Source organism: Alosa alosa, chromosome 17 (genome assembly GCF_017589495.1).
Source record: "Alosa alosa isolate M-15738 ecotype Scorff River chromosome 17, AALO_Geno_1.1, whole genome shotgun sequence".
NCBI classification, from domain to species: Eukaryota; Metazoa; Chordata; class Actinopteri; order Clupeiformes; family Clupeidae; genus Alosa; species Alosa alosa.
Window position 1 is genome coordinate 18,514,428 of NC_063205.1, and position 282,853 is coordinate 18,797,280.

General features: G+C 43.7%; 6 protein-coding genes and 2 long non-coding RNA genes across 27 annotated transcripts; 6 read left to right on the top strand and 2 right to left on the bottom strand.

Moving 5' to 3' along the window:
* Window positions 1–16,651: 16,651 nt before the first annotated feature.
* On the top strand, window positions 16,652–29,530 carry e2f7 (E2F transcription factor 7). The gene is made up of 13 exons (XM_048267338.1): window positions 16,652–16,823; window positions 17,574–17,666; window positions 17,846–18,151; window positions 18,520–18,682; window positions 18,909–19,148; window positions 20,817–20,975; window positions 21,206–21,343; window positions 21,674–21,856; window positions 22,272–22,356; window positions 23,939–24,278; window positions 25,917–26,076; window positions 26,518–26,900; window positions 27,858–29,530. The coding sequence occupies exons 2-13, from the start codon at window positions 17,574–17,576 to the stop codon at window positions 28,008–28,010; spliced, it is 2,403 nt and encodes an 800-aa protein (XP_048123295.1). The 5' UTR covers window positions 16,652–16,823; the 3' UTR covers window positions 28,011–29,530.
* Window positions 29,531–33,084: 3,554 nt separating this feature from the next.
* Window positions 33,085–34,124, top strand: LOC125310916. The gene is made up of 4 exons (XR_007196385.1): window positions 33,085–33,530; window positions 33,633–33,734; window positions 33,821–33,883; window positions 33,997–34,124. It is a non-coding gene; the product is annotated as an uncharacterized LOC125310916 (long non-coding RNA).
* Window positions 34,125–38,020: 3,896 nt separating this feature from the next.
* On the top strand, window positions 38,021–47,418 carry csrp2 (cysteine and glycine-rich protein 2). Of its 3 annotated transcripts, none has more exons than XM_048268708.1 (6): window positions 38,021–38,142; window positions 41,618–41,736; window positions 43,720–43,888; window positions 45,180–45,309; window positions 46,293–46,386; window positions 47,207–47,418. In XM_048268708.1, exons 2-6 carry the CDS (start codon window positions 41,625–41,627, stop codon window positions 47,281–47,283), a joined length of 582 nt encoding a protein of 193 aa, XP_048124665.1. In that variant the 5' UTR covers window positions 38,021–38,142; window positions 41,618–41,624; the 3' UTR covers window positions 47,284–47,418. The 3 variants fall into 3 exon arrangements, with proteins under 3 accessions (XP_048124665.1, XP_048124663.1, XP_048124664.1); XM_048268706.1 differs by lacking the exon at window positions 38,021–38,142 and adding an exon at window positions 38,989–39,103; XM_048268707.1 differs by lacking the exon at window positions 38,021–38,142 and adding an exon at window positions 39,127–39,265.
* A 3,788-nt stretch (window positions 47,419–51,206) lies between these two features.
* zdhhc17 (zinc finger DHHC-type palmitoyltransferase 17) lies at window positions 51,207–86,481 on the bottom strand. Of its 2 annotated transcripts, none has more exons than XM_048268683.1 (17): window positions 86,357–86,481; window positions 76,968–77,071; window positions 73,626–73,748; window positions 71,055–71,132; window positions 69,637–69,781; window positions 68,446–68,510; window positions 68,117–68,279; window positions 67,317–67,442; window positions 64,280–64,410; window positions 63,016–63,116; window positions 57,725–57,849; window positions 56,206–56,268; window positions 55,836–55,929; window positions 54,226–54,309; window positions 53,103–53,260; window positions 52,650–52,744; window positions 51,207–52,454 (listed from the first exon to the last, which is right to left on the bottom strand). In XM_048268683.1, exons 1-17 carry the CDS (start codon window positions 86,417–86,419, stop codon window positions 52,316–52,318), a joined length of 1,857 nt encoding a protein of 618 aa, XP_048124640.1. In that variant the 5' UTR covers window positions 86,420–86,481; the 3' UTR covers window positions 51,207–52,315. The 2 variants fall into 2 exon arrangements, with proteins under 2 accessions (XP_048124640.1, XP_048124639.1); XM_048268682.1 differs by having other exon boundaries at window positions 64,280–64,422; window positions 86,357–86,480.
* A 2,147-nt stretch (window positions 86,482–88,628) lies between these two features.
* Window positions 88,629–171,481, top strand: osbpl8 (oxysterol binding protein-like 8). 13 transcript variants are annotated; one of them, XM_048267497.1, is made up of 25 exons: window positions 88,629–89,022; window positions 99,014–99,071; window positions 109,016–109,110; window positions 129,670–129,706; window positions 134,651–134,794; window positions 154,144–154,208; window positions 156,205–156,285; window positions 157,916–158,017; window positions 158,855–159,058; window positions 159,308–159,392; window positions 159,699–159,858; window positions 160,423–160,648; window positions 162,141–162,325; window positions 162,599–162,680; window positions 163,048–163,146; window positions 163,313–163,409; window positions 163,584–163,682; window positions 163,858–163,955; window positions 164,536–164,625; window positions 166,179–166,315; window positions 166,756–166,941; window positions 168,590–168,746; window positions 170,312–170,411; window positions 170,604–170,709; window positions 171,055–171,481. In XM_048267497.1, the coding sequence occupies exons 3-25, from the start codon at window positions 109,066–109,068 to the stop codon at window positions 171,185–171,187; spliced, it is 2,718 nt and encodes a 905-aa protein (XP_048123454.1). In that variant the 5' UTR covers window positions 88,629–89,022; window positions 99,014–99,071; window positions 109,016–109,065; the 3' UTR covers window positions 171,188–171,481. The 13 variants fall into 13 exon arrangements, with proteins under 13 accessions (XP_048123454.1, XP_048123456.1, XP_048123450.1 ...); XM_048267499.1 differs by having other exon boundaries at window positions 168,590–168,677; XM_048267493.1 differs by having other exon boundaries at window positions 88,630–89,022; window positions 170,312–170,417.
* Window positions 171,482–196,914: 25,433 nt separating this feature from the next.
* Window positions 196,915–226,317, top strand: nap1l1 (nucleosome assembly protein 1-like 1). Of its 5 annotated transcripts, XM_048268286.1 has the most exons (16): window positions 196,915–197,016; window positions 201,079–201,118; window positions 202,653–202,735; window positions 204,932–205,034; window positions 216,785–216,926; window positions 217,414–217,506; window positions 218,198–218,332; window positions 218,847–218,918; window positions 219,062–219,201; window positions 220,642–220,787; window positions 220,888–220,907; window positions 221,179–221,301; window positions 221,406–221,438; window positions 221,706–221,756; window positions 222,447–222,485; window positions 224,287–226,317. In XM_048268286.1, the coding sequence occupies exons 2-15, from the start codon at window positions 201,102–201,104 to the stop codon at window positions 222,450–222,452; spliced, it is 1,164 nt and encodes a 387-aa protein (XP_048124243.1). In that variant the 5' UTR covers window positions 196,915–197,016; window positions 201,079–201,101; the 3' UTR covers window positions 222,453–222,485; window positions 224,287–226,317. The 5 variants fall into 5 exon arrangements, with proteins under 5 accessions (XP_048124243.1, XP_048124239.1, XP_048124240.1 ...); XM_048268282.1 differs by lacking the exon at window positions 222,447–222,485; XM_048268283.1 differs by lacking the exon at window positions 222,447–222,485 and having other exon boundaries at window positions 218,198–218,326.
* Window positions 226,318–227,180: 863 nt separating this feature from the next.
* On the top strand, window positions 227,181–229,493 carry phlda1 (pleckstrin homology-like domain, family A, member 1). The gene is made up of 2 exons (XM_048268262.1): window positions 227,181–227,861; window positions 228,511–229,493. Exon 1 carries the CDS (start codon window positions 227,364–227,366, stop codon window positions 227,832–227,834), a length of 471 nt encoding a protein of 156 aa, XP_048124219.1. The 5' UTR covers window positions 227,181–227,363; the 3' UTR covers window positions 227,835–227,861; window positions 228,511–229,493.
* Window positions 229,494–253,563: 24,070 nt separating this feature from the next.
* LOC125310729 lies at window positions 253,564–255,227 on the bottom strand. The gene is made up of 3 exons (XR_007196344.1): window positions 255,083–255,227; window positions 253,936–254,082; window positions 253,564–253,703 (listed from the first exon to the last, which is right to left on the bottom strand). It is a non-coding gene; the product is annotated as an uncharacterized LOC125310729 (long non-coding RNA).
* Window positions 255,228–282,853: the final 27,626 nt, after the last annotated feature.

Genomic DNA, 282,853 nt, shown 5'->3' on the forward strand with positions numbered 1-282,853 from the left:
CTTATACACAAATACCGAAATCATCCTTTTTATTTTAGAAGAAGTGAATTAGATTAACTGGATTAGATTTGCAGATGGCACCTTTTATCAAACATGATTTAAATATTTCATTCTTATTTTTCTTTAATTTACCTCAATCCCACAATCTGTTTATACAATTTATAGCCTACATAAATTCTACTGGCTTTTATTTAGGCTTGTTTCCTAAATGTCTCACTTATTTTCCTTAGAGAACCTGAACACACTATAACTTTGTCTTTGTCCCAAACTTTAGGTATATTGTGAACAGACGTTCACAATATGAAAAATTAACACTGCATACCCTTTTAGATGCGATATTTGTATATGCTCAGCTCTATATATTATCAGTATTATTTTGCAATTGTTTTTCCTATATTCTCTGTACAATGTTATAGATTGAAGAAAATGTGACCCCAGCCTTTTAGGACTCCATTCCTATCCCATGCATTCAAATGAAAATTGTGTTTATACTGTATAAATGAGCCGTTGGTTTTGAAAAATAGGATGCAAAATACTTTGTTACTTTGTATGCAAAACAGACATCCAAGTCCGTGCTGTCAGTGCAGCTAATGAACAACTCACAAAGCACTAGCAGTAAATATACTTTTTGCCCACAATGATGCTTGTTATCAACTGATCTACTGAAGTTGTGGATTAGACAGTCACACGGATAATTTCATTACGACGCATGCATGGATTTTCATCTTTTATTTCTTCTGACGAAATGAATGGTCATTCTTAGTCTTAAATAGCCTGTATTTGTGCTGATTCAGCATTTGGTCACACGGTCACACGGATAATTTCATTACGACGCATGCATGGATTTTCATCTTTTATTTCTTCTGACAGGTAGAGTGGGGTGTCAGTGCTTTAATTTTTCAACTTTTCTGAGGCAGACACTTTTAAAAATGATCTTCTGAATTACAAACTCGCTCTGTGGGAACATAACTTCTTATAGCTGTAAATCCACACTGAGGGAAGGATGATGTATTGCTATAATGATGAAATGTAACATCAAATATTATTTATTTAATATATATATATATTATTCATAAAATGCCCCTTGTGCTATTTATAGCCTAACAAATTATCTTACGGGTACATCTGAGAAAAATCATGAGAATGTGTCCAAATCAGCAAAATATTAAATGTCATGCTACTGTTGCCGGTTTCTGGGCATTTGATTGCGGGGTCATTCATGAGTATCACTATGTCAATCCTGGCCTGGGTTAATGCCAAGTCTTACTGCCAGTCAAACTACTCAGACTTGGCCTTAGTGAATGATGATGAAGAATTTCAATTCCTCCACCAAGCTGCAGGAAGCCCCATTAGAGAAGGCTGGATTGGGCTACATCATATTAAATTTAACTGGTCGTGGACCTTGGAAGCCAATGGAATAGAGTGGATTGATCCACCACCAGGAGGTAGACATCAGTGTGTTGAATCTTAAATGTCATGCTACTGTTGCCGGTTTCTGGGCATTTGATTGCGGGGTCATTCATGAGTATCACTATGTCAATCCTGGCCTGGGTTAATGCCAAGTCTTACTGCCAGTCAAACTACTCAGACTTGGCCTTAGTGAATGATGATGAAGAATTTCAATTCCTCCACCAAGCTGCAGGAAGCCCCATTAGAGAAGGCTGGATTGGGCTACATCATATTAAATTTAACTGGTCGTGGACCTTGGAAGCCAATGGAATAGAGTGGATTGATCCACCACCAGGAGGTAGACATCAGTGTGTTGAATCTTAAATGTCATGCTACTGTTGCGGTTTCTGGGCATTTGATTCTTGGGGTCATTCATGAGTATCACTATGTCAATCCTGGCCTGGGTTAATGCCAAGTCTTACTGCCAGTCAAACTACTCAGACTTGGCCTTAGTGAATGATGATGAAGAATTGAAATTCCTCCACCAAGCTGCAGGAAGCCCCATTAGAGAAAGCTGGATTGGGCTACATCATATTAAATTTAACTGGTCGTGGACCTTGGAAGCCAATGGAATAGAATGGATTGATCCACCACCAGGAGGTAGACATCAGTGTGTTGAATTTGAGAGTGGTATTAATGGTTGGATCCAGAGAAACTGCGGTCTGAATCGGTCCTTTGTGTGCCAAAATAATGGTATGTTCACAAAATGACATCAAGCCCATGATTACTACTGTAATTTAAGGAAACTCACGTTAATTAAAATAATGCCATTTAACTGATTGTATAATGGATTTACAGGAAATTAGTGCAAAGTTACCCATGCCCTAAATCTTTCTATTTGAGCAGGAAATTATGTTACGCTAGAAAATGAATGGTCATTCTTAGTCTTAAATAGCCTGTATTTGTGCTGATTCAGCATTTGGTTACTGTTTTCTTTTGTCAGAATTCAAATACTTCTTAATTGAGATAATGATGGATTGGACCAAAGCCCTGCAATACTGCAGAGAAAACTACCTAGACCTGGCAAATATCAGGAGTGAAAGCGACAAGACTAAATTGGCTGAGCTGGTTGATAACAAAACTGTGTGGATTGGATTTCACAACAGATGGCGAGGGTCAGACAGCAGTATTTCTACCTAACAGATTGATACATGGGGTCAAGGGGTCAGTAATGGGCAGGATACATGCTTATTTCTGGATGTTGCTGAAAGTCTCCTGTATGACGAATGTGGTGTTCAACGGCCTTTTTACTGTCACAAAGGGGAGTGGATAGCCTACTATAACTCACAACATCTCAACCCATATCTTTCAGCAATGAAAGAACAAAAACATTCAAATATGTCATGTCTTCTCTAGTGCTGAAGCAAACAAGAAAACTGAGGGTCAAAATCAAGATTGGGATGAGTAATCCTTACCATTTGGAAGACAACGCTAATCTTAATCAGGTCATCCTGAACCAAGTAGGTGTAGAATCAGGCATGAAATCATGGTTGGTTTAAGAACTATGCTCTCTTCTGATTGCTGTGCTCTCGAAAGCCCGGGCAGAATTTCACCCTTACATGGAAAAAGCAACTAACAGAAAAGTAAGATGGTAGTAAAATATTGGACAATGTGACAAAATCCTTTTATGGATGGGTTAGTAAATATTGTTCACCGTTAGCATGGTCTTACCTTATTCAACTAAATGCCTGCAGCTGGTTTGTCTTGCATAACTTTAGTAAAATTGTCTTATTTGAATAAGAATTGTGTGTGTCTCTTTTGATCAGTCATTTCAGACTGTAGGACTATATTTACATTTACCTAGTTGCATTGTGTTCATTGTCTTCATCTGACCATATACATGGCCTGTGAAATGTATCTGCATTGAACCAGTCTGGTTAATACCTTTGTCTAATAACTAACATTGTTATGCCTGGAAAATGGCATCTGAGAATTTGACCGAAGCTCAACAGAAAATGAAAATAATTTATGATCGCAAGGCAGAGGCTAGAGTGTTTGACCCAGGTGATCAAGTGGTAGCATTACTGCCCGTACCAGGTTCGCCTTTTGGGGCCAAGTACTCTGGTCCTTATTCTGTTGTGCGGTGAGTTTCGGAACTCAATTATTTGGTGTCTACTCCTGAGCATAGGAGATCGACTCAACTGTCACATCAATCTGCTCAAGCCTTATTATTCCCCAACATCTCCAGTAGGGGGTGATAAGGCTGAGATGAAACCTGTGGGGCTAGCGGTTATCGGGGAGGCAGCGGACACATCTCAGGTGGCAGCTGAGGATGGGGTTCAGGGTCCTGACGACGCAGTCCTACAGGCGCGTTTAAATAATACAGAGACGCTGGCCGAGTTGGACAGCATTTTGGGTCATTTGGAGGGGGGACAGCGTGAACAGTTGAAGTGTTTAATTTTTGAGTTTTCTTCTTTATTTTCAGACACACCAACCTGTACTAGTCTAATAGAGCACGACATAGACGTCGGAGATGCACAGTGTTCAGTACCTTCTAGATAATGGGTTGGCTAGACCATCTTACTCAAGATGGGCCTCACCATGCTTGCTGGTCAAAAAACCTGATAACAGGTTAGAGATTAGGTTTTGTATTGATTACAGGAAAGTGAACATGGTGACAAAATCAGACTCCTTCCCATTACCCCGAATAGAAGACTGTGTGGACCAGGTTGGTGCTGCACGTTTTTTTAGTTAATTTGATTTGTTGAAAGGTTACTATCAAGTACCACTTACACCTCGAGCGCAAGGGATCTCCTCTTTTATTACTCCGTCTGGACTTTATTCATATAGCAGGATGAGCTTTGGACTTCGGAACGCTCCCTCCACTTTTCAGCGACTCATGAATAGAGTCGTTGCTGGGTTGGAGAGGTGTGCAGTTTATCTTGATAATGTGGTGTCATATGCCGACACCTGGCAGCAACATCTGGCTCGCATTCGTGCACTGTTTGAGAGGTTGGTGGCAGCGAATCTCACAGTGAACCTTGCAAAATGCGAGTTTGCCCAAGCCACTGTGGTTTACTTGGGCAAGGTGGTCGGGCAAGGTCAGGTGCGACTGGTGAGAGCCAAAGTTTTGGCTATAGATAAGTTTCCTCCTCCGACTACAAAGAAGGAGTTGATGCGCTTCTTGGGGATGATTGGTTACAATAGAAATTTCTGTTGTAATTTTTCTACTATTGTCTCCCCACTTACAAATTTGCTTAAGAGTTCTGTTAAGTTTGACTGGTCTTTTGAATGTCAGCAGGCATTTGAAAATGCAAAGCTGCTGCTGAGTTCTGCGCCTGTTCTGGCTGCGCCAAAGTTAGATCAGCCCTTTCAGCTACAGGTCAACGCAAGCCAGATAGGGGCGGGTGCAGTTCTCTTGCAGAGAGACGAAAATGGGGAGGATAGACCCATTTTTTATTTTTCGCGCAAGTTTAATCAACACCAAATTAATTACTCAACAATTGAGAAGGAGGCCTTGGCTTTGATCTGGGCTCTCAAAAATGTTGATGTGTATGTGGGGGGTGGCCTGCATCCTGTGGTGGTCTATTCTGACCACAACCCCCTCACTTTCCTGCACTAATTGCAAAATGCCAACCAACGCCTTATGCGGTGGGCACATTTCTTACAGCCATACAGATTGTCTATTCGTCACATCCGGGGTGTTGAGAACGTGATGGCTGATGCACTTTCTCGGGCCCCGGATGAGTCATTGTGATTGTGTCTATGTCTTAACACTTGTCGTCTGGGTCTCTACTGTCCTTAATTTGCTTTCCAGGTGCCGGGATTGCTGGATAATGAGACATTAAGGAGGCTGGGGGTGAGAGTGGTCAATCTGGTGGTTTAAGGTTGTGTTTCACGTGTGAGTGCCCACGAATGAATGAGTGTATGATTGAGTCTTCCAGAGTGAATGTTTTTATTTGTTTTGCATTTGTTCTTTATTATTGATGTAGGGGAATGGTGATCCAGAGTCCTATATACATGGGCCTCTGTCTTTGTAGGGGGGAGGTGTGACGCCCCAGCTCTACCGTGCTGGGTCTTCCTCTGTCTCCCTGATATTGTGTGTGGCTTGATCTTGTCTGTTCCTGTCTTGGCCTGTAGGAGGAGCTGTGAAGGTTCTATCGAGGTGGCTAATTGATGGCCTAATTGGAGGGTGTATAAAATCAGTGTTCTCCAGTTGGTTCCCTCTCTGACACTGCACTCACGAGCACACTCCTGGCAGGGCTGGCGGCAGAGCTGATCCTTTACTTTTGGACTACACATTCACATGCTGACCTACACGACAGTTTTGCTTTTTCCTTACACATACTGACTTATCAGTTTATATAAATATATCAGTTAATAAATATACTTTCGTTTAAAATATACTTTGGTGTGGTCTCCCCTTCATGTCGTGCTCACTCCGAGCCAAGTGGTCGCGACAATACCATGTCGATATTAATAGTTCTTGTGCGTACAAAAATCATACAATATTCTTAGCATACAATTAATTGTCTGGAAATAGGCTATGCTTTCATCATGGGGAGGTATGACTACCTTTGAATAAGTCCATGTAATCATCACAAATAAATAGAAATGACCAAATTTAGTTTTCTGTGTTATTTCCAAATTACCCAATGTGATAAACACACAGACACAAACAAATCACACACACACACACACACACACACACACTTGCTGCATTTTGTCTGGCAGTGCTTATGTTTATTTATTAAGACCACTCCACAACAAATTAATTTCTTCACTAATTTTGTGTCATGATTCCCGGGACACTGAAAGACTGCACAAAACTTGGTGGGAATGTAGCCCCACAAGGATGACACGGAACAATTGTTTTTTGTTTTGATCCGTTAAAGGACAGAAAAGGAAAGGAAATAATGGAAAATAAACTGTAACCATTCCAAAAATGATCACCATGTTGTCAGAGAGTAAGGAAACACGATGAATTGAAGTAATGGCTTATTTGACAACATTACTATAACCCGTAAAACCCCGTAAAACCCATGAAAAAAAATGAGTTACGGGGCGGAATCCCTTGGAATTTTCGTCTATGTTTTGAACGATTAATTCTAGAATAGCGTATTAATAATGGGCTAGCGCGTCCTCCTGTTTGGGTTGCCAAATTAGCAAAGGCCAACTGTCAACAGCTGCAATTGTAGTCATGAACGAATTTCCAAAATTAAAACAAGAAACAAATTAAGTGGACATCGGAGGAGCTTCCTGAGATGGTGACGTCTTTGTCAAACGAAGAATATGAAGTCTGATGCAGAGCTGGCCATATTTCTCCACAACAGGTAGCCTAGGCTAAACTTCATCTGCATCGCTAACTTCAGCTAAATATGTTACGCTGGTTAGAGAGGTATGTTTTGTTTTCACTGTTTCCGTAATACATACATAGCTGGGTCATGGTTCGAGAAACGTTAAAGCAGCTGCAGGTCAACTAACGTTAGCTAAGTCTTCATTAGGCCTACATCTGGCAACCCAGAAGAGGCTTGCGTCTGGTAGTCTCGAGAACGTTCACCAGTGTTTTGATTTTGGCCTACAGAACGTTCGGTAACAATCCTACAAATCGCACCTTTGACACCCTCTGAATGCATTCCAAGTTTTGTGGAATTCCATTCATGGGGGGCCATACAATAAATTAATTTATGTGTACATTTAGTGACTGTACACCAACTGGCCTGTATGGCTGGACACAGTTTTCTGTGAATATCTGAAGAACCGTAGGGCCTAGGATGACCAATACTTTTTTGTATGTTGGTCTCCAGGTGCTATGGCAACCCATCCCATATCCACTCATTTGATAGCGCACATAGTTAAAAATGAAAAAGCAAAAATGAGGCATTGTAATTGTAGATATCTTTGGCTGACAGGTTCAAAACTGCAAGGAATTTGAAGTGTAGGATCATTATGACATCCTCTGAATGCATGGCAAGTTTTGTGGAATTCCATTCATGGGGGACCACACAATCACTGGCGCCTTAATGCAGGGGCTTACCTGGGCTGAAGCCCAGGGGCCTCGACCAATGAGGGGCCTCCTAATAATAATAATGAATCAATAATAATAAACGGCCGTGTCCGTATTCGCGGCGTCAGTCATTAGCCTACTCTGGAGCTAGCCTACATAAAAGCACATTGCACTGCTCTACAATGACATCGATGCAGAGGCCCCCTTTGTCTTCTCTTCTGTAACAAAACTTAATAAATCCCAAAGTAGAGGAGCTACAGGAGAGGCTGAAACTGACTGACAAATTTACAAACTCTGGAGATAACGTGGGTTGGATTGAAGCAACGATAAACGAATGACGTGGATTCCTGTAACTGTCCATGAAAACAGAAGGCATAGCAGGTAAATATCGTAGCAAATAGCCTGGCAATGAAACGGCTTTAAAAACATGTAGGCCTATTTCACTTGTCTCACTGGAGTGAATGCAGAACATGGGCTGTTGCGCAAAGAAATGAATTAGTGATCTGCATCTCCGTTCACCAAAAGCTTGTTTGTGCTAACCCATATTCGCACAAATAATATCCTATGTTATGTTTTCTGATTGTTAACGTGAGATATGTCTCCATGTTGGGAAGTGTAGTGATAATGCATAAGGTAGCCAATGTTCACATCACATGAGCCAGCTGCTTGTTCTGTAGGCTAAAAGTATTTCTGTCCCTCCCAATCTGTGTTAGAATGGTGTGTTAAGTAGACAGAATTTCAAAAAACCTCCTGGGGAACTAACCTGACAATAGCCAGATGAATTTCGCTCCGCCTAGCTCCACTCATCCATCTGGAACCGATCCATTGAAGTGTTGCTTCAGAAGGCTGGGCCTAATCAAAAAATGCTTGCATATGATTGAATAAGCCACTTGTCCGTCATCTATTGACGTGCTACTTCAACCACTCACATCGAAGCCAACCCGTGATGCTGATAACAGTCTCACAGTCGCTTCTACGCTATGTCACATCTATGAAACTCCCCGCCCTCGTCCCTGATTGGCTGAACCATAAAGTCGGTTGCAGAAATCACTCTCAATGGAAGAGGTCCCAGATGGATGTGAGTGAAGCTAGGCGGAGCTAAGCGGAACGACATTCATCTTGCTATTGTCAGGTTACTGGGGAACCCCCCGACACGACAAACACATGCACTTTTGAAAAGCTTGAAACGTCCATATGTGTAAGCCATCTTTTAACTTAGCCTATAGTGTTATAAAAGTTCAACGCTGTTGTTTTCGTGCAGTAGGCTAACCTTTTTGATAAGCGATGTCATGGGTAGGCTGACGTGATTAAGGGCTTTCTGTTCCTGTTTATGTAAATGTTTTACATAGGCTCAATAATGATAGGCTACACTGCATGTTAGGCTATATCAACCAAAAGCGCACGTTATGTAAATAGGCGGGTCAGATCGTGGGCCGGGTATCATAATTAGTATTTGCGGTTGGGGGGGGGGGCTTAAAAACATATAGCCCAGGGGCCTCAGGTGGTATTAAGGCGCCCCTGCACACAATAAATGAATATTTGTGTACACACACACTCACAAGCGAAAACACACACACACACACAGAAGCACACATATACACAAAAACAAACGCACACATACACACTAATTTACCTGCACAAAAGTTGCAAGAGACAAACTGACAAATTGACAAATGTGATTTATTTTTGCGGAGAGAATGTGGACTGGGTGGCGGTCACATTTTGTACCGGTCTGCAGTACATCTAGTTTGTTTTCATCTATCTACATCCAGAGAGACAATGCAAAATATCATTGTGCACAATGAAGATATCATTTGTTTATTCATTTGATAAGTGAAATGTCACAGGCATAGATATACACTGAGCTAGCATATAATGATACTTGCTGTGTTTTTTGTCAAGTTCAGCCAAATACGATATGCAATATGCCTTTACACACCATACACTATTACAGCTAAAGATCCAATCTTTCTCAATTGCATGTAGACTGATTTCCAGAAAGAAAAAAGGTGAATATGCTCCTTCCATCTAAAGTTCAATTTTTCCATTTACAAATCGTGTTTGCAGAAAAGATACGCAAATGGTGTCATCTACACAACAGATTTTCACAACACACAAAGTAATTTGATTTGCAGAGAAGGGCATTTTGCATCCTCTCTATCAACAATGCCTTCAGTTTATTTAGCAGTATCTGCTGGATTTGACTTCATTGATGGTGTTGACCTTTTCCAAATGAATGAAATTTGGGCCTTGAAATATTTAGGCCTAGTCCACACGTACCAAACCGATCTTTTTTTCTTCCCTGGAACCGTATCAAGAATATTTGTGTCCAAACGGATCAATCTCAACACGACTCAACACGTTACTTCATACCCCAGGCCTATAGGTGGCACTGTTTCTTTACATAAATTGACCAACACTTGCGCTTTACAAACAGACAGAATAGGCTACGACGAAATGGCTAGTGCAAGGAAACCAGAATTGTTTGTGTAGACTGATGGTGAACTGTCAACTGTAGTCAACTGTAAAACGAATAAACTTTATTTTACGGTTTGTGAAGGGTGCCGTCCCGTCCTTTATTTGGCTAACGCAGGCAGGCCTACTAATCACCTTTACTTTCTTTGGCTGTAGGATAGTCCGTGATTCACATTAGTTTTGGCTATCACCGCAATTAAACTACTAAACACAAGGCTTACCCAAGTTCTAGGCTATTCTGTCGCCACATTTATAATATTGCTATAAAACCTTCGTTAGTAACAGTCAATACGTTTGCCTGCATCAAATCGCGCATTTGCATTCAGTGTGCTACCATCGGCTTAACCTGAGTTCTAAGCGTCTTTGTATGCTTATATCTGATTTCACTCGACTGTGAATGCATGTAAATATGTTGTAAGACATGTAAAATAAATGAATGACACTGGCTCTTGCGTCACTGACGTCACTGACAGTAGCTAGAATGCATAAAAAAACACCGGGAAAAACAGTGTTCAGTCCACCAAGTCATAAGCTATCGGCGCTGCGCAGCACCAGTTGTGATATTTAGCTTACGGAGTGTAATCGTAGGTAATGTCATGTATGAAAACTAGTATTGTTAGGCAATACTATAAGTGCAAGTCCAGGGCAGCTGAGGTGTGGTGATGACATCATCGACACGCCAAAGCAGGATGTCGCGGTTTCGCTGTCTAAACAATTCAAACGGGCTACGGCTTCAGATTTTTCCACTCTGGGACCAGGTTTCAGAAAAGTCGCGGTTTCGGCAGTGCGTTTACAGGATTCGTTTGGACGCCCGGCCAAGATGAAGCAAAACCTTTGCGTTTAACTTAAAAAGCGTCTCCGTGTGGACAGGCCCTTAAAGTGGTGTGTGTGTGTGTGTGTGTGTGTGTGTGTGTGTGTGTCTGTGTGTGTGTGTGTGTGTGTGTGTTGCTTAATTGCTTCCTGCATTAAACTGCTTTGATAAGAACATGAAAATGTTTTCTCAACAATGCAAAATAGCCAAGCAGTCTCTTCGTTCTGATAACAACCACCAGGCATCGACATTTCGCTTCAGTCTGAGGACCTATGTGTTGTTCTTCCTTTTTTATGATGGGCTGATTTCAGTCTACAAGTGAGCAGACAACAGTGTAGGCCAATAGCTGATGTAGCCTATACATTTCTTTGATGTTGGATATCAGAGATTTATTTCTGGCACCTAATTGTACTGACAGGTAATGTCTGTGAAAAAACTCTAAGGAAATTAATATATCTTGTGGAATCATACTTTCGAGATGAGGAAGTACACATTATGTAATTTGGGAGTCTTATCTGCAAATACATGCAACCCCAAATCAGAAAAAAAGTTGAGATGTTTTGTAAAATGTGAATAAAAACAGAATGCGATAATATACAAGTCTTGTAAACCCATATTTAGTTGCAAAAAGACATATCAAATGTTGAAAATTAACATTTTGACTATTTCATGGAAAATATGTTATTTTTTAACTTGATGCCTGCTACATGTTTCAAAAAAAGTTGACACAGGGGAATGTTCACTGCTGTTCTGCTTCACCTCTTCATTTAACAAAATTCTGTACTTAGGAACTGAGGTCGGAGATCAGTCACTATAGAGTTTTGAGAATGAAATGTTGCTCATAGACAATGCTCATCAGAAGTTTTTGTGAGCCCATAATGACTTTCTTTACAGAAACAGGTCTGGTTTTAATACAGTGCCATCTAAGGTTGAAAAGACCATGGCGATCAAATATTGTTTTTCAGCTCTATCCCTTGTTTGCAAAGATTTCTCTGAACATTTTAATATTATTTGCTGTTGATGAACTTTCCAAATCCCCTCTCTGGGATGCTCTTTTTCATAATCATGTTGCCAGTTACCCTAATTAGTTGTGAAACATTCCTCCTTTTGTTTTCTTTATCATTACACAACTTTTCCAGCATTATGTTTTCCAACATTTTTTTAAACGTGTTGCTGGTATCAAATTCAAAATGAACATTATATTTTCCATGAAATAGTCAAATTTGTAATTTTAAACTTGTTGTTTGTGTCCTTTTTGCAGCTAAATATGAGTTTTGTGATGAATACGAGGGAGACTCAGATGCGGAGAATACTTTTTTTGGCAAAGGGCTAATCCAGTGGCAAAATCCAGTAACACAATCCAGGTCATACACAGTCTCACAGGTAAAGGGCGAACAATCCAAATAACACAAGTCCAAGAGTCGGGGTCAGAAGGTACAGTCCGGGTCATACACGGTTTCACAGGTAAGACAAATAATCCAAAATCGCAGGTCCAAGAATCGTTGTCGGGGTACGGAACAAGGTCACGAAACAATAAAGTCATAAATCTCGCAATACTGCTATTAACACACGGCTTAGTAAGTTACAAGAGAAACAATACCTCACGCTGAGGCAAGGGAGACAGAGTCCTTTTAAAGCCAGTGGCTAATTAGTTGATTGACTGCAGGTGGTTAGAATTCCGGCGAAGCGGAGCAGGACTGGAGTGGGCGTGGTCGACGCAGCCGACGGGACCGAGAGGGCTGCGCAGGCTGAACCGGCGTTACAAGTTTACAAGATTTGCAGATTATTACATTCTATTTTTATTCACATTTTACACAACGTCCCAACTTTTTTGGGGGGTTGTAAATAACTTCAATGTCAATATCTTAATTGCAAATATCTTACAGATAATTCTTCGATTTCGCAAAAAATAATGTTAACAGGTTTGTGCACACTCGACTGCAGTGTCATTTGTGAGTACCACTATGTGAATCTTCCGCTGACATGGGATGAAGCCCTATCTACAAAATGTGTGTACAAAATGTGGCTATGGGCTATTCTACAATGATGAATACTTTTTTATGTTTTTTGTCAAGTTCAGCCAAATACAATATGCCTGTACACACTATACACTATTAAAACAAAAGGTCCAATCTTACTCAATTGCTTGTGATTTTCCTTTTAAGAAAAAAAGTGCTCCTTCCATCCCATGTCCATTTTTTAGATGTACAAATCCAAGTGTGGAAAATATATGCAAATGGTGTCGTCTATACAAAGGATTTCACAACACAGAAAGTAATCTGATTTGCAATGAAGGGCATTTTGCATCCTCTCTATCAACAATGTCTTCAGTTTATTTAGCAGTATCTGCTGGATTTGACTTCTTTGATGGTGCCGACCTTTTCCAAATGAATAAAATTTGGGCAGTGTGTGTGTGTGTGTGTGTGTGTGTGTGTGTGTGACTCTATGCTAGTTGCTTCCTGCATTAAACTGGACCTCTGAGATTCAAACAAGTTTTTGCTTTGATAAGAACATGAAAATGTTTCCTCAAAAATGCAAAATACCCAAGCAGTCTCTTCTACCCAGGCCCGATGATGACTTGAAATAAATGAAGCGACAGGGCATCTATATTTCACTTCAGTCTGAGGACTTATGTGATGTTCGTGTTTTTTTATGAGGGGCCTATTTCAGTCAAACAAGCAGACAGCCGGTCGTACATATATCTATATGTTGCATACCAGAAATGGATTTATGGCACATAATTCTTCTGACAGGTAAGATCTTTAAACAACTCTAAGGAAATAAATATATATTGTGGAATCATGCTTTTGTGATGAGGAAGTACTTGATGTAATTTGGGAGTCTTATGTGCAACTCCATAACTCACTTCAATATCAATATCTTAATTACAAATATCTCACAGATAATTCTTCAATTTCACAAAAAACAAATGTTTACAGGTTTCTGCGCACTTGACTGCATTCGTGAGTACCACTATGTGAATCTTCCGCTGACCTGGGATGGAGCCAAAGCTTATTGCCGATCCAACTACTCAGATTTGGCTTCTGTGCACAATAATGAACAAGAGAAACTCTTCCATGAAGTCACAGGAACCCCTGTTAGAAAAGGCTGGATTGGGCTGCACCATGTAAAATTCAATTGGTCCTGGACCATGGAAGACAGCTATGAAAATGGCACATTTGAGAAATGGACAAGTAGACCAGGAGGCACGAAAAATCAGTGTGCTATATTTGGAAGTGGCAAGTGGATACAAACAATATGCAGCTATGAATTTTACTTTGTTTGCCAAAATGCAGGTAAGTTAAAAACTTGGCTAACATGGGAAAGACATAGACCTATACTGATACTGTATTGAAAAGAACGATTGCACGTCCATATACAGTGCATCACTGATTATTCTGTACCAACAATCAAACAGATTCTCTAGAGCATTCAAATGGCATTGTCTTTTCTCAGAATTTAGGTACTTCTTAATTCAGAGGGTGATGGTTTGGACCAAAGCCCTGAAATACTGCAGAGAAAACTACCTAGACCTGGCAAATATCAGGAGTGAAACTGACATAACTAAGTTGGCTGATCTGGCCGGTAACCAAACAGTGTGGATTGGACTTCACAACAGATGGCGGTGGTCAGACAGCAGTATATTCACCTTAACAAATGACACAATCACAGGGGACTTCACAAATTATCATAAATGCGTATTTCTAAATGAGAGTTTGGAAAATCTGGTGTATGGCGATTGCAATGGTCATAAACCTTTCTACTGTCACAAAGGTGAGTGAAGTTCAATAACTCTACAGACAACATTCCACTTCTTCATCCATTCTACTATTTTGTCCATTTCAAGTTTAAAAACACACTTTATCCCTCTCCCCACAGACATTGTGAAGAAAAAACTTGCAGTCAAGATCACAGTGAAAAGTCTTTACAACCTTGAAGATAATCCCTATCTTCAACAAGCCATCCTGCAGCAGGTATAGTCTTCCAACATTTCAGAATTTCCATGGTGGAAAAAAATCTGCATTTATGAATAATATGATTATTTTGATTTGTGTTTTAGATTCATCATGAGCTATCCAAGCAGACCCCCGAGCAGAATGTTACCGTGACATGGAACCATCAGAATAACCTGGTGTTCCAAATGAAGAGAGAAGAGAGGGTGGTGGGGGAAAGGCAGCCATGAGTTTACAACTTTTGTGACCTTAATAGTTGATTGGGTGTGTCCAGCAATGAAGCTCCAACAACCTTATTTTTTCAATTTTCTTATCTTGACAAGCCATTTTGCGGATATATTTTAACTGCAGGTCTGAATGTAATAAAAGTCTAGTCCTTAACATGTCTAAGAATACCTAACTTGCATTTGTTCATAAACAAAGTTTGTCCTGTAAAATGTTGATAACATGCAATAGAATCTTTGACTTAAAGAGCTTTTAACTTTTCATTCATGTGCACTTTTACATCAGGTAAATAGTGAACACATTTCTATACCTGAACTAAACAGAACAGTTAAAGGTTATGTAACTAGTCATTTAGAAAATTATATCATCACTCTTGCCTGGATTGAGTGACTCGAATCTGCCTGAACACGTATAAAGAGAAGTTTAATAATGGTAATGTAATTTCATACTACCTGTCCTCACATACAGTTTAAAGAGGAGGGATTGAAATTTAGTTACAGATTTAGGGCTACAGGACAGCATTTTTGGCTGGGGCTGCAACATTGTTAGGATATGCAGTTCACTGGCTGAACTGATATCACGCTGTCCACTGAATCACTTTAAATCCCTCAGTAATTCGACCTGCTTTGTGATCAGGTGGGACGTGTCTGTGGACATCCTTCTCCATCTATTATATCAACAAGAGATGTAAAACAGGCACCTATGACAATGTTTTCCTGTTGTGTTGGTTTTTCCATGTAGTGGAAACACTTTGAATCCTTTATAAACAACTGAATCTTTTCCATAGGCCTAGTCATTATTTTGAACCTTGCACCATCACATGGACATCAAGCATTTCAAAGAGATAGGCAAACAGACAATGACCAGGTTTTCCTTTTTGTTTGTTTCGTTTTTTAGAAAATGCAGACAAAATTCCACATCCATTATTTCATACAGTGACAGGCTGTTGAAGGATCAATGCCCATTAGGCCTAGGCTAGGCCTATATGTGTGTGTTGTGTTTCTGTAGAGTGGCGTTGAGGTGCAGGACAACTACAGTAAAACCACACAGGCTTAGACTTCTTTTACTGTCTATGCTTAGAGCAGGCTATGCCACTGTGGGAGAGGGAGTTAAATAGCATAGCATAGGCCTGGTTTTATCAACTGCTGGTTTCGTGAGCCATTGCTCTCTCTGTCCTACTTCAACCTTTCTTGCGAATGCATTTGAGAATTTATAAACGGTGGTAGTTTAAAAACAAACATCTTTTTTCTTCGACACATCTGACACACACTAGGCTAATTTCACTGAATGCGCGGCAATTTCTTCAAATAGCAGAGGCTACAGACTCTACAGGCGATTATGTAACAAGGTTTCGGGGATAGCCTTCGGGGCGGGTCCTAGACTCCCCGGTTACACCTCAAATTACAGTTTTTCCCGCGGTGTAAGCGCCAAAAAGAGCCCCTCTGTCATTTATCCTCGCACCTCCATCTGTGTTCCTTCTGCTCGGGTTAATTAGACAGAGTTGTAGTGGGTATGTGGTCTACCCCTGACAACAAAAGCTGTAGTGATTGGCTTTATTAATTAGGTTTCTAGGTGCGCGCCGCAGCTAGTCTACACCAGAGAACTCATCAGGGTGTGCAGTAGACCGCGCCGACTGCCGCGCCAACAAATCCCAGGAGGCGTGGTTAGAACGACATGCTGATTGGTCGAGAGGTAAGAAAGGGGAGCCTCAACACCAAAGCTTGATGGCGATTGGTCAGATTGAGGAACGAGATTCAGAGCGCCAGAAAACAAGCTTGAGCGGGTGTTCTGATCAGCAATGCAACTTCAAGAGTGGTCAGTCATACAGGAGTATCTGAGAGGAGTTTATTATAGAGGGAAAGTATGTCTTGTTGAGGAAGCACAGGGGTAACAGTAGTTATCGCGAATTTGCTGATCGTTGTCTATCGCGTAATTTATAATAAGGAAAATAAAAACGGCGAAGGTAAGTAACCTGAGTATTCTTGATGGCTAATGTATCCCGATATAACGTTAACGTTATAGCTGCTAGATTTCTGCCTGTGGCTACTCGGGCGATAGGTCAGGTTAACCAGCTAGTGTTAACTTAAGTCAGTGCTTATTAGTTGAACACTGGCCACATAAGTACAGAGAAATTCTGATCTTTAAAGTTACATTGTTTTTCTGTTGTTTTGCCTATGTATGCGTGAAACATACCATTGCCTAATAATACTGGCTGACAATTGAAGTAATCTTTTTGGACATTAGCTGGGTACCTTGTTAGCTTCCTAGCCTGATTGCTAAAAAGTTACACGGCTAGTTACATTGTCATTTCTGAGCCATGTAATGATTCTTCGAGTGTTAACATTGAACCATTATACAAAACGATTCTTGTTTGATTATCCGTCTACGTTTATGGTGAAAAAGGAATTAACGTGGTTGCTCAGACAAGCACAGTTCCACAGCTAGCCAGCTAGGTAATGCAACCTCACCTTACATTATTTGCGCCAAAATGTACTTACCCCTTATGTTCGACAAGGGCGTAATCTTTGAGAAATAACATTATTTGAATCTAGACACGTTTCCTTGTTACAATGGCTGCACCACAAGTTTATTAAAACTGCATTTGTACAATTTTTCTAAAATCGTCAGTTTTGGCTCAACATTAATCTGAACCTCTCCATTGACTGCCGTTTAGTTCATTGAAGAACTAACAAGATTTTTCTTGTTTATACAGATGGAAAGTGATTGTCTGACTTTAAGGGACCTGATAAGTCCGCGTAAAGTCAGAACAGCTATTGAGGACAACGTTGGCAAAAATGATCAGAAGGCAAGTACCTTCCTATTTACCCATAGGTGTGGACCATTAATGTTCTTTGACTGACAATGACCTGTTGATTTATCTGACGTACTCTTGTAACAATAGCTGTGAGGAATTTGCTCCTTATGAGAAAAAATACAACATTTGCCAATGTGTACTTCCCCCCTCACATCAATGTATCTTTTTAGGAGAATGTGAGGCTAGAAAGAAGGAAAGTGACTCCTCACAAAAGTGACGCCACATCCACATCTACTAACGGCAAGAAGGCACAAGCCTCTGAGTTCATTCACATCACCCCCATAAAGCATCCTGACAGAGTCCACCCAGACCCCTGGACCCCCACAGCCAACCTGAAGATGTTGATCAGTGCGGCTAGCCCAGACATCAGGGACCGAGAGATCAAGAAAATCCTCTTCCGACCCATTGAGAATGAAGAAAAACTGGTGGTAGTGGAGGAAGAGGAAGAAGATGCAGAATTGGATGACTCCTGCCAGGTACAGTAGTGACACCTTTGCATTCATAGACTCTCAAGCTTGTTGGACCTCAATCACAACTGAACCCCTCTGTAATCCTTAGTACCAGTTTTTAAGTCATCACTGTGAAGATGTTTTATTCAGACAAGGAATAATACATATTTGTTTCCCTGATGTATGAGACACATCAGTTAGTTTGATCAGAAAATAAGAGAATGTACAAAATGGTGGCAGTGTGTAGTTTAGAATTGTGTTGAAATGTTTTTGTATGTATGAAAAGCTCTCTCTCTCTCTCTCTCTCTCTCTCTCTCTCTCTCTCTCTCTCTCTCTCTCTCTCTCTCTCTCTCTCTCTCTCTCTCTCTCTCTCTCTCTCACACAAACACACATAGTTTGATGTGGTGGAAGACTGTGGGGATGAATTTGAGAAGCGGCCCAGCCGGAAGCAGAAGAGCTTGGGTCTGCTGTGCCAGAAGTTCCTGGCCCTCTACCCTGATTACCCAGCATCCTCTGAAACCATCAGTATCTCTCTGGACGAGGTGGCCACGAGCCTGGGTAAGACCATGCCACTGATTAATTAATCTGCGCAGCAACCCACCCCCACCCCAAACACACACCCCACTCCAGAAACATGGCCTGTGCCAGCTCATAATTGTATCCTACAAATCCGCAGTCAACCCTGAACACGGTAATAGAGCTGATGCTTGCTTCAGGGGACTTTTTCAATTTAATAGCATTAAAATAACATATACATGTAAATAACTGATCCTTTGTGGGACAGGTGTTGAGCGCCGGCGCATCTACGACATCGTGAACGTGCTGGAGTCGCTGATGCTGGTGAGCCGCATGGCCAAGAACCAGTACGTGTGGCACGGACGGCCACGCCTCAGCCAGACCCTGCAGGAACTGCAGCAGCAAGGCCGACGCCAGCGCTACCACCTCCAGATGGAGCAGACGACTGCAGCCACGGCGACGCGTGGAGGGGCCACGCAGCGGAGCGAGGAGGGAGATGGCGCTTACGGTAAGAGGAGGAAGAGGAGGAGGGGGGAAAGGAGGAATGGTGGGGGTTTCTGCAAATGAAGGCAGAAAAGAGAGGGAGATAAGTGGAGATGGAGGGAGTCTGGGAAAGTTGAATGAGGCAAAATCAGTGTTTTTGACGGATAACTGTTTTGTCTATCAATTATTTCACCATGGGAACGGAAAGTGAGTCGTCAGTTATCGTTTGGTTAGTGTTCAGTGGTGTGTATTGTTACTGCTGCGTTACTGGGCTATTAATAGCGTCCCCACCAAAACCACTAATACATCACAGTTTAGTGTCCAGGGCTTCAACAAGACACTCCACACAGGTAACCATGTGTCCCTGGTGGTGGCCAGAATCAATACTTCCGGCTTAAGGTAAATAATCCCCACTGCACACAAGCAGTAGACCTAAACACAGAGCTAGTGCCTGCATTGTCACCATGGTAGCAAGGTATGTGTATGTGTAGCCCAGCTGAGTGGCTAATTAGAAACGGCTAATACTGTGTGCTGTGCTTGGGTGGGTGGGGGGGTCCCGCAGCGTCCTAAAAGTCTTGACAGGATTTGACTGATTAACAGAGGATAATGAGGAAGCAGATTATGCAGTATTATCTGTTATTATAAGGTAATGGTTTAACAATAGTGGATATCATTTCTACTGTTTCAGTTGATGCTCTGTGTGCTGTGGGGTGAGGGTTGAGGGGTTAGAAGCATCCCAAAAGACTTGATAGGATTTTAGTGATTAAATCAAACTACTTTAGCCGTTATCTTATTTTCTGTGTACCTACCTCTGCAGAGCAGAACGAGAGCATTCCGAATACACAGTTTTTACTGTTAATGGCTATGGAGGAGCTACACAGCACTCATGATCAAAAAGGAGCCAGACAAACAAAAACTGAAAATCTCAAAATAAACTGTCTGCACACTTAAATCCTTTGCAAGTTTATTTGCCAAGCTTTCGGTCAGACAACCATCCTCAGGGCATACAAACAGCATACAAATGTGCTCAGACACATCAGGACAATCAACAGTTTTTACTGTTAATGGCTAGACAGCAATGGATATCATTTCCACTGTTTCAGTTGATGTTCTTTGGTGGAGTCTTGCCAACGTCTTGCTTAGATCCTGCTAGTCTGAAAAGACAGCTTTAGTTCACGTTTGGAAGTCTTATCGATGTGCTGTGAGGATGCCACTCCACAAGGTTTGTTGATGGTAGTCATGGTTTCTACATTTGCAAGCCCTGGCGCCCTGTTAGCATTAGGAGTGGAAAATTGGAGAATCTGTCAAGAGACGACATCTTGTGATTTGGGTGTGGATGATTTGTTGGACAAAACTGTCAAACTATGCATTGATCTCATTCTCTGACAAAAGTATCTAATGTCCTCCCTCCACCTGAGCATACTAAATATACCTAGTTAAAGGGATATTCCACCATTTGTTTAACTCAAGGGGAGGTGGAAAATCCCCTCCAATTCCCCAAATGGTGGAATATCCCTTTAATTGATTTATTAGATGATTAGTTACTCAATCAATTTTGTTTTAATATTACATTCTTTGCTCCTTTTGTTGTAACATCCATGGAGGAAGTACCCATTTTCTCTCTGTTAAAATGTTGTCGTAATTGAAAGTCTTCTTGACGCGCAGTGTTTTCTTCTCTCGTCCCATCCCTCAGCCACTGCTTGCAGGAGGAAAGACAAGTCCCTGCGCATCATGAGCCAGAAGTTTGTCATGCTCTTCCTGGTGTCCAAAACCCTCACGGTGACCTTGGACATGGCTGCCAAGATCCTCATCGAGGAGAGCCAGGACACTGCCAATCACAGCAAATACAAAAGTGAGCTCCTAGTTCGCACAATCACACACTGACAGGGACACAGACACACACAGAAACTGACCCACTAAGTTACTGTTTTTGTTATTACACTACTCTCTTAAACTGCAGCCATATTGATCCGCATTCTAGCAGAATACTACCATATACAGACAGACACACACAATGGGATGACCATCGCGTGGCACTATTGATGTTTAAGTTGACTCTCTCTGTCTGTCTGGTCTCGGCAGCTAAGGTACGACGTCTGTATGACATAGCCAACGTCCTGACGAGCCTGTCCCTCATCAAGAAGGTCCACGTGAGGGAGGAGAAGGGCAGGAAGCCCGCCTTCAAGTGGATCGGCCCCGCCGACTTCCACACCATCACCGGTAACACACGCACATCAGTTGACCTGAGATTTCTTTTGTGTTGATGCCATACTTCTCTTGTTGTTGAGTGCATGCATGATTAGTACCTAATTAATCGTGCAGCGCTGGTAGTCATGTCATGTAGTTTGGACTGACGTAATAATGGAGAAAGTAATAGTTTTAATGTGTCAACATAACTAGATACATTTATGTTGGATAATTGTAGTATATGTAAACATTTCCACTACTCCATTGCTTTGGGCCTTACTATTTCTCGCCAGGTTGATTGGTTCTTTCATTTTTGAGGAAGTGTGATTGGCTAACTGAGGTGTATCTCTGGTTGGTCTGCAGAGGATTCCGTGGCGGTCAGTGGCATCCCCTTGCCTCAGGTCAATGCTGAAGCCCATCTCACGGTGCCAGCGGGCAGAAGGGAGAAATTTACACGCCACGCCTCCTTCCAGGTGGTGCCCACCTCCGCTGCCAACCTCAGACTCACAAGCTCAGCGCCCAGCACACCAAACAGTGATAACTCCGGTATGACAGACACACACACACACACACACACAGCACTGAACACACGTATAGTATATAACTATGTAACACATACTACAAAAAACACACACGCTATACAAAAACATGAGTACAGGCCAGAAGCAGATATTGCTCATTCTCAACAGAATGGAAAATGTGGTTACTTTCTGACTCACACACATGCACACACACACTTGGCAACAGCTTTGCAGGACATCAAAAACAACATCGAGATGTTTAATAACTTTGACTTATGAGTTTAATTTGTCAGTGTGGTAGTATTCTATGTTTGGCCTCCACAGTTCCCACAGTCTGACTCCTCTGTGACACCACACATTCCTGGCTCTTATCTCGTCCAGGGCTCCACATGGTTTAGATCACTTGAAATGATCGACTCTTGCGGTTCCCCTGTGTGCAGGTCATCGGGTCGAACCCCTGGATTTTTCCAGAAAGCTGGGGAGCAGCAGCGCCGCGTGCCGTCTTCAGTTCGGCGAGGCCCCTGGGTGAGTGTGTGTGTGTGAGTCCCACAGACGGTTAGTTTGTGAAAACATACAGTGTGCTGTCCTCTTCAGAAGGACAAGACCACACTGCATGACATACGGAAACATTGTTCCTAGATGCTTGTGCCTGCAGGAACTGGAAGTGCAAATGCCAGTGTGTGTGTGTGTGTGTGTGTGTGTGTGTGTGTCCGTCCAGCATATTACGCAAAAAGCCATGTAGCATTTTACCGCAACTGCAGCATGCTTCTGTTAGCCAATGGCCCATTTTCCACCAGTTACAAAGAGGAAGTATAATGGCAGCAGCTTCGAGCATACGAGCCTCCGTGGCCGTGTTCTTGATTCACCTTTGAAGAAAAGTCAAGATAACAATGACATTTTATCAGACGTTTGCCTGGAACGTTTGTCTCAATGCTCCACCATTAAAGTATTAACCAGTTGCCCAATTGAACAATGACACTGTGCCTCAGTTTGCAGGGTAAATAATCGATAGCAGTCCCGTTAGATTTGCGATGAGAAAGTAATCACCCTCACATTGTCTCATCCTCCATGGGGAAATTGAGATGGAAGCAGGGCCGTGCTGACGAGAGGAAACGGCTGTGGGAGAGAGGCTCTGGTCTCGCAAGGCTCGCTCCGGGACTTCACCGCTAAGAAGAAGGTCGCACACTAAGCGCTGCCCACATCCCACAAGGCCAAGTGTACTTTTAACGGGCCCCGGTTACGAAGAAGTGTGTAACCCAAACTGCCTCGGTTTTGGGCGATTTGCCCCTGGCGTATGCGAGTCATTTCAACGTTCAGCCAGAACGTAGTCATTTAGCTCTTAAGCGTTTATGTACCTTGGCGAGAGGGGTCTTGGGCAAAGTATTTACGCACGTTGGCAGGAAAGAGACCATGAATGGGTCGGGCAGTGGGTTGGTTATGTTTTACTCTCTACAAGAGCGTTTGTGTGTGTGTGTGTGTGTGTGTGTGCGCGCGCGCGCGTGTGTGTGTGTGTTGCAGTGGAGGCCAAACCACAGCATCTCCCCTCACTGCTGAGGTTGCTCTTGTGCACAGCGCTCACACAGCTCACGTTACTACGACTAGGAAAATCCGCTCTCCGGCCAAAAGCGCTTTCTAGTAAACATGAGAGAATGGTTTTCAGACTCCAAACAAAATGTCAGCTTGTCAGCATGTGTGCATCTACAGATACACTTTTAACGCACATATCATTTGATGCAGATGGGTTAAATGGTGGGTGTCTGTTATAAATCCAAAATCGAAATGGTTGGGTTATAATGCTGAACTATTGACTGTACACAAAGCTACATTTATGTCAGAAGGCAGAGGGATCATTTATCACTGGGTTTCATGTATCACTGCACAGATAAAAAAGTGAAATGCTGAGTTAAGTCTGTTTTCATGTATTGGAAAATAATGTGTTCAGATATTTTTCTATTTTTCAAATTTGTGCTTTTTGATACAGGTCCCTTTTTAAACATGGGTATTTCTGTTGTTCGTTTATGTACGCTTTCCATTCATGTCGGCGTTTGAATAATGTCTGTTTGAACAATAAGTTTGTTCATCTCCTGCATGTCTCTGTGTCTCCCAGTCTGCAGACTCCAGTGGGTCAGCGCTCCCCAGTGGGTCCCCAGGTGGGGTCCCCAGGCCTCGCCCCGCTGGCCCTCCCCATCTCCATTCCCGAGGGGGCCTACAGTGTCCCCACGGCACCTCCCGGCGCCGCCTCCTTCCCCCAGCCCCACCTTGCCTACCTGCCCAGCCTCTCCCAGCCCTCCATCCTCATGCTGTACGGGGGCCCGGCCCCCGACGGTCAGGGTCAGGGGTCGTCGCCCAGGGCGGCAGAGGTCCGAGAGAAGAGGAAGAGCGTGAATGAGGAGGATGCGGAGCCGAGGACGGTGGGCAAACGAGAGCGACGCGAGGAAGAACAGAAGGTGAGAGACGAGATTGGACCTGACGCGTCAGGCTCATCCCATAGACAGAGACAAGCAGACAGACACAGATAAGCAGACAGACAGACAGACAGACAGACAGACAGACAGACAGACAGACAGACAGACAGACAGACAGACAGACAGACAGACAGACAGACAGAGATAAGCAGACAGACAGACAGACACAGATAAGCAGACAGACAGACAGACACAGATAAGCAGACAGACAGACAGACACAGATAAGCAGACAGACAGACAGACACAGATAAGCAGACAGACAGACAGACACAGATAAGCAGACAGACAGACAGACACAGATAAACAGACAGACTTGCATTTGCATTTCACTGTGCAGGGCGGGAAAGATTTCCCTGCCAGTGTCTTATAATCACAACAGAGCACATGTTTGTTGGTCTCCAAGGTGACCGTTCAGGTCATCGTGAGCCGTGTTATTAGCATGCCAGTGCCCTCTGCTCATTTATGCTCGCTCAGAAGCAACAGCAGTTGCCGGAAAGCTCCTCAGGTCCCCGTGGTAACGGCCATTACGATTCCCAAATTAGCACAAACTCCAGACGTTGTCAGTTAGGCCACACACAGGGTTGCTGCCCTTTATGATGACCGCATGATTTCAACACACGTCTGAAGGACTCCTGTGACCAGCGCTAGAATTTGGACCATTTCCCACTATGGGCGTCTTTTCCTGTAATGGCTGCCATCTCTGCTTGGCAAAGCCTATAAAACTTGGGAAGGTGAAAATAGCCATTCAAATGAGTGATGAGATTTCACGGTCTCAGTCATGCTAGACGAGGAAAATGAAAACGTTGGTCCTCCATAAAGTTGACATGTCATAACAGTCATACATGAGTTCCCTCTCACGGTCACAGAGAAATCATGGTTTTAATGTTCTGTCCTCTCTGGTTCAAAATTAACCTACTTCATAACAAGAACCTTTCTTAAATAAATAAATGACACCTCCTACTTCTCTCAAATGAGACTATTAATAAAATATTAAGCACTGAATACTTGAATGAATAGAGGCTGTAGTTTAAACTCAATGGCAATATTCTCGAGAAATGGATACAGTTTAATCATTTCTAAAAAGGAGAAATCTACTCAATTAGAGATTATTGAAACATTCCCTCATAGCAATCTGTTTCAATTATGTTTAATGGACAAGTGATGGAAGTGTGACTGCTGCTTCTCCACATCTTAATGAAGAGTAGGAAATATTGACTGTGAAATTTTTCCCTTTATGTTTTTTAATGAATACACAGTGATCTACATTAATTAAAAAATTATGAGGAGGAGAAAACGGTGGTGACCCTAACGAAAAAGAACTATAGGAATCTTATAGTACTTTGGGACATACTATAGTAGTTCTGTTAAACTGTCATAGGATATTATAGCGTTATTACTAAATATCCTAGTTTATTAATGACATATCATCATGTGTTATGCACAGTGTTGTAATAGCTCTTTTTTTGTAGGAGAAAAACATGAAGTTAATGTTTTGGCAGAAGAGGTCTCCATTTGACCATACCAGGGCACTTTGAATCAACAAATAGTCCAGTTGTCTTCACTACTTTTCTCCTTCATCATCTAAAGGATATTTATTTCCTTCTCGTTGTGTTCCACAGGCTGAAGCAGAGGGTGCTCAGCAGGGCCCCAGAGTTTCTACCCACTGCCTGCAGCTCGGCGTGCCCGTCAGCGAGGCCCATTCCCGGGACGAGGGAGAGAGACATAGCCCTGCGGTGGCCCAACCTGCATCACACTACCTCTACGTTCCCAACTCTGCAGGTAGGAGCATCCCCCCGCAAAATGATCACCTGTGGCTCTTTCAAACCAGCTGATATGGTCCCCATCGAAATGTCCCAGAGACCATGTAGACAAAATGTTCTGGTGTTTGTAACTGTTGCAACAGTGTTGTCATGCAATGTTAAGCACCATACCTTAGGATTTGTGGTATTTTATGTGTCAGTGGTGTATGTTTAACGAATAGAACGCAAATACGGCTCTTCAAACCTAACCATGTGTAGTGTAATGGATCACAGTGAGTTTACTACCACAACTATTGTTACTACTGCTATTAGTAAGTAATGAACTATGATGAATAATAGTAATAAAAATACAATACAATTCTATTCGGAACATTTGTGTCTTTACTTATTTGTTCACTTGATTTTGTGAAATGAAAACAAATGAGTCACAATCCCCTTCCTCCCTCTCTCATGTGTCCAGGCCTGAACTTCCTCCTCTCCGCGGGTCACTCTGCAGGCGGCGTGGCCATGTCCCCCGGCGGTGTGGCGCTGTCCCCGGGCGCGATGTCCTCTCTGGCCGTGCCCTACGTGCTAGTGCCCTCCTCCGCCCTCTCCTCCTACCCGGCGGCACTGCTCACCAACGGCTCCGTGGACTCGCACGCCCACCCGCCGGGCATCGGTTTCAACGTGCCGACCATGATGTCGCCCGCGCACTTTGTGGTCAGCCCAGGTGCCTTCGCCTTGGCGTCCCCCTCCACTACGCTGTCCGCCCCGGAGCACTCCTTCCTGGGGGTCTCGGCTATCCCGGCGTCCCCTGCCACGGTACAGAGGCAGCATGACCGCTTGCCTCTCTCTGACCCTCACGTGAGTCAGCCGCCATCTCTCCATATGTTACTGAACTGAATTACTAACTCTAAAATAGACATTCCTATTCATAGCAACACTATGTTCCATGTCAAACCAGGAGATATATGTATTATTTTGTTATAAATCGGGGGGTATTGATGATGTGTGTTGTTCAATATGGATAGTTTCATAATATGCATTGTGCACTCATTAGAATCTATAATAACAATAAGCACCATCAAGGTCCCCAGCCCAGTACAATGTGGCTTACATCCACTTTACTTACAATGCTGTGCACCATGCAGAAGGCAAACACAAAAAGTTACATTCATGTTCCCAGAAGAGTCATTCAGTCCAGGAAAGGCCATTAGCGAAACTTGCTGACATCTCTCCGCTGCTAAATCATCCATCACTTTTTTGCGTCGCTGGCAAATGTCATCTTGTTGACTTCAATGGAGGATGATAGAATTGAAGCAATACACAGTCCTGCTTTGAATTCTTAAAGGCTTTTTCGTCTGGACAGCCTTTAGTAAATTGTAGTTGTGCTCATCCGTAGAGAGGGGTATTGCTGACTTGAGCCGATCATTAGCGCACATGAATCACCACAGCCTTCCTCTTCCTCTCCCGAAGGCGTCCTGCATCCCGCCTTCCATCGATCAGACCCGTCCACAGATTTCTGCTCTTTCTTTTTATGCTTTTGCAAAATGGAGTCATGAAGATTTAAGCATGACAATATGGATGTTAATCAGCTGCTGCTGCTTAGGGGTTTTGGGGCAGAGGGCTTGTAGAGGTTGTAGTGTCTGAGTGGAAATTAAAATGCGGTTAGATTGATATTAGACCTTTGTGTGTGTGTGTGTGTGTGTGTGTGTGTGTGTGTGTGTGTGTGTGTGTGTGAGAGAGAGAGTGAGTTGTGTGTGACAGAGCTGGCTAGAAAGTATGCGTTAGGATCTAACATCTCTCTCTCCCTCTCTACAGACCCCTCTGACCCCTAAGGAGGCCATGGTCCCCGGCTCTAAGTCCTTCTTCCAGACGCCAGGCACCCTGGGAAGCACGCCCGTCACCTTGGAGACACGCAAGCGAGGCTCTGCCCAGAGGAGACTGGACATCGGCAACCCAGTGGCCAACTGAAGGTCACGTGGAGGTCGTCCACCCCCACCCCCCCACTCTGGCGGCCTCAGCTGCGGCGTGAAGTGGTGCTCTGTGGGACTCCTGGCACTCCACCGCAGCTTCGGTGGTTACGCAGCAGGGTGGACGTGCTGAAAGGGCTTGAACAGCTGCAACTGATGCAGGGATTTCACTTGTTAAAGTCTTTTATAGATATCAGATGATCACACTGCCCTCTTGTGGTCACTGTAAAGCATATGAGTGGGGGGTAGGGGGTACATTTAAAATTCAATCCCTGCTTCTAAGCATGACCAAAAAAAAAAAAAAAAAAGGCTACCTGACCCATTTCCTCTGTTTAAATTGTTACATTATTAATAATTATTCCCCAACATTATTTATATGTGATATTTTCTTAATGGGAAAAATTGAGCACTACTATTTTGAGTTCCAGTAAGGTCTAAAACAGTTCATTTAACCAAGCAAAGCATTATAGGCCAGAAGGTAAACCGTACCTTAGCGAAGCTAAAAGCTATGTCTATCAGTGTTAGAATCTTATATTGAACAGGGTAATGTTTTAAAAATGTATAGATATACAAAATGGCAGAAAGATTGGTTTTAGGGTTTCTAAAGAGTTTTCCAGGACTGTACTGGTTAGTTATAACGTGTTATATTAGACCTCGAGGTTTTGATGAAACCTTCCATTTCAGGAATGCAGTCCTATTTTTCTAAATATGCAAACACTAGAGTAAACAAAGTAATACAAAGCCTTGTTATTGTCCTGCGAAAGTCAATATTCAAAAGGTTTTTCAGAATGTGCCTTGATTTTATCCTGTGTTGTGTTGTGCATCTTTGTACATGCACCCATTGCTGTGTGATTGTAGGGTTATATCCCATGGGACATGGGTTCCATTGGCTAAGCTTGTGCCATATGTTATCACTTCTGACATTAAACACGTTCCAAGAAGCCTCAGAGGTTAGGAACGTTTAGAGAACCCAGGCATAACGTTTAGAAAACACTGCGTGGCGGTCTCTTCAAGCAGACCCCAGCCAGAGCCACACTAGTGAATGTCGGAACATACTTGAAATGAAGTGACAATGTTTTTCACCTGGCAAGCACCCAGGGTGGCTTATCACTTATCCTAGGTACTGTAAGAAAATGTGCCAAATATCTCTGTCCTGGTGCTTGTGCTTTTGAGTTGCAGGAGGTTTGGTGCATATAGGATGATTGTGTTGTGCGTTTCACAAAAAATGTGAAATGATCATTAACTTGAACTGTGGATACTTTTTTTTTTACCTAGCCTTATGTTTTGTAGTATTTGTAATTATTAATGTTTGTGTACTCTTGTCAATATGTTGATGCTTCAACATGGCTGTATGTTAATTTAATGCTGCTTTTTAAAACTTCCATTACACTGTTAGTTTATACCCCTCCATCTGCTCCTGCCTAGGTCATATGTACATCCATTCACCACAGTGTTCCTTTTAGAAGAGCCCTTATAACGGTCATGGACCAAACTGGTGTCATATTACAAAACAAACTTTTGAATAAAACTGTTAAATTACATGGCTGGTCATTATGTGTCTTTTTTGATAGGTTTCAATTTTAATAAACAATGGTTAAACATGTATACACTGCCGTTCAAAAGTTTGGGGTCACTTAGACATTTTTGACTGTAGAAAGAAATGGCTGATCTTTAATGCAATATCTACATTGCCCATTATCAGCAACCATTCATTCAATGTTCCAAAGGAACATTCTGTTTACTAATCTCTGATACCTTTTTAAAAGGCTAACTGAGAAAACACTGGAGAACCCTTTTGCAATTATGTAAGCACATAATGTAATCTGAAAACTGCTGCCCTGATTAAAAAACAATGCAACTGATCTCCGCTGGTATTCTGTCTATAATTGAGTGGAATGGAAATATCTAAGTTAGATAGATATACTTTATTGATCCCTAGGGGAAATTCAAGGTCACTAGCATACAGACAACACACACACATTCAATAACAGCAGAAAAAGTAATTAAAAGTGTATATAATATAAAAAACACAACTAAGCAATAAGGACGGTAGAAGATAAAGAATATACTAAATATACAAAATACAAATTATGCTAAATAAAACTTAATCAAAATCAATTCTAAAAAACAGTATCCACATAGTGGGTGAATAATCAATCAGGTGCGCTTGCAATGACTGAAGCAGGGGCTGAGCCTGTGGTTCTCAGTGCATAAGGTAAGGTGCTCTGTGTGAATGAGTGTCATGGTGATGGTGTAAATGAGTAAGTCAAACAGTGCAACAGTGCAAGAATAAAGTCTAAATATCTATATATAAATAACTATATTAAGAAAGGTATGTGGCATGGAGGGAGGGGTTGTGCATATGTGCTAATACAGCACGCAAACAGTGAGGCAGAAGACAAATGTAAAGTGACTAGTGGACAGACAGTTCAAGACATTGGAGGTGGTGAAGAGGCAGACAGACTATGTGGAGAAGTCTATTTCTCCTCTTCCCTTAAGTGATGTATTAAACAGTTCAATGGCCCTGGGGATGAATGACTTCCTCAGTCTGTCTGTTGTGCAAGGCAGTGAGCGAAGTCTCCAGCTGATCAGGCTCTTCTGCTTAACAATAGTGCTGTGGAGTGGATGACACTCATTGTCCAAGATGTTGATCAGTTTGTTCAGGGTCCTTTTGTCAGATATTGAAGTGATGCACCAGATATTGTCAGATATTGAAGTGATCCAGTTCAGCTCCCACTACAGAGTCAGCTTTCCTTACCAGCCTGTCAAGTCGCCCCGCATCCTTCTTTGTGCTTCCTCCCCAACATACCACTGCATAGAAGAGGACGCTGGCAACAACAGACTGGTAGAACATCCTGAGGAGCTTGCGGCACACATTGAAGGAGCGCAGCCTCCTCAGGAAGTACAGCCTGCTCTGCCCTTTCTTGTAGAGTGTGTCAGTGTTGGCTGACCAGTCCAGTTTATTGTCCAGGTGGAGACCCAGGTACTTGTAGGTGCTTACCACCTCGACATTGACCCCATCAATCTAGACTGGTAGCAGAGTGGGCTTAGATCTGAGGAAATCCACCACCATCTCCTTGGTCTTTGAAGTGTTGAGTTGGAGATGATTGAGTTTGCACCATTGCACAAAGTCTTCCACCAGACTCCTATACTCCTCCTCCTGCCCATTCCTGATACACCCCACAATTGCAGTGTCGTCAGAAAACTTCTGCATGTGGCATGACTCAGTGTTGTAGCGGAAGTCAGATGTGTACAGGTGAACAGGACTGGAGAAAGCACAGTTCCCTGTGACGCAACCCAACCGGCGCTCCGGTGCTGGTGATCACAGTGTCAGAGACAGTTCTTCAGTCTGACGAACTGTGGTCGCTCCGTCAGGTAATCTGTGATCCAGGTTACCAGGTGAGCGTCCACACCCATCTGCAAGAGCTTGTCTCCCAGTCTGAGGGGTTGGATGGTGTTAAAAGCACTTGAGAAATCAAAGAACATAATTCTAACAGCACTTTTCCCCTTGTCCAGGTGAGAATGTGTCCTGTGTAGAAGATAAGTGATGGCATCGTCCACGCCCACTTTCTCCTGGTATGCAAACTGTAACGGGTCTAGTGCATGGCGTACCTGGGGTCTGAGCATACCTAAGACGAGTCGCTCCATTGTCTTCATCACATGTGATGTTGACTGAGGTAGTTGTCGCCTCATTGTTCGTGATCACTGTGTGGGGGAGGGGTGCAATATCCAGTGATGGTGGGGGTGAGTGTTGCACTGGTATTGAGGGGGTGTGGGGGGCTGGGGGATGACCACCTTCTTGATGTCCCTGTCAAGGCTGCCAGAGTCGTGGACACCTTCACAGGCACAGGCAATGAAGCGTCAGGCATTGGGTGTCACCGGGATGCAGAGCTGGAGAGACTGGGAGGCTGGAAGTTGGGGGTAGGGCAGGCACGCAAACAAGAGCAGGGCCTGAGTCTGCAGGGGGTGGTGGACAGACCACTCCCATTGGAGATGGAGCGGGGCAGTCAAACCTGTTATAGAAGTGGTTCAACTGGTTCGCCCTGTCCAGGTCCCCCTCCACAGAGCTGCTGCTCTTCTTCAGGCCAGTTATAATTTTCATGCCGTTCCATGCCTCCTTCATGTTGTTTTCCTGCAACTTCTGTTCCACCTTCCTTCTGTAGTCCTCCTTAGCCTCCTTCAGCTTGACTTTGAGTTCCACTTGCACGTGCCTCAGCTCTGCCATGTCCCCCTCTCTGTACACCATCTTTTTCCTATTAAGAAGGGTCTTTACATTGCTGGTTATCCAAGGCTTGTTATTGGGAAAGCAGCGTACAATTCTGGTGGGAACAACAATGTCCATACAGAAATTCAGGTAGTCAGTTGTGCACTGTGTGACCTCCTCTAAGTCCTCTCCATTCTGTAACACACTCCAGTCAGTGCACTCAAAGCAGTCAAAGCAGTGACAGCAAACTTTTGAATGGTAGTGTATAAGTATGCAAATATGATGGTATAATTAAGCTAACTAATCAATTCATATATTTTGCATACAGTATCGACCTATATGTACAATGTGAGTGAATTAGCCAATTTCAATTCTAAAGTTTCAAATTGGGCTTCTGCATTGCTAAACAATGTCCAGTAGGTGTCAGTACTTAAGAGCAAAGCAAAGGAAATGGACCCAGATAGCTATGGGCAGTCACACCAATATACTGTCACTGCTCTTGATGACTAACCTACAATTTATTAATAATAAAACTTAGGTAATAAAACTTATGAGCTGTTTTTCTGTACTACTACTGAAATTAACAATGTCCATACAATTTTACTTTGGTTTGGGATCATTTGTACTGAAAAAGATAAAGCATTTCTTTCAAAAAAAAAAATTATCTTTGATTCCAAACCTTTGGGAACAGTAGTGTAGTTAAAGTCTACCAATGCGTTGATAAACACTAGTAAATAATGGATAATCAAGAGAGACTGTACAATTAGACATTCCATTGAATTATTTAACAATTTTGTGTATGTCATAAAGGCACCTTGGAAACATTATGTCATATAGAAACACAACATGGTCTAAACATGGTGTGAACAAGAACATGGTGTTCTTGTTCACTCTTACTTTAGTTTGTGCAGGAGATAGTTGATTTTGAATTGTTTGGTATTTTTGTGCTTGTGTATGTGGTTGCTTTGTTTTTTGACCTGCTGCCTAGCAGCGCGGCAGGATGAGGATGGCGACATGTGCAAAATGATTAAGAAGAGAAAATATAGTCTAGAACAACTGACCATAGAATTGGAGGCTTTGGGTGTTCCGCTCAACGACAGGGCTAATGAAAATAAAAGCAGGAGGAAGGTCAAAAAGGAGCTACAAAAGCTCCTCATTACAGAGGAATTGAGGAGAGCTACGTACGCTGGACCAGAGATACTTGAGGAAAGAAGACAAAGGCTGACCCTGCCTTTTCCAATTCCAGATGACATAATGAATGTGTTGAAAGAGCTGATGCGTTACACTCAAAAAATAATGTCCCGGACAGCACTCTGAGTGAGTAAGTGTAGACAGGCCATGCAGTGAGAACAATAGAAACAAAAACATCTCAAAATGTTCAGTTGGCTGCTGATTTTAACATTATGAACCTCCCGACAGATTCTGACACTGTGAAGAGCTATGTGAGAGTGGAGAGAGAACATGAACTTACTGAAAATGTGGTTTTGGTGAACATCCTGAAGGCCCTGGAACCTCCTCAGGGTAAGATTTGATGTTTAAGCATCAATACATTACTGTAACAGCATACATAACAAGAACGCATTCTTCATGAATGTAATTTCTTCTAGGTCTAACACTGGTATGTCCTGAGGACCTAAAAAAAGATAAGATGGACAAAATGGCAAAGGATGGTACGTAACAGCAAAAATGATTTACAGTAGCTAGTTGATTAGAAAAAGTAGAAAAACAAAAATCTTGTTTCTGACTGAATTTCCACCATAACATATTTCCACCATATGCATAGATGTGAATATAGCAAGTGTGAATATAGCAAGACAAGAACTAAGTGCAGGAGAAGGAAGGAACTTAACACTTAAAATGGCCCCTGGTTTGCAAATGGATGGAGGAAAGAAAAAAATGTGTTGAGGCATTCGACCAGAGACAAGCAGAAGGAAAAAAGACATGAAGTCTGTTTCTGGTGTCACTATAAACTAACTCTTCATACTTCTGTTTTTGTGATTGCTGGTTTATTTTTGTTGGTCCTGTTCACAAAACACATCAATAGAAACGTAAATTCTAATCAGTATGTTCACAATTATTTCAATTAAACCTGCAAGTTCTCTTTGATTTACCATCACAGTTCTGAAACATTTATTAGCATCAAGCACTATCAGGCTTTGCAGGCCAATTTTGTCCAGAAACCCATGAAACTGAAGGCCGCACACAATAACAGATGTGTTACTACTTTATTTTGCAGGGCTATAACTTAATTTTGACAAAAAGTGTAGACTAACGCATGTATAAAGATAGCTCCTTCTTTCTGACTGTTTTAGACCTCAAGTAGCTAAAATTACCTTTTTATTTCTCTTCTCCCTCAAATGGTACAACAGTTTGCAGTCATACAAGCATAATTGTAAAAACATTCTGTGATGGTGACTTAATCGTGACTTTCATTCAGGGTGGGTAAGCTAATAATGTGCCACTGAAACAGTGGTGGCGGCAGCAGAAAGGGCCTTAAATTGAAACTAAACCCTGAGAATATTAGCTCTCATGTCATATGCATTAATCATCAGTGTGGGAGTGCACGGAGTCATTGATGCTAAAGGGTAATAACATTTATGGGTTTTATGGTGAGTAGTGATCTGGATAATTACAGATGTGGCTTTGGAAAGCTGTAGAATAATTAGGTGACAGTAATCATGTTAACTGGAGCTTGTGATGACTTTATTCATTGTTTCTATGGTAGGTTTGGCTGCAAAGATAGGACATCAAAAAATGTTCCTTTCTCACATGAAAAAAAATCTTGTTTATTTCTCTTATACATGTGGATGGAATAAGCTCTATTTTAGGTTTTGTCCATTCACACCTGCATACCCCTTACCATGCATTCCGAAGTCAAGTCAAATAAATTCCTAATTGAAGCTGCTTCAGAACCTCTGCATCTGTATTTGGACTCTGGCACGCTGAGTTCATTAGTGAGAAGATAGCACTATCTACCACCCAAAACTGCAGTCGTAACAGTCTGTAGTGGAAACCTGTAACATTTGATGTAGTGAGAAATGACAATGGAAGAAATAAGTCACACATTTCTGGAACAGCTTGACTCAGACGGAATAATGACCCTATTTTGCCCATTTGGATGCAATCACATGAGGAAACTTAAAAACACACCAGAGCCTGAAACAGCCTTTGTTCAATGGGGGTACCTAAGGTCGTATGGTGGTCAAATATAACTTTAACTCACACAGGTGATTCTGGATTAGTGGTCTTTCTAGGGGTCTTTTTAACATCCAAGAACAGCACCGGAGTCATATAAGTATGTGTGTGTGTATGTGTTGCTCACTATACCTCGACAAAGTGTTCTAGGTCCAGTTTAATGTAAATGCCATATAGTCACCTCGGAAAAAACATTGCATGCAAGCGTATAAGCTTTTTTGCGAAAAATGTTTTAAGTCAGTTTTCGTCAAATTGGACACCACTTAAGGTAATAATATGTATCATTATTATACAATAATAATATATTGTAATAATACCATGTTGCTTTAACCTGTGTTGATTTACCCACACACTGAACAGGCCTCCATAGGCCTCTGTCCTATGCCAGCAGTTAATGAGATTTAATTTAGCATGGTAGTCTCAAAAAGACTATGTTTCACACACTCATCCAATACTGGGGGTAAAAATATCTCTTAAAGTCCCAACAGTTAGGTATGGGTGGTGAATGGCACGGGTAGGGTGGGTTGTGTTTGTGCTGGTGTGGGTGGATTGTGCCATTTCCAGAACATTCTCTTCAGAAACCCATGTTGGTAGTGATTTAGCACAAAGTAATTATTGCTACCTGCCTAAATGTGTACAAGATTACAGCAATTATTAGGAGTAGCAGTAGTCATGTTTAACCTTACCTGACTTTACCTCACTAAAGTCATGGCAGTTACTGTTACAATGGTGGTTCCTCAATGAGTTGGTAGTTGTGGTGAAAGGGGTACGCTGGTCTGTAGGTGGCAAAATTCTAGTGGTGATAATTTAATACCTGAGCATGGTGAACTGCCATCAGCCATTCACAGTAAGCTATGGAAAAAGAAGGGGGGAGGGCCTTCTCACTAAATCTTCAACAGCACTCACTGTTAACCTAAGAGACATCATGAATCTTTTACGAGTCTATAGACACCGCAAAATGAAAGCGCCTGTTACGTATTTTGACATGACTTCCTCGGAGATGTGCTCAGCCTCGGCTTGAGGAAATCCTAAAACTCATGACCACTGTGTGTGTGTGTGTGTGTGTGTGTGTCTGCGTTATTTTTACCCTAAAAGGATCCCATACCACTAGCTACCTGCACCATCTGTTTTGCATTATTCCCCCTTCTCTCTCTCTCTCTCTCTCTCTCTCTCTCAATCTCTCCAGTCCACTGGCCTATAAATTCTTGCTGAATGACATTTCTTATTCTGTGCATTCCAACCCAAAGACCTTGCTGCGGAGTGAGTGAGGAGAGCCGGTGATCAGCCCTTCTGGAGTCGTTCCTCTGAGCGTGGCAAAGACTGTTTGCAGTGAAAACACCAAACAAAATAATCTCATTGTCCTCCCTTTGGCTTGGAATGAGGAACTTCTTTCCAGCTTGTCTTCCCATAAGTCAAAGTGTGTGAGATTCCTTATCCCCCAAACACACTCATTCATACACACACACACACACACACACACACACACACACACATGCTGGCACGAGTACAGGTGAGAAGAGAGAGAAGACATAACAGGTGTGAGAGTCCTATTCCTTTCTGTCCTTTTAGCATTTTCAGTCCTAATGTAGTGGAGATACACCAAGATGACAGAAATGCTTTACCATAAACAACATTGCATGAGAAGGGGTCTGGAAACTCTAGCTGTGATCTCAATGCAGTGAGAGGGTTGGAGTTGTGTTGAGAGAAGGGCAATTACAATGTCTTTTTCCATGAATTACAAAAAAACAACGATTAATCTCTCATATGTGAAATCATAGCACTCACACACGCACATAAACACATACACACACACAGTCACAGACAAACAGACACACACACACACACACACACACACACACACACACACACACACACACACACACACACACACAACACACAACACACACACACACACACAGTCACAGACAAGCAGACACACACACACACACACACACACACACACACAACACACAACACACACACACACACACACACACACACACACACACAGATACAGACAGACAGACACATATACACATCTGGGCTCCATTTTTTTCTACAGATGTAAGCAAAGCAAACATGCCAGCAGACACTCTCTTTCTACAAGACCAGACAAACAACACACAACGCCAGCGTGGAGGACACGATTCCTGTCATGGACACGGACATCCATCTTTGTTTTGTTTCACCAGGCCAGCTCAGTGCATTCCTATATTCTTCGGTCTCACTGGAAGATGCTTATTAAGCTATGGTGTGCTTGGGAAAGCTTTTGTTTTCTTTTCTACATCTGGATAAAGACAGCACTGGGTAATTAAAACATCAGCCACACAGTGGCCCTATTGTACTGAGTGTCTAAAACAGCCAAGTAGCATAAAGTAATTAAAGCAAACCACCCTTTTAGGATATCCCAATCCTCCATGGTGAAATGGTTCACTCTCAGAAGATCCAAAGCCATACACCCTCCACAGTCCATGCTGTGCTGCACCACATTTCAAAGCGTCGTGCCATCACTCAAGTCACACTGATGTCACTGGCCGGTCACGGATGAGTCAACACAGAGACACTGTTCCAGACAAAAACATTCAGTCTGCGTGATGGACGACGTGAGAGAGACAGAGAGAGAGAGAGAGAGAGAGAGATATGGAAGTTGATGACAGCGAGATGGAAACTCTACATTGCCTTCCCTGAGTGACTAACGTGGCCTTGGAATATAATTTCATAATTTGAAAAAAAGGTAGGTTCCGACACTTTTTCAGGGGTTGAAGCTGAGAGGGCTGGAGTCCCTCTGACATTTGGCGTAATCCCAGCCCAACTGCAGGTTGTCCACAGTAGGCTCCAGTTTGCAGACCGATGATCAAAAATCCAAAGATAATGTTGCACTCTGTGTATATGTGTGTGTGTGTGTGTGTGTGTGTGTGAGAGAGAGATAAAAAAGAACTGAGAGAGAGAGAGAGAGAGAGAGAGAGAGAGAGAGAGAGAGAGAGAGAAAAGTACATTTCATAAGCTGAGAGACATCACATTACTCTAATCAATCTGACATCATGATGATTATAGGCCTAATTCTTCTTATGTGGTAGGCCTAACTGAAATTTCTCTTTGTACTGACGCACAAAATAATATTTATCGTTCATGCTAGTCATACTCAACCTTACAGTTTAAAAAGCTCATACCTTTCCATCCAACAACTCTATGCCTATATTCTTCATATGTATCTTCAACCACAAGGCCAGATAAGACTGACTATGCAGCAGGAATGTGCTTGAGAGAGAAGATAGAGAGAGAGAAGAGAGAGAGAGAGAGAGAGAGAGAGAGAGCCTATTTCACATTGTGGAGAGTCATGGAATTCCATAATCACCTATTTCAACTCGTATAGGTCCCTATGTAGCTAAAATAGATCAAAATTGAAAAGGCATACCCACAAATAGTTACCGCAACTGTAGAGCAGTAGCAAAAACGTATGGGCTACAAAAGCACGTACGTATTTGCATACATTGATCGAATTATGAAGATCTCTCTCTCTCTCTCTCTCTCTCTCTCTTGTAAAGGTAGTCCCAGCGAAGTCGAATTCCCCACCCCTCACAATGGCCACTCCTACTCACTTTCTATGACCACCTCAAATATGACATGACCAAAGTAGATAAGTTAAGTAGCGCCTGGAATCATCGTGGGACGCAACGTCGACATCTGGAAACGATGTAAGGATTTGTACATAATGTTTTTTGGGCGTGACTAAACGTGGACTGGTGTTTTTGTCAATATTAATGAGTTTGAAGTTTAAATGTTGTAGCCTAAGTTCGACGACATGAAATGGACTTGGGATGGCAGCAGATTCAGGGAATTTGCGTCAATTTGACTAGGTAGGCTGTGCCATATTGTACCCTCTGATGGTTAGGCTACTCGGCTGTAAGGTAACAAAATATCTCCGAAACGTTTGGGTATCGTCCTTAATATCAATGTTGTAATCGAGCTGTTGGTACAATCTTCAGACTTTGACGAGGTTGAGGTAGGCTATATATGCTCTGATCACAAAAAAACATATTAGGCTACAATCAACTTTGTCGGTATGATATTTGTGGATGGCTTTTTCTAAACTGTTTTCAATGAAATCGCGTTTTTAGTGCAGTGCATGCAAGATGTACATGAGGTAGGCTACACATGAGCTACATATGAGGTACGAGTTTGTTTTCTCACGCGTCATCTATGAAGTCAACCTGTACTAAGCCAGCTGTTCAAATCTTAATGATTATCCTTTGTGATAAACGCATGCCTCTGCCTGCTCATCGGTGACACGCCTATTTTAATAGCCTACGGTGCCACACCTGAGGGCGAGCGAGTGGGATCTTATGACGTAAGTAGTCTGCATCCCTTCCTGTAACGACATGCCACATCTCATCTAAGGATGTCCTCGGTGTAGATTGGTTTTCTCTAAATCAGTGTTGACCCCCATAGCAACCTTTATCCAGACCAGTCACTTCAAAGACTGTAGAAACCACCAGACGTGTGAAGTCATTTTGGATAAAAAAATAAATAGATATAGGCTATATATTGTGGTTGTGTAGTCAACATTCTATAGGCCTACATAATAAGTGTGTGAGAGATCAATGAAGGGATTGTACACAGCTGGGGTATATATACAGTGCCCTCCACATTTACTGGCTCCCCTGGTGATGACTGAAAAGGTTGATGAGTGAAAATCAATCTAAATGCCCATATTTTCAGTTAAAACAACACTTAGGAAGTTCCAATCAAATGGAACTGAAACTTGCCTGGAAAAAGGATCCATGTTATGGATCTCATCCCTATATGCTCAATGAGAAGGATGATACAAGGTAAAATCCAATGCACGAGACTGGAGCTATGAATCTGGAAGATCAGGAGATATTCCGTTAAGAGGAATTCTTTCAATACTTTGTATTGTCCAACTTGAGATGTTAGAACACTTAGAACCCTTTTATTGGGAAAGGGAGGCATTACAATTAAATAGAGGGGTGCAGAATTCATTTAAATAATAAATACAGGGGTGCCAATAATTGTGGCACGTGTGCATAAATTCTTTATAAGGATTTATTCCCCCTCTCAGAATAGAATAGCTAATTTTCATGGCAAAAGATGTTTCTACCTCTTTCTACTCCTCTCTTCCAGGGGTTTCAACTGGGGGAGGGCATTGGTATTGTGAACGGACCCTTAAAGAATAATGTAACGTTAAGTTAAAGGGGGTTTCGGCTAATATATGTGTGTGTGTGTGTGTGTGTGTGTGTGTGTGTGTGTGTGTGTGTGTGTGTGTGTGTCTCTCTCCTTTTGATCCTCTTTTTCATGTTGGGGCAGGCCTCAGTCTGTAATAACGTGGACAGGATTGAAAGCTTTACGCAGGAGCTGCCTTCATGCTTGATTAATGAGCAGCGTTGGTCTGTGGTCGACGTTGTTAAAAAACGGAGCGCTTACTCAGTCTTCTCTTTTTTGTTGTTTGCATGACATCATCACTGTCGTTTGGATACGCTCACTTTTCTGCCTCTCTGGCGACAGATGTGAGAACGGGGTATTAATTTGTGTTTTATGTGTCTGCCCGAAGTAAAAGGGGAGAAAGCTTCACTACACACAGATCAAAAACACATGATGTGTGCGTCTTTTGCACAAACAGCAGTGGTCGATTTTATTTTTGAGCCGGGCACAAAAATACAGTGACCATCTGTTTGAAAATTGCTTTCATGTGAAGTCATGATGGCAGTTGTGATGTTTTTTGGACAATGCTGGACGCTTTAGAGATTCTCTTAATTTCCATTTAGTTTTGACCTTCTAGTCACATTATGTGGTCGTGAGTGTCTTGTTAAGGGAAACGAGGGTTCTCTTGCACCATTGTTCACCCTCTGCCAAGGATTATTTTGACGCTTTGACCCCCCATGACCTCTGTGGGGTTTTGTTGCTTTTTGTCTGTGCGTACACACACAGGAAGATGTCTTTGGCGACCTGGTGTGTTGACCGTGGCACACTGGTGAAAAAGAGAGGTCAAGTCAGTGCACACAAGTGAAGCCACAACACACAACGCTACACACTTCCTTTCTTTGCTGTAACATCAGCTGCTGTCATCACAGAACTAGCCAGACAGTTTTATGTTTCTGTTTTGCCAAACCTCTCGAAGGACAATAAAAAAAAAGGAGCGAGAAATCTCTGTCTAGATTTTCAGTGTTTGTTTTTCCCTTCTTCCTTTGCAGCTTAATCATGCCGAACTGGGGTGGTGGAAATAAGTGTGGGGCCTGTGGTGGAACCGTATACCACGCCGAGGAGGTCCAATGCGATGGGAAGAGTTTTCACAAGTGCTGTTTCAACTGCAGTAAGTGGGGCCTACTCTTCTGTATCAAGTCCATCCATCCATCTTTCTGTTTCTCTACCTTTTTTCTACCCGTCTACCTCTAGTCTATCTCTCCACCACCCTTTTTCACCTTCTCTTGGCACACATATCACGCTTAACCATGCTATGGATACTGTAAGTGATAGTGACCAAGACAGCTCTGAATGGGAGGCGTTGCCTTCGGGATTCCCCTAATGAAAGGCCCTGTTGGGGTCAGACCCAGGGGCCCCAGGTTTTGTGGCCCATTGGTCTCATTCCCAGCATGTAATTATCGGCATTGTCGTTGACTAAATATCTGTATTGCATCCAGATTTAGAATTTTAATCGAAAGTCCTAACAGCTGAAACAGCAAACTGTTGTAGTGGTTTACATTTCCACTGGCAGGCTTTACATTGCAAAAAAATGTGTAGCGATAAGTACATATTTACGGTAAGCGCATACAGTATAATAAGCATATATTTGGTGTCTTATAGTGTTTAATTGATCAGTTCCTCAATTGTTGAACTTGAGGCCACACATAATGTGACACACAAACAAACTAGCACACAAAAGGTGTGTGTCCTATAAATAAAATGCCCCCTTTCTCTATCTCGCCCCGTAATTATTTCTGTAGGCGAGTTGAAATGTTTAGTAAACACTCTACACTAACACCAGCAGAAGTTATTGCATACACAAGACACAAGAGACTGGTTAATCAGTCAGTGTCCCACCACTCGTGTGTTCAGTGATGTGTGTATGGAGCTCCAGTGCACCTTAGGTGAACTTCTGGGGACGTCTCTGGGTAGTGTGTGTGTTGTTCGGGGCGTGGGACTTCACGGGACACTGCTGAGCGGCTGAATGCACATGTTTGGGATTAGCGACTGCGCTATCGCCAAGCGAAATGCCATCAACAATCTGGCCCACATAAGAAGTGTTTATTTTTACGGCTTTACCGACAGAGGCCGCTTTGTTGGGAGCAGCCATTGATGAGATAATGAGAAGAGGTGGATTGGGCTCTGTGTGTGTGTGTGTGTGCGTGTGTGTGTGTGTGCTTACGTGTAGTTGTTTTTCGTAACTTTTTCATGTTTTCCCTCAATTTTGCTTGAGATGTCCTTGCTATCCCTCAAATCTATTTTTGAATTCCGAGGGATGACGTCAATAAGAAGTTATAGAAAAAACATCAACCAGCAACCTTCAACCTCCCTTCCCTCTCACTCTTCAACTGTCACAAAACATTAAAGACCTTTATAGCCATGTATCTGTTTTTAATCCCCTCGAGTCACTTGCATGTGAGTCACAGTTCTCGGACAAAAAAAAATCCACCTAATGATTCTAATGGAATTATATACTGGAACACATGACCGGAAAGAGAGAGATAGAGAGAGGGGGGTCCTTATCAATTAGTATGTATGAATTGAAGACACACAAACAGCCTCCCTCCTTTCTCTGGTATGATGTTGTTGCCAGAGGAAGACAATAGCAGCCCTCTGCTTCCTAATCCACGAGTCATCCACCCACCCTAACAGAACCAGCAGTCTGGCCTTTTTCCACCCGGCAGCCTCCCCAGCCACATGGGTGTGTCACATTGCAGACCAGGAATGCAGATGTAGGAGCCCATCATTCATAAAAAATATGTCTTTTTTCCCCCCAAGTGCTACTGTTGTGTAACTTGTGTTTTCTGGTCATGTAGATGTGAGAAAGACCATGTGTGTGTGTGTGTGTGTGTGTGTGTGTGAGGTGGACTGTACTGTATTACTGATTGTCAGATAGGGAGTGTTTTGTGTGTCTGTGTGGCCAGCTGGACACCTTTCACCGTCATGTACTTGATATCCCAAATGGTCTACAGGAACGTTTTAGACAGAAAAGGATTGACGGAATATCTGTGAGTTACTTAAAATGTGTGTGTGTGTTTGTGTACAAGTGTGTTTACATGTATCTATTCTGCACGTTACATCCTCTCACTGCCATGTGCTTTCTGTTCCCCAGTGGTTTGCAGGAAAGGGCTGGACAGCACTACTCTGGCCATCCACGACAAAGAGATCTACTGCAAGTCCTGCTACGGCAAGAAGTACGGCCCAAAAGGCTACGGCTACGGCCAGGGCGCCGGCACGCTCAACATGGACCGTGGAGAGAGGCTGGGCATCAAACCAGAGGAGTGAGTGTTTGCACGCCGTTGCCCTGATACCAACATGTGTTTTGTGTCCCTTGTTGCGGCTCCGCCACTGTGTTTATTTTGCTCTGGTAGGCCTGTGGCGAAGAGAGGGGTGGTGGTGGTGGTGGAGTCGATCTTTGTTCTCTATTGGTAGTCTAATCCCTAATTTGAATGTGTTCTCCAAAACACAGTCTCATTCTCTAGCTGGCCTATGCCCTCCTGGGGATTGGAACACTGAGTATTGCATTGCTGTGTGGATAAACAGCCATGTCGTGCCAAGCCAACACTGCTATGCAAATGTAGTTGTTGACCCACAGTAGTGGTTTTGAGGAACAGGGTGTGTTGCTGAATTCGTCCTGTCACTGTTATTACACAGTAACCTAGATAGTGCTTCTAGAAGATTCTTCCCAAGGCAACCATTGTAATTCGCACAGAGGCAGATACCCATTCTGATAAGATTGGCCAGTATCAGTCCACCCCATTGTGGTGCAGGCCTTCATGAGGCCTTGTGGGCAGGTTTTGGGTGCAAATGTGTGCTTGTGTGGTTTACCCGTCGGTCCACTCGCTCGCTGGCCAGTCCAAGCGAGAGCTCCCCGGGGCTGCTGACGGAGGAAACCCTCGCTTCCTGCTGCGCTCGCCTGTTTAAGGCCAGTCTGTCCCAGCCCGCAACGGCCCCCGGGGCATCAGGTGATTGTTGTTATGAAAGAGGCCATTATGTAAGAGCGGCTCCTGGACAGGCCCCACTGACCCGCTCTCCCTGCCCCAGCACAAAGCGCTCCATTCAGGGGCTGCGGAGGATGGGGTGGGGTGGTTCCCCCCCCCCCCTCTCTCTGCCCGGGTCTTTGTTAGGCTGGGATCCAGGGCCTATCACCAGGCACTGATAAGAGGGGCGACTGATGAGCCTCAGAGCTGGGTTCCCATCTCCCAGGGTTTGAGGGGAGCTCAGCTCAGGCCACAAGGACATTCAGTTCAGGAGGGTCAGTGTTTTTCCAATGGAAGGTTAGGGGGAAGATGAATGAGTATTCATCATGAGATAGAGAGGAGGGGAAGCTTGAAATGTGAGATTCTGCAGGAAAGATACTGAAAACGTATCTGATTTTAATAAAAGAAAAAGATTCATGCAGTAACCTTATAGGTGTTGTGAGTTTAGGTTTTTTATTAATAATGTCACTCTTTTTATTTCCTCAGTCAGAAACAAGTCCAACGGGTTATTTGCCAGCATTGAGATTGAAATGGCAGCTGTAGGAATGCTAGCTAATTTTTTACTTCCTCCTTGTTTCCCTACCCACATAAGGCCTCAAAGTCATCGACCCACTACCAACCCCAACCCTTCCAAGTTTGCCCAGAAGTTCGGCGGTTCGGAGAAGTGTGCCCGCTGTGGGGAGTCAGTGTATGCAGCCGAGAAAATAGTGGGAGCTGGCAAGGTGAGTACACAGCTGTGTGTGTGTGTGTGTGTGTGTGTGTGTGTGTGTGTGTGTGTGTGTGTGTGTGTGTATGTGCTTGTATTTCAGTTTCAATAATGAAAACCTGTGTGAGAGTTGCCAAACGAGATCCCCTCTTCCAATTTTAGTACACACACACACACACACACACAGAGACAAGACATCAGCAGTTTTCTGCCAAGGAATGATCTGACTTCATCCTCAGCTGTCTGGTCATGTTTTTAATAACACAAGCGAAAAGAGAAAGGAAAAACATCCATTCTCCACGGCCTCTCCCATTTCATAAACTCCAGATTCAAGGCGTTTTTGCGATGGCCGGTTGAACCGTGGCCGCAAGCCGAGCGGCAGTCAATCGCATCCTGCGCGCTGATGTCATTCTGGCTCTGACCTCATCAGCCGCCCGGTTGCTGTGGTTCACGGTGAGGGGATGGCAACGTGTCCCTGAGATTAGACAGATTCCTGTGTGTGTGTGTGTGTGTGTGTGTGTGTGTGTGTGTGTGTGTGTGAGTGTAAGCGCTCGCAGATGGACTGGTGGAACATGGCCAAAACAGCCGACGGCCTGCTCCAATATTGCTGACCGGTGTGTGCTCCAGCAATGGCTTTTTTGATGAAGGCCTAAAGTTAAATGAAAAAAGAAAATCGCCTGGATCTCTGTCCTTGATATCCAGATGCTATATTATTTTTCTTCTGATCAAATGCTAGTTCACCCAAAAGGGACATTCTATCATTACTTATGTCTGCTTATTCTTGTAAGGAAAAGGTCACACTTCATTCTGTGAAAGGATTTTCTACTTAAAAGGCCAGTTTTTTTGTGAGGAAACCCATTTTGTGCTACACAAAAAGCCAACGCTAGCAGCTGTCACAGCTAACCTGTAGTTCAGTGGATAATAGTATACATGTTCTTTTTTTGAGGGAACTATCCCTTTAAATTGCTCTCTCTCTCCCCCTCTCTCTTGCCTCTGTAGCCATGGCACAAGAACTGCTTCAGGTGTGCCAAGTGCGGGAAGAGCCTGGAGTCCACTACTCAGACGGAGAAGGATGGCGAGATCTACTGCAAAGGTGAGGAGGAAAACACCACCACCACCACCAATCTACCAACCTCATCCGCATAGCATGGCCATGGGGCCAGGGTTCACACACACACACACACACACACACAAAGAAATGTGATCTCAGCCATGAACCAGAATACTGGACGGACTTGTCCTGATGAGAGCAGGTACGCAAATGATCACGTGATGACGCTGGCGTTAAGCTTCCCAGCACTGCTTGTTTGCCACTGGCGTGAGGTGGTTGAGGACACATGCAATACACAATGCAGGCCTCTACATGATCGGAGAATCTATCATTAGGCAAAATGCTTTACAACCACAAATAATATTGTGGTTTGGAGACAGCCGGAGTCATTATTCGTATATATTACCAAACCATCTATGGAATGTTTAGATCTAAACAGTGTCAAATTGTCATGCAGTCTCATGTTTACAGAAAGACTCAATTAGTATTATCGGAGAAACATTTCTCTGGAAAAACCTTGGAACTGACAGCAGGGAGAGCCTCACTCCTCATCAGCGTCATCTAAACACACCATAAACTTTTGCACATGTGCCTGTAGCGAGGGAGATCTTTTGATCATTTGCATGCAGTCTAAGCACTCCGATAGCCAATTCCATACATGCGTCCATACAACACTTCCTGTCTGCCAAAAATAAATAAACAAATAAATGACGGAAGGAAAACAACTCTTTTTTTTTTTTTTAGACAGGAGTTTAATCAGTGAGGATGTGAACTCTGTCCATCCCTAGACACATTAGCTCACAGTTGAGACAGTTTTGTGCTGACAATTTGCTGTGTGTGTCTTCTGAATCTGTTTCTTTAGCATGTTACGCCAAGAACTTTGGACCCAAAGGATTTGGATATGGCCAAGGAGCAGGTGCTCTGGTTCACGCCCAGTGATGACCGCCAGGAATAACTGACCACCGACTTGACTGCTCCCACAGTTGTGCCTTTGTACATTTTGCATTTCTCGGCTGCTTGTGAGAAGCAGTTTTTAAACTAACCCCTTGTAGGAAAGTGGGGTGGGTGGGTGGGTAGGTTGGGTTTATCAGTGGAGTAAAGCTAGGATTAATGGCTGAGATTCTGTTATACAAATAATAAAAAATAACATAAAAACTTCATTATGGTTTATGTGATTCTTTAACAGTTAACCCATTTAAGCCCAAATTTTTCCCAGACATGCAAATATGCAAATCATGTGTTATGAGCAACCCTTTGAAGTAATCAATAATTATTTTTTTTTCAAAATGTAGAAAAGTAGATGAAAAAGTGAGTTTTATTACTGGTCACAATTGTGACCGGTGGGATAATATGCGTATACTCAATTAAAGCTTGCTCAAATTGCTTTTTTCTTAAAATAAAGGTATTCTGACAGGACTTTTCAAACTGATATGAACACTGAGACCAATGGCAATAATATGTAAACATTGTTTATTTACCAGGAGCTTCGGCTCGTTAAAATAGAACCCTGAATGTGTATGTCTGTGCGTGTGTGTCTGCATGTAGTTGTGAGAGTTAGTGTATATGGTCTGTGTGTGTGTATCTGCATGGGGTGTGACATATTGTGTGTGTGTATATATATATGTACACACACACACACGTGCACACTAACTCTCACAACTACATGCAGACACATATGCACGCACAGACATACACATTCAGGGTTCTATTTTAACGAGCCGAAGCTCCTGGTAAATAAACAACACACAGACATAAACACACACACAGACATACACACACAGATATACACGCTCAGACATACACACTCACACATATATATATATGTATGTGTGTGTGTGTGTATCTGCAGGTGGGTGTGTGAGATCAGCAGGCAAAGTGCATGTCGTGTGCAATGTGAAGTCCCCTTGAGTGTGTATATCTGCGTGTGTGTCTGTGTGAGAGTATATATCTGTGTGTGTGAGTGTGTATATCTGTGTGTGTGTGTGTGTGTGTATCTGTGTGTTTGTGTCTGTGAGTGTGTATGTCTGAGTGTGTATATCTGTGTGTGTGTATGTCTGTGTGTGTATGAGTATGTATGTGTGTGTGTATCTGTGTGTGAGTGTGTGTATGTCTCTGTATGTGTTTATGTATGAGTATGTGTATGTGTTTGTAGGTGTAGAAGTATATGTGCATCTAGATACAACATTCTATCCCACCGGTCACTATTGTGACTGTTAACCTGTTTACTCATTCTGCAAACACACCAAAGACATTTGAATAATTATAAATGTATATATCATAACTAGACACCTTAAATATCATGTGTACAAAAATATTTGTCCTATGTTTATTTTAACATACTTTAAAAACCTTTTATTTGGGAGCTGTGAGGCAGTCATCCTCTTCTCAAGGTGCAACCAGGAAGTAAACAGCTCTGGTCATGTGACAATTTACTCAAAACATTTGACACTGCACACATTTTATTGAAACACTCTATTGTTTCAATATTTACTGAAAGAGTATTGGGATATTCCCCAGTTACAGTTTTAAAGGCTTATAAGTACATTTTTTTTTTCTGGATACAATTGTGACCGATGGGGTGAAATGGTTAAACAGACAAAGCATAAAAACAACTCTGACGTGTAGTGGGCCCTTTCTGGCATGTTTTCCATGTTTTATAGGATGTACCATTTTTAATGTTTCCTAAAGAGACAAAATGAATGGAGATCTCACATTTGAATGTTTTGTCTTTTTTTTATTAAAGCCATTAAAATTTAACCATGCCCAATATGTTTACATCTGAAGCAAAGTTTACAGTGATGTCCTAAAGAAAGGTGCAGAGGCACTGACAGGGATCATGTGCTTTTTCCACATGGTGGGGGAGGGGGGAGAAGACAGGAGGCCAAACCAAGTAGTCTCTTGGAAGAACCGCAGGAGGACACTGGTCCAGGTTTAGGACAAGACCAGAGGTCTCTTGATATGGTGGGACAGAAACAAAAAAAAAAAGCCATACACGGTGGTGTTCATTTCTAGAATAGACGGCAAGACGACGTGGCCCTCTGATTTAGGGTACAATGCCTCTATTACCGTTGATGCAGACGTTAAAAGAGTGAGCAAAAAGCTGGGATAACTTTGTTTTTGAGTGTTACTTTGGATAAGACTTAATGTTAGGACTCTGCGAAAATGGAGGGAAAAAAAAAAATATTTGCTTGTGTTCACTATTTCTCTTGCATCTTGCTTTACAATTTGTACATCCAGTGGTATAACAAACCCAGCAATATGACGTAAAAAAAGAAAACCCTTTGTTTTGACTTTTTATCGACAAGTATGGAACATTCAAATATATTACAACGCTGCGCTGACACAGGGTTCTGACTGAGGGGGGTAACTGCCACCTGTGGATTGATGACAACTTGCACTGAAAGATACAAACACTGGATTCCCAAACATGGAAGAGAAAATAAATGAAAACCAAAGAAAAAAAAAAAAAAAAAAGACACATACTGGCAAAATACTGAACATTTAATATTTACAGACACAGAGCTTGCTGGGCTGTTGTGACGGGAAAGATAGCCTGGACCTCTGGGCATAAGGACAGCCTTGGGGTCCAAGCAGCTCACATGCAGTGGAGTTTCAAATCTTTTTTGTCGATTTTTCGTTCCTTTTTTTTCTTTTTGCAGGATAAAATGCCTATAGACAGCAGTGTCGGACATCACTAAAAGCTACAGTCATACACTTATCAGATTATAAGTAGATTTTTTGTTAGTTTTTTTTTTCCTTTCTTTTTTTTGGTAGAGTGAAATCATATAAAAAAAATAAGGAGCAGCTTGAACTAACACTGATAAAATAAAAGAACAAAAAAAAGAAAGAAAAAAAATCATTCACTCACAGACAGAAAAAAAAGAGTAGTAACTATATCATTGTCTATATACAGATGCACATTCGTTGTATTTAATAGTTCTTTCGGGTGGCTGCGGCCAAGTCCTCTGGCGGGAGGGAGTGACGAGTGACCCTCAAGGTTCCTGGGAGGTGGGTAAAACGGGTGGTCCCGTATTTCTTTTAAGAATTAAGGACCCCCCACACACACACACACAACCCCCCTCCCACCAATTCCTCACTCTCTGTAAACATGGTAATATTTCTCGGGCGCCGGTAGGAAGAGGAAAAAACAAAATCTCCTCGTCAGTAACCGTGGAGACAAACCAAAGCTGATCAGTGCATTGTCTTCGGCCGACCAACGAAATGAAGAAAAAAAGAGAACCGATGAAAAATGACAAACAAAACATACCACCATAAGAACAAGGAACAGAGCAAAACCTTTGAAGCTCTGGCTGGAAACGCGGGGAGGGCGGGAAGTGATCATGAAGCACAGAATGGACCCTGTAAACAACCATCTGCGAGGAATTCTGTTTTGGAGACAACCATTGAAATCCAAAAGAGACCGGCTCAACCCCCTCTGTATATGGGGCCAGAGAATTGCTTGTGTCTATGTTCCTAAATCTATGCATATATTAATAAATATTAACTGTACAATATGTGTAGTTGATTTCTTAAGTTATACACTGTGAGGGCATGAGAATACATAATTCTCAAGAACACTCAAACCAGAGAACTAGACAGCTCCAACTCATTTAAAAAAAAAAAGAGGATAAAACAAAATCTTAAAAATGACATCCTGGTAAAAGAACCAAACAGTACCATGACAAATCCTTTCCACATAATTCTCTATAAATAGCTTTTAAAAAATAAATACGCTTGCATCACATTTTTCAGAGCAGGAGATGGCTGCAATTTGACGCCACGGAGACGACCTTGCCTTACGCCTCAGTAATCGATACAAAAACAACCCCCCCGCCACCCCCCACCACCCACCCTAAGGACAAAAACGTTGGTTTCACTACACTGTGGGGGACAGGACTGGACAGTGTGATGGAGAAATGAGGGACCACTAGAACAAGGTACTGATCGCAATCCCAGCGGCAATAAGGAGCGAAAAGACCAATAAGGAGCTTTCATTGACACCCCAGCACCACTTCAGTTCATATCAACTTGGGGCCCCATACTGCGAAGCCTCTTGCAGAACAATCGCGTTCCAAGACTGCATTCAGAAAGACAAATCGAAACAATAAACGAAACTCTGCCAGGGCCAACCGAACGAAAAAGACATTTAGAACAACAAACATACAAACACATACATGTTAAGTCATGCTCCCTACTCCGGTGGATGGTGGAAAAAAACAAAAACAAAAACAAATAAAAACACAAAAATCCCTTTTATTTGACCCCTCCTCTTCCTCTTCTGCCTCCTCTTCCTCCATCCCTCCCCTGGCTTTGGCCCTCTGGTTGAGGTGCAGTCATTGGGGGTTTGCGGAGGAGAGGGAGGGCCAAGATGGCGCCGACAACACATGGCATTTGGGATGAGGGGGGAGCCGGAGGAAGCCTGGGGAGAGGGGATCTGCTGCGACCACTCGGGGTGGTCAGGTGGTGGCGCTGCTGCTGCTGCTGTTGAGGGTGGTGACCAATGGTGGAGCTGTGGGTTGGGGACTCCGGCCAAGCAATAATACCAAAACAAACAAAATAATACAACAACAACTAGAACAAAAACAAACAATGAAAGACGACAAACGATGCGTGGTAGTTGCTTGTAGGCTGAGAACTTGCTTCTGTTCTGATGAAGAGAGATGGTCCAGTCTTAACTCCCCAGTTCCCCCATCATACACACGCACGCACGCACGCACACACACACACACACACAGTCTCTCCATCCCCTTGCTCTCTAGATGCAGCCTTGCTCTGATATGCTTGTAGGAGGATGACGACGATATATATATATATATATATATAAAAAAGGAAAACAAAAGTCGGGGGAGAAAAACAAAACACACCCGAATCCTCCCTCCTTCCCGCAGTCCTGCTCTCGCTCATCATCCGTGCGTCCTGCTGCGCTGTCTCGCTCTCTCTCGCACTCTCTCTCTCTCTCTTCACACCAGCATCACACCAGCTGGTAGCCTGAGCCGGACGACTGGTCGTACTCTATTGTGTACTGCGTGGTCCAGTCCACCACCAAAGGCCGCAGAAGGCCGCAGCAGCGCAGCTCAAAGAAGTCTATGAGGTTCCTCATGCATCCGTGACTGCAGACATGTGGACACACACACACACACACACACACACAGACAAACAAAAACACACACAAAGAGGAAAAAAAGCATCAAGTTAGTGGTGTTAATCTTGGCCTTTACTGAAGATGAATACAGAATGATGCTGTCTCTTGTTGCTGGAAACAAGCTGAATGTGTGTGTGCGTGTGTATGTGTGGTGTGCACTCACTTGAAGGGGCTCTCGATGGACGTGGCCGTGACTTTAAAGTGCTTGTATCTTCTGGCGTTCATCCTCTCATTTGTGGTGATCCCAAGAATGGCAATCTGGCCAGCGACACACAAGGCAGGGGTCAATGCAAAGCTGGTACACAAGGATGACCAGTAATACAATCTACAAGACTCTGTGATACAAATAATGATACAGGGGCTATGATACAATATATTGCAATACCGTAAGCAAGGTGATATATTATATTGAACAACTAAAATAAAAACTAAAAATCCCTTTGAGTTTTTTTTACGAGAAATATCATATCACAAAACATCAGTATCAACATCAAGCATTAGTATCAATATTGTGATATTTAAGAGCATCAGTATTATCTTGCATGACTGTGTGCTGTGTGGAGATGCTTGTAAGGGTGTACTGCACGTTGTTGTTGTGCATGTAGTGCCCACTGACCTGGTACAGCTGGCACATGATGAGCACGGCCACCCACATGAAGTGGAAAATGCTGTTGAGGAACATCCAGAACATCCAGGGCGAGCAGGAGGCGATCTGCGTCAGGTACACCCAGAAGCCGTCCTTGTGGTAGTTGGTGGCACAGTGGATTCGCCAGTCTGGAGAACGCAAGAGGAGGAGGAAGAAGAGGAATATGATGAGGAGGAGGAGAAAGAAGAGGAAGAGGATGAGGAGGAGGAAGAGGAAGAAGATGATTATTATGAGGAGGACGACAGACAGGGTGTAGCACACTTGTGAGAAGGATGGAGGATGTTCTCTTCATTTGCACGGATTATTGCACATGCATCACTTCACGTGTGTGGATAAGTGGATTGGCGAGTTTGAAAGGATGAAATAAGAGCACACCTCTTCTCCACAATGCTAACCTGGCTTTTGTGTGGGAGCATTTCACAAGAGTTGTTTTCTAAGCCAAGTCAGTTTCATCAGCCGGAGTAGAATAAGCCTTTATGTGTCATAATGATGGTGAAATATTGTTCAGGTCTCTTTACAATGCTGACAGTCAGTGACTCAATTACATTTTAGGTAATCGTATCATGGCGTATAAATGCAAACATTCATGGGGTGTAAACAAGAACATAAAAATGGCTGACGAGGCAGCTGACTCTAAACATTTATAGGAGAGAAGTTTCTTCCTTTCCATTTCGTTAGTGCCTCACTTTAATGCTTGTTTACATGACTGACAGCTCTTGAAGACGCTCACCACTGGAGTGTGGTTTAATGCTGCATGCGCAGGACTGAACACATTGTCTGAGTATGCACTGTCTAAAGACCTGCATGGCTTTTTGAGCCCAGGCATAAAGCTGTCAAACAGTCAGCGGAAGTGTGACCGACAGCTGTGACTTGTCAAGGACTTGGATGGGGTGGGCGGCCTAGTGGTGTGTGAAAAGTGGGCCTTAAATGTGGAACGAGTCTGTGTGTATATGTGAGTATGTATGTGTGAGAGAGAGTATGAGTGTGTGTGTGCGTGTGTGTGTGTAAGTATGTATGAGAGTGTGTGTGTGTGTGTGTGTGTGTGTTTGATTGTGTGTGAGAGAGCATGTGTGAGAGAGTGTTTTCCACTCACAGCAGATACAGCCGTATATCATCCAGCAGATCATACACAGCAGGAAGAACAAGTAACCCATGAAGTAGCGGTGGTTCCCACTCCCTGTGAAGATAGGACAGAGAGAGAGAGAGAGAGACAGAGAGAGAGAGCAGAGAAAAGAAAGAAAGGAAACAAGACAGGAAGAGAGGAAACAAGACAGGAAGACTGTGAGTCACGTCTGGAGTCCCCATCCTTACTCTTCAGTCAATGTTGTGCTTCATTACAAGAACACACAATCTCTCCTTCACTCTCTCTCACACACAAATAGAGGTCACATAACTTGTGATTATTAACACAGCAAGTAAATGGTTGAAGACAATGTGATCCCCCTCAGACTTGTTTGTTGTCTGAATCCATAAAAGAACAATGGGTCCAGAATAGCGCTCTCTCTCTCACACACACACACACAGATTCGGCCAGGCACTGCTCTGTGAGAGAGAGAGATAAAATATGAAATATTCAGAAGAGCCAAGAAAGAGCCAAGCGAAGCGACTGTCTGCCCTCCTTATGGCCCCTCTCAATCATGGCTTCTGGATGGCCAAGGAAGAGGTGGAGTAACTTGCATCACACAACACACACACGCTCTTAAGGTTTGCTGCCTCTTCTCTTGTTCGCTTGTTCCCACAGCTTAATCCAGCTTGGCTAGCTTGCAAAACAAAGGAAGCAAGGTTCCCTTCCACAAACAAATTGGTAGATCGGTAGAATGGCTGAGCTTTGACTGCCAGTAAACAGTCACCAGCCCACAGTCACAAGTGCTTCTGGCATCACAAGTGCTTCTTGCTTCTGGCGTCAACTTATGAATGATACACCCTAATGGCCCATCAAACAGGCCTAAAGTTAAGCTTGCCATAAACTTTGGATAAGCCCACAGGACCTGTAACAGCAGTCACAGACAGTCCCAAAGGGCTCTCTCTCTCAGTGAGGGAAGCGAGAGGTTGTTGTGGCTTCCGGAAGATTTGCCGTTCTTGTTTTACCCTGGTCACTTCCCTTAACCACCTGCTCAAACACAGCTGGCCAGACACTTCCTGTAGTTTCTGTACTCCTTTTTTGATACTTCCTAATCCGAATTTAGCTACAAAGTATCTTGAAAAAGAATAAGTTCACACTACCACAATGCCATACATGGCATGATGCCACCATGGCAACTGCACAGGGCCCAAGCTCGTTAAAGCCCTGTGTTCTGTCTGACTGCATGGATGTTTGAGGGCGCGTCTAGACATGTCGCGCCTCCTTAGTCTGTCTGGTAGTGTGAACTGCGCACACCGCCTGATTTCACACAGCTCTCACGGGGTGCAGGGGAACAGTGCGATTCAAGTGACCAACGACTAAGAAAATAACAAGGGAGATTTGTGTGTGTGTGTGTGTGTGTGTGTGTGTGTGTGTGGGGAGCTGAACTGAAGTTGAACTCGAATGATCATCAGCCAGAAAGCCATGTGCTAGCACTTATCAGTGAGAGCTGGTAAAGAGTAAGTATAAATGGGGGAAAAAGGAAAACTTATTCCAAATTGGCTGCTACAGGACCTTGACCTTCAACTAGTTCACACTCAACTTTACCATTTCCATTGGTGGCATTGCGGTTCCTTACTCACCTACGCAGTTGCCAACCCAAGGACAGTGATGGTCAAATTTAGCGATGCAGCGGTTGCACACAGCACAGTGTTTGGACCTGATGGGCTTCCGTATCTGAAAGTAATTATACACAGCAAGTTTTGTGGAGCAGCTTCAAACCGACCCACTGAGTCGAACAATGGAGTTGCCTTAGGTGGCAAACACATAAAACACTTAGATAAGTCAGTACAGATATGGAAATGCCATGTTTTGACTATCAGGTGGGTAAAGTGTAATAGGGATTACACAATGTCAAACAATTCACTAGTTGAAACATACAGCTCAATGCAATGCAATACTTCATACAACTACAGGGATGTGTGCAGTGGTGTTTTTCTTATTATTATTTACCAAGCAGGTGCTGCAGAATATGCTTAGATCTAGGCTTCCTGATTCTGCCAGCTCCACAATGGTCTAGAGAGAGAGAGAGAGAGAAAGAGAGGGGATGGGATGGGTAAATACCAGCAATTTGTATTGATTCTGTTAAGTAAGCTGTTTTGTTTGATCTCTTGAAACACCCTTATACACAACAACAGTAACACCCTTATACACAACAAACAACAACAACAACAGAAAAACACATCCTGTGGATATCTGACCTGTTCTTACCCCCCCTCCCACACACACACAGTTTGTTGACATTAGCTTGGCATTGACCTTATCAATACAAGCAACCAGCATCTCAATCCTCAAATAAGCCTTCGATCCAACATGGCTAGACGTAGGTTACCATGTGGTTTCTGCCTTGGTCACAAAACCTTGATAAAGGCTGTGTGCTGAAACATTGGTCATAAATAAATGCACGGTGTTAAGAGATTAGAGCGTGTGGCTACTCTGTTTTTAATTTGATAACCACCTGGCCAGCACCTCTACTTAGGTGTACACTCCTCCTCCTCCACACTTTTCCTGAACGTAACAGCAACCATAATAATTGAGGAAACACCTTCATTCCATTAGATGTTAACTTGCAGAGTAAGGCAAGACATCCAAATGAGATCACTGGGTTCCATAACCCACTACTGGGAACATCATTCACATCTCTAAGGTTTGATAACAACTATATATGGTGCTCATCAGTGTTTGATAATTATCGCCTGAACATAACTGCAACCTTTATAATTGGGGGAAACGCTCATTCTAAGAGATGTTACTTGCAGTGGAGGGCAAGGCAGGGGCATTCCGCCATCAGATCGCCGACATTCCCATTAGTGAACGATGGAGCCCATTTACATCTCTGAACTTTGACAAGCGGGGTTATATATAGAACGCTCATCAATCGTGTGTACTGGGGCAGGGAGGCGATCGAGCCAAAGGGGCATTATCTTCCAACCAGCGACCACTAATGAGGGGAGGCATCCTGGAAGTTTGTTTGCTTGATGCTGCCCGCTGGAAGTGAGCCAATGGGCCTGCATTGAATTAGACCTGAGCTCGGAGTGTTGTTCGTGTACCTCCTTTCTCCTGGGAAACTACCCTAGCCTAAGCCTTAAGCTAAAGCTCAACAACAACACAGCTAAGCATACCCTTTAAGAGAATTTAGCTACAACAGACAAATGCTGTATGTTACAAAAGGGTAGAAATAACATAAGCAGATTAAGCACACATGGGTAATTTTATGCATATTGCACTTCTATAAATTCCCTGTGTAACGTAGGGGCTCAACTTGTCATGCATCATCAACCATTCAGTGATTTAAGTAAAACCCAAGCACAATCCAAAGCCATACAGAACACTCATTGACTTTAGCTGTGTTATGTAATGATCATGGAAATTCAGTTCCTCGACTTGTCCGGTCTATGCGTGACCCAGGGGGCTGTGCGACTGAGTCCGATCGGCATGGGGTGGACGCTGGGTTGGGTTGGAGGCCGTTTACCTTTTTCTTCTGCTCTTCAGAGGCTTTGATGATGCCCGGGTCAGATTTCCACGACTTGCCGAAGTTGTAGAAGAGCGCCACGCTGTTGAGCAGGAACGGGAGGTGGACAGTGACCAGAGGCAGATGTGTGAGGAGTTAAGGAGACAGCTGAGGAGGTGGTGAGGAGGACTGGGGGTGACAAGATTTTTTTGGTGGGCTGCAGAAGATCCTTCGGAAAAGGAACTCTGCTTGGGAAGGGGGAAGGGACACTTTAAAAAAGATACATAATAGAAACCATACATAATAATGGTGAAGAAACACAGAGAAGAAAAGGGAAAAGATGGAGCTGACCTTCACATCTCAACTACCACCCTTCCCCTCACTCACTCACTGACTACACAAAACTAGCCGCACACAAACACACACAGACACAAAACTAGCCCCCCACACACACACACACACGAGACAGAGAATCCCGTATTCAAGAGCCACATATTTCAGGCGAACCACAGACAGATGATACTCAACACTAACTGCTGCTCCCTAAACTAACTATAAAACCATCACATAAGGAAGGCCCTATACCCCCCACCCATGCTTCTAACTGTGTGCAGTCACGCACAGCACGGCTGGGATGTCCATTTCCTATGGCCAGTGGCGAGTAGTGTATGGGCAGATCACAGTGTGGAGGCAGATAAGCCACTGATGATGTCTGCATTCACGTCACACTTGCCCCTATGGGGGGCACCGGACACTGCTACTAAGAACAGGAGGCAATAAAAAGTGTGTGTGTGTGTTGGAAAGCATATGCCTATGAATATGACCTAAGGAACGTGATCTCTCCAACAGGTCTCTTCACATAAAGATACATTTCCCCATCAACACAGAGGCCGCATCACATCACCCATTTGGACAGAAACCCATGGTTTACATAAACCCTTTCCTGTATAGACACGCACCCAGTCTTGCAGAAAGAGAGACACAGATTCAAAGAAATAATACAAATAAATCACATCAGAAAGAACGCAAGGCTGTGAATATCCCCCCCTAAGCTATAGGGAAGGATTAGGGGGTTGACTGCCCTCGGCATAAACTACATGTCCTGGAGAGTAAACATCTGTCTGTGCACATACGAGACAGGAATGTGGGGAGAGTGGGTCATCAGCCTCGTCAAACAACCAGCTCCTACAAACCCGAGCGAGTCGACAGAAGACCTTGACCTCCGCTGACCTGGGCTGTCAACTCCTACGTGTAAGTGGGGCTGTATTGGTCATACACACGGTCAGAATGACTAAGTCCTTGTGTTGGTTTGAGTCTGGACAACTTGAGATGATAAAGCCTAGCACTTAAAACCCACTCTTTACATGTACTCATTTAGCAAAGGCTTTTATCCACAGCGTTTTATAGCCATGTCACTATGGGATCATGTTGACACAGAGCAGGTCACAGTTAGATATACTGCATCAACATCACTGATGATCCTTCACAAGGAAGGGGCTGTGGAAAGACCTATTTTTCATGTTTTATTGTTGAGCACTCCATTAAGTGATACACCTTCATAATGTAATGACCTTCTTAGGTACACTTTCTTTGCCAGATAAAAACAGTGAATGAACTATATGCAAACTGTTTCTGGAGCTGTAAATGAGATAAGACGGCCAAGATCAGCTTATGGCCAATGAACGTTCTCATACAGCACACCAGGTGGAGTCTGTCCATAAGGACTGTGTCTAAGCACCAATAAAACTAAGTGCTCAGTATTACATACCAATTACAAAGAGATAATTGTGAAACCAAAGATTTCCCAGGTCAGAGGGGTCGTAACAAAGCAGTTTACAGATGGGGGATGATGTATGGAGTTGGATATGGCATTCTGCCAACGCTGTGGCAGTGAGCCGAAGATGGTGCTCAATGTCTACTTTGACTGAAGAGCTACATCTCAACAGAATGTAACAGTTTGAAATCACTGAACACAATGGTGCCACGAGTACTGTATTGCTTTGTAATTTGCAGAAGACAATTCAGGAAACTTTCACAACCAAAAACCCTCACACAGAAAAGTTACAGGGACCTTCCTCCAAGTCATCAAGCTGAAGAATACTATAGGTAACTTCTGCAATCACTCAAACACCTGATCTACCACAGACTTTTTAAGGCCAGACAGTCTATTGTCTTGTAGTTGAAAGCTCAAGAAAGCACACCTGGGAATACGTTGCTTATCTTAATGCACACACAGACAAACACACAAACTCCAGACAACAATAGCCACAAGCTGTTGTGTTGGAACTGTTAACTGCGCACACACACACACACACCTTATGGTTGAAAATCCAGACGCCTTGACTCCGACCCAAACTGACTTTACTGCCCACCTTAGACACCAGGACACTTTCCTCCTACACTACTCCTGGATTACTCATCTTATCTGTGCCACCGGCTGGAAAAGCACAACTCTTCCCCCATTGGAGTTTCACCAATGACTAATGCGGGCTTGTCAAGCCCCTGATCTGCTATTTCAAAAGAGACACTTTCATGTGTGTGCAAGGTTTGTTTTTGTAGTGTGTTTTCTCTAGGTCTGCAAGGCACCAGGCCAAAAGACTAATGGACTACTACTGCCTAGCACAAGCATTGGCAATAGCTTTTGTGAGGTGTGAATTTGAAATGAAAAACATGGATGCTGCCAGCCCTATGAGCCATTAATGGGAGACTAGATCCATTCAGAAGAAAGGGAGGGGAGGCTCAACACAATGGAAATATGATCTCATTTCCTGTAGTATCTGGGCCACTGTCCCGAACTCTAACAGGTGTGTGTGTGGGGACACGTGGACACACACACACAAAATGAATGGAAAGACTTTCTTTATAGCAGTAACAAGGACCAGACCCTACAGTCTGACCCATCAATATCTCATGAAGGATCTTTTGCAGCACAATGTAGCAAAGCTGGCGCCGTACAAAAGAAAGCAAGGCCACAGCAGGGATTGGTTTCCATGGGAGCGTCGTCAGGGTGACATAAACCATGAGAGAGAGAGAGAGAGAGAGAGAGAGAGAGAGAGAGAGAGAGAGAGAGAGAGAGAGAGAGAGAGAGAGAGAGAGAGAGAGAGAGAGAGAGAGAGAGAGAGAGAGAGAGAGAGAGCATGAGAGAGAGAGAGACACCGGGCAGTTTCAACAGCAGCCCAGAAACGCACTGGTGCACCGCTGCCCACCACAGGCACCTCATCAGGCCAGGCTCCAAGTGGCCGTCACTTAAGCACAGGGTAGCGTGTCTCGCCTGTTACTTCCATTGTGTGCGCTGTGCGTCTAAACTTGAGCGTCAGGGTGTGCCAGAGTGGGTATGTTGATGTTTTTAAAAACATTAAAAAAGTAAGTGACAGATGAGAATGATCAACACTTCAGATTTATAATGGGCATGCTTGCCCTTTTTTTCAGCGAGGTATTTCAGGATATCCTCACGAGTGCTATTTTACACAATACGTCAAACAAGACAAGCTTGTTCAAGTTAGCTGAGGAGCCTGTGCTTCTGAGGCAATTAACAGACCTAGAGCTGTAACGCGCTAACAAACAGGTCATTCATTTCCCATAGAAATACACTCCTCACACCCTATCGTGCCTTGTCAATAAAACCTTTTCAAATCCCCCGAGTAATTAGAGAGGTGTTAGTTAAAACAATAATTTGGTATTTTTCAAAACGCATTACCCAGCATACCAACTGAAAACATTACTTCACTGGCAGATTAAAACCTCTCAACAACTTGGACAAATTTTGGTTCGTATACGGATAACCCTTGCAGACCTTGTGTGTCCTCTTACTGACAAACCCAGACCTCCATCTAGACCAGTGTTTCTCAAACTTTTTCAGATCAAGGACCACTTAACCAATAAAAAAAAACCTCACAGACCACCTAGCTAAAAAAAACAAAAACAGTAGACCTACTTCAACAGTATAACAGTACACCTACTCACTGAACTCACTGGGCGCTGGTAGTGTAGTGATTGAGGAGCTGGGCTAGCGTGCAGTAGCCTGAAAGTTGTCGGTTCAATTCCCGGCTTTCACCGCTGTGCCCTTGAGCAAGGCACTTAACCCCAAGTTGCTCCGGGGACAATGTGATCCCTTGTAATATAGCTGACATATGTAAGTCACTTTGGTCAAGAAGTGTCTGCTAAATGTAATGTAATGTAATGTAATGAACCACCTTGCTTATTGTATTTGCACCTTGCTTATTGTGTGATTCATTTAAACTGGCGTAGCTTACATAAGCAGTGTTGCAGAACTGTCTGGATTTACATACAATTTGGTTCAATATTGCAAAAAAAAAGCTCTATATTATATTTTACCACATCTGCTCGCGGAACACTTGGGTTAGCTTGCGGACCACACTTTGAGAAACACTGATCTAGACCAGAGACTGAACTTCCTTTAGATCTGTGGCTTTACAAGAACCACCCAGCCTGTGGCCAGCTCCCGGGCTGCCTCCAAGCCGGTCTTGTCACACCCAGCTGTTTGTTTAGGTCTCCAGTCTCACGGGGGGAGCAGGCCCAACGTGGCGTGGCCTTGGTTCCCCTGTAATTTGGGCCTCAGCCTCCTCCAGCGGTTTTCAACGCTAGAGATGGGGAAGTATGATCGAGGAAACGGAAGACTTCAGGACTTCAAACTTCAAAAGATGTTCAACTTCAAAGCCGAGCTGAGCTGAAAATGGTGGTGGTGCGTGTATGTATGGGATGTGTGTGTGTGTGTGTGTGTGTGTGTGTGTGTGGTGGGGCTTCTCGAAGTGAAATTATAGTACTACGGGAGGAAAAAAACAAACATTTTCTTCAGTGTGCATTACTGGCCTTCAGCCCAAGTAAAGGTTATCTAGGCCAGAGTGCTCACCTCTCAGTAGCCGCTTGCTTCCCATCTCATGGGAGTCGGTGCTTTCTGCCCCAGTGCACCCTGGGTAAACGAGGGTGGCACAGACGGAGAGCAGTGGGCTGTCCATCTGCTTGCTCTGTGGGACACTGTTACTTTGCAGTCTGCTTTACAGACACATTCATTGACCAATGGGAGTTCAGAAAACAGTGCAGGAATTTGTCCACTTTACAAGGAACATAAACCATGAAACCACCTAAATGACGCACGATCACGATAAGAGCCTACCAATTCAGACAATTGTCCATTGACATTTAGAGGGCAAAAACTGTCACGTCCTTAATGGCAACTAAATACCATGGTATTGTGTTGGCGTTATGGATGTGACCGTTTTGTGCAGAATTGCCCTAGCCTAGAGCAAATGGTGTGATGTGTGTATGATGCTGTGTCCGTTAGAAAAGGATATCATTCCAGAACCAGTAGAACCAGGTGATGTACATCCAGAACTTCGTGGCCAGATAGATACCCAGGGGCAGGGCACTGTGCATGGAGTGGTCAAAGAAGGACCTGCAGGGGACAAGAGAGAAGGAAGAGATAGATAGTCAGTGTAGCACTTTTACATAGAATAACTGACCATGCAGACAAAGTATTTTAGCAGTTTATGTGATTTGAAGAAATCACATAAAGGAATCAAACATTTTTTATATATTTATATTTATATATAAATATATATATATTTTTTTTTTTATATATATTTTTGGGCTTTTTTGGGCTTTTTTATGCCTTTAATCAGATAGGACAGTGGAGAACGACAGGAAGTAAGTGGGAGAGAGAGTCGGGGTGGGATCCGGAAAGGACCACGGGGTGGGAATCGAACCCGGGTCGCCGGAGTACGCTGCAGGTGCCCCAGCTAGTTGCGCCACAGCTGGGGCCGAGGAATCAAACATTTAACCTTTTTACTGACTGTAAAAGCCAAGTTCTACCAGTTCAGCTAAAGGCAAAGGTAAAATCCTAAGGATGGGTCGTTGGCCATATTAGTTTCCAAACAATTACTGAGGGAAGGTCCGGCCAGACCAACTTAAAACCAACACACGATTGTCCTGCCTGGAGAATGTCCCTGATTGTCCCTGGTAACCAACAAACTTCAGCTGGAACAGTAGCTGTACTTCATAGCCATAGCAGAGGCATCTGACCAATGCCCTGGAGGCCGAGCCATGGTAATCTAAGTGGAAGTAACAACAAGTACTGTCTCTTTAAGTTTGTTCAAGAATGTCATGCCCACCACCAGTCGGTGCTGATGGAGCAAGGTCACACTACCTTCGAACATAGACAAACGTGAACATTTGGGGTGATCCAGTCCTTTAACAACAAGGATAACAAAAGTCTCTGACTTTATCGTTTTATTCCTGATTAAAATTCTTGTATTATTCCTGGCTTTTAATTCTTTAATTCACAAGCGTGCTTCTGTATGTCAAACCAAATCTAATCAACAAACAAAAAGCAGCGAGCCCTCCACTCCACAGGGGTGTGTTCTGGAAATTTCCACACTGGTGCCGGAGTCCCGCAGGTGTCCAACGCGAGCCTAGCGAGAGCTAGAGCAGGGAGGACCAGAAAAAGCTGGCCTGCACCGCGGGTCCAGATGAACAAACCAGAGGAGGGAGTGGTGTGGAGAGGGTGAGGGAGGGAGAGAGGAGAGGAGAGGAGAGTGTGTGAGTGCATGTGTGTCGTACTTCGAGAGGAACTGCACGGAGATCCACATCCCGGCATACATAAGGCCCTTGATGAGCCAGGAGTCGATGTCCAGGTCGGCGATGAAGCCCACCAGCCAGATGACCACGAACGGGGTCCCCAGCATCACCTTCTGTCTGAACTCCTGCACGACAGCCAGGGGAGAGGGGAGGGTGGGAGAAGGGGGCAGAGAGATGGGTAGAAAGATAGGGGAACAGAGAGAGAGAGAGTGCAAGTGAGTGAGTTTGGGCTTAATGCCATATTTGATAGCAAAAAAGGTATTGTAAAAATCATACAACTCAAGAATTATAATGAACAAACTAAATTACATAGAGAAACAAATAACAAATCAACATTCTTCAGATTGAGAAAGAGAGAGTAGGTGGAATGAGAGAGAGATGGGGTTCAGACCAAGTTATGAGAAAAGACCTGAAAAAAAAAACATAAAGGGAGAAAAAAAAAAAACAAAACACACACACACACTCTGTGGATGCAGACAAGGCAAATAAGAGGTTCCTGGATTGTTCCCAGATGGTGCACAAAGCCAGACTGCTCTTTAGCCGGCAGCTGGTGGTTAGGAGAGCGGTGACCATGTCAGAAGCTCCGTTTTCACGCAGCTCTCCTGAGGCGACAGCTCCAAACAGCCCCGGAGCTAATCACAACTGCTGTCCCCAATACCCCGTTCCCGTAACGCCACACCAGAGACTAAATTGAACCTTAGCCGCCCGCTGCACTGTCAACTGCCAAGGTAGCAATTTCCCTCAAGACAGGCTTGTTCTTTCAAGTTAAGTTGAGGAGTTCTTGTGCTTTTTTGTGTGTAAAAAAACAAAAAAAAAAGACAGGTGGCGAAGGAGTCTAAAAGATTTCAGTGAGAAACGGGACAGCATTGACATGAAAAGCCGTTTAATCCTCCAGTGCCAAGCCTTCTGAGAGTCGGAGGGCACTCGGAGTGTCTAGGGAGTGTTACATTCCAGATGTCTGCGCGGTTTGTTTATTGGGACATGCTGGTGTCTTCAGAAAATCCACAAGCAAACAAGACTCTCCTCACTTTTACAAAACAAAATCACTCCCTCAAGCACATTCAGCTGCATCATCAGCTTCCTTCATACACGCACTGGACTCGGGACGTGATCCAGGAATCAAGCGGGCGGGGGCTGTATATATGTGAACACAATGTCCAAATTATTTTACCTGGAAATCACCCAGATCTGACACCACCAGCCACCTAGCACTAAGTCTGGAGATTACTTGTGTGAGCGTATATCTGAACACAGACAGTTAGAGCATGAATAGAATTCTACTTAGTGGGGGGCGTGGGGATGATGTGTGCGAAACTGGTGTCCCCTTGGCTTAACTGCAGTTTATAAGGTTATGACCCTGTGTGTTATGCACATCCACTACACGAACACAGTTAAGAAGCAAGCCAAACTCAAGAGTGTTCATGAGCCAAGATAAACATTGCAATGCGATTCAACTGTAGGCTACGGTCAAATTGTCGCAATAGCCTTTATGCACACAGGGTTTCGGCTACCACTTGGATGAGAACGATAACGTCTGTGCTACACAAACTATAGCCTATGTTAGGAAGAAAAGACCTACTTATTGAGTACAACTTGGGGCAATGTGTTGCCCTTAAATCAGTGGTCCCCAAACTTTTTCTTCCGAGGGCCAGCTCACTATGCCTGGCTCTAAGAGAGGGCCAGAGACTCGGAGTATATCAACCATAAATAGCTTAGTGCTGTGAACAACAGCAGTCTACCTTAGTTGAATATTCCATTACATTTAATCATAGGCTACTGCAATTTAATACCATTGCTAGCTGTGTTTATGTTGCCACCATGCCATATCAGTGTAAAATGTAGCTCAAATGAAATAATACTAATAAAAAGACTCTTTTTCTTTGCATATATACCTCAAGTTGTGAACAAGCAATATCCTACAAATAATTTAAAGTTATCAAACTATGACAGTTTTATGAAGTGCTGGCAAACACATCTGAAATGACCACCATTCTAACTTTCACTTACCTGATGAGAACTTTGAACTCTGTACATTTGAACGTGTGAATAAAAAAATAGAAATAATTATCCCAGAAAGTCCCAGAAATATGACTTGAATAGAAGTTAGTTAGTTATTAACAAATAATTGATAAACGTTTAGAATACTTTGAGCACTGATGCAGTCAGCATAGGCCTCTTACATTGTTTGCAGGTAGGCCTACATATTTCATTCCGTTTTCGATGGCAAACGCAAAACAACCAGTGGCTAAGGAGTATTACATGTGTACTGTTAAGACTCGCCATAGAGAATGAATGGGGAAATTACGGAGGTTATAGTTTGACGATGTCGCACTTCTATGCGGGCCAGATGCTATATACCACGGACATGTTTTGGGGGGCCACCCAAAATGAGTTGGCGGGCCGTAGTTTGGGGACCACTGCCTTAAATGGTAAAATAAAATACATGTTTTCAGACCTTCTTTTCATTTCAACGATCTGGGCTTGCCATTAGCACCATTAATCATCATTACTGTAGGCTATATTGTGTGCAGTACCCTGGCAATATATTGTGCATCAACCCTGGCTCCTCCCCTCACTTAAACCACCCGGAGTATTTACATCAGGTATGAACCATGTGACGTCCATGCGTGAGGATCATGTCTGAACACTCGACTCTGTTTGAGTTCGGCACCTAATTACTCGGGCATTGTCTGGGCACTGTCTGGAGGTCATGTCTGAAACAAGCTATAGTGTAAAAGAGAGGGATGGAGGAAGAGAGAGAGAGCAGGGGTGAGGGAAGAGAGAGAGAGCAGGGGTGAGGGAAGAGAGAGAGAGAGAGAGAGAGAGAGAGAGAGAGAGAGAGAGAGAGAGAGAGAGAGAGAGAGAGAGAGATAGAGAGAGAGATGGTTTAGCGAGAGAGAGAGAGAGAGAGCCAGAGAGAGAGAGAGAGAGAGAGAGAGAGAGAGAGAGAGAGAGAGAGAGAGAGAGAGAGAGAGAGAGAGAGCCAGAGCCAGAGCCAGAGCCAGAGCCAGAAAAAGACCTTATCCATCTTGAGTCTCTTCAGGTAGGACGGGCTGTCGTAGCCCCTGGCTTGTCGGGCCTCCTGTAAGTGGTTGATCATCCAGACGTTTTTCCTCTGCTTTGCAAGGTCAAGAGGTGTCTCCCCCTGTAGTACACACACACACACACACACACACACACACACACCAGAGGATTAATTAAATCATAATACACAATATGCAGAGCTTGATTAAAAGGTGCACAATCTGGGGCTAGGGTGCTATCTGAACGGTTGAAACACTTTAGCCCATTCAGTTAATTACTCCCAACATCAGTTTAAAAATCCATTTAACAACTCCCTACTCACTTGCCAGTGATTAATTAAACATAGCAAGCATGCTCTGCTTCAGAATCATTGCGCACGTAGTTGACAGTTTTTGCTACACCTCACAGCTCATTTCATGACTAAAACACCTTCCACATCTCCCATCCAAGGCTAATTGACACATCATTCACAGATACAGGGCTATTGCTTCACACTTGTATGCTAAATTACTCCATGCACACACAGCCAGATAAGGTTTACAATCATGTGGCTAGAAATATGTGTTCAAGCAAGGGGTAACTGTACAATTAAACTACAACAATGAACTGCTAAGAACTACAATGAACTACTAAGCGCATTCTATCTCAAAATGGGATCCAATCGAACTACCAACTCTCCATGAATTGCACTAAAAAAACAAGCGATGCAAGGTGTGTGGCTCTTCCTGAGAGAACTAACAGAACCCTAACTGTCGGTCAGTGATGTTGTGTCGGCGTCAGTGGCAACCCCCTGACCTTGATGTTCTGGGCATCCACGTTGGTGTTGGCCTCCAGCAGCAGGCTGATGACGGTGGTGTTGCCGGCCAGTACGGCCCAGTGCAGCGCAGTGTTCTTGTGGTACTTGTCCCCCAGGTTCACCGACACGTTAAAGGTCAGCAGCAGCCGGGTGGGGTCCACGCTGAGGGGAGCACGGGACATCACAATGAGGAGGAGGGAACACACACACACAGGTACACGGACCAAAGGTTCTCTTCATTCATGTACATGCAGTGTAACACACACACACACACACAAGTGCAAACTCACATAAAGCCCTGAGCGCACTACCTCCTCCTCACACATACCTGTGTGTCCTGTAAGCTGCCCACATCAGGGGGGTCATGCCATTCTGATCCATCATGTCCACATCCTAAGGAGGCAGAGAGAGAAAGAGAGAAGGAGAGAGAGAGAGAGAGAGAGAGAGAGAGAGAGAGAGGAGAGTAAATAAGATAACTTACTAGCTCACAGAGTAACTGCAGAGCTCCAAACCTCCTATGCACACAGGTGGTGTACCACCCCCTGGTGGATACACACATAAACAACATGTCCAGCACTCCTGTTTTAGGGCAGTGGTTCGCAATCCTAACCCTTCCCCTCCCCTCGCCACCATTTCCCACTGTTACATTGACAGATAGTGTCGCAGCACAACTGAACACAAATGTTTTAGCTAGCAAGGATCATTTAGTCATATCAACTGTGCTTTGAGATGTGCCTCCGAAAGTAGGACTGTAGGCGTTTTTTCCACCGACCAGTCCACATTTCCACCAGTTTTGAACCAAACTAAGTGTGCACCATCATCAACAATGGGTGTTGCATGCAAAGCAAAAGTTAATGAGATGCATGAACGGGAGAATGATGACAGAAATTAGCTGTATAAAATGCTAGTTAACGTCTGCAGACTAGTGCTAGTGAATTAGTTTTGTTTACTCATTTCAACGGATGCCTTCTCCCCTCTGAACGCTAAAGTGACATGCCCACTCTGGTTCGCAGGAAAAACCAAAAATGTTCTGGTTCAAGATCCGAACCAAAGTGCCACGCTCGGAACCGTTTTTTGTTTGGTCGAAATGCTCCGACCGGTTCAAATGTTGGTTCGCAAACGGGAACGGCGCCATTTCTCTGTCAGTGGAAAAAGGCTATGAGAGAATGTAACCTGTCCTACAGGACTGTGTTCACAATGAGGTTAGTAATGACATGATGTATGCCACAAAAGAGGGACGTCCACACTAGACTACACCATCACTCTTCCTGCTATTGATACTAATAAGGGAGGTAAACACATCTTACAGTATGCCTGCCATTCATTTAAAAGCAATATAACAATCAACAGCAAACAGAAATGCTTCTGCATCGATTAATGTCATTCCTATCGCAGGTTTGACACAGGACACAGCAGTGTTGGGAATAAGTAGACTTGAATTTCCCCTGGGGATCAATAAAATAAGTATCTATCTATCTATCTATCTATCTATCTAGTGTGGTGCACAGATGTCGCCTACCTGTCCCTTGGCAATGAGGTAGGCCACAATCGAGGTGTGTCCAAACTGGGCGGCCAGGTGGACACAGCTGCAGCCCTCCCCATCGATGAGGGAGGGGTCAGCACCATACTTTAGCAACTGCACCACCATGGAGAGGTGGCCCTGTCTGTATAGGGGAGAGAGGGAGAGGAGTTAACATTCATATGAAGCGAGAGACACAAATAGGACATATATCTTAAGAGTGAAACAAACAGGGAGACTGATGGAGACACAGGGAGGGGAAAAAAAAGAGAGAGAAGAGACGAGAGAAGAGAAATGAGGAGAGAGAGATGATAGAGAAAGGTAGGGAGAGAGAGAGAGAGGAGAGAGAAAGGAGAAGACTAGAGAGAAGGGAAATAAGGAGCAAAACAAAAGAGAGAGATGACAAGGGGAAAAGTGAGAGTTCAGGAGAGGGGAAACGCAACGGTGAGACAGCACAGGATGAAAGAAGCTGTTCAACAAGGGAATGGGTAGACAACGACACCACACATTACACCATCCTGCCCACAAAAAAAAAAAAAAAAAACTAAACAAAAAAAGTAGGGCATAGTCTGCACTCTGCAGCATAACTTTCTCAAAATAAATGAAGGAAAACAACCTATCAGCACTCAGCAGACTGCAAATCTCAAGCCCCATTTCCTACACTGGTATTTGGTGTGTCCATCTCTGCTTCAGGTACCGCAACCGCGGCTAGCACCAGCCTCTGCACTTTCACTGGCCACACTCCACACCAGACAGCTTCCCAGCCATCAGTGGAGCAGGAAACAGCAAATCAATATTGCAGTGACCATTCACGATTAGTGCCATTAGATAAGGGCCTTGTGCAGCTCACTGTGCAAACTGGAACGCTCTTTGTAAAGGTCACTAGAGGTTTAGAGGGAAAGGATTTGGGTCCTCCACCCACACGGGTTATCAATAATGGATATCAGTCACCTCAGGGAGGCTGGATGCATGGTGGTGAGTGATGTCACTGTGCTCGCCCTACCACACCGGAGCATGTGCTGCCCGGATTAAGTGTTTACACATGGATCTGATTACTGTGTGTGTGTGTGTGTGTGTGTGTGTGTGTATATGTGTGTGTGTGTGTGTGTGTATATGTGTGTGAGTAATCAAGGGTGAGCTAGCGTGCTGAAGGATACAGCAATTGCACGCTTCATTTCAACATAAGAAAGCATGTGAACCCACATCGGGTTCAGCAATCATCTCCATCGACATTTTACCGGTAAATATGCCCAAATTGTGTGACACAGCCTTCTTTCAACAATGCATATGTGCCTCTATTACAATATACTACAGGTGTCAGAACAAGCTTCAGAACCATTCTTGAGTGAAGTGAATTTTCACATAATAAAGTTAACACAGAGGAGCATTGAAACAATGAAATACTCTCATAGCCTTACCTGGTAGCCCAGTGCAGTGGGGTGGAGTTGAGGTCACCCCCAAGTTGGTCCACTATAGCACCTTTAGATATGTAGTACCTGTGAGATATCACACAGACACAGACACACACACACACAATGACTATACCATCTGCTGAACAGAGGAGGACTGAGCATGAATACTGAGCAGTCATTCCTACCATCTCCTGAACCTGTCTGATGAGAAGAACAGATTTAAGCACATGCCATTTAATCAGTACAATTCCATTCCTTAAGCAATGAGGAGACCTCAATTCAATAGTATATTATAACCTATTGTGTGTGCGTGTGTGTGTATATTATATTATTTTTATATATATATATATATATATATATATATATATATATATATATATATATATATATATATATATATATATAGCATAAAAAAGATAGGACACCTGAACAAGCAGACAATCTTTAGGCTAACGGACTAACTGCATAATGGTTATATTTAGCTAGTAAACTCTAAACCAGAGAACAACTCGTGGTTTCCTGTGCTCTGGAAAAAAAAAAAGTGTAGAGGTTTTGGGGCAAACACTACATCCCCTCCAACACAGACACACACACACACACACACACACGTCTCTGGTGATCCTCCCCACAGAATGCAGTGGTAGAGGAAATGACAAATACACTTGTCTCTGTCTTTCTCTTTTCCATAACCAGCATGCAAGCAAACAAAGACACACACGCGCACACAAGCTCAACAGTCTCGCTCACACACAGACACACAAAGACACACACGCGCACACAAGCTCAACCTCACACACACACACACACACACACACACACACACAGCAGGGGGCTGCATTTCCGTCCCTGCAATTTGGTTCATCTCTCAACTGCATCAGACAATAGCACCAGAGCACTGCAGCAGATAACACAATAATTGTGTGAATTTGTGCGTCTGCATCCGTTCTACTGTGTGTGTGTGTGTGTGACGAGTTCACTGTGTACATCCTTGGATGTGTGACTATGCATGCACACGCTATGCAGTCAGAGTTGAGAGATGGTAGTTGAAACTACAGACTTTATCATCCCCTTTCATTACTAACAGAAGAGCCAAAGCGTGTGAAAATTATGCAATCACCGTTCATTCAGAGATGTAACTAATCCTGACTGAGACGGATCTTGAGGCCCTCATAACATCAAAGCTTTGGTCATACAATAACAGTCAAAAGTTTGGAGACACTTAGACATTTCCATTACACTCCATTATAAACAGAATACCAGCTGAGATCATTTGCATTGCTTTTTTTTTTTAAATCAAGGCAGTCGTTTTCAGATTACATTATGTGCTTAGATAATTGCAAAAGGGTTCTTCACTGTTGTAGAAAGAAATGGCTGATCTTTAATGCAATATCTACATTGCCCATTATCATCAACCATTCATCCAATGTTGCAAAGGCACATTCTGTTTATCATTTAAAAGGCTAAATGAGAAAACATTGAAGAACCCTTTTGCAATTATGTAAGCACAGAATATAATCTGAAAACTGCTGCCCTGAGTAAAAAAGACAATGCAAATGATCTCAGCTGGTATTCTGTATAATGGAGTGGAATGGAAAATTCTCCAAATTTTTGGTCCAAATTGTGACCTGGGGACTACATTTCTGATCAGATTCCAAAAATAATTCAGTGGAAATGCATGGATTCCAGTTTCTTCCAGTAGCAGCAACTGGAATCCATGCATTTCCACAGAATTATTTTTGGAATCTGATCCCTTATCATACCTGTTCATTCTTACTTTCGTCGCCGAATTTATCATGACTAAATTCAAGATGGCTGCAAATGCAAAACTTCGTGAAGATACTGTCTGTATAAATCGTCTTGTAAGTAAATGACCAGTGCTTTTTCAAAGTTCTCAATGTCTCGTTTTAAATGTCAGGGCCCTCGGAAGTCTACCAGTGAAGTGTGGAGATACATTGAGCGTTGTAAATGGTGTAAAACAGTGATTTATTTGCATGGCTAGCCCGATGCCGAAGCACCACCATTGAAAAAGCTGTTGGTAGCATCGGCTAACTAGCGCAAGATTTTGGAGTGCAGGGGACAAGCCGAGATGGGCTATGAGACATACGTTCACACTCGGTATCATGTTTCAACACACTTTAGGTCAATATCACACCGGAATTCTCCTTTAATAAATCCTCCATAGTTTTTTCATCCTGCATAGTTTCATCTAAGCCTTAAGGATGTAAACTGATGGTATAAAACCTCTGAAATGTAGAAGAAATGGTAAACTCTGGTCTTTTCATCAAGCCCTCAGAATTACATCACCATTGTTGATTTGGAAACATTTTTTTTCTTGTTTCCTTGGCACCATAATCTACTAATTGCACTTTCTGAACCCCTGCTAATGCCACACATTAAATGCCAGCACATCAGTCTGGCTCCAAGCCTCCGTGTGCTCGCGCCACAGGGGCCCATTCATCACCACAAACACAAACTGGGTGCCACAGCACTGTATGCTTCTGGCCAGGCGAGACCGGACTGAGCCGAGCGGTTTGACTCGTGTGTGTATGTGTGTGTGAGGTCTGCGGCGTGACTCACTTGACCAAGTCTATCCTGTTGTTGATGGCCGCCCAGTGCAGGAGTGTGACGTTCTCTTTGTCCGGCTGACGCACGTCGTAGCCCGCCTCCACCAACTCTCGGCATCGCTCGAAGATCCCGTACCTGGGAAGGCAAGGGAGCGGTCCAGGGTCAAATCCAATATGCCATCCATCATTTGCACACATACCAGGGTTCATACTCAAATGTAGAATTCAATTACTTTTCCCTGACGAAAATGTTAGATATTGATAATGAATGTTACATTGAAATGACTTCACCGACCAAAGATTTCAGAGCAGCCACATAGTATTCTACAATCTTTGAGGATTTTTGGTAGATTAATAAATGGGCATTAAAAAACAAAGTAGGGCTAACTATCCATCATTTGCATACATACATATAAATGCATGCACACACGGACGCACACAAAATTGGAACAATAATTATAACAATAATGGCAAAAACAAGTTTTAAGTATTGCTCTTGTTGACGTGAATGACAACATCCACACCACATACTATAACGATGACCACATGAAGAAAAATATAGTTAGGGATCAATTTCAGAGCAATTTTGAGAACAATAAAAAGCTGACAGCCAATCAGAATCCATTGAATTTTAGACAACACATTTATCAAAACGAGAGACTTCCTTTATCGTTGGTCAGGGTGGACTCTCATATCATTATAGCTATGGTCGTCTTTATAGTTATCGTTTCTGGTGTGAACAACCCAACACAAAACTTCTAGTGTTAGCATCTGTGTCTACAGTCTCCACATCCACCACCAACCCTCTGCCAAGGACATAAAACACGGCCATTTGGTCTTTTTAATCTGAGCTCAGGTTAAAGAGATTAACAGCAATTGCTCTGGCTGCCCAGCCCAGACCACACACACCAACACAAGAAGGCCATATAAAGTGACACAGGCAGGGGATTTATTGGCTATCCCTGGGGACCACAGCACGCACGGAGAAGGATGGATGTTTCTCTGTGTGTGTGTGTGTGTGTGTGTGTGTGTGTGTGTGTGTGTGTGTAAGCGTGTGCATGCATGTGGATATGGATGTGGATGAGTGCAAGTAAGTGAATGTGTGTGTGTGTGTATATTGGAGAGGCTGTTTTTCCTGACAGCAAAACATTTCATAATGTAATACAGGGACTTGATGATGAGAAAGGGCAGAATTACTTGGTGTAGAGGAAATGAGTCTGGCAGGTGTGTGTGTGGTGTGTGTGTGTGTGTGTGGGGGGGGAGAGAGATAGGGAGATTGTACTTCATTTCGTTCCCAAATTAAGACAGAAAGGCAGAAAGGTTATTTGTACACATTAATTTGGACACTCATCTGTAACGTCACACATTCATTTTTGATATTCCCCCTGCTTTGCCTGCTCCCTATCCTTACTCAAACATGGAAGGTTATAAAACCACTGCCTGTCATTTTGCTTTTTTGCTTTGAATGGGTGGACACTTCGTAAACACTAAGTAAGTATAAGTATATACTCTTTTGATCCCGTGAGGGAAATTTGGTCTCTGCATTTATCCCAATCTGTGAATTAGTGAAACACACACAGCAAACACACAGTGAGGTGAAGCACACACTAACCCGGAGCAGTGAGCTGCCTACTACAGCGGCGCTCGGGGAGCAGTGAGGGGTTAGGTGCCTTGCTTGAATACTTGAATACTAGTGCGGAAGTGTCTAAGTGAGGCCATTCAAGAATATCCTCACTCAAGGAGCACCTCATGTCTAATCAGAAGTCAAATCGCTCCACCGGATACAAGTGTTGCATAACATATTAGTACTGCATATCTATACAAAACAACTGGCCTATTGTTTTGCTATCATGATTTCCGTCTCGTCCACTCCCAAAGGTTCCTGTCCTGCCCCAGTCATGTGACGATGAGTGTAACCGAGTCCCATCCTCACCAGAATCCCAAAAGGATGCCAGAGAGAAATGTCAGTCACTGAGAGAAACACGGATCAAACATTAGCCTGCCCTGTAATGCCACAGCAGCTGGGCAGGTATGCCGTGCAGCAGGTTACCTCGCTTTGCTTCTTGTCTGGCAACATATTGGGTCGTTAAAACCCTGATGCACTAATAAGTTTCGACAAGTTCAGGGACCATCATTATGCAAATCTGTAGCTGTAGGCAAAGTCCTTTTAGGCAAGTCCCTCCACTCGGTGGCCATATAGCAACGCTTTTTGGGCACTCATCAGGCAGCCTACTCAGCAGAAATGCGCGTGCGCAAGGCTTCACAACACCAATCTTGCTCCAGCGGCGAGTTCACGAGACATGATTGGCAAGATATCTTCACAACACACCATATGATTGGCTCAATGTATTCACATCACACCACATGATTGGCTCAATGTATTCACATGTCGACGTTTTGCTGAGGAAGGGGTGGGATATGTGTAGACAACGGCCATATTGGCGTTACAAACTAGCCCCATGCATTTCTATGGAGGATTTTTTGAGTGCTGTGTCTCCTCATTAGAAAGTCTCTGCTGTAGGCTACTGCAAGAGAACCATGAGTTTGGTTAGCCTAACAAACATTTGAATTCATGCACACACAAACACATCCTTTTTATTTCTTCATTTTTGAGAACTGTGCCTATAAAAGGGAGATTTATGCAATAGCTGAAACCCTACCGTTTATGAAATTTGCATTCTGTCTTGTGAAGAAACATTGCCTGGACTGTTGTTCCATATTTACACATTCATAACAGCAATACAGAGAGGTGTATCAGAAAACAAAACTCCCAGCATATATTTTTTTGTTCCAACCGTTCACTAAACCAGCTGATTCTAAGTGCCACAACTCATCAGACAGGTCTATCAGCTAATTAGTGAAATCACCTGTATTAATGCCCAGGTAGAACCAATACACGGTTGGACTTTTACTTTCTGAGGTTGGACTTTTACAACTCTGCAGCAGTGGGCAGGAAATGAACTGCTTTCCAGACTTTTTTGTGAAATTTCACAAGGGGGATTTTGTTCATTGCAGCATCATTCAAGTGCAACCGTGAAACAATCTGTGACTTGTGACAACAAAATGATCCAAATAAGTGCCCCAGTGTGACTAGACACTGGTGAACGGCATGTCTGGTGACTGTAAGGAGGTCTACATGGATTCAGTCTAGTCACTCTACTTATATTTCCCCTCATCTTGTATGTAATAAATAGATGGCATCTACAGAAACAGGTTCACACGATACCTGCTTATGCAAGTTCTCTGTTACATCAATTACAGACACACAGATCAGGAGCCAAGGCAAAAATCATGCTATGGTGGGCGTTGGTCTCCGTTTTTCTTCTGCGGTCACTGCCTGCCATTCTCTACTCACTGTGTGGCTTTGACGATGTCCCAGGTGCTGTAGTCATCCACGTGGCTCTTGCGTCCCACGTTCTCGCTGTAGCCATGGTTATAGTGGCTCTGGGGCTTCAGTTCCTATAGGGGTGTGTGTGTGTGTGGGTGTGTGGGGCAGAGAGAGGAAGAGGCAAAAGAATAAATGCTCAACCAATCAGTGACAAGTTTTGTGGTGCCCCCCCTGGGAAGGCACCCTGAGGGAGCTAGAAAGACAGACACACAAACACAGAAAAGAGAGGTGTAAACCCAGAAAGAAAGAGAGAGATTAAAAGAAAGAGTGAGAGAGACAGAGAGTTAAAGAGAATTAGAGGGTGAATGAGTGAGTGAATGTGTTTGTGTGTATGTGTGTGTCTGCATGAGAGAGAGAGAGAGAGAGACAGACTGTTGCTCTGCAGTGATGCTAGGCGACATAACCTTTCACTTCCAATCAGTCTCAGTGGGCACTGCCAGGTCACGGATGATTAGCCTGTCTCCCACTGCAGGCTAAAGTCCCTACCTAACCACCACCCAACCAACATCCGCTCTTACAGGCAACAGTTCATTTCACAAGTCAGACCCAACCAAAACAACGACAACAATGAGAACAAATAAGGTTTCAAGACAACAGATCAGGATTGGTTCTGCCAAAACAGGTCTAAATGTTTGGGTAAGAGCACAGGTCAAGTATGGGCTGTGGAACATCACGTCACATATGTGGCTGAAACAGACTGGACAATAACTGAGGAGTCACACAGCATCACATCCTCAACCAGGAAAGATGCACGTTTACTGTTACGGTCTTAGGGACCACAGCCAACGCAGATGTAGACCTGGGCTGCGTTCGGATTCCCCGTCCTATTGCCTTTTTCTATCCACTATCCCTTAAACCTCAATGTAAAATGTCATGAGGTTAAAGATTGCATCAGCGATAGCGGGTAACGTCACTTCTGTTGACGTTCAAACAAAAGAGAGCTAGCTCGCTACTCCCTCCCTCCCGTGCAATTGAAACTCTCCTGAAAGCGCAACTCGTCGGTTATTGGTTGTAACACTTTATTTTGCCTTTGAGTGGTTGGCAACACTTGTTGGCAGCAATTGTTTTTGTGTGCAGATCTCAGAGCCTAGACTGCCTACAGAGACGCGTTTGCTTGCTTGGTTGCTGACGGCCTGCTTATGGGGCGGGCAGCTAGCGGATCGTTAGGAAAGATTAGATGAATGTGATCATTTATATTTGGCCCTTTTTTGGGCCAGCAATCATTACAACAGATATGAAGATGAATTCATAAGGACATAGGAAAAGACAACTGCAGTGTTAATAGAAAAAACACTCTAATTACACTTAAGGGAAGGCGGGTGTCTCGTGTCAAGTTGACTGGTTATTGTTATCTGGCGCAAGGTATTGTGGAGCATCACTATCACCTTTCCTTTCAAAGGATGCTAAAAAGGAGACTTAAAAGAAAGCATAGAAGCACCTTCCCTAAGCATGTTGAGAGTCCAAACAGCTCTCATCACTAAAATATGTCTTTCATTCTGATAGGAGCCTCCCTAAGCTAAAAAGAACAGTCTGAACACAGTCCTGCTTTTGAAATTCTGAGATGGCGACAGAAGGATCCGCACCTGTGGGTCTATTTACCGTCAAGTGGTCTGTGCACTAGGAAGTCAAAGTAGTGGGGGAGAAAGTATATATGTGTGTGTGTGTGTGTGTGTGTGTGTGTGTGTGTGTGTGTGTGTATCCTGAGGGATAGGAGGAGGGGATGGCTGGCAGATGTCTGCTGTTCCCCGGTGACTGACCGGGGGGCAGGGAGGAAGCAGCACCCCTCCCCTCACTCCCCATCCTAGAGTAATAGCCAAACCAGTAACTGCCAACTGGTGACTTTCTCCATGGATGTGATTGGAACTGATCCAAGATGTAGGCAGGGTTTTTGTGCTAGAAATAAAGTGACTAAGTTGCCTAATTAAATCCCACAATGGCAAAACATGCTCATACTTTATATAGTTTTAGAGAGATTGTCCTCCTTGCTTTCCATTTAAACACATAAATCAAAACCATAGAAAAGGGAAATGGCTGCTTTTCACAGTCAGGACAAAATAGTTAGGGGGCCCTTTTTCATGGCAGTGATCGCTTCTTAAACTTTAGACTTAAAACCAGTTTGTGACACTAGCAGAATGCAGTTAATCTGCACAAAACTTTTGCCATGTATCATGCTCTGAAAGAGTGATGATGGCCATATTTTGTTTATAAATCCCACCATTATATCGAACACAATGTTCCAAAAAGACAGGGTCTAGAAGGACCAGTACTGTACAGTACAGGTTCAGACATCGGCGATAACCTAGCCAAAGGGCAGAGATAACAAGGTACGGTGTGCTGCAACACATCAGCAATTCTTATGTTTCTTTTTTCTCCTTTTTCTGAAAACATAATAAGGCAAGCCATTAGACTAAATCAGATACTGGAAAAGCAATCCCAAAATCAATGCTATGCAGACCTGGCACCAGTGACTTGCCATTCACATTCATTGAGATTTAAGAATTAGAATTTTAAGCATTAGTCCAAGTTTTTGTAAAAAAATTGTTGTAAAAAATCATACCTTTGGGAATAATAGTTGATCATCAATCATCAGTCAAAAGTCAAAGGAGCACACAGAATTCAGGAGATATAGGGGCTGCCATTTGATACGAACTGCAGTGGCCAACCAAATACGGCATTGTCAAATCAGCTCCTTGACTTTTTATTGTTGATAAAACCAGGAGATCTAACCATTTCTCCCTGGAGAGGTTAGTTAGGGTGCTGGGAGGGTTTTCAGCTCATTACTGCATTGCTCCCGATCCTTTCCCCCTCATCAATATTTATGCTCATAGCAGAACTGATCAAATTATGGCTACACAGGAGGACCCTACCCTACCAACAGACACAAAGGGAGAAAGTGTGCCTTGAGATGGCACTTTGCCCTTTGTGCCCTCTGATCAACTTTGACCTTCAGGGTTGAAAGAGAGCAAACACAGTTCCACCTTCTGCTTTGTGTGGTAAGCCTGCCAACAAAAACTGTGACTGGAAGCAGTGACATGGGCCTGTGCACAATTTGGACATGCTAATTGGATGTCATCTTGTTCAGAGTCCGAACGTGGTCCTTTGTAGCTCAGTCTTTGGAACACATGATCTAGGGTTGCCTTGTGTCTGCTAGTACTACTTTTACCTTTTTTAATAGGCCTAGCTCAAGCTGTTCCTCGTACACATTGACAGCGGACTTCTCGTGTGCTACATCGCCTGGAGATGCAGTCTTCCCTTCGATGGGATATTAACAACGGGGAATGAGAGTCATCAGTCATGCAAACTAATGCTGGAAAGGCTCAGCTGACACCATGATAACCTGGAAGCCACGGGAAGCCATCTCTCTTCATCTGCCACCGGGCAGGCTTGTGGGGAACCAGGCACAGGGCCTGGACCCAACCGGTACAGGAACTGTGCAATCAACACCAAGCACTCATTTTTACTCATTCATAAGCTAATTCAATAGGCCTAGCGATTCAATGTTCTCATATCTCTCATTAACATGGCTCATGAAGGAAGGCTAACGATTGGTTATGGATTTTGGATGGAAGGGTTTGTGGGGAAAAAGAGGTCTGCTGCAAATAATAATAATTAAAACAAACATACCCAGGAAAGTAAGATTAAACCTGTATCTTGTACGTTGTGCCTCATTGTGTCTAGAATGTTTGAAGGCTAGTTCTGCTATGCTACACAGTTGCTTCAGTGTTTATATTATGCAAATGAATAAATATTCAATCATTTGCATTTCCAATCCAGGTCAATGTCTGCACTTTTCATCATAACAAGCTGAAGGGGGGAAAAAAACAGCACGACTGCAATGAGAGATCAGCTCAAAACAATCAGCGGGATTTGGGAGAGGAAACTCACTGAAATCACCTGAATATCAAACAACAATATAGCTGCAAGCAGCAATGAGGGGGCCAAGCAGTTAAGCAGGAGTTGGGATTGGATTGGATGGGACTGGACTGGACTTGACTGTGTTGTGTTAGATTGGATTGGATTGGACTTGTTTGAATTGGACTGGACTGGATTCGGCACGCCGAATTTATTGTGTGTCCTCAAGATGTACTCCTAAGTCCACATACCAAGTTTGGTTTAAAGTGGTGAAAGTGTTGATAATTATAGCACCCCTAGTGTTGAAAGCACACCAAATTAATTGTGCATCCTCAGGATGTAGTCCCAAGTTCTTATACCAAGTTTGGTTGCGATAGGTGAAAGTGTTGCTAGTCATACAGCCCCTAGTGGTCAAATGTCACCAAATTTATTGTGGGTCCTTAGGATGTGTTTACGAATCAACGTACCAAGTTTGGTGTCGATGCGAAAAAGTCTTCCTAATAGTAGCGCCCCTAGTGGTCAAAGTAAACCAAATGTATTGTGTGTTCTCAGGATCGGGTCCCGAGTCCATATACCAAGTTTGATTTCGATACGTAAAGGCGTTGCTGAGATATGAGTTAATTTCCTGTATGTCTAGCGCCCCCCTAGTGGTCAAAGGTCACCAAATGTATTGTGTGTCCTCAGAATGGGATCCCAAGTCCATATACCAAGTTTGGTTTCTATATGTGAAAGCATTGCTGAGATATGACCCACTTCCTGTGATTATAGCGCCCCCCTAGTGGTCAAAAGACTCCAAATTTATTGCGCGTCTTCAGGATAGGGTCTCAAGTCCATGTACCAAGTTTGGTTTCAATATGTGTAAGCATTGCTGAGATATAATCACTTCCTGTGATTATAGCGCCACACAGTGGTCAAAATGTACCAAATTTCTTAAGCCTCCTCCTTATTGGGTCCTGAGCACATGTGGTAAGTTTAGTCTTACGAGAAACGAGAAAACCTTGCTGGGATATCACTTCACTTCCTGTTTGGCGGCTTTGCCGACAATCTTAATTGGCTGTTACGGCTAGGGCTGGGACAACCCGTCGACGTAATCGATGACGTCGACGCAAAAAATACGTCGGCGAAAAATATGAGCGTCGAATCGTCAAGCATAACGTGTGCTACTAAATATTTTTAATTTTACACCTTCAGTGTTTTCCATACGTTCCAGACTAATCTGTGGCTGGGCACCACGAAATCAAAACCGGCCACCACACATTGATGTTCTATGTTGTAGGCCTACTATTTAAATTAAAGATAAGATATAACAATTTCATTGAGCTGCACTTTTTACTCACACAGCCTTTCCTCGCCCGCTCTCTCTCGTAACAAGCCCGTTGCTCCTCCTCTGCATGTGCATTTAACAAAATATTCACGATTGTTGAAGGATTGTTGTTGCCACATAAAAGCACTGCATAGAACACAATGGGCTAAATTGATTTGATTAAATCCGCTTAGCATCGTGACCATGCTGCGCAAATTTGTTAAAAACTGCTGCATTAAGTTAAAGTAAACTCTGCTAAGGTCTTATCACAACATAGTACATTGAGGAGACTAAACTAAGTTAAGTTGCAGTATGCAATCAAGCAGTATCTCAAAGCTAACGTTAGAATACTGTTTGGATGTCAAGTTTAGCATGCTTACTTGCAGCTGCTTGTATTCGTTACTCATGCAGGGCTCATTTTATTGACTCTGAATGTTTGCAAAATCCCGATGTAAATGGAAAAGTGTTTTCCAAGACTCAAAAGTGCTTGTCCAAAGGAGGAGTACGAACCGTTATTTGAACTGAATCCACACATCTGCAGCCTATTAACTGTGTTAATGTTAATTGCAAGGATTCCCACACAAACGTCTTAAAATGACAGGCACTCAATTAGACATACACTAGCCTACTGAACTGTATTGAATGCTACCTCTGACTAAGAATGCATTACTTTGCACTTGTATAGTCTTTTATTTTGGAATCTTAAGAGCAATAAACATATATTGCAATGTTAAAGAATTCATGTTTTTTCATTCAGATATGTAAATAAACATGTATAAGTTGCTATTAGTGAATTAATGGGGAGACAATCGATAATCGAATTGAATCGGACTGAAAAATGAATCGTTAGATTAATCGATGCATCGAAAAAATAATCGCTAGATTAATCGTTTAAAAAATAATCGTTTATCCCAGCCCTAGTTACGGCCAATTATTTTTCGCCTTTTTGAAGACGAAAAGGGATAACTTTTATGAGGCTTGGTCTAAAGATCATCTGCACCAAGTTTCGTGAAAATCGGACAAACTTTGTGACCTGTGAAAACGTTTAGGTGTTTTTGATTAAATCCAATATGGCGGCCTAATCAATTACGATGACATCACAATTTGGCTTGGGTCAGCCTATGGACCTCCAACAGCATTAACAGACCCCACTAGTAGATTTTAATTCCAAACACAACAGCAGCTACAAGCCAAAACACATTTTTCCTAATTGCAGTGCCCCCTAGAGGTCAAAGGTCACCATCGTTTTTGAACATTCTCCTGATGGGGTCCTGAGTCCACGTACTAAGTTTGGTTAAGATACATGAAATGGTTGCGGATATATGAGCTCACTTCCTGTTTGGCGGCTTCGCCACAAATTTGGATTGGCTGTTACGAGAGAACGGTTTTAGTTCCTAAGACGAAAAGGGATAACTTTTGTGCGGCTTGGTCTGAAGATCATATGTACTAAGTTTCATGAAAATCGGAAACTTTTTAAAGGTTTTTGACAAAATCCAAAATGGCGGAAAATCCATCATGTCATAGAGTGCGCTGAACTCGGCTTGATGATACCTAATTTTTGACAATCGGGTCAACGGGTCAAAAGTTACGTGCGTGAACACACATTCAACTTTGGCCTGTTGGTGGCGCTAGAGCGCTCGAGGTGCCGACATGAAACTTGGTGAAATTAATCATGGGACTGTCCTCAATCAGTTTGCCAAATTTCACAACTTTTTACCAGACGGTTCTATGGGCTGCCATAGACTCCCATTCGGAAGAAAGAAGAATAATAAGAAAACGTAGAAACACAATGGGTGCCTTCGCAGCTTCACTGCTTGGCCCCCAATTCTTAACATACACCAAGAATCTGGCAGACTCTCTTGTGGGTATTAGTTAAAATAGTTGGGATATTTAGGACACATTATTATAAAGTACATACATTTGTCATAATTGGCATAATGTGAATATCTGGATTGTGTGTGATTGTTTGAAAGGTGACAATCCTCACCCATCCTTGGAATAAAACATTTGCTGTAGAGGGGCCTACACCCCATTCAACATTCCATGCCAAGATGCTTGTGAAGGCTCTGTGCACCCTGAGATATGTCAACTGCACAGGAGAGTGCCAAACACTGAATCTGTCTTTTAAAGTAAAGATTAACTGCAGGAAAGGAGCGAGGCTACACTGAGCTGTTTATGCCCTACGATCCCAATTCTGCTAAAGCAGGTGACTTATCAGCCACAACTACTACGTGACAGGAGGCTCTGCCTTCCACCCGAGCATCTGCGGAACACTCAGAGCTCTCTTTCCGTCAGTTTGTTGGAATACCCACTGGGTGTGCACTGCACTGTGCAGACCTATCGGCTAAGGAAAGAGTGAAAGTGCTAGCACGAGAATGTGTGCTTCTGACATGCCGAGGCAACGGACCCATCCTGCCTTCCCTCTCGCTCTCTCTGGGTGAGTGGAGGTGCCTGCTGTTCTGCACGTTCCAACAGAACCCACAGCGGTGCTATTTAGCACAGCAAAACAAAACACAAGGCCACCCACTTCAGTCTGAAACTGCAGGATTTCAGTAGATGAGTAGAAGAAGTTTTGGTGTCTCACCGGGGGAATTTACAACAGATGGATTCCCTTGACATAAGTAGGGATGCAATGTTGTCTTTTCATAGGTTTCAATGGGGTTGCACGGCTTGTAGGCCTACAACCTCTTGATTGGGAACTTTTGAGTCCCTATTCCGTCCGTTTTTCATGCCAGCTTTGTGCCCGCAAAACTAATTCCACAAGGGTGGCCTCACACATAGAGACAAAGGATATGGTTTAGGATTTCAACACTCTCCAAGAGGCAAGCTGTTCAGTCTGAGTGACAAAAGAATGTCGGTTACGGCAGCTGAAGCTTCAGCAATATATAAGATAAGACTCAATGCAAACTAAGAATAATTCATTACAGTGCATCTTCTAGCTCATCTTAAACAGAGAGCTCTTGAAGTCATATCTTGTTTTTCTGGGCAAACCTAATTTGACTGATGTACTATGACTGAAGTAACTATTTCCTTGTGAATCTTACCTGAACTGTCAAAGCACACCTTTTTTCTTTTTTTTTTTTTTTTTTAAATCTGGGCCTCCTGCCTAGCCATATAGGCCAAGTCATACTTAAATAAATATTAATATCTCATTAACTTTCTGAGTCCTAACGTCTAACTAATAACTGAGTATGAGGAATTAGGAAATGTAGGTAATCATGGTGCCTGCCTGAAAAACGAATACATCTTCAAGCCCTTCCATGAAGGTTCATGACTAGTAGGCTACATAAGAGAAAAGGTTTGTCTTCTTTAGCACACATCCACAACAAAATATTATGATACCAATGCAGATAACGGACACCACCATGACAGTTGCCATTCACTCAAGCTGCTAACCTTCAAGAGTATTACCGTTATTGAATTCATTTTTCCCCCTGAAAGGATGTTAGGAAAGACAGTAGTCACCACTGGTGCTATATATCAATGCTTGCAAAACAAAACAAACGAGAACGGGACACTAATATTAGCAACTATGAAAACACGCTTGGTGGCATACAGTATAATGTAACGTTAGCTAACAAACTAATGATGTTAGTTTTCAGCCAAGAGATTTGTTTGTGTACAGCTACCGTTACTTCTGACAACACCAATTCTCACGCGAAATATAACGTTACCCTTCCCTAAACAAATCATCTCTTGCACTAAATGCTATCAAAACATTTTCAGATTAATTTATACGTGATTGTAATGGAACATCATATTCACCGTGTCAAGTTAATATCAGCTAACATTTGCTAGCTCTTTCATGGAGACAAGGCAAACGTAGCTAGCTAACATTAGCTAACGTTGTAAATAGAAGACTGACGAAACAAACCAAGTGTAGATATCAGCTAGACTTTACAAAATGAACATTTAGCTATTTTATTATAGGTCTGTTGTACATGTAGCTAGCAATATAATCAACCAACAAACGCTGACGTCTTAAGTGCTATATATCCAGTGCTAAACAGCTAGCTGGCTAACATGCTATTACGCAGTTGGGGGAACCTGACAGATACAATTGGAGCTGCCCTCTCTTTCGTGTGCAATCGTGCTTGCATGTGATGGACAATGCTATTTACTCTGAAACCTTGACATAAATGCGCATTCGAATACTCTCCAGTAGCATGATCAACATATTATTGTCGGTCGATTATATTACCTCTGGATGGAGAATGGGGACACATCCAGCTTCTTTCTCATAATCATCCATAGCGTCAGCCATCTTGGTGGTCAACCTCGCCAAGCATTCTGGGAAGCAAGGTTCTTGCAGAAACAAACAGGACAGGAGGAGGAGGGGGATGCTGGTTTTTCTGCAAGCCGATGCAAAACAGAGCTAACCAATCTGCCAACGCTGAACGCTTGAACGCAGTGAACATGTCAATGGGATGTGTCCATGGCCCAAGCATTACGTCATTTTCATAATTTCACATCATATGTCTCCACAGAATCATCCTAGCCCATTGGAAAAATCCTCGTATTTGCTATATAACGCGCGTTTCTGCATCTATCTGTGAATCTGATAAACATGATGAGCGCAAACCAATACGTTTTCAAATTATCTAGCATGTGGCCTCTCAAGCCAAAATTCCTATAATAGACTTACATTTTGAGTACTTTCACAGGCCTGGACCTGGTAGGCTAGGCTACAGTTTTGATACTCATGTTTTCTGAAATGGTCTCATTTCACAGCTCGATGGTGTTTTAAGCCCCCACCGTCGACTTCAAGGCACATAACCCTATAACCCTAACCAACCTAGTGCCTTACATGCAGCGCTGCCTGAAAGACCACATTGGGCGCTTAAAACACCAAGAGACCATTTCACAACACCTCACACGCAGGGAACTCTTTATAGCCTAAAAAAAGCAATAGGTCTAAATCTAACTGAAATGATAAACACAAATTTAGACTGTAGTCCTTTTTAATGTGAGATAAGTCTAAACACTTTTGTCACTTTTTGCCTAGGGTTAAGCCCTTGCTCTTACGCTGTTATGGACTAATACAATATACAATATTTTGTTAGCTAAAACAGATCTCTCTTTCGCTCTTAAATTCAATACTGTGACTGTAGGCTATGCACATGTGGGTTGTCACAGCAACTCATCACCAGTGTCCAATGTCTTGCATTTTGGAAGGCAATGCTGTTGCTGGTGTTCAAGGTTGAAAGTGACTTGTGTGTAATGTTTTGTAAAAAAACATATTGACTAATCATCTTCCACAATAAAAAGGAAAAGGTGTACATTGAATTGTCCTTTACACACAATTTCAAAACGAATACAAATTCTGAGTGCATTCATATCAAGGCGGTTAGATTGGCTTGAATCAAGAGGTTTTCGTGGCATCATTTTTTTGTTTGAAGTGAAATGGTGACTGGTGAGGGTTTGGTTCTCAACATATTTGGATCAAGAGGTCATGCACAATCACAGTCAGGAACTCAACATGATTAGAGACACTTCAAACAGTTTTAATGTAGCCCATGAAACAATGCATGGGCAATTACACAAATGTCAAGATTTTATATTGTATGTTGAACTCTTGACAAAGAACAAGAGAATAGATTTATTTATAGGCAACAGTATGAGTTGTAATTGTTTTATACAAGATTATCCAGGTTACAATGATTATGTAAAAACTTGAGTTAAATGCAGAACACAAGCAGATAACATTTTTAAATTTAGGGCCCTGACTAGATCTATAAAAATGGGATGAACCATAAACAAATTAGAAAATTAGAATCATGTATTGCTTGTATGTATTAGAATCATGTATTGACATTAGAATCATGTATTGCTCTCTGTAGCACTGTCATCTTATAAGCTACTGCATATCCACGAAATGTCCTATATCAGTGACACAAATGCTTTGAAGCACATTTGTCCCCTGCCATCCTGTTTTCTGATTCTGAAACTCTGAAATTTTGTCTGCAAAATGCTTTACACACACAACATTTTAAAAACATGCAACAAAACTCAAACATCACAAGTTGTGGCCAAATTAATATATTCTCTCAATTAAAGTGGAGAAGAATAGGCTGGTGCTGATCCAAAAAGCCATAGTTTGACCCATGCTTGGAACATGGTATCTTCAGATTTACACTGATCAGGTTAGTTTATTAGAGACATAATTATGCTTGTAGGCCTAGTTCAGGCGGGAATAGCCTACATGTTGTTTTTATTTTGTTTTCATTCTGTAGTTAAACAGTGTAAAATGTGTGAAACTTGAGTGTGAGACGTCAACTTGTTGTCAGTAGGCTATTACGCAACAGAACCACAGGATGGCTCACTTCACTTGCGTTTACCAGAGTCGGCTCTGGCGTTTGCCAGCGTCTCTGGCGTAGTAGCCTAGCTCGAGAACTGAGCTGGGTTCCAGTCCGTTGAAGCTCAGGCATACTAGCAGATCTCAGAATCCTGATCCCAGATCCGCAGTTAGGAGGAAGACACCACGGACAGACGAGGGCTTATCATCACTCGTCCCAGGGCTAGGAGTGATGACAATGTATGGATATCATTTCAATCAGTGACGTTAGTCTGGCTAGTTACAAGCTAAGATACAATTTCCTCTTTTGAATTTCTCCCAAAGTAACTGTTAGTCATCATCTAGATAGAGTAAGCTCACGTTAACCTCAACATAAACGTTAACGTTACAACCTATGGGCAACGTCTATTTCAGCTAGCTATCCCTAGCTATCTAGACTTTCTAGTTCAGACTGCCTGCCTGGGATGAAGTAATCCACAACTGTAAGACTGTCTGGCTAGCACCAAGGGGTTGCAGATCACACCTCGATGAAATAAGGACATTCTCGGGATAATACGGGCGACCAAAACAAGGTAAGTTAGGTTTAAAACGACCAAATCGTCACTTAGCCAGTTCGCATAGCTAGTTAGCATATATTGCTAACCTTCATCCAGTCGTTAGTTAGCGTTACCGTTAGCTAACGTTAAGTGGGTAACTTCATGTCAGCACCATGATCAAGCCCTCGACATCAAACCAACATTAACAGCATTCTTTATTGACACGAAGATCTGAATTTTGGAAGGTCATAGTGGGTGTCCTCTCTACTATGGTCCTAGATAACTTTACTTACAAGAGACATTGCAGGTCATCCATCCGGCTGGTGATCTGACGATTTGGGAAGGGACAGTCAGTTTGTTATTGTTAGAGAGAATTCATATTAGCCTCTGTCATAGACATTTAAACCTCGGCCAGTTCCCTTGGGTGAAAATCAAAACGATACGCATTCGTGGTAGAGTTGATATGTTTGAAGTGATCAACCATTTTGGTTACAAATCATATTTCATTTTAATACCGATAACATTATCTATATGCTACCAAAGTTAGCTGCATTTCGCGACTCGATGTGCTTCTCGAATCGACTTGGATAACATTGCATCAAACGTTAACTTTGCTATCAAAAGGATGATGCACATGATTTAATAGATTATCATATAGATTATGTTACAGCCTGACCATACAACGGGTTGATCTCTGGATTCGAACCATACAGTTTCTGTCAGTCCAACTTTTAAAAAGGTGTTTAATGAATATAATCATGTATTCAATGAATAAGTAACCTATGGCTTACAGGTTCAGCATTTCAGGTCTTGGCTGGCTGTTACTGGTCTGTGATTGTGAATGTTAGCGTTAACAGCTCCCTCTTGTTCCATGCCATGCCATTTGGCATCCTGTACAGTCCACTCCTTAGTCCCTACTCTAACTGGGGCCTGTATAAATGGATATACAGGGATCCATTTGGCATATCATCATCCTCAGCTTTCTGTTTCAGATATCATGTTTCCACTTTCTCCCTGCGAACTTGGTGGTGTGCGCCGCAACTTGACTCCATCAAAACACTACTTCCGATTCATCTCTTCCTACCTGTTTTTTTCCTCTGTCTCAGGCATTCTGTTCTAAGCCAGAGCATGTTAAGGATTAATCACCAGGCAAGGATAATCGCAAATATAGCAATTGTGTTTTTAATCCTTGATTATTATCTTTATTATTACAGCTGAAATTCTATAGGCCTCAGCTGTTATAATTGCACTGAATTGCTGATCGCTTTTGACCGCCATTGCCTTAACCCATACACAACAAGATGGGAACAGTGTGGTCCTAAATAATTCACACGTGGTTAGGCGCAGGACCGTGGTGCATTTGGATAGCACATTTCCATGTTTCCCTTCATTGTGCATATGCATCATAACAAAGGCTACTGCCAGCCTCTTTAGACAGAGTAGGTTAAATTGTGGACCTCGGCCTCTGGAGTCCTGCATTGACATTTGCCTGTCAAATGAAGTTTCCATTGAGTCTTAAGCGGCACCTCGACTTGTTATCTGTTTGCGCCTCTGACACGATATGGCCTATCTATTGCAAGATTTGCATACAAGAATGTCTTGTGCTGAGGGATGGGATTGGAATTCATTGCAGGTGTATGGTCTTTGTGAACTCATGCTCTCTACTCCCCTGCTGTCCCACCCCGTTTGATTTTCCACTGCTTTGTAATGGCATGGCATGGCATGGGGTTTGCCATAGCTGTCATCTGACCAATGGTTGCTGCTGTTTGCTGATTACCTTAATGTGTTTTCTGTGACATCCTTGTCAAGGTGAACAGCATATTTCATTAGAGAGAGCTATTACTCACGCAATAGATACAGCAGTGTTTTACCTAATGATGTTGTGGACTTCAGCTTTATGTTGTGAAGTGGTCATGTCTGAACAAGAGTGGAAGGACAAAGATATATGCTATAAGTATCCTATATTAGAAATGTTATAAAAAATTGTGCTTGCTGTGTTTTTGATCAGTTGCCAGATGGACTTTACAAATACTTTTTTGATTGGTGGTTTCACAATGATTTGTATGAATATTTTAGGGGCTGCCATGTTTCAGTACATCTATATCCAAGCTATGTATTGCTAGGGTTTGGTTTGGGAACCTAACAAACTGTTAAGTCAACAAATAATAGGGAGAAGCCAAAAAACTAGAAGCCAGCCAGAACACAGTTCTTCATTCTATGTTTCTGTCAGTCTCTGGAATGTGGCTGCTGTGGGAGTCTTCTGGGCATCTGTCGACAAGGTCAGCTGGGGTGGCTGGGTATCAAATGATGGCCTGCCAGACTGGAGGGGAAGGCACAAGGACAGGTATTGGATGCAGTAGGTTGCTTTAGGGGCAGCTTAAAGGAAGCTGAAACTTCCTGAAGGGTTACCTAGACGGATCTGGGTACATCATGTCCACTTCATTAAAAAATCTGCTCACTCAAGTGATCAGCAGTTAGTCTGTGAATGAGCCTTTAGCCCAACACAGTAGGTGGTAATGAGTCAGAGTCATGGTAAATAGTGTGACTATTGAAAGCGCGGAGAGTGGACACTTGGTCTTGAATAGATCCACAAGAAGGAACTTAGAACATTGTGTCGATTTAACCAAATATGGTGAGTTGTGGGTAGTTTGCCTTTACTCTTGTTCCTTGTGGTTACAGTAAAACCAAGAAAACAGAAAGCTAAAGGGCCACACTTAAGACATGATTGTTCTGTAGGGTCATCTGTGGGCTTCTTCACTGAACGTCAGCTTTTGACTTGAAATCTGTGAGGGACTGGTTAAGCGAACGCATTATCGGCCCCTAGCCTACCTCTTCCTGCAAACAGACAAACCGCACTGTGACAGGGTAATCAACCGAGGCTGTGTATAATGAACTAGCCTAGTGCCTTTGTATGAAAAATTGGTTTTGTAGCCTGATTAGGCTGGAGGTTCATATCAAGTGCAGCTTTGCCCCATCTAAACCAATTGAGGCTTTCTGAACATAACATGAAGGTTTTGTTGTTTTCCATCTAGCCAGGCTCCCTTAGCATGGTTCTGTTTTGCCTTTAAAGCCATCTGAAAGCTATATTGTCTTCCCTCCCAAATAGCCAACACTTACTTTCAGTCCATTAACTCTAAAGTTGGCATTCAGGTTCTCGAAAGCAGTCATGATTTGAAGCCTGCCCTGTGGTACCCTCTTGTTTAATTCTGCACTCTCCTGATAAGCACGGTGTTAATTAACACCTGTCTCTCACCCAGATGCCACTGCAGAAGCTATTTTCAGGTGAAATTAACTCCACAGGTAGGCTACAGAGTCAAGAGTCTCATCCCAAACAGTAGGGAAAAAATGTGTGTGTGTGTGACAGAACACCACTCTGTTTGAAAGGAGCTCATTAGCTTAGAGCTCCATGTCAGGTCTCTCTTGAGTCTAGTGTTGCAGATGGCTCTACTAATTATTGTTGGACATGGTGCAATGTCCCTTCATCGTATAGGGTCTCTGGACGTTTGACTGTAGAGGAACTGGACACTCACTCTTGTGCCAAGAAGTTTGGCGGAATTTTCTCAGCTTGACTGGAAGTACAGGTAGTACCAGTAGTACTGTAGTGTCTTTTTGGACAGGAGTGCTTCGAAGTTTTGCAGTTCTGCCATATATGGAGTGGTGAGCTGTCTGTTAAACAGTTTGCAGCTCAGCATAGCTGAGAAATTGAAAACTAAACTGTTTTCTGTACATCAAATAATAATAAAAAAGATTATCATAGTGCACTGTCATGTTTATTTATTAGTTTTTTGACTCTGCTGGGTGACTGTCCAGATTTGACATTGGCTGTGCTCTACTTCTACTGAATTTGCGCATCCTTCATCTTCTAGCCTACTGAGCCGCGTGCTTTAGCCTAATGCTCCAAGCAATATGCCGTCCTTAGCTCATTACTCCCCAATTAAAAGTAGGAACCTGCATGGTCAGTGCCATCTTTGATCCCCCTGTTTTTAGTGTCTTGCCTTCTTGGAACTGGCATAGAACAAATTCGATGAATTCCAGCACTCCACTTTATAGCCTAAGTAACAAGAGAATCCTGTCAAGCACGGCCAAATCTGTCCTTTATTTCGGATTAATCAGCTCTGGAGCGATTTTTGAGCGCAGTGACTTATCTCACCAACGGCTGTTTATTATGTAACAGTATGCCGTGAGTTCCCGTACATGATGTTTAATGTATTCAGACTTTAAAAAGATGGGATTTATTGTCTTCTAACAATAGGCCTATGTCTTTTTCCCATCTGGATTTCACTCAAAGATAGATTTGTGTGGCAGTGGTGGTGAGCATCTGCCGTGCGGATCTGTGAATGAGGAGGAGGATGATGATGCTGCTGGCCTAATTTGACAGGATTCGGCGACTCCGCAGCGGCCGAGGCTGCCATCGGCGACTCCGCAGTGGCCGAGGCTGCCACGTCTGCAGCTAATGCATTTTACATGTCTCTGCAATGAGCTGATTAGCAGCATGAATTCCTCCAGATTAGCCCCTAGAGTTTGCTCTCCTCTAAGAAGTCAGAAATTGTAATGATTTGAACTCTTTGTATTTTATTTTTTTGTCACAAACGAAAGGGGGAGGGGAAGAGATTAACCCCTGCGTCAGCTGTGGCTGTACATTCTGTGCGTTGCCAGGCCGGATAGAGGTGATTTATTGAGATATTCACACTTCGGCTTGGCTGCTTAATAGTCCCTGGCCCTTGGCCTGTGGACGGCCTTCACACAAATACTCAACCGGGAGTGAATAGGATGGTGGACAGTAAATCCTACCTCCATTTCGAGGCTTGGTGTTTTATGGTCTCTGCAGGAAGGTCCTGCAGGACGTTCTAAGATGGAACTGGCGAGCCGAGCGTGCCTGACACAGGGGCCAGGCAGATAATGGACCGGCCCCGTTGGAATCCTGCTGCCTTGCTTGACGTCTGGCCCACGCCCAGCCGACCAAGGCCACGACACACCCTCACCTCTCCGGAAACACCTGTCTCTGTCTTTCTTTCTGTCGCTCACTCCCTCCCTCTCCTTTTCAGACTCTGGGCTTTTGTTGTTTTGTGTTGTGATGGACTTAAAAGGCTTGACTGGAATGCTAATATTGGGCTAAATTTAGACTAAGCCTGCTCATGGCATAAAAGGTGAGCCATGGGGAAACCCAACAGGGTGTGTGTGTGTCATGCGTGTCGTGTCTGTGTGCCTGTATGTGTGTGTGTTTGTGTGATGCTGAAGGGGTTTACTGAGATACAGAAGGGAATAGGTATGAATAAGAGGCTGCTATGACTATGCTTGTCTCATTGGAGGTTTTAAAAGCATCCCACAATATTTAGCATGGAGGTTGTTTGAGTGTGAAGGGATGAGGGTGCTGCCCGTACGGTTGAGTGACCTCTGTTGAGAGATGGATTGCTTTTTTTCCAGCAGCCTGTCTGTAGTGAGTCCAATTCAGCTTTCAGAATGTCGTGTGCTGTATGGAAATTGAATGCAGTATTTTCTCTCTTTCTCTCTTTCTCTCTCTCTCTCTCTCTCTGTCTCTCTGTTTTTCTTGTTTTTTGTGCAACTGTAAGATTAGAACATTAATTTGCCTTGGATGGATTTATAGGGCCCAATTAAAACCTGTGGTCAAGCCCCATTTGGGTTGTACTTGCAGAGCTATGTGTGAGGGCTGAGGTTCTCTCATACCAAGTGCTGGTGAGCAGAAGGAAAAAGGCTTTCTTTTGTTTGTACTGGGTTGATGTTGGGATGGGTCACCCATGAAACGGTTGCCTATGGCAGCAGATGCGAATCTCTAGGCCTTGGAGGCACGACTGGTATGAGGCCGGCATTTTGTGCTCATGACCATGGTCACAAGTCTCATAATTCAATTGGTCTGCTCTTTCATTAAATGAGTTTGTCTTTGTTTGGTATCTGTGAACATGGAGAACCAAAGTTTATCAAATTTCCATGGATGATGTCAAGCAGGGATGCTTGATGTTGTGTTTGTGTACACATTGCATTTTTATCTGCCTGTATGTTGTATGTGGTTTGTTGCCTTTGTGGCTGATGTTTTCTATGTCTGTTGATGACCTGCTGCAAAGCAAATTGCCTTTTGGTGACAATAAAAGTGAAAAGTAAATGCAAGTGGTGGTTTTAGTCTTAGCAATCTGTTTGGATTCCTCAATGATTTTTTACATATTTTGAAATATAATTATTTTTTCATTGCTCCATTTGTCACACTTAAAGGCTTATGAAAATGGCCAACCTCTGGCCTGAAGCTGGGCAGGTGTATATGGCGACAACAATCAGTGAAATTTACACAATATTTAACATTATTAACAAGGCTCAGCGTTGCGTCATGGAAACAAGTCAGGGAGGCGACGTCGAGGGGAGGGGAAGGGGAAGGGGGTTGTAGCTGTAGCTGGGGCAGCTTTCTGGATCTGAGTCAACCCTGCTAATCTGTCTAAGACTGACCATGGAAAGGAGAGAGGTAGAGAAGAGATAAAGAGAGAGAGAGAGGAGTGAGCGTGAGAGAGGGAAAGAAAGAGAAAGTGATGTGACGTATGCTGGCGCCTATTATGTCACCGCCTGTGTTTTTATTCAGACAAACAGATTGCGGGCAGCCGCTCGCACGTTCTTGGTTCCCCTGTTGCCTGCGAGCACAGCTTGAGCCTCGGCTTCTACAGTCCTCATCTTGCCTACGGCTTTTCCCCAGCAGGAATGGCTGTGACCGGGGCAGAGCCTCATGGACGCGACCACACCGGTAAGACGTCAGGGGAGGACACGGTAGTTAAGACCAGAGAACTGTGCCAGTCAGTTAGTTCTGTGTTGGTGAGTTGGTTCTACCTGAACCAATCAGTGGCTGGTAATTTGGCAGGTTTTCACAAACTCGTGAATGGATTGAAGTAAGTTTACCTCATTTTAGTGTATAATGCCTTACTCAAGGCAGAAGGGTACCTTGCAGTAATATATATATATATATATATATATATATATTATATATTGTAGTGATGCTTTCCCCAAAATTTCTAATTATTTATTTATCTTGTAGTGATGCTTTTCACATTGGAAGGCATGTCATGGTGTATGACACTCTAAAGGAAAATGACTTGCCAGACAGCCTCTCTAGTGAAATCTATTGGCTAATGTTTTATCTTTGAGTGATAAAGCCACTAAGCTGTCTTAGGCTCTGGTGGTTGCCAAACAACAACAACGATGGACTATATTGATTGTTTTTTGAAGATTCATTGCACCCAGAAGTGTCCCATATCTGTCAACATCAACTCCGATTTATCCGCCCGTATGTCTGACTTCCTCAGCTGTTAGCCTTACTGATAGCCATGATCTGCTAACCACAGCCTGACAGGTACTTGAGGAGTGAGGACTTTCCCCAGACTAATGGGGGAAGCTGCTCTCTCTTGCTCCAGGGCTTTTCACATGCAGCAGTGTGAAAAGAATACCTGATTCAGCCGAAGGGATGGATGCTTTAGACTATTTTCTGGAGTAAATCTTTGGTATCAGTCCAGCTCTTTTGGAGTTGTGCCATAGAGAACATAATCTAAATAAAGCTGCTTCGTGGCACTGTCTCAAGCAGACAGCAGTTCACAAACACTGAAAATGTGACAATATTAATATCCCCTTCCTCCTCCTTTGTTCGACACCAGCCACTTTGGACACCTATACTTAAGAGCTGATCGAGTACACACAGTAGCTTGGCGTACACTTAGTTGTTTTCACTTTCTGGAAATGCTAACTGTGATCCAAATCTGGCAGGGCGCCTCACCTAGCTTATAGAAGTAACAAGAGGCGAAACTCAATAGAACGTCCCATTGCAACAGATGCACCCATAACCGAGCTGCAGCTCCGCCATCTTGGACTGAACGCAACACAACTATCATAGAACTTAATGATATCGGTCAAGATTAAAACGTTTCTTACAGTGTAAAACAAATATATATCTAACCTTTTCTCTACTCTATATATATCTAACTTCTATACTCTTTGACCTAGCGCAGGAATGTATTTAATAATGCAATTATGGGGTGTGTGAGGAGATGCGCTTTGCCAGCAGCGGTGCTGGCAGAGGTGTCTGCTTCCGCCACCTGGCTCACGGCGAGCTCTTAGCCCTCAGCCCAGAGAAACGGCCGTAATACAATTAGGACGGTCAGTGGAGGACGCTGGAGCAGAGAGGCAGAAGGAAACGGGTCTGGAGCAGGGCCAAGATACGTATTAGCCTGGGCTGGAGAATTGGGTTTGTGTACGGGAATGCATTGGCTTACCCATCGTGCACTTAAAGAGCTAGGGGTGAGGTGTGTTTTGGTAGACCGTATCGGAATAGGCCATTACCTTACCTGGTGATAGTTTTTTTTTTTGGTGCATAGTCTCCTTATCTCTTTGCTTGGTTTTCTCTGTATTGTCTTTTTTGCTACTGTGTACCGTACCTAGCCTGGATCTATCGATTGATGAAATCTTGTCCTCTTGAGAAATTCATTGATGAAGCGGGCTGATAAACTAGTGTAGGAAATTCTGGTTGGAAACTTATTGTCACATACAGTAGTGCATAATCGACCTCCTAAAAATAAATTCGATTTTTCTTTCAAATTGTGTATGCACTGGTTGTCACTGACATCGATGATGTTAAGCTAACCTCTAAAAGCCGACCTCTGTTCCTATCCCTGTGGCTGGCCAGCTGACTGCCACGGCCTAACAGCTCTGCTCTCCCCAGAGAGAGGCCAACAGCTGGGGCTGGACATGTCCCCGTCTCCCCTCAGTGCATCTGGAGGAACAGGACACACGTGGGCCAGGCCCTCAGCATGGACACAGATTCAGTTAAACAGATCAGACAGGCAGCTAGCCAAGCTCAAAGGAATGGGAACAAGACATTGGGTGACTAAATCTCAACCCCAGTCCACATCTCTCTCTCTCTCTCTCTCTCTCTCTCTCTTTCTCTCTCTCTCTCTTTGTATTTCTCCTCCCTCCTACTACCATACACGCTGACTCCATCTCTTGCCATGAATGCTCTTCTTTTCTGAAGTCTCCTTTATGGCGTCTTGGCCCATGGATCCTCCTTTATCCTCAAGTCTTTCTTTTCCGCCATGGTGAGCCGAGATGCCAGCCGCGTGGAGCCGAAGCTCGAAACATCTGTGTCTCTGTGCTAGTCACTCAGTGGCCCTGGAGGCATGGCCGGCCAGCAGGATGACGCACTAATTGGCCTCTTGGCCCGAGTGACCATTCACCAGGGATAAGACAGGGTACACTGAAGGCTGGCCAACGATCCTTCCTCAGGCTAGAAACACACACGTACACACACACTTAGGCTACGTTTATACGGTGACGATGAAAAGAGAAGACGCAGAAGTGGCGTCTCGTCTTCATTTTTTATTCGCGTTTAGACGAGCATTCTCAGGGGGAAATCTTTGTTTATATGAAGACGCAAGAGTATGTGATATTCAATTGGATATGCATTCCAGACCGCTGGGTGGTGGTGTGATAGAACCCCGGTACGTCACGTGCAGACATTCTAATTTGACAGTTTAGCCAGAGAGGTAATCAAGGATCTTTGGTTTAGCCGTTTAGACGGAGACGCAACCCGGGTCGTCTTCAAAACTCTACACTCTGGAAGGAGTCTTCAGATTTTTGCGTCTTCAAGCCCCGATGGCGGGGTCGCCGTGTAAACGAAAGGCACTTATGATAAAATATTTTGTCGTCTTCCTTCGCAATCGTTCTCGTATAAACGGCCCCTTAGATACAGACACACTTAGAGACAGGGTTGACACACATCCACATTCAGCTGCACCCAAAATCTGCATGCAGGTAGCCCCTACATGCATGCAAAGCAGAAATGTTTATGTACAAAAATACAAATCCGCATGACATTTGATGAATAGAGATGAGCAATTCTAAGCATTCTCAAGCCCACACTGTCTGACAGCAGGAGACAAATACAAAAGAAGACTGATGTCATTTTTTTTCTTTCTCTTGTTCTCTCTCTCTCTCTCTCTCTCTCTCTTCTCTCTGTTCTCTCTGTCTGCCCTTTCCTGTCTCCTAGACTGGTGCTGGTGTTGCTCTCACTGAAAAACTGCTTTTCACTGCGTGAGCCGCATGAGGTAGGTTCTATATTGGTCCTGTGACATGTGCTCGTGACGGCAAATGATTTGTGTGCATGTGTGTCTGTCTTTGTATGCGCTTGTGTGTGGGAGGTTGAGCACAGCAGGCCACATAAGACCCATAGTCTTTGAGTATGCATGTGTGTGTGTGTAGGTTTGTGTGCTAAGCACCAGACTAACTGCCAAATGTACTGGTGTCAGAAGCGTGCGTGCGTGCGTGTGTGCGCACATGTGTGTTTGTGGGTAGGTTTGTGTGCTAAGCACCAGACTAACTGACAAACTTACTGGTGCCAAAAGCATCTGTGTGTGTGTGTGTGTGTGGGTAGGTGCCAAGCACCAGACTAACTGCCAAACTTACTGGTGTCAGAAGTGTGCGCGTGTGCGTATGTGTTGTAGTGTTTTCATCAACTAGTCAACTGGTCGACTATTACAATCAGTAGTCGGTGCTGTAGGCAGTCGTCATCTAGTCTTGGGCAAAATGGCTGAATGGATAAACAGCCTAGACATTCTTTGTATGGAAGTTATTCACCTAAAATGAGACCTGTTCCACAGTGACATGTAAGCTGTGTCCAGCTCTAGTAAAGTACAATAAGAACACGTCTGTTATGGGGAACCATCTGAAGACGAAACCCCCGCTGCCAGCAGCTAGCACTAGCAGTAATGTTAGCACCGGCGCTTTACTGATACATAACAACCAGCCGACATTTACTATACTGTAAAAAGAACTTGCCAGCTAGTAAAAATCTGTAGTCGTGAAACCTCTAATGCTTGGCTGTTTGACCTATGGAAATGTTCCTAGCTCATTCCCAGTCCTGCCATGGCTGAGGTCGATAGGGAGCCGCCTGCCACCTTCAGAACAGAGTATTTTCGGTGCTGGATGCAAAACCTGGCCGGCACGATGACCTTGACTCCTGGAGCAATGTGTGCACGCGCCACATTAGTATTCTCCACCTTCTCTCAGCTCAGCAGTAGCACAGAGGCACTTAACGCGCGCGTGGTGCTCGAAAGAGCTTTGGAGATCTCTGTTATGAAACCCTGCTGTCATCTAAAAGATAAGAATTTGAGTGTATTTTTAATGCTCTCCTGCACACTTAGGCTGTTTGCAATTCATTATAATTATACCGCAGACTTTCATTAGCCACTCATACACTAACCGATGGTCAACAATGAAATTACTTTGTAAAATGGAAGCAGGTGGTTTGTTGCAAGCGGTATAAACGTGTAGAGAATGTGTATAGATTTTTGTTCAAATGTAGCCGAAGGTTCGCTGATTTGCAGCATGCAGTTGCATTCAGTCTGTTTGTTATTGGCCATTTGATTTAATGTCTGAGCCACAGGTCCATATCCCTCCTGCTGTTCTCTTCAGTCCAGTGGGGAAACCTGTCCAGGATGGCTGGCATATTGAAGGCCATAAATCAAGCATGCTACAGTTCAGACACACACACACGCACACACACACACACACACACACACACACACACACACACACACACACACACACACACACACACACACACACACACACACGTCATCTGTCCTGATGCAGTGCCACCATGCACTGCTGTCCTGCACCCATGATTAATTCTCCCTCGTCCCCTGCCCTATAAAAGTGTTTAAAGTTGCTCCCTTCAGTGCCACAGTAAGTGGGTCACAATGCTGTAGTTGTGGATGTAATAGAGTTCTTGACCTGATTGTATTTATATCTTCTCAGTTTTTGTGAAATTTGCTTCACACTTAGTTGACATTTCCACTCCTGAAGATTTTTTTTTTTTAAATAGCATTGTATAAGCTTTTCAGGTAGTCAAGATCTACATAATATGACCACCTTTTTTGTTTCAGTGCATATGAGGGGGCCGGACACTTTCCTTTAAAAGTACCGAGAACCATTTTGTCTAGATGATTTGGCATGCATACCATGCTGTTTTAAGTGTTTCAAGTTGCCAAGAGGTGTGGTCAGCTGTCAGTCAAGGCACAGGCGGCCGTGGCACCACAAAGGCAAAGTACAGCAACGTCGTGCGCGAGAGCTGCAGACAAAACCTGTTCAAAAATTCATGTTGGCTTCTCAAAGACAATGGGTAGATCAGAAGCAATGCCAGTGTTTTGCTCAACAGGTTGGAAGTCTTGCAAATTAGTATGCTAGCTGTAGACTAACCTTTTATCTCCCTGATAGAAATGTTTGTAACATTCCATTGATCTTTCTTGTCCCTCTATATTGAGTATCCCAATTCCACTGTGCTTCGTCTTGGTCAATATAGATGGTTGCTTTTGCACTTTTCAGATGTACTCCGCACTCCTTCGGGGCACCTTCTGTCTACAAGACGGTTGTGAAAGCACTATGGGCTCAATGGGGAGCACTAACAGACCTTGTACCTCTCGCAGCAACACTGGCCTCTGGCCTGTGAACAGTGTCCCACACAGGCTGTCCACCCGTCTCAGTGCATTTATTATTTGGCAGACTTGTGTGTGTTTGTTTGACGAGGGCTCTGCGGGAGCCAGGGACACTGAGGTGTCTGGTCACCGTGTCCATGCCAGTTGAAGGGGCCAGCAACAGCATGGTGTGCGTGTTCTCCCATGTGGACACTGTCTCGCAACCCTGCTTCACATTTGATTTATTTATCTATTTATTGAGAGGGTGGGGGTTGTGAACCTGTCTCATGTTGTGTGTACGGGCCTTGTTTTGTTTGTTTATCTGGCCTACCCCTGGGCTCAGTGTAGTGATCATTTTGGCAGGCATTTTTGATGTAGTCTTAGTCTCAGTTTTCAGGCGAAAAATAATTCTCATTGGTATTAGCCACATTTTAGTCATTTTTTTTTATCCTTTATGGTTTTAGTCTAGTTTAAAAAAAATTGCACAGAACCAGTGCCAACACCCCTGTCTCATGCCGAAAAAAATAGGTGCCACTTCTATTCTCTAGCTGACTTATGCTTGCAGCACGGCTCAAGCTTCACCTGAGATGTGAGTATCACAGAGGCAGTGTGGCGGCTCTTACCTGTTAACATGAGAGCCAAAATGACAACTTATCAACTTATGTGAAACAGGAACTGCTGCGTCTGCCATGCATTGAACAGAATGAGAAGTCGATTGACTGTAGCTTAATATAGGGGAATATAAGCCTACCATCTGTCCCCTGCCTCTTTGTGACCAAAATATAATTTGATACAGGACAGGTACAGGTTTTATTTTCAACCTATATTAGTCTGGTCTTATCTGGTCAACAATATTGCATGTTGATATCATCACAGTTGGTTTATAATGTTGCTGTCATTTTATCTTAGTGATGGAGAAAAGGTCGTTGACAAACATATTTCGTCTTCGTCCTGTCAGACAAAATTAACACTAAATCAGTGGTGCTGCACCTCGATCTGGGATTGTTTTTGTGCATCGAGCCTTCATCCTGTTGAAGTGCCGAGTCATATTTCATGCTTGGAGGAATGGCCTCCATCTTGGACAACAACAGGAGGGAGTGGAAATGACTAGCATCTCAAATAGCCAATGGAATCCCCTTAACGTAGTCCAAACTGGCACTTCACCCAATCAGGCTAACTGCCATCCCACCTTTTTTTTCTGTGCCAGTCTGTGTGTCTGGCATTCAATCAATGGTGAAATCAAGAACAAAAGTCCATGGGAAATGGTTCTTATCGACCAGTGCCAAAAATTGGAATGGAAGGAGCAAATTTCAAGTGCAGTCTCATATGAATCTTCCTCCTCTGTGTGTTATCAGACCAGATGGAAAATATTTCTTTTCTGGAGGCCCTGTTGTGATGACACAGTTTAGAAGTCATTTGCTAGCCTGGAGATTCCAGACCCTGGTAATCTAGAAAGATTAAGGGTCTGGCCATGACTAATGTAATAGCCCAACTCGAGGAGCGACACCAAGCATTTGAAAATCTCACTGCACGCAATTGGATAACACTACGACCAATGTACCAGTGCGCCTAAATATTTTTTTGCACTCGCACGCCATCATTTTTACTCGCATGTTCGAGTAAAATTGCTGCACGGTAGAGCCCTGTTATGATGTGCAACTGTACATGTTTGATTGAGTGTTTTGTGTTTGTACATTTGATGTTCATGTTAAAGTTCCCCCTGTTGGTTTTGTGTCTGGCTGTTGGAAGCTCGACTTCTTCAGTGTCTCCATCTCTACTCCTGATTCCCATCCCACTGCACCTCATGAATGCCACACTGCTGTTTTGGGAGATTCCCAGTGTCATTGGAAATGATTAATGGGCATTTCCAACTCTAAGACAACCTTCTGGAAAGCTCCCCAAGTTGTGTACTCAAGGTCTACCAAGCGATAACAGGTCCCTTGTCCTTTTGAGTGTTTGTGCAGCAAGCTGAATGAAGGAGAAGGAATGACAAACAAAAACAGAAGCGTTAACTGTGGTGCACCAAGACAAAACCATTACCTGAAGGGTGGTCAGAACTATGACCTCTACTGAAGCCAAAAGTCAAGTGCAGAAAGTCTCAACAATATTCTCTTGATTTGACTATCCTGAGAAATCATTGCTGGAAGTGGAAGTGTACATCAGTATTATATTTCTGACCAGTAACTATCTTTGTTGCACATGTGATAAGGGGAGATATTGTTTGCCTTAATTATCATCTATGCCTTTGTAACAGTCCATCACAAGGGCAGCCGTGGCCCACTGGTTAGCACTCTGAACTTGTAACCGGAGGGTTGCCGGTTCGAGCCCCGACCAGTAGGCCATGGCTGAAGTGCCCTTGAGCAAGGCACCTAACCCCTCACTGCTCCCCGAGCGCCGCTGTTGTAGATGGCAGCTCACTGCGCCGGGATTAGTGTGTGCTTCACCTCACTGTGAGTTCACTGTGTGCTGTTTGTGTTTCACTAATTCACCGATTGGGTTAAATGCAGAGACCAAATTTCCCTCACGGGATCAAAAAAGTATATATACTTATACTTATATACAATATGCCCTGATGCCATTATCTCGTCAGATCTGCTGTGTTGATGACAATAAAAGCCAATTTTACCCTTCAAATGTCTCTCACTAAAAAAAAACTTGTGTTAGCCAAAATTGTCTGATTAAATGCAAGCCTTTCACTTACCGCTGGCCTTTGTCTTAGTAATGCTCTGTCTGCTGTGTTAATTAGCTGCACAAAGGTAGCGGGAGAGCACTGCTAAGCCTTGCGGACTAGAGCACTTTTCGAGGAAATCCTAATTCCCCCCCTCTCTGTCCTCCCCTCACGGATGTACACTCACTCACGCACAAGCAAATCTTGTATAGCAACACAGTTGCTGTAAGCCTCACCAAGAATTTGTTAGGCTCACTTGAAAATGGGCAGTCTTATTCAGTTGAGAAATCAGTCATGCTGCAAACAGCTTTTTATATTTAGGCATGTTAGCTTTTTCGCTTCTTGGAGCCATTGGAGCTCCAGTGCCTCCATCATGCTAATAGTTCCTCTTAGCCAAGAGTCTTAGGCCCAACAGGAAAACTACACTGGGCGTGTATCTGAAGTGTTCCGTTCGCGATACATAAAAAACATTTTGGAAGACTATTGACTATTTTCTATTTCTTGAATGTATGCGCCGCTATCACGTCTGGTGTAGCTACTATTATTAGGGGTTTGCACGGCATGTCATCAGATCTGGACGTCGCCATATTGGAGATACTCGCCTCATAAGAAAGCATTAGGCACTGAATGGAAATCCCTAACATCATCAAGGAAAATGGTTAATTATTGTCGTGTTTTATGTTGTACCAATAGGTCAGACCGAGAAAAACATCTGGAGTAGGTATCGACTTCCAAAAGTTATTAAAAAAACACGGAGAAAAGAGAATAATGCCAGGAGTTATCAGAGGAAAGGGGCGCTTGTGGTTGGACTTGGTACTGCGTCTCCATCACCCAACTCGTATGGATCTGCGCTGCCAATAAACCTTAATTTCTCGAAATATCATGCCTTTTCTTGTGGTCCAAGTCCTGCCCTATATGCCTTTGCATGTTGGACGCGTTTTGATGAGCTTTTCTGTTGTTTAGACACGGTTATAAGTGCATAATACTCCATTGTGCTTCATTCAGTTCTTTACGCCGAGTGCCTCCAACATGGCCATGCAGCTGGGTTACCGCCCAGAATGTGACGTCCGTGCAAACCCCTAATAGTGGAAGCTAATTGTTGCAACAGACGCAACGCGAACGGAGCGCTCCAGTAAAGCGCCTGGTATAGCTTCCCTGTAATGATTTTGGAGGCCAGCCAAGCTGGTTGTGGGATATCTGATGGTGCTGCTCAGGGGGCAAGGACATCTTCAGATGAGTCATGCTGTGTCATGCAAACCCCATGAACTGCAGCTCCCCTGAAGTGGTTGTGTTTGAACACAGCATGGAATCTGCTGTTGGTTTATCTCCCTTGTGTATCTGATTGCAGTAGCTTTTGAGTCTAAGTGAAGAGATGGGAACAGGGTCTTAAAAGGCATCTGGTACCATACTGTACCGTCCACCAACAAGAGGAATCTCTCCCTGCCATAAATCAATATAAGAGAACAGCCATTATTCATGTTCATTTCTACTAGTCCAGAGCTTGACCAGGTCAGCACCTGGTCAGTGAGACAGGCAGCGCTAATCTGCAAGCAGATGATGGCTTGTGTTATTAATATGGCAACAATGGTGTCGCACTGCAGAGATGGAACAGCTAGAGAGGATTAAGGCTGGTGTGTTCAGCTGGACCTAAACACCCTAACTAAATAAAATTGAAATGTTCTAACTTCTGGCTCTTTGGGTTTATGCGATTTATTTGGTGGTGAAAGCCTGCTGGTCCAAGGAGAGGGTGGTACAGAGCTCAAATTACCTCACCTTTAGAGGTGAAGCCATCTTTGAAATGACTGAGTGTGAACCTAGTCTACTGTTGTTAATTGTATAATGTTTGCTTTTCTTTGCTGTTGTTTGCTTATCAGCTATGCGCTCCCACTGTTATTGGTCTGATCTCGTGGAGTGCAGGGTAGAGGTAGTGAACCAGCTGTTTGAAAGCTCGCAAAAATAATCTAGAATATTCTTTGACTGCAAATGATACTTCTAACGCTGGAATATCCGAAGTTATACTGACATCTCAGGTATGTGCATGTTATCATTGCTACTCTTGGCCGGCCACCATGAAGGATAGTCTTACGGAACATCAAGTTCTTTAACAGGCCTAAGGTGCTAATGTGAGATGATGCTTGCCAAATATCTGTCCTACTCTGCTAAACGATGACTGGTAGCGCTGCATCAGACAGACTATGAGCTAAACGAAAAGATTTAGTCAGATGTCATCGCTAGACAACATGCTACTGTTACTGTGCACATTTTTTGAGACGTTAATTCCCCTCCAGAGGCTTGGAATCTATACTTTTTAAGTTTGGACTCCCAGTTGAGCATTATCCCCAAAGCTCCACCATGCCCTGTCATAAAACCCTGATTCACACAAAACTTTTCACTTTGCTCCTTAGTATTTGTCATTTTCTCTGAGGGCCAACTTGACAGCAGCAGTTCCACTACTTCGGTAGCCCTTTGTGCATTTCAGCTCACACACTTTTATAGCCGAGGAGATAATGGGTGACACTAGAAAAGGCTGAAGTCAGCAGGGAGGATGGATTCTGTTTTTTACCCCCTGCCTGTCATCTGCTCATTGTAATGTGTCATGATAGGCCAGTGATCCCTTCACTTATTCCGGGAAAAGATGTCTCGGGGACCATACCTGGAAGCTGCACTCAGGCGTACCCATTTTCCTGTCATCTTAGGTTTTCCAGTTAACTTGACCTAGCCCACCATTTTAGGTGATAGAAGTGAGTGTCATTTAGTCATTACAGTACACAGGGATTTGGACATTACAGTTGTCAGTGTGTCACTGTGGAATTTTGAGGAACCTGATACATTTTTAAGCTAATAGTCATAAAGTAGTTGTTAAAGAAGCCCAGTAGGCTGCAGATCTATTATGCAACTCAGTCAACATGTATCCATGGCTGTGGTCATAAGGACACAGCCATATGGGCTTAAGAATGAACACCCCTGTTACAGCCTGTAATAATGCATTATGTTCCACATTATAAATAAAAATGATTTGTAGGACTGTTTAAATATAGGCCTATGTGTTATTGTCATTGATTGATCTTGTCGTAACAGATATTCTCGGATAGTCTCGGGCCAGAAATTAAGTCCAAATATCTTGCCTACAATGTAACAAAAATACACCATTATAAGTGCTGAAGTCAAAAACTTATCCCAAAAAGAAGGCGCAAAAGTCCGGCAGAGTTCTGTGCAAAAATTCCTTTAATGACTACATAGCGCAAAGCCTGAGTGGATCGCACGATCGCACACCCAAACAATTGTTGAACACCAACATTTATACCCCTCCTTAGATGCTGACACAACATTTGGCAACTTCGAACCCACAGGTGGCGTTATGAAAGGTTCGTTGTTCGGTCTTATCTTCGCAAGTCAGCACTATTGCTGCCAAGGGTACGAACTTTTCACCATATAGCACAAGTTCACAGGTACTAGCTGTTTTTGAGTAGAGCCCACCTCCGAAGACGTCTTTATCTCTGCATCTGCAAGGCCAAGCATGCTTTTTTCAAACAGGCTTCACCCATCCACAGTGAGACACAAAGCGACAAAGAGAGACATAGGGATACAGAGCACACATAGGGGAATTCTGGTAGAATAGCTTCAGTATGTTAATAGTATTAGTTAAACTTGTTATTTAAAATGTTATAAAAGTATGTTAGCTAGGAATAAGTTCAGTGTATTACTTGATTATGATTGAGGTTATATGAATACATGCATTACAGTTTCAAACTCGTTCTCTCATCATGATGTCTACAAACCATAGTGATAATTTTATACAACAATCTAAAGTCCTCGATATAAAGTGTGAAGCACATTGAAGGACCATTGTGTTTGATAATCTGCTAATAATTTATAAATAAATTTGAATTTAAACTGTGGAGAAGGAGGAGGAATGGTGTCAATAAAAAGGACTTGGTTCGACATGTTTCTGAGAGCCGGGTGAAGTTTTTTGGTCTTTCCTTTGACCTTTCCTCTGCCTCCACTGCGGTGTTGAATCCTACACATCAGAGATGAGTTGTTGAGTTTGTTGGCGAATTCCTCACTCTGGGGTATCTTGTCTTCGGGGTTAGCTGGCACTTTTCTTGTTCAGCTGGACCTCTTTAAATAAAATTGAAATGTTCTAACTTCTGGCTCTTTGGGTTTATGCGATTTATTTGGTGGTGAAAGCCTGCTGGTCCAAGGAGAGGGTGGTACAGAGCTCAAATTACCTCACCTTTAGAGGTGAAGCCATCTTTGATATGAATGAGAACCTAGTCTACTGTTGTTAATTGGATAATGTTTGCTTTTCTTTGCTGTTGTTTGCTTATCAGCTATGCGCTCCCACTGTTATTGGTCTGATCTCGTCGGGGAAAGGGCTCTTTCGATTTTCACATTTTTTTTCAACATGAACTGGTTCATAACTTTATGTTTAGCTAAGATGCTGTGATGCCAGCTATCTTTTTATCTAGTCTTTCTGTGTGTTTGTGTGTGTCTGTGTGTGGGTGAGTGTGTCTGCGTGCGAAGATTGAAAAATTCAGCCAGTGTTGCCTCATGTCGTGTGATATCAGCTGAGCATGCTAGTTGCTTCTGTTTGTGTGGGTGTGCACATGTGGGAAGAAAACATTCAGAAAACACTGCTTTCCACATGTGTCTAATACTGCAAATTACACACCATGTGTGTGGGTGTCCATGCATTTCAGCATTTTGTTGTCATGAACTGCGTTTTTGTTTGAAATGTGGATATTAGTGTGCATATTTCACATTTAGTCATGTGAACGTAGTATGTGTGCTTGTGAGCAAGTAATACTGTAATGAGTGTATGAATACTGGTAAGTGTTTTTGTAAATGTTTGCTCTCTCTCTCTCTCTCTCTCCCTCTCTCCCTCTCTCTCTCTCTCGGGCTGTTGCAGTCATGCGGGTCTCTGAGCAGCTCTGAGGGTTTTGAGGCAGAGTGGGAAAAATGGAGTCTTCTTCTGAGTTCCAGGGGGAACCTGAGAAAGCTCTGGTGAGTACACGGCAAACTGTCATCAGTATCTGTACACTCTCTCTCTCACACACACACACACACACACACACACACACACACACACACACACACACACACAAGCCATCAGACAAAAAGAAAATGGCACACAGACACATTTTCACACACCCTCGCTGTCACCCTCACTGGCTTGCCAGGCATTCCCTGAGCTCCCATTGCCATTTGGTGGCTGACATTTGCACCAACCCTGACCCTCCCTTCCTCGTCCCTCCCGGGTCACGACTCAGTGCCTCCCCTTCACCCCCCCAACCCCCCAACCCCCCCCGTCATGTCCTCCTTTGCTAACGCTAAAGACAGTGGAACGTAATGAGGTCATTAGGCATTAGCCGCCTGCCTGCCACGGAAACATGTAGAAGTGCTCGCGCTAGCCTAATGATAACCAGCCAAGGGAACCAAAGAGACAGCAACGCGTAGCTATTCTTACTGTGGAGTGCCATTACTTGCTATGCTAAAGATATTACAGCCCTTTAAAGTCACTTAAGGTATCCTAATGAGACAATGAAATGTCATTGGTGGCAGGCAGTCTGAGAACAGGAGAGAGATGAGGAAGCTGTGGGTCTGTGCCAGTAAATGTTAAACTATTTGAGTTAATCATTAAAAGGGTGTCCCATTGCAATTCTGAGGTACCCTGATCAGTCAAAGTTTTCTTTCAAGAGTCTGAAGGCAATGACTAGGCAAATATGTTGTCCTTTCTCTCTTTCTGTCTGTCTTGTCTCCATGGGGTTTGTGGTCCTCTGTGACCTTTTACTGGATGGCTTCATTTGACACAAACACGGTGGGGGCCTCAGGTGTTTCCCAGATTGCCCCAGATGCCATCCCTTTGTGCATCACACTAGGGTGTGGGATCTCACACACACACACACACACACACACACACACACACACACACACACACACACACACACACACACACACACACACACACACAGACTCACGCACACAGACTCACGCACACAGACACACACAGACTCACACACAGACTCACACACACAGACTCACACACAATGGCAAAATAGTCATAAACGAACACACACATATACACACTCACAGTTTCTAGTTATCAACCGTTCTCTCACCACACATGCACAAACAAGGACTCTTTCTACATCCTAAGTGTAGCTCACTAGCACACATCAGAGCTGGTGCTGTGCCTCGGGAGCTGCAGTAATACGACACTGGCACAGAGTTTACCTTCAAAGGGCATGGTCACAACGGACATCTGATTTCTATGCAGTTGAGGTACACATTCTCAGGCTTCGTATTACCTTGGTAAATCCTTGAAAAACGCCGCATAAATACACAGTGGAGATATACAGTTGGTGTAGACATTGAGAAAAATCCTTTGTGTGATGTGCAACAGACATATTGACAGCTTTGACAGCTGTATCATTGCTTCCATGTTCTGTGTCGGGTGTGTTTGTGTCATGGTGACTGAGTTAGCAGCCGACAGACTCTCCCAGTGTCAGGCCTCTTGCAGCAGAGAGCTGGGTGCTTGGCTGCAGCTATCGGCAGCATTGGTATTCTAGACATCTTTGACATAATGCTACCCAGCTCATAGGGCACATGGCTAATTAGAAGGATGACTTCTGATGACTGAGACGACAACGGTGATAGCCTGTCTCTGTTTCTGCCTTTCTCTTTTTTCTCTTCTTTCAACCCCCCCATCTTTCGTTCTCTCTCTTTCTTTCTCTCTCTCTCTCTCTCTCTCTCCCTCCTCCCTCCTCTCCCTCTCCCTCTGCCTCTCCCCAACTTGACACCTTCACACAGTTACAGATTCAATAGATTATTGTGTTGGAAGTAATTTCTCAACAATGAGCTCTTCAGACTCAGGGGAAGACAATTCTTTATCTGACTCAGTTGGCTGGTATTTCACTCCATTTCATCTGACTGAGATGGCCTGTATGTTGGACTTGTGTTTGGCTTGTTTTGCCTCGGCCTGGCACCCCCTGACCTGCCAGCAATCAGTTCCCCATCATCACTTAGCTCTTTGCTTCTAAACATTTAGTGTAGATGGTGCAAAACTGTACTGTTAAAGTCCCCTCAGTCTTTAAAAGATGCTCCTGTTGGACTTTTCCATTGGCAGAGTGCAGCGGTAGTTTACTGTAAGTCGGCTGCTGTAGGGTATGAAGGACTAATAGACAATCAAATCAAGTTGAGAAGTCTTGGACAGTCTGCTTTATGCTTAGCAGTTTCAAGTATGGTGAATGCTGCATTTTTTATGAGCTCTTATCACCCTTCATCTTGACTCCTTCTTCTCCATTACTGATGACATACCCCCTCCACCAGGGCTGGATCTTTCATTGTTTACAGCACAATAAGGCTTTAATTGATTGCCTGAGATGCAGCAAATTGCGCTCTGAATAGGAATCGACAAAATGGTGTTACTTCCCTGCTCAGGGTTATTTCCATCAATCATGAGGAATTGAATTCACGCTTTCTCCTCTCTTAGTCATCAGAAAAGTGTGAGACCTACTGGTCATCTTTATCGAAAAGGCAATAATCTTTTTTTCTCCCTCTCAAGCATCTATGTCCACCCAAAAAACCTTTATTTATGTATTTATTTGTTCATTTATTTATTTATTTATTTTCTGTGTAATTTAATTTCCCATTGCCCCTGAATATCTTTTTTCCCCTCTAAGCTGAACGTTATCAGATGATTTTAATGCGGTCTACCCTTTCAGGCTTTGGCGTTACTCGGCAGGATGCAGCCAAGCATGGCAATGATCCCGCTGGTGAGGCGCTAACGGGCTAATGCTAGCTTCTGCCGCCCTCCAACCATAGCAAGCGACCTCGTTACCCCACAGGTCGATATTGAGTGGCAAGTAGATGCCATCAAAGGCGATGGAAGCCGTTAGAGCTTGTGTGTGTGTGTGTGTGTGTAGAGGTAGAGGGGGTGGCAGCTAAAGATTAGGTGTTGAGTCAATGAGTCATGACCTGGCATCCCCAGACTGTATCCACCGTAGGGAGGTTTAGAACTGTAACGGAGCTGCATATTTATCCTCTACAAGAAACCTTCGTTTCAGACCTGTCACCTAAGAATAAGGCTCTGTGAGATGTATGATGACATTTTTTTACCTTGCTTATAGAATTGTTGAACTTGGTGAGTTCATGGATTATAGTTCCTTCTTTCTCTCTGTTGTATACAATACATTCAATTGTGTGAGAGGATATACACTTTGTTTGTGGGGAAGTGTAATATCCTTATGATTGCAGCTGGGTATTTATATTCTGGATATGATGCAAGATTTGTTGTTTGTACTGGTCTGTGAAACTCTGCTGGTCTTGTCGCTCTGAGTATTGTGTAGCAGGAAGCTGTTTTCCTGTTGATAAGAAGCAAGCCTGAAGGCCTAACATAAGCTAAACAGCAGTGACAAGTGCGGATGAAAATGCAGACGGGATCCTGCAACACCACCACCACCACATGTAGTCGCCTGTTCTTAAACAGGATGTAGACAGGCTGTAAGGTCAACCTCACGGCCTCATCACCGTCCATTGACTGTTCAAGGAGATGAATGATGGTGCTGCTTTGCAATGCCAGCTCTTTAACCGTGCACTGCACTAGACAACATGGCTGCCACCTAAATGTGCCGAGTCATGTGGCTTGACATGGCGATGGCTGCAGCAACAGTGACAAGTCCCAGCCTGAAGGAACCAACGAATCAGTAAACCCTGTACATCAGCATGTTATGGCCCCTAGTGTATAGCAACGCATCTTCATTATTCATTGGAGCTGTGCTGGTGTTTTAAGCCAATCGTCAGAGTGCGGATCGGTGAGGCGGAGCGGGTGGAGGCGGTGGGAGGGTGGGGGTTGGGGGTGGAGGTCAATCATTTATCCTGTCCCGCTGCCCCTATCGACTCGGGAGATAGATGTGCAATTGGAGCAGTGTTGACCTGCTAGGAGTGTGTGTGTGTGTGTGTGTGTGTGTGTGTGTGTGGGGTGGGGTAGTACATGCCATTGCTCTGACACTCATCACACCCTCGATCGTGCTCGTGCTCACCCTGCCACTGAGTGCCCTCTCAGCGAGAGGGCTTTTTTGGAGGGGCGTATCGGGGAGAGAGAGTGAGAGCCTACCGGAGGATGACCGCAATGCTGATGAAGTGTGGGGTAAGCCAGGTCTTACCCAGAGAGACATATGTGCACATGCCCTGCACAAAGGCAAAGGCATCACTCCGCACCCACTTTGGGGCTAAAATCATTATTAATGAAAATGAATAATGAAGCAGAGAGCTGCTTAAATTAATTAAACATATTCCTTTATCATTAAGGATAATTGCCCATTTGGACTTTTTAATGGCATGACCTGTTGTGTAGGGAAGGCATGTTTTTTTTTCCTCCCCACTTTTATGTGCCTAGAAAATAGATGTTCTGGTCTTCACTGGATGAGTTACAGGAGCTTGTACAGCACAGTAGACAGAGTGAGTAGAAGCTTGTCCTGCACAGTAGACAGAGTGAGTAGAAGCTTGTCCTGCACAGTAGACAGAGTGAGTAGAAGCTTGTCCTGCACAGTAGGCCGTGTGAGTAGAAGCTTGTTCCTGCACAGTAGACAGAATGAGTAGAAGCTCATCCTGCACTGTAGACAGAATGAGTAGAAGCTCATCCTGCACAGTAGACTGAGTGAGTAGAAGCTCATCCTGCACAGTGGACAGCATACAATGAGCCTCTTTGGTCCAGCTTAACACCTCCCACCAAACACTTAAAAAGCATTCTCCAGATTCTCACCACCATACCCATTGTACACTAGAACCCATGGTAGCGCTTGCGGATGAATAGCGATGGTAATTTAGCCTGAGAAAAGAGAAAGCGTGCACAAAAAAAAACAAAAAACGGCCGGACCCTGTTTTATTGTCTGTCAGCCTGGGGAGGCTACTTGCGTCATGAGTCGTCTTGGATATTCTTCGGGGGCCTCAGAATGCGGCAGCTGGCATTCTGGTGCAAATGAGCTCCGCCAGCTAGCGCGGCAGGGCTGGTTCGGGGGTGCCAGGCGGGCACTCCTGGCCGGGCGCTTGGTGGCATGGGGACTGGAGGAGCTCTTAGGTCTGAGCTGGAACACTTTATCCCCTCCTACAGCTCGCACTCTGTCTTTCTCGCGCTCTCAGAGCTCAGTGAGAGTGTGGGAAAGGCTGGCGTTTTGTGCCTATGCAAATTGGCTTTGCCTTTTGTGTGTGTGTGTGTGTGTGTGTGTGTGTGTGTGTGTGCTCGTAGCCATCTATTTAGTTACAGGATGGCCCTGTATATGTGAGCATATATTCTTCGGCTTTAGGATCTGTGTGTGTGATACTTTTGTGTGTTCCTGCAAAAAGAAGAGAAAATGTACTTTCTGTTTCCACTCGGTGCTGTCTCCCTCAATTTTGAGTTCAGGGAGATTTAAAGTGAGGAAGATATAAGATGGGGAAGAAAAGGCAACAAGAAAGAGATGCCAGTGTTTTGATCCTGGCTAACCTTCTTAGTATTTTCTAACGACCAGACCGGTCTGGATCAGTATCGCTATGGGAAACCAAATTGCCTAAATTAACAGGAGCGATGGACAGTTTGGGTCTTATATTCGCCAGAGTTTCAACAGTAACCATGGTGATAGTGACATCATTGAGAACCTGCTTCAGACTTTATCTGACTCCCTAACCCAGTTGAATTCAGATTTATGCAGGTGTAGTTTTTGAGCTGGTTGTATGCACACCATGACTAATGGGACAGTGTGTGACCTCTTCAGTTGGCACTGTTTTCTTTCATGACGCTGGTACAGCCATTTCACTATCATGCCATTGCAGGTGATACAGTACACGGGCACAGTACATCATGCTGTCCACATGCATTCATATGTTCTCATGATTTTCATGTAGTGATGCAACACGTTGTTGTGTCTTTTTATTGTCATAGCAACTCTCTTTATGTTTGATACAGAGACTTCCATATACTGGGAAACTGTTATGGCAAACAATATCACATACAATTTGTATGCAGTAGGACATCTGTCATTAAGTGAAGGTGGCCACTTAGGCTACAAATGATGATTTGTTCTTGTTAGGTGTGGGTTTGGTTGTGACCTTTTGACGATGTGTTGTAGACCAGTCAGGAAAGGAAATGAGCATGTGACCTAACCATCTGCTCTTCAGCCTCTATTGGGAGGAAAATACCTAGCTTTACCTTGTCTTGAAGCTGTGTGTGTGTGTGTGTGTGTGTGTGTGTGTGTGTGTGTGTGTGTGTGTGTGTGTGTGTGTGTGTGCATGTGCGTGTGCGTGTGTATGTGTGTGTGTGTGTGTGTGTGTTTGTGTGTGTGTGTGTGTGTGTGTGTGTGTGTGTGTGTGTGTGTGTATGTGTGTGTGTGTGTCTGTGTGTGTAGGTTAGATAGCGAAGCAGACTGGTGGAGGAAGAAATGACCCCCTTGAAGAAGAGTAAACACTGTTGTTTAATAGCAAAGCCATTAGTCAGGATCACATTTCTCACACAAACTGAATTTTCCACGGCTCTCTCTCTCACACACACACACACACACACACACACACTCACACACACTCACTCATACATGACACACACACACACACACAGCATATTTCACAGGACATGCCCTTGCTTTCATCACCCCATGGTTATTACCCAATACGCCTATCAGCTCGATTGAGAAATCAAGTTGGCTGCAGGCAGACACACGACTCCAAGATCCTCCCATCGCCCCACTTCCCCCTTCTTCTTCCTAATGGGCACACGCAGCTCAACCAAGTTAGCCAGCGGTCTTCTGCCTCCCAGACCTTCACTCAGGAGCTGACAAAGTTCCTGTCCCGGAACCTCACAGTTCCCTACTTGGGGTGCGTTTCCCAAAGCCATAGTTGCTAACCTGTTAGCAACTTAGTTGGTTAGCAATGGGAAATTGCTAACTTAGTTACTTAGTTTTAACTTAGTTTTGGGAAACATCCATGATGAAGGAAAACACTTAGAAGCCTCTCTCTCCAAAAAAAAAAAAAAAAAAAAAAGAGAGTAGAGAGGAGTCGCGTGTCGGCCGCTCCACAGCAAAATGACCAGTCGGCCATTTGCAAGGCAAATGGAGAGTTCCCAGGGGCTTTGGAGCCGTTTCTCGGGAGTTTGTGGGACGATCAGGGCTGTGCTGCTGCATGGCTCCAGTGTGTGTCAGACTCTGTTTGCTCAGGGTTGGGCATGTGGTTCAGTAAGCATCTACCAAAGTAGTTCATACCAAAGGGGCGAGAGACACAGAGGGAGAGAATTAGAGAGAGAGAGAGAGAGCGAGTGAGAGAGAAAGCGCACACGATGCAAAGAGGGAAAGATTGGGCACTTACTCGGACGTGGGAGTGTTTCTTAGTAGATGGAGGAAGAGAGAGAGAGAGAGAAGACAGAAGAGAGACGAAAAGAGGAAGAGAGAGGTGCAATGTAATGACGAGCGAGGTGTTTCTGGAAACGTGTAAGAACTTTTGGTAGTGCCTTCAGTGGCCGTGTTCACGCCGTGTTTGTTTTTCCATGATGGCAGGGGGAAATGATGCCATGTGTTCGGCCCACTGGTGCAGAAGAAGTGGAATTAAACACACACACATGTACACACACACACACACAGGGAGAGGGAGCGATAGAGAGATTGCATTGGGGAGAGATACACAGCGTGCTGACGAAAATGGAATGTAAACAAGAGAAAAGACGAGGGAGGACCAGAGTGGCCAGAGGAGAGAAGAGAGGAGGGGCTGTGCTGGACAGAGGGAGAGAGAGGGAGAGTACAAAAAGAGGGAGGGAGAGAGAGAGAATAACAGGGCACTCGTGCTCTCTAGCACACACAGTCACTTCCCCCCTCCCCTCCTCTCTTGCTGTCTCTCCTCCTGCCCCCCCCTCTCTCTGTGTCGCTCTGTGTCGCTCTGTGTGTGAGCTCAGTTGCTCTGAGTGCTCAGCTCAGCTCAGCTCAGCCACAGGAACAGCAGCAGCAGCATCAGCCACATCGGCAGACACAGCAGCAGCAGCAGCAGTGGTGGCAGGCACAGGCAGCCCGAGTGAGGTAGCACTTTACTTAGTCCTTCCTTCCTCATTCTCTCTCTCTCTCTCTTCTCGTCCGCTCTTTGCTCTTTCTCTCCTTACTATCGGACAAAAGGCCCTGGTGGGTGTGAACACTCACCAGAGGTCCCCTTCGTGTGGCATAGTCTTGGCTTTAACGGTATGAGTCCAGCGTGCTTGCTTGTTTATCTGACGTGGGTATGGCCGTCAGGTTGCTTGGCTGGCTGGCTGGCTGACTGGCTGGCTGGCTGGCTGGCTGGCTGGCTGGCTGGCTGGCTGGCTGGCTGGCTGGCTGGCTGGTTTGTTGTTGAACTTGTGGTGTGAGCAGTTGGTGGAGTGACTGAGCTACTTCTGGCTCTGAATAGTAGAAGTGTTCTCTTTCCTCTCTATCTTTCATACATAAACATGCCTGTCGACTCTGTGTGTGTGTGTGCTGGGGGGTTGGGGGAGCAGTGTGATGTAACAGATTGCCATAGAGTAGTGGCACAGCTGAGGGCTATTCTCTGTCTGGCGTTGAGGGAGAAATGGAGATGATGTTGGGAGCCATAGGAGGGTGATTACCCTCCTCGAAAAAACCAAAACATGGATGACAACAATCAGCTCAGCACTCAGCTTTGCTGGAAGGCTGATTGTGTGTGTGTGTGTGTGTGTGTGAAGGGCATGAGAGATGAGAGAATGAGAGTCAGTGAAAGAGAAAAAGAGGGGCTACTCTACCTGTGTTTTGCCGGTAGGGGACTTGTCAAATCCAGCAGTCTGTCAGCTCCTCCTCTCTCTCTGTCTCAGGAGATCCTCTAACTGCCTCTCTGATATTCTGGAAAGATCCGGAAGAGTCGGTTGGCTATGCCTTCCCGCCTCAGGACAATAGACCATTCCTTTGGCTGTCTGAAAGAATACAAATGTTCACCATACAAACATACAACGGAATGTGGAATAGGATCTGTTGATTGTGTGATCTGTGTACATGTCAGTTAATGTGTGGCAAGATACACCATCAGTGTGTGTGTGTGTGTGTGTGTGTGTATGTGTACGTGTATGTGTATGTGTCACAGCTTTGGGACTGAAGCAGCTGCTCCCTGTGTAGTAATCAGCTTGTTTTCACCAAGTGTACAAATTGATTTTGGTTATTTGGCTGTGTGTGTGTGTGTACATCCACACTCACATGGTCAGATCACAGCCACTTTGCAATGCACCTCTGGATTGGGTGACATCACACCATGGTGTCGTATACACACACCAACACACACACTCCACCTGGGCAGCTTCTTATTGGTGCGAAACATCATCACACCATATTGGCTGCAGCGTGGCTGTATGCCTCAAATATGCCTCCTAATTCAATTTGGCTTGGGAACGGTAGACAAACATGCCACCAGTTGCCCGGCGGTTTGGAGTCGCTCGTGAACCGGACGGCGAGATGAACAGCATCTACAGTATACTGTTTACTGTGCTGGGGCAACTGTTGACCCTCTTGTTGACTCAACAGTCTCCGGTTTAATAGTCTGGCTTTATGACCACGGGTCTAAACAGCTGTGCCTTCCGCCTTTGGGGAGTAGACGTGACAGAGGTGTAATAAAGACGTATCGCCATAATGCTACAGAATGCCGTTTATGAAGCAGACACTTCTATCTTAATCAACTTGCAACAGCTCAGATTGGCCCACATTTTCTCCATCAGTGTGTTTAGCCTACTTCCTGGGTCTTAAATGAGTCCATGACCTTGTTGTTGTCAGTAGCTTGTTCCAACCACAGAGGTTTGTACGATTTTCATCTCTCCAAACAGTCAGTCTTTAGGGACCCTATAGACCCTTTCAACAAGGTAAACAAAAACAATGCTTGAACGTTCTATTTGGGCCCCAATCTACTTCCTCTGCATTAAGATAACATATGGAATGTTAAAAAGGAAGTCTTGTGGGGCCAACTATGATGCTGATAATGGAACCCTCTTGAAAGGGTCCATAGAATAGGCTATTCTTTGATTTAAAAACTGCGGCGCATGCTGCATTTACAGTGCCGTCCGAAGAGTTTCGTTTTTCTGTGCAAGCGCACAGTCGTCTTCAGAAGTGCTGTTGAAAGCACTGAGCATCAAGATTGCCACCACAGTAACCTCACGAAAGATGGTTGTGTGTGTCAGGTGACGACAGAGCGCTGGAGTGTACAGATGGCTGATTGAGCTTTGCTTCCTGTTATGTTGATTAGGAGTGGGACAAAATATCAATACGGCAATATATTGCATGACTTCTTTTTGCGGTAAGTTATTGATATGTTGCCACTAAATATCAATGTTTTTTTTTCCTAAAATAGTGAATTTTACAATTCATATTCTAAATTGACTCATTCACCAATTCATGCATTTGAATAAGTATTAACACTGAAATGTGTCTTTTAAGAAAGAAATCTGTTATTTCTTCAGAGGTAGGCTATATTGCCGGTTAATTTTAAGAGGCACTAAGCTAAACCTTTGTGCACTTTGTACACTGTTTCATATATCTTGAGAAATGCAGTGAATAAATAAATGCTTACAGCGTTTTGCCTTTTTATTCTTCACTAAATACAAATATCATGATTGTAGATCAGTCTTTTGCAATGTATTGAGTAATACTGAATCGTGATATCATTATTGTGATCAGTACAGTATCAATGACAGTATTGATTAGTGAGTTACTTTGTGATTCCCACCCCTAATGTTGATTTGCTCTGGTGGTATAAGCTTACCCACACACACACTCACTCACACACTCACACTCACACACTCACACACACACACTCACTCACACACACACACACACACACACACACACACACACACACACAGACTACTTGAAGACACACCCTTTATAGCGTATTGATAATTTAAAAGGCTAGAAGTGGATGTATACAGTGTTGGATACTTTGGTATATTTCCATGGAGACAAGATTATTTTTCAAGCCACGTTTAACAGAGATCTTTGTGTCAGTGTATAACGTGAGTGTAGTATGTGTGCATGGATGTGTGTGTGTGTGTATGTGTATGTGCGCTGCGTGGGTGTGTGTATGCTGCGTTGAATGCGTGGGTGTTTGTGTATCTGTTTGTGTTGGACTGGAAACTTGTGGTCCAGTGTTAATGTCAAACCGCGGGGCTGGTGGAAAGGCTTAATGTGTCCGTTCACATCTCTCATTGCTGTCCCCATTTGTTTTTATGGCTCCCGCATCACTCGTATAAATAGGCCTGTTCCCCTAGCAGTCACCCTGGTTTCTCCTACCTCTCTCGTCTTTATAGCTGTCATTTCCTCGCATTTTTCCTCTCTTTCTCTTTTTTTACATATCCCCCTCTTTGTCTCTGTTCTCTTCCATTAACCTCTTTTTTTTTTATCTTGCTCACTCTGTCTTCCTGATGCGTTCATTCTCTTAGTCTGTAAAGCTGGGTGAATTCCTCATTCTGATTTATCAAGTTTGCACTATGCTTTTCATTGTAACCTCTTTTTTTGGACCTTGCTGTGTGTGTGTGTGTGTGTGTGTGTGTGTGTGTGTGTGTGTGTGTGTGTGTGTGTGTGTGTGTGTGTGTGTGTGTGTGTGTGTGTGTTTGAGTATAAGTAGCAGGGAGACACATTGTATGTGTGTGTGTGTGTGTTTGTTTTTATTAGAGCGCAAGAAATGCTTGGTGTGTGTGTTTATGTTTATATTTATAAAAGAGATCAAGACTGACTGTGTGTGTGTGTGTCAGTTTTAGCTGCCATCATCTGCAGCCTGTGTGTTGAATGAACGCCAGACCCCGGTGAGGGGCTGAAACACTAGCCTCTCCTGAGATGGACATGCTATAGGGCCTCGGCTCCCACCACATCACCTCACCCCTCTCCCACCCACGCCCCCCACCCACAACCCCCCCACCTCGGCCTCAGAGCCTGGGCCACCTGAAACCACCCCACTGACCCCACCACCACCACCACCACCATCACCATCTAGTGAGACCCCACTCTGCCACCAATGGTGGAGTGACTGACTGAGGCCCCAGGACAAGCCCAGGAGAGCAACCCCCACCTTCCTGCCTCAGAGCCTGGGCCAGGCCTCCTTTGAGTTTAACCACCCCACCCCAGCTTGCCCAGCTTGTCCACACTGGCACGAGGCTAATCAGTCACCTAGGCAGGCGCTAGCTCAGGCTGCCTCCTGCAGAAGTCAAATTGGTGTTGGCACTGGAGGCGTGCTGGATGCTAACCGGCTGGATGCTGGATGCTAACGGGCTAGTGGGGCTTTTGCCAGCAGACCTCTGTGGGGTCCCCCCCCACACATACACACACACACACACACACACCTCTTATTCCAATCTTCTGTACTGTTTTCTTATTACACCTTAGCCTCTCTCTCTTACTCCTTCATTGGCACTGTTCATATCTCTCTAATCTCTCACAGATAACTGCATCATATTGTTTGGACTAAAACACACACACACACACACACACACACACGCACACACACATTGAACATACACACTCTTACTGTTACCTCCAGGAGCTTGCTGGAGCAGCTCCTATTTAATCTCTCATGGATCAGAGTGCCTGTGTCATTGCCCTGCTGCATTAGAATATCCCCGTGTGATATGTGAACACCCTGTCCCTGGTTGAGGCGCTCAATGTAATGGACTCTCTCTGAGAAAAGTGTTTTCTCCAGCACGCTGCATAATTCAGATCAGCAGTACCGGATACTGGCCACCCAGTGCGATGCATGGCCGCTTTCTCTCGCCTTTCCTTATCGCTCTGATCTTACAGCTTTGCCATTTCGTAAGTCTACACGACCCCTTGTGGTGTGTGTGTGTGTGTGTGTGTTCCCAGCTTGTGTTGTCTGCGCTGCTTCTCGAGTTGTTGTTATTTCTGCAACGCTGCCACTAAATCTCAGTTCACCAGTCAGTTCCCACGCCCTCTCCCCTTTCCTCTCTCTGTCTGTTTCTTCTGGTCTCTCTCGCTTTCCTTTTCTCATCTCTCTCTGTCTATCTCTTTCCCTTTTTCCTCTCTCTCTCTCTGTCTCTCTCTCTCTCTCTCTCCCCCCCTGTGATGTCTGGCCTCAGCTGGTCTGAGCCTTGTCCTTGCACATCACTCTTGTGCACACATCACTTCTCCTCCCAGACCCCTGTGAACCTCAGTCACCTCCCTACCCACCTCCCTCTGATGCTCCACTACTCACAGATGCCTTATTTACTATCTGATTTGAAATATCATGGTAGGATGTTAACTGCTTTTGTTTGGTGGCCCTGCGCTGTAATGACAATTGAGTTGAATCGCATCTACTAATCTTATACAGATGTAATTACATGCCACTGTTTGAGTCTAAGCTGCTTTCGCTCGGGTGAACTGTCCAGTCAGTTGTGGTCAGGAGTCTGGAATTGCTTAGGCCAGCACCTGAGTTTGCAGAGCTCAGTAAGACCCTAAAATGAGCTTGAAGTGTCCGGAATTGTGCAACGCATTGGAAACTGTTCGTTTGAGTTGAGGGTGCTCGCTGTGTTGGTTGGACCGATGGGTTGCTGCGGTGCATGCTACATCAGTAGCTCCGTCCATCATTCGTGCACTGGGGCCTCTCTTGTCACAGGCACTTTGCGCTGCCCACTGTGGCATTTGATGGGGAAGATTCTTGAGCATGTTTCTCTTTTTGCATTCTCTTTCGGTCAGCTAGTTGTCCATCCCATGGTCGGTCAGGGGGTTGTGGCTGGGCTGGAAAATGCTTGAACAAACAAAACAAGGGAGAGATAGATGGGAGAGAGAAACAGATGGAGAGAGAGATAGATGGAGAGACAGAGACAGAGAGAGACAGATGGAGAGAGAGACAGAGAGACAGAGAGATGGAGAGAGAGAGAGTGAGTGAGTGAGAGAGAGAGAAAGAGAGGCAGAGAGGTGGGGGGAGGCAGTTTTGTCATTTAGCATGAGTGTCAAATGTTATTTGTATGTATCAGCTTGTCTCTATTGTCCTTTGTTGCTGTGGTCTGGTAGCCACCACCGAGTCCTCTCCAGAAATGAGTTTGAATACAGTGGACAGGGGTAGAGTACAGTCAGGTTACACTAGAACAGTCCCACATTCATATTGATGTTGTAGGTCAAGTTCAAAAGCATTTTGTATAGCTATTGTGTTTTACAGGAGAGTGCCTGTCGCCTAGTCTTTCATGGTCATTTTTATGTACAAGCTTGACAAGATTTCGTCTTTTAGGCTATTTGGTCTTGACTATACGTATGTAAAGTGTGTGTGTGTGTGTGTCGGGTGTGTCGGTCCATAGAGTTTTTTTATGGCCCAGTGAGCACCGTGTTGAGGCTAGCATGCTGATAAACAGAGGAAGCAGAAAGTGAAGCATTCTGGGATGACGTGGATCACTCTATGGCCAAACAAGGCAGCCACGGGTAGACCAACTGAAGTAGGTGTGGGGGAGCATAGATAGGATCTGAGAACCTATCATTCCTCTCTCTCACCAACATCGCCTGATTTGGCAGAGCTAAACATCATGCAATCATACCACACCCCAGAGTTGTAGGCCAGGTACTCCCTGTGTAGAGTTAGTATGTTCTCCACACAGTGTGACTCCGCAGTTCTAATTAACCTGGCTGGCTACTCATTTGCTCTGGAGAAAGTGCCGTATTAGAACCCAGTCAGCCAGAACTCCACTACCTGAGGGATAAAAGCACTCTGAAGGCGCCAGTCATGCCCTCTGCACTCAAGGCACGCAGTAAATGAACATGTGAAATGAAGTTGGGTGGATGTGCTCTGTTGGTCACTTGTTAATGAGCAAAGTTCAGAAAATATCAAGAGAATAACAACTTGTTAACTAAACCGCCCACATCAATTATTAGGTAGTTGGAGTAATTGGAATATACTATCGATCAGTTATGTCCAATTATATCTTTCTTTTTTTCTGTATTGCGAGTGATCAGTTTAACAAGATATGAGTAAGATATGAGTAAGTTTGCTTGCTGTATGTATAGATATTAGTGGTCTGTCACATAGTTCACCGTAGTCTTAGACTTTTCCGGATGCCCTCTGGATTGTAGCTGCTAGTAGCAACAAGCCTTTCCTGTTACATCAATTAGACCTAGCTGCACTCCTCATACCATTGGACATTTTAATTGCCTGTGTTCTGCACCTACAGCTGTTGTAGACAGTAGGCCAATATCCTTTGTTTTCTTCGTCTTCATAATTTACTGTTTTCTGTTTATGATGTCTTCCTAATTTGATCAGATTAGGGAAATTCAGCACTACACTGTGTGTGTGTGTGTGTGTGTGTCTGTCTGTGTCTGTGTCTGTGTCTGTGTCTGTGTGTGTGTGTGTCTGTGTCTGTGTGTTTGTTACAGAACAGAAGTGAAAGTGGGAGTGTAAGGAAAGAAGTGACTCTCACAGAGTTGTTTTGGCCGGTAATTTGGCGGATGAAAGTGAACGCACTAAGCCTCTCTCTCTGGTCCCAAACACACACACACACACACACACACACACACACAAACCACAAAGGTAAGGAGATTACAGAAGGAGGATTTGGAGATGGACCATCCCACCACCCCACCAACCCCCACCCGCTCCTCTCCTCTCCCTCTCTCTCTCTATCCTTCCATCTCACCCTCCTCTGTCCAGTTTATGGAATAAGAAATCCACTGAAAGGCATAAAGAACAGATCAGGTTATGAAATCAAAAAAGGGGATCATGGGTGAATAGCATCCACCTCCCTCTCTCCTTATGTGCACTTTCTTTACATGCCTTCCCAGATTGTGTGTGTGTGTGTGTGTGTGTGTGTGTGTGTGTGTGTGTGTGTGTGTGTGTGTGTGTGTGAGTGTGAGTGTGTGTGTGGAGTGTGTGAGTGTGTGTGTGTGTGTGTGTGTGTGTGTTTTGCCTCTGTGTGTCCTTGTCTGAGAGAGGCGATGTAAAGGAAATGGGTCATCCGGGCGCTGCGAGTCATGGCGTGGGATTGTGTAACAGGTCATGCCATGGGGCCTCGGCATGCTAGTGCTGCTTGTGCTCCCGTGGTGGCAGAGAGAGAGACGTGGAGGCTGAGCTCACATCCAGTCTTTCAATCTGACCGTACCCCTGCTACATATTATACAGGCTGAGTGAGGGTCCATTGGCACAGTTTTGTCTTGACTTTTGAGTTCGGAGTTTATATATCAGTAAAATTGTGTGTTTGTGTGTTTCTATTTGTGTGCAAGTTGTTGTCACAACTAGGCTTGTACCATAGAGGCTACAAGTGTATTGATTCCATGTCACAAACTAGGCCTATAACGATACTATAGAGAGCAACTGACCGAAATTTTGATCAGACGTTATGATCGAATGATAGACCAGGGAGTACTACTGTAGGCTCATATTTGAAAGCTCACTTTTATCTCTCTCTCTCTCTCTCTCTCTCTCTCTCTCTCTCTCTGTCTCTCTTTATTTCCCTCTCCCTCTCTCCCTCTCTCCCTCTCTCTCTTTCCCTCTCCCTCCCCTACACCAGACGGTCTGTTCATCTGGATTGTGGCTTATGGCTTAATGGAATTAGAGTTTTTGATTGAGCTCATATTGAAAGGATTTTTTATTACAGTGTGGACAGCAGCAGTTGCTGTGTGTGCTTTTGGATAGCTCATCTTTTTATTGTTACAGTTTTCTCTGCTTGGCTCGACTGCAGAATAAGCGCTAGGCCTACACTCAAAGTTCATCACCATGAAGAAGTTTAACTTTGAACTCATTGCCTCCATGAGGCTATGTGACTGGTGGGCACTTTAAGTTAGGCATATTGCTGACTATCCCCATGTAGGCTAAAAACATACCATTGGAGTAGCATAGCCAGCAGTATCGAAAAGCCAGACATACAGGACTCACTCTAAAGTCTGACTAAAGCTTATTTAATAACTGGGCAAAATCTATTTGCTAATTTAACACTATAAGCAAGATCCAAAGTGCAAACATCGGTGGTCGGCTCAATGCTCCCATACGCCACACAAAACCTGTAGTTCACACACAAAACACTTTGCTCGTTGCCTGACCCTGCACTTTGGCCATAATTTAAATTAAGGCCTGTGATGTTTAGCCTAACTCCCTAAATCTTACAGTCCCTGGCATGTGGTTATATTCTGTGTCAGACTGTGTAGGATGTAGCCACAGACTTAATACTGTTGTTTTGATTGAAGCCTGCGTCCCTTTCAAACAGTGTGTATTTGGCCAGGCAGTCTTCTGACTAATGCAACCTAAAATGCTCCCGCCAAAGCTTAGCCTGACTGACTGCGTAGTTTTTAGTGCAGGAAGTCCTGGCAGTAGCGTCTAATTCTCCCCCTTGTGTGCGGTCACCTGCGAAGCGTGTTTGTCCTGGCCTCCTCCGCAGGCTACTGACTCTGGGCTTAGCCGGTGCCCGCAGCTACTTGGCCTGGCGGAGCCCCCATGAGCTGACGCCAGTCCAGCGTCTTTTTGTGCGCTTGCCAGCCATGTTGCTGCCACCTTGCGTGAACGAATGGCGGTTGGCACGGGGCTGCCTCAGTGGGGGGCGATGGGGAGAATACTGAGTGGGATCCCTTAGCGTCAGCGGAGCAGGAGAAGAGAAGAGAAGAAAAAGATGGGACAGAGTCTGATGGCAGAAGAGAGATATTGTGCTGCCAGTGTTTTCTTTTTTGAAAAAAAGTCTTTGGTTGCAAGGTCGAGAGGGTTTTTGAGATATCAGAGATGTTATGGAGAGCAAACTTTATCTGTCTTTTATGTGTCAGTTGGATTTGTTATATAGGCCTGTTTAAAGATGTACGTTTATATTGATTCCATTTATGGGAAGGATGTCTCATTCCAAAGTCTGTTACATAATTACAATTTCTCAACTATTGGTTTATACATTGACTTTGCAAAATTACTTCAGCTATGAGGTGAATACACAGTTAATATGGTTTTGTTTTTTTAACTGGCATAAAACACTGTCCTGCGCTTCCTAATACACAGGAAATTACTGTAACATTAGGCCAAATGACATTTTAGTCTGGTTTCTCATTCCCATTAATTGTTAGGATATTCTGTCAGAGACGCAGGCTACTTCTGTAAATGTCAGAAATCTCACAATGACATTCCAAGGTCTCTGTGTGATTACCATAATTACCCGTGAGCAATCTCTTCGTCTCTGTGTGTGTGTGTGTGTGTGTGTGTCTCTGTGTGTATGTGTGTGTCTCGCTTGCAGTCCCTCCATCTCTCTCTCTCGGCTTTTAATCTGGGCCGGCGATCTATTCATCTGAACATTATCTCAGCTGCAAATTGCGTATGTTCCCTCCTGGATGCTGAAGATGCTCCCGAATGCTCCAGCCCCTGCCTCGCTTACAGACGCTCGTCCTGAAGCCAGGGTTCCCACGCTTGGGATATCAGGCAATTTTGAGTGTAGCATGTTAGAATTTATCAAGGCATTTGTCAAAAGCAATATTTTCCTTGCAGTGTTAGTCTTTATTGGATCATTTCACACCTTTAATGTATCACATGGTTATTATCGTTAGCCAACTTTTTTTTGCACCCATTTATCCCCCATCACTTCAGGCAAGATATGTATGGGTGCATTAGTCCAACAGGGATGTGATCATAATTATAAGCAGTGCAAACTTTAAGTTCATTAACTTTGCATTCATGACAGGTCATGGTAACTCCGCTTTTTTTCTTGACAGGTCATGGTAACTCAACTTTTAGTGAAAGTGTGGGAAAAGTCAGGGAATTTGACATGTGACTTAGAATGGGAACCCTGAGAAGCTCATCTGCCATGTTTTCTCACGTGGGGTGGGGGGGTTCTCAGTCGGTCCCTGTGTGGTCCAGGAGGGTTTTGGGCCTGTGGCCGCTCCTGGGGAGGTTGGCGGAGGCTAGAGTGGCGTAGCAGAACTGAGCACTGATAACTGAAGATGGCTCACAGATCAATCAGGCAAGTGCGTCCTGCTTTGGAAGAAAGACACCGAGAGAGAGAGGCAGGGATCAAGTGGCGATACACTTTCACAAAATGAGAAGGCGCTGGAGAGCAGAAGCTGCTGGAATATTGATGGGACTCTTACTTTGTTTGTTTGTTGTTGTTTTCGTTGACTCCACTTAGAATGATTGCTGCTATTGCAGCATTAAACAGTAGGGCTTGTTCCATCACTTTGACTGATTTTGCGACTTGCCTACGTTGCATTTTTCTCTGTACAAATTCATTGTGCATTTATCCAGTAGCCTCAAGTCTTCATATTTTTTTTTTTTTTGCTGCCCGGGAGGTTTATGGGTAGGATGCAAGGCTTTCTCTCCTATAGCAAAGCATTACTAAAAAAAGCCTGGGTCTTAGATCCGAGCGAATGCAGCTCTTTGATATTGCTTTAAGCCCATTATGCTGAACTGGTGTTGCTATTTTTAGAACAGCTGCTTTCATACACAGTGTGAAGGCAAAAAATTTCAACGGGAGTGTCGCGTAGCCTAATGTGAGGCAGCAAGCCGAGCTGCCTGTCAGGTTTAATTAAATTGAAAAGCCAATCTAGTGCTGGCGTTTGTAAAGCTTTATTAATCAAACGATAACCCGCACGACCTCCCTATAATCAGCTTTCTCTCATGGGGTCTGTGTGTGCACACGGCATATAGGGAATAAAACAAGGGGGAGGGACTTAAAGGGTGAAAGGTGCAATAGCCAATGCGGCTCTCTGAGAAGTCTCATGATGGGCAGGTGTCTCAGCCTGTCAGAGCTATGCTCAAGTCAGCTTCAGTAGGGAGACATGCTTTCCTTTATGTTACTGTCTCTTTACCTCTCTCGTGATCAGGGCTTTCTCTCATAAATGCACACAGACACTCACTCACTAACACAAAATGTTTTGGGTCAGGTAGACTCCCTTTTTCTTTCATCATGTCCTTCACTGTTATGCTCTCTTTCTCTCACTCTCTTTATCTCTCTCTCTCTCTCTCTCTCTCTCTCTCTCTCTCTCTGTGTCGACCACACTCTTTTGTGCCACGTAGCAAATTCCTGTAGGTAGCTCCACCTCCACCCCCCCCCCCCCCTTCCCAGTGCACCTGTTAATCTCATTTAATCCGGCGACGGTCGGGAATAACTGGCTGGTGTGCCTGATGTTGTTGTTGATGATTTGTTGTGTCTGTCTGCCATGTTTATCCCATCCTCCTCCTGTTTTGTGTAGCGTGGCAGCATAAGACTGTCCCTCTGTGCCCACCGCGCTGTGGTGTGGCACTGCCAGGCCTTTCTTGTTTTGTTGCTGCTGTTATTTTTTGTTACCTTATTTATGTTTGTCTTTTTTTTTTATTGTTGTGCTTTATTATTATTGTTGTTGTTTGTTTGACTAATGCTTCTGTTCTTTTTTTTGTCTTCCTTTTGTCTTTTCTTTTGTCCTGTCCTCCTCTTGCTTGTTGTCTGCTGCCACCGCCACCACCACCACAATGACTTCACCAACCAACCAACCAACCAACCCACCCACCAATCAACTTCTGTGTGTGTGTGTGTGTGTGTGTGTGTGTGTGTGTGTGTGTGTGTGTGTGTGTGTGTGTGTGTGTGTGTGTGTGTGTGTGTCCACTTTGACCTTTGTGTGTGTGTGTGTGTGTGTGTCCGTTTGTCTGTGTGTGTGTGTGCACCTGTCCACCCTCCTCTAGCATCATGCAGAGATCAAAGAACCCCCTGGCTGCTCAGGTAAGGTGCCGATCTTTGTGTGTGTGTGTGTGTTTGTGTGTCTGTGTGTCTTTGTGTGTCTGTGTGTTTTTGTGTGTCTGTGTGTTTTGTGTCTTTGTGTGTTTGTGTGTCTATGTTTATGTGTGTGTACGCATACTTGTTTATGTAGAGAGAGAGAGACAGACAAGTACAGTGGGCAGTGCTTCGACTTGGCCAGCTTCACTCGCGGTCCGCGCGGGATCACACGGTATCACGCGGTATCACGCGGTATCACGCGGTATCACACGACTTTAATTTGTATTTTTCCAGTGAGACGCTGCAACAACCCAAACAACCGGTAGATGGCTCAGGTGAGCAGGGTGTCTCGTAAAAAGAAATGGAGCCTGGAAAACCGTACAGACTTCACTACAGACTTTACCAGACTGGTTTAGAAATAATTTAATAGCCAGAAATATGCCTGCCCTGCCCTAATAAAGAAATATTTGGTTAACTGCGAGTGAATCCCGTTTGCAGCCGTAGAAGAAACACAGGACAAATTAAACATTCTGGTTTTCTCCTAGTGCAACGATGATAGACAGACATCATTTGGACAAAATATAGAGCATATTAACCTCCGTTGCTCAGCCAAATGCTTTCCTGTTACGTCCTGTTATCACGGAGTTACAGGCGATAAACGATTTTTGATGGTCACAAGTTTACTTCATTAGCGGTTTATTTTTTTGATTATTAAAGAGTGTTTTTCATTTAAAGGTTTGACTTCGTGCTTATTCAGTAGAGCATGTAGTGCTCTTCCCAATCCCAGACATTCACATTGCATGTTTGTTTGTAATAGATGCAACCGCGAGATAGGCTACGCGTTTGACGGCAATGAGTTGTTAACAGACATGAACCAAGACATGTACTGTAGCCCAGCAGCAATCTAGGGACTGTTCGTTATTTATTGAAGGGGCCACCGGAGGAATTTTGAGTGCTTCAGTCAAAAGTTGCATGACCCTCCCTTGCCTGCTACTAGAAATTGTTCAATTGTTCAACATTCTTAAATCAATCTTTCCCGTGAGCACAAATAATCATATGTGATTAATAATATGACAAATAATCCCTGTGCACGGGAACCGAAACAATGCATGCCAACTTTTTCCGTGTTTCTCACGTATTTTAACTTCCCCCCCCGCTGTCTTGCCGTTTTAATCTTTACCCGTAGAATATCCCATATTTTAATACTCTCATAACAGCCCTGCCATCGGGCACTTTTTCAGAGCTATCTGTGGGCAGCCTCTTCAAACACTTGTTTGTGTGTGTGTTGATGACTTCCGTTTTGATGATGTGTGTGAGTGCAAAGACTTCCGTTTTGCGCAATATATAGTAACTGCAGCTAGTCAATTCACTTGGACCAACAGCAAATGCAGTAAGCTTACCTCTCAGCTCAAGTATGTGTGTGTGATAGTTCTTGACTGATATCTTTACAAGTCTTCTGCTTCGTTCACATGCATGATGAAGAAAGAGATGCTATTGTAAGATAGCTGGAAAAATTCTACTTTTTGTTTATTTGTAAAGTTGAATTCAAGACTACTGCACGGGATCATGGCGAACGTGTTGGCGTAGTCAAATTGTCCATATCACCAAAGCACTAAGGGGAGATGTGCCTAAACGAATAGAAAAACCCTGACTCTCTTAATTAGAACAATGAATTTGGTTTTTCGACCACATTAGGCTAATTAGTTTTGACAAATTGGTCAGAGATTGCCTGCAGACTAATATCAGTATTTAAGCAATAGCACTTGATTAAAAGATGATTGGCTGAATGACTCCAGTCGCAAGAAGCACAGGCTTACCATTTATGACTGCAGTGTATTTGGAGACAATGAGACATTATAGGCAAGGGAAACAGCGGTGTTATGCTAATAGATTAAAGATTCAGTGTTGACATTGGTCTTATTGAAAAGCAGGCTAGTAAGACATTGCTGACATTCTTATATTGTTGCGAACTTAAAAATATTTCATTATCTTATTATCGGTGAGACTGCCATGGTAAAAAATTTTTTAAAAACAGTTTTTTTTTGGGACATAATGGGGTCATGAATGCCAAAATGCTTGGAGGGACTTTGTGCCATATCCACAGCGTTTTGGGGACATGTGTGTGTGTGTGTTTGTTTGTGTGTGTGTGTTTGTTTGTGTGTCGTGTGTCGTGTGCAAGTGAGTGGCTGGGTGTGTTTGAGGATGTGAGGTGATGGCAGAGGTGGGAAGGGGAGTTTTTGTGCCTATATATATATCCTGTGACTGGACAGGTCAGGGTCACAGTGGGGAAGCCATGTGCTCTCTTGAAGCCCTAACTCACTGCTGCATGACATGCAGATACACACACACACACACACACACACACACACACACACACACACACACACACACACACACACACACACACACACACACACAGCTCAGGCCTAAGAGGAAGTGAGACAAACCGCCCACATCCTTTTGCGTTTCTCAAATGCTCAGCGCAAACAGCCATCTGAATCGGTGAACAAGCTGCACTGGTCGTACTGTATCACAAATGAACCACATTGAAGAGATTAAGGACACAGGACAGGTCTTGGTTTCAAACTTGTTTTTTATGGGGTTGTAGCCTATCAAAATGTTTCTCCCTCATGGAGAATAACTAACACAAAAATGTATTTTCTGAAATCGTTATCTGTTACATTACCTTTTCAGTTTCATAATGTTCTAGGCTGTTACAATATAAAGTATAGTATGACCTCCATGTTTTGAAACATGTTTGTTGACAGCTAACATCCTGTATTCTGTTCAGATTAATTTTGATGGTATCGTGTGATAGAAGACAAGTACACACACTTGTCATTCCTGCTAGCCACTCAGGTCATGTACTACAGTTCTGTGGTACAGGTTGGATAACCTCGTGAACATTATAACAAGCTTTCACAGCAGCACATTGTCAATTATATTGCAAAAATAGAGAAGTTGGTGAGCCAGCAAGTGTCAAATGTGCTTTTGATGGTGTTTTTTCTGCTTGTTAGTATTAGAAGAGTTTCCTGTTTTCTGTGTACATGTAGGTCTCATTAAATGTCAAGAATGAGCTCTGTTTCCCTCACTCTCTCTCATGCAGCACAAACTCACTTCCACAAACACACCACTCACTCTTACTCTCTCCAAATTTATACAAACACTCTCTCTTATATACGGTCATAGACAAGCAGGCTGGCACACACACACACACACACACACACACACACACACACACACACACACACACACACACACACACACACACACACACACACACACACACACACAGAGACTGATTCCTAAAAGGACGTATTGAGAGGGGCATGAGCTGATTGAATGAGTGTGACTGCAGTCATGAGGTCCTGTAGAGGGCTTGCTGTATGGACCCCTTTAGTAGCCAGTACCCGAGGCCATTTTCCACTGAAGTTTGGAGAAATTTAGGATGTTCAGTAGGTCTGTTAGCTATAATTGTTCAACATATTAGCCAAAGCATAAATCAGGCTCAGTGCTGGAAGTTCCGCAGTTCCTGAAATAGTTCTGCAGTTACTGAATTCCTGAAATAGTTCCTCCACTACTCCGGAAAAGCCCTATTATCCTGTAGGGGGGATTTCTTACACCACACTCTTACTCTTACCAGGGAGATTACAGGAAATCCCCGTTCAGTTAATCTAGACTGTAACGGCTAAACTGTTGTTTGTGTTTTTTGTTTCACTGACCTTTTGACCTCTGTCTGAAGCCAGAGTAAACCACTGATGGCCTAATTTGGTTAGAAATATGATCGTCTCCAGAGGAGCAATTGGCTTGAGTTTGCTCTCTGACTCACTGTCTTAAGGATTGCTATCCGTTAGTCTGTGCCAGTGTTAGCCTGATGTTGCACAGATTTGAAACAGGCTTTCTGGGATGTGATTTGTTTAGTCGGGCGAACCATCCCTGAAATGTCCTCCTCATCCCAAAGACAATCTCTTGTCACCACCACATGCCGTTTTCACGGTGTTGGGAAGGAAGGTGGTGTGAACTGTGAACTAGAACGCTGAGCTAGAGTGTGCCAGAACGCTTGTGAACACACAGCCTTGTGAACAGCGCAGCTATCACCGCCACATGTGCATCACTCTAATCAGCTTGCTCTTGTGTCTTTGGTTTGATGATGAAAATCTGACATTACATCTGGTTGTATGTGAGGTGTTAGGTTAGTGTACAGCCCGCGGGCTTTTATTTCCAGGTACCGTGTGTGCAGACTGCAGTATAAATATGGCCTATTGTTAAATCCCTGCTGGGCATTCAGACAGGAGATTGACTGCAGTACCACCCCCCTTCTTCTCTATTCCTCTCCCTTTCTCACACACACACACACACACACACACACACATAGTCACTTCAGAAGCATTTGTTCGTTTTATTTCCTGTGCGGATTCTGTCATAGCCGTCATGGTTGGATTATTTTGTGTGTGTGTGTGTGCGCGTGTGTACATTTAATACAGTGACACAGATGTACTGTAGCATATCTCCAATCTGCTGTCTGACAACACATGTTGACCAGACACACACCAAAGCATGAGGGGGTGTTGGAGAGATAATCTGATCCGGGCTGTGATGTCCACTGCAAATTGCGTTGTGAACTTTTAAGCCTTTGTTCCATTGAGACACAGCTTTAGGGAAAGCCAGTGCTCTCTGTGGCCAGGCACTGCTCTGGACATTGCCCCTCTGCGCCACCAGAGGGTGTGCTGAGTGCAGTAATCAGCCTCTACCAAGAGATTTTTCTAGAAAGCCACCCAAGCACCTCTCACTGGACATAGACTCCCTCATGTTTCAGTGGCTCCTTTTCCTTAATGATTCTGTCTCATCGTATTTGTATTTGTTGGGTGTTTTCTATACGGTAACACAGCTGACATTGGGAAAAGCATTTTTAGTGACTGTTTCTTTCTCTGTTGTCTACTGTATCTACAGCTGCCTTAATGCCTGGTGATGATGCGGCCCTTTTGACCCCGGGGAGGATGAGTCAGCGCCAAGGAAAGGAGGCGGGCCTTCACACGCCCAATCGAGACCTGCTCACAAGCCCCTCCCTCAGTCCTGGGGTCAGCTACAGCCATGGTAAGAGTTCTTTTGCTTATCTGACACACCGGTGAAAGACATCCAGGGCCAGACTGTGTGGTCCAGTCTGGGGCGATTAGATCTATGGTGGTGGACTTTTTTTTTTTGATTGTGCATTTGTTAAGTGAATGCACTAATTTGGTAAGCAAGTGCTGTTCATGAAAACATCTCTGTCCTTGTTTGCCATACACAACATGACATGCAAAGTGGGTTTCCTTTGGTGTGCAAGCATCTTGTGTTATCGTGGGGAGCATTCTGTGTCTCCTCCAGCATTGAAGATGGGAGCTCTTCAGAACTGATTAATGCAAAGCTTCACAGCATTGTGATCGTGCCCTTCAAAAGCTGAAGTGTTTTGGTTTGGTTTTCATTAAAAAAATATCTTGAGAGAGGCATTGCTTGGTCAACACATAATTTAGGAAAAAGTATCAGTGTCCATCAATGATGACAACTTCCCATATGCCAAAAATCCATACCGAGGTATACATCACCATGAGACTGCATGATGACAAGTGACATACAGCGTTACACCTCTATTCAAAGACAGGTGTTTTCTGCCCTTCATCACTGACTACTGTGTTGAACCTTTTGTGTAATTTCTGAAGAGTCCTAGTTTTATGTCTTGGACTGAATGTTAGCTGTGAGAGATGCATCTCTTGTTTTGAAATGGCAGGTCAAAGCACTTATGATTGCTGTAGTATTATTTTTAATAATAATAACCACAAAGCTTTATTTACAGTACATGTGTCATACACAGGATGTAACTCCAAGTGTTGCATCCTGTGTCATGTTTAAAGTCGCACTATACCAATGGAAGTGGTCACCTTGACCAGTATGGGGCAGTGATGTAATGTCTGTTTCACATAGCCGGACTGCCCTACACAGTCCTACTGTCTTTTTGTGCATTTTTCATTACTGACCACTAGAGGGCGCTGCTTAGCTGAGACCACAGCGGTGCTGCATTCTGAACTGCAGTTCACTGATGATGATTGGAGTCAGCCTCCATTCCGTCAGGATCTGATTGGTAGCTGAGTGTATGCAGGAAGACTTCAGCTGTTTGACGCATTCTGATTGTGTGTGTGTGTGTGTGTGTGTGTTCCCAGTGTAAAATCGTATCTAACTCTTGCAGACAGTTGAATTTTTCCTGTTCTGTTTCTGGCCAGCATAAGTGAGTGTTCTCAACATCAAACACTATGTGTCCATAAAATTTGTTCTTAGCTGAATGTCAATGGGAGAAGGTGGTGAAGAAGTGTTGAGATATGTTGGAAGTGGTCACTGTTCATTATCAATCAGCCTTGGATGGTACAGTACTAGCACCACTGAATACCATATTTCTCTTTCTTTACCTATTTAAAAAAAAAAAAAAAAAACCTTTCAAATGTTTGGCCGTCCTCTACAGTTTCTCCAGACATCCAGCGTCCAGGCTCCTGTAAGACAATATTGGCCGCTCCATTCCGAGTGCATTGACACAGAAGGTGAGCCGTGCACTGCTCTTGTCCCCTTGCCTCTCATCGAGCTTATCCACTTAGCCGGGGCGACAAAGTCCTCTCGGCCCATCACCTTGCCCCTGCTTCACCTCCATTCCTACCTTTGGGGCTCCAGACACCTACCTGACTATCCCCTTAAGCCTGACGTCAGTGTGAGACCATGCACCAGTACTGTTCCTCATGCTGGGATCAAGGCTCTCAGGCACTCTGCCTGATTTCAGGCGTGTGTCAGGCTGTATTAAGATTTGAATATGAATAATACATGTACCGACTTCAAAAATGACTGGTTACTTCAGGCAGGGATATTTTCCTTACTTTAAGCTTTGTGGGTTGATGATGAAGTGTCCTTAAACAAGTGGATAACTGAATCATATGGGCCAAAAGCATCCATAGGTCTTAACCAATGTTAAAGCCAGATTGATGTACGGCAGTGCGGATAATTAGTTGATGAATGGGTCAATTCACCTCTGAGCCTCTGAGCCTCTGAGCCACCTCTGTTGACTGGTTTCATTTGACCACATTGGGGGAGGAATGAAGAAATGCTGTTGGTTTACTTAGCTTCGTATCCACCTTAAAGGTACACTATGCAGGTTTGGGTATTTTTGGCGAGTTTAAAGCTCCCTCTAGAGTCGCAATGTATTTATATGTTAGCAAACTTATCGCGACTTATCCCCCCTGTATGCAATGCAAATGCTTTTGTTGTGGAGGTGAAGGAGTAACAACAGGCAAAAACTATCTCCAAAGAGCTATATCTACTGACGAGGTAATGTTTCAGATTCTCACGAGTTTTGGTTGGGCGCCACTCTTGGAAGTTGTCTGGCTGGTTTTCTCGGTAGGGACTTGCTACGTCTATGCTGTATAGCTATGCTAGGTGAACGATTCGCCTATTACAAGTTCGTTTACTATCAAATTGGCTTCATAAAGGGGAAAATCTTGCGTAGTGTGCCTTTAATTGATGTCAAATACAGGTGTTGATTGTCTTACAGTGGCCCTCAGAACTGTGATGCATATCCTCATGGTCGATATTCTCTGTCGTATTTTTTCGAGTTGATTCTGGCGAGGTTTTGGCTCTCTTTAGAACTGTCTATTTAGAACTGTCCCAGCACTCCCAATACTTATCTAGAGATGAAAATCCTCATATTCTGTTTGAAGCATCCTCTGTTGTTGTTAGCACTGATATTGGACCGTAGGTGTGACAGGTTGTGCAGATAATGTGTTTGTGTGTTTAAGTGTGGGTGAGTGTTATATGAGTGTTACATGAGTATTATTTTGGTTCTCAATCAGATTGTGATGTTCAAATGCAAGCACATCCCTCCCACACATCTGTGTTAAATGGGATTGTGGTGTACTATGAATGGCTGTCTTCACTCACACACACATGTATGCGCACACACACAAACATACACACACACACACACACACACACACACACACACACACACACACACACACACAAACACACACAAACACAGACATCAAAAAACCCTGCTGGATGAAAAGTGCCTCTACCTCTGAGGCCTCCGCAACTCTGAACACTGTCTCCATAGCAACCTCTGCAGCTCTGAGCTGTCCTTTATAGCTCTTGTCTGGAGTGGAGGGTGGCGATGGGAATCGATCAGTCACCACACACCCTATAGTGCTACCTTTTATGATAAATGCTCTTCCCCATTGGCCTCTGGGTGCACAGCGGATGCTTTGTACCCGAGCCCGCTCTGTTACCCACACGTACACTTGATAAAGAACGAATTGCTCGGCTAAATGACATTCGATACCGCTAACCTGCGCTTGACCTCACACCAAGAACATGGGGAGCAGAAGAGGATCAGTCTTTTAAATGGACCAGCTGCTGTTTGCAGCCTCTGCTGTTGGGCTCAGCGAGTCAGTCAGTGAGTGTACACCTGCAAAGTGTTCTCACTTAAAGCGGCCCAAGTTGCTTTTCTTTTCTTTAGTCCTGAGAGAGAGAGTGAGAGAGAAAGAGAGAGGGAAAATAAGAAAAAGAAACCTACAGTACACGGGACACGAAGGGATTTGGACTTAGCCTTTGAGGATTATGTCCCAGTCATGTAGGGTGAGAAGAGTCATGAGCAAGTATCCACCAATCCAGGCGAAGATTGCCCATTTCCTTTTTGGCCTTCGACCAATGAGATGTGCCCTTTTAGCTGATTAAGATGATGCACTGTTGTGTGTGTGTGTTTGCACACTGACACTGGAATAAGTCTGCAGGGAGCAAAGGCAGAAGCCATGGAGGATATGTCAGCCGTTTGGCAGGGGATATGCGTGCCTACCCATCACACAGAACAGTAGTCTAGGCGACGTTGCGTGCTCAGATGGGACTTAGATAGTGTGTGTGTGTCTGTCTGCCTGTGTTTGTCTGTGTATTTGTGTGTCTGTGGTAAGTCAAAGCTTTGGAAAAGAAACACCCGGCTGCTTTGGCAAATGTAGGGCCTTTACTGAAATTCTTCAAGACAGGCAAGTACTGCCGCGTAGCTGGATTCCATAGAGCACATCCCTAACAACCTGTTAGTCTCCTATTGGTAGCATCTGGATCCCCCCTCTCCCCACCTCACCTGTGTTGGTTTCCCAAGTTCTTAATTTCTTTATTTCTTCAGTGCTTCCTGTAGCAACACCATCCTGATGTCCAAGCGTCCAGTGTTAGCATGTCTATACTACCGTCTCTCTCACAGTATAAGTTCATAGGCTAGACATAGGCTAATGTTACTTACAAGGACAAAACAAGGTAAAATAAACAGGCAGGTGTGAGGTTGGGGGAGACTTGTGTCCTCTCAGGTCTCGGATCAGAAAGCCTCTTTGTCAGAGACTTAATCCCGATTCAGTGGGTCTTCAAGTGTGTTAAGAAAACCATTCTGGGAGATTCCTAATGGAAATCACCGCATAAGCTTATTTTGCTTATTGTTATTATTATTTACCTAATCCTGACTTTTGACCAGATGTGGTCCTTATAGATCCCACACACATTTTACTGTGCAGTAATCTATGTTGAAAGGGAAACTAGCGATCATGGGGTTTAGCATCAGCTGCTAAAAGCACAGCCTCTGGCGCTAAGGCTTTTGAACTTAATCCTTGCTGAGCCTTGTTGCTAGGTCGTCAGGTTGTGTACAGACAGGAAAGTGAGAAAGTCATGCCACGGGGCGTTTTGAGAGTTAACTAGGGCCTTTGTGGTGGAACTGGATATGTACACTCATCAATTAACCTGTGGCATAAACTCAACACAGGTCTAGGTTGTGCCAGATGATTCATTTTCAAAGCTTCATTTGGTTCAGTGCTTTTGATTAGCATTTATTTGCAATTTTAAAGGTACAGACTGATCTTATAGGCTATTTGTTTGCTTGTTTACAGATGCACACAGTCATTGCACAGTTGGAAAGTGGTTTGTTGTTACTCAGCTCTACCAGCACTTTTTTACTTTGTATACAGAGACACACTCTATCCACAAATTGCATCTGTAGCATTGGGCCAGCTGATCAAGTGAAACCAGTTTATAATACGAGTGGTCTTTGGACAGTTTAGCCATGGCAGATTCAGATTCCTTCAGTGTTCTAGGGGCCGCCAAGTCACACTAGCGCAGTCCCTTAGGATGCCAGATGGCTTCTGTCAGTCTTCTTTAAGTGCACACACTCATACACAGGCTACACAGTACAGGTGACCGCTGTCTTTTTGCACGCAATGGTGAGGAATGGACACAGTCTTGAGGTATGAAGTGATAAACTGTTAATGTATGTTCTGCTTATGTAGTGATGGTGCCACTGAATCCCTGAGCTATGCTGTCGGCATCAGTAAGTTACCTCGTGCTAGCGCAAGAGATTCTCGTGATGATTAAGATGTTTCCTCCACCGCTAATTCAAATCCACTGCTCAGCCCAAATCAATCAAAACCAGTTTTGGCCCGTGTCCAATAAGTATAGCGCCCATTGTTAGGGACCAGCTGTTGCATAGTTGTCGAACACAAGGGGGCTGTATTCGTGAAGGAGACTGAATTGGCAATTAAGCAAGTGCTGTTTAAGGACTGTGGGGATGTGAGTAAGTGTTATTATGCTCATTAGAGAAGCATCAAGAGTCGTCTGAAAACAAGCAGGTTTGACAAACGTCCTTACAAACGCTTTCTTTTTTTTGTCCCCTCCTCAATGCGACAAGTTGAGTTTGTCTGAAGTAGGACTTGTGTGAAACCCTTTGAGCATAAAGATGTTTGCGTTCTTACAAGCTTTTTTCTTGAGTTGAGTTCTTACAAGCTCCCCCACCACCCTCTCAATGCGGCAAAATGGAGAGCATGTGAATAGGGGATCCCAGCTGCATAAGGCAGGGACGGATAGCTCGATAAAAAGAGAGGGGGGGAGAGAGAGAGAGAGAGAGAGAGAGAGAGAGAGAGAGATTGACAGATTGACAGAGAGGGGGAGAGAGAGAGAAGAGAGAGAGAGAGAGAGAGATTGACAGAGAGGGGGAGAGATGGCGAAGAAGAGAATGAGAGGGGCAGAGAAAGAGACGGATGGAAAGTGAGAGATGGAGCGAGGTGGAGCTGATTTGTTGTTTAAAGGACCTAAGTGTGTGTGTGTGTGTGTGTGTGTGTGTGTGTGTGTGTGTGTGTGTGTGTGTGTGTGTGTGTGTGTGTGTGTGTGTGTGTGTGTGTGTGTGTGTGTGTGTGTGTGTGTGTGTGTGTGTGTGTTTGGGAGATTTTTCTTCAGACACGAACAGGCTTTTAGTGCACTGGGAGTCACAGCAGGAGACGCTTGTGTAAGACGACGACCACGACAGCAAGAGTGTGAGCAGATTAACCCAGTGTTGCCCTTCTCTGTCACAGGTCTCTGTCTCAGGTCAGGTCACTGACCTGACCTGAGCTGTACACGCACACACACATGTACAAAGCTAACAGACTCCTAGACACACAGTACCACCCACACTTACTGATAGCTGAGGTTGGCTTAAAGCGGGGGATTATCTTGGAGAACAAAGAGCAAAGTGGCTTTTCATAGTGTTGTTCCTCGAAAAATGTATTACAGGGTGCTGATGGTGCTGTATATATCAGGGGATTAGAGAGTGTGTTCCTCTCAGTGTCTCCTATGTCACGATTACAATTGTGTAACGTCACTAGACTAGCCATTTAACACTTTTGTATTACCCAGATAATGGCTTTTTGAGTGCAACATCAAATACATTTATATAGCTACTTTCAACCAGTTTTCCAATGTTGTACTACTTGTTGAATAAGTGAAACTTACTTATCCAACAAGCGATAAAAAGTGGGATCGGTCAGGATGAGAAAGCCATCTTCCTTTCTTGTTGGGGTTTGCTATTTGTTTTAGTTGTTTTATTCTCCTCTCTGAATCCTACGTCATCCTGCCGACCGGGAGCAATGTGTTCTAGCGGAGAGTCAGGAGGTTAGCCCTGGTGGCGTCATGCTGTCAGGCCAGTCATATGATGTTGACCAAACTGCCCAGGCTTGACCATTAGTCCTGTGTGCGAATCTGAGGGAGAGAGTGAGTTGAATAAAAAAGCTGAGTAAAAAAAAGTTAGTAGATTCTCTTTCATTGAGGAGTCTTAATCTATCCAAACATCTAAGATCCCAGACTAACTGATAGGTTGTGTTTTTGCTGTGATGGAAAAGAGGTATAAAGACAATGGAACATTCATCTTGACTTGGAAGAGCTGGAGGTAAAAGAACAATTTAAACTGTAGAATCTAGTGTGTGAAGAAAGATAAAACAAACTCGTTCTTGGCAGAATTCAGTAAGGTGTCCCTTGCCTAGAGCTTGAGCCTATTCCTATTTCCTTCACTTCTAGTCCTCCCAATACTGTAGATGAGGAAGATTACTCGTCAGTCAACAGTCAGTCACCTCAGAACAAGTAGACCAGAACACTTAGCTTTCCCTGTGGTTTGCGTGGGCTAGTTGGGAATTAGTATTTACGTCTGTAACTTACAAATCAAAGCAAAGGACCAGTGACTGCCTCAACAGACTGTACCTTACCAGTGGATACCCTCCATCCAACACAAGCTCAGACCCAGATAGATTGACAGATTTGGGCTGCCGTGGCCTCCTGGTTAGCTCTTCGGACTTGTAACCGGAGGGTTGCCGCTTCGAACCCCGACCAGTAGGAACGGCTGAAGTGCCCTTGAGCAAGGCATCTAACCCCTCATTGCTTCCCGAGCGCCGCTGTAGCAGGCAGCTCACTAGCCTATCAACCTGGGTATCTTCATCAGCCTGCCGTGTCTACTTTTGTTAGCATTTAGAAACAGTTTTTCTGTTTGCTTTTTTGCGTCCATGTAAAGAGTGGTGATAAAACGTCTACAATATGGCCTGCAAACAGACAGCTGATTGGCTCAGTGCACAGAGAGCAAAGAGTCACCGTTTGGAAGGCAAACACTCGTAAAACAAGATCATCCAGATCTCCAATACCAGGCTTGCCAGATCGCTCATCTTTCCATGGGACTACAGAGGCGGGGAGAGTGTGTAAACAGAAGTGATTAACACCACCGTGATGCACGCTGCTCCCCATTGTAGCAGACCAGATAAAGGTTGATTACTGGCAGACCCCCCACCCCCCTCCACCCCAATACCATTACCCATGAGATGTCCTCAGGGTCTTTACCCCCATTCAGACTGCAAGCAACTAGCGACAAGAGACTACGCAATGTTATTCAGCGATTACAGGCAAAATAACCGCTGGCAATGCAAAACATTGCACAACAAATTTCTAATGATATCCACTTTTTGAGGCGACAGTAAGCAACGGGCGACGAGCTAATCACCGTGAAACAGGGCTTGGCTGTTGCTCAGTGTAGTATAACCATGTAGTATAACTCAAGCATAACCCAGCTGGTAGGGTAAGGAGCACAGTGCCAATGAAGATGATGTGTAGTTCAAATGTAAATTGTCATCGTAGATGTGGGTGCAGTTCCATGCGACAGCTGCATCTCACCCACTTCTCCATCGGCTATAACAGCTTACACCAACTATGACGTGAGCATTCCAGTTTTTAGGTGCGTCTAAAATGACAGGTAATGGCATAACAGAGGCTTTCAACCGAAGCCCGGTACAAGCGGGTAAAATGCACTCTGTGTGCATGCCTGTCCTTTGGAATTAGTGGCACTTAAAGGAAAGGAAAATAAAAAATATCTGCAAAAAAAAGCCCATTTCTCTCTTAGGCTTCCTGAAAAAAGTGTTAGCATGATTAGAGACATTTTTGCTATCAGTGTGCAATGTATGGGAGTTATATATAAAATTCTACTGACATTATTGAGTTTGATAGCTGGATGGGGAGTAATCTGTTTGCAGTACTTATTTTTAGTTTCATTGCCCAGAGTGCTGTGTAAGCTGATCACTTTCCTGGTGACTTTAGGAGAGAATGTTCCTCCATCTCCCAGATGTGCTGCATCAGACAATGCAATTAAATTACTGTTTGGCACACTATTTTCAGTTTGCCAGGGAGGACCTAGAAGAGCATTTTGTGGTTGGTGCTTTTAGCAGTGCTATTATGGCTGTAGCTAGCTAGCTTGGTGAATAGATGGGCTTTTAGTTTAGTTCTGTAATCTACAAGCAACCCTGGTGTATTCCTTGGATAGGGAATCTGTAAGAATGGGAGTTAATGTTTAGAGAGAGACGGTAACTGGACTGTAGAATGTGTGTGCAGGTCACCTCAACCTTTGTTTTTGTACTCACTGCCAGTGTCATTAGAGACCTTGTTTGACTAGAAGGTGTGGGAAGGTGTCTCTCTCTGTGTGTGTGTGTGTGTGTGTGTGTGTGTGTGTGTGTGTGTGTGTGTGTGTGTGTGTGTGTGTTCTTAGGGTAAGGCATACTGGATTACATGGGGTTTGTGTGAAACTTGTGATGGGGTGGGTGGAGTGATAAGGAAGATAGATGCTGAGAGAAAGAGAGAAAAAGAGAGAGGGAAGGAGAGATCGAATGGGAGGAATAGGAGGGGAGAAGTGAGTGGAGGCAGTGAATGCAGTCACAGTTCAAAGCAAGAGAGCCAACCAGAGAGGGAGAGAGAGAGAGACAGAGAGAGAGAGAGAGGGAGGGATCAAGCACACATAGGGAAAGGCTACCAGAAGGCATCAAGCATGCAGAAAAAGATAGAGTGCAGATAGATCGCACAGTGGAACATTAGAGGTTCAGAAGCGACAGAGAGAGAGAGAGAGAAGGTGAGTGCTAGTAAAGGAGGACATCGTTCCCCTCTGCAATAAGCAGAAGGCTAATGCTAATCCCGGTGTGTTTGTCTGGCACACGCGTACTCCAGTGTCAAGAGGAGTTAACAGGGAGGTAGGGCTGCTGTGTGTTTTGTGTGTGTGTGTGTGTGTGTGTGTGTGTGTGTGTGTGTGTGTGTGTGTGTGTGTGTGTGTGTGTGTGTGTGAGAGAGAAAAAGAGAGAGAGAGAGTGAAGAGTAGAGAATGGGAAACCTTCAGAGAAAAAGCTGCAAGTGACTAGATTTGTGAGAACAAGTGCTCGCTCTGTGTGTGTGTGTGTGTGTGTTTTTGTGTGTGTCTTGAGAAGTGGGTTCTGCCAGCACTAGCACACTCATCTGCGTCGCTCTTGCCAGCATTGAACCAGAGAGAGAGAGAGAGAGAGTGTTTGTTTGTGTGTGTATGTGTGTGTGTGCCTAGTCAACTACCCTCCTTGAGCTTCTCGCTGCCTCCTGCCCCCCCATCCCACTCCTCCACCTCTACCTCCACCTCGTCCAGGGCGCGGATTCCGCGCTGACCGTCACCCGGCTCCACGGCTGCCACACAGTCACCGTCCCCGTCCCTCCTCCGGGGTGCGCGCGGTGCCCGGCTCTCTCTGCCCGGGGCCACCATGATGAGGGAGGAGGGCATCCTGAGCCGCCGGCGCTTCTCCGCCTGCGTGTCCACGCCGCCGCGGCCGCAGCACCCCGACGGACGCAAGCTCATCCGCAACGCCTCCTTCGGGGGCTACAACGAGCTCTCGCCCATCAGCCTGCCAGGTGCGTCTTTGACCCAACTGACCCCCCACTCTCTGTCTCTCCTCAGCCAGACATGGAGGCACCGTAAGGGGGGGGGGGGCACCCATAGCGGACAAACCCCCTGACCACTCCGGACCTCTGGGTCAGCTATGCCGTAGCAACGCCTGAGAGATCGCTTGGTCTGTCGTCTAGTTATTAAGTGGGTTGTCTGTTGTAGAAACGCTCTTGCCTCATGTTCTGCAGCCTCTAGTCTAGAGCACCTCTGTGATTTTGAATGGGAGATGATGCGTTTAGTGGATGAGATTGTGAGGATTGATGGGAGCATCGCCAATTCTGAATGAAATGTTCTTTTATTGTATTTTGCTACCATAGTGAAATGTGAGTCCAGAGATCCATTCACCTTTCAGATGGATTTTGCTGTGTTGAGAAAGGAATGGTTGTGCTGTATCATTGTACACTGTGATGAAGTGTGTGTGTGTGTGTGTGTGTGTGTGTGTGTGTGTGTGTGTGTGTATAGTGTTTGTTTGTGTGTGTGTGTGTGTGTGTGTGTACAGTGTTTGTTTGTGTGTGTGCGTAGTGTGTGTTTGTGCATCTGTCCGTGTCTAAACTGTAAGGTGAAACTAGGGTATTGTTCGCTCTCCTCTGCTCTCCTTTCATCTGTATTCTGGCATTCTGTCTCAGTATCATCAATCTGCCAAAAACAACATACTGGCCAGACCAGAACACACACACACACACACACACACACACATACACACACACACAAATCTTGTGCTATACTTTGACACCACTTTATGCTGGACACCTCTTTATGATTCCCTTGCTTTCTACTTTGTCTCTTTTTTTATCATGTATAGCCTCCATTTCTTTTCACCCACCACAGCCAATACATTTGACTGTGTGTGAATGCATGTGTTCCTAGGTACCATCTGAAATGTGTGTGGACCACAGTTGAATGGGCACCATCTCATCTCTAAGGTCACACCTGTGGCATTCAGTCATGTTGTTCTGTGTGATATAAGTGGCTTGATCTCCACATTGTAGGGGCAGAGCTTTTGCTGGTGGTGGCAGACGCCATGGCGGAGGTGAGCACCTCAAGAATTACCTCCGAGCTGATTCGTGGTGTGCAATATTAATTGTGATGGCGCTAAATTTAGCTCAAGGTTCCTCGTGTGTGTATGTGTGTTAGTGTGTGTGAATGTGTGTGTGTGACACCATTTGTGTCGCAGTGATGAGCAGTGATCCACATTCCCCTTTCTTGGTGTCTGTTTGTGTTTCCTTCGAAATGTTGTTGTTTCTTTTTGTTTTTGTTTTAATTCCAACACTTGTCTACTGTTGCGCTCTCTCTCTCTCTCTCTCTCTCTCTCTCTCTCTCTCTCTCTCTCTCTCTCCCTCTCCCCCAACCTGTCTCTGTCCCTCCGTCTCTCTGTGCTTATTCAGTTTTCCGCACTTCACTCAGGTGATTGCTTGTGCTGTTGCTTTGTTTAAATGCCAGCCTAAAGGGCATCGGCTGTGCACCAGACCCTGACCCTGTGGCATCCCTGGCAGGATTAGCAGGGTCAGGGTCTGGCAGAACCTGTGGTACGGGGTCGTAGAGGGGGGGATTAACCTGGGCGCCAGCGGCCAGCGCTATCTATAGGCAGTGTGCAGAGACGCAAGAATGCTTTATCACCTCTGCCATGCTCATTAGTAATGATATCCACCCCTCTGTGTTGGCACAAAGGCATTGACATTCACACACACACTCTCTCTCGCTCTCTCCCTCTCTCTTCACACACACACACACACACACACACACACACACACACACACACACACACACACACACACACACACACTGCAACTGTGTGAGGCTGTAATTAGGAGGGCGGGTCTGGGTTGTTTGTTTATTTATTCAGGCCTACTTATTTGTGTAAGCAACATAATGGATGCTGTATTTCCATTTAGCCATGCAACGCCAGGATGGCATGGCTCTGCCCTTGGGAACAAGAAAATGGTTTCATTACTCTCTCTCTCTGTCTCTCTCTCTCTCTCTCTCTCTCTCTCTCTCTCTCTCTCTCTCTCTGCTTCTCTTTCTCTTTTTTTCTTTTCTCTCCCTTTTCTTGGACGTCTTTGACTGGGCAGTAATTGCGGTTTGGTTCAGGGCAGGTCAGTGTCAGCAGCCATGCAATGAGAGGTTATGTGTTATCGGGTAAACAATCTCTCCCTGATTTCTCCACACCTCGTTTGTCATCTCCTTGTCTCTGTCTCTGTCTGTCTGTGTCTCTATCATTTCCCCCTTCTCTGTCTCTCCCCCATCTGTCTGTCTCTCCATTCTCGGTTAGGACTCACTCCCTTACAGGGTTCTGTTCATCTCTCTCTCTCTCTCTCTCTCTCTCTCTCTGTCTATCAGTAGCAGTGCAGGAGTACAGTCTGCTGGTCAGCCCTGCTGGACTGTGTGTAATTCCACTCCGTAATGCTACTCTGCTTTAGCCAAGGACGCTGCAGAGATATGGAGATGAGGGGAGGCGGACCTATGTTCTTTTGGTTCCTCACCCCTCCTCTCCTCTCCTCTCCTCTCCTCTCCCCTCTCTCCCTCTTCTCCTCTCCTCTCCTCTCCTCTCCTCCCCTCCTCTCCTCTCCTCACCCCTGCTCTCCTCTCCTCTCCTCACCCCTCCTCTCCTCTCTTCTCCTCACCCCTCCTCTCCTCCTCACCCCTCCTCTTTCCTCCTCTCTTCTGCTCTCTTTTCATCCTCCACTGTTCTGTTTAATGCCTCGTCATGTCTGTTTTGTTGCCGATTTTTGTATTACTTTTGCTCATTGAGATTCATGGCTTGTAGTTCTCTTCTTTTTACTTTAGTTCTCTAAACTCTTCATTATAGTGTGTGTGTGTGGTGTGTGTGTGTGTGTGTGTGTGTGTGTGTGTGTGTGTGTGTGTGTGTGTGTGTGTGTGTGTGTGTGTGTGTGTGTGTGTGTGTGTATTTGTAGAGAAAGAGACAGGAATGCACTCAGCTTGAAAGGTGCTTTTCTGGGAACAGCTTCTGGTAGCCTTGTGGTATTTTTGTGTGTGTGTGTGTGTGTGTCACAGTGTGTGTGTGTGTGTGGGTGACGCACACATGCCGTGATGCTCCCCACACCCAGTCATAAAGACTCGACAGTGTTGTTGTCAGCCCCTGACAGCTTCCTCAAGACTGCGCTTTATTTGGGGGCGGGGGGTGTCGCCCCACCCGCCTCTGCCAGCTCCCCCTGCTTACCCATGACGATGGATGTTACGTACCGGTGCTGTGCCCAAATCAACATTAGCGCCGCCTGAAAGAAGCTCATCTTCGTCTTGTCTCTTTTCAGCTCGCTGTCTCGCCCCTGCAGTCTGGGTCACTGCCTCAGATATGTGTGGAGACGACTTTGCCTTTCACGTCATTCACCATTCACTCGCTTTCTCCCCTCTTTTTTCCTCATCTGTCCATATGTCTGTCTATCAATCTACAGGTCTCTCTCTCTCTCTCTCTCTCTCTCTCTCTCTCTCTCTCTCTGTCGCTACCTGTCTGGCTACCAGCCTTTCTATCCTTCCCTTTCTCTTTCTCTCTCAGTCTATCAATGTCTATCCATCTATGTATCTGACTCTCTGTCTATTCACTCTTGTTCATCTTTGTCCATCTTGTCCAACCACCCATATTGTCATTGCGCCATGGCAGAAAGTGGAGCTGCTTCAGTTGTGTGTCATCAGTCGAGCCACATTACTGAAACTGAACTCTGGTCACAGAAAGGGAGACACATACTCCGAGAGAGAGTGAGAGAAAGATAGATAAGGAGAGAAAGAGAGCGATAGTCCTAGGAGAAAGAGCTGTGAGCCGTGAAAGCGCACCAGCCTTGTCTGACGCTCAATCGATACATCCTCATCATTATCGTCGCGCTTTGGTTTCTCTTGTAATGAAAGACGAGCTGCTTGTGCTCTTGAAATAAATAGCCCTCATTATGCCTCTAAGTTTTTCTGCGTTTCCTATTTCGTTCGCCATAATTGCAGCGTCTTGTTCACTTCACCCTTTACGAGTTGATAGTGCAGTTTAACGTGAGACAATGTTGTAAATCCCCTTTGTTTATATGCAGTGTTACTCAATGGGGAACAATAGCATTTCACATGGAGGGAGGCAATGTAGCATAGCACGCCGTGAGGTCTGACAGGATCTTCACACGTCTTCCTCTGAATCACTGAATTATTTATTTAAAAAATGTTATTAAATATTTTATTTTTTTAAATATATATATATATGTGTGCCTTGTTAAAGCAGCAGTAAGGATGTTTAATTCAAAGTTGGCTATCTTAACTGTCAAAAATGTATGCCAGATTCTTAAAAACATTTTGTAAAATGTGGACATATGTTGACATACAGACAAGGTTAGTGATATAACTGTGGTGTCCAACTAAGATTAAGATTCCTTTTATCTTTAAACAGAAGGTCCTTTGATGAGCTTCTCATTGTGTGTGTTTCTGTGACGTTTCACTGGCTTCTCGTAAAAATAGTTCTCCTCTTCTCATGGTTTTAGATATCAAGCCATCTGCCTCATCCTCTTTTAATATAACAGAGTGATAGAGCAGGTGTGTCATTTAAAAAAACAAAAGTCTTTTCACTAAAACTATGAATGGGTAAACAATGTTAAAATAAAAAGGAAAGGTCATTATCCTGACAAGAACATAACATAACATGTTCGTTCTCTCTCTCTCTCTCTCTCTCTCTCTCTCTCTCTCTCTCTCTCTCTCTCTCTCCCCCTCACAATGGATGAGATGACAGTAGATCCTCTTAGTGCAAGATGTTCAGCATCTGTGTGTGTGTGTGTGTGTGTGTGTGTGTGTGTGTGTGTGTGTGTGTGTGTGTGTGTGTGTGTGTGTGTGTGTGTGTGTGTGTGTGTACCTCGGCTAAGCCTCTCTGCAATTTAATCTCGCTGATCACCAAACTCTGCTCAGCTCTCTGTCTCTCCTGTGCTGACAGAACCTCTGGGCCAGCTACCCACCTCACCTGTCCGCCATACACCCAACACAACCCCCTTCAACCCGAGAATAGCAGCCTGTCCACAGGGGTGTCAACTGGCCGCTGGTTTCGATAGTCAGCTCAATTGGCTTTGATCGATGACTAGCGGTCTGAAATAGACGTCTCGTATGACCTGCTGCTCCTTAACATGTCAGAGTGATGTTTTTAGTCCCGAAATTCATTTTCATTTAAGGAGTAAAGCAGTGTTTAGCACTAATCATTGATGTGAAGCATACTGGTTGTGTAAATTCTGGAGTATTTGTACTAACTCATGAGATCTGAATCTTGTTTTTTTGTGTGGATAACGTAATGCTCTGTTATGTAGCCTATTGGTTGTTGGCTCCCAGCTGGCTTTATGGTCGGGAATAAATAAAAGTAGAAACTTTTGTGCTGTATTATTCAAAGCAGTCTCCTTCCTTTAGAAACTTCTCTCGGAGGACCAACTTTGAAATAAGATTTGTGCTGTTTTGGAAATTACTCATCCATTGCTATTGAAGTGTATAGCAGGCTGTATCATGTCACTGAAAAGGTCTGTGCGCTCAGTGTGCTGTGATACCTCTGTGGAATCTGATTGAAACGATGGTAGTCCATCTTCCATGACGGTAATTGGATTTTGTCACTTTTTTTTCCCCCAGAGGCGCGTGTCGTCACCTCTGCTTACAGCGAAACTTTGAAGGACAGAGAGCTTTGTTTGAAAACAAGCTTTATTGAGTGGATGAGTTGCCCTCAGTCTATCTCTAATCTGCCTTCTCTTGTGAGGTTAATGTCAATATGATTATGAATATGATGAGCCGAACGTTACATAGATGATTCACTGATAGAGCCATTTGCGTTCTCCAGATAGAACCATGAACTCCTGCTGCTCACACACAAGAGGGATCCATGTCCCTTAAACAAAGCCTGATTAGTAAGAGACCCTCATCTCACTCTTATCCTCCACTTCTTTCTCTCATTCTCTCGCTCTCGCTCCCTTTTTCGCCCTCTCCCTCCCTACTCTCATCAACCATGACTGGGAGATGGGCAGCCGTATCGCACTGACCCAGGATTAGAGAGTGTGATGAGAATAAGTAATGGTTTTCAGAGGAGGTAAAGGCCCTGGCTGATTAGGGGTCAGTGTGAGAGTGTGTGTTACGAGAGAAAGCGGGCGAGTGCGAGCCTGATGAGGGGGTCGGCGTCTCTGCTCAGGGTCTGAAGAGGGCCCCTCGGGCGGCTCGAACCCTCCCTGGCACCGTGAGCCTGTGTGTGTAGGTCCACTCGGGTTGCTGAAGAGCTCTCCTAAACAACAAAGGAAGTGCATAATGCAAGTGCTTGGTTTACCTAAGACACGACCCAGCTGTCGATGGGAGTGTACGTGATCTCAAAGCTGGACGTTTGTGTTTGCCATTTACAGTTTATCTAGTTTATTTCCATAAGCATTAACACTAAGTGCCAAGTATAAAAAGCAAATAATAGCAAAATACAAACAAAAACAACTTAGCCCAAACAATTCAGCACGTCCTGGCAGCCGCAGCACATCCGACCCACACAATCCCCAGCATGGTAATATGTTTCTCATACACTGGACATTCATGCTTGTGTTCGTGTGTGCCCTGACAGTGAAATCCAGTGTCCCTGCTCATTGTTTAAAAAAAAAAAAATGTATATAGGCTAATGTATAGTTCATTTAGATGGTCTTATTTTGGACAGGACGGTATTACATAAAGCGTTTTTTTTTTTTTTTTTTTTTTGGTGCATTACTTTGTACCCAGGTGCATTCTGAAGGCGCTGCTCGTTTGTCATTTTGTGTAAGATGAATGGCCTCTATGGCCTGTCTCTGCACAATTGAATGGATCAGTTTGGTGAATGAGGGGAGTACAGAGTGTGTCCTTCCTCTTCCAAACAAAGGAAGACGTATGAGATGAAGATGTGAGATTCCTCCCTGCAGTCGATCTGTAAAAGCGAGAACACTCGTTGTGTAGAGGTTGCTGTTTTCACCAGCAAGTGCAGGACTCCAGGGACTGGAATGGAGGTTTTTATTTTCTCAAAATTCTTGTGTGCAGTGCAGGCAAGTCGACATCCATTCAGTCTCTGCTGGATACTACCAGTGATTGTTGTCCACGGTGTAGGAGCGGCCTGATGCTATCTTATTAATGTTCTCCACCAATGGATGTTCCTTGGCCCGAGAGGAATTTATCGAGCTAGCCTTGAGGCGCTTTTTGTGAAGCGGAAACTGTCAGCTAGAGAGTGTTTTGTCGCAGTGATGTCACCTTCATGCCCACCTCCGGTAGACGCTCTCAAGGTTTTATTTATTTATTTATTTATTTTTTATTTTTAGCGGTTTTATTTTTTACCAGCTCGATTCATTCCACACACCTGCGCTTAGAGAGGGGAATGCACACACAAAGCAGAAATACACACACACACACACACACACACACACACAGACACACACACACACACACACACACGTGCGCGCACATAGTGTGTACTCTCTTTTTGCTTGTGCAGACCATCTGCATGTGTTGAGCTCAGCTCTCTTTAAAAAAGAAACACTTTGTGGTGCTGAAGCCACTTTGTGGTGCTGAAATATTGAATACTAAATAACACCCCCAAAATCTCGCCTCAATCTACTCACACAAAGCACAGCCCAGCACAACACAACACAACCCAACCCAACCCAACCCACCCCCAAGCTGCACGAGTCCCATCTGACCACCCCTCTCCTCACCACAATTCATCTCTGCCTCATTAGCAGTGAGGTACTCAGGCTGAAGGCCATGTGACGAGTCCCCCTGGGCAGTGATATGCTATGCCAGTCAGAGTGTGGGCGTAGACTCAGTGTGCGTGTCTGTGTGTGTGTGTGTGTGTGTGTGTGTGTGTGTGTGTGTGTGTGTGTGTGTGTGTGTGTGTGTGTGTGTGTGTGTGTGTGTGGTGTGTGTGTGTGTGTGTGTGTGTGTGCGTGTGTGTATACGTACCTGTGTCTAGGCACCCAGAGGTTTTGGCTAATTGGACCAGGACTGTCACAACCAGCTAGATTCTCAGATACCCTCCCTTCCTCCCTCTCTCTCTCAAATTCAAATTCAAATTCAAATTCAAATGTGCTTTATTGGCATGACTCAGAAAATAGTGTTGCCAAAGCAGTAACATGACAATACAAACATATACAATATTTGTTTTAAGGGGGGTCAAAGAAAGGAAACTTATCTAAACTAAACTTATCTCTCTCTCCTCCCTCTCTCTCTCTCTCTCTCTCTCCATCTCTCTCTCCCTCCCTCCCTCTCTCTCTCTCTCTCTCTCTCTCTCCCTCCCTCCCTCTCTCTCTCCCTCTCTCTCTCCCTCTCTCTCTCTCTCTCTCTCTCTCTCTCTCTCTCTCTTTCTCTCTCTTTCTCCCTATCCCTCCTCTCTCTCTCTCTCTCTCTCTCTCTCTCTCTTCTCTCTCTCTTTTCTCCTCTCTCTCTCTCTCTCTCTCTCTCTCTCCATCTCTCTCTCTCTCTGTCACCTTTCTCGACATCTGTCTCTCTGGTGCTCTTGTTTTCTCTCTCCCCTGCCTGGCTCGCTTCAGCCCTCTCCTTCTGTCACTGCAGGAAATCATGAAATATTCACCACAGGAGTCCGTAACCTTCTCTCAAGAATCACATTGACTCAGCCTGACGGCTGCCCACAGTTGCATGTCATGCCATGGTCTTAGTACAGCACAATCTGGTCCACACCGCTAATTATTAGGAGTCTAGACTTCGTCGCTGATCTGAGACCTGTGTGTAATGCTTTGCACTTTGATTCATGCCATATGAGTTCATGCATATCCTTTGATGTTTTACGAGTACAGCACAATCTGGTCCACACACTGCTACATTTTATCAGGACTCGAGACTTTGCCAGTGATCTGAGGCCTGTGTTATGCTTCACGCTTTGATTCATGCCATATTAGTTCATGTGTATCCATTGATGTTTTCACAGGGTTCGATCGGGGGAAGGACGACACGCCTCTGAAAGAGGACAGTCAATCCATATCCAAGAGCAAGGTGAGTGTTGCAGTGGACTGGCCTGTGCTGCTGTAGGTCGGCTGTTATTGACAGGGACTTAGCGATGCACTGAATCTGTCTATAGTTCACAGTCAGGGATGGAAAAGCCCCTGGACAGGACATTAACTATGTATGGACAAGAGCTGTGAGATGAAGGGATGAAGGGAGAGAGAAGAAAAGAGGAGAAGGGTGTATGAGTTAGGCTGAGAGAGAGAGGGAGAGAGATGAAAAGAAAGAGGGATAAAGTATGTATGAGTATAGATTAATTTTTTGGGTGAGAGTCTAATTAAAGCAACCATATGTAAGATTGTCGCCAAAACTGGTACTGCAATCACTTTCAAATTACTGTAGAGCGGTGTATCCCCTCCCCCTGACTCGAGGTTGCCAACCCGGATGCCAAAACACTACTGACTTTGTGATTAGTAGATAGGTAGAGGGTGGCGCATCAGGCCAAAACACAACATTACATGACAAAACACAACATCAATATCAGTTGAGGGCTGCAACTTTTTAAATGGCAATATCCTGGCCGGACTACTGTTGTCAGTGATATAAGTATTTGACATTAACATGATTTCTTAATGTCTAGTGACATATCAGGGCATAGGAACATAGGAACAAGGAATATATGGTTCCTTTAATGTTACTCACAACCTTATTAAACAAATGTTAGCAACACCCAAATCACCAGCACAAGTCTTTTAGGTTTTGAAAATAGGGTAAACCAACTAAATGGTCAAATATTCAAATGGTCAAATATTAAAAATTCTGTCAAATAATTGTTTGTCATTTGAATTTGTTTGGGCTCTTGCCAAAACAGAGACAACCTGAAAGGCAATAAATGGAATTTATTGGACACCCACAGATTGTCAGTGCGGTTGTTGTAAGCCAATGTATTAACATGTAGTTAAAACTAAATGGCATTCGATTGAAAGCCTTTCATTTCAGCTCCTCTGAAATTTGTGCAGAACTGACAGCTGTGAAGTGGTGTGTCAAAGGCAGAATGCTGAATTGAAATGAAATGTGCTATGGCTGTGTCCTTACAACGTATGCCAGAGAAATTCGCCAGTCTCTGATGAAGCTGCTAGGTATCTCATTAAACTCATTTGGCACGCATTAATCTGCAGTAATGAAACAAAGTCAAATTTCATTTCCTCTAGCCCAATTCAGATGAAAAAATGTGACTGGGGGGGTATGGGTTTGTGAGAGCGTGCCAGTTTACAAAAATCACACACACACACACACACACACACACACACACACACACACACACACACACACACACACACACACACACACACGTAATGCCCCTGAGCACCGTAGGGGTCATGGGATGTTATTTGTGGTGGTGACCCTATCTAGGACATCTACCGTATCTGTGATGAATGGTGATGAATGGGTGTGTGTGTGTATTAGAGTTATTTTACCCATACTGACACCTCCATGAGCTCATCCTCCCCACCAGTAGCACAGGATGGGGTGGTGATAAGAGAGGAAATGAACACACACACATACGCTTACTCTCTCACACACACACACACACACACACACACCGCCAATAGAGTCATCACCCTTGTATTTATAGAAGCCTGCTGTCTGCACTGTCATCGCCGGGCCCCCTCTCAATTTATCCGCTTGGCAGCGCCGCAAACTCATTATTGGCTCTGCCGGAACCACCTAGCCACAACTGGAGGCCTCGGCATCTGTTTCATTTACATGTTTCTCTTAGTCATTCAGCACGGCCCCTAATGAGACTTTCAGTGCAAGAAATGCATAAATAGTTCCTTTAGGACTGACTGACTGACTTTACTTGGTCTTCAGGTAGAGTTTGTTTAAAAAGCTAAATAGCGAAAGCTAAGCTAACAGCTTAACTAATGTAGGGTTTTTTTGTTTGTTTATTGACTTCATTATCATTTATTTAGCGTGATTTTTTTAGTCCATTGTGTTCTGGAACATTCTATTTCTGTTCTATCTTTCCTCCGCTGTCTTCACGCAGTCTGAATCGAAGCTCTACAACGGCTCAGACAAAGATGTCTCTACGTCAGGGAGCAAGCTCACAAAGAAGGAATCTCTCAAGGTGAGTTTCTTGAACTCCGAAAGCAAATACTCTGAGTCCGGAAGTTTCTTTTGCTCTGGAATAGCACGTGGGCACGCAGTGCATGTGTTTGCCTGCAGTGTGCCCAGCAGAGAAAGGGCGAACTGATAAAGTTTTGATAGTCTTTACGCAACCCTCGGGCATCAATTATGCAGGCAGACTGCAGCTGTCCTCCAAACAGCATAGCACCTTGAAGAGGAGAGGGAAAACCCTGAGTGTGTTTTGGTGTTTTGTGTTTGCTTTGTGTGTGTGTGTGTGTGTGTGTGTGTGTGTGTGTGTGTGTGTGTGTGTGTGTGTGTGTGTGTGTGTGTGTGTGTGTGTATGTTTCCTGTGTGTGTATGTTTGTGTTTCTGTGTGTGTGTGTGTGTGTTTCTGTGTGTGTGTTTTGGAGCAGACCAGGTTTGCTTTTTTATCCATGTTGGCCTCACAGACGGCAGATGTCTGCTAAATCCCCCCCTCAGACACAGATCTCCCGCTGCTGTGCACATAAAGCTTACTTTGAGCCCTTTCATTGTTATTGAAGCAACCTGATCAGCACGGCTCGTCAGCGCCTTGCGTCACTCTGTGGACCCGCTCCCCGAGTGCGCCGCTATTTTAAGAATGATTCTGGGTTACCAACACACAGCAGACACATCAGGCCTAGATTAGGGACAGTCAGCATTTCTGAACGTATAAAAGGGTCATTTAGTGTGTGTGTGTGTGTGTGTGTGTGTGTGTGTGTGTGTATTACCATTGTGTGCTCCTCTGAGGAATTCACTGTATCACTTCACCGGTTCACCCAAAAAAGTTATTTGTATCTGAACAGCTCCGATTGATTTTTAGAAATAAGGCATTTCTGAATACCTCGGCATTTGCCCCAAGATGTCTGACTGCATTGCTCCCGCGCAGTGCACCCAGATGGATGTGAAATTCAGTTGAATGTTTGCTATTCTTGTCCAGGTCTGTGTGTGGATGTATTTGATTATCAGGCACACACACACAGCTGTCTCAATGGTTATTAGTGGCAACGATATGCACTCTCACACACGCGGCCCTGACTGGCCAACCATGACGGCATCAGTATTCAACTTGGTCCTCCGCAGTCAAACAGAATGCCACGTCCACATAGGAATTCAATCTCATACGCCAGAAGAAAGCCAGAATACAGAAATAGAGACAATCTCTCTCTCTCTCTCACACACACACACACACACACACACACACACACACACACACACACACACACACAAATGCATCACATGGCCTGGAACAATATTGTATGAACACAATACTTTCAGCCCTGCATGGCAAATAAAAAGTGTTCAATTAATTCTGTTCAGTTCAATTAAGTTTTATTTGTATCATACCAGCAGCGGAGAGGGTGGTCTCAAGGTAGCCTTTCATGCTCCAAAAGCGGCCGTTTAAAAGACACATCTCCAGTGATGTGGTGGAGTAGAGTAGATAGGCCGATACAGTATTGTTTGTGGTTGAGCCCACTGACTGAAAATGGGAAGGGCAGTGAGGGTTTGTTTCAAAATTGAAGCAATATTTTAGCTTCATTAGTGTGTGATGTAAGGGCGTGACGCCATGCTGTGCGGTCAGTGGTTGAGGTTTTGTGTGTCGCCCCCTATAGGTTCAGAAGAAGAACTACCGGGAGGAGAAGAAGCGTGCCACCAAGGAGCTCCTCAGCACCATCACTGACCCCTCCGTCATCGTCATGGCCGACTGGCTCAAGGTGCCTTTCACTCTACATCCATCTCTCTCTCTTTCCCTCCCTCTCTGTTACTTCCTCTCATTATTTCTCATTATTTTTTTCAATTTTCTTTCTTCTACCTTGACTTGGCAATTGTGGCATTTTTTTTACTTGCCATTTTTCTTTTGTGTTAAATTCTATGTTTTTCCTTTTCACTAGTAATAATAATTAAAAAAAAGTCAGACTCCAACTCTCTCTGTCTCTCTCTATCGTTGTCTTTGTCATGTGAACTTTGCGTATCGGAAAGGCACTACGCCGAAACTACGCCGAGAAAACGCCTTTTTCTCCTTTACTGATTACTTCTAAGTTTAGCCCAGTACTCATAAAGACAAAAAAGAGACTGAGTGAAGCCTGCTCCTACCCTTGAAACCTTTCTGTCTATAATATGAGCTTGTTCTCTAGTGTGTGTGTGTGTGTGTGTGTGTGTGTGTGTGTGTGTGTGTGTGTGCGTGTATATCTACTTTTCTGTCTATAATATGAGCTTGTTCTCTAGTGTGTGTGTGTGTGTATATATATACTTTTTTGTCTATAATAGGAGCTTGTTCTCTAGTGTGTGTGTGTGTGTGTGTGTGTGTGTGTTTATGTGTGTATGTGTGTATATCTACTTTTCTGTCTATAATATGAGCTTGTTCTCTAGTGTGTGTGTGTGTGTGTGTATATCTACTTTTCTGTCTATAATATGAGCTTGTTCTCTAGTGTACAGTGTGTGTGTGTGTGTGTGTGTGTGTGTGTGTGTGTGTGTGTGTGTGTGTGTGTGTGTGTGTGTGTGTGTGTGTGTGGATATATCATAAGTGTGTGCTATGTGTCTGCCCTTGACAGATCCGTGGCACCCTGAAGAGCTGGACCAAGCTGTGGTGCGTGCTGAAACCCGGGGTGCTGCTCATCTACAAGACGCACAAGAACGGCCAGTGGGTGGGCACGGTGCTGCTCAACGCCTGCGAGCTCATCGAGCGGCCCTCCAAGAAGGACGGCTTCTGCTTCAAGCTCTTCCACCCCCTCGAGCAGTCCATCTGGGCCGTTAAGGTACAGTCGCCAGACGTCCAGACTTCAATATTCCTCAGGGAGTCTTAGAGTTTTAAGCACACAAAAAAAAAAAAACGAGGATCTTAAGCTCTATTCAGATAAATCAAGTGTAGAATCAGTGTGGTGCTGATGGGTTTCCCTCTGTCTTTTATATTGCTCTCTCTCGTTCTCTCTCTCTCTCTCTCTCTCTCTCTCTTTCTTTCTCTCTCTCTCTCTCTCTCTCTCTCTCTCTCTCTCTCTCTTGTCCAGGGACCCAAAGGGGAGGCGGTGGGCTCCATCACACAGCCACTGCCCAGCAGTCACCTCATATTCCGTGCTGCCTCCGAATCTGACGGTGAGAGAAATCACCTTGTAACACACACATGCACACGCACACACACGCACACACACACACACACACACACACACACACACTTGGGCAGGGTGTCAACCTTAATATTACTTACATTACATATTTTATATGACTTAAAATATGTAGCTGAATTCCAGGGTCACTGGGCGAGAATTTTAGCCTGTGAATAAAGCTTATTTGTTTTTCATGTACATAGGTGTATACAGTATACTTCAGATCTGCCTCTCACATTTGAATACATTTTTTGTGTGTGTGTGTGTGTGTGTGTGTGTGTGTGTGTGTGTGTAGGTCGGTGTTGGATGGATGCTCTGGAGCTGGCTCTGAAGTGTTCGAGTCTTCTGAAGCGCACCATGATCCGTGAGGGCAAGGAGGAGATGGGCCCAGCCACGGAGCACTCACACATCAACTTCTACAGCCTGCTCCGCGCACACAACATGCAGGGCTTCCAGTGAGAACACGCACGCACGCACACACACACGCATCAAATTCTACAGCCTGCTCCGCACACACAACATGCAGGGCTAACAGTGAGAACACACACACACACACACACACACACACACACACACACACACATTCTACAGCCTGCTCCGCACACACAACATGCAGGGCTTCCAGTGAGAACACGCGCAAACACGCACGCACACGCACGCACGCGCGCTTCTACAGCCTGCTCCGCGCACACAGCGAGCAGAGAGAACACACATGCTCACACATCACAAACATAATCACATTGACTCTTGCTAGGCTCTGAATTCAGGCACAAATAGACAATGTATGAATGAGAATACAAATATCCCCCCAGTGTCAATACAGTCCCAGGGTAAACACAGAATATAATGCTGGAAAGTTATTTGTCACACACACACACACACACACACACACACACACACACAGACACACATACTGCCCAACTATTTGTCCATCTCGTCATTTGTTGTTGTCTGTTTGCTTGACTGTCCTTCAGCTGCAGTACTTCAGCTCAGCCTGTCCCCTCTCCTTCCTTCCCCAGGTTCAACGACAGTGACCAGTTCAAGGACCCGGACCTGTACTCGGACAAATCGGACCGGGAGAACGAGCAGGAGCACGAGGAGTCGGACAACGAGGCGCTGGAGAAGAGCGAGGAGAGCGACAGCGACACGTCGGAGCGTCAGGACGACTCGTACGTGGACACGGATCCCAACGAGGTGCTGCGTGAGACGCCCTACTTGGAGCAGAGCCATGAGGAGCTGGGTGAGGTGGGTCCCCCATGCCAACAATCAGCCCTCTGATTGGTGAAAGAAGGCAGTAATGGGTGCTCTGATTGGCTAGAGCATAATGGATATAACGTGATGTGCTGTGTGTAGGCAGAGTGATCTGCTAATGGGTCTATAGATTGGCCTGCCATGGTTACTATTTCTGCTGGACGATATATTGTCACGGAAAAATATAGCGATAAACAATATTATTGTAATTTTAGACCATTTCAGGCGAACCGCACAATAATGCCATTACAAGGCCTCTCTCCACCTGCAACAGCAGTTCTTTTGTGTGGGCCTACCTATAGATGTTACTTGAAGTAATGCTTACTAATTGCTTATTGTGCCTGAAGACATAGATTAGCAGGAATCAGAATATCAATATAATATATCAGTATTGGGTGTTACTCTGAAAGGAGACCAACTTGCCTACACAGTTAAGGCCATATGCTTTTCATTGATCTAAGCGCTATGTGGTTTAGCTTATGGGAAGTGAATTGGGTTTGACACTGAAAATGAGCAGGGCACAAAGTGAAGAGATTAGTGTTCATGACATTATTAACAGAAACATAGTTTGTGTGTGTGAATGTGTGTGTGTGTGTGTGTGTGTCTCTTTGATGGAGTGATGACTCATCCTCAGCCTTGGCACCTCCATCCAAAGCTGCCTCAACGTGTGTGTGCGTGTCTGTTCACCGACGTCTGCCTTTATCTCAACTCAGCCGTAAAAGCTTTTATCACCCACATCTCTGCCCAGCTGAGGCTCACCTCGAGAGACTTGTCCTTCCTACATCTCTCCCTCTATCTCTCTCTCTCTCTCTCTCTCTCCATCTCTCTCCATCTGGCTCCTGAGAGGATGCCGGCTCTGACACACAATTTGTCACAGCCAATTGGCGCTGAAGCACTGGAACAAAACAGCTTTTGATTGGCTTTCAAAGTGGCCTGCAATTCAAATGGACTTCACCCCCAGCTCCAATCTGCGATGCATGATGACCAGACACATGCTAGGGAACAAAAATACGCTCTGTGATTGGACGGCTCTGGACTCCCATCGCATATGGTTTGAAACGAATGGCTCATCTCTAGCGTGAATCCGGACTTGTCAAAAGTGATGATGAAGATGAGTGCAGAGTGGGATGAAAGCTCGTTAGACCAGGCTGCGGGAGAGGGAGCCCCCTACCACTCTCCCTCCTGCTGAGTGACCCTCTCTGTCATACAGAGCTCTGGAGGGGGAGTGGAGGGGGCTGGGTGACAGGGTTTTAATTAAAACGCTATGCGGTAAAGGGAGAGACATACACTGTACTCTGTACTGAGCTCATTTGGGGATGAATAGATATAGCGTGTGTGTGTGAGAGAGAGATAGATAGATAAAGTACCTGTCTGGTGACTGGAGGTTAGCTGATGCAGGATATATCAAGGTTAACCTGTGTCTGTCTGTCTGTCTGTCTGTCTGTCTGTCTGTCTGTCTGTCTGTCTGTCTGTCTGTCTGTCCTAGGCGGGCGAGGCGTCTCAGACCGAGACTGTATCTGAGGAAAACAAGTCTCTGATCTGGACCCTGCTGAAGCAGGTTCGACCGGGCATGGACCTGTCCAAGGTGGTGCTGCCCACCTTCATCCTGGAGCCGCGCTCCTTCCTGGACAAGCTCTCCGATTACTACTACCACGCAGACTTCCTGTCCGAGTACGTACAGCATCACAGACCTGGGAGATCATGTGCTCAAAAGAGCTCATGAGATCAAGCTGCAGCATGAATTTGTGTGAACATGTTTGTGTGAACAACTACTGAAGACTACTGTCACAACACACAAGACACAAACATATTGACACACACACACACACACACACACACATTATCATTACATACAGTATGTATATATATATGGTAATGGATGAGAAAGTAGCAAATGGTGTGTAGCACTGACTGCAAGTGTAACCGGTGGTTGTGTGTTGTTAGGGCGGCGGTGGAGGAAAATGCCTACAACAGGATGAAGAAGGTGGTGAAGTGGTACATCTCCGGCTTCTACAAAAAACCAAAGGTAACCACCATTTTGTGTTGTGCACTTGTTCTGACTTTTATCAGCACCCTGCACATGCAGAGTTTCGAAAAATCCACCAATTTTGGAAGTTTGCACCGAGAGCTGGCAATTGATTTTCATCTATTAGATGATGTTCATTGTTATCACCTCAGACCAGACCTCCATGGGGTTCTACAGTCAATGGATGCTACTCAGAGTAGTTCCTGTTAAACCTCAAGTACACTTTAAGAACCGCTGTGTCTCTCCTCTCTGGGACATCTCTGCCACACCTGCTAGAGTCTCTCTGAGAACACTAATGGTGTACAGGATATGGTTATATATATATATATATATAACGAATCCACCTTCCTCTCCTCTGTCACCTCAGGGACTGAAGAAGCCGTATAACCCCATCATCGGGGAGACCTACCGCTGTGTGTGGCTCCACCCAAACACCTCCAGCAAAACCTTCTACATCTCTGAACAGGTCAGTGACTTTTATGTGTAATTTCCTCTAGTCAGTCCTGTGTGTGTGTGTGTGTGTGTGTGTGTGTGTGTGTGTGTGTGTGTGTGTGTGTGTGTGTGTGTGTGTGTGTGTGTGTGTGTGTGTGTGTGTTGGCCCCTACTCACCGTCAGCGCTCTTCCTCCTTCAGGTATCCCATCATCCTCCAGTGTCGGCCTTCTACGTGAGCAACAGGAAGGATGGCTTCTGTCTCAGCGGCAGCATCCTGGCCAAGTCAAAGTTCTACGGTAAGACTGGACAAGACAAGACTGCCCAGTAGCGTACTAAAGATCAAGAAATCCCAAAAACAAGCAGCTGTTATCTGCTTTGTGATCTTAGTACAGATGTGTTTCTGTTTGTTTTGTCTGTTTTTTTCTTTTCTTTTCTGTGATGTCTGACTCCTGTTCCATGTGTGTCCACAGGGAACTCTCTTTCTGCAATCCTGGATGGAGAGGCAAGACTCACATTCCTCAACAGGGGAGAGGACTATGTCATGAACATGCCCTATGCCCACTGTAAAGGTGTGTGTGTGTGTGTGTGTGTGTGTGTGTGTGTGTGTGACCATGTGTGTGTGTCCGTGTGTGATTTTCTTTTGTGTTTACATAAACTCAAACAGTATCTTGTAGAACAAAATCTTCTAGGCTCTCTGTAAAACTCTATGCTGTCTCTCGTTTCTCCCCCCTCACCTGTCCCCAGGTATCCTGTACGGCACGATGACTCTAGAGTTAGGCGGACAGATCACCATCACCTGTGAGAAGACTGGCTACAGTGCCCAGCTGGAGTTCAAACTCAAGGTGTGTGTGTGTGTGTGTGTGTGCATGTTTGTTTGTATGTATGTGTGTGTCTATATGTTTTGTAGGGGTATGGGTGTGTTTTTTCTGAGAAATGGATAGAGACAGAACTGGAGATGAAGAAAGAGGTGTGTGTGTGTGTGTGTGTGTGTGTGTGTGTGTGTGTTGTGGAGGACACCTAAGGAGATTGTGTGTATTGCCATGATTGGCATTTGAGCCCTAATGCAGCATTTCTGGAGCCTGGGGAGGGTCATTCCCATTGACTTCTCTAAAGGCCACTTTAAAAGGCACGTCATCTCTAGGACAGGACTTCCTCTGATGCCTGGCCTCCGCATTGAAAACACACAGACTAACTGCTAACAGTGAAATTGAGGGAGCTCTGGATACACACACACACACACAACGCTAACTGGGTAGGGGACTGGTTAGTATCATTACTGTAGTGTGTGTGTGGCAAATGTGTGTCTTGGGTACACACACACACACACACACACACACACAGCTCACTGACTGAAGGGAGATGTTATTGTCATTACTCCAGTGTGTGTGTGACAGAATGTGTATTTTTATTTATTTTTTTCAGCCATTCCTGGGCAGCAGTGACAGCGTCAACCAGATCTCTGGGAAGATCAAGCTGGGGAAGGAGGTGCTGGCCACTCTGGAGGGACACTGGGTAAGACCACAAGACCACTATTTTACATCAAATGCACCTGGAGCCCACCTGGTGCATAGAGCATACAGACCTAAAGAGAAAATCCATGTCTGCACTGCCAGTCATTTGGATTGAAGCTTCTGGTAAATCTAATTCCTACTCTGTTAAAGAAAAAAAACCTCTATTCACCGTAAATGAAACGCTGAATGATTAATTGAGGAATGGAGTTATGCAGACATATACCATGAAATAGATTGAGTGCTTCAGAAATGAGTCAGGTCATCAGTAAATTAAGCATCTAACGATTGATTGAGGAATGGAGTTATGCAGACATATACCGTAAAATAGATTGAGTGCTTCAGAAATGAGTCAAGTCATTAGTAACTGACATATTACAAGTGTACACATACATAGTGGCACTGACAGCCAGCTTGTTAGGAGTTTTGAGAGCCAGTGAAACACTCCGTGTGGTTGGACAAGGTCCTGCATATGGATGCTGTTGTGCCTCTCTGAGTGGAATGCTGAGAGCCAGACTGCAGTGCTCTGACATCACTCTTTAACGAAACACTGCAGTTATGAACGACAGCATCAGATGAGTGGCCGTTGAGTCGTAGAGAGCCTGGCTTTGTGATTGAGACGGAGAGAGAGGTGGAGAGACAGGAAGAAAGATGGTGATAGTTGCGAGGGCAATTATCTCATAGACATAGACATAGGGAAAGAAAAACGAGAGAGAGAGAGAGAGAGAGAGATGGGGAGAGAGAGAGAGTTATAATATTATGCTCCACCTTCCCTCATTGAGGTGGCATCATCATCCATCATGCTGCACTTTCATGCCTCTCTGGCCTTCCTCACTAAACACAACTACTCTCCGTTTGCACTTGGCAGCCACGTCTGCCTGCCGATGGCATAACAATAAGCCAGTCCGGCTTGCGGAGACGTAAACTGTGCTCACACACCCAGCGATGCCATCTTTACAGTTTCATCACACCCAAGTCACTCTCTCCCTCATGTTTTTTTTGTTCTCAAAGGGTCATTAACGTTTTATCTTTGAGCTTAGTGTTCCAGCCAGTGTTGCAGTTTTTTTTTTTCCCATTGATTTTGAGGAAATGGAGAGTAACAGTTGAGAATTTTCAACCTAACCTGAGGTGTTCTGAAGTGTTTTTGAAGTGTTTGGTTGGGAGTTGAGTGCTGTCATGAGGGTTTGAAGATGGAGAAAGGATTTCAATGCAAATGAAGTAGCACCGTTGGATAACACGTCATTCTCTTCAACATTTTTCTAACAGCTCTGAAGTGTTCTGACACTGCAGGGAGACAACTTTTTTTAACAGAGACCTCTCGGTGTGATTCAGGCAGACCTGTACAGAAAAAACTTCATGAATTTTGATTGCAAGGTTACCCTGTCAGTAGCTAGGAGGAAGTGTCTGAAACGGCAAAGATGTGAAGACTTAAAAACCGGGATAAATAAATACCTGTACACTTTTACTTAAGGTGTGTGTGTGTGTGTGTGTGTGTGTGTGTGTGTGTGTGTGTGTGTGTGTGTGTGTGTGTGTGTGTGTGTGTTCTGGCCCTTACAGGACAGTGAGATCTTCATCAACGATAAGAAGACGGGGGAGATGGAGACCTTCTGGAACCCCACCCCAGAGCTGCGGCAGAGCCGGCTGATCCGCTGCACCGTCGCCCCTGAGGAGCAGGGCGAGTTTGAGTCCGAGAGGTCAGTCTCACGCAACTGGATATCAAGTGCTTGTTTGTTTTTTTTTTGTTTTTTTTAAGTTTAGAACCGCAGTTTTTCATATTGGTCTCACCAGACTCTCGTGTGCTGCAATAGAGAGGCAAACATGTTTGTTCAAAAAGCATCCAGTGAGACCAAGTGAACCTGTAAAGAGGGTTAGACCGCATAATGAAGTATTATCTTCATTATAATGCATAGATTACCTCAATCCCAATCTCCACTTTGCCCCTGTCATATTAGGCTTGTACAAGACTCGTTAATGACCTGCTTGTACACACACACACACACAGGCCACCTATGTCCAGCTACTAATATGCCAGTCATTAGTTGAAACTGAAAAGGTGTCTTCATCTTCAAAAGAAGCTGGTTTTCAAAGTTGCCAGAATTCAGTGTGTGTGTGTGTGTGTGTGGCGTTGGCGCAGGTTGTGGCAACATGTGACGCGGGCCATCAACAACAAGGACCAGACGGAGGCCACCAACGAGAAGTTCATCCTGGAGGAGGCGCAGAGGAAGTCGGCGCGAGAGCGCAAGGCCAAGTGCGAGGAGTGGAACCCCGCTCTGTTCGAACAGGACTCCATCACGGGAGAGTGGCACTACCGCTACGCAGAGTGAGTGGCACAATGTGACACACACACACACACACACACACATACACACACACACATACACATATGTACAGCATATACGCAAACAGATTAAATACATGTTGGGAACAAACTAGCATCTGGCCAATGAGCAGTGAGTTCATCAATACTCATTCGTCATGATTAACAAAGCCTGCATAACAAAGGACAAGCTAAGTCAACATTTGCAATCATTTCTGTGACTAGAATATCTAGGCAGGTAAATATCTGACATCTAGTGGCAATATTAAGCATTGCACACAGATGCAAATTGACTGCAAAGGCAATGCACCAATACACACAATGGAGTGCATGGGTGAATTAATATAAATAGTCCTTAAAGGTAGAGTTTGTTCCAGTTCAGTTGTTCCAGAGTCCTGAAATCAACATAGATAAGCATTGAGTGTATTTCACTAATTTACGGATTGGGATAAATGCAGAGACCAAATTTCCCTCACGGGATCAAAAGAGTATATATACTATACTTATACTTTACTGAAAGCACCATAGATAAGCACTGGCTATTGATTAAACCTTGTTACAGAGCTCAGTAACTTTCCACTGGGCCCAGGGCTGAGAAACCAGAGGCCAGTGTGGAATGCAGACCACGAGCCAGCCTCAACTGTCCCATATTAGAGACTGACCTCACTAATGCCTCTGTATCCACATTCACATAGAGGTCAGCTCCCAACAGAACACAACAGAGGTTTTTATAGGAGTGAATGAGAGGTCGAAGTTCAAATACCAGATAGACATACAGCTGAATATGAAGATGAGCTGTTAACTTGCTGTTGATGTTGCTGTGTCTTGTTCAAGAACAATTTTAGCTGAAGTCTGGGATTTTCTAGTGTAGTTGCTAGGCGACTGCAAAATCATGCAGTTGAGGCGTCAGTCCATCAGTTCATTGTGATGTCACATGATATGATGTGACTGGACAAGAGGCTTTAGCAGGTATGGTGCATAAAAAGTGGAAACCTCCAAGGGCTTGATTTTAGATTATGTTTGTGAAAATGACAACATCAGTTTCTTTTTTTGTAGAAACTTATTCGTAAAACCCAACAGAAGTTAACATATTTTGTTCTATATAGAAAACATTTATGGCCTGTTGTTAGTCACTCCTAAAATGGTGACTCAAGCCTCCTCACCCCTGACTTCAACTAATATGTTCATTTTACTTCTGGTCAGAGCACTTGAAATGGGAATTTTAATTGTAGCCATTCTGTTCATAGTAATCTTGAAATGGTGGCAGAGGTCCATTTGGATTATGAGCAGACTTAATCCTTATCAGAACATCTAATCTGCCTCCGGCACGCATTATTCATCATGGGTAGTGTGAGGAACAGTGACACCTGGTGGATATGCAAAGTACTGTTATAAGAGAGAGTTGAACCAAACATATAAAATGCCAATTAACATTGATGCAAAACTGTAGAGCTACAAAACTCACTACAAATCTAATCCTGCATTTTTTTAATGTATTCATGTGCTCAAATTCTTACCGGCTATATAAACACGTTTTATATTTTTGACTCATTAGTCCTTGATTGAGCTGTTAACTTGTTTATTGTGGCTACCTTTGATTTACAGATATGCTATTACTTACTCACCCTTCCTCTCTCTTTGTCTCATTCAGTACTCGGCCGTGGGATCCGCTGAACGATCTGATTCAGTTTGAGAAAGACGGCTTGATCCAGTCTAAAGTGCGCCACCGCACCCCTATGGTACGTTCTGGCAGTGTTATTAGTCTCAGTAACCAGGGGTCGCGGAGGGACAATTGCAAGTGCCAGCAGGTAGGTTAGAACCCAACCCACCCCACCCCACCTACTCATTACCCACTCATCCATCCATCCATCCATCCTCCGACTGACACCTCTTCCTCTTCCTTCCACCCAACCCCCATCCCTTACTCCTACCCCCATATCCCTTCTTTCTTTTCTCCTCTTTGACCTCCCATCTTCACCCCCTCCCCCCATCTCCCCCCATCCCTCACCACCTTCCCTTCTGTCACACCGGCCGTCTTGGTCTCGCCTGGCTGCCTGCACCATGCCACCGCCCCCCTCCCAAAAATAAAAGACCAAAAAAAAAACAAAAACAACAAGAGAAATAAAAGCTAAACATCCAACTAGAAAAATATTCACCAAATTCAGAAAAGATTAAGGAAAAAAAAAAAAAAAAAAAAAAAAATAGAAACAGCCAACCCAAACCAACGCCTGCAACGCCTGGCACCTGCTCGGCCAATCCCCTTCACCAGGCCCGGCCGCCATCTTGTCTCACCGCCCACTCTCTGTTTGCTGTTGTTTATTCAGTTATTTATGTGCTCTTTGGTTTGTTTGTTTTTCATCAAAGTCTACTGTAATTTTGTCTTTGTTGTTGTCTTTGTTAATTCTGAGTTGTTTTGTGTGTTTGTTGGCCTTATGGCTACTTCATTTTCCGTTGTTAAAAGTTTGGAGTTGTATTCATCTTTCTTTCCTTTGTGTCCTTTGTTTGTTTGTTTGTTTTGTTTGTTTTTCAATACCTTTGTTTACTGTTTGTTGTTTACTTTGATGTGCTCAGCTTAAGTGCTCGCCATATGTGCTTGAATGGCACTCTTGCATGCTTCACTGCATTGCAGTATTGATGATAAGCAAAGCATGCGTGTGTATTGTAACCTATTGCCTTACTTTAACTGTATTTTTCCCACCTTGGATGTTTTTCCTGTTTAGACTTTGCTGAGCACCTTGCATTTGCACTAAATGTATATTTTTCATATTTTCAACGTACAAACACCCTGACTTAAGATACTTAAGTATGAAAGACTGCGATAAAGGCTGTTGATAATTGAGCTCAATAAAATTAAACCCTCTCTTCCGCGTTCCCGAGGCAAAGCCTTGATTAGCTTGAAAAGTTTATGACTCACTCCAAGTCACCATGTTTGTTTTCCCAGATACAGAGCCAGGTGACTGTTACGGCACTGTGAGGAGCTATTTGAAATTGACAAAAAAGTGTATTGGATTAGAATTGCATACCGCTCCTTTAACTCAAAATTTCGTATATCCACTTTGCACTGGTCATTTTAACTATACAGTGTCCAAATTGTAAACTTAGGCATTTTAAGTCAGATACACTTGAACTCATGAACATTGTATGACTTGTTTTTTAGTGTTTGTTGTGAGAGAATATGTGTGTTTGTATGTGGGAGTGTTAGTGTGTGTGTAAATGGATGAGAGTGTAGTGTGTGTAAGGTTGCATGAGAGAAAGAAAGAGAGAGAAAGAGTGTGTGTGTGTGAGTGTGTGTATTTGAGTGAGTGTGTGTGTGTGTTTTTGGCGTGTGCGCGTGTGCACCTAACTCAGGTGTGTTCATGTTACCATCCTCCAGGTGACGGGACCCAAGCGGAAGCTGAAGCAGGCTGATAAGCCCAAGAGTCCAGAGAGCGGCTGCTCCTCCCCAGAGCCTGATCGACAGGACTCCTCTGGCAGTGAGAGTACGACACACACACATACACACACACACACACAACCCATTTAGTGCATGCACACATACGCAAACCCATCCTTTCAACATGTCTACGTTCACACACACACACACACACACACACACACACACACAGATGTGCAGGGATGTGTCTGTGTGTGTTTTGTCTAACATACAGTATGTGGTCTTGTGACAGGACACAAAAGCAAGCACAACAGCCGGTTAAGGAAAAAAGGAACAGACCTCAGTGAACTTCAAAGTGCCATTGAATCCATAAAGCAGACGCAAGAGGATATCAACAGGTAAGCAAATCGACTCCAATCCACAGTTTTGTATTTCCTGTAGTCTCAAGGTCACATGTGCGTCCTGTTGACTTTCTAGCCTCAGACATTTTAAGATTTGATGCAGGATCGGGTCCTGTCCAAATAAAGGCGAAAAGCGAAAAAAATCTACTTTAAAAAAAAAAAAAGATTTGATGCAGGAGTCACAATGATCCTTCTGTGTCTCTCTTTGGATAAGACTATAACTGTAAATTAATTGATAAGTGCTGTTGGTGTCATACACTCTAAGATACATCTCTAACCATTGGTGTGTGTGTATGTGTGTCTGTGTGTGTGTGTGTTTGTTTGTTTCCATGGCATTGGCAGGAGTGTGAGCACGCTGCGTAGTCGGGCAGCAGGCCATGGGGCATCGGAGGGAGGCTTCCTCCAGCAGCGAGACTACCTTATCATCTTCTTCCTCATCCTACTCCAGGTCTTCATCAACTTCCTTTTCAAGTAACGGCGGCAATGGACGCTTCAGTCTCTCCCTCTCTCACACGACACACACACACACACACACACACACACACACACACACACACACACACTTCTGTACATACACACAGAGCTGTGGTCACACAAGCGTCTGTCCCAAATCCCGCACTCATTCACACATACTCTCACTTAAGACAGACTGCTACCAGGAGCAAGGATGGAAGGAAGGAGAGAGAGAGAGAGAAGAACGATTAGTGTCTTACCTGGAATACTTCTTTCCCTCTTTATCTTTTTATTTTGTCCTCCCTCCCTCCCTCCCTCTCTCCTGGCCAATGTGGAGTGCGCAATCCTTATATTCCTCATACTTCTCTCTCTGTAGTTGTTATGAGGTCAGAGAAGGAAACAAACTTATTATTTATTGGTTTTTTTGTTGTTTTTAATAAATAAATTAATAAACAAATCGTCATCAACATGGGAACACTCCACGCCTTTCCAAAAGTTGCTCCCAGTGGATGACCCCCTTAGCATCTGGAGCACATCTGACCAATCAGATCCCACCAGGAAATGAACTGAACTGAGCTGGACTTCACTGTGGGTGGTTGGATGTCTTTTTTTATTATTATTTATCTCGTCTTGGACATCACTCCAGTCTTTATTACGGTTTCTCATCACAGGATCCACCGCAACATCTGTTAAACACCGGGATGCTTTTATCTTTGGCTTCTTCCTTGGTTCTTTTATGTTTTTAACACATTGCTGATTTTAAAAAAAGAAAACTTTATTACGATTATTATTACTTGATTTGTTGTCATGTATAGTCTATACTCTTATTTGATGTCTAAACTGCTTTAAAGGAAGAAAACCTTTATAACGGAAAGTGATTTTAAAAAAAAAATAAGATTTTGTATAATGGGAATTAAACAGCAAAAAAAAACAAAAGAGAATATCTTTTGGGAACAGCTTCATTCACAACTTCATGTCTTTGAGTATCGTTTTGCATTTTTTCGTCTCACTCTGAATGGGGGGAAATTCTCATTATATCTCAGCTGTATGAATAAGCATGTACAGAATGGAAACCTTTGCATTACACACTTGCCCGTGCCGTTTTGAACCTTTAGTCCTCCTAGATAATAGACACCTAGGGGAAAGAAAAAGAAGTGACTTTAATTTTGTAGTAGATGTTATTCTCTTCCTGAGAAGATGATTAGACGTAAAGTGGAGAGCCAAATACAGTATATAGACTATAGAGAAATAAGTCCTGAAGACTTCCTGTAAATATTACTTGATTTGTTTTTTGTTTTTCGTAGCAGGTGTGTCTTGTTTTTAATGTTTTTGTTTTATTTTGTTTTAGATTCAGAGCTCTGTCCGTCTCTGTCCTTCATTATCCATGTGTCTTTGCTCAGTGGGCCTCTCTGTGTGTGTGTGTGTGTGTGTGTGTGTGTGTGTGTGTGTGTGTGTGTGTGTGTGTGTGTGTGTGTGTGTTTGTGTGTATGCGCACATGTGTGTGTGGGTCTGCGTGGGTTTGTACATTATGGGAGTGTGTGCACGTAGTCGCCTATTTGTCTGCTTACTGCTTACTCTATGTCAAAATTAAGCCAGACGATTTGAATGTGGTCATAATCACTTTAACGACAATTAACAGACAACAGTAAACAACTGTGCCTTTTAGCTGAGGTCCAAGAGTTTTGGGGGGTGGGGTTAGAGATATCACATGGGGGAGTGGCTTAAGAATGAAGGAGGAGCTTTTCTTTTCTTCCATAATATGACTGGACGTGCCATAACAAGCCTTAGATGAGTGGTCCACTTGGCGACTGTGGCTCTCTGTCTGTCACTGACAAGTCTGTAGTGCTGCCCTGTGTGTGAGTCTATATGGCTGTGTGTGTGTGTGTGTGTGTGTGTGTGTTTTTGAGCTGACTCCTGCCATTGATGCCCTGGAGCTCTCTCATCTCTCCATCTCTCTCTTAATCTATATCTTTCTTCTTCTCTTCTCCACTGTGGCACCAAACTAAGGGAACAACTAATATGTCGGCTTTGTCTTTCTCATTTGATGTAAAAGAGCATTTTATTTTTACTTTCTTTTTCTATGTCACGTTTTTGCTTCTAGGGGTTAGTGCAACGCCTATTTTTCCAGCACCAATTTATACACACAAGGTAATTATCTTATTGTTCTGTGTCGTTCATTGTCACAAAGGAGACTCTGAGAATACGGAGCGACACCTCTCTCCCCACACATCCGTATTTATTTGTAATAATAACCTGGGGATGTGTTGTTGTCATATGTAACATATCACAAAATTAAACAGTGACATCCTTTACCACCTCATCCTGCCTGGTCATTTATGGGGTGTTTTTGTACCTCTGTCTGTCGTGTGTGTGTGTGTGTTGTGTGTGTGTGTGTGTGTGTGTGTGTGTGTGTGTGTGTGTGTGTGTGTGTGTGTGTCCTGTTTCCTTTGGGCTTTAATTTAAGTGATGGCAAAATTTTGCCATAATTTAAATTAGGGCCCCAAAAAAAACAAAACATCTTTAATAACTGGCGAAACCTATTGACTGATTTTACACCATGAGCAAATTCCTAAGCACTAACTGCAGTGGATAAATTCAATGCTGCTGCCTCACGCTACACAATAGCTTCATTCGACCCAAGAAACTTTTCTAACTGGCCGACTATGCCCTTTGCCTATCTTTTAAATTATTACTGCATACGAGTTCCATTCACAATGGTAAAAGATGCTCAAAATGCCATGTACAGAACAGGTTTGAAAGAAAGCTGGGTAAGAAATATGGGATTTTGGGGGGAAAGAAAAGAGTAAACATCAGTTTTGCTGAGCACCTTACAGTAACTCACTTGCAATGTCAATCATCAGGTGACACTAAGCGTCAGATGTAGCCCGAGTGCTGAAAGCGCTTGTGTCGGTCATTCCATCAAACACAAGCGGTGGACAATGCGATAATGCGCCAGACATTTACTTTGAATATCTGTGATGTTTCATAACCTTAAACCTTTTCACCACGCCTGAAGAAGGCGATGTAATTCACAGCTCTGCAGAACTTGCTAGAAGAAAATAAAAAGATGGAACGGTTATGCATTGTGTGTCTACAGCTGTCCATTGGAGGGCGCTCAAGTACATTAGCAGAAGGGGATGTGCAGACTCATAGGCACTAATATACCTGACCTGATTTAAAAAATAAGATGCAATATAGGCAGAAATTATATACAGTGTAATTACATAATATGCACTTGACAATGCAGTAAAACAGTTCCATTTCTTGGAGAGATCTGCCATCTCAAGCGGCTTCACATTCAGTAGTCTATCAAGGCAAGAGGGCACAGCAAGGTATTAGGAAGATATATCCAGCTTCTAATTCTCCACACAAACTGTGTGTGTGTGTATGTGTTTGTTCCTTCAGAACATTTTTTATCACTTTGCTATAATAACAAGCAAACTGGTGCAGACAGACAGTGATGACTAATTCATAGTCACGGTGAATAAATTGGCTGTGTCGATGGGAGAGCGAGAGACCGATACAGAGACAATGAATTGACGCGAGGAGAAGAAAAGGGCCAAGCCTTATCGTATAACGCAGCTTGCATTTCAAAATCAGCGCTTTTGTTTCTTTGCCCTCCAAGCCCACACCTTGGAGCTACTTAATCTGGCTCTAAACCCCTCAACACACACATCATCATCATCATCAACAACACTATTCATTTGCACTTTTCATTAGGTTTCATTTCACTGGGTGTCAGCAACTTCAATGCTAATGACGTAGTCCACAGCTCTTAACAAAAGAAAGACTGTAATGTCACACAGTAAGTGTTTAGTCTTCCCGTTGTTCAGCAAAACCATTGTAACATTAACCTCAGCAAAATTAAACAATATTGAAACAGAAGCCACTCTCTTTAATTAAAATTTTAAAGTAGAAACAGACAGTCATAAGTGAATTCTGTTTACAGCAGGGACACGTTTATTCATAATCAATTCAGCATGCGGGTAATCATAACAGGGTGATTTAACCACAGCTTAACTCTTCTTTTATGCTTCCCTCGGAGGGTTTGCGTTGCTAAGTGCCACCGGTGATGTGTACAGGATGCCAGCCTCACGCATTGGCTGACGGGGCGGACACACACACAGCTCTGTTTGGGAGCAAGGCCACTGAAGTGGGAAGTAATTATATTCATCAGAGGGAGAGCAGTCTGGCAGGGGCTGATGGGAAGGGTCCTTAAAGGGGCAAAAGGCCATAGCTTTTGCCCCACAAACAAATCCAGGGGCGTGTGTGTGGCTTATGTGGATTGCATTTGATTTCCTTGTCCCCGTTGTTGAGTAGTAGCAGCAGCACATTTCAGCTCAGAACTGGCATCTTCGTAAAAGCCATCTCAACACGAGATAGAGTTTCTCCCACTCTCTTATTTTATTTATATCTTCCCCCTCGAGCATGTAGCTTTAATGAATTTGATGAAAGTCTGCCAAAAAAAGAGCTCTGCCACTCTGATGTGACCCAGCTGGTGGCCATGTCAGCTGGTCCAGATGTGGCAGTGACCGATGTGGGTTAGCGTCTCCTCTCTGTGGGTCCCAGCCCCTGTCCCACCCACCGTGTACAAAAATGGCCGCTGAATAAATGCTGTGTGTTCCCTCACTCAAAATGGATCTTTTTTCTCTCTCTTTTTTCCCCTCTTCATTTTGAGCTCACGTGTCGACACGAGCAGACAGGGAATCTGACCCCAAACCGCTCACCTCTTGATGGCGCAACGGCTTCCCTGATGCACGTCGTCGCCACGGCAAAGATTCTTCATCACCGGTCTTGGCGCCTTGCGAGAAAGACAAGCGGGCTGGTTTGAGGTCAGCTGTCTTGTTCTGCCGGGCTTCTGTATGGACGCAGGAGTGGACAGGAAAAGAGAAAGAGAGGGAGGGAAGATGGCGGTGGCTCGGTGGAGTGTGAGGGGGAAAGAGAGGAGGAGAGATTGAACAGCTGGAGCTGGTTCTTATTTCTTAATCCCCCTCCATCCCAGTGCATTGTGGGATAGCGCAGCATCCCAGGGCCTGCGGCTCATCCCACCTGTCAGTCGGGATTGCATCATCAGCCTTTGCACTCACACACACACACACAAACACGTTCACTTTCACACACAGATACAAACTTAGTACATGCATAGAGTCTCGTACTTTTCCATGCATTCACTACCTATTAGGCCTAAGAGCTTCACACAATCGGCCACTGTGTCTGAGTTGGACAGACAGAACCTTTTGTCGGTGCTGAAAATAGCCCTAGTGTGCTGCTTCCTTCAGCTTTAAAGATATCATTGTTACAGCATTGATTGACTTGAGAGCAGCATACCTGCAGCATTGGCAATGTACTGAAATGTTCCCAGTGGTGGAACGCCCTCTTCTCCTCTCTGGAGGTTGTTGATGTGCACAGGTAGCCTACAATCTCAGAGGGAAGTAACTTCCCTCATAACAAATGCTACTTTATCTTCTGTTCAGGCAGGGATTGCTACTCCCTAAACCAGGACTGTTTCTGTTTGGTACAGGTTGATACCTCACAGGTGAGATGGGTGAACATGATGAATGTCATTTGCATGGTTTTGCATGTGTTGCTAATAAATAACCAGAAATTATCCAGAGTGCTGTGCAGCCCAGGGGTCTCCCATCTGAGCCCTCCAAGTGAACAGGGGCTCAGATATTTTGTGTGCGTGTGTGTGAGAGAGAGAGTTTTCCGAGCAGAGGGTAGCAGGCACCCCTCCCCTCCGTGTTTAAAATGCAGGTGCTGAGCCACCATGCCTCACAGCTCAGAGCCACCCCCCACATGCCCTGAGAGTACCTCCACACACCATAGAGGAACCACTCAGATTAATCCCCCTCATCATAATATTTGCCTAATTCAACAACAAAGACTGCTCTCCTAACAGGAGATGGCTCTGCCCTTCTGCAAAATACATGCACGTGATTCTTCTAGGTGTTGGCCAGTTGGGCTACAAGGTTTCCTCACAAAATGCAGGTGATTCTCTCTTCCCTAATGACTCCGACCTTACCACTCTCTGTCCAGTCCCCTATCACATCTACTGTAAGCATCTGCCAGTGTCCTCCAACAGGCCGGTAGCATCCCCCTCTGCCTTAAGGCTGCAGATGATCCATCCCTTCTCTCCTACCTAGGGGACCGTCCCAACATCTGCATTGAAAAACACTATGAGACCTTCCCAACATCTGCGTTAAGAATTAGTATGCATTTTAAAAGTGATAGTCTCTCTCTCTTTCTCTCTCACTCTCTCTCTCTCTCTCTCTCTCTCTCTCTCTCTCTTTACATGCTTGTCTGCACAGAGCTGTACCTGTACCTGGCTGTGGGGATTCTAAGGTATAGACCTTGTAACAGTTTCCAAAAATAGTACCTGCCTCAGGCCTTGTAAGTAGATTATTAATGGTCAGCTGTGTATTTCAGCCTCTTTGTACTCTTTCTACTCTATATCTACTCTGTAGATATTATAGCTCTTCTGTCGCTTTGCTTTTTAACAGATATCAGACTCTTTTTCTTTTCTTGCCCACGCCGACAGGCTTGAGAGGGACCCGCGTTGAGAAGTCTGAGGGATTCAGTGGCAGAGCAGATAATTGGCTACCTGCACCTTTGATCACCACAGAAGCAAGGCCAACTGTGTAATCCTCTCACACGCTCACAAAAGCACAGCTTCTTTTACATTCTGCAGCTTCTGGCGGACTTCTCTTCAGTAGGAATAATAGTGATGCCTCACGCTGCATAGCCAGTCAAGCGCTAAGCTACGTGCTACGTGCTACATTAGTGATGACCATTTCCCTTGAATACCTGAGGGACGTTGGCAGGTGGGTTTTGAGTTTTGCATGGCAGGATTTCCTTGTCCTCATTGGCAGATTCTACACCCATATTTGGCACACTTTTGCCTGACAGAGAGAAGACTGTTGCTAAGCTACCCCATCTCTGACAAGGCTTTAGGATGCTACAGTTTGTCTGGGTTTTTATTTATTTTATTTATTTTGAGAGGGTGGCAACTGGAGCGGTGGCAGTGAGAATATGTGTCGCGCATGGTGTGGTGTGTGTGTGTGTGTGTGTGTGTGTGTGTGTGTGTGTGTGTGTGTGTGTGTGTGTGTGTGTGTGTGTGCACAGATAGTGGCAGGCATTTGAGCTGTCGGTATTCAGTGCTAAGGTAGAGAAAGCCTCTCTCACATTCTGCACTGCAAAAAGGGATCCCCTCCCTGGCTGTGCAGGAGTGTACATAGAGTGAAGGAGAAGGAAAAGAGAGAGAGCTAAAGGGAGGGAAGGAGAGGAGATGAAGGGAGTGAGAGAGACAGAAAGAGAGAGAAGGAGGGAGAGAGAAAGATGGGTGTAGAGGGGGAGGACACGGATAGAGAAACCAGAGCAAAAGAACATTCCCCGGGGCGGAGGGAGAGGAGAGGAGTACCCTCGTTTTTAATGCACTCATTATGCAATAGCAATACTCAGTACCCCTCCTTTCCCAAACTCTATCCCTCTCTCTTTGTCCTATCTCTCTCTCCCCCACCTCCCTCTTGCACAAACATGCTTACACACACACACACACACACACACACACATACTGTACTCACACACAACTGTATGCCCTCATAATCCGACGAACAAGGCATTTCTCTTTATCACGAGGCAGCCGCTCACAACACTCACTAAAGCCTCCACCCTGAAACAGAAGCTGGGTCTCTCTCTGCACTCCCCCATCACTGGCGGGGGGGTCACGTGTGTCCTCTCCCTCATCCACCCCCCACCCCATCTCCACCACTGACCCATCCTTTTGGTCAGGACCTTGAATCCCGTCGCATGTCCCCTGGCCTCCCCATGTGCTGGACCTTTTAAGCTGAAACAGAGGAATGCCCTTAAACCACATAAAAGCGCCGGAGGCTAGGGCAGGGCCGGGGACAGGGTGTGGTGTGTGGCATGGCGTGGTGGTGTTGGTGTTGGTGTGGCGTGGTGTGGACACGAGTGAGCAGCGGGTGTGGACGCTGCTGCCTCAGCACTGTCTTTGTCCCCACTGGAATGGCCGGCACATAAAAGAATTGCTGCAGAGCGGCTCCCATTCAGCGGCGGGATTAGCAGTGCATTACTGTCCCCCTGCCCTCTGTCTGATGCGCACACACACACACGCACACACATGCACACACACACATGCACACATGTGCATGGACACACACATACACACACGTGCATGGACACACATGTGTGCATGAACACACACAGACACTCAAAAACATGCTCACACACACACAAAACACATATACACACACACACATGCATTCATCCATACATGTGCATGAACACAGACACACACACACACACACACACACACACATTTGCATTCATTTATCCCATACATAAACCTGCTCAAATGTATGCAAACATACACAATCGTGTACATATCTTATATTCTCATATTTCACATATGTAGACAGATTTGTACATTCGGTCTCTCTTGAACACACACACACACACACACACATAATGCCGATACAAACACTCACACCTAAAGCATGAATTGTTGTGTCAGGGGGCCAGTGCAGCAACGCACTCCCATCAGCACAGTTTGTTTCTGTCTTTTGTTTGTTTTTTGGTGCATTTTCATTAGACTTTTCTCTGTCGGTTCTCCCGCTTAGAGGGGGGGGGGGGCGATATTTTTGAACCATTCTATTTATAGCTGTGCAGTGTATGACCGAGGGGGGAAACCCTGCTTCTGGCTGTCCTGTAGCCCCAAACAGCCCCCTCCCTTCCACTGACTGCCGCCACCTCCCCTCTCCTCCTTTCTCCTCTCCTCTCTCATCCCCTCCTATCCTTTCCTTTTCATCCCATCTCCACTCTGCTCTTCTCCTCTCCTCTCTTCTCCACCTTCTCTCTCATCTCTTCTCCTCTCCTTTCTTCTCTTCTCCTCTTCTCTCCACCTTTTCTCTCCTCTCTTCTCCTCTCCTCTTCTCTCCACCTCTCTCCTCTCTTCTTCTCTCATCTCTTCTCCACCTTCTCTCTCCTCTCTTCTCCTCTCCTCTCCTCTCTTCTCCACCTTCTCTCTCCTCTCTTCTCCTCTCATCTCTTCTCCTCTCCTCTCCTATATTCTCCTCTGCTCTGCACTCCTCTCCTCCCCACCTCTCTTCTCTCCCCCCACCAACTGGCCCCAGATCAGTCACGCTGTGGCGTGCGCCATCCACCTCCACCAGCATTCACTGGAACCACCACAGCCACTCTGCAGCTGCAATGGAAACCCAGCTTGCAAGGAAGCATACAACCAGTGCAACAAAGTGCCACGCTCAGATATGTGCAGCATACTGCAGTCGTTTGTCAGTGACAATGAAAGAGCATGACTTAATCTTAGAAATTCAGCCCCCCGGGCAGTAGCGTTATGCATATTCACTGTGCTATAAATTACCCCCAGACAGACAGGTATTCTTAACTTAAGAATCAAACTGAATGAATCATATCACAAATTTGGGCGTGCGTGTGTCATATATTCATTAATTCGAAATGAGTCTCTCGTTTGTCAGGATGTCCTATTTTCAGACGATAATTTGATAGTGCAGTGTGAGGATGAGTCACTGGTCATAAGTACCACACAGCATTGGAGACTGAGGAAGAGCACGAGGAGTAGGAGCTAGGAGCAGGTCAATGGGCTTGGGATACAGCTGCCCTTAAAAGCTTGATGTGCTTTGAGGCACTGAACAACACTGTGTGTGTGTGTGTGTGTGTGTGTGTGTGTGTGTGTGTGTGTGTGTGTGTGTGTGCCTGTGCCTGTGTGTGACAGCAGAGACATGCATGGTGGTGTGAGTGATAGGTCTCATCTGCTGGTCTGGGTGAGGTTCCTCTTGCTACCTCCGCAACCTCTGTGCTCTTCTAATTTTTCTCTTCCCCGCTGTTGTGCAGTGAGGGTTTGTGTGTGTCTGTCTGTCTGTCTGTCTGTCTGTCTGTCTGTCTGTCTGTCTGTCTGTCAGTCTGTCTCTGTCTGTCTGTGTGTCTCTCTGTCTGTCTGTCTGTATACTGTAAAAAGGTGAACTTTTGTAAATCTTTACCTGAGTCTGTCAGTATATGTTTGTTGTCCATGTTTGTAATTGTATGTGTGTGCATACCGGTATATGTTTGTGTGTGTGCGAATGCACGCACGTGTTTCTTTTCACTCTCATCTGTGTGGGCGACTTGTGAATGTGTCATGTAGATGAATGAGTGCTTTAGTGTTTGCGTGTCTGCACTCGTGTGTGTGTGTGTGTGTGTGTGTGTGTGTGTGTGTGTGTGTGTGTGTGTGTGGGTGAGAAAGAGAGCGTTCTCCTGTAACAGCAAACATTGATCATAGCCACCCTCGGTCTGTGGGCAGGCATCCTCACAGAGTGTCTGTAAATACAGCCGCCTCTCTGGGGGACTTCAGCCATGGACAACAGGAACTAGTGGGTGTTTTACTGCACCTCACCGTACGTGTCAGAACCGAGAAGAGGCGACAATGGCTCTGACACCGGTCCAAAAATAGTCTGTTCAAAGTGGTGTGACAGTTTGGGCTCTGCTTGAAAGGCCACTCAGACTGTCTCTTTGTTTGTAGTCATTCTAAGCTGTTATGTCGCCGCCTATTCCGTAGCGCCTAACATAGTTGAGGCATACCTCCTATTTACAGTATATTCAATGAGTGTTGTCATTTCAGTGGAAACCTGGAAAAAAACAATTGAGAGCGAGGTCAGGCTTGCTTTTGTAATACATCATCCGACTGTAACCAGTACACACATAGCCTGTAGCAGCTGGAGGATCTGGGCACTGTTAGCATCTGAATGATAATCACAGAACGCCTCCTTGACCTTGGGTGACCTCCAAGACATGCGGGGGAGCAGGGACACCAGACGGTGAGGGAAATGAGGCAAGTGGCATCCTGTCTGATTCCATGGTGACGCGCCGGCTTATTTTAGGCAACCAGGAGAGCCTTGATGGCCTCTTAGCACCAGCCATAATGATTACAGTAAGTACATGAATCATGTCTGTCTATGTTTTTTTTTATTACCTCTAGGAAAGCATGGTACATCTAACATGAAGGTATTCATTTGTGTTTGTTTTGACAGAAAATGAAGCCCAATAGCACAAGTACAATGAGCCATCTGCTAACATTCTGCGACAACAGCTTGAGAATCTCTGCCTTAAGACCTTAACCACATTCTGGAGAAGCATTCACACTTCTCCCCCGTGACACTTTTCTGTTCTGTGGTCTTTCTGTTGCGGGTTTTTGTTCTGAATCGAGTCTGTTTGCAGAGTTTGCGTTGTTTATGTGTGGTTATACTGCACTCTTCCAGTAGCAAGTTGTGTCTCCTACTATCTCTATCTCTCTCTCTCTCTCCATCTCTCTCTCTCTCTCTCTCTCTCTCTCTCTCTCTCTCTCTCAGTGCTGCTCTGTTCAGCTGGATACAGGCCCTAGAGGTTAGTGAGGAGCATGTTGTTGATGAACCTGATGACCTCTGGGAAATTAAGCCGCGTAGACAGCCACACCTGCCATTGATTTTTCTTTCAGCCTTTGCTATGTTATCTTTTCTTGCCTCTCTCTCTCTCTTTTTCTCTCTCTCTGTTCTATCTCTTCTTGCTTTTTTCACTTTTCATGTCTTTCTATAGGCTATGTTCTTCTCATTTGACGCACCCCCCACCTTTTCCTCTCCTTTTTCTAAACTTTCATCCTCATCCATCCTTTCATGTCCTCCTTGACCCCAACAGCACCGTGCAAACTCCCACTGGGTCTCTGGGGGTGTGGTGAGTACCTGCAGAGTTACTGTACAAACATGAGGCATACACATCCACCACTATAAATAGGTTCAGAGGGACTGTGTGTGTGTGTGTGTGTGTGTGTGTCTGTATGACTGACTGTGTGTCAGTGGTTGTATATGGTAATAGTATATACATGGTATATATATACCATGATGTAGTTACTCAGTCAAACTCATTTGATATGTTACATGCTTCATCAAAGCCTCAGTTACAATGCACCGCTAAAGCAACATGGTATCTACAAACCTTACAATCACTATTTACTTGACTTGACTTGACTTTGAAAATGAAGTCTATCGGACTGCATCAAGAATGCCACATCGTGCATCAAGAATGCCATTCACTGACATGCCATTCATTCCTCAAGTCTGTGAGTCTCCAAAACACTGTGCTATCTGTTGTTTGTCATTTGTAGAGGTACTGTTCACATTAGACACTGCTCACACCTCAAATGTGAAACGTGCTGACACTCAGAAAAATCCTTTAATTTGTGTATTTTATTTGTGTACCTGGACACATAAACACACACACTCTCTCTCTCTCTCTCTCTCACTCACTCACTCACTCACTCACTCACTCACTCACTCACTCACACACACACACACACACACTTACACACACACTTACACACACACTCTTAAAGAGTACACTGCCTGTTCCTTTACAGTCTCTGCCTCACCTTTGTTCTCTATGAAGTGAATGGGTCTGTTGTTTGTGAATCAGCCCAATACCCAAGCCTGCAAGCCCTCTCCTGGAAGAGGCCATAAGAGAACAGCGATGGAGGAGACTGACTCAGTGAGTGTGTGTGTATGCATGTGTATGTGCGTTTATGTCCGCATGTGTGTGTGTTTGAGCGTTTGTATTATGTGTGAGTGTTTGTGTGCCTGCCTGTGTCTGTTTGTGCATGTTTCGCCGTATGTTTGTGTGTGTGCATATGAGGTGTGGTGTGTGTGTGTGTGTGTGTGTGTGTAGGTGTAGGTGTTCCTGTATGTCTAGTGTGTGAGTTGGTGCTCATCCCAGCTCCACTGTGCATGTGACCAGGAGTGCTCTTCAGTCGCTTCACCTCCAGCCTCCTCCACCACCTTCAATTACCGCGCTCAATACACACTTTTGTGAATGGCTGCTGCCAGTGCCAGCATACGCGATGACTTCGACCTTGTCTCCAAGATCATCTTCATAAATAACCCCCAACCCCCACGCCCCATCCATTTTGTTGTGGGATGATTTTGTTTTTGTCTTTCGATTATTGCTAATTTATGCCGCACCGGCTAAGATTATGCTCCCACTGAGCCAAGGTTGAGGCAGTCTAATTGAATATAGGCCCGCAGAGTTTGCTGATAGATTCTTATCTCTTAATTGGATGATCATTAACTGAGGAAATGGGGGATCGCATCGCACTGTCTTGGAGTCCAGGGAGACCAAAGACATGTGACTCTGGACATGGGACGCGGGAGGTGGGGGTGGGGGTTCAGAACGGCAGTTGAGGCGGAGGTGCTGGTGCTGCTGTCAGACAGGGGTGACAATGGCTATGACCGACCGCCTGAACCAGCCGATGTGGCAGTTTTCTTTTTCGAGGGAGGATTAGTGTGACAGGTCTGTCGGCAGCCAGAGCTGGGGGTCCCGAACAAAAGGGGGAAAGCATGGAGGCTGTCAAAGCAACTTGGCTAGTCAGTCACAAAGGGAGAAAGAGTCATCGAGCCAGCCCCACTAACCTCTTTGCATTAAGCTGCACTTGTCCAAATGCATGCAAATGCATTACTTCTTACTCCTGTAAATATCCATACACACTACTAAATGTCCTTGATAACTATAGTCCTTTATTCTAAGCTAACTCTCAAGTCACACATTGGGCTCAAAATGGTCCTTATAATAATGATGTGGAAAGACGCACGGTGTTCATATACATATTTAACAGTGTGTTGATGAGGTAGGCAGTTCATTAGCTATTATCAATTTGTAATTAAGGTACGAGTAATGTATTCAGCTTGCTGCATAACTTATGGAATCCACAGGGTCCCTGGTATACTGTATGAATAATTTATAGGCAGCCAAATTAAATTTAAAGTTTGTTTCATTAGAGGCAGTAAGACAAAAAGGTATGTGTGTTGGCATGTAAGTGTATGTGCATGTGTGTATGTATGTGTGTCTGAATGCAGATGTTCTGAAATGAGACTGTGAGTGTGTGCGTGTGTGTGTGTGTGTGTGTGTGTGTGCGTGTGTGCGTGTGTGCGTGTGTGTGTGTGATTGTGTGTATGTTTGTGTGTGTGTGTGTGTGTGCGTTTGTGTGTGTTTGTGTGCGTTTGTGTGCGTGTGTGCTTGTGAAGCTGGGGAGCCGTTGCTTTCATGTCTGATGCTTAGTGCTATTTCCAGCCTGAGCAGTGCAGCATAGGTGAAATCACAGAGAGCTTTTTTGCTTTTGCATTAATATTTTGGGAAGGCCACTCATCAACAGCTCAGCCTTCAAAAGCTCTCTGATATCTTTGTTCAGTAGAGGCAGGGAAGAATCGAAAAGACTTCGCTAACTGAATTGAAATATAACCTGATGAGCCAAAACATTATGAACAGTACAGTTGAAGCGAATAGGATTGATTAGCTTTGCTGCCTGTCAAGGTCTGAATATTTCGGCTGATCAGTGAACGACCAGTTCTCAGTGTTGCTGGATGTGGGAAAAATAGGTAAAGAAGAGGTAAAGATGTAAAACAGGTAAAGAATCAATTTGTCATGGACAGATAACTGGATTGGAGTGTCATCTGGACTGGAGCACCAATAATGTAGGCTATCCTGCCTGGTCCAAACTGTCTAAAGTGGTTCCTTGGCTAGTCGCAGATCATTGTTATGAGAGGAACATTTCACACAACACATGGGGAGAGCCTCAGACCATGCGCTCAGTTGCCATGCCAATCCCTGTTGTCATAAACACGAAACACCTACAACAGCCATGTCCGTCTCACAGCTGGACCTTGGAGAAGTGGAAAAAGGTTTGTCTGGCCCAGTGAGTCCTGTTTTCTTTCACATGGGAAGTCTGCAACTGGAGAAGCAAGACACTGTGAGGCACTGTGGGACGAGAAACAAGTTGGTGGAGAGAGTGTGATGGGCAACCCGGAGGAGTCTGGTGCATTAATCTGACGTGTGTGGTGTAGTGTGTAGTGTAGTGTAGTGTAGTGTAGTGTAGTGTAGTGTAGTGTAGTGTAGTGTAGTGTAGTTTAGTGTAGTGTAGTGTAGTGTCAGTTTGCCTACAAACATCACCTCTTTAGGTATTCCCCCATGGCAGAGGCCTCTTTCAGCAGGGTGATGCGCTTTGTCATACTGTACTGTGCCACATTGTTCAGGGATGGTTCGAGACACATGGTGAACAATTCAAGAATTCCAAATGTCCCAGTTCAGCTCAGCTGGGAAGACTTACCGATTTTTAAGACCGATTCATGGGAAATCTGAGGGAGTCAACGGTAGTTATGGTGTTCAGATACGGCAGGAATCGTTGTGTATGTTTGGGTGATGGATTAAAATCCTTTGAATTATTTCCGTTGTCGACACTATCCAGATTCAGTCAAATGTGTTTGGTGTTATCTTGACCGGTCTGTTTTATGGTCACCATGGTTATAATCATGACATTAAACAGCCAAACAGAGCTCAGTCGTTATGTTTGTGCTCATAACTAACTCCCAATCATACCAGACTTGGTCTCAATCTTGTTCTTATTGGGTGCGATGGAAAAAAACAGGAGGTCTCTCCCCATCTTAAGATGTGATGGGACAGAGGGGAAGTTTGAGGCTCCACTGCACAACTGACAGGATGTGCTGTGTACCACCGGGGGCATAGATATTAGAAATCTAGATATCGTATTGGGCTCCAGAACATACATAAATAGCGCCGCCATCATGGTGGGGGCAACGATCACTGGAGGCCAGTGAAGTCTGATTGGAAATCAGACAGGTGTCTCTGTTTGCGGGCAAGTGTTGCCCATAGACAGTAAGGTGATGTTTGCCCCAGCAATATGGCGGCCACGTTCACCTATGCCACCTAATATAACTCGATGGACAATGCCGTATCTAGCTTTCTAATATCTATGCCACAGGGTACCTTGTCGAGTCCATTTCCTGGTACATGGAGGACCAACAGCATAGTGTTCATTGGGTTAATTGCATTGAAACATTATACATAACATGAATACTGCAATAATGCTTGAAGTTCAAGTGTAATTCTTGTAATTTATCAATAGCAGTAGGTTATAGCTTACAAAACCAGGCATGTAATCGCCTAATATCTTAGGCATATCTAAGTCCAATTGTGAAATGCATGTGTTAAAATACATGTGCCAGTTTTCTGTGAAGTCTGTGCCAGTCCTGGTGAAACGTGATCCCTCACACAGAGCACTCTCTCACTCCACTGGCTACTTGGCACAGAGCCATCAGAGGGGTCAACAAGGTCTCAGCCTCAGCATCTCTGCCCGTCTCAGACTGCATTTCAACAGCCCACTTCTACTAACTGACTGTCAAAACGAATCATAATGTGCAACTGTCTAATCTGCAAGTATGTGTTAAGCTAGTTTCTTTTTAGAACATTATCAAACTCCTTTTGATTATGCAGTGATGTGAAAGAAAGGGCAAACACATATCAATCACATATGTCTGTAGGCCTATCATGAGCCTAATGATAATATTGTTTTTATATAATAAACAACATGCCTTCTCTTTTGACAATGGTAAGTCAAATAGGACAAAATAGGCTAGCCTACAATGCAAAATGTGAAAGAGAACCCAGGGTAATTTGTATTCACAATGCACAGATAATGTGACCTGTGCCGCAGACTTCAAAGCGAGCCGTGCCAAGACTACCTCTTGAGGTGGTCTCAGTTCGGTTCATGTTAGAGGGGTCTGATTTCGGATGGTGTGTTCACATGCACAAAAAATGCGGAGTCATCAATCTGTGTTTGTTTAGAAGTCTGAAAGGGACCAAGTGTGAAAACACCCTTAATTACCAAGCAGGTTGGTGGATTCTGAAAAAAAGAAACAATCTTTGTATCACCCAGGCTGTTTTTTCCATATAGTTTTGTGTTTCAGTTGTGAAAGAAACAGGTTATACAGGCTGACACCATCAACGACACTACAGATATTCTTTCCTTATCTCCCTGGGCCGTTTGTGGTGTTTACAAGGCAGGGCTGTGTTGGTGTTAATCAGGTAATGTCCCTTTAATATGTCATGTTAACCATAACCCAGAATGGTGAATTGTGGGTCAAATTACCATGGAAACCCCTTGGACAGGTCCCCTTCCACTGCTGCCAAAACACCTGTCTGGGGAACTCCATAGCTCCCCAGACACTGCGGAACACCATACCTCCCAGCACACTATTAACCAGGGTCCTCTCCTAACAGGCTAGTGTTCTCTACAGGGGGGCTTGAGCCAGAGAGAGGAGTGGGATGGAGGAGGATGCATTGTGAGGGTGGTGAGGAGGTCAATAAGGGAGAGAGATGGAGATCAGGTGGAAGAGGAGATGGAGGGACAATGAGAAAGTGCTCCATGAATAAGTCAGTGGGTCAGTGAAGGGGTCAAAACGGTGTCTCCTCATGTGTGGCTGTGCGTGTGTGTGTGTGCATGGGTGTGTGTGGGTGCGCGTGCGTACACATGAGTGTGTGTGTGTGTGAGAAAGTGAAAGGTTATGCATGATGTGCCCATGCATGCCTGTCTGCATTTGAATGATTGAAGTGAAGGTATCATGTTTGAAAAAGGACTACCTCATCATTTCTGCCAGTATATGCAGAGGGGGAAAAAAGCTCCTCTTCACCTCAAACCCAAATATCAAGACCTTGAAATGAAACTGAAAAGGTCACATTTGCTATGCTAATCTCAATCTTGAACTAAAGATCCTTGATTACGGAGTCTCTGGGCTTGGTGTAGAGTAGACAGGACTGGACTGTGGTGGTAAGCACTGGCTCCTGCCTCGCCCTGTGCCCTGTGCCCGGTGCCCTGAGACAGCCAGCACGCAGGAACAGGAAGCCCAGCCAAGTTTGCCAGCCAGCGCCGCCACTCGATAGAGAGAGAGAAAAGGAGTGAGGAGAGATGAGCTGGGGAGGGAGGGAAGAGAAAAGAGAGGAGGGGAAGGGTTATTTCCTCCTTCTCTACAGTCCCATTCTCATTTTAGAGAGGATAGCCTCTCTCTCTCGCTCCCACTCTGTGAAGTCTCTCACCCGATGCCCATTTATCTTTCTCACTTTTGTCTGTCTCAATCTTGATCTGCACCTCTCCCTCCCTCCATCTCTCTCTCCTTCCCTCTCCCTTATTCCCTCTCTCTTATTCCCTAATTCTTCTCACTATACCGTCTGTCTGTTTGTCTCTTCATTCCCAATCTCTCTGTCACTGCGTCTCTGTTAATCTCTCTCGCTCACTCGGTTTATGTCTCATTCTCTGTCTGTCCCATTCTCTGAGCCAGAAGGCAGGGAGGGAGGGAGAGAGAGTTGCCATGGGAATCCTGGTGCAATACCCGTCTGCTAGACCTCCAGAGGTTTTAAGATTATCCCGCGTTTCATCAAGGAGGGGGAACCCTGTGAGAGACTCCTAGGGTTATTTTTTACTAATACACACAGTACATATGTGCATTGGACCAGCTCAAACACATACGCCTATGCACACACATAACAGACAGACACACACACACACACACACACACACACACACACACACACACACACACACACACACATGCAACTACTTGCTGTGGGCATACATTATACATTTCCTAAAATGCACATACACATGACACACACATGCACATGCACAAATACACAAAACACACTCATACACATATATATTTATGCTTTACTATTCTAGCCATCCTCAGTGTTGCCTCATTGCTTGGCTGTGTCTTATATAACGCTGTTGTAGCCCTTATGCCTCAGTCAGGTAGTTAAGTATTTATAATGCGCCTTCAACACGCAGGCGAGGGTGGGTCACTGCTGCCACATCCCTCCTCGTTTTCTGCCTTCTCTTATTCAACGCCAAGTCCAGCCCCCACCATCCATTCCATCCTCTCCTCTCCACTTCTTTTAGTCTCTCTCTCTCTCTGTCTTCCTCTGTCTCTCTTTCTTTTTCTCTCTCATTCTGTGTGTTGTGACGGCGTGGGCAAACATAGGGTGTCCAGATGTGTCTAACCGGTGCGCTGGCACCAAGAACAGAGAGCCCTGAGCAGGGTGCCCCACCACAGACGCCGATCGAGTCCCTGAGCTATGGAAACTGTGCAGCAGGATGACTGGAACAGGCACTGCTGCTAGCTTCACTTGGGAATACTGATTACATGTGTATACCTACAGACTTCTGCATGAATATAGAGAATGTGCACCATATTTATTCAGTGTATGGATTTGGTGTTCCATTATTCGTGTTGTATGATGACACCTCACATGCAGGCAGCTTCCTAAAAGCAAACATTCAGAAAATACAGTGCACATTTGTAATACTGGATAATATTTGACAATAAATAAACGTATAAGTAAAATATTTTTATCTCATTCGTTTACAATTTTTCTGGATTGCTTTGACCTAAAGAAACTGGATCCTCTTGGTCTTCATGAACACCTTCTTTGCACAGCCATATCTTGCAAATGTATTTGCGTGAAAACACACGTTTTCATTGGGTTCACACCTTTCTCACACCTTTTTGCAAAAAATGCAGATGTCATTCAAAGACACATTGTGCTAAACAAAAGGAAAACATCTATTAACAGGTGAGATTCCTTGCATAAGTCTGAATCTCTGATACACCTGTGTGAAACTCCTTTGCAAAATTCTTCAATCAGCAATCATTCATTATCCAAAAGAGATATCATGTCTGTTTTGTGTTGCTATTTGCAAGAGTGGCTCTAAGGTACATTTAGAGAAAGTATTGCCTATTTGGTGACGAAAACAGTACAAAAGGTGACAAGTCTAGGTGTTTGGTCTATTTCAATAAAAAATTACAAGTTGTAGTTCAAGAAAATTTGTCATGTCTAGACACTTACTGTAGGTCTTACATGTCAATGGCAGTTACATCTTGGGAGAAATTGAAATGAAAAAGAAATGGCATAGACAGCAAAAATAAAGGTTGAAACTCCTCATTTTGAGAACAGTGTTTAGCATTTTGTTGTGCAGTGTGTAATGATTGATTGAAAGCGAACAGTGATTTGACTACAAGTTGTGTTGTTTGAAAGCAAAATGGGCTTTACGTGTTTTAAATGTTGTTATAGTGTTACAGTCTTTTGGAAACAAAATGTGTCATTTTGGGCCAGAGTGATTCTGTTTAAACCTGTGTGTTAACTGTTTTGACAACGTGATGTCAGAGTTGACGCAGGCATTTAAGCAATCGAGAAAAAACTGTAATTAGATGTCTTTACATAAAGATCTGTTGATACTCACAAATGTTCAAGCTGAACTGAATTTCATTGTTGGTGTGATCTTACAAATCCAAAGTGATTCCCTGCTACACGTATAAAATGGAAATCGTTACATGTTTTGGTTCAAATCATCTAAACTGTGGTGATGCGATGATGGCTTTGCTTGGTTCTTCCCCTCTCTGACTCTCTGTTACTGTAATACTCATTCCAATTGCTACCATTTGCATGCTCCTGTTTGTGAGACACACTGTTTGTTACAGTAATTTCCCCAAGGCCTTTGGGAGGTGTTGAGGGACACTTTGCCTTCCCCAAATCCACAGTGTCAAGAGACCACTTGTTTACTCATCCATTTATTCTAAAGGACAACAACAACCATGGCAACATTTTAAGGATGGATGCTGGCTCTGGCCTTGCAGAATTCTCTAGAGGGTGGGTGTGCTTTGTTCATGTCCACTGTCCACCCAGCTGTTCCAGTAACTCACTAGGATCCAGCCTTGTGTGCTTACTGCAGTACATGGTTGTAATGGAATGTGTTGAGAGCTGTCCATGATTGTATAACACCACATGGCTACACTTTATGATCAGTGACTTTATTATGTACTTCATGCTTGAAATATGGATTGGGATGTTCTGCATCTGATATTAGTATACTATGATGTACTGTGGTGAAGGTTAGAGATTAGTTTTTAAGTACTATGTGCATCGTGAAGCCAAAATAGAGTTGGACTTTAAGTCGCTTGTCATGTGAAACACTGCTTTCTCAACTATATGTGAGGATCGTGTCATGTGTCCATCTCCCACTTTTCTGGACACTAGAATGTGTGTTGTGCATTTGTGTGTGTGTGTGTCAGTGTGTGAGAGTACCTGTTCATGTGTGTGTGCATACACGTGTGTGGCATGCGTACATGTGTCACCCTCAGGAATGCTGAGTCAAAGTCTCCCTCTGAAGGGTTAAGGCTGGCGTGGTGAGTCCTCTGCATTAATATTTAAATCTTGTGGGCATCTATATGTCATCTCCTCTTACAGTCAATGGCAAAGCTATGAGAGTGGAACTGAAGCCTCAGCAGCCACTGATAGCAGTCAAAGACAAACAAGAGAGGAGAATTGAGTGAGATGCTCTCTCTCTCTCTCTCTCTCTCTCTCTCTCTCTCTCTCTCTCTCTCTCTCTCTCTTTCTGTCTCTCTCTCTCTCTCTCTGTCTTTCTCTTTTCTCATTGTACAAAGGTGCGGCTTGTCACCAAAGACTGAAATATTTATTTAAGTGCTTGCTTTTGTTCTCTGTGTCAGCATTTGAAACAGCTATTTTTTAACTTCATAAACAAGCCTGCATCAGTGCTCAGAGAAGGGTCCTAAAATGGAAACTGTCTAAAGTAGAAATGCCATTATAATAATACTGACACTCGGATGATGCATAGCATCATATTCACCTTATCCCACATTTGTGGCAACACATCATCTAGCTACTGAGTAGCCATTTCATGCTATAGAGCAGAAGGGTTACATTAAGTACTTTAATTGCTTGTTTATTTTTTAATGGCAGCTTTATACACTGTGGTGCAGATGCCTTTCATCGGACCTAAAATGATCTCTGTGTCACCATGACATGAAGTGAAGTTCCTGTCTGTTCAGCTGGTGCAGGTAATTAACAATGAGCCAGATCAGTGACCCTTAAAGCCCTTAAAGGTGTACTGTCACACTGCTGTGACTGGAATGTTGGACAATGAACGTTCTAAAGAATATCTGGGTTCATTCAGAGCCTTTGTACGGCTCTGGGTTCATTGAATTCAACCAGAGACGTGTTCTAAAGGATCTTTGATTCAACACAGAATTTTAGAACCTTAAATTGTTGCGGAACAGAATCCTATGTTAGAATGTTCAAAAACCCACACCTTTGACTTGAGGGCCTGTTAGAAGCTTAGTGTGATCACACTGCTGCTGTGACGGAAACTTCATGGGGGGGAAAATAAACAAAGCACTCCAGGCGATACCATTCATACGACCATGCCATTAAGGGCTCAATCAGAGACTTTCTAATGAGGAGACACAGCACTCAAAAATTCCTCAATAGAAATAGGTTTGTAATGCCAATATGGCAGTTGTCTACACATCACACCCCTTCCGCGGCAAAAGGTTGACATGTGTATACATTGAGCCAATCATGTGCTGTGTTGTGAATACATTGAGCCAATAATGTGGTGTGTTTTGAAGACATTGTGCCAATCATGTGTTGTGATCTCGCCGCTGGAGCAAGATTGGTGTAGTGAAGCCTTACGCACGTGCATTTCTGCCGAAATGGATGCCCGATGAGTGCCTAAAAAGCGTTGCAATATGGCCGCCGAGTGGAGGGACTTGCCTTAAAAGACTTTGGCTCAATTAGGAGCCCTGGTGCCGCTGTGCCAAAATGCTTTATCATCTGATTATGTTTCGGAGCATTCTCATGTAGTAGTATAATAAGCACTTTATAAGTGTCTCATCCTCTGTGACCTGTCAGCGGGACTCACATCACAAACATTTCCCCCAGTGTCTTCTTCATTTCTAAAAAGTGGCTTGTATCAGAAGCTTCTCCATGATGTCTCTTCTCTTCCATGCAAACGACTTGAAACCGATGTGCCAGGTCTGCTATTAATCTTAAGGTGTGAAAAGGGAGTATTAAATCATCAATTATTTCCATCCTCTGAGACAAGAGAAGGGTTGTTTTTTCATCATTAATCGTCTCAGCTCACACTTATTTTGAGCCAACCAAGGTATGAAATCTGCACCAATTTGAAGCTGACAGTATGTTTTATTCATTAACAACATATCATACGCTTGAACACATCTGATGACAACCTTGGCTATGCTGTCATTAGCAGTGTTGCTTGGTTCATCTTCAACCCTCAGGATGCATTTTACACCCCAGCCTAATCCACATTGAGCACATCTCCTAAGAAGAATCCTATAGGACCCTACTCCCTGACGTTAACAATATTCATGGGAAAATGAGTCATGAGCCTATGGGAAGTCAACCTGTGACATCATCATCAGAAACATACAATTATCCCTTGGAGACATTGCCCATAGTCTTGAACCCAGTGTTTTTAAATGTATTTTGTATGTCAAAGTTTTAACACATTAGAGTGCTTTGATGTCTATAGTGAAAATAAATCCCCCTGCTCCCCCATCAAAGAGGCTGACCTATACCAGAGGATAGTTCCAGGCCACCGCTCCCTATTACTTACTTACATACTTTTGTGCTTTTGTGCATGCGTTGTGGAGGGGTGTCTGAACAATAGACAAACTCCTCTAGGGACCTCTGCTCCTATAGGGGAGCAGAGGTCAACCTTGGGGTCACAAAGATCAGGCCAGTGGTCACAATCCTTTGCTGAGTAATCTCTCCTCAAAAGATGAGGCAAGTCAAATGCTCAACATGACACAGCAGTACATTTTATCTTCATCTTCAGCCTCGCTCATTTTCTTGTGCAAGACTGCCATTTAGCTATTCCTGAACCAATTGCGGAGTTGTTATTGTTGTTATGCTTAGGCGATGCATGTTCTATGCGGCGGCTGTTTAATATTCTGTGCAATGTTTATTTTCTTTGCTCTCAAGTCCCTTTGTTAAATAATGCAACACGAGGGAGCATCTTTAATTTTCAAGCTGAATGGATTTGCGCTAACTATCTGGTGCACATTTGCTGAGGAGCGTATTGGGGACAGTGTTACTGTGTTTGGGAACAAAGCGAGTCTATTTATAATCTCAAAACTTGATAGCAAGTGTGAATTACCTTATGCTAAAAGGAAGGTTGCACTGTGGTGTGATTATGTGGCAGAGGCAACAACGATACGAGACTGTGACATTTAAAGGTTAAAAGGTAACTCTTGTCTAATTAATACTTTCGAAGATACCATCTAGTCAACAGCAGGTCCTAGCTCAACTCTCTCTCTCTCTCTCTCCCTCTCTCTCTCTCTCTCTCTCTCACACACACACACACACACACTCACTGTCAATAGTAAATCATTTAGTAATTTCTCTCATTCATTGTGTCACCTCAAGATACACCTCAACCATCATATACTGTGGAGGCTGTATTCAAAAGAGAGTGAAACACACTCACACTGCTTTAATTTCTTTCTTTTTTTCAAAATGTGTAGACCCACCATTCACCACCTCTAATATTAAACAGTGAAGAAAATAAAGACTCCTTTTTTCAATAGTGATGTTTTCAAGACTTCTGAAGATATCCCTGTATTTAGATCATTCAGAGACAACCGGTTCTTTGACAATCTGATCTTTCTTTTACTCTGCCTTGCGTTGCTGCTTTTTGGAAAATGCTGCCATGTTCCAACCCAGTGGAATGCAATGTGAACAAAGCCTTCGGCCAAAAGACATCTGAGAGCACTACTTGGTCACTTGTATGTGATCACTCCATTAGTTTCTTCACAACCAGATCTTTGAAAATTACATGACTTCCCTGCATGGACAAACTGAGTCAGTATCTATTGGAATGGAGATTGGAAGGGGACAATTTATCACATGACATCCACAGACTCACCTTGAGTTATTTAGGATACAGTTGTAACTTCTCTTGCATAATGATGACATGACAACACCTACCTATTACTATAAGGCCTTCTTTTCTTCTTACCAACGGGAATTACTTTTTGCCACTTTTTGTGCTACCACTGAACTTCAGCTCAATGTTCACTGAAAATGCACCATAATATATGCTCTCTAGGCTATATTTGACGCCACAGTCAAATATTCCTTTATTTTTTAAGCAACAGATCAATGAATTTTCTCAGCAACAGATCAATGAATTGTTATAAATTGTTAAACTGCACATTATAGGATAGGCCTACACAGTTTTAAAAAGAAACATGAAAGCAGAGGATGAAAAGTGAGGGCAAATAGAATAGAACAGTGGTGCCATAATGGAGAACAACAACACTGATAAACACTTCAGAAAATGCCATTTGTGTTGCTGGTGAAATTTATCTTGAAGAGAGAAATAAACACTAGAACAGGAGTCAATGTAATGAATGAAGACAAGGATAGTACAGAGGTTAAAGAGGATGGCTTTAATTAGACCATATGAGTAGCCTACATTTTATGGAAACATTTGGACATAGGCTATAGGCCTAGTCCAACACAACAATGAAGAAAACAGTTAAAACCACAGCAACAAGTCCAGGTCCCTATACTGAATATTCAGGTTACAAGACTGTTTTTTTCATGAGTCATTTTGAAACAAAGACACATTGGGCTATAGGTAATTAAACATTAGCCTTCATTATACTTAGGCCTACGTCCTTTCATTGTTAACTGCAAACTAATAGTCTCAGGGAAATAGTGCCAGCAGTGGTGGTGTCATAGTTCTCTTGGCTTTACACATTGTCAACCATGATAGGCTATAGGCTATAGGTATCAGTCCAAAACTATCGGTAGGCTATACCTGCCCTGGATCCCCTTATAGTATATCTGCTCAAACTGAGCCTTTTCCACATCTATGGAAGCATATAAAGTATAACCTACTCTTTGCCTATCATCCAGAAAACTAGACCCATTCAATTCCCTCAAAAATGTCAGCCCCTCCCATTGTACCGCGTTGTCCTGGTGACTGGCGGGTTACGTGATGACGCTAGATGTATATGAGCGCACGCGGCGGGATCTCTCTCCCTTTTACCGCCATCAGATCTGGGTCCTTTTCTCTCTCAGGCTGCCTCACTGCGCACCACATCACAGCCGAATCGTCAGCTAAAGGTAAGGGTTCACTTGGGAAGCTTCTCCGGTGACTTTTAATATTAGCTTCAAGCGTTGACATTTCGTGTTATACTGCCAACTGTCATCGACGATTTGTCGCTCGAATCGGTGGTGCAAAGAATGGATACCTCGCCCGCCACAGTGTTAAATCAGAAAGCAGCCATTGAGACGGGAGCACCTCCATGATGTGTTACATGATGACGAAAATGGCTGTAACGTTAATTCACTGTCCCAGTTGGGAACATTTTCTAGAAACAATGAAGCATAATGCAATATGCATGTGCTTTTTATAGCGAATGTGGTAAACTGATAGGTTGGATATTTACGTTAACGCAAACTTGACCTTATTTCTTGAGTAGACTAATGGGAGGGGAACTATAGGAGGGAGGGAGAGAGAGGTGGCGGGCGCAAGTTTTTAGTTAGCGGTAGCTTGTATCTGAGCACATTGAGACCTTACATGGGAGTAATAACAAACATTTGGAATGTCGGTTATGCAAAAAAAAATTAAACTCCTACCAGTCAATGGTTAATCATTAGTTGTTACATTTCTTGTTAAGACAGCCATCGATTGTCTGAATGTGTGTGGCGTTGTCGATTGGCAAGTTGCTAGGCAGAGATGTTTCTTCAGTGGCAGCTTGGGCTGTTTCATTTAGCTACTTGGCTGGCTAACGTTAGCTAGATGGCTAGCAAGCAAGCTTTGCCGTCCTCTGTCTGATCCAAACATTAAGTTATGTACACACACATATAGTAACCGACCTAAGGCATTCAACGGGGTGTTTTTAAAGTTTAGTAGTAAAGATTGTTGCTCAGGTGCTTTTCACTGGACGTGGTTGCGTGTCAAGAGACAAAGTCCGCGTCATGTGAGGAAACGAGGATTAAATTGGCCTGTACCTAGCGTACAGTGGGTAACTTGAATGTAGCTAGCGAGACTGGCACTCTCTTAACGACGAAGATTAGCAAGCTACGCACACTTGTCAGTCCTACTTGTGCCTGCATGGCCTTTGTCATGATGGCCGACTAGCAGATGCCAGCTAGCTAGCCAGTCATCCAACTTGTCGGGTTAGCTAGCTAGTCAATAAGAGCAACACGTGGTGATGAGGACGGGAAGCAAGATGCATCTTACAAGTTACTTTTTGTAACCAACGTTAACTCGCCGCTTGGATAAGACGAATTCTTTGTTTAAATTTGTAGTGGTTGGTTTACGCTCGCCACCTTGTCAGTTTTAATGCTCGGATGTCCCAACTTGTGAGGCAATCTAAAATGACTTCTGTAATTTCACAGGGTGGAAACCTGATAATGGCTTGGAATGTCACTAGTATAAACCGAAGCATCTCGGTAATGTTAGGCATGCATCTGTTGTGAGTCCCATGTGTATGTGAAAGGGGCCTTGCTTTAAAACTGGATGGAACCAGGTTACTATTTAAACACTTGTCCTTGAACCTCTCTGGTTTGACTTCTGTAGAAATATAATTGTTCTATTAACTCAACCTTATGTGGAGGTTTGTTATGATTTGGATTAAACAATTGGTTGTATCAAAGATTTCAATATTTTTTTTTTTTTGGTCAAAAATTCCCATGGACACCTGCTGGAGCATGATCTGATGCCAACTTTTGGGCAGTGTTTCAATTTGACCTTTTATTTCCCCCACACCTCTGCAAACCACAAACCACTGTAGCCTCTGTGTGTCTGTTGTGTTTACGTAATGACAGTTTCTGGCTAGGCACCAGGGATTTTGGTGTTTTGTAGCATCATGCAGTAAGTTCTCTCGGGCTTGAATGTACCTGGTCAGCAGGGAGGCGAGGGCAGTCTATAGTGGGATTTGTTAGAAATTTAAACAATAACAGAGGTCCCACATCCCTATTTTGCCCTCTTTGGGCAGATGTTGTGGAGTTGGATGCTCACAGAGGTCAAAATGCAAGTTGGCCTAGCAAATTGAAAGCAAGTCTTTCTGCCCTACCTTGTCCTAGAATCCATCACTTGGTTTCTCATGTTTAGTTGACATCCTGGAGGCCTGGGCTTCCTGCATCCTCACCTCTGGGTGAAGAATGCCTGTAGGGATATTTGTCCACACCACTTTTTCATAGAAAAACAAAAAAAGCCCTCACATGCTGAAGCTTTTGTTTCTCCCAGCCATTCAGAACAGCCGGTCACATTTTGACCTTTGTCTGAAAAGTTGACCATGTAGTGACCCAAGTTGTTTACCTGCAGTGTTGAGAGTAAATAATAGGCCAGTCATTTCTAGGTGGCATTTCACTGATTTGAATATGTTTAGTCTATAGCTAAAAGGAAAATTTAAAGTACTTTCATGATTAAAATAATGTGACTTACAATCCGGCTCTTGGTGTCAGAGGTTGCATGAAAAATGTAGCCTTACCAACACATTGTTATTGCAGTGTTCCCCCAGTTTGAGTTATTTTAATCCTTGGTTGTGATCCCTATATATACAATTGTCATAGTCTGTGGATGAACAAGATACTCAGTTTTAACATCCACTGCTGGGAAAGGGGGGGCAGCCGGGGGGGGGGTCTGTGTTTTAAGCAGGTGGCAGCCGCCTCCAGTTGCCTCAGTGCATTGGAGCGAGCGACGGCCTACCCATCGGACCCCCACACACACACACACACACAACCTTTACCTCTTCACTCCTCCATTCATTGCATGCCAAACTTGCATTGTCATGCTCCCAGTCAAGAGCCGTCCAGCCCACCCGCCCCCCCCCCCTTAAGTCAGTCTCTGGCACGGGAAGCCTGCTGCAGCCACGCGGCGTGCCGGGATGACCAGAGTGACTCACTCCCTCAGCCCCCGGTGTGACATCAGGCTCAAGTGTTCCCTCGGCCAAGAAATCCTGACTGCCCACCCGTCCATCTCGCACACCGCTGTGAATTAGGCTTAATAAGTCTTAAAAGCTAAATAAATGTGAAACGAGTGTGTGTGTGTGGGAATGGACTGATGCCTGGTGAAGGCAGGCGAAATGGCAGCAGATCGGAACGCTGCTGACCGCTTGCTCGATCGGGCTGATCTGATTGGGTGTGATGGTGGGCAGCTGGCCGGTAGGTCCAGACGTGTTGGCTTGTCTCCGCGGGACGAGCGAGGGCGGGCGAGACGAGTGAGTGGGAAGGAGCAGTCGATGCCTTCGGTGACTGGGACCCAGTGGCGCTGTGGTATGCTCCAGCTTTTCGTTCGCTCCCGCTCGGCAGAGAACCTCCACCCACCCCCACCACACACACACACACTGCTGTGAGGTTATCTGATGTTTGTGTGTGTTGGCAGTGTAAAGCTGCAGCAGTAGTGAGGATTGCAGAGGCTTGGCGACTGTTTAAAGCACTAACTCCATCTTTGCTCTCCTCTGGGATCTCAGCAGGAAGTTTGCAGTGCTGTGACTACAAAGCGCTGTACTCTGATAATCACAGAAAACGACTTTCTTGTTATTTTTGAACACTTACGTTTCGCAGAGGAGGTTATAGTGTGCCGATGGTTTTGGGAGCACTGCTCTGAAGGATGCTCTGACTGATGCTTGTGTGCCAACCCTGGTTGCACTTCTGTTACTGCCCCCCTCCTTTATCCCCCTCCCAAAAGTGGAGTAACACCCCCAGACGGATTCGTTTGGAGCCGTTTTGCTGTAAGCAACCAGGCAAAAAGAGATTTTAAGCGGTTCAGTGGCAAGACCTGACTGCGAAAGCTCTTAATGGGTATTTGTAACCCAAATAGTGGCACACTAAATGTGCTTGTGTGTACACGCACACATGTGTGAGTGCGCTTGTATGTGTGCATGATGCGTTGAATCATCTCCCAAAAACTTTTGACCTACATACGATCTTTATTTATACAACACAACCAGTCAAACAATTACACCCTAACCCCACCCCCTTTCCTGGTCTGCTGTGGTTATTAGCAAACTGCAGGCTGGGATAGATGATAAGGGTGAGAAATATGAACTATTGTCAGGGTGTTTGTAAGCCGCATGCTCATATTTTTTTTTTACTTTTTTAATCTTGGTTAAAAAATGTAATGTGTTCTTTCTTTCCTTCCCCTTTTTTTCTTCTTTCTATTCATCTCTTGGACAGAAATAAACCAGTCAAGCTACAACATGGCAGACATTGACAAGTAAGTGCCTCTGGTTTTGGAAACCACCTTCTCCACCACGCATGCAGGAAGGGACACACTTAAACACACGCACACACATACACACGCTTGATCATGACTCAACAGCAGCACAAAACATTGTCCAGCTTACCCCCTGTTCATCTACTCCTGAATGGTTGACTAGATGCTGCCACATCACAGGCTTCAGTTTAGTTCTTCTCCCATGAGCCTCCTTGGCCTCGGGCTGCACGTTGCATGTTCAGCACGTTGACGCGCCGCTTGACATTCTAGGATCTTTACTAGCTCAGTCTCTAATCTAAAGGCCTGGTGTAGAATTCTGAGAAATGAAGTTTCTCAGCGGAAACTTGGGAACACCATAGACTTTTTTTTTTCAAGTCAAGTCGGCTTTTATTGTCAATTTCTTTACATGCACTGGTCATACAAAGAATTGAAATTTCGGTTCTTACTTTCCCATGCAGACAGACATACTTTAAATACAGACATAGACATACTATAGACATAGCCATAGACAATAAACATTAAATTAAAGTGCAAGCTGTCGGCTGTACATGCGTTCCGACGTAGTTTCATGCGATAAACATTCCGAAAAACACTTTTTAACAACAAAAAAACACTGCACGTTCAGGAGAAGCAAGGAGTCGCTGCATCTACATTTTGATGTTGCCCCCCACACACACGTGCACACACAAGTCAGTTGAGTGCACTTTGCCACCCAGTTGGCTTGTCCACTGGTGACCCTTGTCTCACTTTGAGCAGTAACATTAGAGTGTTGATGAGCTGTCATGGGTGCTTGCTAACTTGGCAGGTGTCAAAAGCTTCTCTTCCTCTTGGTGCCATAGATAAACTTGGAGAGGGTGTTGGTTGTCAAAAGGGGTAACTGATCCGCCTCGAAGCCCATCTCCCAGCTGCAGGGTTCCTCATTGCGTGCTTGTGTGTGTGAGGGGGTGTTTCTCCTGGCCTGGGTGGCCATTTCCCTTTTGCCTGTCCTGCACAGGATCTCATGGCTCTTGTTTCCATGAGTGTACTGACTTTGGATGCCATCACTCACTCCCTAAGCACACACACATGCACGCTTGCACACTAATACACAGCAGTTCATCTTGGGCCTTACATTACCCATGTGTAGCTTTTGATCAGCTTTGATTGCTCCCCACTGGGTGCTCACATGCGTACACACACACATGCACACACACACCTGTACCTCCCTTTGCCAGAGTACAAGAGTACAGTCTCTCAGTCTTTTATACACACAACAGCAACTATTTGCCATCACGCACACAGGTGCCACTAGATCTTGGCATCAGTCCTACCCTTTGAGGTTAACAGGAACCCCCTTTACAGAACCAAAATTAAGTTGTCTTTGGTGCAAGTTTTGTACAACTGACGTGAAGGTATCTTAAATGCGACCAGAGAAGAAGGATATTGTGATATATATATGAGCTACAAACAGATGTTAGATTGCTCTGAAGTTGGGTTGTCTAATATGCTTTCATGTACCTGTGTGTGTGTGATCCATGCTTCTCTTTATCTGCAGCAAAGACCAAGCTGAAATGGACCCTGCAGATATGGAGGATGTAGAAGAAGTCGAGGAGGAGGAGACTGGAGAGGACAGCAAAGGTAGAAGTCACTCTCTCTGCTAAACTCTCTGAGGCTAGAGGGGTGTGTGTGTGCAGTGTTTCTCACAGAATTGGATTCAATTCGTGGCGGTAGCTGACTTGGACAACGGGGGGAGGTGGGGGGTGTATAGGTCTAATTGAGTGCCTGTCACTTTAAGACGCAATTGTAACACAGTTTAAAGGCTGCTGATGTGTGGATGCGATTCATAACGTTTTCTACATAGTTAAAATAAAGGTTCGTACTTCTCCTTGGGACAAGCACTTGAATTTTGGAAAACACTTTTCCATTTACATCGGGATTTTGCAAACATTCAGTGTCTGAGTCAATAAAATGAGTCCTTCAACGAAATTGACAAGCAGCTGTAAGTAGGCTAAGCATGCTAAATTCGACATCCAAACAGTAGTCCAACGTTAGCTTTGAGATGCTGCTTGATTGCATAACTTAACTTAGTTTAGTCTCTTCAATGTAGCCTACTATGTTGTGATAAGATCTTAGCAGAGTTAACTTCAATGCAGCAGTTTTGAACAAATTTGCGCAGCATGGTCACGATGCTAAGCGGATTTAATAGCAATTTAGCCAGACGTCTTCTATGCAATGCTTCTATGTGGCAACAACAATCCTTCAACAATCGTGAATATTTTGTTAAATGTACATGCAGAGGAGAGAGAGCGGGGCGGGGTAAGGAAAGGCTGCGTGCGTAAAAAGGCAGCTCAATGGCAATGCAAGGATTTGATCTTTTATATTTAATTTAAATTAAACATAGAATATTTATGTGTGGCGGCCGATTTGTTTTATTTTATTTTGTGGCGCCCCGCCACAGATTAGTCAATGTATGGGGAAACACTGGTGTGCAATTTTATTTAACTGTCCTAGCCAAAATCTAGGTAATTAGGGGTATGTCTCTTATCCAAACAAACAAAGAGATAAATTATTAACGTTACATGATTAATATCTGCATGGCTAGTATGAGTTCAGGGGTTTATTCCCAATAAAACCATTATCTTTCATTAGCTGTACTTTGTCTGCTCTTGTCTATTGTCTTTAAATGCCGGTCTGCCTTTAGGCCATTACCTTATAAATGCCATGTCAGTCGCTGCTAGCCCTGCTAGACTTGAGCTTGCCATTGATCTGATGTTTGGGCTGTGTGTGTGCTAGATTTGAATGTGACCTTTTAATCAGGAGGAAATGGTGACTGCAGGGAGGTCTAGGTCTGTGGTGCTTTAGTGAATTACTGCACAGTCACCTCACATTAGTGCCCTTACAATAGAGCCCAAGCTGATATGTCAACATCCTCAGCCAAAATGAAATGCAGTGGCCTCATAAGGCATGGCCGGACGTCACTCTTGATCTGAGAACTGATCTATGCTGAGAGACTAACTAGAGCACCACGCTAAATCCTCCAGCCCATTGATTTGACTGACTTTGCCTGGTCGTCACCTGTGCTTTTTGTAGTCCTATATGGACCCTTTCAAGAGTTCCGTTATCAGCATCATAGTTGGCCCCACAAGACTTCATTTTTAACATTCCATATGTTATCTTAATGCAGAGGAAGTAGATTGGGGCCCAAATAGAACGTTCAAGCATTGTTTTTGTTTAACTTGTTGAAAGGGTCTATAGCCAAATCTATAGACAACTGTACGTTCTTCAGTAACATTGTTTAAATGCGTTTCCTGTAGCATAAATTTGGACACCCACTTCTAACACAATCCTGAGTTAATGCTAGAGTAGGAGGAAACGATGGATTAAGAGAATCTGTCTCGCCTTGTGTTGAGCAGGTGGGGCATCACTTGGGTTAAAAGTAGCCAATTAAATGTTTTTCTAGTGACTGTTTCTTTATCTTATCCATAATGTTTGCTTCCGCTGCTCATTTTTCCCTATCGAGGAAATCTAAGTTTTTGCATGGCTCAGTCTTGGCCCACGTCCCTGTAGTCGCGCCTCCCTGTGTGTGATTTCTATTAAAGGTGGTGCGGGTTTATTTGGAGTACCCAGCACGCCGTGGCCGCGGTGTGCCTCTCTGCTGGCCTGCTGGGCGGATGCTGAGCGCTGACCTCCATGTCCTAGTTACCAGGCTTCCACTGCTGTTTCATGTCCTGGTTATGCTGCTGGAAAAGTGTTGTGTTAATCGTGACTGTGGTAATGTTGTGTCTTCTGTATAATATATTGATTTTTCTTTTCTTTTTTTCTTTCTTTTTGCAGCTCGTCAGCTCACAGTGCAGATGATGCAGAACCCACAGATCCTGGCAGCGCTGCAGGAGCGATTGGACGGACTGGTGGGCTCACCGTCTGGTTACATGGAAAGGTGAGGGAACAATGCATGTGCACGCACGCACACAGGCCAGGCACCTGTGCGTTTCTCCCAGTCATTGTCTGTGGGTCTTACTCCTCCCACTCTTAAAAAGCCATGTTTATATTGTGATGAAAGAAATGGAATATTTTGAGACTTCAATGGATCACTTGATTGCCTGCTGTCATCCTCAGATGGCAATGATTACAATCTCAGTAATAAGAGTTATGACTTAAGATTTGATCTCACAGCTTTGACTGTTTACTTGGATGTAAGTGATCCATGTCAAAAAAGAAATTAGACCTACATTCTTCTTCAGTGCTGTGTTTACTTCACTCTACTCCCCTCTCAACTCTACTGCTTACTTGAGGCACAATAATTGTGCGTCACCATAGTGTGTTCATAATTTACTCAACTCAGACTTGAGTGTGTGTGATGCTAATAGCAGTATTTCTAACAGCTCAAAATAACAGATTTTTGCAGTTGCTAGTCTCCTCCTGTTTCCTCCCGATACTGTTAGTGCTTTGTTGTGGTTTCGCACAGGCCTTATTGCTGGTACACCTGTTTTTTTTTTTTTTTTTTTTTTTTTACGCATTCTTTAACAGTTATTTTGGCATCTGCTTCACCCAAAATAAAGTTAATCTTTCCTCACAGTAGGGATGCATGATATGTGATGGGCATAAAAGCGGTGGCATATTCCAGACTATTCGCTTATCGAGTCTTTATGACGCTCATAAGTTCCTGCTTTGCACAGTTGGTGTTGGGGGGTAAATCTCCATAAAAGTGTTCTTGGCAGTGGGTCCTCGTTGCAGGCTTTTAAGTGCAGGCATCACACTTGCCATCTAAGAGCTATGTAGTGTTTTGCTGCTACAGGGTTATGGTTCAATGTAGCATGCCCCTAGAGCAGATGAGCATTTTCGGGCACTAAAACACATGCCTTTTCTTAGGGCTTTTTCTATTTCGCCCTCTCAGCTTTTAACCCTTTAGTGCCCGTGCCGAACATTCCATTTTTAGTGCTGGATGACCTCCACACACAAAAAACCTTATTTCTTGAGTATAATACATACCATCAATGGGATATACATACCATTGTAATCAGAAGGATCAGTTCTATGAATTGATGTAAAATACATATGGTAATGGTGATATATTAATGAACAGTATTTGAAAATCCTCTCCAAATGTATATCTGGAATTTGTCAATTTAATTTCATTCACATAAAAATGAATTTTCATCATATTTCTCTACAAGATAGAGAAAAATATAAAGTGTATGAAATGTTCAGCAAGTTGTGCGCTATTTAACAAAAAAGACTGTATTGGAATATCATTAACCTTTCAAAAGTTATGATAATTTTAGTGATCAGTTTAAAAAAATGCAGGAAACGGGATTTAGAATGTTGACAGAATTCACATTCACTTTCTCACCAACAACATAAAAGTATGCATAAAAACTAATAATCAAGTCAGAAACAATGGGTTAGATGTATTTGGTCTATAAGAATAAACCATTTATTTGTATATAAGCAAATGCTACAGTCAATAAGAATGACATTAAAAAAAAACATACTGTACCTTACCAGTAATACAGGAAGTAAGTATACTGTATTCATTGAAGACCATTTCGGAAAAGAGACATAAAATACATTTGATTCAACAAATACAACTTCCTTATATATGAATTATATACATGTATAAAATGTATTATTCATGAAAAGCTAGGAATACAATCAACATCACTCAAAACTCAATGTGTTCTAAACATTTGAAAGTGGATTACAGGATTACATACTTAGAACAAGCCTGTGGAGAATAAACACATACACACAAACTCATACCCACACACACTTACAGAGGAGGATAGGGAAAGGTGGGGTGGGGAACCTGAAGGTTGAACACAGAAGAGTAGGACTCATTACTAAACGCATCCCCTTTTGCAGAATGCCAAATCTGACAGCAATTTGTTTATCAATAAAACGTTTGCCTACACTCCAGGGCCATACAAGCTACTTTAGTTTTATTATGTACGTTTTTTTATAACAAGCTCCTGCTGTACAGGAATATGTACTTGATGGAAAGACGACAGAGTAGTCCCACCATCGAGTAGTGCACCATCGGTTTTGTGCTTCTTGATTAATGTCTTTCATATCACTAGGTCTTGTCATCCTCCATCTGACTGGAACTTCATTCAAGCACAGAAGGCAGACGGTTGATCAGCAGCTGTGTTCTAAAAGAATGTTTGATTCAAGTTCAGCAGCGTGTGTTTCACATGAAAGGTCCGAACTAGGCCTATTTGTTTCTCAGCAAATGCCAACGGGTTTTGTGCTTCTGATTAATGATATCACTACGGTAACAAATAGGCTAGGTTATGCAGGCTAAAGTCATATCGTTCAGGGTTGGGCAGGCCTATTTTGTTTCTCAGCAAATGCCATAATAACATAGGCGGGATAAAGTATAGAGCGCCCGGTCATTACTGTGAAAATAAGTCCCTTCAGAGGCGGAACAAGACCCTTCAGGGCGGAACAAGACCCTCGCCGCGCCGTCGGGTCCGGGTTCCGGGACTTATTTTCCCAGTAATGACCGGGCGCTCCATACATTATCCCTTGACGTAATACACATGGGTTTAGCTACCCTAAATCTGATTGCCTGGCTGGCATCAAGATAAAGACAGATTACATTTCACCTAGTAACAAACTGCTGAAATGCAATAATGACATTTCTGACAGAATATGTGATTTCACATCATGTTTTCTATAACTAAATATTGAGAGTTGTGCTTCATCTATTTCAAGTCATGCCATCTCAGAAAATGTTGAGACAAGCACGTCTGATGTTTGTCATTTAGAAGTTAGCAAGCTAAAATAGTTCACTACAGACTGCACTACAGATAACAACCGGAGGAAAGGCTATAAGTTAATTACATTTCTGACAGAATATGTGATTTCACATCTTATTTTCTACAACTAACGTTACATATTGAGAGGAGTAAAAATATCGCTCAACTTATTTCATGTAAGAGAAGCGCGGCGCCCATTGATTTATTCAGCTTTGATTTGCTATACTGTCTTGCCAATATAATGCTTACCTAACAAGCAAATTGGTGCTAGAAAACAAACTTACCTACAGGTTATATACTAACAGGTTTTTAAATGAAACTGTCAAATGAAAATAACTGACAAAAGTAGGAATCGACCAATTATCGGCCGGGCCGATTATTAGGGCCGATATTTAGCATTTTATAATAGTAATAATTGGTATCGGTCATTTTTTCCACCGATAAGCCGATACTGAAATGGATAAAGAATGAAACGCACTACTTTGTCTGTAAAGCGTCTCTCACTCCCTGCATTTGCTACTCTGTGGTTGACAGCATTGTCCCGCCCACTACACCGTCTGATTTGTTAGTTAGCACGAATGCAACCAATCAGGATCGAAGACTGAACACAGAGTTTAGAATTCTCACTGAGGCATATTGTAGACTGGGCTTAAGCTGTAAGGAGCTATTTTTCGAAGGTACTGTAAGGAAGGTAGGCCTACCTTACATTGCTTAAGTTGCAATGTGAATCACAATCATCTACACTGAAGTTACAAAAACACCACTTTGTAAGCTATTGTCTCTTTGTCAATAAGTAGCCTAAAGCACCCACCTCCTTCATTTAGCGAATTCCCAATTGATGCACATTAGTGATATAGCCTACCGTTTACTAGTTGGCCTACAAACTCGGGTGCTGCGCGTCGGGAGTTTTTGCATCCGCCTCATCCATTAATTGTTAATAATGGGACACCTCGGCGGGCGTTATCCCTTAGGCCTACATAGTAGACGAGTCCTAAATTATGCGATAGCGAACGTCTAAAAGTCTAGTTGCTGCTTTTTGACGGACTGTATCAGAAAAGACTACAGGCACCCAGGGTCAGCCGTAATTTAATCCGACCTGAACTAAATCGCGTCCTGAGCTGGCTATTACGTGCCTTTTAGGCTCACAGAAGTGTAGCTTATAGCCTACATATGGACACAAATTGCATGCTTAAATAGCCTAAGAACTATTTAAAAACTTTCTTAAGCTATTCAACCGTAACACTTTCCATCACGCAAGCACCTCTTCCTCTCCCTTTCACTCTCTCGTGCACTCACACACACGATGGCAAAGCATCCTCTTTGTAACAGGTCCCTTACAAGCACATAGCCCATTGTGTATGCCTATGAAAATAATTGCGATCACTCAGCTCTTGGATTAACATGATACACAGGATTTACACTTGTGATGCAAGTTGATACAATTGTGTATCAAAAGAAGAAAAAAAAGTTAGCTTTTCTTTTGAATGAGAAATTTTCAGCATATCACCATAGCCTAGGCTACTATCTACCCCCCTTTTTGACAACTGAAATATCGATTTTACATATCGGTTATCGGCCTCCTGTTTTGGTAATAATTGATATCGGTATCGGCCCTGAAAAAACCACATCGGTCGATCCCTAATCAAAAGCAAACGATAATATTGCAAGCAGTTCAGAATTATACAGTTAGCTAAAGTTACGTGACTATGCACTAGCCCCCCGCTAAGCCATAATGTTGACACTGATGAGAAAGCATATTATTGTCAAATAACATGATTTAAGGACTTCAAATTAAGATGAACCATAACTAGAACCGATGTAAAAACAATATTACCTCAGTTTATCCAGCTGTGTGGTTTCCAGTCGAGGTAAACTCCAACTTAAGTGCAGGTGGCATCCGGCTGTCTACGTCAAATGCACCGACTCAAGGGAAAATATTTTTTCAAGACTCCTCTTCAAGTATCCAAAACATTTCGCGCCATAAACCCCTTAACCAATCATATCAAATTGATGTTGTCAGCATTAAGGGGAATATTTCAGAAATAAAATCAGTCATTGGACAGCTGAGATATTAGACGATTGGCCATCGATACTTTTGTAATGAAATTAGAACGGTCGGGCTCGTAAGGGTTAACAGGATAGAGCTGAGAATGAAGGCCTCACCATTCTTGTGTTTCCTCCAAGTAGTGTTGGCACTGTGTTCTCTCGGCCTTTCAAGTGGGGTTGTATTTGAGCTGACCTGTCCCTTTGGCTCTCATCGAGACCAATATATTCCAACGTCATCGAAACCTGACGCCCTTTGCAGGCTGAGAAGGCTGGCAAAGACCCGTTTCTTTTCATCTGTCTGCCAGTTCATGAGGGGGATAGTCCGTGAAATGTGCACCAGTACATTATAACTTCATTTAATATATAGATGCATATTCTTGCAAAAAAATTTCTGTTCTGAGGGCAGTGAATTATTGGCCATTGTGGGGGTGTGCTAACCTGACCCTAGCCAGATGAATTTCGTTCCGCTTAGCTCCGCCTAGCTTCACTCACATCCATCTGGGACATCTTCCATTGAGAGTGATTTCTGCAACCGACTTTATGGTTCAGCCAATCAGGGCGAGGGCGGAGTTTCATAGATGTGACATAGCGTAGAAGCGACTGTGACTGTTATTAGCGTCACGGGTTGGCTTCGATGTGAGTGGTTGAAGTAGCACGTCAATAGATGATGGACAAGTGGCTTATTCAATCATATGCAAGCATGTTTTGATTAGGCCCAGCCTTCTGAAGCAACACTTCAATGGATCGGTTCCAGATGGATGAGTGGAGCTAGGCGGAGCAAAATTCATCTGGCTAGGGTCAGGTTAGGGGTGTGCAGGCTGTAGGATGACGTGCAGACATCTCAGATCTGAACTGGATCTGTATCTGAACTGCTACTGGCGCTGGGAGACTGCTGGCGAATTCTCCTCCTAGTGGTCTTGTGCTGCGAGAGCGGTTCTCTTCCTAGTATAGTCCAGGCAAAGTAAGGTCTGACCCAAAACTAATTGCAACAGAATTTATTTTCACATTTTTATATTTCAATTGGTGATCTAAACACCATAGTAAAAGTCCATGAAAATCCAGTTGGTGGAAATATGTTAAAATGAGGGTTGTTTTATGCATTATCCTTCAGCAAATACTGACAAAACTGTAATTAGAATGTTATAGAATAAGCATTCTAAAGAATATCTGACCCCATCTTACTTAACATGGAATTTTAGAATATTGCATTGTTGAAGAACATTCTTTTATTTTCAAAAAGGTTAGTACATTTCTCAGGCTTATTTCAGACTGGTTTGTTGCTAATTGGTATCTATTTTTACATTTTGGCCCTTTGAATCAATGGAAATGGTTGTTGAGTCTTTAAATAGAGCCAGTGTGTTTTTGCATGTAAGTGTTCCACAATGTTAAAGTTGTACAAACACATAGTTAAGCATTATTTAGCCTAGGAAAGTGTTTTTGGTGGTCTGATTTAGAGGCCACTGAATCATATACAGTATAGGCCTATCACACGAAAGTATCAGTCCATCATTTTCCTAGACTTATAGTAATTGACCTCTTGCCCGGGGGTTGACTGAGACTGTCTGTCCAATCAGAGGGGCCTGTATGATGCCTCTTTACTTTGCACAATTTTGGCTAAAACAGTAATCAGACAGCACAGTATGTTTATGTAAGTGAATGAATGAAGGAAAATTATAAAGGCAAAAATGAAGATGGACATGATCATGTCCAAATTCGACAGAAAGGTGCAGATAACTGCAGCTAGCCTCCAAAGAGGTGACTGTTGACGTCTGGCAAAAGATGCATGCTATACTAATATAGTTTAAGCTTAATAATTAAAATGCATGCCTATGCATGGGTCATGGTTTTACCAAAATAATAGAACAGCCAAAACTATACATATTCTAAAAGCATATGCCCTGTACATGAAATATAGCATTAATCAACTTATGTCCCATCTTCCTTCATGCATAATACATACTCCTCTATTCTGTATAGGCGAATCAAGTGAACAGCTGATACATTTTGGCCTGCACTATTAAGGGAAACAAATTAAACATCATAAACTATATATTTTCTAAAAGCATATAACCTCTAGAAGTGATGTGACACCAATTAGGACATGTCCCATCTTCCTCCATGCAATGCACAATACATTGCCATTCTGTATAGGCGAATCTAGTGTAAAGCGGACACATTTTAACATATACTGTCTAGGGAAAGCAAATTAAACACCCTAAACTATATATTTTCTGAAAGCATAAACCCTCCAGAGGAGATATAACACCATTTAAGATATTTCCCATCTTCCTCCATGCCATGCACATATATTGCCCCATATTCTGTATAGGTGAATCTAGTGTAAAGTGGATACATTTTAGCCTATACTGTCTATGAAAAACAGATTAAATACCCTAAACTATATATTTTCTGAAAGCATATTACTTGTAGATGAGATATAACACCAGTTAAGACATGTCTCATCTTCCTCCATGCCATGCACAACATATTGCCCTCTATTCTGCAAAGGTGAATCTAGTGTACAGTGGATACATTTTGGCATGTACAGTCAAGGGTAAACAAATTAAACACCCTAAACTATATATTTTCTGAAAGCATATACCCTCTAGAAGAGATATTACACAATTTCAGACATCCCATCTTCCTCCATGCCATGCACAATACATTGCCCTCTATTCTGTAAAGCTGAATCTATTGTAAAGTGGATACATTTTGGCCTATAATGTCCAGGGAAAACAGGTTAACCACCCTAAACTATATATTTTCTAAAAGCATATGCCCTCTAGATTAGATATAATACCAGTTAAGTATTATCTTCCTCCATGCCTTGGACATGGTACATATTCCTGTATTGCATTTACTCTGTATTAAAACACATTGATTTTAATATATCATTGAAAAAAGCTAGAGATGCTCAAAAATTTTCAATGTTAACATTTTAAAATCATATTATTGTTTAATTTGACCATCATTTGTCCTCAGATTCACCCCTGTGGGCTGAATAGTAATTGAGATATAGGGCTATACTTGTCTAATACACATGGTCACTAGCAAATAGCTTAGGGGTTTGTCCAGTCCACATTGGGTGTGGTTTTGTTTTCAAAAGTCCGACAAAAAGGTGGATCTTATGTTTCTTAATTAGTCATGGGTGTGTTTTGGGCGTAACATCCTTTAAACTAATGAGAGTGACATCTGTCATTCCCTTTAACAGCAAGCAGTGCGACTTCAAAAAGTGCATCGATATTTTGATAATCAGTGGCGCATTTGAAGGAATCTGCTTGCATGCGAGACCGTATGGAACAGGTATTCCACTAAAATATGCTTTACTAAAACCAAGCAGAGTATAGCCTACACACATCTGCACTTGTGTAACAGGTATTCCACATAAAATATATACACAGTTAAAACTTTACCCAATATGTTACCAATAGTGTTTAAATAAAATAAATAAGAAACCTAAGGACATTTATCCTGCAGAGGAGTTGCTTACATCTTGTGACTTTGCAAATGATGGTGAATAATTACTCATTGTGGGACGTATTTCCTGATATCTTTATTATAATTATGTTCCCCATTGTAATCGTGTAATTTGTAATGTTTTACATGGATGTGCGCTGGTGCACGCTTCCTGTGGACGACAAAAACAGGGTGTAATTGTGCACTTTCGCCCATCACTGTTGATAATGCAAAAGGGACACCAGGCAACGTTTAATTACTCATCTTAAGTAAGTCGGTATATGGTTAAAAAACTCTCTCGCCCGCCCTATACTGCCTGTAGGAAGAATATCCCGCTTGCAAGTTCAGTGTATCGTACCCGCCGACTGAAGCAGGATCAGTTTACATCCTGCATCCACAGCACATGGGCAGGCTAACAAAACGCGATTGTTGCAAACGTGTGTATAATGGCAGAGCCGGCGAAGAAGCAGCGAAAACCCTTGACGGAAGATGCAAACAAAAAGGAAAAGAACTTCAGACCGAGGGAGTTTTGTAGAGAAAAAGCATCAGGCTTGCCTGGTGTCCCTTTAAAATAACATAAAACAACTCGCCATGGATTTCTGACCAGGTATTTCTTGGTCAGTGGCGTAATGCGTTTTAGGTAGTGTAAGAGCGATTTTTAGATAATGCGCTAGACCAGGGGCGCCTGCAGGAATTAATGCTATGGTAATGCACACCGACCGATCCATCCCCCAGCAAATGAAATACGATGGACAATATTTGTCCGTTTCCCGGTTTAGCCGTGCATTGGTCAGCAAAAAAATAGCCTACATAGTATAACAACATCCACATGCATGCAATAATACAACAACAACGTCTACTATGACCTATTCATTTGGACAACTTGATACAGCCCTATACAGGCTAAAGTTACCTTGTTTTGTTCTTGACGTCTGGCTTCAAACCGCTGTAATGCAGTCTAACGTTCTGACAAGCACACCAATTGCCTACCTTGTTCTTGCCCATCTGGAATAACGCCTCTAGCTTTGCTGCCTCCATACTTTCTGTTGTTTAAACTTGTGATCCATCATGAGTATTGAATTAGTGAATTAGCTCAACATTGTGTGCTGATAACCATATATAGATAGATAGCCGAGTAAAAGAAAACAAGTAGCCTACGTGTCTGCATGCGTATTGTGTCTCCTGCTCAAACAAAATGTGTGCGCGTTAATTTTGATAAGTGTTCACTAATTACGTAATAGAAAATTGTAAATAGCCTGATGGCAGCTAATGGGATACTGTGTATAGTTGGGAAGGTATGGTGGGCCAATTTGGTGTGAATACACATTACACACACACAGGGAAATTTTCTCTCGTTGTTGAGCCTGATGGTACGCACAGTGCGTACGGACGTAGGGCCTACACCTGCAGGCGCGCCTGCGCTAGACCCCTCCTTAGGTTGTTAATTGCCACACCCTTTGGTGCGTGTACAATAGTGTACAATACGTGTACAATAGTGTACAATATTCTAAAGTAGAATAGTGTTGCATCGTGATGATTATACGCTTTGCGCCGTGCTGTTGACTGTCATGATGGGGCCCATAGCCATTGTAACCTCTTGGCAGCCATTTTGGTGGCCATCTTAAAATTACCCCTTTCTCTTCATAAAAAAACCTTTTGTATCAATTTTTTTGATGTTGAACCCTATATTGACCCGCCTAAAGTTACTCTACTTGCACTGGATCATCTTCCTGAATGTCAATATTATCACAGGTGTGGGCAAATTTCTAAGTCCGCACCAGTCAGAGGCTACATTCAATGTTTTGCACTTTTATGTCATCACATAACCAAAAGTATTGGTTTTACCAAATAGTTGTCAATATTTTAAACTACAAAAATACATACCTATAAAGTATTTTGATACAAAATACGAAGCCATTTTATTCAACCCAGTCAAATACAAATTACGAATATACAATATATTTTGTATTTGAAATATGGAATACATGTACCATAAATACTGCTCATCCCTGTAGGCATCACTTGTTCTGGGATACCATGTTTGGTTCAGGAGATATAATGAAGAATATAGGTGTAATTCAGTTATAGTGGAACATTTAATGGTTGCCACGGCGACCATTAGGGTTTTTTGATCATTTTTTTATATCTGAATGTTCAGGGCTCCAAACTGTACAAGTTTACCAAGTTTCATGCTTATATGAAAGAATTTGACCTAATTTTCACAAATCCCCTGTACTATAAAAGTTCAATAAAACTGCAGCTTTTCGCCATTGACCTATGCACACATAATTCCAATTTTGACAATGTTCCACCACTTGGATTTTCATGGACTTTTGGTATGTGATTTGGGAAGGTTTCATGAACTGAATACAACAAAAATCATTTCTGTTGCAATTAGTTTTGGGTTGGGTGATTTTTTTTTTTTTTTTCATAGATTGCCTGGCCTAGTAGTCTTGGGCTGTGAGACGTGGGCTCTCCCCCTCTAGTCTACTACACAACGGGCTAATGACTCTCCTGAACACACTGGCAGAGTTGCCCCTTAAGCGGCTTACCTGAGCAAGATGAGGGACCGGTGCCAGCTTAACCGAGCATTGTTTGCAGGCTTCCTCTCAGGAGGCGTGCTGGATAAGACTGACACTGTTGGCGTGCTGAATGTGGCTCTTCGTGTCCAGTCTGTGGGCTTGTGGGAAGAGGAGGAGCAGAGCAGGGCAGTGCCTGGCTCCCTCCCACCTCGCTCACCAGGGCCAATCTGGAGAATGGGGCAAAGGTGTTTGGGAGACACTCTGGCGTACACAGGAATGGCTTTTTTTTCCTGTTTTTTTTTTATTTTATTTATTTATTTATTTATTTATGTATTTATTTGTTTGTTTATTTGTGAGTGAGTATGAAGCTTGGGTTGTGTGGGCTCCACTCCTCGCCAAAAGGGATTGGGGTCTTTTTTTTTTTTTTCTCTCTCTCAAATAGGCCTCCAGTAGTCTTTGTCAGGCAAGTCATCAAATCAAGACCCTAACGGTTTCCTTCCTGTCAGATAAAATTCAGGGATTTGTGCATGAACTTTACACCATATGTCTTACATTTGCAATATTTTTTTCCCCTGGATATAATCTGGATTAAGGTTTACCTATTATAGTAACCAAACAAAAAATGTAATCTGGATGAACAGTTTGCTCTACTTTGGCACATTGTACAGTGTGGTCTGGAAGTCTTTAAACCATGGCCATGGTGCTTGCAAAGGGCTCTACCAGTTGAGCATGTAGTACTGTTTAGGTTGTGCTTTACATTCTCCCACTCATTCGTGTGTGTGTGACTGTTACCATCACCATCAAAATGCACATTGGTTTGAAGGTGTCTGCCAGCATAAAGCACGCATAATGCATGTATTCATGTGAATAAGAGTGACTGACTGTGGCACTTGTTTTCCTACCAGCTTACCGAAGGTTGTGAAGAGGCGTGTGAACGCCCTGAAGAACCTGCAGGTGAAGTGCGCTCACATCGAGGCCAAGTTTTACGAGGAGGTGCACGAGTTGGAGAGAAAGTATGCTGCTCTTTACCAGCCTCTCTTTGACAAGGTGAGGAGCCATGAAAACCAGGGAGAGGCCGTGTGTGTGTGTGTGCCCCGCCCTGAGAATTGTCATTCAAGGAGGAACCAATGTGGCGTTGTCATTTAGCATTAAAGTGGTGTACAACAGTGTGTTGAATAATACATGCACTCTGTTGACATTTTTGACGGGTGGCTGCAGAGGCAGAAGAGAAATGTATTGGAATTTGTAAATTGGAATTTGTATCTAATGTGTAGATTTATATATATATATATATATATATATATATATATATATATATATATATATATATATATAAAAAAAAAATAAATGCAAGAATTTTCATACAATCATGTTGTGGCTCAGATATGGTATTGATGGTATCGTTACTCATCACCGCAGTGGCCATTCCCATCCTCACTTTTAGTAGCAGGTTAAAGTGGGTCATTTTGTTTTACCTTTCGGTCTTTTGTATGGTTGTATAAATGATTCATGCTTTGTGTGTGTGTGTCAACAGCGTAGTGAAATCGTCAAGGCAGCATACGAGCCCACAGATGAGGAGTGTGAGTGGAAGGCAGATGACGAGGAAGAGCTGAGCGTAAGTAAGCAGGTACAGGTGACTCAATACCTGCATGCTCTCTTCTTGCACAAAATTTCACCCCTCCTCTTGCACTAAATTTCATCTTATTCAGCTACTTGCAAAGACATGGGATACATGTTCTGCCCTGCAACCCCCTCCTTTAAAAAAAAAAAAAAAAAAAAAAAAAAAAAATAGTCTTGTTTTTGCTATTTACTTGTGGCCTTGTAAATTAGCACAATGAATTATTTTACCTAAATTACTGCTTCAAACTCCTCATTGTTGATCCACACCCAGTGGTGTGTTTCTCAAAACCATAGTTGCTAACTAAATCAGCAACTTTGTTGGTTGGCAATGGGGGAATTGCATTGCAATCAACAAAGTTGCTAAAAGGGTAGGAACTATGGTTTTGGGAAACGCACCCCAGAACATTTGGTGTTGCTGTATGCAACATTGTTGCAGGCAGGAGCAAGACCCTTTTAATCAGTTTTTGAAGAGTTAACCCTTTGCTAAATTGGTGCCCAGTATGTTGGAAATTGACAAAAAGGTGATTTCCTGCATTGTTACTTTCAGTGACCATAGGCCATTTTCTGTTTTTAGCCCTTTCTGTTCCTCTTGCTGTCTCTTAATCACTTCCCCAGAAAAACTGATGTAAATTACCAAGCCATTTTATTTTTTTCTGCCGTCTACAAGGCTGAATTTAATCTCTCTCTCTCCATGTCAGGATGAGATGAAGGACAAGGCTAAAGTGGAGGAGGAGAAGAAGGATGAGGAGAAGGAGGACCCCAAAGGCATCCCCGAGTTCTGGTTGACAGTCTTCAAGAACGTGGACCTGCTTAGCGACATGTTGCAGGTGCGGGTGTGTAGTCGAACTAGCACGATCACCGTTTATGCACGCACAGCCCATCCTTTAACACTAGTGCAGCATCAGACAATGGCAGCTGATTTTAAGTAGGTCATTCACTGCAGAGAGACTTGTTTCCTTGTTTTTGTTTAAGTGATAAACATGCTACACTGCTGCCACCTAGTGGTGGACAGAACAGTTTGGTTTTTGCCATCTCCAGCTGGGGTCTCAGGACTTCATTTTCTCTGCAATCAAAGCTGCTGCCAATTTAGCTTTGCTTCTCCTGCATATTAATCATAGTTCTGACACTCATAGACAGTCTGTGTGAAAACAAATCTGCTATAACCCAGTTTTCTAATACACATTTAAAAGTAGGAATGTGTGTAATGATCAATGTTTTGTTAAATTTGAACCCAGTTGTGAACGGGTCAATTCAGAAACTGGTCAGTTCATGTAGGTAAAAAATGTCAGTGTTATACATTTTTCGCCATTTAAATTGATGACAATTTTTTTTTTCTCCCCTCTTCAGGAGCATGACGAGCCCATTCTTAAGCACTTACAGGACATTAAAGTGAAATTTTCAGATGCTGGCCAGCCAATGGTAAGAGCTTTTGAAAAGATCACATGTAAAATTGCAATTATATGCACCTTTTAAAGTTGTACATGCTAGTAAAGGTTTCAGTCCATTTTGCATCAGTCAACTCTTGTCTCATTTTGGTTTGGCCCTTTCTGTGTTCCCTGTAGAGCTTCACATTAGAATTCTTCTTTGAGCCCAACGACTTCTTCACAAACACATTGCTGACAAAAACGTACATAATGCGCTCTGAACCCGACGAGTCGGACCCCTTCTCCTTCGACGGACCAGAGATCATGCGCTGCACAGGGTAAGAAACATTAGCCTGCTTTCACCAGACTCACTGCTTTGTTTCCCTTTGTGAAATGTTTCCAACCCTGGCATTGTACTGGGCCTTAGATATGGTTAGGCTCGACCAATGATTTCAAACGTGTTCATCATGGATTCTTAAGGTTATTTCCTACTTCGCCTAACTTTTACAAACTGATAATAAACCACATTGGCTGTCAGAAAGCAATGTAATTACCTGTGTATTTTTACCACAGCTACTTTAGATTTTGAAAATTGCCTTTAGTGGCAGATTGGCCCTCCACTAAAAGGCACTAAAGCAGGGCTCTACAGTCGCCATGTCCATGTTTTAGTCTACAAATGACTTCTAACCATGTCCATGTTTGTCTACAAAATACACCGCAACATCGAGAAACATTTCTGGTGCGAACCATAGAATCCGCGTCGCTTAATGCAGCATAAAATTACACCTCCCATCAACGTTAGCAGTTTCGCGTTGTGACTCGCTAGTAGTCGCTTCTATTGAATCCAAGAGCGCGCAGAAAAAGCGGATAGTTAGACTAGCCAGCCAAGATGCAAAGATTGAAGAAATTAGTTCTTCTATCCACCGAAGTCATCGGATATAGGAGGAACAGCATGAGATTCTGAGAATGCAGTGAGGGAAGGAAAGGTAACCTAACATGCCTTTTAGCCCAGTTGACGTATTGGCTGCAATATGCAAAATATAGTTGAACGCTACTGACAACTCCAGGCTTCCACGCATGCTTGTTTACACCGAATACAAGCTGAAGTGCAAAACGAAAGTAGGTCTAACGTTTGCCTACTGCCCCCATCAATTTCAATATATATCCTTGATTAGCCTATGTTGGGTTTTGTGGAAGAGAAAATGGACTGTTTTAGTAGTAGTGCAGTATACAGTCAGGTCACCATGGGCATATTTGGATTAGCTACAGATGGATTCACAAATAAATAAATTAGCCTACATTTGGCAGGATACTTGATATACAGGCTAAATGCAAATATGGCAATGTATTATATTATTTTACATTAACAAAATGTAGGAAAATGGAACAGACTGAAAATAAAATGGGCACTGATCTTTAAAATCCTGTGTCCTGTAGCCTAAATGTTGTCAGTCATTCATAATATTCGCAATTGGTGCACTGGCATGTTTAACTGTTAGCTGCAGTGTAATGTTAGATTATGTGTAAGTTAAGTACAGAACTGACTGTGCGCCCAAATTTTTGTCTGTGCTCCTAAATTTTTTTACTTGGGCACACAAGTGCTCCTGGAAAAAAAATGTTAGTGTAGAGCCCTGCACTAAAGGCAATTGCTAGCAAGCTCACCAGATTAGTCTTGAGTTGTACTTGTTATGGTCCAGATATTCTAGAGAAGAATGAGCCTCTTTGGGCCTGGCCCCTGCTCTCTACTCTGGCTCATGTGCCCTGTGACTTTGTGCCAGGTGTCCGATTGACTGGACGAAGGGCAAGAATGTCACGCTGAAGACCATCAAGAAGAAGCAGAAGCACAAGGGCCGCGGAACTGTCCGGACAGTCACCAAGACAGTTCCCAACGACTCCTTCTTCAACTTCTTCTCTCCCCCAGAAGGTAACAGACCTACTCTTAAGTCCATGTCTGTTTTTTTTGTGTGTGTTTGTGTAATGGTTTGATCTAACCCGTTTTCTTTTTACATTTCTTCCCCCTGTAGTCCCAGAAAGTGGTGAAATGGTAAGTCTGTTAAAGTTGACATTTCATTTGGTTGTTAACAAGGGTTGTTGCTTAGTTTATTTCTTAGCTTTGTTCCAAATGCCTGGTTAAGTTATTTACTGACATAATTTGTTAATATGTAATATTATAGATCTCTCTCTCTCTCTCTCTCTCTCTCTCTCTCTCTCTCTCTCACACAAAATCAATATTCTTAGTCGTTATTCACCCACAACACAACTTTCTGTCATATCTGTCGGCTATATCTTGAAGTTGTGTGGTCTCTGTGTGCCAGGATGAGGACTCTGAGGCTGTGCTGGCTGCTGACTTTGAGATCGGTCACTTCATCCGCGAGCGTATTGTTCCCCGGGCAGTACTCTACTTCACAGGAGAGGCCATCGAAGATGACGACGATGATGTGAGCACTCCTCTCTGTGTCTCTCGTCTGTCTATCGCATTTTGTTTATCTGCCAGGGATGTGCCTTGTCTAACCCATTTCCATATTTTTCTCATCCTTTGCAGTATGATGAGGAAGGGGAAGAAGCTGATGATGAGGTATGTCTTTACGGAACTATTATGTCACCATTACACCTTGTGTACTCAAATGTATGCCAAGACTTGTTCCCATCTTGTAATGGTACAATGACTTGGCTTGTTTACCACTCAGTCATTTCTGATAACACTGGTCATTTGTTGGGTCCCACGGTCTTCAACTATTGGGGAAACACAACTAACCTTCTATTGCTAACAGGAATTGGCATTATTTGTAAAATACGGTTAAATGATATTGGCATGACTAAAGCTTTGACCAAATTTTCTTAGGAGGGAGAGGAAGAGGCAGATGAGGAGAACGATCCAGAATACGATCCCAAGGTGGGTGCTATGGCATGACTGGGCTGGTCAGCTGATCAGGGCATTGGACAGATTTCAACATACAGAACACATCAGTGGACTCAGATTCACAATAGAACTCTAAACTAGTCGGCGCAGCCATGTGCTTGTCATAAGCATATTTGGCATGAAATACAATTTCAATGCTATTATAAATAATATTCTAGATGGTGTGTAACATTTATCTATGGTAATCCTATGAAGTAGTTTTAATTTTTGTAATACAAGTTATTTGTCTTATGGAGGAATATATGTGGGGAGAAATTGTTCTTTTTTGTTTATTTAAAAGAAATGCTTTTGATTGCATGCCACCATGAGTGTTTGCATTGAGCATCTTTGCTAAACTTTTAAAACTGCATGTCATTAAGCCCATAAAAATTTTTAAAAAGCACCAGTGCGAACCAGTCTAGCAAACATGATCTTTGGGGAAATTCATCCAAACTCCACAATATTACTAAAACAGATTCTCCTTTGATGTGTGGCATGCATTCTCAACCAACTTAAGCTTGTCTGTTGTGAAGCTTTTTACTCTGCCAGATGCTTTTTTTATTTTATTTATTTCTTTGATTTGATCATAATTTATTTACTTTTTAAAAAAAAAATCATTGATGTTTTTCATCTCCAATCACTTGGGCACTTTTGTCAGCTCCTTTCTAAATTTTTCCTTACTAGGTGTAAATGATGTCTATAGAAATAACCCTATCTATCCTGGTAGGTACAGCTTGTAACTTGTTGGCTTAATGCACCCCGGCATCATCCCTTCCTCCCCCTCCATCCCCCTTTCATTCTCTACACACTCCCTCGTTCCTTCTCTACCCCTCTTCCTTGTTGGCCTTTCATCCATTTCTTGTCTCTCTTTTGCACTTATGACTAACAAACTAATATAGTTGGTTGCCTTTTGGTTTGTTTGTTTGTTTGTTTAATTTGTTAAGGTTTTTGTTTTTTTCCCCTCCCTCCTCTTAACTGTAGTTAGTTTACATCAGTGCCTTTAATTCTGTATGTTGAAGATTGCCCAAACCCTCTCTTTGACCCTAGTTCCCTGTTTTTGGAAAAATTGTTTCTATGCCAACTTGCCTTTTAGTTACGATGAAAATGTTCTCTTGGTTGGTCGGGGAAAAGAACCTGATTGTGGTGATTTTAGTGTGTGTGTTTTTGTATTTAATTTTATTATTTAAAATGCACTCCGTGAACAGACTGTCTCATTTAGTCATTTTGGTGTGCCATTTTCCCCAAATCTCATTTTGTCTGTTATGAAGCCAGGGTGCCTTTTGATCCCTCCCCACAATGTCACTGCTTCACTTCCTGTATCCTCCATGCCTGGCTCCTCCTCTCGTCTCGTCTCGTCTCGTCTCCTCCCTTCCCCTCCCCTCACTCTCTTCCCTTTCGATTAGAAACGACTTTGTTCTGATCTCTTACAGTGCTACTGTACAAGTTAGATCTTAAATGGTCCTGTGCAGTTAAACCCTCAGCCCAGATGTGCATTGGTTTATTGTAGTTTTTAATTCTGCTGTTCTTATGCCACAGTAAATAAGCAGTCTTTTTTTTTTTTTTTTTTTTTTTTTAATTGGATTAGATTCAACTTTATTGTCATTGTGCAGAGTACAAATACAGAGACAATGAAATGCAGTTTGCATCTAACCAGAAGTGCAGAAAAGTGCAATGTGATGCGCAGTAATAGGCAGGTGGTGCATAAATGGTTTAAAATTAGTGGGCAGGCAGCTCTTTTTTTTTTTTCCTGTCCACATGCAAACACTGAAACTGAGTTTTTGAAAATCTTCACTTTGACTGGAGTTTTTAAAAATAACTGTTTTCAGTGACCGAAAACAGTTTTCGTCTAGACAAATCTAGACCAAAAGGCCAAAACGCATAAATATCTGTTTTAAATATACCCGGCTACGTGTAGATATGGCCTTAGTAACTATACTTATCATTCTAGGCTTTGAAGTGTATCTACCATGGATGGGGGCATTTTGATCCCTTTTAGCACTTTCTCAGGGTAGTTTGTGCACAGCGGCACTCTTTGCGGCAGGTTTTCACTTAAGTGATCGTGGTACCTCCTAACAGTGCCAAGAAGGAAACATTTCCCTGAGCACTGTAGGCCTGTGAGTTAGTCATGCATATCATCTCACCTATAGACTCCCCATTTCCTCTGGTGACTGGTTTCTGGGACTGGCAAAGAAACAGTGTTGATGTTTTTAAACTGCATGCTTAATCGGCAGACTTATCAGATGCCTTGTGGCGCACTAGTTAAAAAATGTATGCAGTTTGTCTCATTGTTGACGCGACTTTAGTTCTCAGTAATCGGTCACCTTCCAGCACATAACAGAAACAACTAGTGTTGTGAGATGGTGTTGGGCATCTGATGTATGTGTGAGTGATTTTGTTTGGAGTGTTGTGTTTTTTTTTTTGTTTTTTTTTTTTTTAATCTACCTTAATTTTGAGTGCTTTTGTGTTCTTTCACTGCTTGTTTGAATCACTGAAGCTTCTAAATCTCATCATGTTTGTCTTGCAGAAGGACGCCAACCCCCCAGCGGAGTGCAAGCAACAGTGATGCCTGTGCCCCTTCCCCATCCGACGGCCTTGAGGATCAACTGCACTGTAACAGCTTCTGAAACAAAACATAGTTACTTAACGCCTTATAATGTTTTGTATTTTTCTTGGTAGAAATGATTTCACTAAACCAACAACAAAAAAAAGATTCAGAATTTTTGTTACAACGAAGAAGAAAAAAAAAAATGAAACTCGGATAATGTGAGCCGTGGCTCTACATGCATAGTATTTTATTAGCTTTTTTTTGTTCTCTTAATTTTTTTCCTCTGTACAAATAGTTAGGATGCAGAAAATCCCTCGGAGGAAAAAAAAAGCATGAACTTCACTGCTTAAAACAAAATGGAAAAAAAATAGTTTGGGTTTTTGTGAAGTCTTTTGTCGTATCGCTCTTGGACAACAGCTGTGGAACAAATGTCTGCGTTGGGCAATGAGGGGGAGGGTGGGGTGAAAAAAAAAAAAGTGCACAAAAACCCTTGTTTATACGTTCCAACTCTGTAACCAATTCCGTGCCCCACTGAAAAGTAACCAAAGCTGTGGATGCCCTGGCTGCATGAAGTGAACAGTGTGCATGTGTGTGTATGTCTGTGTTTGAAGTTTTTACACACCCAATGAAAATAAGACGTTAAATGTATCCTACATTCTAGAACAAGGCCTCTGGCGCTCTGCGAACCTAGGGGAAAAGAGGCAGCCCAAGTAACTTGCAGCCAGTTACTGCAAGCCAAGTAATTTCCAACATTCTGATTATACAGCCGCCATTCAGAACATTCGGATATGCATATTGATCTGAGCTAATAGTTTTAAGGACCGCCTGAGCATTTTTACAGTATTTGGATGACCAATTATTAATCTTTCTCTACCTGATTTCTGGGGTTATGCTGAAATTTTAACGCCGTCAAGGGTAGGGTATCAAAAACATGGCTTGTTGTGGCCTTGCATCACCCTTACATTCCAGCAGATTGGGTTCCATCTGTCTCACGGAAGAAGCAAGGACTGGGTGGAGAACCGTCAGCGAGCCAGTGCCTAAACGGAGTTCCTTGATTGAGGCTCTTAGACCCACTGTTGCATGTCTAATCTTTTTCTATAGCAGTTTGTACTATTTTAGAACATGTAGGCAGTGGTGTCCTTCCCCTAGAAAGCACTTTTGCCCCCGGTTAAAGTATTCCTACTCCCCCAACACCCCTTATTATTTTTCAAAAATCTGAGAATTGTGTGCTTAGAGTAGCCTTACCAACGAAGCACTAGTGGCAGGCCAGGTTCCTATTCTGGAATTGTTTGAGTCGGTGGATTCTGTTTGGGTTCTCATTTGTCGCACATGGAAGCTTCTCCACTTCTATTTGATCTTCCTTGCCCTGTTTGTTTTGGGAGGAATCGGTTTCAATCTAGTTGCTGACGTTAACAGCCCAGGGGTGTATGAGCGTGCTTGGGTGCGTGTGTGCATGCCGTGTGGACATGGCCCTGAGTGAGACCCAGTCAGTATCTTGGGGGTTCGGACTCTGGTCTGTCCCGTCCCTTGCTGCTGAGATTAAGGCCCATCACTGTGAAGGGGAAGTGTGTGTGTGCGCGTGTTGTACAGAGGATGGTCTCCACATCATTGGTGACTGCTTGGGGATTGGCGTTTTCTTGTAGCTCAACCCAGCAGGACTCTCCTCAACCAGACGAGCAATACTGTTTAAGGGGAACAAAGTGTAAAATAACACCGGTTCCGTTGGTCCTGTCAGTTAAACATTTTATGTGTGAACAGGGTGTGTGTGCGCGCCTGCGTTTGTTTGAGAGGCACAGGTGTCTAGCCTCTGCAGTGCTCCCTGGTATAGTACAGATAAGCCGTAAGATGAATAATGTTGAAGAATGAGTACCTGTTGGGGGTCTAAATGGGATTGTGTTTGGATCCTCTAAAGCAGCTGTTGTCAAAGCAAAATGCCATGCTACAAAATACTAATGTACTCAATAAATCTGTACGTGTATGTATATTCATGAATAAATTGGTTAAACGTGACCCCTTTCTGTTCTGTGGTCTTTTTGTTTTTGCCAGTATGGTGTCCATGGTGTGGACAAGAGCTTGGAAGAGACTAGTTCTGAAATAATACAGTATAATGTATATAAGTAGTTTTATGTAATATGTGAGTAGGTGTTGATTCTGACCATAAGAAACAATTTTACCTATAGCGGAGTCAGTATGTGAAGTTTGAGGCAGTTAATGGCTTAACATAAACTGATCCCTTCCTTTTGCTTGCCACAGATGGCAGTGTTGCATTGACGGTGAATAATCAATTACAAGAACAGTTTTATAGAGCCTTATCCGGAGCCACTTAACGGACATGTGGGTTATATGAATGATTTGTAGTTTTGAGGGAGGGTTTAGGAATAATATGTTCATTGATTTGGTACACCATAAGAAAAATAATTCTGGAATGCCTTATTTTGACTCACATTTTTCACATGGCATTGTGTGGTCTGGTGTTTTAACAGAATAAGTTTAACTTTTAGACTTCAGCCATAGAACTACCTAGTGTAAAAAATAGAAGTGGAAACTAGTTTAGAAGCCATGGCCATTAGTTGGACAACCTAAACCATAATCTGACATGATCTTATGGAAAATGCTGGCATGTTTTTCATTTGGAGACCCATTTCCTAATTGCATTCGATTCTCTTCCAGTCATTTCAATAGCTGAAAACGTGTAGCCTAGTCCTAAATTTGTGTTATGGAATGTTAGGTTACATGTGAGCCCATTAGTGTGGTAATGCTTTGCATTGAGAGTGACTGACATTCACTACAGTAGCCATGTGTGTCAGGTTTTCTGCAACATGAGACTGTTTCCTCTGGATGTCATTGGGGGGCGGTCCGCACAGCCGTAGCCGAAGAAAACCCTCGTCGAGAACAACTACATATCTCAGTTACCGCTGCTCTCTGGTTGACACCGGAGCCCGCACGGGAGATAAGGAACCGTCCTGCCTGGCTGATGTTCACACACTGATCTCTGAGCTAAGCGCCTGGGTCTTTCACCCTACTCGCATCCAAGAACGATTTGGCGTCCTCTGATCATGCTGGAGAACGGCGGCAAGGTGCTGAAAGAGGGGCTGCTGGAGAAGAGAAGTGACGGCTTGCTGCAGCTGTGGAAAAAGAAACGCTGCGTGCTGACAGAGGACGGACTGCTGCTACACCCGCCGAAACAGCATGACCACCCGCACTACCACCATAATCATGACCATCCGCACCACCATTATTTCGGCAAAGTCAAAGAGCTGCACTTTGCCAACATGAAGACGGTGGACTGTGTGGAAAGAAAGGGGAAATACGTCTACTTCACGGTAGTCATGACTGAGGGCAAGGAGATAGATTTCAGGTGTCCGCAGGACGAGGGCTGGAACGCAGAAATCACTCTGCAGATGGTGCAGTACAAAAACCGTCAGGCGATCTTGGCGGTGAAGTCTACGCGACAGAAACAGCAGCTACTCGTGGCTCAGATACCAGGAGGTCAGAAGATGATCAGGAACTCGCCAAATGTTGCCTGAACCCCGCAATCGACATTGACATTTGTGGTAAGCCGTTTATGTGATCAAGAGAGAGAGCAAGCTCTTTGTAGTCGGGCACACTCAGAGCGCACAAATCCACGCTTAGCCGCAGCCATATAAGGAATATCTCATGCAAAATGCTACAGCACTTTAGCAACCTCTGATATTTGATAAGGTTCAGGGTATAGTCTCATTAGTTTCATTATCTTGCTTTGCCTAGTGATACTGCATAGTGTATAGCAGTCTTTACGCGTAGCCTAATAGGTCCAGGTTACTAGGCGTTTCTACTAGGTGTTTTTATTTTTACACAGAATTTAACACACCAGAGATTTGAAGACCTCTGCTATGACATAACATCATATTTCAGTTTATTAAGTTAGTAGAATTTTGAAGGAGCCTTGCTTCAAGCACGAATAAGAAGATTCATTACATTTCGTTTACAATATTCTATAGCCTACAGCTTATCAAGTGAACCGCTGTGAAAGCTATAGGTGACAGGTTATGAAATAGTATACTGACATATCCTTTGCTGTATTCTTTTCACCCGTGTGTAATTTGGATACGTCCCCTTCGAGCCCTCCTGCTATTTTGGTTGACGCACGGAAGTGTTTCCAGTTGGCGCGCGGATGGTTCTATGACCCTTGACCTGAGTCGGTATAATTTATTTTGCCCGCAGGTTACTCGGACGTTGCGCGCGGGGTGAATGGAGTGGTCCGGCCACCGGGTTCGAGACATCCGAGCACCAGCCAAGGAGCTCCGTGCTGAGGAAAGACAAGATGCTTCCTCAGTTCGTAGCTCCCTCTCACCTCAACCTCTTTGACTCTGACTCGGCTTCTTCTGTACGGGACTGTTCAGTGGAAGAAGAAAAGCAGAGAGAGAGAGGGAAAAATGGAGGACAGATGGTGATGTGTTTGTTATGAACGACATCGACTGACTCAAACGATGTTGCCTGCAGTATGGTTGTCTTATTTATTCTTAAGTGTATATATTTTTTATATCTGACCATATAAATTTAACCTTTTGTGAACGATGATCAGTTGTGCATCTGAGAGTCCTGTTAAAAATCTCAAGAAAATTCCAGAATAGTGACTGTTTCCATACCATTTCCCTGGAAGTAGGCCGATAGACTTTATTCAGACAAAGCATGTAATGGCTCAAACATCCTCTCAGCTGATTTTCTCATCTTTTAATTAAACCAAAGATTCACATTCTTTTATTTTACAATAATGAAGACAACTAATCTTTAAAGACAAGCAGTTAAGTGATATGAAATAATCCAATCAATTGTGTCAAATCAAGATGTCTCCTTATAAACATGCCATTATTGCAAATGAAACATGTTATTTGAACAATAATGTCTGCTCCGAGAGCACCATGAAGAAGCTTGCTAAGGAACATGATCAGACATATGAGTTCATCTTTGCTGATGTCCTGAAAAGGCTAGTTTTACCCCAGAAGATTTTGGGGTTCTGTCGGACTGTCAGTGGCTGCACCTCCACTGTAACCCCATGCTCTTGAGATACAGTGGACATCTGCCTCACTGCTGATGATTTATGACCTCCCTTTGGACTCACTGTTTGATTGTTTGTTTGTTTTGTGCTTATTTTGATCTGAGAGTTATTTTCATACTACTTAAAATATACATTCCATTTCCAATGAGCAGTGGCTGTTGTGATATATTGGTCTTTACTTCTTATGATGTGTGTGTGTGTGCGCGCATGCATGTGTGTGCATGTTTTGGTAGTTGTCAGGCAAGGTGAACCAAAACAAAGTGGGTCACACTTGTCGCCTTTATTCATTTACACTGCGACTCTCAAGAGTGCCGTCTGTCTCTCCCTCTCCAGCCATTTGCTGTGAACTGTACACCCCACTGCTCTGGCTATAAGTAGCCCCAGTTCTCAGAATGACATTTCCCTGTCCAGGGCTGTCATTGAGATAAACTGTCAGCCAGGCGCTTGTGCCTAACCCCTGCCACCCCCAAAACCCCCCAAGCTCAGTCAGGCGAACTCAATTACTGCCCTCGCAGGACAGACCAAGCGTGTGGCTTCCACTGGCTGGTCAGTATATTTTGGAGATTGTGGTGGGGTGAGGTGGGGGTAGTGGACCACATGCACATAGGGAAGCACTGCACACAGTCTTGTTTGGCATATAACAAGTCAGCTTCTGTGCGGCATTATGTGTGGGATGTGCACTGGATGTAGGCGTGTGGGGCAGCCGTGGCCTACTGGTTAGCACTTCGGACCTGTAACCGGAGGGTTGCCGGTTCGAACCCCGACCAGTAGGCACGGCTGAATTGCCTTTGAGCAAGGTACCTAACCCCTCACTGCTCCCCGAGCGCCGCTGTTGATGTAGGCAGCTCACTGCGCTGGGATTAGTGTGTGCTTCACCTCACTGTGTGTACACTGTGTGCTGTGTGTGTTTCACTAATTCACGGATTGGGATAAATGCAGAGACCAAATTTCCCTCACGGGATCAAAAGAGTATATATACTTATACGTGTGTGCCTGTCTGTGCTCTTTTTGGAAGAGATGTCTAGACAAGTGTCTGTTGTGTCTTCACAGCCTGAAATGAGTATCCTATGTGTGTGTGTGTCTGCGCATCCTGTGTTTGTGTGTGTGTGTATGTGTATCTTGTATGTATGTATGTGTGTGTGTGTGTGTTTTTGCTGTCCTCAGTCGTGTGGCCCCACACAGCAGCTTGTACGCGGCATCACGCGTGGCGTGTGGCCTGCCGCCTACAGCTTACAGATGATTAAGTCATGCTGACAGACTGAAGAGCCCAGCCACTGGCTCTGCTGGTCTCCATGGCGCGGATGAATGGGATTCCTTCAAGCCCTCCTCCAGTGCATCATGGGAAAAAATGTTACCAGATAAATATGTGGCTGACATGCAGTATGGAATCGCATACATCCATAAATGCTTACAGCCGACACACAGCCAAGATTGCACATCAGAAGTACACACAAGCCATTACCAGATAAATATGCTTCTAATGCACTGTGGAAACACAGATACAACACAGAGATACTCAGACACAAATCCATCAAAGTGAGTGCACAGCACACACACACACACATCCTTTTCTAGCTAAATTGATTTCTGCTGGTGTGGAATGTCATTCACATGACTGCCAGAGGATGTTGACCCATTGTGATCTGCACCACCCACCCATCCCATGGCCCTAGCATCACATGTGAGCCTCATAGTAACATGAGGCTCTGTTCAGTGGCACACCCTGAGTCACTTAAACCACACTTCCTGTAATTATTGACCTATTATGGGCCCATTGTGTGAAACTCTTAGTCACTGATTAATAAGAAAGTGCACAGTAAGGTACGTGGTGATGGTACCGACATTATTACATGGAGTCCACATAATCTTATCACCATGTGCATGACTCCATTTCCTGGCCGGCATACTTTCCTGTGTGGCAGTGTGTTTTTGGCAGTGTTAGTGCGTGTTGTTCAGAGGCTTGGTGCGACATCTGGCACTGGAGCCGTTCCCATATCTGGAGAGGGAAAGCAATGGTTAATCAGTGGTGTGAAGAAACACATTTCTTTTCCCATCTGTGGTTCTCCTCTTTTCGCCCTCTTAGGTTTCTCTCCCTCCTCTCTTCCTCGTCTCTCTTTCTCGTACCTTCCGTCCATTTCCACCCCCTCCCTGTCTGTCACTTTCTGTTTTTTCTCCCTCACTTTCTCACATCCCTCTCTCATTTTCCATGCCTTGTCAATTCACGGCAATCTGTATCCACTCTCTTTTTTCTCATTCTCTCACTATCTCATCATGCTCTCTCTACTTTCTCTCATTCTGTCTGTGTCTTAAAGAAGTAAGTTTTTTTTATGAGAAAAAACAAGCCTCCATCAGTGAGTACAGTATAATAGGCCTCTCTCTCTCTCTCTCTCTCTCTTCTCAAATTCAACTTTAAATAAGCTTTATTGGCAAGACAATAATATTGTGTTGCCAAAGCTTATATATTTGGTATAATAATACAGATAAAAAATAATGAAAGAAAATCTCTCTCTCTCTTTCCCTCTCCCTCTCTTGCTCTATCTCTCTTCCCTACTCTCTCACTCCCACACTGCCTCTCCTAGTGCCTGAGAGGCACAACGGAGGCAAGGGAAGATAACCTTGAGCTTTTTTTCTCTCTCTCTCTCTCTTTATTTCCCGTCCCTTATCGCTTCCTTTGTGTGGCTTTGATAGCGCGTAACAGGATCCTGGAAAGAGCAGCAGTGCCCCGTGCATTTAAAGCAGAGATGCCACACTCTCACAGAAAAAAAAGAGAGAACAGCACAGAAGAGAGTACACGGGTAAACACAAAAATATATATATATAAAAACGATGAGCATGAAGAAACAGAAACAGCAAAGTTTCCCTTGTAGAGTGTGAAAAGAGCTGACGCAGGTCTGCTACGGTGGCAGGGTTTCCCCACCTGTTCTGGAACATAAAGCCCACCAGGTCCGGTCCAAATGCCAGGTCAGCTCTCATGTCAGTTTGGACCCACTGAACATAGTTAGCTCAGTGAACCGTTGATTTCCATGACGGGCTGCCCTGCTCTATGCTGTTCCCTGGAAATGGCCTGACGTGACTCAAAAATACTGAGAAAGTGTGTGTATGTGTGTGGGTGCATCAGTGTTGGACTTAGAGAGAGAGAGAAACACAGTGGGTAGCAGAGAAAGAGAGAGAAGGAGAGGTTGTTCACATACTTTTGTTGAGATTATGAAGTGCTCTTAATGGCTAGAACAGCAAAATAAATCAGTCCTAATCAAAGCTTCACCATAACTATTTATATGGCTGTACGCATGAATGGAGGACATAGTAGAAACAGAAGACACATGTCTCCAGTCACAATACAGTGTACAGTTCTCCAGTAAACAGCATCACATAGCATAGAAATGAGAAAAAATCAGTTTCAGTTCAACAGCACATGAGGCTGTGGAGCTGGTTTGAAACCATGGGGCCTCTCTCTCTCTCCCCTCCCCCCTCGTTATGGTGTAAGAGCTGTGAACACAGCAGCAGGGGTAAGAGATCCGACTGCAAGAGAGTGCAGGAACAGAGGCGTCGTTCTGCTCCTAAATCAGCCGTCTCTGAAGGGCATATATCTACTCGCGCCGCACCTGTTCCACGACCACCGCAGCGCTCCCCCCCTTCCTCTCTCTCTCTTCCTCTCTCTCTCTCTCTCTCTCTCTCTCTATTTCTCTCTCCAGCAGCAGTGGTGGCGGCAGCAACAGCGGGGTAGAATTAGTTCAGCTGTTGCCCCTTCTCAAACGCCGCCCCGCGTGCACCACTGGATGTACTGTATGAGCGTAGGAAGTGGTGTCTCCTGGCCCCACATTGCCCTCTGCCCCTCCTGGCCTCTCCAATGGCCGCAGAATTCACAGCAACACAGGCCCCCGCACCACGAGCAAGTCATAAGCAAGAGCTCCAGCCACTGGCATGAGACCACAGAAGAGACATACTAAAACTGCACAGACAAGAGGGCATGAGACTTTGCTTATGCTTCGTTAGTGCTTGGAAAGCGTGCTTGCTGCGTGACATTAATTGCATGCAGGAATAGATTTAGAGACATTTACATTCATAAGTTTAATGAGCTATGTGCCAAAGAAAAAAAAAGAAAGTGCTAGTAAATCTGCATTTTTGAGTTCATGAAATCCCTACATTCATTGTGTAAGATACTACAAATACCCATTTCTATGTAAAATCCATAGTGTTTATTGGGAATGTCTTGGGAAAGGGTAGCCATTTGAGTTCACCACCATCATGTGGATGAAAATCAAATATTAACCCTGATGGTTTGCTCTGTTGCTCTGTCTCTAAATTTCCGTTGTCGTCTGTAGTCTCCGAAGTTCCGTTGCTGTCAGCATTCGGATAAATGCAGAGTCAGTAAGGTGCCTCAGGGTCAAACAGAAAGAGGTGGACAAGGGGACATGTCCTTTGCTTTTCTAGCTCTGTCATACACACACACACAAACATTCTTTCATGTACACACACACACAGAGAGAGAGAGAGAGAGAGAGAGAGAGGCACCCACAGACAGACAGACACACTCTCACAGTTTTACAGAGTTTTTATGTCAACAGCCAGGTTGGATCTTTTATGTCTTGATCAAATTAGAGTACAAACGGATGTGGTCTGTCTGTTTTCATGGGACTAGTGTTCCATAGTCAAGCGCTCCCGAAGTTCAGAACCTCTTACAGGAAGAAACAACCACTGTGATAGGAACAGAACCTCTTACAGGAGGAAACAACCACTGTGATGGGAACAACAGAACCTCTTACAGGAGGAAACAACCACTGTGATGGAAACAGAACCTCGCAGGAGGAAGCAACCACTGTGATGGATATCTCATAAGCCATAAGCCTCCCACTCTACAGTGCATTCGACAGCACTTCTTCTGTTGTTGCCTACAGCTTTATCTTTTGTGTGAAAGGAAATAGTTTGTGTTTGAATCGGAAACTAAACTGTAGTCTGTGGAATGGGAGTCTGAAAAAACAGGCAAATACAAAGCCCTGTGGTTGAGCCGTTTTTGCATGAACTGAAGGCTGCGTGGGATTTATCTGCCTTAACTGAAAAGCAAACGATTTCCTTTAGAGAGACGTTTAGCACTGTGGGGAGTCAATGGAAATCAGGTGAACTGAACAATGCTTCTCCTAATACAGGCGTGAAGACAGCTGCCATTTGACTCCAAAATTGAACATCAACTCGTTTGAATGACTACATAGTTGAATTATTTGTAGGAAATTATGTAAATTGTATCCTAGCTGGGAAGGTCATTTTCAAATGAAAATGATCCGGCATGTGCTGCATGCTCTTTATAGTTGAATCTATCATCCTTTGAGTTTGTGTCAGAGGACAGACCACATGCATCAGTGTCGCCAAAGAGTGCACGACATTCATGTGGTCAAAAGCCAGCTCTTTTAAGTGTGCCATCTGAAAGTAATAACTGGGTTGTTGTGTCATGCATGAAAAAAAAAATGGTGCACATGGTGCAAAACTGTGTCAGTTTGAACCCTCTTGTGAGAGAGAGAGCCTAATCTGCAACTGCCACTTTTGTTTAACCAGAAAGCAGTATGCATTCAATGCAATGCAATAAAGCCATCATAAAACTCAGACAGGTGGTATTTGCATACGAGGAAATTGACGACACAGGTGTTTGCAGATCACTGAGGCGGTGATCTCAAAAGCATGCCTTTATTTGATCTATTTATACGACTATGTGTATGACTGTGTCCGTATAATCTATTCTTTCTAATCTGATGTCTTGTGCATGATTAATAGGGTGCATATACTCCTACAATTACAGCTATTAGAGATATCATGTATAACTGCTGACTCAGTCAATGCAGTTCCTTGCATACTACTGTTATATACACTTTGAAAAAGTGACGAACAAAGGACACTACAACAGCCACAGCATGTAGCCCTGATGACATCTTCCCAGGGTCCACTTTGAATACATCTCTATAGACCCTTTCAACAGCATACACAAACATGTGCGTTCCCACGGCATTTCCGGTGGCACAGAAAACAACATTGAGCCAATGGTAACTTTTGGGACAAAAAAAAAAAAAAATAGATATTTTAAAGTCGACATTTTGTAGAGCATTCGGTTAAAGTCCGATTCATTTTAATTTTGTTGGTTTCGAACGTTTCAACCGGAAACCTTCTAGGAACAGATTGAAAGGGTCTATACTGGGAAGTATACTCTCCCACTGATGCTGCACTGTGGCCCACACTCTTCCTCTCCTCTCCTGTAGGCTACTCTCCACAGCCTCCACCTCTACACATCTGCATGAATGTGTGCTCAAGGCACCGCAGGCTGTTACAAGATAAACGGCCTCGTGTTCGGATGTGCGCTATCCACAGCTAAAGCCCCTAGGGGCTCGACGGGGGATTCACCTAGCTGACAGGAGCTCTGCAGTGACAATGCGCTTGTCAGACGAATATGCTTCTCGGATGTCTCCGGAAGGGTGGCGTTCTGGTGCCTGCTGGTGAGACTGGTAGAAAGGGCACTCCCTTAGCTAGCTCCCTTTATTTCCACTCTCCGAAGGCTAGATCCCTTCATTCCGCACTAGCCTTTTAGCAGTTTAAAGGTCTGAGGTGCCTATATTCTGTGGTAAATTTCCGTCTGAAACTTGGGTGTGTCATTATGTAGTAATGTGTAGTAAATGTGTGTGTGTGTGTGCGTGAGTCGGCATGTCAGTGTTGTTTTGAGTGAGTCAGCAATAGAGTTTTATTATAGCAACAGAGCAGTCATTATGCGTGTGTGTGTGTGTGTGTGTGTGTGTGTTTGTCTCAGATGCAGGTATATTATGGCTGCGGGGAAAAGAGAGACATACCCTCTTGGCCCCGGCATCCTACATTTCAGACTCTGCATCAACAAAACACAGCTTGAGACCATTCTCTCCATTTCCTCTCCTTTCTGTGTTTTTGCAGTGACCGCATCCACTCTCGATAGATAAAAGTACTATGTTGCCTCCATAGAACACCAGCAGCACAACGTGTCAAATCTTATCTCTATTTGTGGATGCAACTCGGCAATTAAAACAAAAAACAAATACTGATTTAGTTTTACAGAAACAACATAATAAAGCCAGTAAAATCATGATACTCCTCAAACGTTTCTTACAGTGACATTTGTCTTGTGTCTCTCAGTTTGTGAGCTCGCGTCTAAAAAAAAAAAAGGATAAAGATTCACGCTGTTAAGTACCCAGTGCAGAAAATTATAGCCTGAGGTGGTGGCAAACGTCTTCAGGTGTTCCAAGTGGCGCTTGTATGTCAGCTGAGACTGATTTGAGAGCATTGCGTCAGTGCACCAGGGTTGGCGCCTGCCAGTGGGTGGGAGGCATACGATATATGAGAGGCCTCGCCTCGCTTCGCACCCCCCCCTCCCCCTATCATCATGGCTTTCGTGAAAACCGATCAATCCCCCCCCCCCCCCCCCCCAACCTAAACTGATGTCACCAGGGATTCTTCAATGAGCACACACAGGAAGTCACAGATACTCATTACCTCCTTTCCCACCACCACCACCGCCACCAGTCATCTAGTCAGTATGTGTGAAATAATCAGATGACATGGTTGGTAACAGTGGCGTGTTGAAGCATTGACTGCTGAGCTTTATTTCTCTGTGAAACCTAACCCCTCGGCAATCAGTGTTATTTTCTGCATCGCAGCGACACATCACAAGCTGTGCTGTCTCCATGGGGTTATATGAAGATGCTACGCATGTGTTTAGGCCTAATGAAGACCTGTGGGGAGGAGGGGGTGGGGAGCTCTCCCACCCAGACTTCCTCACTGTAGATTAAAGGAGTCAGGGACGGATTTGTGCCCTTGTTGTTGAGGGGCTGTGCTCGTGCTGAATGCGAGGAGATTAAGTCGCTGGGCTTTGTTAATGTGCGGCCGTGGCCTGGATAAGACTCGCGCCTTTTAAACCCTTATCGTGTGGGCCAGCTGCAGCGACCTCCTGGCCAACCCCCTCTGATAGCTGCACTTCCTGCCGGTCATTAACACGAGGCTCTTGGCAGGACTCCGCAGCTCCCCGGCTTGTATTTCTTTGTAGCACATTCATAGACACACACACACACACACACATACACATATTCTTTCATGTAGGGACACACACACACACACGGGACACACACATGCAAATGCACACATCCACATTTGGACACAGGAACACATGTGTACACACACACACACACACAGGCACACACATGCACAGACTCACACACCCTGCAGCGATCCTCCTCTTGTTTCCAGTGTGGGTTCGAGGACAATGATCTCATTCACATTGCTTTGGGAAAATGTTTGCGGCACCTCAGAGTGCTGACGGCCCCCATGTTACGTTCAAGGCTGGAGCCCCTGGGGACAGAGACCAGGAGGATGGCAGAGAGAGAAATAGGGAAAGAGAGAGAGATTGTGGCTCACTTCTTTTTCAATGTGACCCTGTCTCTGGGGTAGGGCAGTCGCGTCTGTCTAAGAGCCTCTCTCTGGCCCGACAGAGTGGAGAGCACGTACATTCTGGCTGCTGCCCGCACATGCACACACACACACACAACCACACACAGATACACAGACACTCCCTACATACACACACACACCCACCCACCCACACAACCACACACATACTTCACACATGCTTTTCAGCACCTGCCACCATGCCCGCTGAGGCAAGCCGAGATTTGTGAGCACCACTCAGCACCAACCCGGGAGCCAGACCAAGCCAGTTAATCACAGGGAGATCTCTCCATCCATCTTCCCACTCATTCTCACTCTGTGTTCGGCTCGTCGGCCTGCTCTGCGTGAAATAATGACCCTCCTCAGAAATCAGACACAGGATGCCATCGCCTCTGTCTGTACCGCCCAGTTAAACTAGATTAACAGAGAGCACAGGTAACATACTTTACATAACTCCTGATAAGCCTCTAATCTGTTATCCACTCTGGCTTGCTTTCAGGCTCAAAAAAGAGCAATTAACAAAAAATCAAAAAGCAATTAACACATTATGAGTGATGTTGTTAATTTCCCCAATACAGTTGCTTTTAATTCATTCATCAATCATTGCAGTGATTTACACTGGTGGCATCTCTCAGGAGTAGGTAGGCAGAGACAGCCAGGGTGTTTGGGTGGGGGGTGATGGAGGAGTGGACTCGTTTTTAAACGGTATTCGCTTGAGCTTGTCAGACTGCATAAATCGAGCGGTAAAGTGAAACGTCCCCCCCTCCACCTGTCTCTGTTGGCAGCTCGCACTGCGTGGCGAGTCCCTGTCAGTGAGCGTGCCACCAACTATTGTTGCCTCTGTTTGTCTGTCTGTGCAGTGCTCACTCATATCCTCGTCCCACCCCACCTCCACACACACACACACACACACACACACACACACACACATACACACTCCTCTTGTACTTTTCCACAGGCTGGTGTTTCTATGGAAACAAAGAGAATGGGAAGACGGTCAGGGCTGGGGTTTTGTGATGGAGTGCTGTCAGTGGCAGTGCCAAGGCTTCTTTGGTTTAAGTCGGCCCGATTGGAGAGAGTTCACTTGGGGCTGGGGGGAGAGACAGTAGCATGCAGGAGTGGTAGAACTGGGGGTGGAGGAGAGGAGGTCACAGAGGCAAATGCTTCCACTACTTGAACAAATCTTTATTTCATATTCTTTCCGTCATTGTTGCCCCAGTTGGACTGGATCTGTAGCCTGACGTAGCCAGACTCAATTCTATTCAGAATTTGAGTCTGGAACTGCAGCATTTGGAGGTGATTAAGGAGTGTCTTTCAAAAACCTGGAAAAAACCGACACAGGGAAAAAATGCTTCTGCACACAACTGGATAGACCTAACCATCAAGCGAAATATGAGAAAAAAAAATTGGGAGAACAGCCAAAGCATCCTTGTTCTCGACAAATGCTTTAATAATTGTTTTCTGTATCATTGTGTATGTTATTGCACAGTCAATATCTTGTACAACAGATGCAATAGTGAAATCTAAACACCTAGCTTCTCTATTGGCAGCCTTTTTGTTGTAAACAAAATCAACAGAATCTCAGGTGACTGACAAGGCACCATTGCTCATCTGTCCATCATGGTATAAAGCCCACCCAGATGATTTGATTGGTGTGCCCAGCTTTCCTATGAGCATAGAGGTTTCCCAATGGAACAAATTCAGACCGAATTTCCCAACCTCAAATTTTGTGGGCGGGGTTAAATTCAGACTGGCTTCCAGGCTACCGGATCTGTTTATCCTATTCAGATTTTTCATTGAACACAGCATCATTATGAATAGGAATGCCCATCCTTCTCTTTCTAATTCTAAGGGCCAAGCCCTTTTTTGTGATCGACTGATGTGTTTTTGGTATCATAGAGCATAGAGCATAGCCTTATGATATAATACTATAAGACTATGAGGTAAAAAAAAAAAAAAAACATATACATTTTTTAAGTTTCCCCATTAGAGTGTCTTTAATATAATGTGTGGTCGAATGCAATCCCAAATAAAAGAACAGTGTATCCACACAAAAAAAATGACTGGGATTAAATTCTTGGTAAAATAACCTGCAAAAAATTATGCATATCCCGTTCTGTCAATACTTCACAGCGCTGAAAAGATTCATTCAATGTGAAGAACAATACAACGCCAGGGCCTATACTACCTGCTGTAGTCAGGGACAGAGCCAGCCTGCTTCTGGGGTCTGTTCAGTTTGATAACACACATACAAGCCCAATTAAAGCTCTTAAATGAACTCAGTCCGAGCTCTAACGGCCTCGGGGATAAGTGGAAATGTATGAAAGGCTTCAAACAAAGGGGACATTAAGGGGACATGTGACAGTGCCTTATAAGTCGCCAGCTGTCACAAAGCAGGCACATCAAGGCAGCGGAATTACATTAAAGAGGAAAAATATGGCCGCCATGGCTGTTAAGAACCCTTTCTTCCCCTGCTAATTGGAAAGTAAAGACTTTAATCTTCCATTTGCCCTCCATCTCGGTCAAGACTCAACAAATAAAGGATCCATATCCTGGTAGGCAAACTCTGTGTGTGTGCATGTCTGTGTGTGCCAGTGAGTGTGTCTGTGTGTGTGTGTCTGTCTCTCGCTGTGTGTGTTTGTGTGTGTGTCTGCAAATTACATCTCTGCAGCAGCTGCTGCCAGTTCTCATGTTGACTGGTCATGTGTTTGCTTTTGAGGGGAACGGCTCATCTTTTTGTCTGCAGGCTGGGTCTGTTTGAGGTGAGGTGATACTGTCTGACCTTTCCAATTGCACCCCCTTAAAGATTTATAACCACTGATCAATATAATTCTTCAAACACTCTCAGGTAAGAATATCAATGAAGAAAAGTTGTTTTTCAACATCACATTTACAGAGTGGATTGTTAGTTTGGAATGCTTGCCTGTGGTTGTCAATTGTCAACATTATTTATCTTGTGTGAGAAAAAGCAACCATTCAACAGTCTTTCAAGAAAGCTTGTTTTTCTCATGTTCCCTTAATGTGGAGTGTGGTAATGTTGCTGTTGTTGAATGATCTGACCATGGTAGTGGGTAGTTTCTCTTGAGTGTTTGTAGTAGGGTCAGCAAGGGGCCAGCAAGCTATCAGACCAGAGTGATGGACTGCAAATACGACGGAAGAGAAAGTCCTTAATACTTTGGGGGATGAGAGAAAGAGTGAGATGTGTGTGTGTGTGTGTGTGTGTGTGTGTGTGTGTGTGTGTGTGTGAGAGAGAGAGAGAGAGAGAGAGAGTGCAAGAGAGAGAGAGGAAAACAGCGAGTTAGAAATGAAGAGTGAGGCAATACTTAAAGGGATGGAAGAGAAAAAGCGTTAGAGATGAAGAGAGAGAGAAAGTGATAGAGCTAGGGAAAGGGAATGAGAGAAAGAGAGAGAGAGAGTTGTGAAGGCATGCTGTGCAGCAGTCCTCCTGGTTGTCCGTCTCTCTCCCTCTCTCTCTCTCTTTCTTTCTCTCGATCCTCTCTGATTGGTGCTGCACCTCAGGAGGGCTGACATTTGACCTCTTCCTAGGAGCCCTGGGATGGTGATACCTGCTCTGAATTATGATGCCATTGTTAGAGGACCTCAAATATGAACATCAGATCCAAGCTAGGTCAATAACCTGAAAGACTTCTCATTTTTTTCCAAGGTGAGAATATTCAGCACCTCTTTGCCAGCCAGTGCTGTTGTCTAAAACTGACTGCTGTTGTAAATCTGGCCGCTCTTGACAGGGTCATTAACCAAACCCCCGGTACCTGTCCTGGCCGCCAGATGGTTTGGATGAGTCTGGATGCTCTGGATGATGACCCCTCAACAACAGAATCTCTCAGATGTGCATCCAAAGAGCTAACCTGGCCCCACCCACCTAGTATCTCTGTTCATTTTCATCTCACTTGAGATACTGGTCAGGCACCTGACAATACGGCCAATCAGCAACGAGAAGGGATGGGATTAGTTTCAAAATCGAAAGTGGTTGTGGTAAACGGTATAGCAACACCTGCAAACATAAAAAGAAAGAAGAATTAGTAAATTTATGTACAGCAAAGGTAGGCCTAAATACATTGTTTCCTGACTGCCGATGCTAGAGTTGGAAATGTTTCGATCCTCCCACAAAGTAGCAACAAACCCAACAGCCGTATACTGTTTTCTGTCTCTGTCTGATCAGAAGTGGGAATAAAGACTGGCAGCTGTGGTCAAAATTGCTGATAGTTAGGGGAATTTTAGTGACGCAAAAAAAAAAAAAAAAAGAATTGAGAACAATGAGAGAAAATGATAGCTTGTCTGTCACTGACACCGATTCTTTTGTTTGCGTGACATTTCTCTCCTCTCAGCAATAATGGAAGTGACATTGAATGTGTTTGAGGTGTGTGTGTGTGTGTGTGTGTGTGTGTGTGTGTGTATGCACATGATATGTGGCCGCAGCTTTCCACCTCACTTTGTTTTGCTCATGCATGGGGTCCGTCACTGGCCGGGAAAGCCACGTGTCGACAGAATTTGTCATCCACTACCGTAAAACATCTGGCGACCATATGTCTGTGCTGTACCCATATACAGACACACACATCACAGGCGGCTGTGGCCTTTGTTTCAAACTCACCACTAGAACAAAAGACACCATCCATTAGCGGATATTAGCCATCTAATGCGTCACAGCCTCCTTATCTTTTATGAGCTTGAGCGTAACCTCTCAGTTTCCTGTTTAAGGCGAGGAGAAAAGAAACCATCATCACAATGACTTTAACAGAGCCACTCCTGCCCTGTTAAATACACAGAGATGCTTCACTGGGAGCTCAATCACAGACACAGTAATTTTCCATGCATCAGCCAGCCAAATGGTCACTGATAGACATGATAGTGTTCTTATTAAATCCTAATTGGACTCTCTCCAGTATGAGCTAACTCCACTCCTAAAAGCCTGGCATCGTTTTCCTACTGTCTGAAATGGGACCTCAGTCGCATTGCAGCAAGTGTGATTGACGGCTGTATGCTACGCATGACTGGCACTTTGTTTGAGGAATGCAAAAGCCATCACATGCTGGCTCAGGTCCAAACACATTCAATATTTGCTCAAGTAGAGGTGTATTTATTTCCCAACCGTTATAAATATATTGATAATAGGCAACACACACCCAATGTCAAAAATTGTTTACTTACCAGTCTCGAATGAGGCAACCGTGTGTAGTGTGTCAAGTTCAATGGCTAATCACAAATAATTCAGGTAACTGACACAGTTAATTACTGAATGATTCATCTTTAAATTGTAAATTCAGATTCATATCACATCATACATTAACAGTCTGTATCTCTTAATTGACAAGTAGTAAAGATAACAATTTGACTGAATACAAAAGATTTAGATAATGCACTACCGTTGTTTATCTTCTACCCTGTTCTAGCTTTTGGCAGAACAGGAAAACTAATTTGGATAGACTATCCAGCCTGAATACCCACTTTGTAGAGATGCACTATAAATGTTCTTCTCCTTCTCCTCCATACACATTCACTAGTTCATGAGAGTTGCCCTTGATGGGTCAAAGCTTGTCGCCCGAAAGCCTGGCAAAAACACAGGGCAGCCATTGTGCGGTCGACCACAAAGCTGCTTCGCTCCGAGACGGCCGGCATAGGATTCGAGACGACAGCTTTTTGCATATCCTCTGCTGGATTTGTCTTCGCTTTTTCTGGAGTGTGCCCATCGCTTTTCTGTTCCCATTCGCTCCGCGGCTGAGGGCACAGTTTGTCTCCAGCTCCTCAAAGGCTCACAAGGGAATGCACTAGACAAGAGGGCCATTCAATTAAGACAACAGCCCCAATTACTTAAACTCCTCTACAGAGAAATTAACTGTGTGAGCATAATAGTGTTTTCACTGTTATGAACAGTCAAGAGCATAGCAATTTTAAAATGAACACATCAAACAATTATAGTGTTTTTCTGAACTATGATGTAGCACACCACTAAACCGAGCAGTGATACTTCATATCCATTTGAATATAAGAGCATGATACAACATCTGTGTAATAACTTGGTAATAATTACTATTGGAATAAATCTAGTTCAGCTGCTCAATTCACTTGGTGAAAATGTTGTAATGAAATATTGAGATGGTGACAAAGTTACATGGTTCTGTGAATCACAAGTTGGCTCTACAGATAGTACAGTCTTTTGACATCCTACATAATGTAATATCATGTAACATAATATATAGCCCTTCTTCAAGACCAAATTATTCCTCGGGTTATTCCATCTGCACAGTTCTTGATCCAAAGGAGAGAAACACTCAATCACATCAGCTGACTCAAAACATGGACAGAAGGGAGAATACACCCTACTAACACTTTTATTCTGTAAATTGATCTTTCACACCTCTGGGCATTTGACCGTTAGCTGAGGCTGACTAGAGCTGCCCACGGGCAGACAGTGAGGCTAGTGGCGACTGAATGCTGATTAGTGGGTGGGCAGTGGGGTGGAGTGGAGTGGGATGCTAATTAACAGTTCCCTGGTGTTAGTACCTCCAGATGGGATCCAGTTGAATGAGGATCTCCAGAGGGATTTCTCTCTCTTTCTCTCTCCCTCTCTCTCCAGCTCTCAATGTGTCTTCTCTTTCACTCCCAGCCTCTCTTCCCTCCTTTCTTTTCTCCCATTCAGTTTAATTCAATATTAATCACCAAGATGACCAATGCACATTGCATTGTCGAAGGATGTTGGAGACAGCACGCAATCATTTATTAGCAACAGAAATGATTTGAGTCTTATACAATTCTTTTTGTCTCATTCTGTCTTTATCTTTTTCTTTCTTTCATCTTATTTTTTCTCTCCCTCTGTCTCTGTCTATCTCTGTCTGTCTGTCTGTCTGTCTGTCTCTCTCTCTCTCTTTCTGTAATTCCCTGTATTCGGTTTAACTTAGCATTAATCACTTACATGGACAAATACACATTTCCATGATCAAAGCATTCTAGAGAAAGCATACAGCCATTACTGACATAAAACTGGAAGTCTATTATCTCTCTCTCTCTCTCTCTCTCTCTCTGGCTCTCGCTGGAATAGTTCACAGATGGAAAGTGGACCAATTTGCTAATTCTCTCTCTCAAGTATGTATACATAGAAAGTAGATGAATTCCTTGTTTTCTCTCTTGAACACTCCATTTAGCAAATATGTTCAAATCAACGGTTGTGTGCACTCATACAACAGGTGTACATGTGCCTACCCCCACAGATTAATTAATGTAATAACTAGATGTACCGCATAGCGGTACAAAATATGACCGCCGCTCAGTCCTGTACATCCGTTCCGCGAAAATAAATCACACTTCAATTTGTCTCCATCTTTTACTCCATCCCCCACTCTTGAAACTTTTGTGTATGCTTGTTTGGCATGCCTGAGTGTGTGTGTGTGTGGCTGCACAGAAAGTAGCCTACTGGTGCTGAAAAGGTGAATAGATTGTAGAATAGCCAAAGAAGATGTAGCATTGTTATAAAACCTTTAAAATCTCTAAACAATCACAAGTAGAGCAGTTCATCACAGTTCATCCATTGCAACTGGATTGATGAAAGGTCACTTACACCTGTAGGCTACATTGTATTTGGGAAAAGCAAAAGGTATCAGCATAATGTTATATTTATTTATTTATTTATTTATTTATTTATAAACAAAACATCTCTGTCAGTTCCATGCCGTTTTCAACACCTATCAAAAACAAAGGTCATTTTTGGATGGATGGATTTTTTGTGAATGTTTCTTCTTCTACATAAGATTTTAGTCACCTTTAGTTATTGTCAATGCACAAATTAAGTAACAGTAGTCTGAAACGTTATTGTTAATGTACAAATTAACTAACAGTAGTCTGAAACGAAATGCTGTTTTACATCTAACCCAGTGGTCCCCAAACTTTTTCTTCCGAGGGCCAGCTCAATATGCCTGGCTCCAAGAGAGGGCCAGAGACTCGGAGTAGTTCTATATCAGTAACCATAAATAGCTTAGTGCTGTGAACAACAGCAGTCTACCTTAGTTGAATATTCTATTACATTTAATCATAGGCTATTGCAATGTAATACCATTGTTAGCTGTGTTTATATTGTCATCATGCCATATCAGTGTAAAATTAAATAATTCTAATTAAAAAACGTTTGCATTCCCAAAAGTATTAGCAGGGAGTCCCAAAAGTATATTTTACATTACATTACATTACATTACATTTGGCTGACGCTTTTTAACCAAAGCGACTAACAACATTGTAAACAGTAAGTTTTAGAACAATTCTCACAATTTTAGGACAGTTTAAAAAAACATTAGAGTACAGTAAGAATAAGTCCGTCGGTGAGTGCTGTTTTAACAGTTACTTGTCAGTTTAAAAGCGGCTGGTGAGTGCTAGGATCAGTAAGACTTGTTGTAAGTGTTGCTATGAGAGTAGATGTTCTCTAAAGAGCTGGGTCTTCAGGAGTTTTTGAAAGTGGAAAAGGATGTCCCTGCCCTTGTAGGAACTGGCAGTGTGTTCCACCAACGAGGAACAACAGATGAGAAAAAGTTTGGATTGGCTTGAGTGTACCGGGTGGTAGAGCTAGGCGTGGATTCGTCCAGAGGAGCCCGCGGTCTGGAGGTAGTGTAAGTCTGTATGAGGGCATTCAAGTAGGTGGGAGCAGAGCCGAGACTACTTTGTAGGCAAGCGTTAGAGACTTGAATTTGATGCGGGCAGCCATAGGTAGCCAGTGTAGCTGGATGAGCAGCAGGGTAACATGTGCCCTTTTGGGTTGGTTGTAGACCAGGCGCCGCCGCATTCTGGATCATCTGAAGTGGTTTCACTGCGCAGGCTGGGAGACCTGTCAGGAGAAGGGCATTGCAGTAGTCGAAGTCGCGAGATGACTATTGCCTGAACCAGAAGTTGGGTAGCATCTTGAGTCAAGTAAGTCCTGATTTTCCATTATGTTGTAGAGTGCAAAAGCGGCATGACCGGGCGACTGAGGCAACATGATCTGAGAAGTTTAGTTGGTTGTCAAGAACAACTCCTAGATTTCTTGCAGTCCTGGTCGGTTGAAACAGACAGGGAGTCAAATTTGATGTTGATGTCGTGGGTGTATGGTAGGTTTAGCTGGGATGACCAGCAGTTCAGTCTTTGAGAGGTTCAGCTGGAGGTGGTGTGCCTTCATCCATGTAGCTATGTCTGAAAGGCAATCCGAGATCCGTGCTGAAACCAGGGGTCGCCAGGTGGAAAGGACAGATAGAGCTGTGTGTCGCCTGCATAGCAGTGGTATGAGAAGCCGTGCGAACGGATAATCTGTCCCAAGGAGGTGGTGTAGATAGCAAAGAGGAGGGGGCCCAGCACTGAGCCCTGGGGGACCCCTGTGGTGAGATGGTGAGGTGCGGATAGCTGACCAAGCCATGATACGCTAAACGAAAGTCCTGTGAGGTAGGATTCAAACCAGGAGAGAGCAGAACTGGAGATTCCCATGTCAGCGAGTATATAGAGAGAAGGATACGGTGATTAACCGTGTCAAAGGCAGCCGATAAGTCAAGCAGAATGAGTACTGATGACCGAAAGGTCGCCCCTGGCTTCTTTAAGGCTTCTGTTACAGACAGCAGAGCCGTTTTCGGTAGAGTGGCCGCTTTTGAACCCAGACTTATTTGGATCCAGAAGGTTGTTCTGTGAAAGGAAGTCAGAGACCTGTTTGGAGACTGCTCGTTCAATGCCTTTGGATAGGAAAGGCAGTAGTGAGACAGGGCGGTATTTTATTAAAAATGTGTGAACTCTGAATTCTGTGTCTTTGCATACACAGCTCAAGTTGTGAATATCCTACAAATAATTTAAAGTTCTCAAACTATGAGAATTTTATGAAGTGCTGAAGTGGTCTGAAATGACCACCGTTCTAACTTTCAGTCACCTGATGAGAACTTTGTGAACTCTTTGTATGAACATTTGAACGAGTGAATAAAAAATAGAAATAAAGTCCCAGAAATATGACTTGAATAGAAGTTAGTTAGTTATTAACAATTAATTGATAAACTTTTAAAATACTTTGAGCACTGATGCAGTCAGCATAGGCCGCTTACATTGTTTGCAGGTAGGCCTACTGTACATTTCATTCCGTTTTCGATGGCAAACGCAAAAAAGCGCCAAAACAACCACCGGTGGACAAAAAGAGTATTACATGTTTACTGTTAAAGGGGTCACAGAATGCAAAACCGAGTTTACTTTGTCATAGATGAATAGTGATAGTTCAGTGGGTGAAATGGACATACAGAGAACTTCAAAACCCCACCGACACCTCCTTCCTATGCAAATCTCCTTATTTGGCTCTGGCCTGTACATTTGTCATGCCTCAAAATTTACATACAGACCAGCCCACTGGTGCTCTGAGTCCAGGCGAAGATGAGACAAACACTAGTTTAGCTGCCTGCTCGTTTACTTCCACAGGAATTATAAAGCAGACAGTTCTTCAAGGATATCGAAAATGAGCCACGGTCGTAAATGCAGTGTTCCAGGCTGAAACTTAGGCTACAATGAAAGCTGAGACTTTCCATATAGTCCAGGCAATCTATGTGAAAAAATCACCCAACCCAAAACTAATTGCAACAGAAATGATTTGTGTTGTATTCAGTTCATGAAACCTTCCCAAATCACATACCAAAAGTCCATGAAAATCCAAGTGGTGGAACATTGTCAAAATTGGAATTATGTGTGCATAGGTCAATGGCGAAAAGCTGCACCTTTGGCAGTTTTATTGAACTTTTATTGTACAGGGGATATGTGAAAATTAGGTCAAATTCTTTCATATAAGCATGAAACTTGGTGAACCTGTACAGTTTGGAGCCCTGAACATTTTCAGATATAAAACAATTATCAAAAAACCCTAATAGTCGTTGTGGCAACTATTAAATGTTCCACTATAACTGAATTACACCTATATTCTTCATTATATCTCCTGAACCAAACATGGTATCTCAGAACAAGTGATGCCTACAGGGATGAGCAGTATTTATGGTACATGTATTCCATATTTCAAATACAAAATATATCGTATATTAAGTAATTTGTATTTGACTGGGTTGAATAATTTGTATCAAAATACTTTATAGGTATGTATTTTTGTAGTTTAAAATATTGACAACTATTTTTGGTAAAACCAATACTTTTGGTTATGTGATGACATAAAAGTGCAAAACATTGAATGTAGCCTCTGACTGGTGCTGACTTATTGTGATAATATTGACATTCAGGAAGATGATACAGTGCAAGTTGAGTAACTTTAGGCGGGTCAATATAGGGTTCAATATCAAAAAAATTGATACAAAAGGTTTTTTTATGGATTCTGGTACTGTTAGACATGCTAAATAACATACTAAAAATCTAGTAAAATCTGACTTTGAGAAAGGGGTCATTTTCAAGATGGCCACCAAATTGGCTGCCAAGAGGTTACAATAGCTATGGGCCCTATCATGACAGTCAAGAGCACGGCGCAAAGCGTATAATCATCACGATGCAACACTATTCTACTTTAGAATATTGTACACTATTGTACAATATCGTACAATATCGTTATGCCCGTCTCTTTTATTGAGCAACGCACCAAGGGGTGTGGCAATTAACGACCTAAGGAGGGGTCTAGCGCATTATCTAAAAATCGCTATCGTTACACTACCTAAAACGATTTAATACCACTGACCAAGAAATACCTGGTCAGAAATCCATGGCGAAGTTGTTTATATGTTATTTTAAAGAGACACCAGGCAAGCCTGATGCCTTTTTCTACAAAACTCCCACACGCCGGTCTGAAGCTCTTTTCCTTTTTGTTTGCATCTTCCGTCAAGGGTTTTGCTGCTTCTTCGCCCGGCTCTGCCATTATACACACGCTTTGCAACAATCACTAAGCGTTTAGTTAGCCTGCCCATGTGCTGTGGATGCAGGATGTAAACTGATCCTGCTTTGGTCGGGCGGGTAATGATACACTGAACTTGCAAGCGGGATATTTTTCCTACAGGCAGTAGGGGCGGGCGAGAGTCTTCATTAAGCCCTGTAATGAGTCATTTAACCATATACCGACTTACGTAGATGAGTAATTAAACGCGTTGCCTGGTGTCCCTTTAAGAGTGCATTATCAACAGTGATGGGCGAGTGCACAATTACACCCTGCTTTTCTCGTCCACAGGAACGTGCACCAGCGCACATCCATGTAAAACATTACCAATTACACGATTACAATGGGGAACATAACGCCGCTGACTATCAAAATATCGATCGCGCTTTTTGAAGGCACTGCTTGCTGTTAAAGGGAATGACAGATGTCACTCTCATTAGTTTAAAGGATGTTAAGCCCAAAACACACCCATGACTAATTAAGAAACATAAGATCCACCTTTTTGCCGGACTTTTGAAAACAAAACCACACCCAATGTGGACTGGACAAACCCCTAAGCTATTTGCTAGTGACCATGCATATTAGACAAATATAGCCCTATATCTCAATTACTATTCAGCCCACAGGGGTGAATCTGAGGACAAATGATGGTCAAATTAAACAATAATATGATTTTAAATGTTAACATTGAACATTTTTGCTCTAGCTTTTTCAGCGATATATTAAAATCAATGTGTTTTAATACAGAGTAAATGCAATATAGGAATATGTACCATGTCCAAGGCATGGAGGTAGATAATACTTAACTGGTATTATATCTCATCTAGAGGGCATATGCTTTTAGAAAATATATAGTTTAGGGTGGTTAATCTGTTTTCCCTGGACATTATAGGCCAAAATGTATCCACTTTACACTAGATTCAGCTTTACAGAATACAGGGCAATGTATTGTGCATGGCATGGAGGAAGATGGGAAATGTCTGAAATTGTGTAATATCTCTTCTAGAGGGTATATGCTTTCAGAAAATATATAGTTTAGGGTGTTTAATTTGTTTTCCCTTGACTGTACATGCCAAAATGTATCTACTGTACACTAGATTCACCTTTGCAGAATAGAGGGCAATATGTTGTGCATGGCATGGAGGAAGATGAGACATGTCTTAACTGGTGTTATATCTCATCTACAAGTAATATGCTTTCAGAAAATATATAGTTTAGGGTATTAATTCTGTTTTTCATAGACAGTATAGGCTAAAATGTATCCGCTTTACACTAGATTCACCTATACAGAATATAGGGCAATGTATGTGCATGGCATGGAGGAAGATGGGAAATATCTTAAATGGTGTTATATCTCCTCTGGAGGGTTTATGCTTTCAGAAAATATATAGTTTAGGGTGTTTAATTTGCTTTCCCTAGACAGTATATGTTAAAATGTGTCCGCTTTACACTAGATTCGCCTATACAGAATGGCAATGTATTGTGCATTGCATGGAGGAAGATGGGACATGTCCTAATTGGTGTCACATCACTTCTAGAGGTTATATGCTTTTAGAAAATATGTAGTTTATGATGTTTAATTTGTTTCCCTTAATAGTGCAGGCCAAAATGTATCAGCTGTTCACTTGATTCGCCTATACAGAATAGAGTAGTATGTATTATGCATGAAGGAAGATGGGACATAAGTTGATTAATGCTATATTTCATGTACAGGGCATATGCTTTTAGAATATGTATAGTTTTGGCTGTTCTATTATTTTGGTAAAACCATGGCCCATGCATAGGCATGCATTTTAATTATTAAGCTTAAACTATATTTATTAGTATAGCATGCACCTTTTGCCAGACGTCACAACAGTCACCTCTTTGGAGGCTAGCTGCAGTTATCTGCACCTTTCTGTCGAATTTGGACATGATCATGTCCATCTTCAACTTTGCCTTTATAATTTTCCTTTATTCATTCACTTACATAAACATACTGTGCTGTCTGATTACTGTTTTAGCCAAAATTGTGCAAAGTAAAGAGGCATCATACAGGCCCCTTTGACTGGATAGACAGTCTCTCAGTCAACCCCCGGGCAAGAGGTCAATTACTATAAGTCTATAAGTCTTGGAAAATGATGGACTGATACTTTCGTGTGATAGGCCTACTGTATATGATTCAGTGGCCTCTAAATCAGACCACCAAAAACACTTTCCTAGGCTAAATAATGCTTAACTATGTGTTTGTACTACTTTAACATTGTGGAACACTTACATGCAAAAACACACTGGCTCTATTTAAAGACGCAACAACAATTTCCATTGATTCAAAGGGCCAAAATGTACAAATAGACACCAATTAGCAACAAACCAGTCTGAAATAAGCCTGAGAAATGTACTAACTCTTTGAAAATAAAAGAATGTTCCTCAACAATGCAATATTCTAAAATTCCATGTTAAGTTAGATTGGGTCAGATATTCTTTAGAATGCTTATTCTATAACATTCTAATTACAGTTTTGTCAGTTTTTGCTGAAGGATAATGCATAAAACAACCCTCATTTTAACATATTTCCACCAACTGGATTTTCATGGACTTTTACTATGGTGTTTAGATCACCAATTGAAATATAAAAATGTGAAAATAAATTCTGTTGCAATTAGTTTTGGGTCAGACCTTACTTTGCCTGGACTAATAGTCTTCTCAAGGATTCAAAAGTTCGAGGGGCATGGATAATGTTTTTCTACCAGAAGATCCCTGCAAAGTTTGACACTCCGTTATTAATTTGCAAAACATTTCAAGGCAGTTTTCAAAACCTTGTACAGTTGCTGCTGTTACTGAAATGAGGGGCTGTTCCGACCGTAAGGTCATCACAACCGCATGCTTTAAGTATTATTTTGTCGCTAAGCAGTTATTAACCATGCTAACGTGTATCTACGCAAGTAGAATGTGTGATTTAGTTCATTGGCAAGGCTATTTAATTTTCCTGTGTGTCATTCGGATAAAATCTGTGTTGTCATGTTAACCTACATTTTACTATGCATGTTTGTCGAGATCTCTGACAGGTTATGTTCTCAGCAAGATACCTAACTGAAGCTGAGTAACACGATAGTTTGGTTGCTAAGCTGTAATATAACCCATACTCATATAACACATACGTTTTTGACGTCAGAAGTGGAAACAACTTCACGTTATCAATTCAAATGATATCTAGTCGATATGTTGAAAACCGTGTTGTCTAGATACAATGGATTTATTTGCACGTTCTTATTTTAGAACATTACAAGAACGGCAGCATGCCAAACAGATGCCCCAAGTGTGGCATCTTGCAGGGCTTAGAATATTAGCAAATGCTTTTGCTGTGAGTTAACAGCTTGGTGTGTGCATGCAAAAGTGACTTTCACTTGTGTTACAACATTTCTGTTGTTTGGTTTAGGTTTTATCTAGCAGCCATGCACTTAAATGAGAATGCTGAGTCCCCACAACAGAAGAGAGCCAAGGAGAAACTATGTACAGACTTGCCAAACAATTTGTAAGTTTAATAAAATATGTTTTTATTACAAACAACAAATCAAAATGTGCAACAGTATAGGCACTAAAAAAAACTTATCGATTCACACACAACAGACTGTCTTAGACCTGATGCTACTGGTGTCAAAATCATCATCAGTACTGTAAACAAAGCACAATGTTCAGGGCCATACAATTTGTTTAATGTACAGTATACAGCCTACAATGCACTGTATTACAGTATCCAATATAAGTCCTCTTTCTTGTCCTCTTCGAGATCATCAAAGACCCTCTTCCTTATTGGGATGCCGTCCAGCGGATTCCTGTGCCCCAGGACTTGTGTGCTCAGCTTGACAGACCTTCCATGGAGGATGCTGTTGCTGAACATGTGTCACGGTTCAGTCGAAAAGGGGTCTGAATCCAACGTACTGCCCTGAAGTATCCGGAAGCTACCTCCCTATGCGTAGCACCACACACAAGGGGATCATGACACGGACGCTTCTTCTAAGGAAACCCCAGCTCCTGCTCACAAAAGACCTGTGGGCCAAGTCACTTCATTGCCTGCAACGAGAACAGGGTGGAAAAGCAAATTTTTTTACTATTTATTTTTAATATTTTACATCAGAGTATCACTGGACGATTGTTGAAAAAAAAATAAATAAAGTTTATCATTTTGTGGTGTTTATCAAACTGTGTTTTTGCAATATGCTGAACCAATAATGAATGTGTATTGGTTAAAAATATTTTATTTTCTATACTGTAACTGCTAACACTTGTATCAGATTGTCCTCACCTTTCCATTCCTCTGATTCTCAAACGGCCATGGTCAGCTCTGTAAATATTCATTGCATTTTGCAAAGAATATAGAGGCACAACGGATTGAGGCCATAATGGTCATTCAGGTCAGCTCCTCAGGAACCTGGGTCATTCTTTTAATAACCTGTAAAAACAAACATAATTTCCCTGCTGTTATTTCGTAATTTTGAATGAGCAGGTAGCACAAAGTAGCAAATGTCTCCAGTTTTAGTTACCAGAGTTGTAAGATCACATATTAGGCTACTACATGGCAAGAAGGTAATAATCTCAATCAGATGTCAGCAGGATAGTTACAAGATTACATTACACTGACTGTACCTACTGTATTTTAAACAGTGATATTTATAGGATTTTTGATTATTGTACTCTACTCCATTGTAGCCTACTATGTAAATTGCCCCTTGGGGATAAATAAGTGTTTTTGAATTGACACAAATTGGCCTAGTAATATTTTCGTTGACCTCGTTTCACTTCAGCCATAGGCTACAAACTGCACAGAGCTCCTGCCCAGCTAACTGGACGTCCCGTTGTAAGATCATACATTACTACATGGAAAGAACGTAAAAATCTCGATAATCAGATGACTTAATCATCAGGATAGTAGTTACACGAGTACATTAGACCTACTGACGTTACAAACGTAATATTTTCATTGACGCGAGCAGCAGGCTACTCGTTTCACTTCAGCCATAACATTATAGCCTACGAACTGCACAGAGCTCCTGCCCAGCTAACTGGACGTCCTGTTGTAAGATCGCATATTACCACTACAATAATGTATGTAACTCCTAATCAGATGACCTATTCACCAGGAGAATATACTTACTGACTAAAACGAGTACGTTCCTTGCAAGCAGCACTCCTTTCACTACAGCATAGCCTGAACTGCCCACGACGGGCTATACACTTTTCAGCTAGTTTCTAACTGGACATCTTGACAAAAATTGCACAAGGGTACAAGTTGTAAAACATTTGTTTGTGTGCAAATTAATAACTTCTGTTGCTTACAATGCTAAAAACGAACCTAATGCAATGTTTAGCTTAGTCTACGACACTAACGTGCGAGTATTACAGCTAGCTAACTGGGCTCCGTGTTGCAAACTCAAGTAAATGATAAAACTTACCACTCTGAAGTAGTCATTTCCAATCTATGGGCGACTGGTTGCTCCTCTATTTCAGATTCTTCCTCTGATTCAGGCTCAAATATGCTGTTCAACACCTATGTCTCCATAGTATTTCCACCTTGGCTGTTTCAGTGAGTGAGTGCTGTCGGCCATGTTTGCGTCTTTGCTCCGGAGCTTCGCTCGTTGTAAACCAACCAATCAGCACGCAGGTTATCTAAATATTCATGTGCATACCATAAAAGGAAGAAAGCCTCTCGTTTCATTCTAGGGCTTTTAACCAGGCTTGCATTAGGGCGCATAGCCAATGTTACACACCCTATTCAGAGACCTTAAGGACCAGCACAAAATACCCTATATCATCATTCTATCACCCCTTTAAGACTTGCCATAGAGAATGAATGGGGGAAATTGCGGAGGTTTTAGTTTGACGATGTTGTAGCCTACTCCCGTGCGGGCCGGATGCTATATACTACGGCCATGTTTTGGGGGGGCCACCCAAAATGAGGTGGCGGGCCGTCGTTTGGGGACCACTGATCTAACCAGTGGTGCAAAAAACTGACATGTCCAAATGGGCCTTGATGAAATGCGTCGCTAGACTGTTCATACACATTTTAACGGGCCAAAGTTGAAGAGCTGTCCGTTATTGTTCGTGCAAATAGGCCTATAGGCTGATTCATGTTCCCTTGCATTGTGTAACTGAGGTCCATGGCTAGTCTGGCTTTCACCAGACCAAGCTCAATCTTTTAAGAAATCAAAAAATAAATAGCGGGCAGATCAGGCTAGGGTTCACCCAGCCTAGTCCATAGGCACCCGATATTGTTTAATTTTCCGATTGAGATATCCACGCTCTGGCTATTCTAAATGCAAAAATGCATCAGGGAGTTATGACAAAACTGTAACTAACAAACTAGATCCCAATAGAAAGCTGTTAGCTTCCCTAAGCTACAGGTAGGCTTATAAGGTAGGCCTATTTAAAACATAAATTGTCAATAGGCTATGCTGGCGGCACAAAAATTCTCATTTGGAAACCAATGGCTTACGCCTTACAGTATCAAGCGGACTTAAACTGCCATATCGTGGCGAAAAGTTGTAATAAAATTCACGCAGCTCCATGAGTCAAGGAAATCGAAGTCGAGTCGAATGAAGTAGCCACTTCTAAATGGGACCCACTAGGCCTACACAGTAGCTTAAGGTGTGTTGCTAAAGCAGCCATAGTGAAATGAAGGTGTCATTGTTTGGATAGGCTACTTCACACACACGTGCTTTTTAATTTCACAGACTACAACTACCAAGCTGGAATCAAAGCACATCGATTCCCCTCACACCCTGCACAAAAACAAAATAAACAGGCGTCTCAGTCTCACACATGTATAGGCAAAACTGTCTCAGACCGGTGTAACGTTGGTAAATCTTCCATTGCACAGAATGATTTTTGTAGCACGTGCAACAAATGACAGTCGAAAGATACAATTACAGTGCTGCTATCAATTTGCTTGGTATAACCGCATTTATAGTTTTCTACAAATGCAACCAATCAAATTGGCCTCCATCACTCAACCAACGCTAACGGTAACATTACTGTACCTATAGGTCCTTATTGATATTATAAGATTAACGTACCTGCAGTAAAAACCAAACATGTCCGATAAACATCCTCAGATTTATTTCGGCTTCAAGAAGAAATGGGAATTACATTTCATGTGAACATCGTCCTATCCTTATTAGACGTTCTCTGCGGTAAACTACAGTCCTTGCGTCCATTATTTTTCCAACCTACTTTTAACTTCCAACAAAATTAAGCCGTCTCACTGCAACGATGCGCCATCTAGTGGACAAACGACTACTTATCGCCAATACTGGAAATGCAGCCATGATGATGATGATGATGAATATTTGGCTTTCTTTTAATCCTACTGAATTTGTAATTATGTATCGGCCGTTCTAATACCGATAGTATGTGCGTGGCTGTTTGTGTGTGCATGTGTATATGTGTGCACCGCCATCTACAGGCCAATGAGTGTACAGTACTAATGTCCAAATAACATAATTTTTTTTTAGACCCCCCCCATGGATGAAATTCTACGAAACTTGGCATACCCCCAGAGAATGCCAGGTCAATCATACACATAAAATTTGGTGCAGTTCTGAACATCTTAACTGAAGATAGGGGCGATTAAAGCAGAATAATATTGCATTTTCATTTTGTACCGGGGGGGTGCAAATCACAAATGAGTGATTATGGGCCAGGTTGATGTGGGCCCAGCACGGGGGGGTTGGGGAGTGGCCCCCGGGGACGAAACGACATTTTTCCGTAAAAGTCTAGTGGGGCTACATACCCACCAAATTTCCTGTGCACCGGTGTTTCGGTGTCCCGGGTATCGTTGACCAAAAATTCAGGAAGTAGATGACGGGAAAAAAAAGCGGCGGTCATAATAATTTCTAAACCTTTCCAGTCATCTGTTATACTCTCTCTCCAAAGTTAACAGTCACCTTGCCGCTTTGGAAAGACTAACAGTAACCCTGTGTTAATACACCCATCTGTTTAAATACACCAAAGATGAAGACAGCCAAATGTGCCTTCCAAATAGACTTCATCACACTCTGTTTTGATCTGTTTGTTTGTGTTTAGTTGGTCTGACCTCCCTCTGTCTATTTGTCTCTCTCTCTATCCCTCTTCTGGTCTGTCTGTCCCTCTATCTCTCCTGTCCTGTCCTGTCATCTAGCTGGAAGTTTTTTAAAAACAGCCAGATAGACAGTGTGAGAGGAGGGGTACAATTAAAAAGATCGGGGGTACATAGAGAGAGAGACAGAGCGGGATGAGAGAGAGAAAGAAAAATAGTGAGTTAGAAATTAAGAGAGAGAGAGGGAATACTAAGAGAGAGAGAGATGGAAGAGAGAGAAAGCATTAAAAGATGAAGAGAGAGAAACAGTGACAGGGAGAGAGAATGAGACAGAGAGAGAGAGAGAGAGAGTTGTGAAGGCATGCTGTGCAGCAGAGTCCCCCTGGTCGTCCGAGCCCTATAATAATGACTCGCCGGTGCGTCTCCACACTCCATCCATCTTGCGCAGTCCTCTCCAGATCGTTATCACAAGCATCACTCATTCCGCCCGCCGATGAAGCTGTATCGAGCGCCGGGCCTCCCTCGTTCATTACGTCGCCCGTTTGCTTTTTACGAGCGTGTCGACTCACCGCCTGTCTCTTCTCCTCGACTCGCTGGTGTCCTTCACTCCTTTCATTTTTTCCTGTGTTTTGTGCTTTCTGTCTTTGTTGATTAGCTATTCTACCCCCGCGCCTCTCTCTCACTCATGTCATTTCATAGTTGGCTCCCTCAATCCCTCTCATTGTAGCCTACCCTTTTCATTTCTCCAGTACCTGTTTCACTGCTGTGATTGTCTCTCTTTCTCAATTTCTCCTACTTTTTTTCTCTCTCTCTCTCTCTCTCTCACTCTCTCCTTCTCTCACTCTCCCTTTACCTCCTCATCAGCTCTTTGGCTGTGTCATGATTCATGAGGGACAGAGAGAGTACTCAAACGCACCACATAGGAGACAGGAGGTTGAAGCAGACTGAAGCTTTACTCACAAGCTGGAGCAGGGCGACAAAAAAAAACAAAAACAAAAACAGACCAAGACACTGTTGACTGAGGCTGAACATAAAAAAACCCCAAAGAGCAAAACGTAGCACAAAAACAGACCTGGGGGCAGAAATGTAGAAATGTCTTGCAAAGAGAAGATGGAAAAAATAGCCAAGTGACTGGAGAACTGATAGTCAAGGCTGATCTTGACAGCCCGATGATGGCTGGAGAACAAATAATCTGGAGACCTTGGGCAGATGGCCCGGTGGCAGGCGAGCAGACGAAACGTTGTCGTGGGCAATGCTTTCCTCTGGGAGGACTTCCGGACAACTAGACGAGTTCCTCAGAACCCTGGGGATTTAGGGGGACAGAGAACTGGGAGGTTCAGTGTTAGCCGACTGGAGGTCGAAGGCTGTCTGGCTGACTGCTTGCAGTTTGGGAGGTTGACTTGGGGCTATCATCCTAAGGACTAGCAAACAGAGAAACCTCTGGTACTGGCTGGCTGGTTGGCTTTAGAGATGGATGAGGTGGATGAGGCAGGAAGCCATTAGGTCAAAGGCTAGCCCACTCTGAACTGGAACTGGCGCGGGGCTAGCAGGGTAGTGGCTAGCCTGCATAGTAACCGGATTGGGCAGCGGGCTAGCAGGCTTAAGGCTGAAGGCTACTACTCCCAATCTGGATCAGAGAGCTGCAGGATACTGGCTATAGCTGACATAATCCAACTTGGGGCTAGGCCCCATGCTAGTCTTACCTTGATGGTCACTATCATGTATTAAGGGCATGGCACAGAAATAGACCTGGTGTGTGCCTGGTTCTCTGTGACTTGCATGTGTGTGGTTGTGTATGTGTGCGTGTACGCACATGTGTGTGTGTGTGTGTGTGTGTGTGTTTGTATGTGTGTGTGTGTGTGTGTTGCAGGACATGTTTTTGTGTGTGATTTAAGTGTGTGCGTGCGTGTGTGTGTGTGTGTGTGTGTGTATGTGTGTGTTAAGAAGGGTAGTGTAGGGAGGTTGGGAGATGGCTTTGGCTGACTGTCAGCACATTTCTCCAGTATACAGGTGCTTCAGCTCCGGGGGCCCTGTACCAGCAGCCCCTGATCCCCACGCAAATCCTCCCCTCACGTCCTCTGCATACCAACCAGCTGCCCTTCACATACTCAGAGCTGGAGCTAGATCATTATACTAATCCAGACCTTTTGGGGTTCACCTACACACACACACACACACACACACACACACACACACACACACACTCGCTTGAAATCTCGATACCTTTCTCTCTCCCTCTTTCTCTCACGCACACTTACACATACACAGCCATATACAAATACACATGAGCATGTTTAACATATAGCATAAACACACACACACACACACACACACACACACACTCACAGTCATAAAAATGCATGTGACCAGACATGTGCAATATAGAACTCTCTCTCTCCCTTTCTCCCTGTCTGTCTCACACACAGTCACTTGATTTAAGTAAAGCATTATATCCCACTTGATTCAAGTAAAACATTGTGTCCCCATTTGATTTAAGTAAAGCATTGTATCCCACTTAATTAAAGGAAAACATTGTATTCCACTTGGTTGCATTCTGCTGGTGCCACTGCAGAAAGGACGGTCATGAGCAGGGGCTGACATTGATAAAAACTATCTGCGTGACCATTCTCTCTTCTGACTCATCCGCCATGCATAATGGCCACTTGATTTCTTCATCAGCAGCTAATTAAAAAGGACGACTAGTCCAAGAAAGGCAAACTGTCGGAAAGTGAGACTGTTAAGAAAGTTGTTTTCTCTGCTCTGGAGCTCATCAGCATTAAATCAAGATAAGGCACTTCAGTTATGTTTTTTTAAGATATACCGGTATATATTTTTTACTCTTACTATCATAACACACACGCACAGACACACATACACAGACACCTCCAAAGAGCCATCTACCCACCTGCCTTACTATCTACTACACACTGACCACACATACGACTCCTCAAACACACACACACACACACACACACACACACACACACACACACACACACACACACACACACACACATCAATATATTATACATTCACTCCACTCTCAAGCACAGAGTTGCTTCCATCATCGCTGGTATATTAACTAACCTCCCCAGCACAACACAATCCCTGCATCCCATGTAAAAACAAACCCTCTGTCTTCCTCTCCCTGCATCTTTTTGGAGATCTTCTCCACTGAGACCTGTGCACATCCAATCTGTTGTTTGTGTTCCAAACCTCACTGCTGTTTCCAATTAAGCAGCACTAGCTTGTGGCTAATGAATCACTCCTCCTGCACTGAAAACAGCCTCTTTATTTGGTAATTATTTGCAGGGGGTAGTAGGAGTGTCAGCCTGAGATCAGTAGCATTTAAACTCAGATAAATAATTGAGGGTGTTTCTTAAGTACGTATTTACATTATCCTCTGAGGCTGCTGTTAATTGCTTTGCAGACACTTCTAGGAGAGTAAGAAACCCGAGGAGAACTTCTATAGAACACCCTTGATTAAATATCTTTACCATAAAATAAAACATTGTGAGAGTGAGAGTATGGTAGATATAATATAACCGCCCCATTCTGTTCGGTCTAGTGAAAGTTTTAAATGGCCGCAGTCCACTACGGGTTATACTGCTGTCGCCATCAAGGTCAAACCCATTGCAGTCTATGTGGACACCCACTAGGAAGCCGTTACTCTCCGGCCAGCACAGAGGAACGCCATCCAATACCTTCCCCTTCACCGAGCGGTGATTTACGCCTGCTACCAGTGGCAGGCCAGCAATCATCGGAACAGATTATAATGGTTTCTACCTGCCGGAGGACCGCTCAGTAGAAGGGCATAGCTCTCGCTCTCTCTCTCTCACTCTGTCTTTCTGTCCCTCTCTCCCATGGACTGATTGATCTAGAACCCTTTCTGGGTGTTCACTTCTTGTACTCTTTTTTTCTCCTTCTGTGTTTCTGTCTTCGGAAACGTCAGTTCACAGTTACATTTAGTTAACTTGAACTGCCCTCATTCGTGTTTGGCTGCACTATTTACATGACATTGTCTGCCATGGATACTGCTCTCCCGCTAACACTCTCCCATCTGTAACACCATTTGCCACACAGCTGTGTTCGACTGTATCCAGCCACACAAGCGTCTCTTTGTGTAGTCGTCTGTATATGTACTGCCTTTCTTTCCTACACTCTACTGCTGTATGGATCACTTGATTTTGTTGTTAGGCAGGGGTCAAGGCACGGATTTTATTGCCTTTGTTTTCATACCCCTGTCCATTCACTCTCTTAACTAGCGAGACGCTCAAACCGGAAGGCTCCGTGTCACATACGGAAAAAAAAACAATCTTTCAAACATCTACTGTACAAAGGCTCCAGTGGCTGAGGCACACAGAGGATGCAGTGTACTGTAAACGCTAACAACCCACCCCCCAAAAGCAAGGTAAGTATCCCTGTATTAATGTGTTGTATAGGCTTCTTGGGAACCTCATTTGTCAACCTCTCGGCCAGACCGTCAAGGGGACTGCCCTCCACTGTCACCTCCATATAACGAAAGAAAAAAAACTCTTTGTCACAGACAAAAAAGAATCGCCCGCTCTGTCAGGCTTTGACGTCAGTTTGAGAGAACAGGGCCTTTGGGGCCTATGAGGCCTCTGCCATGTGACAGTAGGCTTATGGACCCTCAAAGGACTCTTGTTTTGAAATAGCCTCGGGTCGGGTGGCATGGTTTGACTCCAAACCAAAGATAGAAATCGCTGAGCTATTTACTATTTGGATAAATTGAATGGAAAATTATAACTATGAGGACAAACTGGGGAAGAAGGCAACGCGCGTGGTTGCCAGTAAATCTTCAAAGCCTCAAACAAAAATGTCGAGCTGATCTGGCTTCTATGATAACTCTGACATGGAGATTTCTATTAGATTAGTATCTTCAGTGAATCATGTGGTCAACCTCCTAGCAACACAAATTAATTAAATAAGTCCCATAACAGACAGATTGTTTAAACAGAGACAGGAACCTGATTCCAAAACAACAAGTTGAAGGAGATTCATGCAAGAGAAACCTCTGAACTCTCTGTGCAAATGGAGTGAGGATTAACATTCAAATAAGGCTTGTATGAAATGTGTTCAATTAGAGCAGGGGTGTCAAACTCATATTAGGTAGTGAGCCGGATTTGTTGGAATGAGACCTCATGGGGGGCCGTCATTGTCATGGTCATTATCATTTTTCTGCAGGTATATCAGAGTGTTATTTGATGATATCACTTATGAACAAACAGTTAAATAATGTACTGATGTCATATACTGCTCTTTCTTTCTTGAAATGCCCTACTTCCATGTTTTTCCACTTTTTCCTTCCTGAGGATGGTTTGTAGTGCTGGGTTTAATCAATTTATCATATCATAGAGATATTGCTTATACACATTGTTGAAGACAACTGGGTGTGAATATCTTTTTTTCTAATTTTCCCTTCCTACCTAAAGCATCTGGGGGGGGGGGGCGTATGAAACCTGCTGGCGGGCCTGATCTGGCTCCTGGGCCTTATGTTTGACACCCCTGAATTAGAGCAATGAAAAATTACTGAAAATGAGACCTTCACAAGTGCTGATAAGAGTCTCTATATTTGTTCTCTCTGGTGAATACAGGGGAAAGACAAAAATATGCTCTTCCCTTTTTTGTCACCTACTGATCCTGAAGCCCAATACTATCATGTGGACTATTGAGCATGTTTGGTTCCAATAATTGAGAGCTGCTGCCTGTTATGATCACTTGTCCATCTGCATTCTAGTCATTTTGAGTCGTTTTTGTTGATCGGTCCCAAACAATTCTGACAGCAGAATGAACCCGGGCCTGTTTCCAGGATTTGTGTCCAATCAGGTCCATCCTTTCCAGAATCATCCATGATCTATTACAGTATGACAAATGAAAGGTAAAAAAGTGTATTTTTTACGAAAAACAAAATTCCAATAAAATTTCCATCGTAAATCCTGGTTCATCCAGCTGCCACATCCCTGGCTGTCTTGACAGCTTTGACACAAATGAAAATGTTCCTTGATCTCTACCTTGTTTTCTCCCATAGGCCCATCTCCCATCTCTCTTTCTCTCTGTCTTTCTCTCTCCATCTCTTCATCCTCCTCTCTCTCCTCTTCTGATCCAGAGAGGGATCAGGCCTCTTGCAGTCCTTCATCACTCTGATACCGACGTTCCTTTTTCCATTTGCAATTCCGAGGAGGAAGCTCTGGCTCTCGCTTGAAGGCCCAACTCCCTGATCTCCAGCGCACAGCGACTACGGCTGCTACCACCGATGCTGCGCCAACCCACCGATGGCAATTCCATTACAGCTCTCGAACTCCAACCTCCTGGGAGTCGCCCGGCCTCCCATCCATGTTGCCAGCACTGGGGCATGAAATTGTGAATCCGCTAATGGCTTTTTTATTCATGGCGACCTCTGTGAAAAATAGGCTCCGTCTCAGCAGCAACGTTGATTGAGGGCGTGGGGGAAAATAAGCTGGAGGAGGCAACTCCACGGTTTTGTTTGTAATGAAATGAAAAGCTCAAGAGCCTGGTCTACATTGTTTTCTGTGTAAATGTGGTAAGGGTTTGAGTGTTTTGCCCCTATCTTGTTGTTTGAAATGAACAATACTTTTATCTAATGCTAATTTCACGTAGAGATATCTGCTACTCTTGCAGCCTGTGGGGATTTGTAAGGAATCTAAGTGCCCAAGTCCAGCTGTTTTACTGTAAATATGAATTAAAATCTTTATTTGTAACCACATAAGAAAATTAGCCCAGATCTGGTACTGATGCTATTCATTTGAAAATGTGTGTGTGTGTGTTTGTGTGTGGTTGGATGTTTTCATGTGTGTGGGTGCATGCATGCATGCATATACAGTGTGTGTGTGTGTGTGTGTGAGAGAGAGTTCTACATGTGAAAGCAGCTTTGTTTGTACTGATCTACTGCTGCATAGCCGGCGGCGTCCAGGCTGGCCCTGCCTCGGGCACAGACGGATGCACACGGAGTCTCCTCTCAATCTGCATAATAATGTCACACACCACTGCCATCTGACTACATGCCCATCTGCACTGGCCTCTCTCTCTCTCTCTCTCTCTCTCTCTCTCTCTCTCTCTCTCTTTTCTCTGTGTCATTGTGTGCCTGTATGCGTAAGCATTTGTGTCTGTCTGCCAAGACAAGCTGTACTACTAAACCACAGATAGTTTACCAGTATATGATTTTATTAATAGTAAAAAAGTTCTACAATAAAAACAAATCTTCAATTAAGTCCTGCAGTTGTTGAGGCGTTATTTGGGTGTAAACATAATGCTGTTGTACAAGGATCCAAATTATCATCAGGAGGAGCTGTGGTGACTTAATCACTCGTATATCCTGGCCTCATACGAGTACACCCGCTGTTTAAACACACAACTGATTTACCACCCACTGAAGGAGTGAGCATTAAAAAGTACTTAAAAACACCATTTAAAATGAATAACTATTACCCACCTACACACAGGATGTGCCTTGTCAGGTCACTGTTTTAATGTAAATCAAATGGATCAGTCATTGGTCTTGTGGCCCCTCCTCTCCGTTTGCATTTCGGCAAACACCATGAGACACTGTCAAACCTGTTTTTGACTGGCCCCGAAATTGGAAAAATAAATGAAGGAATAAAGACTAACCGCTCTTCAACCAGATGAGATACTCTGCCAAAATAAGTTGACACCTGTTTCCAAACAGCAACCAATTATTTTGTACTACACCAGTGGCTGAATAGGGTTCATTATTTTGCTGTGCCGCTACATAGAGACTGCATTTAAGTTGTACATTGCACATCTCAGTATCTCAGCAATACAGAGGGTAGAGAGGATAGACCTTAACTTTTTTTTATTATGATCTCTTTTTACTCTCAGTTTCACTGGAGGTATAATGAGAACATAACTCTCTATAATCATTCTAGATACTGTACTCTCCATCTCACAGTGATCCTGATGAATATTTGTGCTGATTGGATGTAGTTACCCAATTCTCTCTCTCTTTCTCTCTCTCTCTCTCTCTCTCTCTCTCTCTCTCTGACAGTCGTCAGGAGATGCGGGTGTTGCTGGCCTCCCTGGAGCAGTGCATCTTCATTGTGAAGAATCTCAAAGAAAACCCACACACTGCCCCCCTCACCAGCAGGTCTGTGTGTGTGTGTGTGTGTGTGTGTCAGTTTTAATACACCTCTACAAAGCTGTGATGAACAGTGCAATATCGGCAGCCTGCTCCTGAAAAAAAAAGTATTGGAAAAAATAAACGTGTTAGCAGGCAATAGGATGAAACTGCCTAGTCTTCCCGGGGCCCTGAATATACGCTACCCACATGCTCCTGCTTTGCTGAGGAGAGGTGTGAAGAATATTTTACTGATGGACCCAGCGCACGCACGCACGCATACACAAACACCCACACACACGGACATGGTGGCACACACATGCACACACACAGACCTGTGTGCCTTTCAACAGTGATTCGAGGCAGCACTGCAGACGAACGAGCCTTTGTTGTGTGCCACTTCAGCAACACTCAGAACACAAGTGGATGTTTTGGGAGCAACACACCACGATGCGCTGAGCACCCACCACGTCTGACTCAATGTTCTCAAAAGATGTCCGTCGGAGTTGTTCTGTCAGGTCCCCGAGGCGCTCCGGGCTCAGATTTGGCCTGAAAACAGCAACAACTGCCCCCAGGGCACCACAGCGTTCAGTAAAGCCCCAGAGCTGCAGTGGAGCGAGACGAGAGTGTAGAGGGTTTCTGGCAGGAAACCGTCTGCTGTGCTGGGTGTGGAGACGTGAGAGAGAGAGATGTGGAGGACCATCAGGACTGGTAGGGGCACTGAGTACAGCAGCGCTGGTATGTAGGAGAGGGACTTCGTCCATGTTTTAGCATTCCTTTTGAAACACAGATGCCTCGAATCTCTTAACGGGATGCTGCACTCCCCCTCAAGGAAGAGGAGGATGCTAGGATATTAAATATGCTCTTTGGAGAGAATTGCACATGCTTCTGGTGAGACTTCTCACTGTGCACAAACCACATTTCTGTTTTGATTAGGATGCATATCTTGATAATGAAACACACATACAGACAACAAGCTATGTGTGATGTTTATTAGGTCAGTCAAAAATTATTCCATAGATCACAAGTGTTTCTGATGATTGTAACAGAAGCAGTAGCAGAAGGTGCACACACATCCAACTTAGTACAGGTGCAGGGTAAAGTAGATCCGTGAAATAAAGAAAAGAAAGGTACCCGCACATTGTTGCTGCTGTTCCTAAAGTGATTTAATGCACAATGCTTTGACCAATGTTGGTCTTCGTCAGGTGTTAATCTGATGATTGTAACCACATATTTACAAACACCTACAATGTAAACAATCGAAAACACTTTAGCGAAGATATTTTTCTATTTCACACAAAAAATATGGGACATCTTACTAGTAAGCATACTGTATATCTTTTCAATTGGACCTACCCAATATGAATTAAAGGGGAAATCCGGTGTAAAATGGATTTCGGATATGCTTAGCATGATAACGAGTTCGAACATTTGTTGGGGAGCAAAAGAACGCTAAACTGATGCATTCTAAACTAGCCTGTTTTTAGCCGATGCTTCCAAAATGCTAGGCATTGACAACTTTGTAAAAAACACGCAAGATCTGTGTTGTTTCAAGATGGCGCCTCAAGGTATTGTCTGTATACAGTCTTTTTTAATAAACGTATCTGTACATTTACAAAGTTGTCAATGCCTCGTTTTATATGTTAGGACCCTCATTATACTACCAAAGAAGTGATGGGCTACTTTGAGCCTCGTAAATGGTTTGAAATTAGCGATTTTTTTACCATGAGAAATGCCCTATTGCTATAAGTGTTATCATTTTGGAAGCATCAGCTAAAAACAGGCTAGTTTAGAATGCATCGGATTAGCGTTTTTTTGCTCCACAACAAATGTTCGAACTCGTTATCCTGCTAAGCATATCCAAAATCCATTTTACACCGGATTTCCCCTTTAATAGAATGGCATGCCATTATTATAAAACAACAATTAAAGTATCAATAAACTATAGTGGATGAGATCATTTACAGCGTTTTCTTTACCAAAATTGCTGACAGGCCAGTGATGTGTACCCCATGGATTATCATCTTCAAACAATGCTTTTCTTTGCTGTTTTCCCCAGGGATTTGTCATCGGAAGACATCTCTTTTTTAAAATGTGGGGGTTGTCATGACAACGACAAATCTCATCCTTATAACACTGGATGTTACTGACAGCTAACTGCCTCTTGTGAGCACTTGATGTCAATGAGTATATAAGAGTTTTATTTAGAACATGTGATCGAGCACAAGTTTGTTTTATGCCTATGTAGTGAAATGTGTGTGTGTGTGTGTGTGTGTGTGTATTCTACATCCAATGTTACTGGCTCCCAACATGAGCAACTCCCCCCCCACCACCACCACACACACACACACACTCGCGCACGCACACACACACACACACACACACACACACACACGCACACACACACACACACACACACACACACACACACACCACACACACACACACACACAGAGTTGTATTCCCCAGTTTACCTCATTTGGATGAGTTGATATTGAATGCACAACAGCCTAGCACCACTTGGGGGGCATGAGGGATGGGCAGCGTGGCTCCTCGGTGGCTCTCTGCTCTTCTGCTTCACTGAGCCCTATTAGCCTTCAGTGCTCCCTGGTGGCAGTGACGCTACATCTACTGCTGCTGCTGCTGGTAGTTCAAGTAGTGGTGGTAATGGTGGTTCTGCTTCGCGTGGTTTTTGTAGGAGCTTGTAACGATTTATTTATAGTGACTCATGAAGTGGCGGATCTCTATACCTTGTAATTGTATCGCTTGGCAGGGGACGAGAGGCAGGGACGGAGGAGGCCGAGGGTACCGTGGTGTGTCAGGGCACGGTGCCCAGGGGGTGTTAGATTCCCCTCGGAGCGTGACTCAGATGCGGTTACCCTCACACCGGATTCGCCTTCAAAGGGCCGGGCCATCAGTTCCACATTTGCACCCGGCTGTCTTGGTTTCTTGGGGGATCTCGGCTATGAGATAAGCGTCTAAAATAAGCAGCCTGCATCATGGTGACCGAGCCAAAGCAAGCAAAGTGTAAGCCAATACAAGCCGAACCAAGTAGAAAATAAAGCAAGTCATGAGAGAGGCAGCTTTTCACCTTGCTTTTCCTCGTGTTATGTCAGGGCGTCTTATCAGGTCTGGCATGGAGTAGGTCTGCGCTACACGTTGACTTAGACTTCTTAGGTCTTATGTAAGCAATTTGCAAGTAGAGGTGGCAAATCTAGTTTGATTTAGAGGCCCGGTTCATTCAGTTCTGTTCAGCAACTTGATTAGTTCAACTCATTCCTTTCAATCAGTCAAAAGTTAGTGTGATCTGTTTGATGTTCTGTAGGTCATGAGTTCGAACATGTCTCGCATGTCTTCTTTAATCAAGTATACTGTGGGGTTACTGTTGCTTCAAAATGGCCAACAAAATGACTGCATGGCCCATGTACCATTTCCACCACGGAACCCTTGCACCAAAACAACCATGGGGACCCAAATCGACTGCTATTTCTGTGAACACTTCAGTAACTGTGCCAAGTGAACAGCTGCTTTCAGTCAGGGGAGGAGTTTTCAAAGATGGACATCAAGCCGCACAACCATCTCACAGAAAACGGCACACAGATGTCTGACAGTTTTAGACCAGGTGACATTACCCAAAATGACATAAAAAAATATATATATATATTAATGACTTCTCCACCTCTGTTCTTCCATACGTTGCATGTAGTCATAGCAACAACAAAAGGTGAGTGTGGGGACGTGATGCCACATCGCCCGAGTCAGACAGCAGCGTTGAGGAGGAGGAGGGCGGGCGAGTGAGGGGTAGCAAAACATGCCCCTCTCTGAGTAAGTAAATCACAGGATGGAGTAATTAACAGTCCTGGGCTTCCCATGGGCACGGCGGTGGCGGCTGCCACACTTTGGTAAAAACCCGCCTCCTCCCCCCTGATCTCGACACCGCTGCAATATCTGGCGTTTTCTGTTTTCTCGTTTTTTTTCTCTCTCTCTCTCTCTCCACTGCACAAAGAGAATAGCAAAGCGGCTTTCCCTTTTCAGGCATATTAATGTGATAAATCCATGTTATCACTGCAATTTTTAAACATAATTTGAGAGCGAAACAGCCGGGCCCTCTTTAATTGTGGCTCAGAGCCGTTTGCCCAGTGGGTGGGTGAGAATAAAAGAGAGAGTGAAGCGTTTGATGCGGCTTATTCATGTGAGACAAATGGGCTTTCATCTGACCCATATAGATGTTCAAACTGTTTCTTTTGGGCACCGAGGAGAGGGCTCTGACTGATAGCGATGCAATTTGAGGCAGCCATTTAGAGATTTCTCAAAGTAGCCTTCTCTCTCGTTCTCCCCTCGTTCGCTTGCTGCACACTGAATTATGAATTATGCAAAAATCCCTTGATTAGAAGCACTCTTCAAAACAGAAGGAGTGTTCAAATCTGCCGAAATCTGCTTTGATTATACTTGGTTTAACTGATTGATGTGTATATGTTGTTTTTGTGTCGCTATAAGCCAATTCAAATGATTCCCAAACTCTTGAAATATGTGTGATGAGGCTGCATAAAGATCTGAAGTCGCAGCAAGTTGATGCCATGAATGTAACTGCCAATCAACCTGTCATTCTCTGGAAACCCTTTTGTAATTGCGAAATAAATAACAGCATCACTACTAATTAAGATCCAGATTTGGTTCAACTGGTCTATCAGTCACCATTCTGTGATTTTTTATATCAACCGACAAATCATCTGATCAGCTGAAATGAATTGTGATGAGAAAATTAGGTGAAAAAGATCACCTCCACCACCACCATCACCATCATCACCACCACCACCATCATCATTATAACTAGATTAGTGAATATTCGGTAACACTTTCTATGAAGGTTGTATTTATAACGCCCTATGAATGCATTCATAATGTTTTATAAGGTGTCTATAAAACATTGTAATGCTCATTATTACCATCTATATGCATTCACAAGTCATCATAACCAATTTCATGATGCATTATGACAGCTAATTATGAATGATTATAATTTTAATCTAAATAATGTATTATAAATATGTCAAGATCTGCCTACTCACTTGTCAGTTTTATGATGCATCATAACTACTTTGCTTTGCTAAATGCGTATAGTGATGCATTAAGAGTTTTGACTTCTACTGTAGTCCTATATATATCTATAACTATAAGTATATGTAATAAAGTTACAATAATTTATACATCTCCCTATAGCACACAATTATAAACAGCTATGCAATATCATAAGTGTTATTTGTCAGCTCTAAGTGTGACAAGAATATGACCCTATTATTAACAGATATAAGTTCACTGAGTAATTAAAGGGTGCAATGAACTAAGTATCGAGTCTAGCATCTTTACCCCATATGCACAATATTATAAATCACTATGTTAATGTCATAGGTGTTATTTGTCAGCTTTAGGTAAAGTAGAGCAAATGAGGTGTTGTTATAAATAGATATAAGGTTATTATAAACAAATATGAGGCACAATGAAATGAGAGCCTGAACAGTAAAGACAAAAGGAATGACAAATGAAAACAAAGTGAACTAAATGCATTCCTTTTGTCTTTACTGTCCAGACTCTCATTTCATTGTAGAATAATATGGTCATATTCTTGTCACTTTACTTAGAGCTGACAAATAACACTTTTGATGCAATAATGATATTGCATAGCTGTTTATAATTGTGTGCTATAGGGAGATGTATAAATTATTATAACTTTATTAAATATACTTATACACACAAAATTACTTCAATGCTCTATTTAACATTTTATAAAGTATTATATTTTATTTAGAGAGTTTTCTGCATGTTCAGAAGGGAGACTACTTCACATTCTCGCTGTTGCATTTACTCCACCTAGAATCCTTATCAGCTTATCTGTCTGTAAATTCTTGTGTTATGGTCCAAGTGGTCAGTTGGTCATGCAGTTCTTCTCCTCATTTCTGTAGATGCACCTCCTCCTCCTCCTCACTCTGGGAGTACTATTTTCAGTTTGATATGAAACATTACCATTTTTGGTGTCATTATTTCCCCTGCTTGTTTTTACGTTATCAAAACATCATTCGCAAAATGCAATTATAGTGATTCATGTTTACAAGTAAAGATGATTTTATCCGAAGCGATATGACTCAAAACGGTGGATTCAGGATTCAAACCTGGACCAACCAATGGTCAGGCAATGATGTTCCTGCTGCTTCGCCATGCCATTTCTGGTAGGGAATCTCTTTCAGTAAGCTTTTGCCTGATGCAATACAGAGTGTTTTTCATTATTATTCATATTGCCTCATCAATACCCTCTTGTGCTGCACTACACAATACATTAACTTTATTCTCAAAGAAAATACCACTCCCTCACAGTCCCGCACATGCCCACTGGCATACATTTAAAAAGGAATCTCAAGTGACAAGACCAATGTCACTTGCTACTACAGCTTCTGAAAAAAATCCAGTCCACTGAGCCTTGATATCTGCCAGGTATCCATGGTGACCACGCCAATCCTTAAAGAGAATTTGATCAGTTTTGTGTCTTACTAACCCACGGAAAATCGAATGAATGAAGCTGAGTAAAATAAATGTTCTTATTGAATATGACAACAATAGCAACAATCCTACCACAGCCTAGATACACACATGCAGAGGAAATGTGGTTATTTGACAGGGAGGAAATGTGGCTGTTTAGAGCCAAGCGGGGATTGAGCTAAAATGAGAACCATCCAACCCCCCTTCTCTGCTCTCTATTTTATTTTGTGTGAAGTTGTGGACAGCCGTATGATAACAAAGCTAAAGCCCGTAGGAGCTTCTGTAGATTACAACCACTTGTGTTGACATTCCCTGGCTGTGATGATGCTGCAGTAGCTGTGAATGAAGTGCTGTGTCTCAGTGTGGCCAAGAAAGGGCAAATAGTTGACCCCTCTGAAGTGGAGCCAGCTGAAGAGGCTCTATGGTTTAAGGAAATGTATAGGGTAGAATAGGCCATGGAGATTGTCCAAGAGGGTAAGCCAATGTGACCTGGAGTCACAGATAATTACTGTGACCACCCCTTTAAAGGGAGCAGACTGCAAGTGTTGTTAATTGGTACCGTATGTGTCTGTTTTTCCCAAAGTCCCAAAGGCTTTTGAAGGTTTGAATCTGCTGATATCCTGCTTAGTCTAACTGTTTAGTCAGGGGAATGAATACCTGACTAAAAAGCAGTAAAAGTTGTTCGTGTGGTTCAGACAGCTGTTGTGGTCCCCCAAACCCTGTTGTGTTGTCTTCACTGTGTTGTCTTCACAACCGTAATTTATTCCCCATAATATTGCTTAATTTCTAATTTTCTTTCATTTCAATGAACCCACTGTGGAATACAGACACCGCGGTGCTGCAATTCTCTCTTCTCCTCCCCTTCCTTCAAAGGACTTCGTCTCTTCTCTAGGCTGAGCGAGGAACAGAACATTCCAGAATGAAATATGGGATTCAGGAGACGCCACCACCACCGTCCATGCTGTTGCCATGGAAATGGGGACCCTTACAGAATCCTGAGTGCAGATTTACACGCATGACGGACACTTTAGTGCATATTAATTTACCCACAGATCACACTGCAAGGCACATCTGTTTAGGAAAACTGTGCCAAGTGTATTGTGTACCCTTCTTCCCTGTAAAAAGAAGGTGTATGATGATGCTTGTTCCTGAAGCTCTTTTTGGGCATGTGCATGAAAATCACTTCTGGACACAAAATCCTCAACCCTACACAACCATACTGTGATGTTTTCAACAATGGGTGCACAGATTATTTTTGTTTACCCAGCATTCCATCTGTCATTATGTCATCTGCATAATGGACGTGAAGTGGGTTTCCCAATGTATTAGCATTCCACTTGGAACGTTTACCTTACTAAATCTGCTGTCCAAGAGGGTAAGCCAATGGGCAACCATAGACCATTTTTACTTCTGCTAGCCCGCTAGTTATATTCTGACTGCTGGAGAACAGGCTTGTAGATGCAGACGGGTTTTGTTCAAATTCAATACTTGACCAATTTTATTTGTTTATATCCACACTGAAAATGTATACCAAAAAATATCTAAAAATAGGGCCCAGGTTGAAAAGTCCCTTTTACAGGTTTCTGCAGGTTTCAACAAGTTACATTTAAGACTTTTAAAACCTTTTTAAGACCATTATACATTACATTTAGGACCGACATGAAGCAAAACGAAAAGTAAAATCAGAGTCCTAGAATTACTTTCAAAGTAGTAGTTGTAGTTTTATTACAGCATACTAATACCTGTGGAAACCCTGCTTAGAAGACTTTGGAAAACATATCACTGACCACTACTGCTTACACCTTGAATTTGTGACATTACTGTAAAGGTTATATGCAGGGTTGCCAACTCTCACGCATCTGGCGTGACACTCACGCTTTCAGCACCAATCTCACGCTCTCACGCACACTCAAGAAATGTCACGCCAAATCCATTCTTTTTTTTTTGCAATCCGTTCATTTTTTGTTGATGAATAGACTAGACCACAGCATTGTTTCTAAATGACAGGATACGAGTTTAAGGCATACATATGTCTAGACCAACAGCAGGTAGGTCTAATATCCACCTACAACCTCTCAGCGCAGTTTTCTCTGATTGTTGATTCGCTGATTAATCCGGTCCGCGACACCTTCACGGAACACGCTGCTATTTAGACATGAGGCAGACCGACATAAAGTGTGGCCGCCCATTCTTCTCTAGGAACTACTCGCGAAGTAGCCTCAGACATCACATGAAATAATTTTTTCTGCGATAAACGGTTCGCGAGAAAATTAAAGGAGAATTCCGGTGTGATATTGACCTAAAGTGTGTTGAAACATGATACCGAGTGTGAACGTACAGTATGTCTCACAGCCCACCTTGGCTTGTCCCCTGCACTCCAAAATCTGGCGCTAGTTAGCCGATGCTACCAAGAGCTTTTTCAATGGTGGTGCTTCGGCATCGGGCTAGCCATGCAAATAAATCACTGTTTTACACCATTTACGAGGCTCAATGTCTCTCCACACTTCATTGGTAGACTTCCGAGGGCCCTGACATTTAAAACAAGCTACATCAATGGCTACATTGTTTTCACAAAATGCTAAGCATGCATGTATTTTGTGTCTTAAAAAAGTGTGCTTATATTGGTCAATGCATAATGCATGCATAAAAAAAAAAAAAACATAAATCAGGGATTATACTGTACATAGCAAAAAAGTCAGGTGACAGACATTTTTAAAATTAGGTTTAGGGGAAAATTTAACGCACACACACTATGACTTCACAAAATCTCACTCCAGCCAAACACCCAAAGTTGGCAACCCTGTTTTAGAAAATCCCTGATGCTGGGCATATCTTCCTCTGTAGGTCTGAGTGTACATCTGAGTGTAACCTGAAATAGAGCTAAAATGGGCAAATTCTGGAAGTTTTTAGAGGGGAAATGTTTATTTTGCTCCAATAGCTGGGGTAGCTGTGCCTACAGTATTTAAGCAATAAGCTCCGAGAGGCCGTTCTATATTGTGGATATAGCACAGCTGAGGGGTGTTGTTAGGCACGAAGCGAGCAAAGCAAAGCTGAATGGCATTGAACACGATTCAACCAATCATAATCAAGGACCGGAACTATCCATTTTATAAACTGTATACTAGTGATGGGGACGAGACCGCATATGTCGAGACCGAGTCTTTCAAGGGTCAAGACAGAGTCGAGACCGAGACCGTTGGTTTTTAAATGTAGCCGAGACCGAGTCTTTGAGGAGGCAAGACCGAGTCGAGACAGAGTCTTTAAGAAGTCAAGACTGCATTGAGACCGACCAAAAAAAGAGTAGATTTTCATGATTTACTTACATTTAATATCACCCAAGTATCATATTCAAAAGTCAAATTCCAAAGGGTAGAGTGGGAATTGTTGGCTATAGGAGCAGTCTAGCACATATTTGTCTACCAAACTTCTTTTCTGAACAATATTGACTAGGAACTCAGCTGGAGTCAAAATTTTGTATGGCATGATGTCAACATTTCATTAAAGTTGAAGGTGTTGAATTGTGGTTCAAGTAACCAAATTTAATAATTGCGGATTGCTCACTCATCTCGTCAATTATTACCACCAGAGGCATGCTTTGGAATGTCAGATTATGCCAAAACCGTAGGTCAGGCTACTTTCCAGAATAACTGCTGTGCCTTTTGGACAAAGATTATATCTCTCAAAACCTTTGCACTGTGCAGCATAGCACCATGAGACATAATTTAACACCAGTCAATATCATAATTTTTTATTAAAATAAGAATATCTGTAACGGTGGATATTTTAGAATATACTATGAAATATACTGTTACAAAAAAAATGGGGGGGGGGGGGGGGGGGGGGACTCGTGGTCTCGCTCTAAAATCACGAGTCCACCTCTTTCCAATGTAGGTCGAGACCGAGTCAAGATCGAGTATTTTTGCTTTCAATTCTGAGACGAGACCGAGTAAGCAATAAATGGTCTCAAGACCGGACTTGAGTACTACAACACTACTGTATACAGTACACATATCAATGACTACCATGATGAGATGTATAGATTCCGAAACCTATTGAGTGACCATGAGTGTGGAAAAGTAGTTTAATATCATTTGGGTTAAAGTTGGTATTCACAATCTTCTCTGGCCCATTAGGTATAATTCTCTCTCTGAATTTCTTTTCCTCATCACCCACTCTCAGCAGTGCTCCGACCAAAATCAATATTCATAATTAATCGCCTTCTCCCAAGCGTGTCCTCGTATATACGCGTGCCTTTCATGAATAAATAACGTGACATCAAACACTTCCTTTTATGTAATCGGCGGCATCGCCGAGCGAAAAAGAAGATAGAGAGAGAGGGAAGATGGGAGGATGAATCATTTCATAGACGCAGATTGTTTACGTTTCCCCGACTCGTTTCTTCATTTGTTTCTTCCCTCATTTTTCTTTATTCCTTTTCTTTTTTGGGAGAAAGAGAGAGGGAGGGAGAGAGAAGGGCCTCGCCCGGCCCTCTGTGAGCGAGCCATGAATAAAACATGTGAGGCGAATCCACAGACGCCTGACACGTGGCAGAGAGGAGGCCATAACTCATTATGAACCCCTGACTTCCTGCATTAGCCGGGCTGGTGTGAGATGGCTGACAATGAGGACAGCCGCTGTCCCCCCGCCACAAGACATGGACCAACACGTAAAGTGGCACTAGGGAAACACACGTCTATTTTGTTTTAATGAAAAGCTGAAGTTTTATGGAAAATGGAGGTTTTGCTGCTTGGAATTACTGCTGAGGACACTTATAATGATAAGTGCCTAAACACCCACACGCACACACACACTGACACACACAGATACACAGACACACACACACACACACACATACACACACACAAACACAGACACAGACACACAGAAACACAGAAACACAGAAACACACACACACACATACACACACAAAATGGCACTTAGGCTTTGGCAGTACGTCTCACAAATCTTGATGAGATTTAATGAATGCCTGAAGTCATATGGCAAATGGACTCGAGGAAGTGCCAGGACTCCCTTAAATTATGGACCTCCTCAATTGACACTGACCCATCCCCATAATTATGTACCGCTCCTCTCCCTCCCTCCCTCCCACACAGCCTTCAGTGTGCCTGTGCACTCTGCAGCACCATCACACACCAACTGTTCAGCAACAAACTTGTTTGCTCAGATAAAAATGATGGCAATTAAGGAGACCCTAAATCGAGTGTGGGTGTGGGGGAGTGAAGCTGCACATTTGTTCCAATATCTCTGCAGAAGGAACCTCCAAAATCCCCCTAATAAAACAGAAGGGGGTTGAAAAGGGGGGCTTTCTGGAACTGTCGCTCTCTCTGAATCCTTTTGCTTGAACCCCTTCTGATGCGCTGTCTCTCGTTATCACAGTGGCTGAGGGTTCCTTCATTTACACCAATCTGCAGTGCGGCATGATTTTCATCCAAAGTGACACTCACATGGCTTCTACTGCTTATTCTCCCCATTGAGCGACTTTATTGGCCAGCCAAGATATCATGCATTCTATTCTCATAGCAGAAGCGTGTGCTCCAGCTCAGCGGTTGTCTCCCAAACCTGGCTATGCCAACGGTTGCATAAGGGTATGCAAAGGGTGCACTAACTTTCATGGCTCATTTGTTGGCCGTTGCACAGGGTTTCACGGGCCGAGGAGGGAGCCAGGGGTTTTGATTTATGAAGGTCGGGGAGGCGTTTGTGATTCAACGGCTGTTCACCGTCCTTTCGCATTCAACACCACACCACGCTGGACTGACCCGGGCTTGTTTGTGTAAACAGAATATTCACAAGTCATCCTCTCTGTCTCTCCTTCCCTCTCTCTAACCTGTTCTTTCTCTCTCTCTTTCTCTCTCTCTTTCTCTCTCTCTCTTTCTCTCTCTCTCTCTCTCTCTCTCTTTTATTTACACACTTTCCTAAAGTCACAATAGTCCTTTGAGACGGTTGATGTGTGCCACTGACATTTGGAATGCTTTGTTGGTAAATACATTGGTAAATAACCAAAGTTGATCATGATCGTCACTCAGACAACACATCCATAGGCCTCCAGTCAATAAATCGTGAAAACAAGGCCAAAAGCAAGAGGAGAGAACTCTTACCATAACCAAATCCACATCATATCTAATGTGTGTGTGTGTGTGTGTGTGTGTGTGTGTGTGTGTGTGTGTGTGTGTGTGTGTGTGTGTATGTGTGTGTGTGTATGTGACTGTTACCACCAAAACAGTAGGTCGAAAAGTTGAAAAAATCATAAAACCATATCTGAAAACATTATTCCCACTCCTGACATGTGTTTTATCACTTAGTTTTGTCCTCCCCTTTCTCTCTCTCTCTCTCCCTATTCTCCTCTCCTGTCTCGGAGGGGAGGCGCCTTACTGTCAGACCGGTGTTGTCTTCGCACCTGCAGCGTCTCGTTGCCGTGGAAACGTGGCGTGGAAACCTGCCTTGACAGGTGGGGACTCGTCGTTCCCATCCTTCTCTCCCACCTTCCTGTCCCTGTGTGGGCCGGCGCCTCCCAGCGGAGTCGCTGGCGCTGTTTCGGCTGCCGCCCTGACAGCTCCTGATATCGCCCAGGAGCGGGTATTATCTGAATAGGAGCAGGAGCAGGAGGTGGTGGAGAAGGAGGAGGAGGAGGAGGAGGAGGTGTGGGGGGAGGGAGAGGGGCCTCCTGAGGGTGCTCTGTTTCCTGTCTTCCACTCTCATCTTTTTTCCTCCCGTCTGCTGGTGTCTGGCGCTGACCCAAATTTAACAGCCAGGGTCAGCGAGGGCCAACTCAGCCTTTATCTAGCATCCTTCCTTTCTCCATGCACCCAGCTATTCTTCCCATTCCACTTTTCTAAACACCCTCAAGACACACTCCCTCTCTCTCTCTCTCTTCTCTCTCTCTCTCTCCCTATTCTCCTCTCCTGTCTGGGGGGCTCCTTACTGTCAGACGGTGTTGTCTTGGCACCTGCAGCGCCTCGTTGCCCGTGGAAGCGTGGCGTGGAAACCTGCCTTGACAGGTGGGGACTCGTGGATTCCCATCCTTCTCTCCCACCTTCCTGTCCCTGTGTGGGCCGGCGCCTCCCAGCGGAGTCGCTGGCGCTGTTTCGGCTGCCGCCCTGACAGCTCCTGATATCGCCCAGGAGCGGGTATTATCTGAATAGGAGCAGGAGCAGGAGGTGGTGGAGAAGGAGGAGGAGGAGGAGGAGGAGGAGGTGTGGGGGGGAGGAGAGAGGGGGGCCTCCTGAGGGTGCTCTGTTTCCTGTCTTCCACTCTCATCTTTTCCTCCCGTCTGCTGGTGTCTCTGGCTGACCCCAAATTTAACAGCCAGGGTCAGCGAGGGCCAACTCAGCCTTTATCTAGCATCCTTCCTTTCTCCATGCACCCAGCTATTCTTCCCATTCCACTTTTCTAAACACCCTCAAGACACACTCCCTCTCTCTCTCTCTCTCTTCTTCTTCTCTCTCTCTCTCCATTCTCTTTCCATTCTTTCCATCCCTCTTTTCTAAACACCCTCCTACCTCCTCCCTCCTCTCTCTCTCTCTCTCTCTCTCTCTCTCTCTCTCTCTCTACCTCTCTATCATTCTTTCCATCTCTTTCCCCCTGGACAGCCGTGTCTGTTGTGACTGGCCAGGTCCGCTGCCCGTGGCCCGCCGGGGGCGTGAGAGGTGCCGACGTGCCGGCGTGTGGTTTTGTGCGCTGCACAATGGTTCTGTCTGGCACAGAGAGTGCCGCTCAGACATGCCGGTTCTATGGAACTGGCCCATTCCCACCCTGCTCGGGTTTCCACTGGCTCCTGGCAGGACACCACAGGAGGCTCTGGTGGTGGTGTCAGATGAACAGGTGAAAGAAGGGGGGAAAAGGAGGGAGGGAAGAATGAAAGAAAGGGAGTAGCGTTGGTGGTGAGCTCTGCAAGAGATACTATTTGCTTTCCTTTTGCTTTTACCTGCCCTGAGGGCAAAAAAGAGTGAGAGAGAGAGAGAGAAAGAGAAAGAGAGAGAGAAGGAAAGTGGAGAGAAAAGGAGAGAGAGTTGCAAGGAGATCACAGAGAGAAGCTCACAGCACCTCATAGTGTGGGACCGAGAGCTGATCTAAGATCAGAGTCATTGCCCCTCCACCTCTCTTTTTCTCTCTCTCTCTAATGAGAAGGCTTTGAGCCTGAGAGGGGCTGAGAAACCCCAGTACCAGATCTCTGCTCTATGACTAGTGATTACAGATTCTCTGCCCCTGAGTCAGTGGGGCCAGCATAGGGCCAGCAGAGGAATCCACTCGCAAAAACTTCCAGCTCATGTAAACTAACACCGGCGTGCCGCTGAACTCGTCACAGTCGGGCCTTTAGAGCCTCATTGTGTGTCCCTATTGTGCAGATGAAAGCCTCTAATGACTAAGTGACACAAAATTAGAGGAACGCAGTAATGGGGTGTGTGTGAGTGCGTGCGTGGGTGTGTGTGTGTGAGCGCGTGTGGTGGGGGTTGGTTGGTTTCGTACAGAGGAGAGATTTTTGCACATTTTAGAACTGGGTAACAGTCTGCAATAGGAGTTTAAATTACATGTTCGCGTGTGTACGTGTGTGTTTGTGTGTGTGTATGCGTGTGTTCTTGTTGTCAGGAGGAAACTGGCCCAGGGACCAGGCACATGGTGTACATCCAGCGACTAGCTTGCTTTGTTCAGACAGTGGCTTATGGGTAGATTAGAGCTGGCATTTTCCTTTTCTATTCCAGAAGCACCACTGGCACCGTCAGCCCGTATTCAGGCCAGTAGCTGTGGCCGTCAGTGGGAGATTCAAACATACACAGACACTGGTGCTCACCCACTTGCATATCTCTCTCGCACACACTCGCCTACAGACACATACTAACACACATATGTGGACACACACACACACACACACTCTCACGCTGAAACACACACACACACACACACACACACACACACACACACAAACACACACACACACAAACACTCACTCACTCTTACTCACAAACACACACACACACACACACGGACATGTGTTATCACTATGCCTGTTTTGTCTTTGTTTGGTGACCTCGCCTCAGGCAGAAGGCGGGTGAGGTTGTGGCACATCGGCGTGGGATGAGGATGTGAGGGGGTGTAGTTCCTGCAGGCAAAAAACAACAGCCATGTCTGTTACTGTGTGTGTGTGTGTGTGTTTCTGTGTGTGTGGCCACACAAGTGTGTGTGTATGTATGTATGTATGTATGTGTGTGTGTGTGTGTGTGTGTGTGTGTGTGTGTGTGTGTGTGTGTGTGTGTGTGTGTGTGTGGTGGTCCGTTGTTTGTGAGAGCAGATAGAGAGGCAGAATGATTCCAGAGAGCAAAAAACAATGCGTCTTGTTTACCACATAAGATTTCCACAGGTGAGTTTGTGTGTGCTGTTTGATGTGAAAGTTAAGGTCCATGGGTTTATGGGAGTAAATTATGAAAGCTACTTCCTACTGGAGTACTGTGTGTTGTGCTTCTCTGTATGGACCCTTTCAAGAGAGTTCCATTATCAGCATCATAGTTGGCCCCGCAAGGCTTCCTTTTTAACATTCCATATGTTATCTTAATGCAGAGGAAGTAGATTGGGGCCCAAATAGAACGTTCAAGCATTGTTTTTGTTTTTATTGTTGAAAGGGTCTATAGGATATTTTATTTTTGTGCAGAGGTTTCAGAGGTTGATCCATTCCTCTCTCTGACCATTTTCTTCTTTCTTTTCTTCCTTGCCTGTCAGCCTTCTTTCTGTCTATTCTCTCCACGTCACCTGTCATGGTGGCCTGCCAAAATGTATTCCCTGAAAGCATGGCACTGACAACAAGGCCAGTGATTAAGTGCTCTGAAAATGGTGCCATTTTGTGACGTGACAACAGAAAACTTTTCCTACCAGTTGAGATAGAAAGCAGGAGAAAGTTTGCTAGGTCTAAAACTAGCCAAAGAACAGACAAATGAATATATTTGCCTTGCACACACACTAAACAAAAGATGTAAAGATATATATATATATATATATATACAGTGCTGGCCAAAAGTATTGGCACCCATGCTAAAGTTGACTGAAAAGAGGAATATAAAATCATCTTTTGGAAATTGATCTTAATGCCTTAAGTGAAAAATGAGGAAATATCTAACCTTTAAGGACACCAATTTTCTTAGTGAATGAATAATGTAATATAATATATAATATATAAAATAAATAAATGTTCTTCCTTAAAATACAGGGATCATAAGTATTGGCACCCCTATGTTAAATTCCCATAGAGACAGGCAGATCTTTATTTTTAAAGGCCAGTTATTTCATGGATCCAGAATACTGTGCATCCTGATAAAGTTACCTTGGCCTTTGGACTTAAAATAGCCCCACATCATCACATACCCTTCACCATACCTAGAGATTGGCATGGGTGTTATTTCAGTTAGCCTATTAGCTGGTTTGATGCTCATTGAGCTCAATGCAAATCAAACCAGCTAATAGGCTAACTGAAATAACTAAATAACTAAAATTGGTGTCCTT

Excerpts from the sequence above, each read along its gene's own strand:
- phlda1 (XM_048268262.1), top strand. The coding sequence starts at position 227,364 with ATGCTGGAGAACGGCGGCAAGGTGCTGAAAGAGGGGCTGCTGGAGAAG.
- nap1l1 (XM_048268282.1), top strand. Across the intron at positions 202,736-204,931 it reads GACTGGAGAGGACAGCAAAG|CTCGTCAGCTCACAGTGCAG; the intron begins GTAGAAGTCACT and ends TTCTTTTTGCAG. Across the intron at positions 216,927-217,413 it reads ACCAGCCTCTCTTTGACAAG|CGTAGTGAAATCGTCAAGGC; the intron begins GTGAGGAGCCAT and ends GTGTGTCAACAG.
- zdhhc17 (XM_048268682.1), bottom strand. The coding sequence starts at position 86,419 with ATGGCTGACGCTATGGATGATTATGAGAAAGAAGCTGGATGTGTCCCC. Across the intron at positions 69,782-71,054 it reads CCACTGCACTGGGCTACCAG|ACAGGGCCACCTCTCCATGG; the intron begins GTAAGGCTATGA and ends TCCCCTATACAG. Across the intron at positions 67,443-68,116 it reads TGGATGCCCAGAACATCAAG|GGGGAGACACCTCTTGACCT; the intron begins GTCAGGGGGTTG and ends TGTGTACTACAG.
- e2f7 (XM_048267338.1), top strand. The coding sequence starts at position 17,574 with ATGGAAAGTGATTGTCTGACTTTAAGGGACCTGATAAGTCCGCGTAAA. Across the intron at positions 21,344-21,673 it reads CGACTTCCACACCATCACCG|AGGATTCCGTGGCGGTCAGT; the intron begins GTAACACACGCA and ends GTTGGTCTGCAG. Across the intron at positions 26,077-26,517 it reads CTACGTTCCCAACTCTGCAG|GCCTGAACTTCCTCCTCTCC; the intron begins GTAGGAGCATCC and ends TCATGTGTCCAG.
- osbpl8 (XM_048267493.1), top strand. The coding sequence starts at position 109,066 with ATGGAGTCTTCTTCTGAGTTCCAGGGGGAACCTGAGAAAGCTCTG. Across the intron at positions 154,209-156,204 it reads AATCCATATCCAAGAGCAAG|TCTGAATCGAAGCTCTACAA; the intron begins GTGAGTGTTGCA and ends GTCTTCACGCAG. Across the intron at positions 159,059-159,307 it reads AGTCCATCTGGGCCGTTAAG|GGACCCAAAGGGGAGGCGGT; the intron begins GTACAGTCGCCA and ends TCTCTTGTCCAG.
- csrp2 (XM_048268706.1), top strand. The coding sequence starts at position 39,033 with ATGACCAAAGTAGATAAGTTAAGTAGCGCCTGGAATCATCGTGGGACG. Across the intron at positions 39,104-41,617 it reads CGTCGACATCTGGAAACGAT|CTTAATCATGCCGAACTGGG; the intron begins GTAAGGATTTGT and ends CTTCCTTTGCAG. Across the intron at positions 41,737-43,719 it reads CAAGTGCTGTTTCAACTGCA|TGGTTTGCAGGAAAGGGCTG; the intron begins GTAAGTGGGGCC and ends TCTGTTCCCCAG.